This window comes from Macaca thibetana, chromosome 3 (genome assembly GCF_024542745.1).
Source record: "Macaca thibetana thibetana isolate TM-01 chromosome 3, ASM2454274v1, whole genome shotgun sequence".
Classification (NCBI taxonomy): domain Eukaryota; kingdom Metazoa; phylum Chordata; class Mammalia; order Primates; family Cercopithecidae; genus Macaca; species Macaca thibetana.
Genome location: NC_065580.1, coordinates 66642144 through 66891179, shown reverse-complemented (window position 1 = coordinate 66891179; position 249036 = coordinate 66642144). Strand labels below are relative to the sequence as shown.

At 38.6% G+C, this 249036-nt stretch overlaps 2 protein-coding genes and 1 pseudogene across 11 annotated transcripts; 1 reads left to right on the top strand and 2 right to left on the bottom strand.

Moving 5' to 3' along the window:
* The first annotated feature begins 24662 nt into the window (after window positions 1-24662).
* ABCB4 (ATP binding cassette subfamily B member 4) lies at window positions 24663-96447 on the top strand. 5 transcript variants are annotated; one of them, XM_050785262.1, is made up of 28 exons: window positions 24663-24775; window positions 24948-25033; window positions 27760-27814; window positions 30989-31139; window positions 39258-39315; window positions 40735-40926; window positions 42071-42242; window positions 43786-43910; window positions 46701-46872; window positions 48926-49039; window positions 50155-50265; window positions 50484-50609; window positions 53518-53721; window positions 54083-54253; window positions 62725-62886; window positions 67562-67732; window positions 70462-70608; window positions 72292-72396; window positions 74455-74532; window positions 75891-75974; window positions 77003-77206; window positions 80756-80856; window positions 82454-82594; window positions 85102-85258; window positions 86254-86451; window positions 88027-88233; window positions 93017-93163; window positions 94002-96447. In XM_050785262.1, the coding sequence occupies exons 1-28, from the start codon at window positions 24671-24673 to the stop codon at window positions 94206-94208; spliced, it is 3951 nt and encodes a 1316-aa protein (XP_050641219.1). In that variant the 5' UTR covers window positions 24663-24670; the 3' UTR covers window positions 94209-96447. The 5 variants fall into 5 exon arrangements, with proteins under 5 accessions (XP_050641219.1, XP_050641220.1, XP_050641221.1 ...); XM_050785263.1 differs by lacking the exon at window positions 86254-86451; XM_050785264.1 differs by lacking the exons at window positions 24663-24775; window positions 24948-25033 and having other exon boundaries at window positions 27797-27814; window positions 28693-31139.
* A 57-nt stretch (window positions 96448-96504) lies between these two features.
* CROT (carnitine O-octanoyltransferase) lies at window positions 96505-154323 on the bottom strand. Of its 6 annotated transcripts, none has more exons than XM_050785275.1 (19): window positions 154135-154323; window positions 153577-153667; window positions 151348-151401; window positions 150828-150963; window positions 141417-141541; window positions 139187-139368; window positions 138904-139028; window positions 132099-132207; window positions 125960-126053; window positions 125732-125857; window positions 124524-124625; window positions 119939-120022; window positions 119752-119859; window positions 119391-119521; window positions 104909-105032; window positions 103964-104042; window positions 103785-103878; window positions 103550-103669; window positions 96505-97779 (listed from the first exon to the last, which is right to left on the bottom strand). In XM_050785275.1, exons 4-19 carry the CDS (start codon window positions 150940-150942, stop codon window positions 97659-97661), a joined length of 1839 nt encoding a protein of 612 aa, XP_050641232.1. In that variant the 5' UTR covers window positions 150943-150963; window positions 151348-151401; window positions 153577-153667; window positions 154135-154323; the 3' UTR covers window positions 96505-97658. The 6 variants fall into 6 exon arrangements, with proteins under 6 accessions (XP_050641232.1, XP_050641235.1, XP_050641234.1 ...); XM_050785278.1 differs by having other exon boundaries at window positions 154251-154306; XM_050785279.1 differs by lacking the exon at window positions 96505-97779 and adding an exon at window positions 97804-97986.
* Window positions 154324-159628: 5305 nt separating this feature from the next.
* LOC126950836 (ubiquitin-conjugating enzyme E2 variant 1-like) lies at window positions 159629-160105 on the bottom strand (annotated as a pseudogene).
* Window positions 160106-249036: the final 88931 nt, after the last annotated feature.

The following is a 249036-nucleotide window of genomic DNA, read 5'->3' as shown; positions in this document are numbered from 1 at the left end:
AGTAAGAGGTCTTTTTTAGAAATGCATTTTTCTTATATCTCAGCTTAAGGCGCATGCTCTGATGTATGAACTCTTTGAGGAGAGGACTGTCCTTGCGTCACTGTGTTCCGGTGTTTGGCAAAGTCCTTGGCATATAGCAGAGGCTCAATAAGCATCTGTTCTTTTGCCAATTTGTGTGTATGTGTGTGTGTGTGTAAAAGTGTGTATCATTTTCTGGGTCAGTTTCATTTTATCACAAATTATATCTAAAAAGGCTTTTGTTAATATAAATATATATAAAGAAGATTCTTATCTAAAGCCATGTAATTGTACAAGAAAAAATAGGGGAGCCCATAATTACAGTAATATCTGAGGACTGAGCCTTACCCACTATACAGAATAAAAGAGAAGACTTATTCAAATTGTGTGCTCTTAATTTTGGAAAAGAATATATATATATATATATATATACATATATATATATACACATATATATATATATATGAAAGTTGTAGTAGTATAGTAGCAGTATTGTACCAATTTCAGTGTTCTGGATTTGATTTTGAACTACAGTCACTACATGTCATCATTGAAGGAAGTTGGGTGACAGGTACACAGGGTGCTATGTAGAAGCCCCCTCCCCACCTGACCTCCCAGAAAGAAGAAGTAAAGAACAAGCCTAACGATGGGAGGATGGGGAGGGGTAAGACATGGAGGAAGAGACATAACAGGGGGTGGGCAGGAGGGGAGGGAATTTTTGCTTCACTACGCTTGTTCAAAAAGCACAGCCATCAACAGCAGATGTCTGACACCCTGTAAGTCTGAACAGTCAGATGATGTATATGAAAGTCATTTGTAAAAGTTTTAATAGTTACATAATACAAGGAATGTTATACAACACACGTATTTATTGAATCCCCCTCACAAAGAGAAGGGAGCACCTTTAAGACAGCCTTTTCTTCCTGAATCTGTTCCAAAGGAGCCTCAGTGACATTCCTCGAGGCCACTTAACACTTGCTCCAAGGTCAGAACTGGAGGCAAGACCCTTCAAAGAAGCCTCCAAAACAAAGGCCTTCAAAGGAATCAACCAATTTTTACAACTTCTTTCCAAGGGTGAACTTGGCCCTACTGATTCGCATGTAACGGAAAAGCCAGTGGCTGCGGGGCATGCACCTGCTGATGCCCAGTTCACAGTCACCCTCCACTCTCCCAGGGCGCTGGGCTGTTCCGTTCCTTGCCACCTCAAGATCCACTTCAGCCTGGGGAGAATCCACAGCCTCAGGTCCAAGTGTACCTGCTTGCTTGCTCCAGCTTTCAAGGGACGACCAGTTTCTTTGCAGCCCCCACCTGAGGGTCCTGAGCTGGATGCATGGGTCACAGGACCAGGGGGGAGCCTCCCAGTGCTCATCATCCCTGGGGTCTCCCTCTGAGAGCCCTGCTTGACAAATCGGTTTCAGGGTATTTTAAGCCAAGGACCAGATCCTGAACTGTGACGATCCCGTACTGTCTGAATCCAGTGACTATTCTATGAAAAGCCCATATTACATGGGGTGACTATGTAACTTGACCTAGCCCACTGCTAGCATCAAGTGCCAGCCCCCAAGATGGGCCCAATAAGCATCTGACTGCAACCTCATGAGATGAGAACCCTTCAGCAGAGCCCAGTCAATCTATACAACTAGAAGATATCATAAAAACCATTTGTTTTAAGCCAATTTATAACCAGAACAAGTAATAACCCTCCTAGTTCCAGAACCTATCAAGGACTTTCAGTGACCTTAACTCTCTTGATCTTCAAAAAACTCCCTCTTAGCTGCAATATCATGGTGGGCAACTGGGTTATCATTGTATACATCAATACCTCTATCAATACTTGGCATATCAAAAGTCTTCAATAGAAATATTTGTTAAATGAAAAAAAAAAAATAAGAGATTTGTTGCTCTTGGGAAAAAAACAAAGATTAAACACAAGATTTTCAGGGAGCACTTTCTGCAACTGTAGTCCCTTGTCCCAACTGGAACTTCTGACACTGAGGTGAAAGACCTCTGCCCTTGCAGTTTGGAGAAATCAGAATAGCAAAGAAAAAAGCAGGAATGCTTACAGATAAGTGCAAGGGCAAAGATATATGATGAAATATTTTCAACCGGGCTCTTTCAAAAGAGCCAATTTGGGTCAAAAGGAAAAGTGACCTTTGAGTTGAAACCCAGTTTTTGCTTTCTCAACTGGGTGGCTAAATTTAAATGATTTCCTTCTCTACACAGGACGCTATGTAAGAGTATGATTATATTTGGTGTATAGCCAAGCTCCTAGGCTCTCCAGTCAGAGAAACCTGGGCTTCTGTTCTGGCTGCCAGTTTGCTGACATGTGTGGCTTCTTGGTCAAGTAACTTACTTTTTTTAAGCCCCTGTTTCTGCATTGGAAAAAATGGGATTTCAATACCTACCTCATTGAATGAGTTGAGCACTAAATACTGTAATGAAGTATTTAAGACAATACCCAATACATAAGATACAAGCAAAAAAAGTTGATTGCCTTCATTTCATATTTTTCTTGCTCTTCAAAGCTATCACTTCTCTTGCATGAAAAGAAATTTTTGTATTTATCCATTTAGCGATTATTTTAAGTGCCTACTGGACTAGATATGGGGAGCACAATGATTAGACGAGGAGCTTACAGCTTAGGAGACAGGACATAAATTTAGCAATGTGCATTGACGCCATGATGCAAGATGGTGGGGTGTGGCAGTGGGAACCAAGAAAAGAGCAATTACCTCTCTGGAGAGTGGTTTAGGGGCTAAAAAAGATTCCAGAGCAACCAAGATGTCCTTTAGAAGGTGAATAGATGAAAACCTGTGGTACATCAAGACAATGAAATATCATGCAGTGCTAAAGAGAAATGAGCCATGAATAGTCACAGGGAAAAATTAAATGCATATTACTAAGTGAAAGAACCCAGTATGAAAAGGTTCAAACTGTGTAATTCCAACTACATCACATTCTGGAAAAGGCAAAACTACAGAGATAGTAAAAAGATCAGTGGTTGGTAGAGACTGGGGGAGTGAGGGATGAAGCACAGATAATTTTTTAGGGCAGTGAAACTACTCTGTAAGATACTACAATGGTGGACATATATCATTATGCATTTGTCCAAGCCCACTGAATGTACAATACCAAGAGTGAACCCTAAAATAAACTATTTGGACTTTGGGTGATGATGTGTCAGTGTAGAGTCATCATTGTGACAAATGTGTCCCCACTCTGGTCGGGGGGCAATCAATGTGTAGAAATAGGAGGTACATGGGAAGTCTCCTTACCTTCCACTCAGTTTTGCTGTGAATCTAAAAGATACTCTAAAAAAGAAAGTAGCTTCCTAGATAATGGAATAGATGCATGTCAGATGGACAATAGAGGAGGAATGTGGATGCGGAGAGCAGTATAGAACAGTTTAGAAGGCTGGAACCAGAAGCGATTCAGTGTGGTCAGAGTTTTAGATGTTGGATGTGAGGAAGGGTGGATGGAGGCCACCAAGGAATGGGGCTGGGCCAGGCAGGACCTGAGCCTGAAGGGCACTGTGTGCCAGAATAGCTTTTATTATTTTTATTTTTGTTGTGATTCTTTTGAAATAATCTGAGTGTTGAGATATGCCTCACTTTAGAGTGGCCTCCTTCTTTCAAATGTACCTGTGCAGTGAAATTTTATAAAATAAATCACATTTTACTTTTTCCATTTCCATTATAAAGATGAAAATGTAACCCTTTACAAATTCCATAAGTAAAGGGAAAAAAGGACTGACTTCAGAAACCTGCCTTGTGACTCCTGAATGTGTGGGTAGACTGCAAAAGAGCTTTTGTATCTGTAGAATTTCAACCACAAGCATGGGGGTTGGTGCACACAACATTCTAATATCATAGGCAGGGAATCACATTATTCTATTTGGGGATCGGGGGAAAGGCAAGGTGAGGGAAGGAATATATATGTATGTTTGTGTGTGTGTATGTATATACATATATATTATTAATCAAGAATAGAAAGACAAAACTAAACAATATTATCAAAGTCATAAATATAATATTTTAGTTATATGTTCAAGCCAGTTTGTAGTTGAGGCTTTCTATTTCTATCAAGATTTTAGTACAATTTTTTTAATTTCCAAAAGAATTCATTGTCCCTTGTTAACTCTCTCTTATGCAAAACATCTCTATCAGTACGGGCAATGACACCGTTATCCCCATTCTTCAGTTTAAACAGATGACTCAGGCAGGCTTATCAATGATTTTCCATGCTATTTTGGCATAGTGCTAGGTCTAGCCCAAATATGGCTGAGACTTCCTGAATTATTTGAAAAACCCCATGACCACAATATTCTACCTCTTTTACTTAAAGAATAGTATAAAGTTTTTTGGATTCAGAGAGCCCAGGTCAAGAACATATACATATAGACAAAGCCTGGAGAGAAATATGCCAAAAAGAAAATAAGTTAAAGTTTATTTAAAACAATACTAATGATTTCCTTTTTGAGAATAAATATTTTAAAGACTGTTTAAAAGTGTCAGAGACTAAACACAAAATGCTGGTGCTTCACAAAAAATTAGCATTTATGAACTTGTGTTTATCATACACTTTAATTCAGAAAGCAACTTTTTTGAGTAGCTAAAATTTTGATTATGGATTATTTTTTGTTATAATAATGAAATTAAATTCATTCATTGATAGCTGAAATCAGATTTAAATACTTTTAAAATTCTTGATATTTGCATTTATGCTATGAAAATTCTCTGCACTGAACTCCCATATGCTTTCTATACTTCTTTGTTTCACTCTATATTTTAATTATTTCCTTATTTTCACTGTTTATAGCTATTTTACATACCTAAGGGCTAGTCTCTATCTTACTATCTTTGTGTCTTCACTGTCTCAACACAATGTCTTGACACAGTGGGTGCTGCCTTTCAAAGTGTTGCATAAAGCACTAGTCACTATAGCAAGACATGGAATCAATGGAGATGCCCATCAATGCTGGATCGGATAACAAAAATGTGGTAAATATATGTCATGGAATACTATGCAGCCATTTAAAAAAATGAAGTCATGTCCTTTGCAGCAACATGGATGCAGGTGGAAGCCCTTATCCTAAGCAAACTAATGTAGGAACAGAAAACCAAATACCGCATGTTCTCCCTTATAATTTGTAGCTAAGCATTGAATACACATGAACACAAAGATGGGAACAATAGGATCTAGAACTAGATGTACCATATGACCCAGCCATCCCATTACTGGGGATATACCCAAAGGATTATAAATTATGCTGCTATAAAGACACATGCACACGTATGTTTATTGCAGCACTATTCACAATAGCAAAGACTTGGAATCAACCCAAATGTCCATCAGTGACAGATTGGATTAAGAAAATGTGGCACATATATGCCATGGAATACTATGCAGCCATAAAAAAGGATGAGTTTTTGTCCTTTGTAGGGACATGGATGCAGCTGGAAACCATCATTCTTAGCAAACTATCACAAGAACAGAAAACCAAACACCGCATGTTCTCACTCATAGGTGGGAACTGAACAATGAGATCACTTGGACTCAGGAAGGGGAACATCACACACCGGGGCCTATCATGGGGAGGGGGGAGGGGGGAGGGATTGCATTGGGAGTTATACCTGATGTAAATGACGAGTTGATGGGTGCAGCACAGCAACATGGCACAAGTATACATATGTAACAAACCTGCATGTTATGCACATGTACCCTACAACTTAAAGTATAATAATAATAAATAAATTAAAAAAAAAAAAAGATGGGAACAATAGACACTGGGGCCTACTTGAGAGGGAAAGGTGGGGGCATGTGTGCATTGGAAGACTACCTATTGGATACTATGCTCACTAGCTAGATGACAGGATCATTTGTACACCAAGCCTCAGCAGCACACAATTTACCTACGTAGGAAATCTGCACATGTACCCTTGGAACCTAAAATAAAAGTAGAAGAAGAAGGAAGGACAAAACAAATAAAAGTGTTGCATGAATCATGAACAGACACAGCTAGTCAGGAAATGGTAGAGTTAAAATACCTGCTGGTAGTTTCCAGATTCTTCATCTTCAGACATGTGCCAGATATCTTCATTTTGCCATTCCATATCTATTCTCCACCCTCCTCTCCACACTGCTGTTTACTTTAGGAAGTTGACTTCTGTGGGTTCAGCTGAAGTGGGGGCCTGGAGACAGTTGGAGTGGATCACTGCCCTTCTTGAAGCAGTTCTATCTACATGATGCTCAATGTGGCTTCTGGGAACTGCTCCTTCCCCTCATCCATGCTGGCCTAGGGAAGGCCATACACCTCCCCAATGTTTGTGGCCCCAAGATATTTTGCTATCCATTACGATATATCCACTATGCCCTATGTTCTACTCCTTCCTTTCTAAATAGTTCCTTCATTACATCCTCCTTGAACATCCTAATTTTAATATGCCATTTGTTTCATGCTGAGACCTTGATTGATACATGACAATTCAAATTATGGCAAAAAAATCCACCATTCTTGACCAGTATAATCATTGGTTTCTCAAAATCCTCTCAATACACTCTGAAAGTCTAAATTCCTCCTAGCTTTTAGCCTCTACTGTATCAAAACTCTTTTATATTCCACCATATCCTTATCTGCTTTTTGACTCAGTCAAATGAACATCATACCTTCTTTATTCCATGTTTCCATTCTTCACCTGCATCTGTCTTTGGCATTGTTTTCCTGCTGTTGGAACTTTTAGGATTATATCTCTTAGGAGTAGCTTTATGAATAAGTTTAAAGAAACTATGAATATTGTGCTTTCAGTGAGTATTTTGCGGTGTCAGGAGGGGGAGGAAATACTGGAAACAAAGCTAAACGACTTTTTTTTTTTTTAACTATAGAGCTTCTCAGAATCTGTGATGCACATTGTGATTTTCTGAGTGTGGTAAGCAGCATTTCTCAAACTTAGTTCATCATGGAACACTCATTATCACCAAGCACCTGATGGCATTCCTCAGGTCACAGTTTGGAAAACCTTGCCTGTGGGTATGCTTTTCACTCCATCCTGCTCTTCCTCCATAAGCATTTATTGTACAAATGAATAAATATTGACAAAATTGGTCAGAACTCTAAAAGAGGGAAGTGGAAGACAGGGTACCACAACCCTTCCTTCCAATCACTGATGTCTGCATAAATCAGGATCTCCCAAGATGTATGGGGTCGGGTGAAAGGTGGCCAGCACTTCCTGCAAGATCCAACTTGAGGGACTGATGGAGACCTACCTGGTTATTCATTCACAGGTCTTCTTCAAGCCTTCAAGCCTAGTTTAGTTGTGGATGTTTCTCCCCTGGTCTTTTTGCCTTAATTCCTGAACTAGCTGGTGATGGAAAAGGGAGTGGGCAACAAGAGAAAGAAGAGCATTTATCAGGTGCTTGCAGCGTTCCAGATAACCAATTTGGTTCTTCCTCTTCCCTGAAGGAGCTCATTGTCAAATAGAAGAGTAAAGATGCAAAACAGGTATGATGAATGCAGTATAATACAATGTAACATCATATAATTAACGCAATTAATGTAGTTAGTATATAAATTACGGCTACACAAATGAAGAGCACATCCTCTCATTTTTTAACATTGCCTATTGTCCTGGTATGGTAAGATCTATAATTATTGGCATCTGATTTCATGTTTTATTGTGGAGTAAGCATGAGGCCAAACTGAGACAATGTCCACCCACCTTCATGTCTTACCTAGAAAAATATACAGATTTTTATAAGTAGCTGAAATAGGATGTTACTGAGAGGGTAAGAGAGTGAGAAGGAGGAAAATGAGCAGATGACTTAGAGAAATCTTGTTATCTAGTACTTTGCAGTGCTTCCTCTATTGATGAACAAATACAAAAATTGGTTAATTTGATTTTAGAATATTCATCCTTTGCCTCTTACCCTATTAGAGAAACGTGGATTTAAAAAATTAGGCAGCAACTTCTGGGAAAATGGAATAGACATACTTTTTCCTATTTGTCCTACTAAGTACAATTAAAAACACTGAACATTATAAATAAAACATAAGACAATGGAAATATGGAGAGAATGACAGACTAGCTAAGGATCTTGGGATCCAAGGAATGACACATGGTGGTGAATTTCTGGTTTGTTTGCCTCCTATATCTCAGACTTGGAACAAAAGAAGACAAAAATCCAAAAATGCCAATGTACACAGACAAAAAAGTCCTGCCCTTCCTAGTTAAAGGAACCAGAAAGGGACAGCCTAGCAAAGAGAACACGTTGAAACAACAGTCACTCTACTCTAGCCAAACATTATAGAAAAAACTGTGACACCAACCAGACCCACTCCAGCAAAAGCAAAGTAGGGAGACTTGATTTCCTCCTTTGCCAGGCATGTCAACCTCACTCTCTGTCTACCCCCACCCCAGGGTAGTGTCAGACAAGGCCAAGTAGGGAGCAGATGTTTCACTCCCACCTTGTAGTAATGAGGCACCCCACCCACTTCCCTCTGGGGTAATGGAAGAGGAAGCCTAGTGGAGACTTAGGACTTTCCACACTACCTAGCGGTAACAGGATCATGTCCCCAACATATGGAGGCCACGTGGGGGGAGTAACAATGCACTTCTACTCCTTCCAGCCAGAAAGACATCAGTAGAGGGCCAGTGGGGAATCAGAACTGTCACTTCTGCCCAGCAATAACAAGGATCACCCCCCTCAACCCCAAGTGTCAATGGAGATCATGTGAGAAACCTGAACTTCTACCCCGACATGCAGAAATGAGTCAGTACACTCCTTTCACTGCTGAAGTAGTGTAAAAAAAATCCATTTTGATTTATCTGTGGTGTTCATTTTTTAATTTTTTAATTTTTGTGTGTAATTTTTTAATTTTTTAAATTTTGTGTGTAGGGGTATAAATTTATTATTTTTTGATACAGACATGCAATGTGTAATAATCACATCAGGGTCAATGAGGAATCCATTCCCTCAAGCATTTATCTTTTGTGTTACAATCAAATTATACTCTTTTGTTACTTTAAAATGTACAATTAAATTATTTTGACTATAATCACCCTATTGTGCTATCAAATACTAGGTTTTATTTATTCTTTCTAATTCTCTTTATATATCCATTAACTGCCCCACTTTCCCATGGTACCATCTTCCACTACTCTTCATAGCCTCTGGTAGTCATCCTGCTACTTCCTACCTCCATGAGTTCAATTGTTTCATTTTTTAGCTTCCTCAAATATATGAGAACAGGTGAAGTTTGTCTTTCTGTGCCTGGCTTATTTCATTCAACATAACAACCTCTAGTTCCATCCATTTGTTGCAAATGACAGAATCTCATTTTTTATGATTGAATAGTACTCCATTTTGTATATGTACCACAATTTCTTTATCCATTCATCTGCTAATGGATACTTAGGTTGCTGCCAAATCTTGGCTATTGTGAATTGTGCTGCAGTAAACTTGAAAGTGCAAATATCTCTTTGATATACTGATTTCCTTTCTTTTGGGTATATACCTAGGAGTGGGATTGATGGATCATATATTAGTTCTAATTTTAGTTTTCAGAGACACCTCCATACTGTTTTCCATAGTGGCTGTACTAATTCCCAGCAACAGTACACAAGAGTTCCCTTTTCTCCACATCCTCACCAGCATTCATTATTGCCTGTTATCTGGATAAAAGTCATTTTAACTGGGGTGAGATGATATCACAGTGTAGTTTTGATTTGCTTTTCTCTGATGATCAACGATGCTCATATGTCTCTTTGCCATTTGTGTACCTTCTTTTGAGAAATGTCTATTCAGATCTTTTGCTCATTTTTAAATTGGATTATGAGTTTTTTCCCTATAGGTTTGTTTGAACTTCTTATATATTCCAGTTATTAATCCCTTGTCAGATGGATAGTTTGCAGATATTTTCTAGCATTCTGTGGGTGTCTCATCACTTTTTAGATTGTTTCCTATGCTCTAGAGAAGATTTTTAACTTGATATGATCCCATTTATACATTTTTGCTTTGGTTGACTGTGCTTATGGACTATTACTAAAAAAAAATCTTTGCCCAGTCCAGTGTCCTGGACAGTTTCCCCAATGCTTTCTTTGGGTAGTTTCTTAGTTTCATTTCTTAGACTTAAGTCTTTAGTCCACTTTGATTTGATTTTTGCATATGGTGAGAGATAGAGGTCTATATTCATTCTTCTGCCAATGGATATCAAGTTTTCCCAGATCATTTATTGAAAAGACTGTCCTTTCTCCAGTGTATGTTCTTGGCATTTTTGCTGAAAATGAGTTCCCTGTAGATGTATGGATTTATTTTTGGGTTCTCTATTCTATTCCAGTGCTGTATGTGGCCAGTTTTTTTTTTTTTTTTTTTTTTTGTTTTGTTTTGTTTTGTTTTTTTGCCAGTACCATGTTGCTTTGGTTACTTTAGCTCTGTAGTATAATTTGAAGTCAGGTAATATGATTCCTCTAGTTATGTTCTTTTTGCTCAGGATAACTTTGGCCATTTTGGGTCTTTTGTGTTTCCATATGAATTTTAGGATTTTTTTTTTTTATTTCTGTGAAGAATTTCATTGGTGTTTTGATAGAGATTGCATTAAATCTGTAGATTGCTTTAGGGACTATGGACATTTTAATAATATTGATTCTTCCAATCCATGAACATGGAGTATCTTTTCATTTTTTGGTGTCCTTTTCAATTTCTTGCATTGATGATTTGTAATACTTATTTTAGAGATCTTTCACTTCTTAAGTTACTTTTTAGGTGTTTGATTTTATTTGTAGCTCTCATAAATGGGATTGCTTTCTTGATTTCTTTTTCAGATTGTTTGCAGTTGGCATATAGAAATGTTACTGATTTTTGTATGTTGATTTTGTATGCTGCAACTTTACTGAATTTGTTTATCAATTTGAATAGTCTTTGGCAGGCCCTTTAGGTTTTCCCAAATATAAAATCATATCATCTGCAAACAAGGATAATTTGACTTCTTCCTTTCCAACTTGAATGTTCTTTATTTCTTTTTCTTGTCTGATTGCTCTAGCTAGGACTTCCAGTACTATGTTGAATAACAGTGGTGAAAGTGGGCATCCTAGTCTTGTTCCACATCTTAGAGGAAAGATTTTCAGTTATTCCCCATTCAGTATGATACTAGCCATGCATCTGTCACATATGGCTTTTTTGTGTGTTGAGGTATGTTTCTTCTATACCCAGTGTTTTGATGGTTTTTGTCATTAAGGTATGTTGAAATTTGTCAAATGCTTTTTCAGTATCAATTGAAATGATCATATAGTTTTTCTTCATTCTGTTGACACAATCAATCACATTGATTGATTTGTGTATGCTGAACCATCTTTCTTCCCTGGGAAAAATACCACTTGGTCGTGATGAATGATCTTTATAATGTGTTTTTTTAAGTCAGTTTGCTAGTATTTTGTTGAGGATTTTTTTTATCAATATTCATCAGTGATATTGGCCCGTAGTTTTTTTTTGTTTTTTTTTTTTAATGTGTCTTTGGTTTTGGTAGCAGGATAATACTGGCCTTGTAGAATGAGTTTGGAAGTATTCCTTCCTCATTATTTTTCAGGATAGTTTAATAGAATTGATATTAGGCATTCTTTAACTGCTTGGCAGAATTTAGCAGTGAAGCCATTGGGTCCCAAGCTTTTCTTTGCTGAGAGACTTTTTATTATGTCTTTGATCCCATTACTTATTATTGGTCTGTTCAGGTTTTGAATTTCTTTATGGTTCAATCTTGGTAGGTTTTGTCTGGGAACTTACCTATTTTTTTTCAGATTTTCCAATTTATTGGCATGTAGTTGCTTCTAGTAGCCAGTAATGATACTTTGAATTTCTATGTTATCAGTTGTAATATTGCCCTTTTCGTCTCTGATTTTGTTTGCTTGGATCTTCTTTTTTCTTAGTCTGGCTAAATGTTTGTCAATTTTGTTTATCTTTTCAAAAAGCTAATTTTTGTGTTTCATTAATCTTTTTTCATTGTTTTCTTCATCTCTGTTTCATTTATTTTTGTTCTCATCTTTATTATTTCTTTTCTTCTACTAATTTTTGGTTTGGTGTGCCCTTGTTTCTTTAAGATGCAAGGTTCTTTAAGATGCACCATTAGGTTACTTATTTGAAGTTTTTCCTTTTTTTGATGTAGGTACTTACAGCTTCAAACTTCCCTTAGTACTACTACTTTTGCTATATCCCATAGATTTTGGTATGTTGCGTTTCCATTTTCATTTGTTTAATAATTTTTTCAGTTTTCTTCTTAATTTCTTCATTGATCCATTAGTCTTTCAGGAGCATATTGTTTAATTTCTATGTGTTTGCACAGTTTCCAAAATTCCTGTTGTTATTGATTTCTAGTTGTATTCCATCATGGTCAGAGAAGATATTTAATATTATTTCAATGCTTTTGAATGTTTTAAGACTTATTCTGTGATCTAACATATGGTCTATCCTTGAATGATCCATATGCTGAGAAGAAAAATGTGTATTCTGCATCTGTTGGATGAAATGTTCTGCAACTATCTATTAGGTCCATTTGGTCTATAGTGCAGATTAAGTCCAATGTTTCTTTGCTAATTTTCTGTCTGGAAGTTCTGTTCAATGTTGAAAGTGGGGTGTTGAAGTCTTCAAGTATTATTGTATTAGGATCTATCTCTCTGTTCAGTTCTAAAAGATATGTGCTTGATATATCTGGATGCTCCAGTGTTGGGTGCATATATATTTACAATTGTTATATCCTCTTGCTGAATCAACCCCTTTATCATTATATAGTAACCTTGTTTCTTCTTATAGTTTTCGTCTTGAAATCTATTTTGTCTGGTACATGTATAGCTACTCCTCATCTTTTTTTTGTTTGTTTGTTTACATTGGCATGGAATATCTTTTTCCATCCCTTAATTTTCAGTCTATGTGTATCTTTATGGATTAAGTGTGTTTTTTGTGGGCAACAGATCATTTGGTCTTGCTTTGTTTTGTTTTTATCCATTCAGTGACTCTATGACTTTTGATTGGAGAGTTTAGGCCATTTATATTCAATGTTATTATTGATAAGTAAAGACTTACTTCTGCCATTTTATTATTTGTTTTCTGGTTGTTTTGTGGTCTTCTCTTTTTTCTTTCCTGTCTTCCTTTTAGTGAAGGTAGTTTTCTCTGAAGGTATGTTTTAATTTCTTGCTTTATATATTTTGTGTACCTGTTGTAGGTTTGTTGATTTGATGTTACTCTGGGGTTTGTAAATACTATCTTATAACCAATTATTTTAAGCTGATAACAACACTGCATAAACAAACAAGCAAAAAGAAAACTAAAAAAAAAATCTTTACACCTTAAACTCATTCTCTGCTTTTTAATTTTTTGTTGTTTCTATTTATATGTTATTGTACTGCCTATGTCTTGAAAAAAAGATTTGTTCATCTTTTAGTCTTTCTACTTTAGATAAGAGTAGTTTACACATCACAGTTACATTGTCAAAATAGTCTGGGTTCTGTGTGTTAATTATTACTGTGAGTTTTGTAGCTTCAGGTGATCTTATTGCTCATTAACATCCTTTTCTTTCTGATTGTAGTACTCCCTTCAGCATTTCTTGTGGGACAGGTTCAGTGTTGATGAAATCCCTCTTATGATTCCTTTGAATGAACTTTCTACCCATATTGCTCTCTCTACCTCCTTTTTAAGGCCAATAACTCTTAGATTTGACCTTTTGATGCTATTTTCTAGATCTTATAGTTGTGCTTCATTGTGTGTGTGTGTGTGTGTGTATAGTTTTGTGTATTCACTGTGTATTTTCAAATAACTCACTAATCCTTTCTTCTGCTTGATCAATTCTGCTATTAAAAGACATCGATGCATAGTATGTCAATTGCATTTTTCAACTCTAGAATTTCTGCTTGATTCTTTTAAATTATTTCAATCTCTTTGTTAACTTTAACTGATAGAAATCTGAATTCCTTCTCTGTGTTATCTTGAATTTCTTTGAGTTTTCTCAAAACAGCTATTTTATTTATTTATTTATTACTTTAAGTTCCGGGAGATAAGTACAGAATGTGTAGGTTTGTTACATAGGTAGACGTATGCCATGGTGGTTTGCTGCACCTATCAACCCATCATTCTAGGTTTTAAGTCCTGCATGCATTAGCTGTTTGTCCTAATACACTCCCTCTCCTCACCTCCCACCCCTAATTGACCCTGGTGTGTGTTGTTCCCCTTCCTGTGTCCATATGTTCTCACTGTTCAACTCTGGCTTATGAGTGAGAATATGCAGTATTTAGTTTTCTGTCCCTGTGTTAGTTTGCTGAGAATGATGGCTTCCAGCTTCATCCATGTCCCTGCAAAGGACATGATCTCATTCCTTTTTATGGCTGTATAGTATTCCATGGTACATATGTACTACATTTTCTTTATCCAGTCTACTGTTGATGGGCATTTGGGTTGGTTCTATGTCTTTGCTATTGTAAATAGTGCTGCAATAAACATATGTGTGCATGTCTTTATAGTAGAATGATTTATATTTCTTTGGGTATATACCTAGTAATGGAATTGCTGGGTCAAATGGTATTTCTGGTTCTAGATCCTCGAGGAATCACCACACTGTCTTCCACGATGGTTGAACTAATTTATATTCTCACCAACAGTGTAAAGGTGTTCCTATTTCCCTTTCTTTTTAATAATCACTATTCAGACTGGTGTGAGATGGTATCTCATTGTGGTTTTTATTTGCATTTTCTCTAATGATCAGTGATGTTGAGCTTCTTTGTATATGTTTTTTGGCTGTGTAGATGTCTTCTTTGGAGAAGTGTCTGTTCATATCCTTTGCCAACATTTTTATGGGGTTATTTGTTTTTTGCTTGTAAATTTGTTTAAGTTCCTTGTAGAGTCTGGATATTTGACCTTTGCCAGATTCTATAGGTTACCTGTTAACTCTGATGATAGTTTCTTTTGCTGTGCAGAGCTCTTTAGTTTAATTAGATCCCATTTGTCAGTTTTGGCTTTTGTTGCAATTGCTTTTGGCATTTTCATCATGAAGTCTTTGCCCGTGCCTATGTTCTGAATGGTATTGCCTAGGTTTTCTTCTAGTGTTTTATGGTTTGGGGTTTTAAGTCTTTAATCCATCTTGAGTTAACTTTTGTATAAGTTGTAAGGAAGGAGTCCACTTTCAGTTTTCTGCATATGGCTAGCCAGTTTTCCCAGCACCATTTATTGAATAGGAAATCCTTTCCCCCATTGCTTGTTTTTGTCAGGGTTGTCAAAGATCAGATGGTTGTAGATGTGTGATGTTATTTCTGAGGTCTCTGTTCTGTTTCATTGGTCTATAGGTCAAAATAGCTATTTTGAATTCTCTCTCTGACAGGTCACATATCTCTTTCTTCAGTATTGTTCCCTGGTGACTTATTTAGTTCATTCAGTGAGGTCATGTTTTCCTGGATGGTATTGATACTTGTGGATATCTGTCAGTATATGGGCATTGAAGTGTTAGGTATTTATTTTGTTCTTTGCAGACTGAGCTTGTTTGTACCCATCTTTCTTGAGAGGGCTTTTCTAGGTGTTTGAAAGTACTTGGGTATTTTGATCTAAGCTGTATCTGCATTAGGGAGCATCCTTAGCCCAGTAACACTGTGGTTCTTACAGACTTATAGAGGTGCTGCCTTGATGGTCTTGGATAAGATCCAGAAAAATTATTACCAGGCAGAGACTCTTGTTCTCTTCTTTACTTTCTCCCAAACAAATTCTCTCTCTCTCTCTCTCTCTCTGTGTGTGTGTGTGTGTGTGTGTGTGTGTGCGCGCGCGCTGGACATCCTGGAGCTTGGGGTGGGATGACACAAGTTCCTCTGTGGCTACCACCACCGGGGCTGCACTGGGACAGACCTGAAATCAGCACAGTACTGCGTCTTGCTCAAGGCCTGATGTAGCCATTACCTGGCTACCAATGTTTGCTCAAGACCCTGGGGCTCTATAATCAGTTGGTAGTAAATCCAGCTAGGTTTGTGTCCTTCCCTTCAGGATGGTGAGTTCTCCCAGGCCCTGGGTGGGTTGAGAGGTGCAGTCTGAGAGCCAGAGACTGGAGTCAGAATTCTTAGAAATCTACTTGGTGTGCAGCTTGGTTGGCACTCAAACCACGAGACACATTCTTACCTCCCCTTTCCATAGGCAGAAGAGCCTCACCCGCTGGCCATCATCACCACAGGCCCGTGGGGAGTATTTCCAGGCTACTGCCACGGTTCACTTAAGGCCCAAAGGCTTTTCAATCAGCTTGTGGTGAAGGCTGCCCAGCCTGGAACTCATTATTTAGGGCAGTGGGCACCTTCTGATCATGGTGGGTACAGAAATGCCATAAAAGAGCCAAGACCTGGATCCAAAGAGCCTGCTTGGTGCTTTGACCTCTGTGACTGAATTGGTACCTAAGGTGCAATACAAAGTCTCCTTTACTTTTCCACCCACTTTTCTCAAGCAAAGAGTCTCTCGCCACAGCCACTATAGCTGGTAATGTGCTGGATCTCACCTAAAGCCAGCACATCTCAGAGTCCTACCTAAGGTCCATGTCCATGGCATACTATCTGGGTATCACTGATGGTTATTCAGGGCCCAAAGTCAGCAAGTAATGAGTCCTGCTAGGACTGGCTCCTTCCCTTCAAAGCAGTAGGTTCCCTTCTTGTCCAGGGTATGTCTAGAAATGTTGTCCAGGAGCTAGGGCCTGGGATGGGGGTCTCATGACTCTGACCAGTCCCCTACCCTACTGTGGCTAAGCTGGTAACCAAGATGCAAAACAAAGTCCTCTTTACTCTTCCCTCTCCTCTTCTCAAGCAGAAGGAAGGAATCTCTTTTGGAGCCATGAGCTATGCTGCCTGGGGTTGGGGGAAGGGTGGGGCAAGCCACTTCCTTAGCTGTCCCAGCTGATGTCTCAGTAGGTCATGTGCCTCCCCAAGTCCACTGGCTCTGAGATTTCTAGTTGGCACTAGAAATCACCTACGAGTTGCAGTCCTTGTGGCCTACACTGACTTTCAAGTTTATTTAGAGCCCCAAGGCATTTTAGCCCACAGTGATGAGGCTTGATGAAACTCAAATTCCGACCCCTGGGATGGGTGATTCCCCTCTGGCTAGGACTGATCTAAGTGCTCCCTCTGTGGGCAGGTATCAACTGAGTTCGGCCCAGCTTTGCTTTTTGCTGTGACAGGGAAGCACTGAGTTCAATGCAAAGTCTCACAATCTCTGAGCTCTCCGTCTCCCAAACACATAGCGTTTCTCTCTGCACAATGTGGACACTGCTGGGGGGATGAAGGGTGGCATTGGCAATTCAAGACTGTCTTTCCTACCTTCTTCAATGCCTCTTTCAGTGATATGAAGTTAAAACTAGGTACTATGAGTGTTCACCTGATTTTTGGCTTTTATGAAGGTGCTTTTTGTGTATAGATAGTTGTTAAAATGTAGTGTTCTTGCAGAGGGGGACAATCAGTAGATCCTTCTATTCAGCCATCTTGCTCTCCTTCTCTAACTGTGGTAGTCTTGACTATATCTATCTGTGTAGATTTTCTAGTGGTTCTCTGAGTATTGCATTATATATAAATAACTTATCATACTTTACTGTTTTCATCGTTTTACCTGTTTGAGTGTAGTGTAGAAATCTTATCTCCCTTATATCCCTTTACTCTCTCTCATTCACTTATAATTGTCTTATGTATTTCCCTTACTAATATTTAGAACCACATCAGACAGTGATATAATTTTTGCTTCACGCATAAAAAATAATTTGGAAAACTCAATAGGAAGAGGAAAGTTTCTTGTATTTACCAATATTTTTCTTGACCGTGTTCTTTCTTCTAGATATTCTAAGTTTCTCCTGTTTATAATTTTCTATTTAGAGAACTTCCTTTAGTCATTCTTTTATTTTGAAAAACATTAGCTTTAGAATAACTTTAAGAGTTGGTAAATGTCAATAACCTTAAGCCTAGTGACCCTACTCTTGCTTATCCATTTCATCGTTGGTCTTGGCACCTTGCAGCCCTCCCTGTCCACCCAGTGGTTTTCATTACTCTTACAGAACACAAGAATTTCATTAGGCAATGTGACCTTGGAACTCTGAATGTGCCCATTAATCCACGCTGGCAGAAATGATATAACATAGTGATTAATAGCAAATTCTTCTAACTACTTCTTGTCATGGTACCTTTGCAAGTCCACCCTGGTTTATGAAGGTATAAGGAAGAGTTTAGTGGAAAAGAGAGGAGATAGCTGAATCAGTATTACCCTTGTCTTCAACATCTTCATGAGTGCCTTTGGATGTGCTGGGCCAAATTACATGAATTTTATAATGAGCAAAATAAGAATGAAACCAAAAGGAAATAATATTTTTTAGAAGAAAGGTCAAAGGCAAAGCAAAATTTTTCTTTTTTAACTCAAGCAATGCGAAAGTTTAAAAAAAAAAAACTTTGGGAGAATTATAAGATGTAACATGGGTTGAGAGAAGTAAAGGCAGGAAAAATTAAGATCTATAAACTCTGAGAAGGTAGTTTGAGCAGAAGTAAAAACCATTAGTGACAGAAAGTTTGGAAATGATTCAAGAGTAGTTAAGTGCAGCCAAGTGCAAACACAATAGTCAAATTTTCACTATCTTCAGACATGAAAATTTGGAGAATTGTTAGATAGCCACAAATATAATATAGTGGGGGAAAAGACCACAAAGCATATTTGGCAAGATACAAGTCAACAGGACAGAGAATAGAGTCCATCATAGCACCCTCTTTAGGAAAAACTGTTGCTAATTAATTTATATTTAAATATAATTTGAAAATACTTTGGTAGATGGAATTTGTTATTCTCTGTTGACTCTTACTTATAGGAAATTCTTTTTTTACAAACCTTTTTATGCAATAGTTCAAAAATATTGATCTATTCACTACACATTTATTGAGCCCGCTGGTGCTGTGGGAACTAGAAATGCAACAGGTACAGCTTCTGCCTAACAGTAGTCTTCCATAGGGATACACAATGAGAAGCCGCAGTCACATGGCCAGAGTTGGAATCCTAATTCCATTGTTCACTGTGTAAAATTCACTTTGATATCCCCACCTTGAAACTGAGAATAATAGTTCCTCACTTATTTACCTTGAACATGCTTCTTGTTTTGAGAATCAAATGAGATGATATATATGTGTGATAGGCTCTGTAAATTCATAAAATACTATATAATCTGAGTAATTTTTGTATTAGCCTTGTTTAAATCCTTCTTTATATGCCTAAAACTTTTTATCCTAAAACCTTAGCCCAGGTCCTTGCACATAGTAAGTGTGGGCAGCAATTATTGGATATTCCAGCGAATAAAATGAAAACATATTAATATTTTTACTCTCACAGCTCTTACATGCTGCTGAGATGACAAGAGACAATAAGCATAATAAATTCATTAATTATATAGTATACTAGAAGGTGATAAATGCTGTGGAAGGGAAAATCAAAGTAGAATAAGAGGAACTGAGAGTCTGAGGGTACAAGGTCCAACTTGTAACTGAGAAGGGATTTTTAGGAGGTGAGAGTGTCCTCCATGTGAGTACTTTAGGGAGGATAATTTTGGACATGGGGAACAACTGGTACAAACACCCTGAGGTGGAGTGCTGCCTCTCTTGTTTGAGGAATATCCAAGAGGCCAGTGTGGCTGGAGTGGAGTTAGGCAGAGACAAAATAAATAAAAATGAGATCAGAGAGGTCATGGAGAGGGCACAGCACTGCAGACCATGACTGAGTGAATTGGGGGCCACCACAGAAATGTGAAGAGAAGAGTGACGTGATCTGATTCACATTTCAAAAGAATCATCCAGGCCACGCTTTTGACAATGGACAAAGGCAGAAGAGGAGGAAAGGACAGAGGCAGAGAGACAGTTAACAAGCTATTACAGAAAATCCGGTGAGACATAATAGTGACTTGCATATGGTGATAGAGCTGGAGGTGCGGGTAAAAGGTCAGATTCTGGATATATTTTGAAAGTAAAGGCAACAGGATTTCTTGACAGACTGATTATAGTGTGTCGAAGAAAGAGGAATGCAGGATGATTCCAATGTTTTTGTTGACAACTGTAAGGCTGGAACTGCCAACTGGAGGCAGAAGTTCACTGGTGGGCCCAGCTTGGGGAAAAGATCAAGATTAGGTTGGGCATGTTAAGTTTGAGATGTCTATTAAACATCCAGATAGAAATGTCAAAGATGCACTTGTGTTTAAGAGTCAGGAATACAAGAGGGAATTCTATGCTAGAAACAAAAAGTTGGAAATTATTCAATACAGATGGTACTTAAAGCTGTGTGACTGACTGACATGACAGAGGAGGTGAGAATAGACAGAGAAGTCCAAGGAACGAGCCTTGGACAACTCCAGTGTTAGGTAAGAAGTTGAAAAAAAAAGAGAGGCTGAGGAAGAATGATCAGGAAAGCACAGGAAAATCCAAGAAACATATGGTGTCCTGGAATCTATGTGAAAAAGGTATATTCAGAAAGACAGAGTGATAAATTTGTCAAATTCTTGAATTTGTCAGGTAAGGTAAGAACAGAGAATTGATCTTTGGACTTAGCAAAGCAGAAGTTATCAGTGACTTTTATAAAAGTAGTTTCGGTAGTGTGAAAAGATCAAACTTCTGTTTAGAGTGGGTTTCAGAGAGAACAGAGGAGGAATTGAAGAAAGGAATAAACTTTGTCAAGTAGTTATCTGCAAAGGAAAAGAGGGAAATGTGATGGTAGCTGGCAGGGGAAGTGTGGTCAAGAGAGGTTTTTCGTTTGTTTTCCAGGATGGAAGAAATAACAGCATGTATGTAAGCTCACAGGAGGGACCCAGCAAGGATAGGGGAATGGATGATATAGGATAGAAAGGGAAGAATGGCTCCTTATGAAAGTGAGAGGGGATGGGATCTATAGGATGAACATGCAAACAAAGACTGGCTGCAGAGAGGGGCATGAATAGTTCATTTACAGAAACAGCAAAGGCATAGTGTTGGGTACAGATGCTGTTAAGTGGGCAAATATCATGGTGAGAGGTTATGGAGTTCCATTCTAAACACTTAAATTTCATCAGTGAAATAAGCACAGTAATTTAGCAGAATGTGAAGATGAAAAAGAACAGAATTTGAGAAAACAGAAGATACGAAATAATCATTAGAAAAGCAGGTGAGTGAATGAACTAAGAAAACATCTTATGACTATTGGGCAGTGAATGTTGGGATACACAGTGAATTTTTAAAAATCTTTGCCCTCATATGTCTTACATCCCACAGAGTGGGCAATAAATAATAAACATTATAAGTATGTTATGTATATATTATAGGGCCATTTAAGTTCATGGTGAGGAGAGTCAAATGGCTTTTTATTTGTCTTCAGACATGTTCTGCTGCATGGTGTAGGTTCACAGTAGCTCAGTAACTTGAATTAGCCAGGACTGTGGTTTTACTAAGCAAGCCTGGTAAAGAGAGAGGGCTAGAGGTTGTGGGTGTTTTCAGGCTGAGTTAAGAAAGGAGAGAGGACATGAAGGAGGTGAGGAACAGTAAAAAGGTGGTAAGATCAGTGGACTGAAGGATGCATTAAAGAATGACTGTGTTTAACTCTCTGATACATCTGACATATGTTCTCCATCTCCACTTCCCTGCTAGTCATAGTAGATAAGAATACTCCCTGGATTTGAATTCTAGTTCCATCAATTATAAGATCTTGATTCTGTTTTACTTTGTCTATCTCATTCCAAAACACATGTCCTTAATGACCATAGTTTGATAATGAGTTTTGATATTTATTTAGTAAGGCAAACCCATAAATAACTGATAATTTTTCAAGATAAAAGTGAAATAAATTTTCAGGAAAAAAAGAAGCTGAGAAAATTTGTCACAAACTAAAGAAAACATGAGAGACAGTAGATGAAAGAGTGCTCATTAGGTGAAAGGAAAATGATCCAAGAGGGTAGCTTTGAGATGTAGGAAGAAACAAAACGCAAAAAAATAATAAATGTCTTGATAAAGCTAAATAACTATCAACACATAAAGAAAAAATATTCCCATAAGAGTCATGAATATACAGAGAAAATTAAAGTACATGACAATGGCAGTGTAAAAGTTAGGGATGAATAAAAAAGAGATTTAAGAGTTCTAAAATCCTTGCATTGTCCTGGAAGAGGAAAAAGTACAATGATTAGTCAAAGATACATGTCATAATCCCTAGAAAGGAGACGATTATTAAACAGAAAATAAAAGAATACATCTTAATAATCTAATAGAAAGGAAATCTAAATGATAATATTAAACAGATCTAAAATAAGGCAAAAATGAGGATAAAAAAGAAAGATGGAACTAATGGGGCAAATAGAAAAAGTAAGATACTGTGGTAGGGCATTAATTCCAGTCTTACATCAATGCATAAGTATCTCAATATTCTACTGTAAAGGGAAAGTTAAGATTTCTTACAGCCTGAGTGTAATGGAGAAATCCAGCTTATCATAGTGCTTTAAATATTGTAAGTCTTCAACTTCTAGTTGATGAATAAATGATGAAATTATCAGTGATACTGCATTGTTATAAAATAAATATAAAAGGAGCTCCTAGAATTGGCTCTAATACAGGTAAAGAAGTAAACACAGCCATATAGGCATGGCTTCTCTGTCCCCACAAACACTCATTTGTCGTAGGGCCTCAATTCTGTCCTCACATGCAGAAAACATTTGATGACCTCTTCTTGCAGGGACAACTTTGTGAATGGGCTCAGACAGACCGGCAAATACACCTCATTGCCTCATAAGTGTTTTTATTTGTTTCAGTTTTTGTTCTGAACCTTCCTACTCCTTCAAGTATCTGCATTTACTTTCTCAAATTCTCTTTTATTGGAGACTGAAGAAACTGTCATCTCCTTACATGCTAATGAGTTTAATAATGTCCTCCAGTCACCACAAGCCTTCTTTCAAACTACACAATTCCAACTGCTTCAGTCTCAGAGTATCTTGAAATAATGATCTGACCACCTGTTAGACTCGTGAAGGGAAGGAATTTGGGTTGATTGAAGAAGATAATCCTCATGGTCATGGTAGACTGATATGGACAGAAAACATTTTAAGGAAAAATACTCAACTAAATTCATTTCTACTCCAGTATGCAGTTTCAAGTCAAGTTTCACCCTAGCTCCAGATGGCAGGCAGAGCAAGATGGAGAGGCATAGCACAAGTGAGGGGTGAGTGCGGGAGCTGCTGGCTCCTGTTCCAGTCTTTCTTCCTTGGCCTCACGTGAACTTTTACTATAATAATAGTCATCATTTATTAGGTGCCTCCCGTGTGCAGGACACTTTACACACAGTATCCCTAATCTTATTAACACCCTTATTTTATAAATTCAATGACTAAGTCAAGAGTTACATAACCTGGCCAGACAGCTAGTACATGGGAAAGGTGAGATTCACACCAGGGTCCACCCAGCATCTCTGCTTATACCATGCTCTGCTTTAAGGTTCTCTGAGAACTCACACAAGCCTTGGGCTAACAATGTGTTAACAGTACATAGCAGGAGCAAGGACCCACTGGTCATCCTGCTACCTGATCAGAAGGAAGGAAAGTTGTATTTGTTGAACACCTACTATGTTTTAGGCATAGTACTAGGTGCTTTTACCTAGAACTTAATTCACTTATCCTCAACTCATTTATTCCTCACAATAACCTGATAAGGGAGATGATTTTATCCTCATTTTACATATAAGGAAACAGGCCTAGAGAAATGAGCACAGTGTCCAAAGTCACATAGTTAATAAGATGTGAAACTCTGAGTTTGAAAGTCTCTGGTTTCAAAGCCATGAAATTTATCGCTGCCCATTTTAGACACTCCGTTTTGGGAACAGTGTGGAGGAATTAATCAGAAAGGATAAGAAAGTCATATTCAAATAGGTGGTAGGAGTAGAGACAATTCAATACAGAGAGAAGTCTTAGATGAGAGCAGTGAACCAGGGCACTGGACTGGGATTCAGGAGGCTTCCCCTAGACTTCAGTTCCACCGATGCAGCCTCAGGCAGGACTTCACCTCTCTGGGCATCAGTTTCTTCATATGTTAAACACACGGGGTTTTAATTAGGTGATCACTAAAGACCCCTGTAGTCCTAAAGCTCTGTGTCTCTAAGTGCTGAGAGGGCACCGACAGCATTCCTCCTCCCTAAGGAGCATAATGTGATGGTTCCGGCCGGCCCTGGCTGACTCTCGCCGTCCCTGGAGATGACTGGGTTCAGTGCCACCCGGACCAGAACTGGGGATGCGGAAGCAAGAGGCGAGTCTACTGCTCTCTCTCGGTCCTGGGCCGCTCTGTGATTGTTGGGCGTCCGGAAACTGTCTCCCCTATGGGTTTAAAAAGAAAACTGAGCGCTCAGGGGGTGTGACAGTCATCTGCAGGGGCTTGGGTGGTCCATCAGGCGAGGCTCTCTCTCGGCACCCGAGGCTCCAGGCTGATCTCCGCCTTATCCGCCGCAGCTGGCGCGCCCGGGCTAGGGCTGGCGGGTCGCCAGGGTGGGCGGCGGCCCCACCCGTGCGCCCCGGCGGCGAGAGCGGCAGGCTGGGCCCCTGGCCCGCGCCTGGCCTGGGGAGAGAGACTGAGCGGGCGGCGGGAGCTGCTCCTGCCGGCCGGGGCCCTAGCCCTGGCTGCAGCGGGAGGCGTCTCGGGGCCGGATGCCCGTGGGGGGCGGGGGCGAGGCCGCGGCGAACAAAGTCCAGGCCCCTCTGCTGGAGCGTCCGCGCGCCGGGAGGTTCTGCCAGACACGCGCGAGGTCCGAGGTGAGAGAGGCCAGGGAGCGCCTGGCCGCGAGGGGAGACCCGGGACACGGGGCACGGGGCGGGAGTGGCGGGACCTTCACCCAGTGCCCCCGGGGCCTCGACCAGTGCGCGGGGCTGGACGCCCCGCGCCGGAGCGGGTGCACTTGGACCTGAGGCTGTGGTTTCTCCTCAGGCTGAGATGGATCTTGAGGCGGCAAGGAACGGAACAGCCCGGAGCCCCAGGAGCGCGGAGGGCGACTTGGAACTGGGCGTCAGCAGGTACATTCCCAGCAGCCACTGGCTTTTCCGTTACACGCGAATCAGCAGGACCAAGTTCACCCTTGGAAAGAAGTTGTAAAAATCGGTTGATGCCTTTGAAGACTTTTGTTTTGGAGGCTTCTTTGAAAGGTCTTGCATCCTTCTGACCTTGGAGCAAAAGTGTTACGTGGCCTCAAAGAATGTCACTGAGGCTCCTTTTGGAACAGATTCAGGAAGAAAAGGCTGCCTTGAAAAGTGCTCCCTTCCCTTTGTGCAGGGGGATTCAATGAATATCTGTGTTGTGTAGCATTCCTTGTATTACGTAACTCTTGAAACTTTTACAAATGACTTTAATATACATCACCTGGTTGTTCAGACCTATAGGGTGTCAGACATCTGCTGTTGATGGCTGTGCTTTTTGAACGAGGGTAGTGAAACAAAAACTCCCTCCCCTGCTGCCCATCCCCTGTGATGTCTCTTCCTCCTTGTCTTACCCCTCCCCCTCCTCTCATCGCCAGGCTTGTTTGTATTTCTCCTTTCTGGGAGAATCGGTGGGGAGGGGGAACTTCCGTACATCCGAATCAGTTTTGTTCAAGTGCTAGGGGGAAACAGCGCTTCGTTTGCCTTCGCGTCTTTCTCGGTTCCCCTGGCCCTTGTTAAACTCACTTCACAGGCTTTATGAACGGCGCAGAAGTTCCCAGTCAATGGCATGTGTCTTTGTTTCCTCTTTCACTGTGGGAATAGTGAATCATTTTCGCCTTTAGCCTGAAATAGTTTATGAGGCTATTACGGTCTCTGAGTTCATGCCAGGCTACCCAGAAATAATTGACCTGTGTCAAGTCATCACCCAGAGGGACAAATTTATCAGTTTCTGTAGTTTGTCCTCAAGCTGCTAGGGGCTTGATTAGCTAACTGAAAACATGCCTATCTGATGCTTAAACTGAAGCATTATTTTAGCCTGTTAACGTGTTTGTGCAGTGACCTTGCTGTATTTCTTCTAAGTACCATGGTATTTTTTCATAGAAAATTTAGTTTTGCCATATAGAATTGAAAAAGTGATAGATGGTGTTACTTCCAATGGAAGTACTTATACACGCAATAGAAAAATATGGTTTTCATCAGCTGGCTGTTTAGGCAGGGATTGACTGTGAGTCTATTAATAGATGGCATTTTCATGAAGAAGTCTATTTATGTATTGCACTGGCTTAACATTTGATGCATGTACAGAGAAGCTATTCCTGCAAAAGGTGTAGTAACACTTCAGAACCCAGGAAAGTCCTCAGAGGGGAAGCCCACAGCTCCTGCTGGGAAGAAGAAAGCAGCTCAAAAGAGAAATACAGAAAGTTAACAATAAGTTAAGACCACAAGATTACGAAATAAAATGTAATGAAACTAATTTTTATAAAAGCAGACCAAAGATAATATATTTAAAAGAAGTTAAGCCTGCTTCAATCAAATTAGTTTTATTCTTGTTCTATTTATGTTGTTATTGCCCATGGCACATTCTTTTGAACGTATTTAGTGGCAGATGTTTGTCCAGTGATTTTAGTCAATACTTTACATAATTGGGAATCATCTTATGAGTAAAACTTTATCATTTAACTGGAAAAATGTATCATATATATGTAAAAATCATCATATATATAAAAATCACACACACACATACACACATACACTCCCTCATGGATTTTATATTATAGTATGGAGGACAGACATAAATAATGCACATACTAAATAAGTAAGCCACAGCCAATGTTAGAAGGTAATTAATGCTATGGAAAAAAACATTAATCGAGGTTAAGTAGATCAGGAGTGCAAAAGGGGAGTACTTAGCAATTTTAAGTAGGGTGGTTAGGGTAGATCTTATTTTAAAGGTAATATTTGAGCAAAGACTTGAAAGAAATGAGAGGAAACAGCTGTGTGGGTATCTAAGGGGAGAGCATTCCTGGAAAAGGTAACTGGCAGTACAAAGACCCTGAGTTCTGAGTTGGGTACATGTTTGGTGAGTTCATCACAGCAGAGAGTCCAGGCTGGTTGGAGCAGAGTAAGCAGGTTTGGGAGTAGGGGTGTGGTAAGAGAGGAAATAAGCAAACAGATCATGTGGGGCCTCAGAGGTTAATGCAAGGATTTTGGCTTTTATTGTAAGAAAAAGGAAAGCCATTGTAGGTTGTTGAGCAAAGAAGTAATTTATGGCTTGCGTTTTGAAATGATTACTCTGACTGCTGGTTGAAGATAGACTGAAGCAGCATAGGTGGAAGTGGAGAGACTAGGCAGGAGGCTGTCCTACTGGGGACAGCAATGAAAGTAGTGATAAGTGGTTAAATTCTAGATGCACTTTGAATGTATCACCAACAAGATTCCCTGACACCACTCTCCACAATCCTTCAGAAGAATGGACATTCCTAATTTTAAATCAAGATTTTTTTTTTTTTTTTTTTTTTTTTAGTTTTAGAAAACAAATTATTGACTTAGCAGACACTGTTAACATACTTTTCTTTCCTGTGTATGTGAGCTCTGTAAGGCAGGCTACCATTTCTTATGTATCCATATATCCTTGTAGTACCTTGGACAGTTACTTTTGTACTTGCTGTGTTTGTTGAACTGAACAATTTTGACATTTTGTGAACATCACTCTTATATTTGAAAACATTATAATAGTTGAATATTGTAACTAAATATATTTATGTTCAATTGATTGTAAAACATTTTGTAACAGTTTTAAATTCAAGCAATTATATTTTTTACAGCAACCAAAAAAGGAAAAAAACGAAGAAAGTGAAATTGATTGGAGTATTAACATTGGTAAGCTGTGAAATGTTAAATGTGAATAATCCTACCTTTTATTCAGATTTGATGTATTGAATCAATTACCTTTAAAGCAAATAACTTTAAGATTGTCCAGCTAGGCGAGTTGACTCACACTTGTAATCCCAGCTCTTTGGGAGGCTGAGGTGGGAGGGTTGCTTGAGCCTAAGAGTTTGAGACCAGCCTGGACAACATAGTGAGATCTCATCTCTACAAAATAATAAAAATAAAAATCTTTTAAAAATAGCCATATGTCATGGCATGAGCCTATAGTCCCAGCTACTTGGGAGGCTGAGGCAGGAGGGTCTTAGGAGTCTGAGGCTGCAGTGAGCTATGATCACACCACTGCACTCCAGCCTGGGTGGCAGAGCGAGGCCCTGTCTCAAAAACAACAAAAAAACTGTCTGCAGGCAGCAATAAATTGTCCTTGCTGCACCTGTGCTAAGTTTGGCTTATTATAGTCAGTGACCCACATTCTCAAGATGGATGATTTTTTAAAAAGTAGAGACAGGCTGGCGATGACACAGGACAGAGCTAACTGGTGTGCAAGCAAAGTGAAAATGTGTTAGTAGCACAATGCAAACTAAACAAAATTTCAGGAAATTGCATTTCTGCATTTGCTTCACGAACACCCACCCTAAATTTAGCTTTAAATAAGCTTACATATCAAGAAAGTAATCGTTAAGTACATAAATTTTAATTTAAGGAATCTACATTCACATTTGGCTTCCAAAAATTGACTAAATAGGGGATAACTATTAGGGATTCTGATTATGCTTAAAACAGTTTTCGGTGCTTTTCTGTTGGTACAAGACAAGACAATATTTTTCGAAGAAGTCTCCTAATCTGGTTTTCATTTGAAATATGTCTTACAGAGGCAGCTCAAGAAAGCATTTGCCCATTTTTGGTAAATATGATGTGTTTCAAACTGTGACAGCCATTAATTTGATAGTAAAGAAGTTAGAATTGTCGTGTCAGCTGAAATCCAACTTAGTAATTAAATGGATAAAAAGACACCAAAACCTCCACACTCTCAAACTCTGCTGCGTACTTCTCATGTAACCACGAAGCCCCCATTCATTGTCTTCCCTCCTCTTTTTTTATTTGTTTGTTTAAAAAGGCTCAGTAAGGGCAATTAAAAAAATTACTGCTTCGGAGAATAAATTGTTTATCAAATGAAAGCTGGTTTTAATGCATAGGTTTTAAATCTGCCTCCTACAGAAAATAAAATCCTATAAACCTTAATGTAGAAACAGAAATTTTCATTTGAATTTAAAAGTTTTAGCTTAAGTTAAATTTAAATTTAATCTTTATTTTCACCTCTTAATCGATATCTTAATAGATATTTTTTGTTGAGGATAAAGTTGTGCTCTAACAGGAGTTAGAAATATATTATTTTGTGTAAAATCACTGAAAACAAACCTAGGTTTACTTAGGATGTTGCTGTGAAATTCACTTCATTTTACATTTATGCTTAGAGGCTGTAAAATTGTATTCAGTTAATATGAAAACATTTAAAATGCTTTTTAATGTTAACAACCTGACCCTGTGCTTTTAACTGTAGCTGACAGACCCAAGTGTTCTGTTTTCCTTTTCCCGGAACCATTAAAAATGAACCTTTGGGACACTGGTCCCTTTGTGGCAATTTTAGGGACCCAGCTCCATTGGCTCTTGATTTTACCTGCTCCCATTGTTTTATACAAGTTCTGCCTGGCTTCTGACCCTTTGTCTCTTTCAGTTCCCTTGCTTGCCCTGCGTGTTTGATGATGGAGTTTGCCCCGTCCCTGAAACCTTGCCTGAACTCCTGGAACTCTTTGAGAATGGTTACACACATACCCACTTTCCACCATGTGCCTCTAACCTCAGCCTCGCCCGGGTTATTGATGCAGTTTGACCTAGCTTCAGCCCTCAAAGGCTCCACTGTGCCAAACCTGACTCATCACCCACTCTCCCAATAACTGTTCCTTGTCCCCAAAAGGGGCTGGGGAGGGGGGAATGGGCAGAGTAAAGCATTTTAAAAGAGAGGAGAGAAACAAAAAACAAGACAGGAAACTATAGAAATGGAAACATAAGAGGAGGAAAATGTAGTCTAGAAGGCAAAGGAGGAAAGAAGAACAAAGAGAAAGAGTACCGTAAATGGGTCAATCAAAAACAGAAAGAAAAGGTGACAAATGGAAGAGGACTAATAAGACAGTAACAAAGTCCTTTGAAGTGTTAGGACACTGATCTGCTGGTTAGTTCTTGGGGGTTGTGCACTTCACTGTGACAACTGGTATCACCCTTCCCCTCTGTAGGTAGTACTGTGTCCAAGATTCTTGGTGTGGCTCACCAGCATAGGCCTTCTATCTCTCTCTAACTTCCTCTCCCACACTTTGTACTGTGCCCTTCAGGAATTCCACTGCTAGGGGTTACTTAAGCATTCCATCTAGTTTCTAGTTACCTTCTTGTTATAAGCCTAATTCTTCCTACTTCTTCTACACTCGCCGATTCTTCTCCAGGGAACTCCCTCTTACCTTCAAGGTTCTGCATATTTGGCAGGTGATACTGGTGACAAATAAATTTTTACAAAAGGTTCTACACAAGGATCTCTATGAGCAAGACTTCCCTAAGGTGCACATATAGACACACTGTAATGTTTGTTGTGCTTCACTACTGAGTTGCCTTTTTAAAGCTAAGTTAAACCTTTTAAAGGGATCTTATGTCAAAACTCAGAGCATCTATTTTCCCCTATTTTAAATTCTCCCTCTGAAATATTCTGAATGCTTTTTTAAAGGAGGTGGTGTGTATGTGTGTGTGTGTCTGTGTGTGTGTGTGTGTCTGTGTGTGTGTGTGTTTAAACTTAATGTCTTTTCCTAGCCATTCTTTATTACTGCAGGAGCTCTGGGAGATCAAATAATATTTCTTAAACCTTTATCCCTTCTGATTGTATTGCAATTATTTATTCAAATCAGATACTGATTAACCATAATTAGATTGATTTCTTCACAGAACACAAAATAAACAGAATCATGAAATTAAGGCGTTAATGATTTGAAGACCTCCTTTTCTAAGACATTCATTTGCAACTCTTAAAAAAGTACTGACTTTAAATAAAAATCCAAAGAACATATAATTAGGGAAGAGGAGAAATTCCATTCCACAGCTAAGTATTATTTTATTTCCTTTTTTTAGTTTCGATACTCTGATTGGCAGGATAAATTGTTTATGTCGCTTGGTACCATCATGGCCATAGCTCACGGATCAGGTCTCCCCCTCATGATGATAGTGTTTGGAGAGATGACTGACAAATTTGTTGATACTGCAGGAAACTTCTCCTTTCCAGGTAAGCATTTCTTTACCTTTTAAAAAAATCCATAGCATTTCTTTAACTGGGTAAACATTTGGAAGTTGATTTTGCTATTCATTACCATCTTACTTAATGATTTGGATATCTGGATGACTCCAGATATCATAGAAGGAGTTGTAAAATTCTCAGAAAATTGTTCAAATACTCATTTAAATTTAAAGAAATACATGTGTTTTTGTTTGACTTTTAATACAGGTGAAGCTTCTAAATAAAGTAAAGAAGTCACTCTACTTGAGAACAGTGGAAATGTAATGAGTGTATATCTATGCAGTATCCATCCTATTAGTAATTGCTGATGAGTTTCAAAACACATCAGTTAAACATGGCAGTACTTCTGAGCTGTATTTAGCTTGCAGATCTGTTTCTGGGTTTTCTTTTCTTCTCTCCCCTTCACCTTAAAAAAATTATACCCATTTCTGTCTCTAATTTTGGATCAACCAGATTGACTGGAACTTGAGATGGCACTTCACTAAAGAGTGAATGGATTCAAAATGTCCCTTGGAATTCACCCAAAGGACTATAATTACTGAAGAGCCAAAAGAGTCCCATAAGTTAATGTTATCAATAAGAGAGGCCCTGACAATAGCATTAGAGTGGGGTTCCAATAGACATACTTATTTTCATAGTAACCAAATTCAACATAGAAATGAAGATTTTCATGCTTTCTACCAAGCCTGAAGCCTCTTTTCTCTAACAGACCTTTGGGCACTGGGCTGGAGAAGACTGAGTGAAACTTTACTGTTGCACAGATGGTAGAATATTTTCAAAACACTGGTAAAGGAAAGGCAGCTTTCTTAGCAAAGATATCTAAGACAAATTATCATTTAGACAGCATTGAATGAGAATTTACAATGTTCACTGACTGAAAACTACATATTTAGTTACTATTGTAGGCCTTACGTGTAAGTTCCTAAGAGAATAGGATTGCTTAATTAATACAACAGAATATGTTTACATAGATATTCATAAATATTAATGCCTTTTAAAAATCTGATAAAAGCATCCTTTGAATATTTAAAGCAAACTCCTATAAAAAGTTTGTTTATTTATTCTCAAGTAATATTGTCTCTGAAAAAATACCTCTTCATAATAAAAATAACAGAAATGGTGATTTTTCATTGTGCTTACTATGTGCTAGGTCCTATGCTGAGCACTTTACATACATTATTCCACTTTACCCTCACAAGAAAAATACTACACAGTAGGTAATGTTATCTTCTGTGATAGATGTTAAAACCAAGGCTTGGAGAGGGCAAATAACTTGTCCATAGTTACACTGCTGGTGGATGTTAGGACAGAATTCAAACACAGGTCATTCTGCCATCCAAACCATGCTCATTGTCATATATATTATAGGGTCAATATAGATGATTAGGAAAAAAAGTGCTTGGGAAAGTTTTAAATGGATTGCTTATTTGTGACTAGTGACCAAAAGTTTAACATAAACACTATGAAGTTGTGATAGGACAGATAGTTTAAAAAGTCTTTAAAGAGGCCGGGCACAGTGGTTCATGCCTTTGGGAGACCGAGGTGGCGGATCACCTGAGTTTGGGAGTTCAAGACCAGCCTGACCAATGTGGAGAAACCCCATCTCTACTAAAAATACAAAAGTAGCCAGGCATAGTGTCTCATGCCTGTAGTCCCAGCTACTCTGGAAGCTGAGGCAGGAGAACCGCTTGAACCCAGGGGGCAGAGGTGGTGGTGGGCCAAGATTGCGCCATTGCACCCCAGCCTGGGCAACAAGAGCAAAACGCTGTCTCAAGAAAAAAAAAAAAATCTTTAAAGAAATGGGAGAGTAGGAATTTTCTATTGTCTATTTGTTTTCCTAGAAAATCTATAGATCTACAACATACTAATTTTATATACATATAGAGCAGGATGATGCCCATATTAAGACACCTCAGTTAAAAATCTATTTCTCATGGAATACTACACATCTATAAAAAATACAAAATCACGAGCTACTCAGGAAGCTGAGGCAGGAGAATTGCTTGAACCCAGGAAGTGGAGGTTGTAGTGAGCCAAGATCGTGCCACTGCACTCCAGCCTGGGCGACAGTGCAGGACCTTGTCTAAAAAAAAACAAAAACAAAAACAAAAACAAAATTGTGTCCTTTTCAGCAACATGAATACAGCTGGAGGCAATTATCCTAAGCAAATTAACACAATAACAGAAAACCAAATACTGCATATTCTCACTTATAAGTGGGAGCTAAGTATTGGGTACACATGGACATAAAGATGAGAACAATAGACACTGAGATCTACTAGAGAGGGGAGGGAGGGCAGCAAGGGTTGAAAAACCAAACACTAGGTACTATGCTTACTACCTGGGTGACGGGATCATTCATATCCCAAACCTCAGCATCACACAATATGCCCATGTAACAGACCTGCACATATACTCCCTGAATCTAAAATAAAAATTGAAATTATTTTAAAAAGAAGAAAGAAATGCAGACTCCCAGGCCACATCCTGGACCCACTGAATTAGCAATGGTATTTTAGCAAGACCTTTCCTTCCCCACAGTGAATCAGAGATGCATTTATGCACATTAATGTTCAAGGGTCTATTAAGTGGTCTGACCTGCCAGATGGGGAGCTGGGTTTCTCACTTATCCCTTTAGTAGCAGGACAATGACACCACAGGAACTTACACCAGCTGTCTTTGATTTCCATCTTATTTCATCTGGAAAAAAAAAATCAAAGAAACTACAAAGACGCTTCTCCAGCCCCTGAATTGTCAGCATCATATTTCCACTGCCCCTACTTTGAAATTATCTTTGAGTTTCACATTTCCTGATTTTCAAACCATAAAGCACCATTTATTAGAGCACCAATAGAATATTTTTGTGGAATAAGACCCAACTTTATCTGTTCATGTATGGTCTAGCACCTCTTTTCAAGTGTTGCAGATATTATCTCTTGGTGACTCACATTAGCCTTCCAGTGAAGCACTTGTATGTCCATAAAATATCTGTGAAATAATATAGAGAAACTGGTGATTACTTCTAGGGAGAGAAAGTGAGTGGCTTTGAAAATGGGTGGCTGTGATGTCTCCCTGTATTCTCACTTGTAACTGTTGACATATACACCTTTACCAAGAAAAAATAAATTTAAAGTAATTTTTTTTTAAAAAAATGGCTTCTACACGTGGTTAAAAATATCAGATTAACAGATGAATGGAAAAATAAAATATGGTAGATACATACAATGGAATATCATTCAGGTTTTTGAAGGGAAATAACTTCTGACACATGCTACGTCATAGATGAACCTTGAGGACATGATGCTAAATGAAATAAGCCACTCAAAAAAAAGATAAATACTGTTTGATTCTACTTTTATGAGGTATCTAGAGTAAAATTCATAGGAACGCAAGTGGAATGGTGGTTAGTAGGGGTTGTGGGGAGGGACAGTAGGGAGCTGTTGTTTAATGGGTATAGAGTTTCACTTTTGCGAGATGAAAAAGTTCTGGAGGTTGGCTGGACAACAGTGTGAATATACTTAACAGTACTGAACTGTACACTTAAAAATAGTTAAGATGGTAAATTTTATGTAACATATCACAATTAAAATTTTTAAAGTCAGATTAAAGCAATGCAGTTCACTTATCACAGATCATTTCTCTTTTGGACCAACTTTATTAGTTCTGTTTTTGTTTTTACTAATACCAGAATAATTCCCAACTTTCTTACTTGGAGAACTTTTCTTGTTTGTTTTTTTTTTTTTTCTCTTTTAACTTGTGCCTAATATGAAACTGAATGGCTTTGTAGCTGGACATGGCAGAGAGGTGCCAAATTCAAGGTCTCTCTGGGGAATGGCACAAGCAAGTCACTTACAGACCTGTGGTTGATGCAGAGATAAACTCATGAGAGTTGCCAACTTTGTTTTGGTAGCCTCTGAATTATAAACACTCCTGTTATGACACTTGGTACCCTGTAGCCATGTTTCTCGTTAGGCTTACTGGATGGATTTAGATTGGAAAGTTCCTCAAATGTTATGAATTTCCAACATCCACTCTTTGGTCGTTTGTAAAAATAATATTCTCATACCTCTTTGAAGACAATGAAATCTTTAAAGGATACTTACTCTAAATCCAGACTGCTTATTGATGTGTTGAGAGTTGTAGAGTTTAGCAAAAATCATGGGGATTGGGAACAGATAGAGTGAGTACTTAGCTGAGGTTCCAGCTTATCTCATAGAGATGTTTACTTAGTCTATTCTTTAGAATTGTTGGATGCTTGGACAACCAGACTTAATAGGAGTCAAATGAGAAGGGCATGTTAGAAGAAAAAAAGGTTTATGTTACAAGAGGGTCTGACAATGACTTATTGTGAGCAAAGCCCGTCCTTGTCAACAGAATAAAGCTACTCCATGACAGGGTTGTTCCCTCACAATGAGTCAGTTGTGCAGAAACTATGCACACAACATTCTGTATCCAAAACATTAAGGACAGAGTTGGAGAAAACAGTTTTTCTGCAGAGTGTCAAGGACTTGATATCTTTTATGCTGTCTCTGTGACTGTAATAATCTAGAAAATTCTGTGGGGGAAATAGCTGCATCCTGATTGTCCTTGCATTGCCTCTTGGTTGAGGGAAAAAATGCCATTTTGAGCCCCAAGGCACCTTCACTAATTGTCCATCGTGCCTAGGGTGCCTGAACAAACACCAGCTCTTTATTTTGAGATGAATAATTCTATGTGGTAAAAGAAGTCCTAGGCAACATTTAAAAATAACTAAAAGCATGTAATTGGATTGTTTGTAACACAAAGAAAGGAGAGATGCTTGAGGTGATGGAAACCTCTCCTTCTTCCCCTTCGAAGAAAAGGAAGTCTTGGGCAGATTCAGGAAAGGCGGACACTGACTTACTTTGAGACTCAAAAGTGAAAATGAAGACTATGTTTCCCTATCTAATCCTTAATGTATACACTGCTTATTCAGACCCTTCACCCATGAGCTGTGTGACCATGGGCAAGTCTCTTAACCTCTATAATCCTTACTGTTCTCACCTTTGAAAGGTAAGCATAAATTTACTGATAGAATTTATGAGATGATTTGTGTAAAGTGTCTGGAACATAGTAAATGATCAATAAATATTGGGAGAAACTAATTATAAGAACTTGGAAATGAAACAACCTACTCTGTTTCTTCATTTATAACATGTACAGGTTATATAGGTATTCTCTAAAATGAATAGGTAGCTTCAGGACTTCCCCAGTTCCTTACCATGGGACTGGGGTGTAAGTTTTACATCCTGGCATATTAGAATCAACCAGGACACTTTTTCTTTTTTGAGACAGGGTCTTGCTCTGTTGCCCAGGCTAGAGTGCAGTGAAGTTATCATAACTCACTCCAGCCTTGAACTCCTGGGCTCAAGTAATCCTCCTCCCTCAGCCACCTGAGTAGCTGGGACTACAGGCACCTGCCACCATGCCCGGCCAACTTTTTGTAGAGGTGGGTTTCACCACGTTGCCCAGGCTGGTCTCAAACTCCTGGCCTCAAGTGATCCTCCCACCTCAGCCTCCCAAACTGCTGTAATTACAGGTGTGAGCCACTGGGCCTGGCAGGAGGCACTTTTAAAAAATGTGATGCTTTGGACTCAACCAGAGATTCTGGCTGCATTGGGCTTGAGTGGAGCCTGGGCATCTGTAATTCTTAAGCTCTCCATGTAATTCTAATGCACAGACAGCATTAAGAACCACCAAGCCAAATGACCATGTAGATATCGTTTATGAGACTGAAGCAGAATAGGTAGCATCTGACAAGACCAGGACTAGGCTCTTTTCAGATCTAGCATGCTGTGACTCTCCAGGCGACACACCAACATACATTTAGTTCACCTTTGTCCCAGGCAACAAAAAGTCTGAGTTTCCCCCGGGGATTCTGGGGCTCCTCAGGTTACTAACCCAGCACTAGATTTCCATTCTTAGGACTCTGAGAAAGGAGCGGGTCCAATCTGGAATGCTCATAGATTCTTTCCTAGGAGGGAGAGTCAATTTGAGTTGATATGTGTGTTAGTCCATTTTGTGTTGCTATGAAGGAATATCTGAGACTGGGTAATTTATAAAGAAAATGTGGTTTTTTGGCTCATGGTTTGGCAGGCTGTGAAAGTATGGTACCCACATCTGTTTGGAGCTTCTGGCGAAGCCTCAGGAAGCTTTTACTCAATGAGGGAAGGTGAATGGGGAGCAGATGTGTCATATGGAGAGAGAGGGAGCAGGAGGGAGAGGCCAGGCTCTTTTTAACGACTAGCTGTCACATGAACTGAGTGAGAACTCGCTCATTATCTCAGGGAGGGCACCAAGCCATTCATGTGGGATCTGTCCTGTTGACCGAAACATGTCCCATCAGGCCCCACCTCCAACACTGAGGATGAAATGTGAGATTCGGTGGGAACAAACATCCAAACCATATCAGTATCTTTATTGAGAGAATTTAAAAGTTTGAGGTAGGTGTTGAAAGAGAGGAAAAACTTATTTCAGATTTCACTCAATTTTTCAGTTCAGGGAAATGAAAAACCACAACGAGTTTTACAAATGCCACAGCTTTAGAATAACTTGTCTGCCTCTAGTTCCAAACACTATTATAATATGCTCTATTTAAAACTTCAGGATGGAAATGAACACACAAAAATGAACTGATAAGATGAAAAGTAAAATAGGGCATGAATCTTCAAGGTTCTGATAGCTTATAAAGAGCTAGATTCATAATCAGAAATTTCACTGTGAACATCAGTAGAATTTATAATCCTGGGAGTTTTAAAGATTATGCTGCAGTTGGGGCCAGATGCCTGGTAATTTATCCTGACAGTAGTTTGAGTTTTAAATAAATTTCAACCTTATCTTTCTTTGGAAAAAGATAAGGAGGATACACAGCACCATGAAAACATGACCCCTGGGCAATTTACACATGGCAAAGGAACAAAGAGACCAATTTCTCTCCTAGGACCATGGAAAATGAGAAATATGTACCCTGATGTATTTTCTCAACAATGCTGTGGTGATATTTTATCCTATTATTTTGTGAATGCAGTAGATGTCAGCTGTTTCTTATTTTTTCATTTGTGTTTTCTAAAAAGTAAAAATAAGTCATTATCACATGAATAAATCAGTACAGTATAGTGTTACGAGCATAGGCCAAATTGCCTGGGCTGACTTTCAGCTCTGCCACTTACTAGCTGTATGACATTAAGTAGGTTACTTTATTTATCTGTGCCTCCATTTCCTCTTTTATAAAATGGGGTTTGTAAAATAGTCTCACCTCATAAGATAATTCAATGAATTTACACACTTAAAATATTCAGAACAGTGCCTGGTATTTAATAAACGCTCAATAAACATCAACTATTATTAAAACATGAAAATCAGGAAAGATACATTGACATTTTATCAAATTAGCTCAAATTAATAGATAATAGATTTCTTTCCAATTAACGCTGCTTCAAAAATACTAGAATACAGCAGTGCTGGTAAACAAGAGGTAGAATGCAGGATATTCATTTATTGCCAGTGATCACTGACATGCCTTTGAGCAACCAAGTTATCTTCCCTTTCTAGTTTTTCCTCCTTTGCGATGGATGAACTTAGCCTTTCCCTTACTTATGTCATATGAGTTGTGTAAAGAAAAAACACACAGATATAAAAATAAAATTTATTGAAGTACCTATAAAGTGCTTTGAGCCACCAAAAAAAAGTGCCTCTTAAATCCTGTGTTTTCTATTTTAAATATTTCTTAATCCCTTCTCTGTCTTCTGTGTGTCTTGTGGCTTCCTCGTCTCTTCAGTGGCTCCTCTATGCCTCCTTAGAAGGCTGCTTTGCTAAAGGCTGAGACTACCAGGATGGGGGAAAGACCTGGGAGGGCTTATCTTCCCTTTCTTGGCCCTTAATGTCCAGTACCTAAACCCTTGGGCTCTTTACTTGAGTAAAGTGAAAATAATGCACTTGAGTGTGCAAAGAAAAGAGTGTTTTTTAAAAAGAACCTTAACAACAGCATCTTCTAGCTTTCATACATTTAAATTAACAGATTTTTAAAAACCTGGCAATGACTATAATAGTTTGATCTTTTAACATGTTTTATTTTATTTTTTAATTTAGTGAACTTTTCATTGTCGCTGCTAAATCCAGGCAAAATTCTGGAAGAAGAAATGACTAGGTAACTCATATATATGGTGTACTTTTTTAAAGTTTCATTTGAAAATAATTTCAAATTATAGAATTATAAGAATATACAAATAACATGTACTCTTTACCCAGATTCACCTATTGTTATCATTTTTTGCCCCCAAATCCTAATTTAAATTAAGATGCACACATCATGGCCTTTTACTGCAGGATGACTCCTAAGAATAAGGATATTTTCTTACATAATCACGGTACAGCCATTAGCTTCAGTAAATTTCAATACTTTTATCTAATATAACATCAATATTCCAATTTTGTCATTTGATCCAATAATGCCATTTATGGCATTTTTCTCCTCCTTCTAGTTTCTCAGTAGAAATCTCTAAAGCCTGTAAGCATGATGTTTGTATGTCTGCATAGCAATGTTGCTGATTGTAACAAGTGCTGTCTGTACACTGAAAGGCCTGAAAGGTGTCTATCTGGAAGCAGTTTGTAAACTTAGATAATAAAAATTTGAAAGTATTGATATGTACTTATTATTTTTTAAAATACTAACTTTCTACTAATTTGGTAAAACCTTCATTCCAAATTAGTTTGAATTCATGACATTTTACCATGTCATTTTTAAAAAATATTTCAAATTCTGACAAATAGGAACAGAGTTTTTGGTCCTTTGTATAAAGAATATGGAAAAACCAGTATGGAAAGGATGATTTCACATGTTCAATCTGCTTATTAGTATATATGCAATATGTAAACAGTAGTGAACTTTTCAGTACAATAAGATATACAAGTCTAGAATATAATTATGAAAGAGGAGTTAAATTGTATCACAAATTATCAATATCAGTTAAAAACAAATCATTAACTTTTTTACAGTTAACAACAAAAATTTATCCATTTTCTTTGGCTAACAGTTCAAATAAACAGATTTGCCATCATGGAGCTCATCATTTTATAATTTAAGAAAAGAAAAAAATGTAATGTCTGTTTGTTATAATGTATACAGTTTTTGTTATCAGTTTAGTAAATTGATTAATTTCCAGTTCTGAAAATTTCTCCTGAAAGAGATGAATAAAGGATGGTAGGGTGGGGGCAGTGGCTCACGCCTGTAATCCCAGCACTTTGAGAGGCCAAGGTGGGCAGATCACCTGAGGTCAGGAGTTTGAGACCAGCCTGGCCAACATGGTGAAACCCCATCTCCACTAAAAATACAAAAATTAGCTGGGCATGGTGGTGCATGCCTGTAATCCCAGCTACTCGGGAGGCTGAGGCAGGAGAATCACTTGGATCCAGGAGGCGGAGGTTGCAGTGAGCTGAGATAGTGCCACTGCACTCCAGCCTAGGTGACAGAGTGAGACTCAGTCTCAAAAGAAAAGAAAAGAAAAGAAAAAAGAAAAGGAAAGAAAAACAAAGGTATTTAATAGAGCCTTTCTTTTTTTTTTTCCAGATATGCATATTACTACTCAGGATTGGGTGCTGGAGTTCTTGTTGCTGCCTATATACAAGTTTCATTTTGGACTTTGGCAGCTGGTCGACAGATCAGGAAAATTAGGCAAAAGTTTTTTCATGCTGTTCTACGACAGGAAATAGGATGGTTTGACATCAACGACACCACTGAACTCAATACGCGGCTAACAGAGTAGGTACATTGTTAATGTCACACTTTCATACAGAAATTAATTACTATGTGAAAATTTGTAAAGGAAAGTTTTTAAATGAAAAATGTGACTAGATTGAGCATCTGACCTGTATTAGAAATCGATCATCTGGCAGCCATGTCTGGCAGCATCTATAGCCTAGGCCATTGCATGTTGGCTTTCCCCCAAGGTGCACAGCAGGTTTATTTGAGGACTGAGCTCACATCTTATACTTGTTTATTTCTCATGGAACTTTCTACTGCAGGACCTGACAGGTGCTAGACTCTTAGTAAAGATGGTTGAATGAATGAATAGATGATTGAATTAATTTACAAAGAGACTTGCTTTAGCAATTGTCGACTCTTCACTTATTCAACAAATATTTGAGGGTGTTTAATGTGCTAAGTACCATTCTATGTGTTCGTAATGTATCAGTGAACAAAGCACAGATCTCTGTTCTTTTGGTGCTTACATTCCAGTAGGGGGAGATAGATGATAAACTTTCCTGACTGAGAGTCCTGGCAAGGGCATCCTGAGCAAGTAAGTCAAAAAAAAAAAAAAAAAAAGAGGGAAGAGCAAGACATTTAGGGTCTTGTAAACCACAAAGACCTCAGCTTTCACCCAGTGAAATGGCAGCCGTTGGTAGTTTCTGAGCTGAGGAGTAACATGACCAGACTTGCATTTTCAAAGGATCACACTGTCTGCTGTGTTGAGAATAGACTGGGATGAGAATAGGGACAAGGGTAGAAGCAAAGATCTTTTCCCTGTTACTTCCCTATAATAAGAAATGCAGTAATCCTTCCCTATTACTGTTGCTTATTTATTATTGTTGCAATGTTCTTCTTAATTCTTGCTTTTAAACAGATAGATTTATATGCTCAAAATGTTAATGCTTCTCTCATAGGATTGACTCATTTAATAGTATCAACTTTAATGATACTAACTTATTAGAAGCATTGATTAATCCTGAATTTCTTCCTTTGTGTGGTGTTTAGGTGGGGAAGATGTTATTCAAGAGGCTAAGACTCTCAAAGAGACTTGCAGTCAGTGAACAAATTTTACTTGTCTATGTGTTTGTTGGATGTCTACTTCATCTTTCTAACTGAAACCTCCTGCCTGTAACCACTTAGGTGTGATCTTTTTTAGTGACATCTCCAAAATCAGTGAAGGAATTGGTGACAAGGTTGGAATGTTCTTTCAAGCAGTAGCCACGTTTTTTGCAGGATTCATAGTGGGATTCATCAAAGGATGGAAGCTCACCCTTGTGATAATGGCCATCAGCCCTATTCTGGGACTCTCTGCAGCCGTTTGGGCAAAGGTATGTTTGAAAGCTGGCCATTTTTGTGTGTGTTAACCCCTGCACACAGTTATCTTTAATATGCAGAAGTCTCATACTTGTACCTGTGCAGGTCTGCATTAAATGTCAGTTGAAACTACATCCAGTAACATGGTGTTAATATGGTGCTTTAGTAAGGAAATTAATTTTTAACATAATTCAAAATGTCACAGCCTGGGTGTGGTGACTCATTCCTATATCTCAGCACTTTGGGAGGCCAAGGTGGGTAGATCACTCGAGGTCAGGAGTTCAAGACCAGCCTGGCCAACATGGCAAAACCCTGTCTCTACTAAAAATATGAAAAACTAGCCTTGCATGGTGGTGCATGCCTGTAATCCCAGCTACTCGGGAGGCTGAGACAGGAGAATCGCTGAACCCAGGAGATGGAGGTTGCAGTGAGCCACGATCATGCCACTTCACTCCAGCTTGGGTGACAGAGTAAGACTTCATCTCAAAATAATAATAATAATAATAATAATAATAATAATAAAAGAATTCACAGTTCTTACTTCAGTTACCCTTAGTTAAGGAAGTGCAACTTTAAAATATAACATTACCCTCAAATTATTGCATGAACATAAAAATTTTAAATAGAGTTTGGATTTGTTCTATTTATTTTAATTATTACCTGTTATGGGTAAGTGGCACTCTGACAGTTTTGCCTTGCAATAAAATACACAAAATGTATTCTGCTTCAGTCAACACTTCAGAGTCGAGAAATTTTACTGGCAATTTTTGCTCATCCTGGGGTTGATGATTTACATAGTGAACTACTTGTATCTCTTTTGTTTTTATTTTTCCTTTGCTTTTCTCCTGAAACGTCTTGTTTGGCTATCTTATTATTCAGCAGAATGCCCATGAGGAGGTCTGGAAGTATTGTTTTTATAGTGATTAAAAATTGTGACACAAGGCCAAGGTGGGTGGATCACGAGGTCAGGAGATTGAGACCATCCTGGCTAACACAGTGAAACCCCATCTCTACTAAAAATACAAAGAATTAGCCAGGCATGGTGGTGTGCACTTGTAGTCCCAGCTACTCGGGAGGCTGAGGCAGGAGAATTGCTTGAAAACGGGAGGCGGAGGTTGCAGTGAGCCAAGACCGTGCCACTGCATTCCAGCTTGGGCAACAGAGTGGGACTCTGTCTCAGAAAAAAATGTGACACAATAAAGGAAAGAATGGTAAATCCTTTCAAAGCAGTAAACCTTTATTTTACCTTATAACTAACAGAGAAAAACAGTAGATGTGGAACTTGACAGTGTTCCCAAGAATGCTATTAAGAGAATTATGTGTGGATTTTCTTTTTTCCTGAGTACTCTTGAGGAGCCTATCACCTGGGTGGGTCAGATATAGCCTTTGAGGGATGTGGACGCAGTCATTGGATCTAGAACACTGGCATTTGCTATGTGACTTTAATATTTGGTAAAGGAGAGGGTTTGAGAAGAAAAAGTAGGTTAAAGAGTTGACCAGAGTGCCTTTAAACTTTTCTCCCTATACAAAAGTGATCACTGTTTCTTTTCTGTCCAGATACTCTCAGCATTTAGTGACAAAGAACTAGCTGCTTATGCAAAAGCAGGCGCCGTGGCAGAAGAGGCTCTGGGGGCCATCAGGACTGTGATAGCTTTCGGGGGCCAGACCAAAGAGCTGGAAAGGTCAGGAAGGTTCTTTAGCCACTGGTTTAAAGAATGTGTTTTTACATTTCGTTGCTTCTTCTTTTGTGGTTTGTGTTTATTACCTTCCCTTTCCTAATATTAACCCTTCTCCCATAAATTATAAGCACCCTTTACTGATGGCTATAGTTGAATGTCAGACTCTAAAGCAAGGTTCTTAACATTTTATGCTCCATGGACTCTTTTGGCTATGTGATAATACAGTGGACTCCCTTGTTTTTAAATGCATAAACCAAAATATGCTAGCCCTTTGGGGAGCCAAGGCAGGAGGAGAGCTGGAGTCCAAGAGTTCAAGACCAGCCTGGGCAACATAGTAAGACCCTGGATCTACTTTTTTTTTTAATTAGCCGGGTGTGGTGGTGTTTTCCTGTGGTCCCAGCTACTCAGGAGGCTGAGGCAGGAGAATCACTTGAGCCCAGAATGTCAATGGTGCAGTGAGCTGAACTCCAGCCTGGATGATAGAGTAAGCCTCTGTCTCAAAAAAAATAAATAAATATATAAAAATTTAAAAAAAAAACAAAAACTAAATAAATAACCACTCCCCCCCAAAAAAACAAGTAGGATTACAAAGGAAAATAATTATATTAAAAATACTTATCAAAATATTTTTTATTTTTACTCCCTTAATGACTATGAACTGGAATATAGAAGAGAAAAACCTGAGAAAAGATTGACTTCCCAGTTATGGCCCAGAATTCTTTGTAGGGCCTTGTGGGTCCTCCATGACAATGAGGTAGGGCTTCCCAACCAGGCCTCTGGCTTTCAACTTTAATAATCCAGAATAAGCCTGGAAAATTGACCAGTGTCTGGGGGCATGTTGCAAACTCTTCTCTGAAAAAATTATCAAGGTATGATTGACATATGAAAAGCTGTGTATACATCTTTAATGTGTATATCTCAATGAGTTTGGGTATAAGCATACACCTATGAAAGAGGCTATTCTGCTCTACTTAAATGAAAAGAATTACTTAGGGTTTTATTTAAATAACATTATCCCCTACTATAGTTGAAGTATGATTCCATATAAAGCATTTTCTTTGGCTGTTCTATGGGACTCTTGATACCCACAACTCTTGGATATAAAAATTCTCTGGAAATTCTCTAGCATTAAAAACAAAGTTTCCCTTACTCCCCCCATTTCATTTTCTACTTTTCTATTCCTTAATCCCTCTTCAAAGCCAACATGTTTCTGGTCCTCTAACCTCTTCCTTTTTTCTCTCTCACTGCTGTTTCCTGTACACAGTAGTCCACACAGACCCACACTAACCCTCAGTTGGACCTCTGGATGTCAGTGTAATCTGTGCCACTCCATTAGTCCCGGTAAGCGAGCCACCTAAGCGAAGGTAATTACAGTGTGTCCGCTGCTGTCACTGGAGCTGTGTGTCACACTGGGCAGACCCAAGTCTTCCTGCCACGCCTAGAGGTTCAGCCATGCAGGAGAAATCACAGTGCTGGCCATGGCCTGCTGGCTACCCCCAGAGATGCAGCTGTGCTCTATGAATGCAGTCCCCAACCAGAGAAAAGCACCCTGAAGAGCTGGGTGCTTTATGCAATAAAAAAAGACAAACTTTCTGGTGGCAGAGTATGTTTTTTAAAAAACTAATGAATTCTCATGTTTTATTTGGTTCAACACTAAAAGTGGTGTTGCTGTGGTTTTTTTGTGTGTTTTTTTGTTTTTTTTTGTTTTTGTCACAAAGAGAAATACCCTAATTTGTGTAATATTTTCCCCTTGAAGTGAAGTGTCATTGCATATCATCCATTGGATTTTTCTTTAAATTTCAGGGAGCCCAAATTAAATTTTACATACCCTCTGGGTCTAGCATGGAAAAGTAGATTTGATTTAACTTGATGAAAAAAATATTGTAATTTAACAGAATCATTCTAGATATTTTAAACTTTATATCAAATGCCAGCAGCCAGTAATAATGCATTTGAATTATGATTCAAAGATATGATAGTAATAGAATGAGCAAAACTCAGGAAGAGATAAAAATTGAACACAATGATACTAATATAATAGTAAGAGAAATGATCAGGCTTGCTAACTATGAACCAGCTACTGTACTACTTTCTATAATTATCTATCAACCTCACAATTATCTTGCAAATTAGGCATTATTAAATCCATTTTACATATGATGAATTAAAGTCTGGAAAATTGAATAAGAACTCATATTGCATAAGTAGTGACTACCTTATAACCTGTACCTACCTTGACAGATGAAGGTCACCCTGATTTTTAAAAGAGTCAAAGAGAGAAGCCTATGTTTATGTACAACAACATGTAAAATTTTCATCCCTCACCCAGTGGGCAATAGAGGGAGGATTTTCTTTTCTCCAGAGAGAAGACATTGACCAGAATTAAGAATCTAACTGTTTATGAGTTCCGGTAGTGTTTACAGTCAATTCTGGTTTGACTTGGTTTCTCTCATTCCCTCTTAATGCTGACTTGTGATGTTGCCGTGAAGGTGATGGAGAAGCTCTTACATATCCCAGGATGAGCCCTCAATTCTGGAATAGCCACAGGAATGTTGGTTGGCCTGCAAGGGATGAAGGGAAATGGAGCCAGGCCAGTAAAGAGAAGGCTTGGATCTGTTCTAGGCCTGGCTGATCCTGGATTAGTTCAATTCCCAAAGAGCTGGGTCTCACCATGGGTTCATTACCTTGACTGATTTTGTTACTTAAACCTCCAACTATATAGGAGCTGAGTGTGACTCAGATTGTGGATTGTTATTCTTAATTATAACGTTTTCCCTCTCATTTTTCTGGTAGGTATCAGAAACATTTAGAAAATGCCAAAGAGATTGGAATTAAAAAAGCTATTTCAGCAAACATTTCCATGGGTATTGCCTTCCTGTTAATATACGCGTCATATGCACTGGCCTTCTGGTATGGATCTACTCTAGTCATATCAAAAGAATATACTATTGGAAATGCAATGACAGTAAGTAGTTCTCCTAACATTTATGAAGAATATGAAAATCTTATTTCTCCATCTACCTTCTCTTCTCTTTGATATCCCTCCTTTGTGAAAGATGAGCATGATTATAGGTTTTTGTTTTTGGTGAATCTTTCTGCTGTCCAGTGGGCAGGGCTGACTTCTAGAATATACAAGTCATAATTATGAGTGTGGATAAGAAAATAGCATGTGGTTAGACCATTTGTGAAACATATACAATGTATAAAAGGAAATTAAAATGGGATGAATTTGTGAATAAACAAATATGGATGGGAGCCATCCTCCCTCTGCCGAGTTTTATTATATAAGAAAGTAAGCATCATTATTATAGAATAGGTCATTACACAAGAGAATTTACATTTGTAGCACTTAAAACAATCAGCTCTCTGAAATACAAGAAGAGAGGTTATGTTAGTTTATTTTTCTTATTTATCAAAATGAAGATAGCTTCATTTTATGATTATTAAAATAATATATACTAATTTTACAAAGGATTAGGATACAGAATTTTTAAAATTAAAATTACTTACAATCTAATAATTTATATTCTCTTGATGATAATTTTTGGCATATATCTTCCAGGTCATTATATATATACATACATACATATTATTCTCTTTCAAAACTGGGATCATACTATGTATACCTTTTTGTAACCACATTTGTGAACTACCATTATTTTGTGACCATCTTTCTATATCGGAGACTCGAACAATATGTAACTATTTAAATAGAAATCTTTTAAAATCTTTACTTCCCTGTCTTACTAAAGTGAGGATACTGAGCATAATTTGGCCCTTTGATGATGACTTGGGGTCATTATGAAAGTGAATATTTTCAGAATGCTTTATGCAGTGGTATATTCAGACTTCATTGAAGGGTTGTGGGTGTTTGACTTGGTGAGCCCTCATTAATGCTGAGTCTAGTTTTTGTCACTTCTATCTTCTCTCTGGCAGTCGGTTTGGAAGCTTGACACCCTTTCTTCACTTCTTCGTTTACTATTGATGTTTTATGAAGAAGGGAGGTTGAATCCTGACTCTACCATTCACCTTTGGTGATGAGTTGGTCCTCTCTGGCCTTAATTTCCTCATTTGTAGTATGTGGACAATGACACCTATCCTGTAGGGCTGAGAGTGCTATCCCCAGAGGGAGCCCAAGCAAAGCCCTCTGCATAAGGGGCAGGGACTCTATTGCATTAACCTTATAACATCTATTATGGTCAACATTATTTTTCTTTCTTATTGGTCTTTATCTGTATTGCAGAAGGGGGATAGATATTTAACTGATATTTGAGTTATGGGTACATGAAGTGTTATTGTGTTTTGAGAAAAGCCAAATTATATGTAGAAGTTTTACCATGCCCTGAGAGAAAAAAATAATTTATCTTCACTTACGTCTTTCTCAGTTAAGTTATGCTAATAATCTGGATTCCTGAACCTATATTCTGAGCTTCTTTATATCAATTCATTTTCCTAGTGAAAAAATACTGTGAAGGTAAATGTGTTAAGTTTTGTATGCTATAGTACAGAATAACTGTGTAAAGGAATTGCTAACCAGTGCACACTGGAGTGATTTTACATTTTATAATGTGGAAACTGCTTTTAAGTTAAAAATCTTCTAAAAATATATGTGACATGGTGCTTTTTAGGAGCATTACATGGGGCCAAAATCTGTCATGTTTTATATTGAACCATCTATGTAATTCCATGCATAGTTAGAGAAAATCATATAGGTTGGAATAATAATACTGATTGAAAATGTTTCTCTCTGGTGGCATTTGTGAATGAGTCAATGAAAAAGGTTTGAAAAATCTTTTTAACTCTATATATTCAGGAGAACAACAGGTAGTGTGAGAAAATAGAAATATTCAGGCAATAAAATGCTATATTAGCCTTGCAAATGTTGCTCTTCTGCGAAAAAAATTAAAGGATAAACCTAAACTTAGTCCTTTATGTAGTATGTTACATATAAATCACATTTTAGATAATAATGAATGCCAGAATGTGACTTAAGCTTTTCCTCATGTTATTTTGCTCAGGTTTTTTTTTCAATCCTAATTGGAGCTTTCAGTGTTGGTCAGGCTGCCCCATGTATTGATGCTTTTGCCAATGCAAGAGGAGCAGCATATGTGATCTTTGATATTATTGATAATGTAAGTCATTTATTATTTTAATGCCAAAAGAAGTCTTTGAGCTTGTATAATTAAATCTGGCTTTAGGTTGCATATTTTTGAATCAATTACATTGAATAAGTTGTACTGACTAAAGTGACATTTAATTATATGAAATGAATGACCTGTTAGTAATAAATGAAAGAAAATACCTCTTATTAATATTTTAAAATGTATCTTTAGATAATATAATAATACTGATCTCATTTTGGAGAAGTACATCTGCACTAGTGCAGAGCAAAGATGTTTCTCTTCATAGTTTTTAATCTTGATTTTCACTTTCATGTTGTAGCCAGACTGAGAATCTTACAATTTCTATATAGGATGGGGGGTAGATAAATTATTGGTCGGGCCAAAACTGACAGTATATTTTGCTGTGGGTTGGCCCTCTCCAAAAAATTATCACCGCATGTTTGGTATGATTTTAAATAAGCTACATTAAATAAGTTAAAACTGACTACAGTGAAAAAGAAAAAGTTTGACATAAAAAAGTATGTCACTGCATTCAAATATTGCAAAGTAGATAACTGAAATTTGATCATTTAATCTAAGCAACATTTCCTTTTTCATTGATCCAAGTCATGAGAAAATTTCTCAGTTTCTGATTGTATTAAAAGTTGGCATTATTTCTAAATAACTGCTATAATCAATCATAACTGCTATAATCAATCATTCAATCTTCTCAGTTCAATCTATTACATTTATTATTTAGGAATGAGCTAATTTTCACTAAATGCTGAAATACTTGGCTATAATATATATCAATTATTATATTTTTGTTATTGCACTTGTATAAATATGCATATCTGACCATTTAGAAAATTTATGAGGATATGCCAAAAGCTTAAAGGGAAATATTATATGAAATGAGATGAATATCTCTTATGTACTCTTCAGGAAAAGACTATTTTCTGAAAAGGAGTATTTCTTTAAAGAGCACACATAGATATACACACAATCTTCATCTTGGGTTTTTCTGATGTATAGGGGATTGTGACATTCCAGGTCCTATTTTTGGAATTTGCTGAATCATATTCCTTAAAAATGCAACTTGTTTGTACTATGATGGAATAGTCATTAAATTTTGTTTTATTTAGAATCCTAAAATTGACAGTTTTTCAGAGAGAGGACACAAACCAGACAGCATCAAAGGGAATTTGGAGTTCAATGATGTTCACTTTTCTTACCCTTCTCGAGCTAACGTCAAGGTACTGCAAGTAATATTTATAGGAATTCCTAACTGAGGTTGATTGTTGAATCATTTTAAAGAATAAAGTCTCTATTATTTTGATACTTATGTGCCTTTTCCTTTGGGGGTTATATTCCCTTATTTGATTTTTTTTTTTCAACTTTCAAACTGAATTGAACTATTCCCATTTTAGGGCTTTGTTGTGAAGTGTGTTCTTTTTTCTCATTTCCCTTACAGATCTTGAAGGGCCTCAACCTGAAGGTGCAGAGTGGGCAGACGGTGGCCCTGGTTGGAAGCAGTGGCTGTGGGAAGAGTACAACGGTCCAGCTGATACAGAGGCTCTATGACCCTGACGAGGGCACGGTAAGTGGGAAGAACCAAGCTTTCCAGAGTGGGAAGCTGGATACAAATTGGCCCTTTGAGATTGGTTTTTCAGTAACAAATTTGCATGTGAATCCAGTTTTGGTAAAGAGCCTACAAAATGGCAATGCCTATGGATAATGCCTTCACACCGTTGGGCTGGTTTCACAAATGTATTAAATGAAAGTCATAAAAGCTGTGGAAGCTGGACAAAGCTCTACTCTGTTCTGACTAAGCTTTCATAACACATTAAATTACTGCAAAGCAGTCTACAAAACACTGAGAGGATTACTTTCAACGAGTTATTGGGTTTGGTCAAACATATTCCATATAGCAATTGTTGGCAACAATTGATGACAATTAGGGTCACCACATATTTTAGGACAGCAATTAAATTCATCCAAGACAGTTGAGTTTTCTTAAACTTTGGAATATCAAAGGGGGAAAGTGGAATGATCTCTTAAGAAACTAGTCTCTTGAGAAATTTCTGGAAACACAGGGACAGTAATAGCCTAGGGTATGTTTTTTGCTGTTTAAAAGTTTTGTTATAAATTTGAATTTACAGAAAATTTTAACTAGAGAACTCACAGATCCTTCACCCAGATTTAGATTGTTTATATTTTGACCCACTTGCTTTATCATCTTCTCTTTCTCCGTGTGTGTGTGTGTGTGTGTATGTGTGTGTATGTGTATTATGTATACCCTTATACTTCAGAATATATTTTCTAAAAAGGACATTCTCTTAGATAACCACAAAACAATGATAAAAATCAGTAAATTTAACATTAATGCAATACAAGTCCACAAACTATATTCAGAATTTCCTCATTTGTCCCAACTTTAGAGCATTGAGTTTATCTGATATTAAAATGGATTATAATTCAATAATTCTGAAAACAGAAGATTATAAGGTAAAAAGTAAAAATAATGACATGCCAAAACCAAAAATCATAAAAAGGCATTGGGAAGAACAGAGATCTCCAGAATTAATATATGATTTTCTATAATATGTGGAACTATTTATTTAATTAAAGAAAATTAATGTTATTAGAAAAATCTGATATTACTATGGGGGAACATAGGCCCATTCTCATTTACTAAAGTAAACTCTGGGTTGGTTCAAGTGTAAATATTTTATTTTTTAAAAAGAACCTAGTAAAATACCAACCACTGAGGATTTAAATTATTATTGAAACAATTCACATTTTTAAAGAAAACATATGTTAACAGAAAAAAAGATCTTCAGAAATTCTGTAACTCAGAGATATTCACTGTGAACATCATGATTTAATAATTTTCTTACCACTGAAATAATGGAAAAAGTGCCCAGTGGTATAATTGATTAATTCAGTTGTTCCTGAAGCCTCTTTCCAATAAAAACTGATAAAACTATGATAAAAGAAAGCAATAAAGGCCTGACATGGTGGCTAATGCTTGTGATCTCAGCACTTTGGGAGGTTGAGGTGGGAGGTTCTCTGGAGGCCAGGAATTTGAGATCATCCTGGGCAACTAATGAGAATCTGTCTCTACAAAATATTTTTTTAAATAGCCAAGCCTGGTGGTGTGCACCCATAGTCCTACTTGGGAGGCTGAGGCAGGAGGATCACTTGAGTCCAGGAGTTCAAGGCTGCAGTGAGCTATTGTTGCACCAATGGTTGCACTACTATGCTCCTCCAAAGCCTGGGTGACACAATGAGACTCTGTCTCTAAAATTAAAAAGGAAAAAAATAAAGTAATAAATTGGAGCAAAAGATTTATTATATATGGAAAAAGTATTATATTTATTATTGCAGAAGTTAATATGAATATATGAAGGCAACCTTGCTCATTATGAACATGTGACTGTCTGGAATATAAACGGATTTGTAAAAAGTTTCAAGAAATGGTCAACTTTACTTATAAATATATACAAATGAAAACAGATATAAGCTATCACCTCATACCTATTAATTGGAAGAAAACAGATTAAAATGATAAAACCCAGTGCTAGTAAATTACAATGAAACAGATATATTTATATATTCCTGTTGACATTGTAAATTATTAAAATGTTTTAAGAGAATTATTTAGCCTTTTATCAACAAGCAACAAATGTCAGCAAATGCAGTCATGGTACATGTAAGCAATTGTCAAGGGAGAAAAAATAAATCATAATCTTCAACTTAGTAATTTTCTACTCTTGCAATAAATATTGAAGGAAGCCAAATATTGAAAGGATTGGAAATAAAGTAAATTATAGTATGTAAAAAATAGCAAAACATCAGCTGTGCGCAGTGGCTCACGCCTGTAATCCCAGCACTTTGGGAGGCCAAGGCGGGCAGATCACCAGGTCAGGAGATCAAGATCATCCTGGCTAATACGGTGAAACCCCGTCTCTACTAAAAATGCAAAAAATTAGCTGGGCATGGTGGTTGGTGCCTGTAGTCCCAGCTACTCGGGAGGCTGAGGCAGTAGAATGGCGTGAACCCAGGAGGTGGAGCTTGCAGTGAGCAGAGATGGCGCCACTGCACTCCAGCCTGTGCAACAGAGCAAGACTCCATCTCAAAAAATAAAAAATAAATAGCAAAATATCATAATGCCATCAAAATTATATGTAGACCAGGAAGGTAAGTATGCATTTTTATTTAAATTTAATATTGGAACATAAAAATAATGGTATGCAAAAAACAAAAACCCAAAATAGTTTATGACAAATAATCCTTCCATGAAAAAAACTGTATATATGAAAATAAATATCAGGAGAGAGCAGAAGATTTTTATTTTTGTTCTTGCATATTGGTGTTTATTTCTAATTATTATTTCTAAACACTGAACTAAGTTAAATATTAGGTAGGATGTTTTTCATAAATGGTCCTGATACTTCAGCTATTAGATGGTTAAATACCTAATATGAAATATTTCTTTCTTTCAGATTAACATTGATGGGCAGGATATTAGGAACTTTAATGTGAGCTATCTGAGGGAAATCATTGGTGTGGTGAGTCAGGAGCCAGTGCTGTTTTCCACCACAATTGCTGAAAATATTCGTTACGGCCGTGGAAATGTAACCATGGATGAGATAAAGAAAGCTGTCAAAGAGGCCAATGCCTATGAATTTATCATGAAATTACCACAGGTAAAACCTCTGATAATGTAGTTGTCCTTGAAATTAGAATTTCACCTCACAGGACTGAGTTTGTTCTTCAAAGGTTTAGCTAATAATGTTTGAGATGCATGATTGTCCAACTTTGCTAGGTAAGTCCCCTGAATGACTCAGTTAGGGGTTAAAGGATTATAGCCTGGTAGATGAGTAATATAAAATTTTATACAGAATATGTCAGTTTTTTATAATTCAGAATTCATTTATCTTATCATACTTTATGATACATTAAAATAGTTAAGACAAAGCTCCATGTTGTTTTTATGTAGTTCTATAGAATTCCTAGCCTTTTTAAATTTAAGTTACTTCAAGAGCTGATCCATGTTTTCTGTGGTAGAAATTTGACACCCTGGTTGGAGAGAGAGGGGCCCAGCTGAGTGGTGGGCAGAAACAGAGGATCGCCATTGCACGTGCCCTGGTTCGCAACCCCAAGATCCTCCTGCTGGACGAGGCCACGTCAGCGTTGGACACGGAAAGCGAAGCTGAGGTACAGGCAGCTCTGGATAAGGTCAGTAGACCCTAAACAGCTGAAGGACCACCACATTGAAACCTATTAAAAATTCTTGCCAATGCTTCCAGAGCCTGGATTGAGAAACAGTAACATAAGGGCAAATGAAGCTACCTTGTGGAGCTGTATTGATTTCTCCTTTCTGTCAGGTTACATTGTCTTCAGAGAGAGGTGAATGATACTGACTTGTTCTGACCATGGTGCAGTGAGCCCAGATTCAGGTCTGACCATGGTGCAGTGAGCCCAGGTTGCACAAAATATATATATATATATATATATTTAAATCTGGTTACCCAGACACTGGTCCAGCTGCAAACTAATTCAAAATATTCACCCTATTTTGTAGGCACATAATCTTTATCTATTCATGTAGGTGACCAGGTACTTTTCTGGAAATAAAGTTCAACTCTGTACTTCTCTAAGCATATAAATAAGCAATTCATTTTAAGGGTGCTGAGTTCATCTGTCTAGCTCAGATATTTCTAAGTCTCTCATTAGCATCTTTACTAAGTTGAAGTATCACAGAAAGGACCTTATCTTAGTACACTTTTGGGGTAATGCTGATGTCATCTGTATTAACAACACAATGTAAATACCAGAGTCAGATGACACCATAGAAATTAGTTTCAAACACATAAATATCATAAATATATTTGATTTAAGACAGTTTAGTAATAACATGTGTAAGTTCCTTAAGGAATTCTATTGGAACCACCTCTTACAATTTAAGAGACAAGCTGCATGAACCTTATTTCCTCAGGAAAATTTATATGTGAATCCTAAGTTAACAGAACTCCCTTGTATGCTGTAAACTGTAGTTAGTTAATGCTTCATGGTTTATCAGCTTAATATCTTGACTCTTTTCGTTGTATTTTAAGACAGGGTCTTGCTCTGTCACCCAGGCTGGAGTGCAGTGGTATGATCACAGCTCCCTGCAACCTCCACCTCCTGGGCTCAAGCCATCCTTCCACCTCAGCCTTCTGAGTAGCTGGTACTACAGGTGTGCGCCACCACACCTAGCTAATTTTCGTATTTTTGGTAGAGATGGGTTTTTGCCATGTTGCCCAGGCTGGTCCCAAACTCCTGAGTTCAAGTGATCATCCTGCCTCAACCTCCCAAAGTGCTAGGATTATAGACATGAGCCACTGCACCCAACCAATATATTGACTTACTTTATATAATTTAATAATGATTAATAAGACAATAATAATTATTCCTTACAAATTCTTGCACTGAATTATATTGCTTTTGTGTATATTAAATCACGATATGAAGGAGTCAAAATACAATGCATATGAGACTGGTATATGGCTGGTTATTCTGAAGTTACTTAAAGCAGGACATTATAAAGTAATACATGCATAAGTTAAACTATTAATTCTAACTTAAAAATATAATTAGACATTCATGTATTGACATAGACTTTTTAGAGTAGAGTAGGGTAGAATGAGAGATATATTTACCAAAAAATCAAAAACAAGGAAGAGTCCTATTCAGCCCTGGAGTCTAGGTTCCAATCATTTCCAGGATACAGATATTCAATATACAATATTAGTTCTTGCTGTGCTAAAATAATAGAATTATTGGAGATGACCAGTATGTATTGCTTTTCATAATATGACCTCTGCCAGAAAAACTGTGATCTCACAAGTTTCAGTATGTATTTGGACAAGTCACTTCATTCAATTTTAGCAGTTTCTTTGTGTTCCATAGGATCATAGCACACTCCTTAGTTGATAACCTTTTATATATTTACTTTAAAAATAGCTGATGAACCACTCATAACTTTATAAAGTCTCCAAGAAAAGCTATTAGCAGCTTAGGGTAATGGTTAAGGGCGCAGGCTTTGATGCTAGGCTGGGGTTGGAGTCCTGGCTCTGTTCTTTTCTAGCTGTGTCCTTGGGCACATTAACTAACCTCTCTAAGCCTGAGACATGTCTAAAGTAATGGGGGAAGAGGGGACAGAAATAGTATCATAGGATTATTTAAAGAATAACCAAGATACTACATGTAAATTTATTAGCACATGCCTAGCACATAGGAAACACTTGATATTGTTGGCTGCTGCTATTATTATGGTGATTACCATTACAAAGATTATTATTATTATTATTTTGGTTGTTAAATTGGTTACCTATTGCTACATAACAAACCATCGTGAATCCAGGCTTAAAACACTTCCATGTATTGGCTGAGTAGATCCCCTGTTCTTCCCATCTGAGCACATGGCTGCATTTACCTGGAGGGCTGGCTTCATTAAAATGGTCCATGGTGGCCTCACTCACATGCTGGCTGTTGGCTGGCCATCTCAGTTCTCCATGTGACTTCTCACACTCATACAATAGGCTAACCTGGCTTCCTTACATGAAAGTTTCAGGGCAGTGTACCCAGAGAGCAAAGACCAATGCGTGAAGTGTCCAGAGGACTAGACTCCAGAACTCATCTTGTTGGTCACAGCAAGTCACAGGCTAGCCCAGATTTGAGGAGAGATAACAGACTGTGCCTCTTAATGGGTGAGCAGTAAAAAATCTGTGACCATATTCAATCTTCTAAAGCATGCCCTCTGTCACAATTATTTACATTTCTTCCATATGCAAAAGAAGATCACCTCTTCCTCAGACTGTCAAAATTTTGATACAGTGATAGCATCTGGCTCAAAGACCAGTGTCTGAAGATGTGCATGTGGTCTAATACAGATGAGGGTCTTCATTTTCAGCTCATCTTGACCCAGAGACCTATGAAAAAGACAAGTTATCATCAACACATACTCTCAACATAGAGTTGCGGTGCAGGGACAGGATAATCATAGCAGATACTCATTCAAACAGGAAGCTCATAGCAGTCCTTGGCCACAGCGATTCTGACATGCAGCCAATTATCCCACTACTCCAGGGAAATGGAATGTTTCTTGATTAAGGCCCAATTCTGTTCCCCGGGAGTGGGTTCCCTAGTCTATTGTTCTCTTTAGTTCCAGGGTCTTTTACCTTCCCTCTGAGAGGGCTTTCCTTTTTTATAAGAAATGGTCTGTGTCTGCAGCTGAGTGGCTTTCTTAGCATGTTTCTGCCCATAGAAATTTAGGGCCCTTTTCCTTTTGTACTTTTTTCAGTCTCTTTTAGACTAAGCTGAAGGACTCTTTTAAAGACTTTGTGAGTTTACTTAGAATTTAGCTGTCATTTACTCAAGCCCCAGAAGTTATGCCTATATATTTTATTTTGAGACAGGCCCCTCTCTTCTTTTTTTATTTTTATTTTTTATTTTTATTTTTTATTATTATTATACTTTAAGTTCTAGGGTACATGTGCATAACGTGCAGGTTTGTTACATATGTATACTTGTGCCATGTTGCTGTGCTGCACACATCAACTCGTCAGCACCCATCAACTCGTCATTTACATCAGGTATAACTCCCACTGCAATCCCTCCCCCCTCCCCCCTCCCCATGATAGGCCCCGGTGTGTGATGTTCCCCTTCCCGAGTCCAAGTGATCTCATTGTTCAGTTCCCACCTATGAGTGAGAACATGCGGTGTTTGGTTTTCTGTTCTTGTGATAGTTTGCTGAGAATGATGGTTTCCAGCTGCATCCATGTCCCTACAAAGGACACAAACTCATCCTTTTTTATGGCTGGATAGTATTCCATGGTGTATATGTGCCACATTTTATCAGGCCCCTCTCTTCTTTGGGCTGCAAGTGAATCTGCCATCAGAAAACTCTTAAAGAGTTTTTGAGGCTTTTGTGTGTGTGTGTGTGTGTGTGTGTGTGTGTGTTTGTAGCTGAAAGTGTCTACTAGGCTCTGCCTAAAATCTTTCAGAGACTTTTGCTAAAAATCTTACACCCACACACTGATTTTTGCCCTAATTTCACTGGATGACTAACAACTTCACTTTCCAACTGAGTACTGGGGTCTGCTATATTGTCTTTAAATTCTCCTTGTAACCAAGTAGCTCATTCTTTAGCTGATCATTCTCTTCCCAAATCTCATTATACACAGCTAGGGGAATCCACTTGTCTCTCCTAGAGATGTCTGGAATCTCCTCAGCCAGATGTACAGATTCATTAAATAAAATGTTTTTCTTCCTAGTCACTGCAGGAAATATTTTTGTCAAGTTTTCCAAGGTTACATAACGAAGGTACTCCTTTTCTATCCTCTTTACTCTCCTTTCAGTCTCCACTAACAATATTATCACCTTCCTTTCAACCACCACCTACCACTCAATCCCAAAGCCAACGTCACATGCTTTAGGTTTTTGTTACAGCAGCATCCCAGTGTAATTACTAATTTCCGTACCAGTTGTTTTAAGCCAAGAATTTAGTGGCTTAAAATACAAACTTGTATTGCCCACAAATTTGTGGGTTGGTAAAGTGGTTTTTCTGTTGGTTTTGCCTAGTCTTACGTCAGCTCAGGGTCACCTGGGCTGGAATGTTCAAGGTGGCTTCACTCACGTGCCTGGCAGTTGGGGATAGCTGTTGCCTAAGGCAGGTTGCTTTTCCTCTCCGAAGTCAGTTATCCTCTAGGAGGCTAGAGAAACTTCCTTTCACTGCGGTTCCAGGGTAACATCTGAAGATGGCAAACAGACGAGCTGTGTGAGATCGCTTGAGGCCTGGGCTCCAGAAATTGTAGAAATCAATTTCTTTACATTTTCTTTGTCAAAACAAGTTACAGGGCCTGCCCAGATTTGAGGAGGCAGAGAAATTGACTCCACCTCTGTACAGCAGAAGCCACAAAGTGTTTGTGGCCATATTAATCTGTCATAGTTGCTATGAACATAGTTTATAATCTACACTAATTGGCTCCACACTGCAAGGTAACTATGCTAATATTTTTACAGACAATAAACCATACCTTTAAAGATAAACCCTTTATGACTATATCCCCAAAGATGATACCAATCAGTCAGTTAGCCAGTCACTCTAATTTACAAGCCAACTTTCTTTTTAATGATGAAAAGTTGAATTTCATAAATTGTAGTCTTGCTTCTGAGGACCATAAGGATATATCACTATTATATCTACTGTTATTTCTACCCAATTACCCATCCTGGAAGAATAATATTTTTCTTTTGTGGATCCTTATACATTGATCAGTTCTTCCTTGTGTGGCACCAGCTTACTGTAGTTAGCTACTTATTTTTATGCCACCCCCAGGAGGTAGAATTAATAAAAAGATTCATATTTGAATCTCTACAGCAGCCCAGTGCCTTGCAGATAGTAGAGGCTAAATATTTACTAAATTGAATATGATGGTCCAGCTCATTGAGAAAATATGTCTACATTAAAATAATATTTCTTTTTTGAGACAGAGTCTCGCTCTGTCTCCAGGCTGGAGTGCAGTGGTGTGATCTTGGCTCACTGCAACCTCCGCTTCCCAGGTTCAGGCAATTCTCCTGCCTCAGCCTCCTGGGTATCTGGGACTACAGGCACATGCCACCACACCCAGCTAATTTCTGTATTTTTAGTAGAGATGGGGTTTTCCCATGTTGGCCAGGATGGTCTCAATCTCCTGACCCGATCCGCCCGCCTCGGCCTCCCAAAGTGCTGGGATTACAGGCATGAGCCACAGCGCCTGGCCCTAAAATAAATTTTAATAGTGATGACCATATTAGCTTTTGACTCTACAGATAGCAACTATTTGTCAAAATAATTAAAATGCTATTAAATATAAGATCTTGAAGAAAGATATAACAGCAGATTTGGTATTTTGACTCTTTTAAAGAAAGTCAATACAGTTTCATACCTACACGCACACTCCTGATCATGGCGTTATCATACAAGAACAGGAAAAGAAACAAAATGGTGGCTGGGCGCAGTGGCTCACCCCTGTAATCCCACCACTTTGGGAGGCTGAGGCGGGCAGATCATGAGGTCAGGAGATTGAGACCATCCTGGCCAACAAGGTGAAACCCCGTCTCTACTAAAATACAAAAAAAAAAAAAAAAAAAAAAAAAAATTAGCTGAGCGTGGTGGCGGACACCTGTAGTCCCAGCTGCTCGGGAGGCTGAGGCAGGATAATCGCTTGAACCCAGGAGGCGGAGGTTGCAGTGAACCAAGATCACACAACTGCATTCCAGCCTGGCAACAGAGCAAGAATCCATCTCAAAAAAAATAAAAATAAAAAAAGAACCAAATTGGTGATGCCGTGGTGATTTTTATAAAAAGATTCCAAAAGGTTTCATTTTGATGCTGTTTTACCAAAGTTCCAGAAAGGCTAGTAGATTAGTCCTCCCTTTGTTTAGGCCCGCCTTTCATCCCTGCACATCCCAAATTAGTCCAAGGTCTAAATTTCATAATAGTTGGTGTACCTAAATCTAGGATATTTATTTGCCAATGTCCTGTCATCATCAGGATGTCTGGGAGCTCTGGAAAAAAAAACTCTTTTGTGTGTGTCAAAGCTCTACTTTGGCCAACTTCTCTTGGTCAAAGGTGACAGTTGCTTACTTTTAAATTGATGAACACATACTTTATTTCTTTCACATAGCAATCATTCACTCATGCATCTGATTCCAATTCCTTTGTGTATATATGTTGACATATCATCAACCTATTATCATCATCATGATAATATAGTCATTGTTAGCAATTTATTCATCACTATTAGCATTGTGAATATAATTACAGTAATCAAATTATTTCTTATATGCTTTATTATATATGGACTAAACCCAGCTTCCATATAAGTAAATATTTGTGAGTGCTTCTTTGGGGCTTATATACTAAAAATGAAAGAATAGTCTTAAATGTTGTCCAAGAGAGCTGTGTTCTAGCCTCTCTCTCTTTTCAGTGATTTTTCTCTTTTATATTTACTTAAAAACAATTGATTCATCTGGATTTATTTTAATGTAAGGACTAAAATAGAAATAGCACATTACTTTATTAAGTGGCTACACAATTGTCCCAATACCATTTATTGTATAATTCACCTTTTCTCCACCAATAGGTAGTACCGTATTTATTATAATTAAATTCTTAAATGGTTTATGTCTATTTCTGGACTCTCCATTTGGTTCTGTTGATCAAATTACCCATTCACATGCTGGTTTTCCCTAGATTTTACTATTTTAATTGCTGTAGCTTTTTATGTACTAATATCTGTTCGAGATATTTCCTTCTCATTATTCCTCTCATTGACTTCTTTTTCAGAATTTTCATGGCTATCTTAAAAAAATTGATATACAAATCACATGCCATAAAACTCACCCCTTAAGAATATACAATTTCAGGGTTTTTAGAATATTCACAAGTTGTGCAACCATCACCACTATCGAATTTCAGAACATTTTCACCACTTCATTAAGAAACCAGTCACCCTGCATTCCACCCTCACTCTAGCCCTTGGCAACCATGAATCTACCTTCTGTCTCTATGAATTTGCCTATTCTTAGATATCTCACATAAATAAAATCATACCATGTGTCATCTTTTGTGACTGGCTTCTTTCACTTAGCACAATGTTTTCAAAGTTCATCTATGTTGTGATGTGAATCAAAATGCATTCTATTTTATGGCCTAACAATATTCCATTGTATGGATATACCACATTTTTTTGTTTGCCAATTGATGAATATTTGGATTGTTTCCACTTTTTGCCTATTATGAATCTAGCCTCTCATTTTTAATTTATATGTTAACCATTTAGGTGAATTAGGCTATTCTCTAATAACCATCCTAATGATGTGGTTTGATTGTCTCAGAGTAGGACTGATCTTAAGCTATTGGGTAAAAGGGCTAATGAGTGTCAGAAAGAGTAGCTATTACTAATGACATAATATCAATACTTTTATTGGCATTATCTAGGATTTAAATGCCCATTTATAAATCCACCAAGCAAACATATGAGGCCACTAAACTAGTTAGACAGGTGATTTGTAGATTTTAGCATGCATAAAAATCACCTAGCGCACTTGTTAAAGAGCAAAGTTACTTGCCTTACTCCAAAGATTATGCTTTGGATGGTTTTGAACCATAATTTTAACAGTCCTGATCCCAAGGTACATTTTCACCTAAACTGCCTGTTTTCAGTTCATCAGAATCAGTTACGATCAGGTTCCTAAAAAGGGACCCTACAGCAGTGCTCTGGAAAAGGCTGTCACTTGGCAACAACTTCCCTAAAATATTTCTGGTAATGTCTCTAGCATTCCATATAACTTAGAGCTAGGGATTCTCAGACAAGTGTGAAAACACTGAAGAAGGATCAAACCCCTGTTTTTCTTAAGTAAACACTGACACTACCATGGGTTTCTGGAGAAATCATCCATCCTGCTACTGAAGGGGTTAGCCACTTGTCTGGTCCCAAACTCAAGTCTGACTTTAATTTTGCGTCAAGAGTGATGCCTTTGCCATAATCACACAAAGATCTGGAGTATAAACTACTCTCTAATCATCTACAAACAGCATTCGTCCAAGTGCTTAACTGTGCATGTTAATTGACAGTGTGCCAATACTGTAACCCTGATGCATCACATTTTTGTTCTTTTAGGCCAGAGAAGGCCGGACCACCATTGTGATAGCACACCGACTGTCTACGGTCCGAAATGCAGATGTCATTGCTGGGTTTGAGGATGGAGTAATTGTGGAGCAAGGAAGCCACAGCGAACTGATGAAGAAGGAAGGGGTGTACTTCAAACTTGTCAACATGCAGGTACTTGCTTTTCAGGAATTTTTTCTGCTATTTGCTCCTCAATATAGTGTTCTTTAAATAATAAAATATGATCCAATGATTGCTATACTGAGCAAGAAGAAACTTCGATGAGATGCCTAAAAGTGTGTATCTGAGACTTTAAATCAGAATCTGTAAAGAGGTGGCAGGTGAGAAAATAGGGGAAAGGGCCAAAAACATCATGGATATATTCCTTAGGACAGAGATTCTTAATTACCTGGGGAATATGGTCAAACTAAAAGGTCCTTTCTACCAAAATGGAATGATCAGAGTTTTGGGAGTCAGAGGATGAGAGAAGTGTTTCACACTTGTCTGAGGAGTCCTGGCTCTGAATTATATGGAATGCTAGAGACTTTACCAGAGACATTTTAGGGAAGTCATTGACAAGTGACAGCCTTTTCCAGAGCACTGCTGTAGGGTTCCTTTTAACGAGCCAGGATCTCTAGTGGTTGAGGGAGGTCTCGTGTGATGTAAAATTGTTTCCCAGATGATCCTAATAAGACCATCATCAAGATTCATGGCTCTAGGAAGTGAATAGTTTGTCTTTTAAAAGGAAAGAGCAGGCTGGGTGCAGTGGCTCATGCCTGTAATCCCAGCACTTTGGGAGGCCGAGGTGGGCAGATCACCTGAGGTCAGGAGTTCGAGACGAACCTGGCCAACATTGTGAAACCCCGTCTCTACTAAAAATACAAAAATTAGCTGGGCATGGTGGCGTAAGCCTGTAGTCCCAGGTGCTTGGGAGGCTGAGGCAGGAGAATCACTTGAATTCAGGAGGTGGAGATTGCAATGAGCTGAGACCACACCACTGTACTCCAGCCTGGGTGACAGAGTGAGACTCCATCTCAGGGAAGAGAGAGAGAGAAAGAGAGATAGAGAGAGAGAAGGAAGGAAGGAAGAAAGGAAGGAAGGAAGGAAGAGAGAGAGCAAGCAAGGAGGGAGGGAGGGAGGGAGGAAGGCAGGAAGGAAGGAAGGAAGGAAGGAAAGAGAGAAAGGAAGGAAGGAAAAGAAAAGAAAAGAAAGGAGAGAGAGGGAGGGAGGGAGGGAGGAAGGAAGGAAGGAAGGAAGGAGCATTCATTCACTCTAGTTCCTAAAACAGGTTATATTGATAACTACTGGTTTTTCTTCTTATTAAGACATGTTATTATACTCAGTCACTTGAGCAACATTGCAGAATAAATAACCTAAAAATATTTTATTCTATGAACAGATTCTGTTTGTGAAAGTATATACATTTGCTTTGATACAACTGTGATTAGTATGTACACACATAATTTTGTTCTTTTGTCTTAACATTTCAGATATATGTCATCCACATACTATTATTTTAATGGGTGCTCAGAAGTTCATTTTATTAATGTGTGAAATTAGTCATTTTTCTAAAGTTAGATATTTGGTCTGTTTCCAGTATTTCTCTATTCTTAATTTTGCCATTGTGAGCACAAGTAGATCAAAAAAAGTTGTCAAAATTTTGCCTTGTTTTCTGACAAGTAACTTAACTCTTCTGAGCCTTTGTTTCTACATTTGGAATACCAAACCTACCATGAGAGGTTGCTATAAGTTTATAAAAATAAACATCTGAATATTTGTGTACCAAAAAAAAAAAAAACCCACTGAAATGTTTAAAAGGGTAGATTTTGTGATATGCTAATTATATTTCAAAAAAGCTGTTTTTCTTTTTTTAAAAAAAATTAGATGGTGATAAATGGTGGTTACTAAAACTTGCAAATTCCCCCAAATGAAAATACCAAATGTAATGACGAAAAGTTTTATAACTCAGGCTTGCATTTGCCAGAGAGTGTTCTCCAGTAGGAGGGAATCAATCACGGTGTCTTTGCCGAATGCTACCATATGGTCTAGCCGCCATAAAGGATCTTTGTCATTTCACTAGTTAGGAATGCATAAAATGTTACTTTAAATCCATTTTAGTTTTCATTTCATGAATGGTTACCAAGGGTCTGTGATTTTGCCCATAATGACATGTTGAATCCTCAAGTGAGATAACCACTTGGCTGTCCTATTGCCATAAGCTCTGTAAGAATGATCTCTGCTTCCATCAGGACTTGGATTGGGAGACTGCTAAAGAGATACAGACAGCTCTCACCTTTGTATATCATATTCCCAAGCTTACTTTCTTAGGAAAAGTTGTACATTTGAAGACTGAACAATGAATGGTCTGGCATGATAGAAATCTGTCACCAACTAGGCAACAGCTTTGAGCAAGTCATTTAACCAAATTGGGTTTTGGTATCCTCACTTGCTAAATGAGCATGAGCTTGAAGTAAGATGACCTCTGATATTTCTACCAGCTCTGGCATTCTGTGATTCTCAGCCCCTTTGAATGGTTCCACCTGGTACTCCCAAATTTCACATTTCTGATTTGAGTTTTGCCCTCCCACTTACTTGGTAAGGCTGGAGAGATGAGGGAAAGACCCACTGTGAGCCTGAGAGTCAGCAGATGCTCAAACTAATGCAGTACTCTTTTCTCAAGTCTCAAAGACCAACCTGGTTTTCATTCAACCTTGTTTTGGTGTTGTTTCTAAGAAGTGTCACTGCTTTTCCATTAGGTAGACTGTTGGCTCTTAGTTGTTTCTCTTAAGTGTATCTTAATTTTTTTCTGATTATAAAGTAATGCATTCTTTTAAAAAATCAAGCATTTTTTAAAAATCCAAACATGTACATTTTAGAAACTTGAAAGTCATCATAAGCCAAATCCCTACAAATAGCCGCTGATAGCCATTTCATATTTATTTTTCATCTTTGCCAGTTTAAAGAGTTAAACAGTATCTTCAGATTTAACTATTTATAAGATTGAGCTTATTTTCACATTTTTATTGGCCATTTATATTTTTCTTCCTCTGTGAAAGTATTTGTTCCTGTATTAGGACATTTTTCTGTTGTGTTGTTCCTAATATTCTTGTTGATTTGTAAGAACTCTTTACATAAAAAGGAAATACACTCTTCTCTTACATGTATTGGAGAGATTTTTTTTTTCCTGCTTTGTTCCTTTCAATTTCACTTTGTTATATTTGGCTACTATAAAGAAGCTTTAAAATTGTATGTAATTAGGTTGTCAGTTTTTTCCTCCATGTCTTCAGGATTTGAGGTTGTTCTTTGAAAGGATATTCACCCCATTTCCTTTCAGAATTTATTGTTCTGCTTTTTACAATTAAATCTTTGAGACATCTGAAGTATATCTGGGTGGAAGAAATGAGGGCTACTGGTTTTAAATAGATACTTTTTAACACCTGGTGGAAAAGTGGCTATCTTGGCTTGGAGCTTGATGACTTTCAGCTGAAGCACCCAACACCAAGTGAGTGTTTTAGGTAAGGCACAGAAAAAATATTATGAAAGAGACAAGTAATGTTCATTTGGTCATAGAAGGAAGCTAAAATCTGAATGGGCTTATTGGAAGAACTGTCCGTTGAGATGGACCTCTTGATAGCATCGATGAGATTACAAAAAGAGGAAAAGTTCCGGGGAAGTATTCACGAGAGGTGGTCCAGTTTGACTTGCCATGAGCTAGATTTTTGGGGATCCAGGCTTGGGCAGGTACTGGGAAGCTGGGGATGATTTTGAGCTGCCCTTTAGGAAAATAAAGCTGGTAGCAGTGTGGGAACAGATGGCAGTGAGAATGCAAGGGATAAGTTACAAAGTTTGTAGCCTAGATTGGTTTTTGTTGAGAGATGGTATAAAATTGATTCAGTAATGAGCAAATAAGGAAGTCCACCAAGCAGAACATATCATTGCAATGCGGTTCAAGGCAATATATAAGCACATGGGCAGTGTTCTGTCAGATGTTGAATGAGCAACTGGAAGAGATCATAATTGGCTAAGAGATCATAATTGGCTATTGTAGGTACAGTAAGGCACTAGCCATAGGATTGGGTTCAGGGCAAGACTTGAAGGGAGGAGCAAGAACAAGACACTACTACAAGGACTAAGACCCTGAACCAACCATTAAGATGTGTAGTTGGACATAGATGAAGCAAATAGGGAAGCAGACCAAAGTCCAACTCCAGCAGGGCTTGATGTTCCCTCACCCTTACTAGGCAGTGAACTAAAAGTCCTTAGATGACCACTCCCCATCCCCATTACCATTAAAAAGAGAGTTGATCTCACAGTCAGCAATGAGGCTGAGCCTGCATGTTGGGTCACGTGGGTCAAGGTGTGCGTCAGAGCAGGACTGTGAGGAAGGAAGATGACCATATTCAGCCAGTCAAGGAAGACAGTTTTACCTCCCGTGGGTAGTGATCAGGCTCTTTGATTCAGCTTTCCTTGTTTGTAGCTTTAAAAACAAACCCTTGATAGTGTTTCCATGTACTCCTCTTCCCTTTCTTGGTGGCCATGACTTGTTCCCTGGATTACTGCATATTGAGTAAATTCCTGTATACTTTCTGGATTATGAAAAATGTGTCTTTAAATTTTTAGAAAATATTCTTATACTCCAATTTTCTTATTGTTCAAATTGAATTTAACTTTTCTATAGTTCTTTATAGGTTTTTAGTTATTCTTGATTGAGAAGCAGTTAGGAAATCTGAAAAGCTTGATACATGTAATATTCCAAATTGCTTTATGATTCTAAACTTGGAGGTTACGTCCATTTGGACACACACACACACACATACACATACACTTTAATGTCTTGATATTCTTTCAGATATCAGGTAGCCAGACCCAGTCAGAAGAATTTGAACTAAATGATGAAAAGGCTGCCACTGGAATGGCCCCAAATGGCTGGAAATCTCGCCTATTTAGGCATTCTACTCAGAAACACCTTAAAAATTCACAAATGTGTCAGAATAGCCTTGATGTGGAAATCGATGGACTTGTAAGTTGTTTTTCACTTAAATTAAGTCTTTTACTTTGTAGTTTTGCTACAATTGTTGAAATTCTTAGCCTTGCAAATATTTTTCAGGCACAGATGACTGCAACTATGAGCCATACTCTTTGTAAAGAAAAAAAATTCAAATTTTAAATGTATTTGACAATGAATTGAAATCAGTTCCAATTATAAATGGATTTTCAAGGAAAAAAAATCCAGAAATGTAGTCTTTGTGCTGAGAGGCTTAATATTAAAATTGAATTTGACATTCATCTTTGAGGTCCAGAGATAATAAGACTGGTCCAAAACGAGAGGCTCTGATATTTGCATACTCTATTGGGTAGGATTACATTTGATTATCTTTATTAGGAAACCCAGAATAGCATCCGTTTAAGCAAATAAGAGCTTTTATTTCTGTTTCACATACCAAAATCTTAGAGGTGAAAAACTCAGGGCTAGAACGGTAGCTCCACAGTCCCCATAGACACAAGCTCCCTTCATCTTTATCTGCACTACCCTGGCATCAGGTTTCCATCCTCAGGGTCACTTATGATCTAATGTGGCTCCTGAAGCCCTACCTATCACATCTGTGGTCCAAGCAACAGGAAGAAACAAAGAGGTTTTCCAGAATTCCCATATAATACTATTACTTATAAGTCATTGGTCATAATTCAATCACATGGCCATACTTAGCATGAGTATGGAAAATTCAATTTTTTTTGTTTTTTTGTGGTATGCATTGACACTCTAAATTAGATTGGAATTATCTTACCTAGAAAAAGAGGAGAATGGTGAGAAATAGCAACGTTGGATTTAGAAGATTATTAATTCCAGTTAACAATTTTATTTATTTATTTATTTATTTATTTATTTATTTATTTATAATGTTATTTTTTGAGACAGGGTCTTGCTGTGTTGCCCAGGCTGAAGCACAGTGGTAAAATCGCAGCTCACTGCAACCTCCACTTCCTGGGGTCAACTGATTGTCCCACTTTAGCCTCCTGAGTAGCCGGGACTACAGGTGTGTGCCACCACACCTGGTTAATTTTTTTTGTGCTTTTTGTAGAGACAAGATTTTACCATGTTGCCCAGGCTGGAACAAATAATTTTATTACAGAGAGGGAATCCATTCCAAAAAAAGATTTCCTTATTTCAAGATATAGTTTTGAGATATTTTGATGTTATTTGTTGACGAATGCTGAGTTTATTTTTACTCCTGTGTTGGCCTGAGAAAACTAATACTACCAAGAATGCAGTGTATCTGTTTTTATCTGTGTAGGCTATTACTGCAGAAATTACAAGGCCTCTTTTAGAGGTCTTAATCTTGGTATATTTATAGAAAGAAGAATAACAATTGTACCATTTTGGAGCTTCATTATTATAAGTAAGATAAGCAATTTCTCCTCTTTTGGCTATGGAATTATCCACTTTTCATTTCCTCATTTATTTTGAGAGTTATTTTACTCTCTCTTTAAACTCCAGTATTTCACAGGAGCACGTCTCTTGAAGAAATGCACAGAGAAGAGGGGGAGGCAGGAAATGCTGCAATCAACAACATTGTCCCAAGTACCATCATAGGGAGAAAACAACGTGCCAAAGGAGAGGGAGAGATTAAGTCTGATTAGAGGGACCTGGGTAGACCTGTTTGTGTGCTGAAGAGCAGTAATCCAAGAAAAAGATTCATTCATTATGCTGGAGATAGGGACTTAAAGATAAAGTTAACTAGAGAGAGAAAAAAAAAAACCCTGAAATACAGAAAAAATGAGTAATTTGTAAGAAGAAGGCTGAATAGAACCCACTTCTATATTCTCTGTTTTTTAGAGATATAAATATAACCTTTCTCAGCGACCTCAAGCTTTTGGGATTCCATAGTCACCTATGTCTCAAGTTTAATGTTAAACTGCTTCTATCATCAGAACATTCTTTATGAGACCTAAATCCTGCATGCTTGGTCGGACATTTAATTAAACATTTGCTGAGAATCTTATATGTGCCAGGAATTGGATACTTTCTAGGAATATAAAGATATAATATTTACGTTTAAAAAAAGGTTACATACTAGAAATGGAGATATGTAAACAAAAAAATCACAAACAAGCTAAGCTATGAAATAAGAGAACTCTGCACAGGGAAAAGTGTGATAAGAGAAAAGGAATGTAATTAATTTGGTTTTGTGAGTTGAAAACATGGCACAGAAAAGGCAGGGTTTTGGGGTGAGGAGGCCAAGCCCATGTTCTCCAGTTAGTAATGGTTTCCTACATTTGCAAAGATGTTTATCCATCTACTCAGGTGTATTGTCTCATTTGACCCTGATATCATCCCTGTTAGAGAGGCAGGACTGTGTCATAATATATGAGAAAACTGCAGCTCAGCTCATGTGGCCCAGCCATGACTGTCATACCAACACAGTGTAGTGTAACTCCAGAGCTGGATGCCAAGGTGTTTGTGCCCAGAGCCTGCTACCTCACAGTCTGCTGAGGCCAGAATAGGGACCGGCTAAGCACACCATGAAGGTTGCTTCTTGGCCGAACAACCTATACTCAGCTTATGATGTGTAATCAGTAAACATTGTTAACATGTTATAATATACTGTCCTACTCTCTAGTAGTTTGCTTGTCATTCTCTGCACCTAGTTTGCAGGTCCCTTGAGGGCAATGGCCATGCCTTTTCTATGTCTGCGGACTCTGGTAACTGTTGCGTCATCACCAGTTTGCCCTGATGTTTGTATGTTCTAGGAAGCAAATGTGCCACCAGTGTCTTTTCTGAAGGTTCTGAAACTGAATAAAACAGAATGGCCCTACTTCGTCGTGGGAACAGTATGTGCCATTGCCAATGGGGGGCTTCAGCCGGCATTTTCAGTCATATTCTCAGAGATCATAGAGGTAAGTTTGCAAACATCCCATAACAGCCTGAATTAAATCAGTTCATCAGCTGCTGCTTCTCCCAACCTCACTAACTGGCTCCATTCTGGGATTAAGCAGCCTTAAATTAAACTAAGCCAAAGTCCTTAAATCCCTTTTGAGAAAAGCTGTGAGGGAAAAGATAAGTAGCCTTTGAATCACTCTAAGTTATGTTATTAATGAAATTATAAAATGTAAAATCAATGAAGAAGGCATTCTAATGAGCTGTCTTCATTTGGTGAAACTGGTGTCAGATAATGATCCCCAATCTGTTTGTGTGTTGAAGCTGGTACACGTTGCACAGTGAGGTGGGGAGAGAGTGGAGCAGAGAGGGGTTAAAGTCATAGAGTTTAATAAGAGTCCAGGCACTGGGTATAGACTGGCCTTACCACTCAATAGCTCTCGGTACCTCAGTTTCTTCATCTATACAATAAATCTACCTCATAACATGGCTGAGGATTAAGAGATTATATAGGTAACTATCTGGAAAGCATTTAAGAGTGTGTGCCTTGTAGTAAGTATTCAAAAAGCAATAGCCACCCCATTTTAGCAATCCTTCCAAGGCTTGAGGAGTCCAAGACTAAGAACGAAAACATACTAGTCAATCATTCAATTAATTGGGGGATATTTAAAGGAAGTTATCACAGATATAAACCCTCCATCAATTCCATGAAATCCAGAATTCGTCTTCTACAATTTTAGTCAACCTCTAACATTATTGGAGAGACTTTGTTGTTGAGGATAAATAATTCTTCATCATGTTAAGAGTTTATTATTTTGTGATGTTGAGCATTGATCCACAATTAAGACCACAAGCCAAAAAATAAATAAATTAGAAAGGATCCTCCTCCACATCTTTTAAAGTTTCAAAACAAAGCAAGCTCTGGCTCTCTTGCAATTCAAGGCAATGTAGACTATATATTTTGGGGCATCTATCTGCCTAGTGCTTCTCCAGGCACTGGAGATACAGTGGTACAGAAATAAACCAAGTCATGTCCTCAAACAGCATGGTTTCTGTTGGGGAAGATATGCAACAGACAAACAAAAAAAATAATCCCACAAACATGTAACGTGTTGAGGGATAACAAGTGTTTTAAAAGATGGGTAGGGTAATAGAGAGGGGTTAGCTGGGGGTGCTGTTTCAGATAGAATGCTCAGGAGAGGCCCCTCTGGGTAGAAGCCTGATGGAATGAGAAGTGGAGGGCTGGGGCAGGGAGGAATCAGAGGGAGAAGGGGACATATAGGAAGAGGAACAAATGCTAAAATGTGCAGCCACTCACAGTCCATATGCAGTATGTCAACCTATGTTAATAACCATGCAGTCAGAAAGTAGAATAGAGATTACCCGGAGCTGGGAGGAAGGAGGGAATGGGGAGTCATTGTAATGGTATCAAGTTTGAGAAGTTTGGGAAGGTGAAAAGTTCCATAGATGGATAGTGGTGAAGGTTGCACAACAATGTGACTATACTTAATGCCACTGAATTATACACTTAAAAATGGTTAAAATGGTAAATTTTGTGTTATGTATATTTTATCACAATTACCAAAACCCTACATATTTGAAGCCTAGTTTTAAACATGTGACAGTCAAGCCACTATTTATGGAAGGAATGAACAAGGATCAATCATGTAATCCAAGTGGGCATTTTAAATATTCTTTTGTAGATTTTTGGACCAGGCGACAATGCAGTGAAGCAGCAGAAGTGCAACATGTTCTCTTTGCTTTTCTTATGTCTGGGAATTATTTCTTTTTTTACTTTCTTCCTTCAGGTAGGTACCCATGATTTGCCTTTCTCATCAAGTTTATAATTTAATTAGAGAAGTTAAATTAAACCTAATGGAGCGTCCAAATTCTTACAGTGAAATAAATTGCAAACACAAGTGGCATAAGGCTCTGCTGGAGGGTAGACTCCTTATCAGGGGGAACTGTGACTTCCCTGTGTCCTAATTATATTACATTACGAGTTTGCCCTCAGCAAACATTCATTACCAAGGAAAAAGAGACCTCAGTTTACTGCAGAGCATAAGAGTAACTTAAATTCAACAGGTTGCGAACTGGGAAAGTACAGTCCAATAGCATTCTCTTTCCTGTTGTTACTCTTTATAGAATAACAAGTAACTTCTCTGATCTCTTCCTACTTAACTGATGAACTATTTGAAAGAACACAATATTTTGCATTCTAATATTGTAGACCTGGCCAAAATAAACTAGTCAAACTCTCTAATTATACTTTTCTACCTAGTTAGACTTCTCTCTAATTTCTTTTGTCTCTTTAACCCAGTGGGCACCACATAGGCCTTTCAAATATAATACAATCCAGTCAGCAAAATAGTGTTTCCTTGTCGTGCCAGCATGCTTCTCTTTTATTATTGTTGAACCAATGGCAAAAATAAACCAAGCTTTTTATTTAGAAATCATTGCCCTACTAGACACAACTCAATGATCAATCCAGCCCCAATCCCTGGGATGCTAGGCAGTGCAGCTAGAAAAACGTGTTTCAGGGGCTGCAGGAACGGTGGGCTGATGCACAGAACTGTATTGCCTGTAGCAATCTGCCAGCAAATGGAGGGGGAGGGCAGGCTGGTCCTGGACACGGAACACCTGGAGCCTATTCACGAGGTGCACTGATCACCCATCCCCCTGGCTTAGTAAACAGTTCTGATGTGCACTCCCCCACGTGCCCTCGGCACGGCTACCCCAACACTCACGCTGTGGCTGGAGACACACACATCCCAGAAGTCAGCCCACTTCTGGACATCTGGACTCCTCTCCAGTTTGGATGTGGTAATTAGAAAGAAGGAAATTGTCCCAAAGAGGCTGGAGAAGGAAGAGTACCCTGATTGTTCCCCAATTTGAGTGCAGGTGGAGCTGTGACCAGGCACCAGCATACTCATTTGGATCTTATTTTTAAGGACATCCTTCCTCTACACTGCACGAGCCAAAATGAATTCCTGTGTAGAACTTTGTTACTTCTGTATTTAACTGCTTTACTGGAAGTAGTAGGAACATTCCAACTGAATGTTGTAGTTACACACAGTATCTTTGTCACTGAGATGTTGCCCTTCAAAGTTTTGAAAAATAAACTTATTTAGAATGGTTTAGAAGACAGGACTGGACACCTTTAAGAGTTTTGGTCTTTGATTCTAATGCATACTAACGATTTTGCAGTACATGAATTTGACATGGGAGCTTTGAATTCGTATTTGGTCCTGGACTTTTGTTATTTAAATAGATGATTAACATACAAATAATATAAAATCAATGTGAATACATGCACCTGTGTCAGAATACTAGGAACTGTTACCCACACAGGAAGTGGGTTTGGTCACTTGGTGGGTTTCAATCCAATGACCACATCAAGGAGGATTTAGCAAAGGAATTTTATAACTTGTCACAAGTGAGGAGCTCACAGGGCATAGTTCCCAAAGCAGTATCTCCCCAAGCTGGAGGCTGGGTCAGGTTTTATAAGCATATGGTAATGAAGTGTGATCTGATTGGATCTTGCAATGAGGTGATGCCAGGAAGCGCCATCTGACAGGATCCTGCCATGGGCTGATGTCAGAGTTCGATCTGATTGAATCCTGCATCCTGCATTGTGGTGTCTGCTTCTTCATTCAGTCCCTGATTCTTGGTTTGGAGCACTTAGGTTCCCGCTATGGTTGCATGTTTGATTCATCTGGGGTTGCTCAGGTTATTAACATGACTTGAGGGTCTGTGGCAACTGTAAAACAACTCATAACTTTGCCACATAAAAGTTGAACAGGATTGGTCTGGTGCAATTACATACATAAAGATCAAAAGAGACCATAGCCTTTTTTCTCAACCAGGGTTTCACGTTTGGGAAAGCTGGCGAGATCCTCACCAGGAGACTACGGTCAATGGCTTTTAAAGCAATGCTAAGACAGGTAGGAGTGTGCGCTGGAAATGCCTTCTGGTTTTTCACATTTCTTCCGTATTAAGCTTCTTACTGTTCTTATTGCTATGTTGATAGGCATGTTTTCCACCCATGGAATTCATGCAAGGATGGGGCAGAGTCCTGCAAATTGTCCTGGTCCTTCAAGAGCTAAAGACCTCTCATGATTTATTTTTCACAGAAATAGGCTTTGTTTGGGTAGCTTTGGCTTATTCTGTAAATATCTCTCTCCATGTAGACACTATCATTTCAAAGACCTGTATCTCTTTTCTGGATCCTGTGCAGGCCCTGGTGAGTCCATTGAGACTCCAGGATGTCTTTAAACCAAGAAAAAGCTAGTTGGTAGCATTTAATCTCATGTACCACAATCTACCATACTAACTGTAGGTATTCTCAAATGTTAATAATTGTTTTGTTTATTTCTTATTTGAGGTCTATTTTCACATTAATTCATGTGTTGGTTTATTCAAACATTACTTATCGTGTATCAGACAGTGTGCTGGTGGCTGGTACTGTACAATCCATTATTTGCTCTCCTGGTAAGTTCACATTCTAGTGCATGACAGAGGAAAATGTGCAAACATGAATTATCTATTTTTATAGAAAATGCCTAAGAGAGGGCCAGAATATTATCCATTCAATTGACAGGAACTGATTACATTTCTTTTCACAAACGGGCACATAGTAGGGAGTATATTCTAATTAAATCTGTTTACAAATCCTATTTCAGTATCTCCTAAACTCTTGCTATGCAGGAAAAATTATTTTATGTGAAGGTAAAAGATGCCATGGATGAGTAGCTTACAATTAAAATCAAGTCTCAGACACGCTTCTTTTTTAACCTGCGGCTAACTGGATATAAGACACACTTTTAAATCAGTGTTGTTTTTTTTTTAAAAAAAAATCAAACAAAAGCTTGGTGAGAAACCAGGGCTTATTTTCTCCTGCCTAGAATCTATCAGAACAAGATGCCCAAGACAGCTCCACCACCCTTTATGAGAGACAACACCATATCAGGGCAGAAGTGTCCATAGTGAAAGACGTGATGGTTGGGTGAATGGAATGCCCAACCAGCCTCCCAGCCTTGGGCAGAGCTGGCAAAGAGCATGGCAGCCATCTGGATGAGCCCTGCTCCCCTAGACCAGAGATGGTCTCCCTGCTACCACAGAGCAGTCAGGAAGCTGGGTTCTGCCAGATTCTGGGGGAGTGTGCTCAGAGCAAGGCCAGGGACTACACTGCATTTGAGGTCTCCCCTAAATTTCCTCAGCCTTGGAGCTTTGGGAGGCTTTGTCTGGTTTTCTTTGCTTGTTTTAATTTTGAACTAATATAAAGGTATATTTTATGCCATAGGACATGAGCTGGTTTGATGACCATAAAAACAGTACTGGTGCACTTTCTACAAGACTTGCCACGGATGCTGCCCAAGTCCAAGGAGTATGTAGACTGCACTCTACTTGGATTTTTTTACAAACATGGTTTCAGATAAGCATATAGCATACCCAGACTTGTTAAGATGCTTCCAGCTAGAAATAGCAGAAAGCTCAAATCAAAACTGCTGTAAACAATAAGCAGAAGATTAAACTTCAGGGTTGGTTGACCCACTGCCCCTCCAGATTTAATCCAGAATCCAGGTTCCCATCATTGGCTTTGGCTTTATCCCAAGGCTGATTCCCTGCAGTCACAGGATGGCTGCTAATAGTAAGTAGAACTACAAGCTTCCTTATTTCCCATCCAGTGAAAGAGAGCACACACCTCTACCTCAACCACCAAACAAAACCCTTTGCTGAAATCTAATTTGGGTCACATGCCCCACCCTGAACCACTAGCTGTCTCCAGGGGACAGTGGTGTTCTGAGTGGCCTAGGTCCCCACCCCTGTAGCTGAGGTGGGTTACTTTGCAGCTCACTGCTTCCACACAACAGGAGAAGGAGGAATGGATGCAGAGAGCCGACGGTAATGTCACTACAGCCACCTTTGTTTTCTGAGCAGTGAGCAGTACAACACTAATTCATCCTTATATGTGCTTTGTGGTGGATTGTCTCTTAGGACACGTACCCTTTGTAACAACAGATGGTCTCTGGGAGTGTGTAAATTTCCCTTTTACACTTTTGAAGCAAATGGTCTTTAAAATTACCCAGGTACATTGGAGTTAGTTTCCTCTTTGAACATTGCATCTATGAAAAAATACATGCACCCCCAGTGCCCATCCACAAAGCAGAGAAGTTGATTATTTGGTTGTAGAATGTTGGTTCAGGTGGGCAGGAGAGGAATGAGAGTGTAAAGGCACAATGAAGAAAAGTCTGCAGAGCCTCGTGAGTTAAGCACAGGTGTCGTGGGTTTACTGTAATGAAAGTAAGCCAATGTAGCTCAGGCACAGAACCCACTCATCATTCTGACCAAGAGGCTAAGGCTGGAGCGCATGCATTGGAGCTTAAAACTTTCTCTGTGCTTTTTCTCTTCCAGGCCACAGGAACTAGGTTGGCTTTAATTGCACAGAATATAGCTAACCTTGGAACTGGTATTATCATATCATTTATCTACGGTTGGCAGTTAACCCTATTGCTATTAGCAGTTGTTCCAATTATTGCTGTATCAGGAATTGTTGAAATGAAATTGTTGGCTGGAAATGCCAAAAGAGATAAAAAAGAACTGGAAGCTGCTGGAAAGGTAGGTCAAATAAGGTTTTAATTGGTGTAAGTGTTGTTTTCAGACGTGTTTTATTTGAATTATTTATCATGATATGCAGGCTTTAAAAATTAAATGTGCTCACTACAACTAATAATTGTCAATTGTGTATGAAATATTTTACTGTATTAATGTCTAGAACTTAAATATAAGGTGATTAACATAAAACTTTCAGCCTATAGAAAGCAGTTAACATAGTTATGATAAAGAACTTCTGAATATTCAAAGTGCATTTCATTTTACTTCATATCCCAATGCTACTGTTTGGACAAATGTCATCCCTGTTTCAGAAACATTCATACAGAAGACTGTAAGTGAATTGTTCAGGGTCAGACATGTGCTGGTATTTAAGAGATCCTCTTCTTCTTGGCTGTGATTTCTATAATTAAGGTGGCAGCCACCAGATGGCAGTAATGCCTCAATTTTGTGGTTCGCACTATAATGGCTCTTGGGCTTAACATTTACTTGAGCCTTACTATGTGCCAGTTATTGTGCTACGTATTTATATGCACCAATTTATTACATTTTCACAATAATCCTATAAGGCAGGCACTATTGTTATCCCAATCTCAGAAATGCAGAACCTGAGATTCAAACAGAAGTTAGAGATTTGGCTGGGATTTAAGTTCAGGTCTAGTTTCAAAGTTCTTATCTCTACTATATGGTCGCTTTATATGTGTTTAAGTGTGTTTAAATCTACACATAAACATTTTATTTACATGTACATGCACTTAAATGTTCAAATGTAGATTATACTCATGAACATTTTAGTCTGATTTATGTTATTATCCTTTATTGAAACATGAGGAAGTGAAGCAGATGATAAATATAAATTGTGATATAGTTTTTATAGCATTGCACTTTACAAAGCCCTTTTATGAACATTACTGCAACTGACCTTCACTAGTTATGAGAAATGGAACAGACAGTATCTCTATAGGGAAGAAGGTGTCAGAGACTAGGTGAGTGACTAGCTTCAGAGGTACCATATTAAGGGGGAAGATTAACATTTGGACCAACCGTGTTCCCACTAAACCAGTTATGTCTGGTGAAATCCTTTCCTGTCCTCTTGTAACCGGCGTCAGCTGCTGCTGTGTGCAGTGTTAGGTGTAATAGTATCTCCAGGTTTCCATCAGAATGCACTCTCCTCATTTTCATCCTGCATCCTCTCCAGGACTTGGAGCTTGCTAGGACAATATGTGGTTCCCAGGAGTTGGGAACCCCTGGGTGTCCAGAGTTCTTGAAGATTCTCTTGGCTGCTGACTGTGGGTACTTTAGGGCATCATTTCCTTTACTTCTGAGCGTCTCAACTAACTGTTGAAGAAACACTGTGTAGCTCTGTTTCCTCCCCTGCCCCTCAATCCTGCTTCTTTCCACATTTCCTATGGGAGAATGGTCAGTTGGATGGAATGAAAATCAACTTTTCTTAGACAAGTTAACATGATAGAAAACATCTTGAATCTAGTTAATAGTCTTAACTCCATTAATTGTTAGAATTTTGTCAGAGTAAAGCAGGTAGAACTGAGCAGTATTGAAACAAAACAAAATCTTGCGTTATTAGCCTTGGTCTTGCTACTCAGTGTGTGAGGCTGGAGAAGATGCCCAACTTCTCTGGTCCTCACGCTGCACTTTAGTAAAATGAGAAATTGTACCAGATACTGTCCCAAGTTCCTTCCAGCTAAAACCCTGTTATTCTAGGGATCAGAGATTGAATAACTCAGACTGGCCAGTTTAATTTTTTTTAGTAGCTACTTTGACCTACTAGGGCTTTTAAAAATACGAAAGATTAAAAAATTTTTAAATGTTAGTATCAGCAGTTCAATCATAGTTTAATATTGTTTACTCAGCACTTGATTGAGAGTGAGTCAGAAAGAAGGTTCTAGAAAAACCCTAAATCACTGTTTATTTAAAAAGAAATGCTCTCATTTACCTGGGTACAGTTTCATCATTGTTAAAGGACAACAGAGTTTGAGGTATTCCCATCCCAATTTTCCAAAAAGGGCTTGGTAGTGAGAGTGTTGGTTGCTGGGCAGGGAGTGGGGAGGGAAGACTGCCTCATAACCGTCTTGATCCAGGCCCTGTCTGGTCACTGAGATTAAGGGCCCTCTGTGCCTGAGCTAACCCGCAAAGCAGTTGACCCATGACTAGAATGTCAAGAGAAGTGTCAAGTCATTACTGGTTTCTCCTTGTGTAAATTACACAGCAGGGGTAGCAGAATAGCATAATGGCTTAGGAACGTGGACTCCACATCAGATAGCCTGGGTTGGAATTCTTGCTTTGCTACTTATTAACTTTAGAACTTAAGGCAATTCAGTTAACTTCTCTGTGCCTCGGTTCTCTCATCTGTGTAAATAGGAATACTATTTACCTTTCAGGGTTGTGACGCTAAATGAGATCATATCGGTGAATGAGGTAATACTTGGACATAGTAAAAGCTCAGTAATTTTTCTCTATTCTCGTAATAGCTATCTGTTATATCTTTATTACAAATGAAAAATCTATGGTTATTTAGTCTCAAGCATCAAATATCTTCCTTTTAGCTCATTACAGAAGCTAAGAACTGAGGTAAAAAAAAGTCTTAAAGCTGTTAAAAGCCTAAAATTAAGATCTTATGCTCTGTGTGCTGATGGTTTAGATGACTCAACTACAGAACTATGATTTCGACTAAATAGCTAAGTCACAGACTGAACATTTGTCAAGGGTGGTTTGGCTATAAGAATCAGAAAACTTCTCTGGCTGGTTTGGGTAAAAGCGATTTGATGTAAGTACACTTTGAAGTACAGGAAATACAGGCAGTTTGTGTTTAACTGGCTCTTAGAGCCACAGGCTCTAATATCTGAATCTTCCTATATACCTATTCCATTCCTCAGATGCTATATATTCAGACCAGCTTCTTACACATACCCAATGTGACATCAGCCTCTGAAGCCACAGGGCCTCGCAGTTCAAACTTGTATCCAGGGCCAGGAAACCAAATCTGATTGACCCAGATTAGTCAGATGTCTGCCTCTGATTTAACCACAGATTTAAAGCATGCTCATGTTGTTTACAATTGGGATCTCCTTCCCATTGTGAGTGGACAGCTTTTATAAGAAGTTATACTCAGGGAGGAAATAATTGGCAGCTCCAATAGGCCCTTAGAAATCACAGCCTAATCCTTTCTTCTAGGACTCTGCCCTGCGAAGAAAGTCAGGCCACAAAGGGGTTGTGACTAAGGCCAGTCATGTAACTGTCTGGTGGCAGGCTGGGAATAGAACCAGACCCTTGGTTCCCAGGTCACAGTTCTTGCCCTAAGCTGATCAGCCTTCCTGGGCATACAAAGACTTGCCTACCATACTTAGCAGAACCAGAAGTACCAGTTTTGTCATAAAGCTAGTCTTGAACATATTATACCTTTTGTTTTTAATGTAAAGAAAATTAAAGCCTATCAAAATAACCTTCAGGGTGCTTTTGACAGAGCCCTAGGGCTTATTTTTCATTATTTCAGAAGTAAAAACACCACTTTTAATGAAGGTCTATTCTGTGTTACAGATTGCAACAGAGGCAATAGAAAATATTAGGACAGTTGTGTCTTTGACCCAGGAAAGAAAATTTGAATCAATGTATGTTGAAAAATTGTACGGACCTTACAGGTAATGAACCATATGATTCCTGCTAAGAACCTAGTGCTTTCCTAAGGCTGAATTATTATCCCTTATAAAAGATAATAAAAGCTCTGCTGCTCCAACCAATGATATGACTATAAGGGTGACCTTTTGTCAATAATTCTATCACTGAAAATAAGTAACTTTTTGATATGACTGGGACACAGAATTATATTTTTTACATCTTATGCAAACAATAAGAATAGGTCTCCAAGAGGTAAAAGATATAGAGAATTGCACAGTCGTTGGTCATCAGTGCAGGCAACAGAAATAACCTATCTGGGTGACTTAGAACAAACATTCCTTTAAGGAAATGCTCAAATCTTCCTTTGCAGTGTGTAGACTGAACCCAAAGTGAGACTTGCTATTGAGTATGTTCCAGAGGAAAGTATTTCATTTGTTCTCTGAATGAGGACCAGATCCAGCCTACTCTGAAGATAAAGAAACACAGCCTATTTCAGTGGTTTATAGTTGAGCAATTCAAGAAACTCCTAATGGCACCATTTGCCACTCATTTCCACCGCAGCCTGATTTTATAAATGAGTATGTTTTAACACAAACAAAGTTGAACACAACTTAGATTACAATTTTGCAGACTGGAACAGTAGTTCTGAACACTTGCAAATTTGAACAGATATCTTCAAAAGTCTGAATTGATGCCATCTCCTCAGTTATGCACACTTCATATGACACTAAAGAACATGCAGCTACATCTTTGTGTCCATTTGATGTTGGACATATAAACATGTATGCACCATTAATGATAACCTATTTTGAACTTCAAGGAGGGTTAAGGAAGAATAGAAAGCTGAAGCTAATTATGAACTTGGTTATAATTTAAAGATTCAATAGCATCACAAATTGCTCAGTTAAGTTTTGTAACACCATGTTCACAGCACGTAAGTTAAACCATCCAAATTAGTAATACTTTGAATTTTTCCTTTTGCCAAAAATGCCCTCATATTTGAGAGTAACTCAATTATAGTTCTTTTGGAGGATTCAGAAGCCAATAAAGTATAGCATGAGGTCAAATTAGAAACTGTACAAAATAAATTATATACAGGGGCTGGCAGGATCTAGCTTGGGAAAGGACTTCTGGTGTATATCTATGTAAACTTCAGGGACTCAACTTTTGTGAATCTGAAACATGAATTTTAACCTAACAGAGTACAACTAGTTACAGGAAACAACATAATAGTAGTAAATCACATTCAGATAATTCAAACTTAAATTCAGATCCTGACGTTTTAGGCATTTTTGAAACAACAGCTATGCTTACATAATAGGAGTTGAACATTGGAGTCATCAGATATTAATATGTAATAACAGTTACCATTTGAGGAACCGCTATGAACTAGGCACTGAGCTAGACATTTATATGGTTTTTAATTGTCAAAACAATTCTGCATTACAGTGATTATTTCCATTGTATAAATGTTTAGAGAAGTTATCATTTACCCAAACTAATATAACTGGAGGTGGAACTTAAACCTGGTTGGCCAGACTTAGAAGCCGTGCTCTTTCCACTACACAGCGCTAACGGAGGCTGAAGAGATGGTTATGAGTATACTGATTTGCTTTTCAGGAATTCCGTGCAGAAGGCACACATCTATGGAATTACTTTTAGTATCTCACAAGCATTTATGTATTTTTCCTATGCCGGTTGTTTTCGATTTGGTGCGTATCTCATTGTGAATGGACATATGCGCTTCAGAGATGTTATTCTGTAAGTAGTTTTAAAAATATTAAGATTATTCTATAGTAAGGTTTTAGTAGGTTTATGCAAAAGTTTAGAGTAGGAAAAAAACGACTCCTGTGTCCAAAGATGAGGTCAGGGATTTAAATCTACCATCCTGGTGGGCACAGAGATCTGATCTTGTTAATACTCCAAGTGCAGTTTCATTTTGTGGACTACAATAAAGCTTATGAAAATGATCAGAAAGCACAGTTTTAGTTGCACATATAACCCTGGTCAGGACGATGCAAATTTTCTCATTATGGAATATAGGCAGAAAAAAATCATAATTAGAAAGTTGCTGGTGACCATGGACTCAAAACAGGGTTATATAGCTTACTATTATCTACAACCAAAACATGGCCTGGAAAACGAGATGGGAATACTCGATGGAAGTCTGGCAAAGGCACTCTCTCCCTAACCAGGCCTGAGATGAGATGGCCCTGCCAACATTTGCCTCTCGGCTTCTCCTTTTTCCTTGGTTTCCAAGGCAAACTACTGGTCTGTTTGATGCCTTCTTTTCATAATGTGCTCAGTACATTCCATTAGGCTGCAATCTAGGCTTGAAAGAGGGAAGCCACTCTTTTTAAGATCATTTAGTATGTTTCTGCTCTGGTGGGATGATTTTAAAGCAGTGGTGAACGGCCATTTTTGAAACAGGGTCAAGACAAAAAAGCAAAAGTGTATAAGAGCTAGTATTTTTTTTTTCCTCCAAAATTAAAATTACCATGAAAAAATGTATCTGTATAATCTTTGTATCAGGATCCCAGCAGGAAACAAATGGCACAGCAAATGGGTTAATTGATGAGTTTGCTAAAGGGTCTATTTATAAAGGCCTGGGAAGTGTTAAGGTAAGCAGTACCCAAGAAGGAAGTTGACACCCCAGCAATACCCAGCTAGAAACTGCTACCACCCTAAGCCTAAAGGCAAGAGGAAGGAAAGGTTGCCGGAACTCAGCATAGGTGCTTTCTGTGGTCTCTGATGGAGGGACAGCAACTGCACAAGCAATCTGACAGGAAAGAAGCCAAAGAAACATACCCTGGCCTCACTCTTCCAGCCTCCCTATCCTCTGCTGTGCCTTCCATTGGCCAAACCCTGTGAAACCAGAGGACCAGAAAACCTTTTGATTCCGTTCATGACAGTTGGAATCCCCAGACATGGAATAGGGAGATAGAAGGTAGAGATGGGTAAAAAGTGAGGAGTGATTTTGGGGGACAAATGGAACTAGCAGCTGGGGATTACAACTTAGAGTACAACTATTGTATAAAAAATATTGAGAACGTTTCTGAAAGTTGAAAACTGTTGGAAAGTTACATTAATCCTGCTTCCTTTCTTTTTTAAAATCATTGAAATGTTAAATTATGGAAACCTAGAAGACAGCTTTTTACTCTTTCATGCTAAAACTAAATAACAGGCAGTACAGGGAAGCTATGCAGCCACATGTGGGTTGTTCATCACTATTTTAAAACTTAGTTTTTGGTGACTAACCTTTTCATCATATTTAAAGGCAAGCCTTACTATACCTCTCATCCCAGCCCCTAGGTACTAAAAACCCATTTTTAATGTCTTAGCTTGAGAAGTTTGGGAGGTGAAAGCTTAAAGTTCTCTATTATTACTAGAGAACTCCCACTCCTTTCTCTGGGATAGTGCTAGTATCAAAAGTAAATTATTTTGTGAAGTTGTAGATCTCAGGATCTTTAGCCCTTCCTAAAAGTTGTCATAATCAATATCCATCCTTTAAAGAGCATATAATTAGAAAATAGAACTTTAGTTTAAGGTAACCTTTTTTTTCAGAGTGCTGTCAATAGTTATTTTAACTTTTATTTTAGGTTCAGGGGTACATATGCAGGTCTGTTAATACAGGCACACTCATGTCGTGGGGGTTTGGTGGTCATCAAACCCAGGTACTAAGCATAATAACTGATAGCATAGTTAATTTAACTGTAAACAAAAAGCTATTTCTAGTAAAGGCTTATTTTCCCTAACAAAAATTCTTTACAGTGATGATGATTATTATTTGTGTGGTAATATAGAAGAAACCACAAACTGGAAGTCAGTCAGGGCCGGAGCTTTATTAGAAAAAGCTTACTTGGAACTGATCAAGGCCCTTACACACTTTGTGCTTCAATTCCCTCAACTCTAAAAAGAGTATAACCAGCAACTAAAATTAGCTGAGCTCACAAATCAGATTCAGTTATAAGCCTCTTCTTGAAAGTAAAAACCTTTGGAAAGTCATAGTAGTCCTAAGAAATTAGGGGCTCCTATGCAAAGGGAAGTCAGAAAGCAAGTCGAGAAAAGGCAAACCCTCACGAAGTGGATCTTGCCCCTCTCCTAGATTTATCTTGTTACTAGAATTTTATGGAAATGTATGTCAGGGAGAAAGGGGATGATTAAGGAGTAAAGAGGAAAAATATTGGTAAGCTCTATGCCTTTAGACTTTCAAACATCATGGAGTTAATTATATAATCTAATGTTTGAATTCCTCTCCTTCTGTCTAGGGTGTTTTCTGCAATTGTGTTTGGTGCAGTGGCTCTAGGACATGCCAGTTCATTTGCTCCAGACTATGCTAAAGCTAAGCTGTCTGCAGCCCACTTATTCATGCTGTTTGAAAGACAACCTTTGATTGACAACTACAGTGAAGAGGGGCTGAAGCCTGTAAGTTCTCTGATGCCTGATGATGCTTGATCAATTTTTCCCTAACACTTGCTGTCTGCTAGATTATAGCTACAGGATAAGTTTGTGATGATTATACCAACATGTGTTTAATTTAATTTGTAATATTTATATAGCTAATATTTGGGCAACTTGACTGGCATTTAAAAACTTTATAGGTGGTTCAAGGATCCTGAAGTTTAGCACATCAAAATAAAAAAAAAGGAAAACCAGATATATTAGAACTGAATAGTTTCCACAAAAATTTAGTCATTTCTACATAAAGGTATAATTCTGCCATGTTAACGCAATTAGCAATTTGACTTTAGTCACTTTTTATAATGGTTAAGTATAATTGGTAAGAAGGCAGTTCATTCACAATGAGAGTAATAATCCTATGCTTTATTATCTACAAAGGTAACTTAAACTCACATCTGAGTGTTCTTTGTATGAAACAAGATGCTACACATTGTCATATACAAGCAGCTGTGCAGGTAAAGAGACTGGGACTTACACAGTCTTTCCAGGACTTTCCCAGGTATTTCATGTTCTGATAAAATTGCTGTGCCCAGTAAGTGAGATAAAGAAAGTGAACTTAAGAAACTGCCAGGGTTTGCCATCAGGGCTGTCCACTGAAACTTTAGGTAGAAACTGTTGCTAAATTTCCAAGTCTTTAGAGCCTTTTGGACACTGGCTTGATTCCAGCTTCAGAATCAGCAGTTGGGAAAGCTAAATCAATATCTTAAAGAAATCAGAAACTGAGTTAGATAACAACTCATGGTAATGACTTTTTGTCTAATCTCACCTGTACCTTTATCTCTCACCTTCATTTCACATCATAATAACTTGCTATCAATATTAACTGGCACCAGAACTATACCAAATATGAATTTTATATTTCTCTACTACAGTCTTTGGTAAAGTTTCCTTGAAATAATATTTCTTATTCCGATAATTATCAGTCCAATTATAATAGCAACATTTAAACATTTATTCAGGATAAATTTGAAGGAAATATAACATTTAATGAAGTCGTGTTCAACTATCCCACCCGACCAAACGTGCCAGTGCTTCAGGGGCTGAGCCTGGAGGTGAAGAAAGGCCAGACATTGGCCCTGGTGGGCAGCAGTGGCTGTGGGAAGAGCACAGTGGTCCAGCTCCTGGAGCGGTTCTATGACCCCTTGGCGGGGACAGTGGTGAGCACATTTCCTTAGTAACTTGATTGAAGGCTATATTTTAATTGGCCCAACCAATATTGTCATAATGGAAAATATTGGACAAATGTAGACCCAGAATCCTGTTTGATACAATGACCACATTCTATAAACCCCAAACTGGCACCATATCCGAGAAATATATGGGGACAATAGGACAGAATGTCTGGAATTCAGTCTAGTTCAGAAAATACTGAATATAAAGTTAATTTTTACCCTGCCATGGACCTTTCCAGTCAGCCTGATTTTTCTAAGCAAACACTGACTTACTGGCTTATAAAGGTGAACCACAAACTCCTGCCCAAATTCAAAGTTGACTTCCAAAACAAGGTGCTACCTGCTTATTGCCTCCCTACTGCTTTCAGTTTTTCCACCTTCTCTTATCTTGAATTCTAGGCTCTTGAACTTTGACTTTGATCCTCAACCTCCAGCTCTTTCATATTTGGCTTTTGTCATTGATTTTCTAGCATGTAGCCCTCTGGCTCTCTTCCTTGAGTGAAGACCAACTCTTACCAATAATGCTTGTATCTGCCATAACCTTGGGACGGCACCCATGACCAAGCCCTGGGAGCCTGTCCCCATTAGACAGTCACCAAAGTGTTAAGCCTTGTTTGAGTTGTTTTATTAATAGTTGTTAAGCCTAAATCAGCCTTGTGAAGCCTAAATCAGCCTTGTTAAGCCTAATTTAGTTGTTTCTCTCTGGAAATCTTATGCGTTGCTATTATAACTATTCTGCAGGTAACATAGGCAAACCAGTTCACCAAAACTCTGTAAATGTGAAGTGCTGATACTATGGTGGGAATTTTTTTCTTTATTGAGATCAAGACTAGCTGGGCTTGTGTCTAGTCCTTTGCCTGTAACCTTTACCTTACAGAAGGCTGTATTTTCAAGTACATATTACAGCACTTCCCTAGGAGCACCATGCCTCCTGCCTATAGCAAGTAAAACAAAAACAAAACCATCACTGCCAGCAAAAATAATTCTCCCACAGACACTGCCCTTTGTAACTTGTCCATTTTCCATTGGATTCTTGTCCTTAGTGCTATCAGAGAGGTGGGGGAAAGTTAAGGCTAGTAGTTTTCAGGGAAAAGAGAGGTAGAGGTAGGACCAGAGTCAACCAACTTTTGGAATCTGGGGGCCATGCTTCTGATCAGCTTTTTCACTGGTATGTGTGGGGGAGGGGAAAATCAAGTCAAGTTGAAGGGTTACGATTATTCTGGGGACAGCAGACCTGAGTGGGACACCTTGATGCAGGCTTCTTTAAGGCAGAGTAGGACACAGATGGCTGGAGGAGGGCAGACAAGGACAAAGCGAAGTGTGAAAAAAGAGGGTCAAATGTGCTACCATTTTGCCAGTTAGACCAAGATAGGGATGGCTTAATCACCATAAAAATCATCATGTTGGCCATGCTGGCCTCAATAGTATAAGTCTTGGAGGGTTGTTGTTTTGCAGCTGCTGATGCCCTCATGCAACAATCCTTCAAATGGACAATCTAGTAACTTTTTAGTTTTTTTCTTTTTTAAACCCTCCTTATAGTTTGTGGACTTTGGTTTGCAGCTTCTCGATGGTCAAGAAGCAAAGAAACTCAATGTCCAGTGGCTCAGAGCTCAACTTGGAATCGTGTCTCAGGAGCCCATCCTATTTGACTGCAGCATTGCCGAGAATATTGCCTATGGAGACAACAGCCGGGTTGTATCACAGGATGAAATTGTGAGTGCAGCCAAAGCTGCCAACATACATCCTTTCATCGAGACGTTACCCCATGTAAGTTAACGGGTAACTTCTTAGCTGGAATCAGAAGAGACTATTTTTTATCCCCCAAACAATTACCAAAGTTATGCCAACAAAATCTTGTAACCAAATATGTTGATTTACTAACATTAACAACTTGGACAAGGCACTTGACTTCAGGATACCAAGCTTCCTTATTTGTAAATGGGAATACATCATGCCTACCTCATACAAATGGAGTGAGAAGCTGAAAACCACCATACTTCAGGTTGCAGACTGGTGATTGAGGGCTGCATTTAGACTGCAGTCATGTTTGATTTAGACCTATGGTACTTTTAAAACAATTATAGTTTTTATTTTGAGATAATTATAGATTTATATGTAGTCATAAGGAATACAGAGATCTTACGTACCCTTTACCTAGTTTCTGCCAATGACAATATCTTGCAAAGCTGGTATACAGTGTCACAAGCAGGATACTGATATTGATACACTCCACCGATCTTATTCAGACTTACCTTGTAGACTTCCCTTGTTTTACTTGCATTCATTTGCATAAGGATTTAGTTCTGGGCAGCTGTATTGCAGATGTGGATTCATAGATCCACTAATTAAGATACAGAACACTGGTGCGGTGGCTCACACCTGTAATCCCAGCACTTTGGGAGGCCAAGGTGGGTGGATCACGAGGACAGGAGATCGAGACCATCCTGGCCAACATGGTGAGACCCTGTCTCTACTAAAAACACAAAAATTAACCAGGCGTGCTGGCGGCTGCCTGTAGTTGCAGCTACTCAGGAGGCTGAGGCAGGAGAATTACTTGAACCTGAGAGACAGAGGTTGCAGTGAGCCGAGATCCCACCATTGCACTCCAGCCTGGGCAACAGAGTGAGACTCTGTCTCAAAAAAAAAAAAAAAAAAAAAAAAAAAAAAAAAAAAAAAAAAAAAGATACAGAACATTCCCATCTCCATAAAGATCCCTCATCTTGCCCTTTTAGAGCCATGCATACATCCCTTCCTCCCACCCTCACTCCTCCCAAACTCTGGCAAACACCAATCTGTTCTCTGTTTGTATAATTTTATATCTTAAAAATGTTTTATAAAAATATATACAGTATGTAAACTTTTGGGATATCTTTTGTCATTCAGCTAATTCCCTGAAGTTGTGTGTATTCATAGGCATTGCTTTTTATTACTGAATAGTATTCCACAGTATGGAGGTACCACAGTTTAACCAGTCACCTGTTGAAGGATAGCTGGGTTATTTCCTGTTTCTGGCTATTGCAAATAAAGCTGCTATAAATACTTGTATACAGGTTTCTGTATGAATTCAAGTTTTTATTTCTTTGAGATAAAGACCCAGGAGTGGAGTTGTGGAGCAGTATGGCAATTTCATGTTTAGTTTATAAGCCACTGCTCAACTCTCTTCCAGAGTGGCCATCCCATTTTACATTCCTACCAGCAATGTCTAAGTAATGCAGTTTCTCTGAATCTTTGCCAGCATTTACTGTTGTCATTAGTTTTTATTTTTACCATTCTGATAGGAGTGTAGTGATACATCACTGTGGCTTTAATATGCATTTCCCAATGGCAAATTATGTTGAACATAGTTTTTTATATGTTTATTTGCCATCTATATATCCTCTTTGGTGAAATGTCTCCATGTTGTTTGCCCATATTCTAATCGGATATTTTTCTTTTACTGCTGAGTTTTGGGAAGCTTTTTGTTTTTGTTTTTGTTTTTTAACATATTGTAATTACTGTTGGATATGTAGTTTGTAAATGTTTTCTCCCAGTCTGTAGCTTGTTTATTCATCCTATAAGAGGATCTTTTGCAGACCAAAAGTTTTACTTTTGATGAGGTCCAATTTATCAATTCTTCCTTGTATGGATTATGCTTTCAGTGTCAAGTCTAAGAACTCGTTGCTTAGCCCTAGGACCAAAATATTTTCTGCATTTTTTTTCTAAAAGTTTCATAGCTTTCTGTTTTAAATTTCAGTCCATGACAATTTTGAGTCCACTTTAAACATGTGTAGCCCCAGAAGGATGGCTTGAGGTCCCTAAAAGTGATGGTAGGGACAATTCATTTTATGGCATTCTTCCAGCATTTGAGGTTCCACTGGGTTACACTGACGTTGAGCTTAATTATTTTTGCTTTTAGTTTCTGCTATAGTTAGAAATCACTCACACCTACAAATAAAATTTTAAAAACATTTCATTTTGGTTAGTCTTACCAACCTTTAATGCACAGGCATTGACCTGAGTCAAATATTGGATTTGATTGTGAATAGAAAAATTTACAGCTTCAGCTCTGAATATGAGTGACCACTGGACTTTAGGAAATTAATTCATATGATATACATCACTGTATAAGCCCTGCAAACTGAACTGACTCAATTTACCTCTCTATTCATGTTCTTTCTCAGCCTAGAATGTTATCTCAAAATCTAGCTCCCCAAACTTCTCTAAAAAGTTTCTTTCATTTATTTCCCCTTTTTTTCCTCCTTCCACCCTGTCTCCACAGCAACTTCTATCTCCCTCTTCTGGTCTTTCATAGTGTGCTGTGTATACTACTACAGTCATGTGTTATATAACATTTTGGTCAATGACAGACTGCATATACCACAGTGGTTCCCATAAGATTATAATGGAGCTGAAAAATTCCTATTGCCTAGTGACATAGCTATTATAATATCATAGTGCAACACAAAATTCATGTGTTTGTGGTGATGCTAGCATAACAAAGCCACTGCGCTGCCAGTTGTATAAAAGTATAGCACATACTACTCTGTACAGTGCATAATACTTGATAATGACAACAAATGACTTATTGATTCATATATCTGTTATACTATTTGTTGTTAGAGTATACTCCTCCTATTTTAAAGAAAGTTAATTATAAGATAGCCTTAGGCAGGTCCTTCAGGAGGTATTCCATTAGGCAGGCATTACTATTATAGGAGATGATGGCAGCTCTGTGTGTATTATTGCTCCTGAAGGCCTTTCAGTGGGACAAAACATGGAGGTAGAAGACAGTGATATTGATTATCTCGATCTTGCATAGACCTAGGCTAATGTATGTTTGTATCTTAGTTTATAACATAAAAGTGTGAAAAGTAAAAAATAAAAAATTAATTTTTTTGAGACATCTGCTCTGTTGCCTAGGCTGGAGTACAGTGGGATGATCATGGCTCACCGCAACCTCTGCCTCCTGGGCTCAAGTGATCCTCCCATGTCAGCCTCCAGAGTAGCTGGGACAGGTGCATGCCACCACGCCCAGCTAATTTTTTGTATTTTTGGTAGAGATGGGGTTTCACCATGTTGCCCAGGCTGGTCTCGAACTCCTGACCTCAAGTGATTCACTTGCCTCAGCCTCCCAAAGTGCTGGATTATAGGCATGAACCAGTGTGCCTAGCCATAAAAAATTTTAGACTGAAAACTTATAGAATAAGGACATAAAGAAAGAATCTTTGCGAAACTGTACAATCAATGTGTTTTTAAGCTAAGTGTTATTACAAAAGAGTCCAAAGGTTTGACAGATTTAAAAGTTCATGCCTGTAGTCTTAGCACTTTGGGAGGCTGAGATGAGAGGATTACTTGAGGCAAGCCCAGCCTGGGCAACATAGGGAGATCTAGTTTCTACAAAAACAAAAACAAAAACAAAATTAGCCAGGCTTGGTGGCACACTCTTGTAGTCTCAGCTACTTGAGAGGGATTGCTTGAGCCCCAGAGTCCAAGGTTGCAGTGAGCTATGATCACACCACGGCACTCTGGCCTGGGTGAAAGAACAAAACCCGATCTCTAAAATAATAATAATAATTTAAAAATCTATAAAGTAAAAAAGTCAAAGTAAGCTAAGGTTAATTTATTGTTAAAAATTATAAAATTTAGTGTAGCCTAAGTGTACAGTGTTCATAAAGTCTACAGTAGTACACAGTAAGGCCTTCACATTCCACTCACCAGTCACTTACTGACTCACTCAGGCAACTTCCAGTCCTGCAAGCTCCATTCATGGTAAGTGCCCTATACAGGTGTACCATTTTTTAATCTTTTATACTGTATTTTTACTGTTCCTTTTCTATGTTTAGATACACAAATACTTACCATTGTGTTACAACTGCCAGTATTCAGTACAGTTACATGCTATATAGGTTTGTAGCCTAGGAGCAACTGGCCATACCACATTGTCTAAGTGTATATAGTATGTGATACCATCTAGGTTTGTGTAAATACTGTACAATGTTTGTACAACAATAACATTGTCTAATAATGCAGTTTTCAGAACATATCCCAGTCATTAAGCAATGCATCATTGTAATTCGGTCCTTACTTGACCTTACATTGAATGATTTATATGTATAGTTTTTCTCTGTAGATTATAAATTCCTTTAGGGCAGGAACAAAGCTGAATTCATGTTCATATTTTTCACAGTTCATAGCATAGCATGCACTCAGTAAATATTTAAGGGAATAAATAAGTTTGAAAGAATACACTAGTATCTACATGGATCATATGAACATTTGAAATTTAAAAAAAGACTTTGAAAGTATTCATATTTAACCTTTACAGGACTCCAGTGATATCAGATTAACTGGCATTATAACAGTAGGAACTCGAAAATTTGCTCAACTTTCTATTGTAGAATACCATTGAGAATTAAAGTCACTAGTTTTCTAGTTTGATTTTAAAAATAAACACTTTGTTAAGTTGAAATGTTATAGAAACTGTTATTGACTCTAAATGTTTTTCTTATAAATAGAACTGTCCGTTAAGCAACAGTTCATTCAACATCTTTATAACTTGGTTAACTTGCAGAAATATGAAACAAGAGTGGGAGATAAGGGGAGTCAGCTCTCAGGAGGTCAAAAACAGAGGATTGCTATTGCCCGAGCCCTCATCAGACAACCTCAAATCCTCCTGTTGGATGAAGCTACATCGGCTCTGGATACTGAAAGTGAAAAGGTGTGTGTGGCCTCCCAACTTATGTCCTATTCAATTTATGAAATAGAAGGGATTTTGTTGTCAACCATGAAAAAAAAAAACACAAGCACAGGGGGGAAAGCATGGAACTTTAGATAGTGAGTTTTTTTAAATTTTTATTTTTTTGAGACAGGGTCTCGTTCTGTTGCCTAGGCTGTAGTGCAGTGGCGCAATCTGGCTCAATGCAACCTCTGCCTCCCGGGTTCAAGCAATTCTCTTGCCTCAGCCTCCCAAGTAGCTGGGACTACAGGTGCCCACTACTATGCCCGGCTAATTTTTGTATTTTTAGTAGAGGCAAGGTTTCATTATGTTGGCCAGGCTGGTCTCGAATCCTAACCTTGTAATCTGCCTGCCTCGGCCTCCCGAAGTGCTGGGATTACAGGCGTGAGCCACCTTGCCTGGCCGATAGTGGTTATTTTGAAGTAATGGAATACTTTATTCCAAATTTTCTAAAATGATTATATATTTTATAAACAAAACATTCAAAAGAAAAAAGCTGCATAAATTACATTTTTAGCACATTAGGAATGAAAAACTGGAAAATACTCAAAAGGGAACTAGTTAAACAGAAGATTAGAAAATTTAAATACTTAAGAATTTTTTTACAGCATGGGAACCCATTTGCATTATATTTAAAAAGCAGAACATAACTATGTAGATTAAATGTTGATTATACAAAATACACATACATAAAGTTCAAAGATTCTAAGAGATTAGAAATTAAAAGTTTATTAGAATGGTAACATTTTCAAATTTACTTGAATGTTAAAACTAATTTATACAATTTTTATGATAAGGTGTCTGTCTGATTTATCAATAGCTTGTCCAAGAAGCCCTGGACAAAGCCAGAGAAGGCCGCACCTGCATTGTGATTGCTCACCGCCTGTCCACCATCCAGAATGCAGACTTAATAGTGGTGTTTCAGAATGGCAGAGTCAAGGAGCACGGTACACATCAGCAGCTGCTGGCACAGAAAGGCATCTATTTTTCAATGGTCAGTGTCCAGGTTGGGACACAGAACTTATGAACTTTTGCTACAGTATATTTTAAAAATAAATTCAAATTATTCTACAATTTTATCTGACTTGTAAAAGAAGTTTCTAGTTTGTCATCATAAAACATAGATATATCTCATTCTAGATCAATTTAGAAGATCCAATTTGGGGTTTATTACAGCATTTGAAATTTGAGAGTTAGAAGTGACACCTGTCTTGAAGTATTAAAACAACAGGCTGGCTCTCCCTAAGTTATTAGAAACATCCAGAAGAAGAACAAAATTCAAGATAAGTACAGGTGTAGAAATATAGAAGCCACAGACATAGGGAAATGGTCTTATGGTCCTGAATGGGTTGGGTAGACATGATAGTTTGGGAATAATTTTTCCAAGTACAAAAGAAAAATAAATTGTTCAATAGCCTCATATCTCTTAGTAATTTTCTAAATAATTCTATTATGGAATCAAAGTTTTTTAAATGAATGAATTTCCAGCTTTATCATCGAAGACCAAGAGAAAATGAAATTGCCCCTATCTAGCTAACTCTGAAAGCACATATCAGTTCCATTAAGCAAGAAAGAGCCCTATCATTAAGTATCTCTTTAAAGTTTTAAACTCGTTAATTTAAAATGTACAATTATCAATATAATTTGAAACATCAAACATCAACGATACATGCTGAGTTTCTATAGCAACTATGTTCTCTTTTATAAATATACTACTTTCCCCAGAAAATCCGTTTTTCCTACAAGGAAAGGTATGTTTAATGGAAAGCCAAAAATATTCTAGACAACCCCTGGAAGCTAACCACACTGAAATGTTTCCGTATTTTTCCCTTTGTTTTCTCCACAATTTTCTGCAACAAATTAGTTCTTAGTGTCATATCAGGTTGTTAAATTCAGTAAATTATCCAAAGTTCTTCTAACTGTAATAAACCATATTACCAAAGAATTTTTCAAAGGTGACCACTGTGTGAGTGGATCAAATTTCAGATTAACCAAGACAAAAGTGAGGCAAAAAGTATATTACTGCAGTGACCCAAAGTAGTATTCAACCTATTCCTCTATAATGATTCCCAAACTTGCCTGGTCAGAATCATGGGGCATCTATTCCTAAACAAAATAATAGATTCAGTAGGTCTGGGTTGAGACCCAGGAATCTGTTTTTTAAAATGCACTCTAGATGATTATTCATGTCAGGCAAGTTAGGAAAAGTGGTGAGGTGTGATTGAGAGGGGGTTTCTGTGCAGGTGATGCAGTTTCCAAAATACCCCACTCATTACACATTATAGGTTGAGTATTCTTATCTAAAATGCTTGGGATCAGAAGTGTTTCATATGTCAGAATATTTGCATTATATTCACTAGCTGAGCATCCCAAGTCCAGAAATCCTAAATGTTCCAGTGAGCATTTCCTTATGTCAGCACTCAAAATGTTTTGGATTTTGGAGAATTTCTGGTGTTCAGATTTGGGATTCTTAACCTGTATTTAAACACCAACCAAATGATTCTAAATGCTCTTGCTGTCTAGTTTACAACCTGCACTAGAGTAAGGGAAAAGGTTCTTAGTTCAGAGCTCATCTTCCTTTTCTATACCAACCATGAAGAAATGTATCAAATGTCACAGAAGCCAACTCTGAATGTTTTCACAGAGAAACAGTACTGGTGCTTTTCAGGACAGAGGCTGGCACAGTGTAAAGGGCTTAACTGTTAGTAATAAACCAGTCTTATCAAATTCAAAATATACATGTTTTTTAAAAGGGATGTATAGAATCAGTACACTGAGTATGATGTAATCTTTATATATATTAAAATGTCTGGCAGATTGCTATGGTGCCCAATAATCATGCCCTCTCTGCCCACTCTTTTAAAAAGTGACTTTCTCTTATCAAGAGATTACTTTTTCCCCACTCCTTAAATCTGGACTTCCCTTGTGACTTGGTTTAATCAACAAAATGCAGCCAAGTGATGGCATGTGACTTCAGGGCCTAGGCCTCAAGGGACCTTCACCTCTCAGAACACTCTCTCTACCAAGTAAGGAAGCTCAATTTTGAATACTGGATGATGAGAGACCATGTCAGGAGAGAGAGTCACAGCCACCAAATTTGCAGATAGTGGGTGAGGTGATCTTAAACTTTCCAGCCTCAGTCCTGGCTGCCTGATGATTATAGCTGTATAAATAAACACAGGCAAGACCAGCAGAAGAACTGTCTAGCTATTATCAATCAACTGACAAAGTCATGAGAAACAATAAATGAATACAAGACACTAAGTTTTGGATGGTTAATTACACAGCAATATATAATCGAGGTCAAAAAGCACGAGAAAAGCAAACAGGAATGAATCATTTATTCAAACATAAAAAGCCATATAATTTTGGGAGTTTCATTTTTTGAGAGTAAAAACTACAAAATTGAACAGCGAGGAGGAAAAAGTTCTGATAATCTGATTCAACATTAGTCCTTTAAAAATCTAACAAGTTTAAATATAAGTGCTTTATTTTTATATTCACAAAACTAATTATAATACACCACAATGAATTTTGTTACAGTTTTATGTGTGTGTGATAGAGGGTATACATCTCCATCTACTACCTAATTTGTCTGTTCGAAACAGTTATTTTTCTTTTTTTTTTTTTTTTTTTTTTTTGAGACAGGGTCTCACTCTCTTGCCCAGGCTATAGCATAAGGGCACCACCATCACAGCTCACTGCAGCCACAACCTCCTGGGCTCAACTGATCCTCCTGTCTCAACCTTCAAGTAGCTTGGTCTACAGGCACACATGCACTATCATACCCCACTAGTTTTTTGATCTTGTAGAGACAGGACCTTACCCTGTTGCCCAGGCTGGTCTCAAACTCCTAGCTTCAAACAATACACTCCCACCTCGGCCTCCCAAAGTGCTAAGATTATAGGCATGAGCCACTGCACCCAGCCCAAAAAAGTTATTTTAGATCACCATTAAATTGTAGTGGTCTTTCCCATCAAACATAACAGGCTTGTAACCCTGTGGTGAACATAGAAGGCATTGATTTCAGGGAAATTAGCATAAAATAATGTAATTCATACCCTTTGGTAGCTAAAAACATTAAAGTGCTTGAAAGATGGACTCTACACTGATGTCCAGAGAGAGGATTTATAACCCATGTAAGTACCAACAAAAATACTTAAAAATTAGAGTAAGATTTGCATTGTTAAAATTTATAGATTTGGATTGTTGAGGCTTAAATACTGCATAGTTCTATATTCACTATGTCATAATTTGCATTGCTGCTGCATCAGAGGAGCTTAAAAATATTTCTACCTCCTATGGCAGAATAAATTTAGAGAGCATGATTCCACTATTTTCTACATTTAACAAGTTTTCTTAACTTGTTAAAGGAATGTTAGGAAGTTAACATTCCTTCCCATCTCATATTACCAACTCACTCCCAGCACCCAGCTTAATGATATGTTTTGGTAAGTGCTTAATAGATGATTCATCTCTAAAGATGAGTAGTGTTCATCAGCTGTATCATATCATAAAAAGCACAAAAAGTCAGCTGAACTAGCTTTTCGGCATCAGTCTCGGGACAGGATTTCCAGGCTGAACAGGCCACAACAAACCTGTGAAGCATAAATAATGATTAATGATTACACAAAAGGCTCCAAATAGTGATGGTGAATACAACCAGGACTTTATTTCATCTGGATATTCATACATGAAATGTGAAGTCTTGCTGACATTAGGTAAATGTAACCTGACACAACTGAAGGTAAAGCCATATCTGTAGATAATGCTAAGGAACACCTCATTCATTAGATGACGAGAGCCTAGGGACAAAGGGGAACAAATTAGCTAGAGCTCTGAAGTGCTCTGAAGTTAGGTCTTACTACGTTTAAAACAGAACAAAAAACCTCCTTCCTAGAAAATCCTTCCTAAAGTGCTACTGGAATTAGTTGGAATATAAATTCAGGCTACAGTTTTTAATGAAATTTAAACTGCTTTTAAAGAGTATAGTACTTGAAGAAAGTTTGAAAAAAAAAACAGGAGGGAAGGATAATAGGTGAGAAAGGCTATTTCTAGAAGAGTCAAAAAGAGAAACTCTTGGGATCAAGTCAGGCCTTCTACCATCTTTCTCGAGATACTCCTAATAGGAAATCCCAGATCTGGCAAGTGAGAAAAGTGGCCCCGGGAAGCTTGAAATAAATAGGAGAGAAGCCTGCCTTAGAGCTAGTCTTCCATTTTACAGAGAGAAGTTTCCATAGCAAAATATGAATTAGGCTCAAAATTAAAATGTGCAATGTAATGCTTCTGGAAAACTACGCAATTTTCACATCACTTAAAAAAAGAGTAAATTATGTCTTCAACATGTGCTTTAAATTAAGCAAAAAGAAATAAAAATAAGAACATGCTCTGGCCCAGTATATAATTATGAAACCAATGTCTGAGTGGATTATATTTGCAGAAAGATAATACAGAAACCTTTAGGAAGTCCTGCCTTGTTTTCACCTAGTGATTCATGATCACGAATCATTCTCCAGCTACACTGGGCATGGAATTCCCAGATATTTAGCAGCATCTAAACATGTTTCTCTCCACAGATGAACCGTTCTTATTCAAGTGTCAATTTTTTAAAACAATTTATCTTTCTAAATTATAAAGAACAGCCTTTCTTACATGTACAGACAATTCATGAAAGGAACACAATGCCAAAAACAATAAAAAAAAGTTTTACTTCATAGGTAAACAAGTAATTTATGTTATTTTTTGCCAGCAAATGGGTAAAGACTTTTTTTTGAGAAAGACTCTCGCTCTGTTGCCCAGGCTGGAGTGCAGTGGCATGATCTCAGCTCACTGCAACCTCCATCTCCCAGTGTGAAGCAATTGTCATGCCTCAGGTTCCCAAGTAACTTGGACTACAGTTGTGTGCCACCACACCAGCGAATTTTTGTATTTTTAGTAGCGATGGGGTTTCACCATGTTGGCCAGACTGGTCTTGAACTTCTGGCCTCAAGTGATCCACCCACCTTGGCCTCCCAAAGTGCTGGGATTACGGGCATGAGCCACCATGCCTAGCCTAAAGATTTTTTATAATAACTAGAGCTGGCAATGGTGTGATGAAATGAGAAAGGATACATTTATAACCTTATACATTATTTGTAATGATGGAAAAACAAAATAGTAGAGAAGCAGTTAGATAAATCATAGGAATCCTAAGACTGGAAATTATACAATCATCAAAATATCGCAAAGTATACTTAAAGGCATTGCAAACTGCTTGAAATAATAAGAACGAAATTCACAAAAAAGGACACAAATATTTACAGTGTAAATATACAATCTACATACATTATAAGTTGGGAGCATCATATAATTATAGTCTTATGCCATGTAATGGAAATGTAGATAACTTTGTTCTTATGTATTTTTTATATTTAACTTTTTTTTTTACAATCAGTGTGTAATACATTTAAAATGCAATGGTCTTATCTTGGGGTAGAAGAGATAAAAGGAGAGGCAGGGGAGGCAGGCACACTCAGTGTAACTTTATGTAAATACATTGTAATTTCTATTTTTTTGCTTTTTCATTTCTCTGAAAATGTTTCTATATTGTACCAACCCTTGCCCCACTTGCTTTAGTTTCAATGCTCCTATCACAGAAGGGTCCAGTGCATGTCATAAGAGCCATCAAAAACAGTCTTGAATAATCAGAACGCTTCTGTGAGATTATTTAACAACAGTTCTGGCACTGCTTCTACTATGTCTTCCTCCTCGTCATTTGGCTCTGGTTCAGAAGCACTCATCTCCTTCAAGTCACCTTCTGTTAATTTCTGTGGTGTGGTGACTAATAGTGCTTGATTTTTAAAAATTTTTAATAGAGATGAAGTCTTACTATATTGCTCAGGATGGTCTCAAACTCCTGGTCTCAAGCAATCTTCCCACCTTGGCCTTCCAAACTGCTGGAAATACAGGCATGAGCCACCAAACCTGGCCCAACATCCATACCTTGAAACCCTTCACCTTCCCCCGCCTTTTTTTTTTTTTGGCCATATCCACAATCTGTTACATGATTTCCTAGACTGACTCTGTTGCAAATCCTGTGAAATCATGTACATCTGGACATAGTTTTCTCTAGCAGAAATTTATTGTTTTGGGCTTGATTGCTTTCATGACTTCTTCTATAACAACAATGGCATCTTCAGTGGTGTAATCCTTCCAGACTTTCATGATGCTCTCTTCCATTGGGGTAAAAGACAATCCTTGGTGACCATCCTTTCTATTGAGTCCTGCATGTAATGAGCCTTATAGGTCCTTATGACCCCCGATCTAGAGCCTGAATTAGAGACATGTCTGGGGGTAAGTAGACCAAAGACCTTGACACTTTGGGTGTTTAAATCATGGCGTTCTGGGTGGCCAGTGTCACTGTCCAAAATCAAAACAACTTTAAAAGGCAGTCTCTGGCCGGGCACGGTGGATCACACCTGTAATCCCAGCACTTTGGGAGGCCAAGGCGGGCGGATCACGAGGTCAGGAGATTGAGACCATCCTAACATGGTGAAACCCCGTCTCTACTAAAAACAAAAAAATTAGCCGGGTGTGGTGGCGGGCGCCTGTAGTCTCAGCTACTCGGGAGGCTGAGGCAGGAGAATGGCGTGAGGCAGGAGAAGAGCTTGCAGTGAGCCGAGATCGTGCCACTTCACTCCAGCCTGGGGGACAGGGCAAGACTCCGTCTCAAAACAAAAACAAAAACAAAAACAAAAACACAGTCCCTTACTGACTAGGTACTTCCTGACTTCAGTGACAAAGCATCAAAGAAACCAATCCAGAAAAAAAGGTTATCATTGTCCAGGCCTTCTTGTAAACTACCAGCTGATGTTTATCTTTTCCCTTCAAGGCTCAAAGTTAACAGTTTTACAGACAAAGGCAGTCCTGATCATAAACCCTACTGCATTTGCACAAAACAGTAGTGTTGGCCTATCCCTTTCTGCCTTAAAGCCTGATGCTTGCTTCTTGTGATGGTTAATACTGAGTGTCAACTTGATTTGATTGAAAGGTGCAAAGTATTGATCCTGGGTGTGTCTGAGACAGTGTTGTCAAAGGAGATTAACATTTGAGTCAGTGGGCTGGGAAAAGCAGACCCACCCTTTGTCTGGGAGGACACCATCTAATCAGCTGCCAGTGCAGCCAGAATATAAAGCAGGCAGAAAAACGTGAAAAGACTAGACTGGCTTAGCCTCCCAGCCTACATCTTTCTCCTGTGCTAGACGCTTCCTGCCCTTGAACATTAGACTCTAACTTCTCCAGCTGTGGGACTCAGATTGGCTTCCTTGCTCCTCAGCTTGCAGCTGGCCTATTGTGGGACCTTGTGATCATGTGAGTTAATGCTTCTTATATACTTCTTATATATATCCTATTAGTTCTGTCCCTGTAGAGAACCCTGACTAATACACTTCTCTTATGAACAAATGTCCTTTGTGGCATTTATTTTTTCCAGAATAGGGCACATTTGTCTGCATTAAAAACCTGTTCAGGCAGATACCCTTTCTCCTCAGTGATTTTCTTAATGGTGTCTGGGAACTTGTCTGCTGCCTCTACTTCTCCTGTTATCTTGACATTTTTAAAGCCAAACCTCTTTCTAAAATTATCAAACTATCCTTTGCTGGCATTAAATTCTCCAGCTTTAGATCCTTCACCTTCCTTTAAAGTTGTCATATAGTAACTTTGCTTTTTCTAGAATCATAGTAGAGTCCATAGGTATGGCTTTTTATAGCAATCCTGTACCCACAAAAAAGCTGCATTTTAAATTGGAGATCAAAAGGTATTTTGCAAAAAGGGCAAAGTTTTAATGCCTGCCGGTGTAGCTGCAGCAACAGCTTCACAAATTTCCTTTTTTTTTTTTAATGGTACTCATACTAGATTTATTTATGTTGAAATGATGGGCAAATGCAGCTACAGATCTCAATCTATCATACTTATCAAGCAATCAACTCTTTATTGTAATATCATGACTTTTCTCTGCTTCTTGGGAGCACTTCCAGTATTACTAGAAGCACTACATATGGGTCCCATGGTATTATTCAATGTTTATAATACTGTACTACCCACAATGAAAAATACATGAGAATAGAACCACGAAAGATCACTTTTTGTGATCCACTAAAGAGACAAACTGCTTATGCAGAGATGACTAGCATTATATAACATCTTAAGGAGATACTTGCAACTAATCTTTAGCTTACCACAATAGCAACATGAGGTGACTACAAAATTATTATAGTAGTACAGTATGTACCACAATTAATTTTATGCAATTATGACTGAAAACTGCATCTTTACATTTGTTTACATTTCTCTCGACTCCAAATGGCCCCACATAAAGTCTATAAGGGCTTATGTTCATACATTTTGAAAAATTTTAATTTTTTATAGTAGATTTGTATATATTTTATGGTAGTAAATGATGAAATAGATGAGTATCTTTATATATTTTATGCATTCATGAATACTTTAGTTTTTGGATATTTCTAAGCTACACAGTTTTGAGTTTTTTTCAAATTATCTCAATCTCTAAAAAATTTTCTCATTTATTTAAAATCTGCATATAAGTGTATCCATGCAGTTCAAACCCATGTTGTTTGAGGGTCAATTGTATGAGAAACTGAAATATGTCATGCATATTACCATTCCAATTTTTCACATTCTATCCGCAGTGCCTCCAAGCCTTCCCTCTTCTTATTCACATAGTGCTAAACGTAGCCACATAATTTTTACGAAACCAACTATGCTTTGAAAGGTCCCCTGTAAAGAGACTGCCAGACTATAAATAAGGACCTTACAAGCCTTGCTATCACTTTCATTTTATTTTGTTTTCCACTACTCTTTTTTATACTGGGTTTTGATCTTTTCGTTCTCATTCTTTCCATAAACATAAGTCAGACTCCACACGGCCCAAATGAACTGCATCTGAATTGGTAAAACATGTTTTAAAAAGTATAATTTACCCAATCTCTTTTCTCTATCTCATTAATATTGTCTATGACTACATGAACCACCATATATTTAAACATTTTATCTGAGCTTACTATAAAATACCTTGTACAAACCAAATATGTTCACGGGTATACTGATTTTGAGGATGACGATATGATTGCTGAATCGACCTGAAACAGTGTTCTGCATAAAAACACCTAAGGGACTGATCTGACAAGTGTCTCAAAAGCAGGACAGAGAAACATGAATATGCATTAAATGCCTAAGTGGAAAAAACAGATACTTATGTAGCAAGTGACAGATGGCAATATAAGAATCACCGTGTAGGAAAGGCATTTAAATAACAAAAGTAATACCTTTCTTACTCTATAGCACTGTACAAATAAAAAAGAGAAGCCTCACCTGTCATCTCTGATGTGGTAGAAAAATCCATAACCATTGTGTACCATGGGAACTACCACTCCCTGGACTCGTAAATAGCCAACCAGACTTGTTGAGAGAACAAAATTTCCACCTCCTCCGCTGTGTGGCACAATAAAAGGACATTTTACTAGGCCTACAGATGCTTATATTGTTTCTAAAACGCATTTAACATATAAAAAAATTGATGAAGTTGTTAAATACTACACTATATTACCTTTTGGAAAAAAGTGGGTCCGTAAAGAGTTCTGGAACAGGAAGACCTTCCTCTTTCGCTATGAGTAAGAGACCTAAAAGGTGACGATCAAATCCTGCAATGAAATCCCAAATCTAAAGTTAGAAAAAAATTTTTCACCATGAGAGATTTTTTAGTCAGAAAAATTTTAACATAAGTACCTTTTCCAGCTGAACAATCTTTCATCATTTTATTATGCTTTGCAAAAGCTTGTAACATCTTTTGCTGCCGCTCATGAAGCTGTATTAAAAACCGAGAGACACTTCAATAACACACTGTGCAAAACCCAACTAGAAAAAAATCCTAAGCTCATTGTAATTAGGATTTGGGTAATTTGGCAGAGGAAAGAAGATTTCTAGGAAGATCTATAATACATACTGCTATATCTTTCCCTCAGTTATTCTATCGCCTGTTCTTCCCTGTATGTCCTACTTCTTATTTCTTTCCTGGAATAGGAAACTATGAACTTGTGGGCAGCACTGAAGTGACATTAACAAGTATAAAGATAGAAGCAAGATTTCAAAAATGGAAGCATAACTAAACAAATGACAATAAAACAGTTCTATAAAATTAAGATACAGGCACTCATATATAACCACATCTAGCAAAACTAAAGAAACAAATATAATACTAAAATAACAGTGAGAAGGAAATTTGCTGTTGTCTAAATGCTTCAAAAAAAAGAGTATGAAACAAAGCATACAACTGTCCTGGTTCCAGTATATGAAACAAGAATCTGTGATTTCAAAAACATTCAACCATATCAAGAAAACCTTCCTTTTTAATGGCACCTTGGAACTTCTGCACTTTATTAGTGTTGTTCTAAAGGTAAATAAGAAGTCCTGAAATACCTAAAGTACTGAAGACGCTTTGCCTAGAAATTAACACAAATGGGGTCCTTTTCCCGCCTTCCCTGTTTCTTACTCTTTCCAAGAAGTACACACTTAACTGGTGAATGAACAAATGCTTTAAAAACCTCAAAAAGATGTCTCAAAGTATTTTAATGATCCAGGAAAACTGAAGCAAAGAAATTAGTTACTCAAAGACCACAGTTCCTTTAGAACAATTAAACAAATTTTGTGCGTTTTTTCTTTTCCAATACTCACACTGACAGAAGGATCCTGCATGGACTGGCACCACCTGACTGCTTCAACTGTGCATGACCGCATAGTCTCTGTACGGCCATGATAAAAATATCTTGTCATAGCTGTTTCATAGCAACAACCAGGGCTACAAGAAAAAATTAAAAGAGTGTATCATAAGAAATAAAATGTTCTAATATCATTACAGATATAGTTGCCTAATAAAGCTAGCTTTGTTCAGAGAGTAAGCCCTTTAACACAGATAGGTTGGAGACTTTCAATAAAAAAGAGGCTATTTTCAATACCAAAGAGCAAAAAGTACTCTGATAATGTGGACTGTTTCAAAGGCATGGCTGCTGTCAGGTATACACTACAGCCTCTAAGATGGCCCCCGTCATTCCTGCCTCCTGGTATTTATGCTCTGCTGTAACCCCTCACTTTTGAGCGCAGGCTAGACAGTGACTTGCATCGAATGGAAAGAGTACAGCACAAGAGATGGGATATCACATCTGAAATTAGGTTACAAAGAGAGGTCTCTCTTGTTCTCTTATTTCTCATCTGAAGAAAGTCAGCTGCCATGCTGAGGCTGCCCGATGGAGAGCCCTAGTGGCAGAAAACTGAGGACGGCCCTCTGGACAACAGCTAGGGAGGAACCAAATCCTATTAGTTCCCGTGGGTGAGGTGAGAAGTGGACCTACCCTCAGGAGAGCAGATGACAACAGCCTTGGCTGATACTGACTACAACCTCATGAAAAACCTTAATTAAGTCAGAGGTACTCAACTAAGCTGTATCACAAAAAAATGACCCACAACATTGTGATATAAAATTACTGATCCATAAAATATGTGATATAAAAAATGTATGTGTTTTAAGCCACTACATTTTGGGGTAATTTATTATACAGAAATAGGTAATACAGAGTCCTTGACCTTTAGTGCCTCCATATAGAACACGAAGGACTAGAATAAAGTAGAAGTATAATTTAAGAAGTTCCCCAAAGTGATATCTGTTTTCCTGGGTTGGAGAATGATATAGCAATTTTAGGTATAAAACTCTCTTACTTTCTTGTTGGTTAGAATTTGGAGTCAAAGAGATCAAATAAAGTGAGAGTGAAAAGTCTCTGATGTGGGTACTAAGAGGACTCAAACAGTTTTCAAGCCTCTTCTGTTCAGTGTTTCTGTCTCTGGAGTGAAATGGTATCTCTTCAAAGTGTGAAGGAGAAAGTGTGAATAATATTTTTAAATAGCACTGAAATAACATTCTTGCAGGAAAACAAAAATAAAAGCAGTAAAAATTAGTAACAAAATATTACCACTGTAACCTCAAATGAAATAATGCATCTTAGCAATGATCTTCAATGACTATTAAAATGTTAGGTAAAGAAATTCAGGGAGCAAACTTTTTATAATAGATGCTGGCTGACAAGTAAACACACCTCAATCTTAAACTATGGAGTAGAAAACAAAGAGCATTAACTATTTATTATTGTAAAACATAACGAAAATAAGAAGTGATGCTTATTATCAATCCTCTAGCTCTGACTACCAGTTTATAAGACATACAGGAGACTGAGCAACATGTTAAATATCAACATGGGACTACAATCAGGAAAATTCAGAAAACTCTACAGGATAAATGACCCAGTTTCTTCATCAAATCAAATACAGTAAGAGAAAGGTAGGAAAAAGATTCCCATATTTAAAAAGGACTTAAGAGGCGTATCAATCAAATGCAATGTGTAAAATTTATTTGGAACCTCATTTGAACATATCTTCTGTATAAAAAAAAATACTATGTGAAATTTCCAATGCCAGCTATGATGAGCTAGTTTGTAGCAAGGCAGTCTTAATGCTAGGAACAAAAACAAAAACTGGACTCAAAAAACATCTATTTGAAGGCTTTGCAGAATTTTTTTTTATTATACTTTTAAGTTCTGGGATACATGTGCAGAATGTGCAGGTTCATTACATAGGTATACATGTGCCATGTTGGTTTGCTGCACCCATCAACCCATCATCTACATTAGGCATTTCTCCTAATGCCATCCCTCCCCTAGGTCCCCACCCCATGACAGCCCCCAGTGTGTGATGTTCTCCTTCCTGTGTCCATGTATTCTCATTGTTCAACTCCCACTTACGAGTGAGAACATCCGGTGTTTGGTTTTCTGTTCCTGTGTTAGTTTGTTAAGAATGATGTTTTCCAGCTTCATCCATGTCCCTGCAAAGGACATGAACTCATCCTCTTTTATGCTGCATAGTATTCCATGGCGTATATGCGCCACATTTTCTTTATCTAGTCTACCATTGATGGGCACTTGAGTTGGTTCCAAGTCTTTGCTATTGTGAAGAGTGCTGCAATATACATATGTGTGCATGTATCTTTATAGTAGAATGATTTATAATCCTTTGGGTATATACTGGGATTGCTGGATCAAATGGTATTTCTGGTTCCAGATCCTTGAGGAATTGCCACACTGTCTTCCACAACGGTTGAACTAATTTACGCTCCCACCAACAGTGTAAAAGTATTCCTATTTCTCCACATGCTCTCCAGCATCTGTTGTTTCCTGACTTTTTAATGATCACCATTCTAACTGGCATGAGATGGTATCTCATTGTGATTTTGATTTGCATTTCTCTAATGACCAATGATGATCAGCTTTTTTTCATGTTTGTTGGCTACATAAATGTCTTCTTTCGAGAAGTGTCTGTTCCTATCTTTCACCCACTTTTTGGTACGGTTGTTTTTTTCTTGTAAATTTATTTAAGTTCCCTGTAGATTCTGGATATTAGCCCTTTGTCAGGTGGTTAGATTGCAAAATTTTTCTCCCATTCTGTAGGTTGCCTGTTCACTCTGATGGTAGTTTCATTTGTTGTGCAGAAGCTCTTTAGTTTAATTAGACCCCATTTGTCAATTTTGGCCTTTGTTGCCATTGATTTTGGTGTTCTAGTCATGAAGTCTTTGCCCATGCCTATGTCCTGAATGGTATTGCCTAGGTTTTCTTATAGAGTTTTTATGGGTTTAGGTCTTACATTTAAGTCTTTAATCCATCTTGAGTTAATTTTTGTATAAGGTGTAAGGAAGGGGTCCAGTTTCAGTTTTCTGCAATGGATAGCCAGTTTTCCCAACACCATTTATTAAATAGGAAATTCTTTCCCCATTGCTTGTTTTTCTCAGGTTTGTTACAGATCAGATGGTTGTAGATATGTGGCATTATTTCTGAGGCCTCTATTCTGTTGCATTGGTCTATATATCTGTGTTGGTACCAGTACCATGCTGTTTGGTTACTGTAGCCTTGTAGTATAGTTTGAAGTCAGGCAGCATGATGCCTCCAGCTTTTTTCTTTTTGCTTAGGATTGTTTTGGCTATACAGGCTCTTTTTTGGTTCCATATGAAATTTAAAGTAGTTTTTATTTTAATTCTGTGAAGAAAGTCAGTGGTAGATTGATGGAGATAGCATTGAATCTATAAATTAATTTGGGCAACTGTTAAAGCAGCCAGAATATGAGGGCCAAGATCTGGAGAGAAGAGCAGCTCTTTGAAGTGAGGTACCTTGGAGTCTTGGCTCCAGGCCTGCTTGTCTGTGTAGTCTTGGAGGAAGTCCCATCTGTTTAGGGACCTGGAAGGTATCACACCTACCTGCTCCCCAGGAATAGACCCACCAAAACTGTGCATTTGACTGTGGACACAGAAGCAGCCCTTTAACCCAGCTCCAGTCCTACTCAATGGTAGTCCTAGAGACAGTCCCATCTGTCCAGAGACCAGGCAGGAGCCATGCCAACCTGTATTCTCATAACAGCCTGCTGACTATCTAATACATAAGCAGTCCCATGACTTGGCTGCAGCCCCACTCAACTGTAGCTCTGGAGGCAGTCCTGTCCACCCAGGGACCAGGCAGGAGAAAGTCCTTACCTGCTGAAACAAGTCCATAAAAACTGGAAGTGACTTATTTAAATGCATAGACATCAACACAGGACTACAAGGATAGGCAAGCCTGACTCCACTGAAGAAAACTAATAAAGAAATCAAAATGGCATACTAAAAAATTCAATAAAAAGAGTAGTAATAGAGTAATTAAGGAACAAAAACAATATAAGACCTAAAGTTATATGTTTTATTATCAGTTATATGTTTTATTATCTTATCAGTAATTATTTCAAATGTAAATAATTTCAAATGTAACTCTCCAATCAAAGAAAGAGATTGGTAGACTGGACTGAAAAAGCCTGAAAAAACATGGATCCATCTACAGGCATACCTCACAGATATGGCAAGCTCAGTTCCAGATCATCGCAGTAAAGTGAATATTGCAATAAAAAGAGTAACACAAATTTTTTGGTTTCCCAGTATATACAAAAGTTGTATTTACATGATACTGTAGTCTATCAAGTGTAAAATTCAATATGTGTAAAAGCCTATTGGTTCTGCTTTTCTGAAGAACTCCAATACAGATCCTTACCTTACACCATATACAAAAATTAACTCAAAAATGGGTCAAAGACCTAAAGTAATAGCTAAAATTATAAAAATATTAGAGGAAAACACAGGGAAAAGACTTCATGACACTGAATTTGGCAATGATTTCCTGTGTATGACACCAAAAGCACAAGCAACAATAGAAAAAAATAGATGAACTTCATAAAAACTTAAAATTTTGTACATCAAAGGATACTATTATGACAGCAAAAAAAGACAACCACCTACAAGGAGGAGCTGGTACCATTCCTTCTGAAACGATTCCAATCAATAGAAAAAGAGGGAATCCTCCCTAACTGATTTTATGAGGCCAACATCATCCTGATACCAAAGCCTGGCAGAGACACAACAAAAAAAGAGAATTTTAGACCAATATCCCTGATGAACTTCGAGGCAAAAATCCTCAATAAAATACTGGCAAACTAAATCCGCAGCATATCAAAAAGCTTATCTACCAGGATCAAGTGGGCTTCATCCCTGGGATGCAAGGCTGGTTCAACATATGCAAATCAATAAACGTAATCCAGCATATAAACAGAACCAGAGACAAAAACCACATGATTATCTCAATAGATGCAGAAAAGGCCTCTGATAAAATTCAACAGTGCTTCATGCCAAAAACTCTCAATAAATTCGGTATTGATGGAACGTAGCTCAAAATAATAAGAGCTATTTATGACAAACCCACAGCCAATATCATACTGAATGGGCAAAAACTGGAAGCATTCCCTTTGAAAACTGGCACAAGACAGGTATGCCCTCTCTCACCACTCCTATTCAACATAGTGTTGGAAGTTCTGGCCAGGGCAGTCAGGCAGGAGAAAGAAATAAAGGGTATTCAATTAGGAAAAAAGAAGTCAGATTGTCCCTATTTGCAGATGACATGATTGTATATTTAGAAAACCCCATCGTCTCAGCCCAAAATCTCCTTAAGCTGATAAGCAACTTCAGCAAAGTCTCAGGATACGAAATCAATGTGCAAAAATCACAAGCATTCTTATACACCAATAACAGACAAACAGAGAGCCAAATCATAAGTGAACTCCCATTCACAATTGCTTCAAACAGAATAAAATACCTAGGAATCCAACTTACAAGTGATGTGAAGGACCTCTTCAAGGAGAACTACAAATCACTGCTCAGTGAAATAAAAGAGGACACAAACAAACGGGAGAGCATTCCATGCTTATGGATAGGAAGAATCAATATCATGAAAATGGCCATACTGCCCAAGGTAATTTATAGATTCAATGCCATCCCCATTAAGCTACCAATGACTTTCTTCATAGAATTGGAAAAAACTACTTTAAATTTCATATGGAACAACAACAACAACAAAAAAGCCTGCATAGCCAAGACAATCCTAAGCCAAAAGAAAAAAGCTGGAGGCATCATGCTACCTGATTTCAAACTATACTACAAGGCTACAGTAACCAAAACAGTATGGTACTGGTACCAAACCAGAGATATAGACCAATGGAACAGAACAGAGCCCTCAGAAATAACACCACACATCTACAACCATCTGATCTTTGACCAACCTCACAAAAACAAGAAATGGGGAAAGGATTCCCTATTTAAGAAATGGTGCTTGGAAAACTGGCTAGCCATAGGTAGAAAGCTGAAACTGGATCCCTTCTTAGACGTTATACAAAAATTAATTCAAGATGGATTAGAGACTTAAATGTTAGACCTAAAACCATAAAAACCCTAGAAGATAACCTAGGCAATACCATTCAGGACATAGGCATGGGCAAGGACTTTATGTCTAAAACACCAAAAGCAATGACAACAAAAGCCAACATTGGCAAATGGGATCTAATTAAACTAAAGAGCATCTGCACAGCAAAAGAAACTACCATCTGAGTGAACAGGCAACCTATAGACTGGGAGAAAATTTTTGCAATCTACTCAACTGACAAAGGGCTAATATCCGGAACCTACAAAGAACTCAAACAAATTTACAAGAAAAAAACAAACAACCCCATCAAAAATTGGGCAAAGGACATGAACAGACACTTCTCAAAAGAAGACATTTATGCAGCCAACAGACACATGAAAAAATGTTCATCATCACTCGCCATCAAAGAAATGCAAATCAAAACCACAATGAGAAACCATCTCACACCAGTTAGAATGGTGATCATTAAAAAGTCAGGAAACAACAGGTGCTGGAAAGGATGTGGAGAAATAGGAACACTTTTACACTGTTGGTGGGACTGTAAACTACTTCAACCATTGTGGAAGACAGTGTGGCGATTTCTCAAGGATCTAGAACTAGAAATACCATTTGACCCTGCGATCCCATTACTGGGTATATACCCAAAGGATCATAAATCATGCTGCTATAAAGACACATGCACACGTATGTTTATTGCAGCACTATTCACAATAGCAAAGACTTGGAACCAACCCAAATGTCCATCAATGACAGACTGGATTAAAAAAATGTGGTACACATACACCATGGAATACTATGCAGCCATAAAAAAGGATGAGTTCCTGTCCTTTGTAGGGATATGGATGCAGCTGGAAACCATCATTTTCGGCAAACTATCGCGAGAACAGAAAACCAAACACCGCATGTTCTCACTCATAGGAGGGAACTGAACAATGAGAACACTTGGACACAGGAAGGGGAACATCACACACCGGGACCTGTCGTGGGGTGGGGGGAGGGGAGAGGAAATAGCATTAGGAGATATACGTAATGTAAATGACGAGTTAATGGGTGCAGCACACCAATATGGCACACGTATTATGTAACAAACCTGCATGTTGTGCACATGTACCCTAGAACTTAAAGTATAATAAAAAAAAAAAGACAACCCGCACAATGGGTGAAAATATTTGCAAGTCATATATGTGATGAGGGTTTCATATCTAGAAAATATAAAGAACTTCTACAATTCTCAAACAAAAAGAGAAACAACCCAATTAACAAACATGTGAAAGACTTGAATAGACATTTTGCCAAAGAAGATAAATAAATGACCAATGAAAAAGCATGAAAAGATACTCAACATCATAAGTCGTTACAGAATTATAAATCAAAACCACAAGGAGTTATGCCACTTCACTAATGACTAGGAGAGTTATAATTTTTTTTAAATGGGAAAATAAGTGTTGGCAAGGACATTGAAATGTACAATGTTACAGCTACCATGGAAAATATTTTGCAGTTCCTCAGTTCCTCAAAAAGTTAAAGAATTATCATACAAACCAGCAATTCCACTCCTCAAAAGACTTGAAAATGGGGACTGAAACAGATACTTGCATATAAATGATCATAGCAGCATTATTCACAATAGCCCAAAGGTGGAAACAACATAAGTATCTATCAACAAATGAATGGATAAACAAAATGTGGTGTACATCCAATAATGGAATGTTATTTGGCCATAAATAGGAATGATGTTTTGATTCTACAACATGGATGAACCTTGAGAATATTATCCTAGGTGAAATAAACCAGACACAAAAGGATAAGTAAGATTCCACTTATTCGAAATATCTAGATCAGGCAAATTCATAGAGACAAAGAGATTAGAGGTAACCAGGAACTGAGGAATGGGAAAGTTATTGCTGACGGGGCACAGAGTTTCTGTTTGTGGTGATGAAAAAATTTTGAAAACAGTGGTGAAAACTGTAAAACATTATGAATGTAATTAATGCCATTGTATTATATACTTAAAAATGTTTAAAATGGCAAATTTTGTTATATATATTTTATCACATTAAAAATTAATTGTTTAACAAATATATTAAAGGGGATTGTGTTTATAACACATGTAGAAGTACAATGTATGACAGCAGCACAAAGAATAGGAGAAGGAAATGGAGGCATTCTATTTTAAGGTTCTTACATCATACTTAAAATGGAAAATATTATTTGACTGTGTAGAGTATGGTTTTTAAAAAAGTATTTTGTAAACCCTAGTGCAACTACAGTTATCTGTGAACAACGAAGGTTTAAACTGTGTGGGTCCACTTAAATGGGAATTTTCTTCCACTGCTGCTACCCCTGAGAAAGCAAGACCAAACCCTCATCTTCCTACTCCTCCTCTGCCTAACTCAAGGTGAAGATGAGGCTACAGACCTTTATGATGAGCCACTTAATGAACAGTAAATATATTTTCTCCTCCTTATGATTTTCTTTTTCTTTTTTCTTTTTTTTGAGACAGTCTTCCTCTGTCGCCCAGGCTGAAGTGCAGTGGCATGATCTCGGCTCACTACAACATCTACCTCCTGGGTTCAAGCAATTCTCCTGTCTCAGCCTCCCGAGTAGCTGGAATTACAGGTATGCACCACAATACCCAAATTTTTGTATTTGCCATAGAGATGGGGTTTTACCATGTTGGCCAGGCTAGTCTCGAACTCCTGACCTCAAGTGATATGCCTGCCTCAGCCTCCCAAAGTGCTGGGATTACACAGGTGTCAGCCACCACGCCCAGCCTCCTCATGATTTTCTTAACAAAATTTTCCTTTCTCTAGTTTACTTTTTTGTAAGAATACAATATATAATACATACAAAATGTGTGTTAATTGTTTATGTTATTGGTAAGACTTCTGATCAATAGTAGGCTATTAGTAATTTTGGGGGAGTCAAAATTCACACTTGGACTTTCTAATGCACTGGGGGCTTGGGGACCTCTAACCTCCAAGATGTTGAAGGGTCAATTGTACAAAAAAAAAGAAGTATAGTTGATGTCGGAAATAAAATGAAGCAATTTTTTTAAAGCTCTAAAAATTCAAAAGAGAAAGAAAAAAGAACAGATGGGATAACTAGAAAATAGAGAGCAAGATGGTAGACTTAAACACAAATTTAGATAATTATACTGAATTTAATGATCTAAATAACATATTTAAAGACAGATATTCTCAGACTTGATAAAAAAGCAAAACTGAGAGGAGTCATGTTACCACAATGGCAGAGTAGAAGCAATCTGGCTTTACTCTTCCCCACAGAAAACCAAAACAACTATCCAGTACCAATTACCCTCACGAGCATCCCAGAAACCAAAACGGAGGCTGTGATGATCCTGGGGAGCCAGAGAAAAGCAAAAAACTTCAAGCAGAAGGTTAGAGAAACAGACTACTCCATCCACAACACCCCGCCCTCAAGCTGCTGGGCCGCATGTGGAAAAACTCCCGTGGACTCACAATACTACACTGAAAGAAGTCAGATAAAGGCAGACAGACATCTTTATCTCCATGTTGGGTTCTTTCACAGAAAAATCATTCCTGCTTCAACCTAAGGGAAGCATCTTTGCCTATAGGGTAAAAAAAAAATCCTAAAGGCAGCCAAAGACAATGGGTAGAGACGGGGTTAGCAATCCCCAATGAACAAAATTCAGTGATACTCTTCATCTCAGCCAAAAAAGACACCAAATCAGAGAGGCTGTTCAGCAGTATCATGGTTTGGAAGCATGCTCCATGAGTCCATGAGGCTATGAAGCCCTAGCCAGCCTTCCCACGCTGCCAGGGTATCCTTTTGTTGTAGACACTCCCCAGTCCACAACAGTAAGCATTCTGAACTTTTACAAGAGCTGCAAAAGTTAATTTTTTGACAAGATAAACAATATTGACAAACCTGTAGGTAGAATAAGGAAAAAAGAAAAGACTCAAATAAATTAATTCAGAGATGAAATGAGATATGGTAACCAATACCACAGAAATATAAAGGATCATTAGACACTATTATGAGTAACTATATACCAACAAATTGGAAAACCTAGAAGGAATGGATAAATTCCTGGACACATACAACCTAAGATTGAAATATAAAGACACAGAAAACCTAAACAGACCAATAACAAGTAATGTGATTGAAGCAATAAAAAGTCTCCCATCAAGAAAAAGCTTAGGACCTGATGGCTTCACTGCTGAATTCTAATAAACATTTAAAAAAAGAACTAATACCAATTATACTCAAACTATTCCAAAAACGTGAAGAGGACAGAATATTTTCAATCTCATTCTATGAAGACAGCATTATCCTAATACCAAAACCAGATAAGGACACAACTAAAGAAGTAAACTACAGAGCAGTATCCCTCCCAGATGAACACAGATACAGAAATCCTCAACAAAATACTAGCAGACTGAACTTAATAGCACATTAAAAAGATCATTCACCATGATTAGGTGGGATTCAGATGGTTCAACATATGCAAATTAATAAGCATGATACATCACATCAACAGAATAAAGGACAAAAACCATATCATCATTTCAATAGATGCTGAAAAAGCATTTGATAAAATTAAACATACCTTCATGATAAAAAAAATTTTCAACAAACTCAGTAAAGAAGAAATATACATCAAAACAATAAAAGCCACATATGACAAATCCAGAGCTGGCCGGGCGCGGTGGCTCAAGCCTGTAATCCCAGCACTTTGGGAGGCCGAGACGGGCGGATCATGAGGTCAGGAGATCGAGACCATCCTGGCTAACAAGGTGAAACCCCATCTCTACTAAAAATACAAAAAATTAGCCGGGTGTGGTGGCAAGCGCCTGTAGTCCCAGCTACTCGGGAGGCTGAGGCAGGAGAATGGCGTGAACCCAGGAGCTGGAGCTTGCAGTGAGCTGAGATTGCGCCACTGCACTCCAGCCTGGGCCACAGAGCCAGACTCGGTCTCAAAAAAAACAAAAACAAAAACAAAAACAAAAAACAGACAAATCCAGAGCTAACGTCATACTGAACATGGAAAAATTGCAAGACTTTCCTCTAAGATCTAGAACATGACAAAGATGCCTACTTTCACCACTTTTATGCAACATAGTGTTGGAAGTCCTACTCAAAGCAATTAGAAAAGAGAATGAAATAAAGAGCGCTCAAATTACAAAGGAAAAAGTCAAATTGTCCTGTCTGCAGATGACATGATCTAATACTTAAGACACCAACAAACAGCCATTAGACTGATAAACAAATTCAGTAAAGTTGCAAGATATAAAATCAACATATTAAAATCAGTAGCATTTCTATATGCTAAAAGCAAACAATCTGAAAAGCAAATTAAGAAAGCAATCCCATTTACAACAGCTACAAAGAATATAAAATACCTAGGAATCAACTGAACCAAAAAAGTAAAAAAAAAAAATCTATACAAGGAAAACTATAAGACACTGATGAAAGAGGGAGGACACCAAAAAATGGAAAGACAGCCCATGTTCATGAATTAGAAGAATATTGTTAAAATGTCCATCCTACCCAAAGCAACCTACAGATTCAATGCAATTCCTATCAAAATACCAATGATATTCTTCACAAAAATAGCAGGAAAAAATCCAAAAATTCATATGGAACCACAAAAGACCCAGAATAGTCAATGTAATCTCAGGGAAAAAAAAAAAAAAAAAAAAAAAAAGCTTGAGGCATCGTATTACCTAACTTCAAAATATACCACAAAACTATAGTAAACAAAACAGCATGTTACTGGCATAAAAACAGACATACAGATCAGTGGAACAGAATAGAGAACCCAGAAATAAATCCAAGTATTTACAGGCATCTCCTTTTCAGCAAAGGCACATTAGAGAAAGGACAGGCTCTTCAATAAATGGCTCTGTGAAAACTGGATATCCATATGCAGAAGAAAGAAACTAGACCACTATCTCTCACCAGGTACAAAATTCAAATCAAAATGGATTAAAGCTTAAATATAAGACCTGAAACTATAAAACTACTAAAAGAAAACATTGGGGAAGCTCTCTAAGACACTGAACTGGGTAAATATTTCTTGAGTAATACCCCACAAGCATGGAAGCTAAAGCACAAATGGACAAATGGGATCATATGAAGTTAAAAAGCTTCTGCACTGCAGAGGAAACAATCAGCAAAGTGAAGAGGCAACCCCCAGAATGGGAGAAAATATCTGCAAACTATCCATCTCATAAGAAATTAATAATCAGAATATATAAGGAACTTTTATCTGACTTAAAATGGACAAATAATCTTTTGTTGTTGTTGTTGTTAGACAGTGTCTTGCTCTGTCACCCAGGCTGGAGTTGCTGTGGTATGGTCTCAGCTCACTGCAACCTCCACCTCCCAGGTTCAACGGATTCTCGTGCCTCAGCCTCCTGAGTAGCTGGAGTTACAGACATGTGCCCCCACATAAGGCTAATTTTTGTATTTTTAGTAGAGACAGGGTTTCACTATGTTGGCCAGGCTGGTCTCAAATTCCTGACCTCAGGTGATCTGCCCACCTCGGCCTCCCAAATAGCTGGGATTACAGGTGTGAGTCACTGCACCTGGTGACAAATGATCTTAATAGACATTTCTCAAAAGAAGACATACAGTCAACAAGTATATGAAAAATGCTCAACATCACTAATCATCAGGGAAATGCAAATTAAAACTACAATGAGACATCACCTCACCCCAGTTAAAAATGACTTTTATCAAAAAGATAGGCAATAACAGATGCTAGCAAGGATGTGGAGAAAAGGGAACCCTCATACACTATTGGTGGAAAGTAAATTAGTACAGCCACTATGGCGAACAGTCTGAAAGTGCCTCACAAAACTAAAAAAATAGAACTACTCTACCATCTGATGATCCCACTGCTAGGTATATATCCAAGAGAAAGGAAATCAATATATCAAAGAGATATCTGCACTCCAATGTTTATTGCAGCATTATTTACAATAGTCAAGATATAGAATCAACCTAAGTGTCCATCAACAGATGTATGGATAAAGAAAATGTGGGCCGGGAGTGGTGGCTCACACCTCTAATTCCAGCATTTTGGGAGGCCAAGGCACGCAGATCACCTGAGCTCAGGAGTTCGAGACCAGCCTGGCCAACATGGCGAAACTCCATCTCTACTAAAACTATAAAAATTAGCCAGGCATGGTAATAGGCACCTGTAATCCCAGCTACTCAGGCAGGGAGAATTGCTTGAACCCAGGAGGCGGAGGTTGCAGTGAACCAAGACTACACTACTGCACTCCAGCCTGGGCAACAGAGCAAGACTCTGACTCAAAAAAAAAAGAAAGAAAGAAAATGTGATATATATATATATATATATACACACACACACACATATACACACACACACATATGTATATACACATATATATATACACACATACAATGGAATATTACTCAGCCACAATGTAAAAAAAGAATGAAATCTCTTTATTTGCAGCAACATGGGTAAGGCCGGATGACTTTTTGTTAATGAAATAAGCCAGAAATACAAAGACAAATATTGCAGGTTCTCACCTATATATGGGAGTTTAAAAAATTGATCTCATGGAGATAGACAGTAAAATGGTGGTTAATAGAGATTGGGATGAATGTGGGGAGAGGAGAATGAAGAAAAGCTAGCTAATGGGTATAATGGTACAGTTAGATGGAATAACTTCTAGTGTTCGATAGCACAGTAGGTTGACTATAGTTAACAATAATTTGCTGTATATTTCAAAATACCTAGAAGAGAAGACTTGGAACATTCCCTACACAAAGACATAATAAATGGTTGAGGCAGTGGATATCCCAATTACCGTGATTTGACCATTACACATTTTATGCATGTATCAAAAAAAAACACATGTACCTGATAAGTATGTTCAATTATAACTTATTTATCAATGAAAAAGCAAGACTGAGGAACTTCCACTTCCTCTTAGGATGTATTAAGTCACAACATTAATGTCACATCTAAAAATGAGTAAAGGCTGGATAATTTATAAAATCACAACTTTTCATGAACCCATCAGAAAACTGACGTTGCAAGAAAACCAAGCGATCTGAATGCCAAAGAATGACCAATCCTCTTTCAGATGAGAATAGACACTTCAAAAGTCATCAAGTGGATACTGTGATAAAGTAACAAGGAAAAACTATGAAACCACCACAGATCAGAAATCTAATAATCTATTGATAGAAGTACAAATAGGACACAGTACCAGCTGGGAAAAAAGTGAGCAAAAACACTGAGGAGTTAGGATGAAACAGCTACAAAAAAGATATACCCTTGGACTTCAAGAGTGTGAAAATAGAAACTGAATGGTCCTCACCGTCCATGAAGTCTGTAATAGGCCAGCTGAAGTGCAAGCTGAATAAATGTATCCGGGTGAAGCATCTTATTCTTGGTTAGCTTTTTGCCGAAAGATGTAAAGGCATAAGCCGCAATCTGTAGATCAGATGCCTAACAAGAAGAATTAAATGAGAACAGTGAAAAATCATCTAAGGAGAATACACCAAAGAGAACCAAATTATCACCTGCATTAAAGTAATCACCAGACATAAAGAATTAAAGGTGTTAAAGGCATAATTTTTAAATTTTTGTGCAGACATGCTTGGATGACAGCCAAATTTTTACATATGGTTGTTAAAAGAAAAAATCATGATTATTTAAGAGAAAAGTGAAAAATATACCTCCCTGAGATACTGAGCTTTAGCTTGGCTGATGTCATTTAATACTTTCTCATCCACAGTGAAAATAAGCTCTTCTGGAAGTGGTATATCTCGTACCTTCTCTGAACCCTGAAAATAGGAACAACTTAAAATATTTTATCTATAAAATTATTAGGAGAAAAAAGATGAAATACTTATTCAAACTTACCTTCCATCTTCCTTCATTCTGAAAAATTTTCTCATCCACATAATAACTGATGTTCACCATAACCATTGCATCAAAAGGGGCATGCTACAATCAGAACACACAAGATTTCTGAATACTTTATGTCAACTTAAAACTTGACCCAGTATTTTTTTTTCACTTTGTGTCTATTCTTAACAGATAATAAAGCATAGAGTCTTCAAATGCCTCACCTCCTGATGATAAGATATAGGATTCCCTATGGTTCAGTAACTGCTGTATTTTATTTTTTGGAAAAAAAAATTGTTTAAATTTGGAAGCACCTGGTAGGGCTCCTGGTGGGGCTTGGGGTCATGAGGGTGTATAGTGTATAAAGTAACATATAAACAATCTAGATAAACTAATTGCTATTTTTACTAGAAGTCAAAGCAAGTGTATATATGCAATACGAAGATGTTCTGGAATTGTAAGAACGGGGTGGAAAAGCAGATGGGGATGGCAGCCTATCTGAAAGCATTTGGGATGGGCATGAACTTCTTTAGGTAAGGACTTAGGCCACTTAGTGAATATTAGAAAGCATAACCATTTTGTGTTTTTTATACATATAAGGGTCCCGATGTGATAATTCTCAGTTTAGGAAATGTGGGAAAGATAGGCTAGGTGTTACAGGGGTGTTTCAGGTTTGCCAGGTATATTCAGAGAAAGAAATTGCAGTTAGTGAATTTTCCCATCATTTATATTGAAGAACAAAGTTTTTGCCCGCATTTTCCCCATGTTCCTTAGATGAGAGTTACATCAGATGGTTCCTTGTGACTGTCACCACTTTACATTAGACACAGATATCATTCATGATCTGAACATGACACTGAGAGCTTGGGAGGGAAAGAAGGGAAGTCTCAAGATATGGGCCCAGTTTCAGAGGAGTAATTAGGTGTCTTAAATGTCACCCTAACACTATAGCTCTGTAGCCTGTATCATGGCCCAGTGGAGCCTATAAACACAATTTATTGTTACCAGGCAACAACTACATCAGGAAAGGCTTTTGAGGGAGGTCAGTATAAGATGCCTGAGCAGTTTATCTGCCAGCAACAGCACACATGACAAGACTCACAGGTCACTGACAAACCCATTTGTTAACAGTATCTCACAACTGTGTGGTACTTTACAATTTTACAAAGAATTTTCAGATATTATCACATATACTGTTTCATTTAAGACATTTTACAACTATTTTACTGGAGCCAGTAGGAAATAGCAAGAATGAAGGATGTCTCTTTGAGTTATAATTCTAAGCACCCATCTCCTAATGGAAACCTAATAATCTCAAAAAAGTTAGAAAACATATAAAATTCCAATGCTATCCTGATGCTTTATTTGTTCACATAATTTTTGTCTTTCATTTCTTGCACTTACACAGAGGCAATATGTGTTGACAAAGTGTTTAAGAATGTAGGCTTTGGTTCTGAATTCAAACTACTTCCTAGTTGTGCAATAGTAAGAAAGTTACTTTGCTTTCTAATTAAACTGCCTCATTTCTCAGTAGAGATAATGCATACATACCTACAGATCCTGTGAAAAATGATTTTTATGCCACTTATACTGTACTTACTAAGGATCTGGCTCTCAGCAATAATTAGTAACTACTGTTATTATTAACTAAAGTTTTTACGTGCTTCTGTGCACCCTCTGCAAAGCCTTACAATAAAGCCTACAATATAGAGAAGACAACATAGTTGACTTCAGGATTATAAAATATGAGGGAAATGGAATTAATATAATCACAAAAGAACATATTCAAACAATTATAATTATGGAACAGCAACATGGCTTGAGGGTAAAATAGCTTTATTTTACAGTACATATACTTAGTGTTTTTTTCTTTTCTTTTTTTTTTTTTTGAGATAAGGTCTTATTCTGTTGCCTGGGTGGGAGTGCAGTGGTACAACCATGGCTCACTGCAACCTGGACCTCCTAGGCTCAAGTGATCCTCCCACCTCAGCCTCCCAAGTAGTTGGGAGTATAGGTATGCATTACCATGCCCAGCTCATTTTTTATGTTTTGTAGAGATGGGGGTCTCACTATGTTGCCCAAGCTGGTGTTGAACTGCTGGAATCAAATCCTCCCACCTTGGTCTCCCAAAGTGCTGGGATTATAGGCATAAGCTCCCATGTCTGGCCTACAGCATATGTATTTCACTAATGATGATTTACAAACGTTAAACTGCACTGTCTATAATCATCTTAGGTTAGAAGGGAAACCTCCATGGAATTTAACGCAAATTATCAGGTGGAGATAATCAGATCAATTTTATAAATATATGCATGTTAATGCACACACATAAAACATGTCCACACACTATAGAAAAGCACCTCAGTTGTGCTGAGAGATATGCTCATTATGAGCCCAGTATTCTTTATTCAGAGACAGACAATATTATCAAAATTATTTTCATCCTGAATTTGTGAGAACAGCAGGATACCAGTGCTATTAGTAAAAATCAGTTTAGCAAAAGGTGTTTTTTGGTGGGCTTAGGAATGAGCGACGGAAAGCAAGATGAGTTACTCTTGATAAGATTGATTTACTCTTATGTAACAATATAACATCCAATTTGAACAATTTAACATATAATGAAACACAACTCTCAAATGAGAATACTAGGTAAAAGCTAGAAAAGTATAACTGCGAGTTACATATATAACAATAGGTCAATCAAACTATTTAAATCAGGGAAGAAAGTGGTCAGAGGGGGAAAAGTGTCATGAGTATTAAGGTCAGTTTCAGAATCAGTAGACAGGAAAATACTGTTAAGAGAAAAGAGGCAGTGTCAAAATATGTATGAAGACGGTAACCAACTGCAGCAGACAGGTCAAAGAGAAATCAAGGGAAGAAGCCAGGGGGCAGTTGACCACCTTACAAAGGGTAGTTTGCAAGGAATGGTAAGGTCATAAACCAGACTGAGGAATGTCAAGGAGAATCAAATGAGGAGCTGAAGAGACAAAAACTGAGGCAATTAACAAGAACTATTCTGTCAACAGTAGACTCAAAGGAAGAGTAAAGAGAACATCTTCAAAATGACTCGTGGCAACTTTTCACTGTAGCTCTGATGAGATATTCCAACAGACATTCACTTTCAGTACCTATTAACCAATCCGCCTTGTTCTGAAATAACAGCTACTTTATTGTTCTTTAGGCAACCAAACACCACTTTGTAATGGTTTGAATGAGACTGATTCTACCCACTAGATTCCAAGGTTGGGCATGTGACCCAGGCCAAGCTCATCCAAGCACCTGATTCCCCAGGATGGGGGCATGAATCACACAGGCCAATCACAACTGATGAGGATTATTCCAGGAACTTTGCCGGAACCATTGGAAGAAAAGAAGCTGACTATTTCCTTTGGGAGTCAATAAGTTATGAAGAAAGCTATGAAGACATGAGACTGTTGGTACAACAATCACATTGGGCAGTCTACCTAAATATGAAGCCAAACAAAGGAAAGCAGCACTAAAAAATGAGAAGAGATTTCCAATGAAAGCATTTGAACACTGAAGTCAGCTTTACCCAAATTTAGCTACATCCCTTGCCAACAAATATCTTCTTAAGTTAATGCCAGTTTGATTTAGGTTTCTATCACCTAAACCTGAATACGGATTAATACAACTACTGAACCCTATTTTTTTTTTTTTTTTTTTTGAGACAGAGTCTCAGTCTGTTGCCCAGGCTGAGCAGGTGATTGACCCAGTCACTGCTCACTGCACCCTCAACCTCCCAGGTTCAAGCGATCCTCCTACCTCAGCCTCCCAAGTAGCTGGGACCACAGGCGCACACCACCATGTGAGGCTAATTTCTGTATTTTTTGTAGAGATGGGGTTTCATGACATTGCCCAGGCCAGTCTCCATCTCCTGGGCTCAAGTGATTCACCTGCCTTGGCCTCCCAAAGTGCTGGGATTACAGGTATAAGCCATCAGGCCCAGCCCTAAACCCCTTTATAAAAAATTTTCTTGGTTCATAGACCTCCTGAATTCCTATCAGACAGTTAGTAGGCAGAGCTAGTAAAGACATCCATGGGAGGGGAACAGAGGAGAAACAAGAAAAGTTGTTTTTTTTTTTTTTTTTTTATGAAAATGGTCAAAAATGGTAGTAACTGCCATTTTAATATCCACAGCCTAAATAGTGTTCCAAAGATCATGTGTCATTTTAGGAAAATAGTTACCTAGTAACTAGGTGAATCTTAAACTCTATAAATATATCCAAATGCATTGCTCTGTGCATAGAACACATACATAATGCCATATAATACCTTTTGAAATAGGTATTCTCAGCAAGCAGTTAATACTGGGTTTTAAGAGCTTACACTACATAAATACTATATGCAAATTCCATTTTGCAGATATAGTACTAACAAACTGTTGGCCTTACTACAGAAGAAAATAACTTGTCCTATACTCTACTTTCACTGAGAATTCATAACTAAACTTTTCACCAAAGTGCCATAAAACTAAATTAGTATTCACTTACACTGTTCCCCAGCACAAGTATTTATGGTTTATTGCCACTAATTTAACCTAAAAGATCAGAAGAGAAAAAAATTTCAGTAGTTTACTTACATCACAATTACAGCCAAATACTCCATTAGAAAAGGAAATCAAGTTATAGGATTTGTCACCCCAGCGTACTGTTGGATCTCCAATAAGGATGGCTGCAATAATCTAAAATAAATTTAATTTTTCCAAATTAAAAGGGTTTAATATTGGTTTGTAAGAATTCATATCTTAAACATATATATCACTTCACCATTCCTCTTCAGGTCAACCAAATTTAATAAAATGATAATATAGTTATACTCGAGAGAGTAATTCTGGCCCTGACTTTAGGGGTTTCTCAAAATCTCAAATCAAGAAAATCCTACCAGAAAAGAAAATGCTGGTACAATATTCATGAATGTTTACAGAACATAGAATTGAGAGGAGAAGGCTTTGTAACTTGAATAGGATAAAAGATCTTGATAAAAGTTTAGTCATTAAAGTCTAGTTAGGAGGAAATATTTTAAGAATTCATTTCCTACTAAACCTGTTTTTCAAACTGTATACTTTGGCCTATTAATGAATCGTGAAATCAATTCAGTGCATCACAATCAATATTCCTTATAAAAAAGAATAAAATAGACTGGAAATATCAGTGTACCTCACAGATAATAAAAGTAGTTAGTGTTCTGTGAAACTCCTATTTTATATATGTGTTTGCATGCATACACACATGTACATATAGTGGGCTGCAATCTAAATGTGTTTGTAACTAAAAATTGTGGTCAAAGAAGTCTCAACAACACTGCATTAAAATACGTTCTTCCTTAAAAAGAAGTCTGGTGATTCTCCAAAAACAACAACAACAACAACAAAAAAAAAACCTCTTTCCTTGCTACAAGGTTTTTCAATCCTTGATATTCTTTTCCTATTATTTAATACCAATTAATGCATTATAAAATAATTTAAGTATTTTCAAAAGACTATGAGATTTCTAATACAATTACTATCTTTTATTATTTCTTGGGAAACTGAAATGTCACCCTGGGAGTGGCAGGGGAGCATAAAATAAGGCCATATTTACCCTTAACGTCACTGACATCGATGTGTTCAGTAATTAACCAAATGATAAAATAAATGATTTACAAGGGTGACATAATTCTTAGGAGAGATACTCCCAGCTATGGTGTCAAGATACACTAGTGCAGGTTATGATTAGGTTCTCGTTTCACCTTTGGCAAGAAAAGTTCATCAACCTAGAGGTCCGCGTAAAACAGAAGATAGTTAAGTACCTCAGAATAATCCTCTGGTGTTACATGTGGACTGTCATCCTCCATGGAATATACCAGTAAACTACTCTGAATTTTTTCTAACAAGGCCAAGTTCTCTGCATCAAGACCAATCAGATACTCTCGTGCCTAAAGGGCAAGGAGATGATGATCAAATATTACAACTGAAATACAATACATCAGAAGAGTTTGTTAGAGAAAAGCTTCGTTAAGAAAAATGTAAATCAGAACCTTAGCCCATCGAGTTCGCTCCTCACTAGTTAATGCTGCAATCCCAGGTCCATCAGGTTCACTATGGCACTTCTTGTGGATATATGTCAGTTGTCTTATGGAAGATGAAAAGAAGATTCAAAAACAGTACAGGCAGAAAGTAACTACTTTGGCCTTTAAAAGGTCATAATATTGATCAATATTTATATGTTTGGATATATTACCCAAAGAAACCACTTATGATGCCAATAGATTTCCCATAGCACATATTTTTAAGTGATTGTGTTCTATTAATACCCAAAGCATATTTGACAATAATTTAATTTCAGTAAATAAATTTAGTTATTGGCTAAATTTAGTTCGGCTGATATATACTTTTGAAATGTGCATGCACTTCTAGGTTACAAGTAAATATCCTTTTTACTGTAAATATCCTGACAATAGAGAACTTGAAAAATATCCTGGTAATCAATTTCACAAATACCATGTACATCTTATCCAACTAAAAACTATGTGCATATATATTTAACCAGAGGACTTACTGTATACTCAATTAATACCTGTGTTTTACCAAAAAAATAATAGAAATACCATGTAATCAGTTTTAAGTATTTTCATATGTGCCAATTTGTTACTTCTAATCATTATATTTTTAAAGAATCTACTAGCTAAGGATAAACTACTTCCCCTCCATAGTATTTTATGCTCCCAGATTGATGAGTTTCATGTATCTTTAAACATACAGAAGATAAATAACTGGGTTCTCCCATAAAGAAATTTTCATCAGTCAAAAATCCACAGAGCTTTAATTTAGCTCTACTTCTTCATGGCACATGTTAAGAAATTACTTCAATTTAAAAGCTTTCAAGGTTTTCTCAGGAAGTGAGCTAATGTAGCTTAATAAATGGTCAAAAAACAACACTAGTAGCCATCAGCTCTGACTTCATCATTCAAAACTGGAATTCATCATTTATCTACCGATTTGCATACTCTCCTCTGTTTGTTCATTATATCTGTAACACTGATAAAGAAATAATTTTCTTGCTGAAAAATCCCCCCCTTTTTATTTGCAAGTTAATGGTGTCCTGAGGAACAGAATAAGGGTTTCTTCACCAATCTGCATCTATAGCGAGAGTAACTTGCCTTGCCTCTCTTCCTGCTCACTTGTCTTTAGTAGCTACTGATTTTGCTCCAATTATGAATAAACTTTTGCAGTTTGTGGTTACTAGCATAAACTCTGAATTTCTAAATAAAATCAACCTGTTTCTCTCTATATGGTACTTGTTGCTACCTTTCCCTTATCAACTACCTCAAAGCACCAGTTTTGACTATGAAACTTTTTCTTCCTCCCTGAAATGATCATTTTCATGTTCGTTTTACAAGGTGGTCATTATTATGGATAAATTACAAAGGAAAGTGTGTTAAACCTGAAATGACATTTTAAGTGTGATAATAAAAGGTCACGTAACTGCCCAAATCGTCACCATTAAGAGATGCAGATTTGGTAACAAGATAATCCCTCTTTTCCTTTAACTTGGCTAACTATGCAACTGTTTTTCAGCTACACATCTAATTTTTTATATTTCAAAGCACAAAGATTTGTATTAAAAATATCTGCATTACAGAATCATATATTTTTAAAAATATTCTATACGCCACACAATCTGGCTTTTTCTTCATCGCTTTCCGTTCACTCTTTAATTTACTGTCCTCGATTTTTGTTCTCCAGTGATCATCTTGAAACTGCTCTTCTGAAAGTCACCAATAATGTCCATTAAGGAAACCCAGTAGCTTTATCTAAGTCTAGTTTTCCTCATTATAGAATTTTGACACTCAGGAATGAATGTTAAATTATCTTCTTACTTGAGTTTTTCACACGGTTCCATTGTGGTCTCCATATCTCACTGCAGTCTTTTTCATTGACCATTTGTTCTCCTTACACTGCTGAATGTGTCTTTTCCCAAATTTCTGTCACTGGCCTTTCCAAGCTCCTCTTGTAAGTTTCTCCCTCGGTAATCTCATCTACTTCTTTAATAGTTTCAACTATCACTTTTATGTAAGAGGCAACCAACTCTTTAACTTCAACACCATTTTCCCTCTCAATTTCTGTTACCAAAGTTCCAAAGTTCCAAAAGCTTGTTGGATATCTCTACTTCAATTACTGCCAACATTTCCAACTAAATGTACATTTAAACATTATCTCCCCCCTTTCCCACAATTTTTTTTAAAAGATGTTAAAAGATAACATATGTGTAAATCTTCATGTCCTCAGATTAGGCAATGGTTTCTCAGATACAATACCAGAAGCACATGTAACAACAACAAAAAAAGATAAAATTGGATTTTGTCAAAATGAAAAATATTGTGCATCAAAAGAGGCCATCAAAAAAGTGAAAAGCCAAGCCTAGGAGATATAATTTGCTAAATTATATATCTGTAAAAAGACTTATATCTAAAGAACTATTACAATTCAATAATAAAAAGACAACCTCATTTAAAAATTGGCCAAGTAACTGATTAGATATCTCTCCAAGGAAGATATATACAAATGGCCAAAAGGTATGTGAAAAAATCTTCAACATCATTATCAAATATAAACTACAACGAGATCCCACTTTACCCTTACTAGCGTGGCTACAATAAAAAAGGCAGACAATAAGTGTTGGTGAAGATGTGGAGAAACTGGAACCCTAATATACTGCGCCATTTTGGAAAACTCTCTGGTAGTTTCTCAATAGTTAAACATAGAATTACCATATGACCTGGCAATTCTACTCCTAAAATATACCCAAGAGAAATGAAAACATACATTTACATGAAAACCTGTACACAATATTCAAGGAAGCATTATGAATAATTTACTATTTGTCTATTATTCATAATAGACAAAAAGTAGAAACAACTCAAATGTCCATCAACTGATGAATAGTTAATAAAATGTGGCATATCTGTAAAATAGAATGTTATTCAGCAATAAAAAGGAATAAAGCATTCATACATGCCAAAACATGGATGAACCTTGAAAAAATTATGCTAACTGAAAGAAGCCACACACAAAAGCCTACATGTTGTAAGACGCCATTCCTATATTAATGAAATGTATAAAATAGGCACATTTATAGAGGCAGAAAGTAGACTGGTGGTTGTCAGAACTTTTGGGGTTTTTTTAAGGCAAAAACAGAAATCTAGATGTTTATGTAAAATTTCATGATTTTTAAACAGTGATTCAAATTCTGCTGTCCAAGCAAAATAGGTCACAGGCTGAATGTAGCCCATGAAGCATATGTGTTCAATTTCTGGAAGAGTGGCTTTGAATAATCCAATTATAAGCCTGATCTAATAATTATGTGTCAAATTTAAAACACACTAACTAAAACATGTAATGGGAAGACACATAAATATTATCCAAGATATAAAAGCAAATGATTAAAAAGATAAATCTGCCTAAATCAAAATTAAGATTGGACAATTTCCAAAATTTGCTTCAAGTTAACTGGAAGAAAATGTTTGCAACACACATAATCTATAAAGGATTAATGTGGAGACCATATAAATAATTGCTATAAATCAATCAGAATAAAGTAAAATAGCCAATAGAAAAATAGGCCAAAGTAACTCACAGAAAACACAAATAAGTGGCCTATAAAACATACAAAAATGCTCAACTTCACTTGTAATGAGGGATATGTAAATTCAAACAACAATGAAAACCATTTTTCACCTGTCAGTTCACTAGATATAGCTTTTTTTTTTTTTTTTTTTTTTTTGAGACAGGGTCTTGGTCTGTCACCCAAGGCTGGAGTGCAGTGGCATGATCACAGCTCACTGTGGCCTCAACCTCCTGGGCTCAAGTAATCTTCCCACCCCAGCCTTCCAAGTAGCTGGGAGCACTCCCAAGTAGCACTATCATGTCCAGCTAATCAGGGTAGAGACAGGGTCCCCCTGTGTTGCCCAGGCTGGTATTCAACTCCTGACCTTATGTCATCCTCCAGCCTCAGTCTCCCAAAATGTTGCAATTACAGGCATGAGCCACTGTGTCCCCCTGCCACCAGATGTTTTAAGTTTAATAGTACCATGTCAACAATGATTAGAAGTGGGTGTCGTCATATAAAATACTGGCAGAAAAAACAATGCCACTGTGGATGACAATTTGACTTAGTCAAAAATTTTAAATGTATACATCAGATGATGTGAAAATTTCACTTCTAATATCAAACTGTAGATATTTTATCCAAATACACAAAGAGGCATGTTTGAATATGTTAATTATTTGTTATAGCAACAAATGGAAACAACTTTAATGTTATATCATAGAGAAATGGTCACATCAACTATAATATATCCATTTGATGGAATTATATGTAATAGTTTAAAAGAATAAGGTAGATGTATTTGTACCAATAGAAAAGATTACATTTATTGTTGATTAAAAGAAGCTAGTGAGAAAAATAACACTATTTTTTAAATGTGCAACTACCCCTGTGCCTCATGTCAAACACAAAAATCAGTTAACTCCAGGAAGTCTATAAATACAAATGTAAAAGGCAAAACAAAATTCTAGAACATAAGAAATTATCTTCTTGGCAATGAGTTAGGGAAAAATTTTTTAAAACAGAACACAAAATGTATCATCTGTATGGTAAAGATTAAAAGATTAATAAACTGGACTACATTCAATTAAGAACTTCTGTTCACCAGGAAGATGTGTTTAATAGAACAAAAGATCAGTTATAAACATCTTCTATTCTGTGTATTGCAACACACACGACCAAGTAAGAACTCTTACCCAGAATGTATAAAGAACTCCTACAACACTCACACACTAGTAGACATAACTACTTTGGAAAACTGGCATTATCTATTGAAGCTGAACATACACATACCCTATGACTTGGCAAATTCTCTCCTGGGTGTTTTCCAGACAGAAATACATGCGTGTGTACACCAAAAGACTTACACAAGGATTTTCACAGCAGCCTTTTAAAAATAATAATGCAAACTGTAAACAACCTAAATGACTGCCCCTGGGAAGGAGTGAAAGTATGGAAGAGGGATGAGGGGAATCTTCATGTTCTAATTTTTAAAATATTAGAAATGTTCTAATTTTTGACCTGGGTGCAGGTTACATGAGTATTTAGCTGTACATTTCTGTGTGCAGTTTTGTACATGTTTGCAATATTTATTTAAAATAATTTAAGTTATAAATACATATATATACCCAACAATTAGAAAACAATTAGAGCAACTGATCATCTGTTAATAATATTAAAATACTGTTTATTTGGCTGGGTGTGGTGGCTCACGCCTGTAATCTCAGCACTTTGGGAGGCCGAGGTGGGTGGATCACTAGGTCAGGAGATCGAGACCATCCTGGCTAACACGGTGAAACCCTGCCTCTACCAAAAATACAAAAAATTAGCCGGGCATGGTGGCGGGCACCTGTAGTCCCAGCTACTCGGGAGGCTGAGGCAAGAGAATGGGGTGAACCTGGGAGTTGGAGCTTGCAGTGAGCTGAGATCGCGCCACTGTACTCCAGCCTGGGCGATGAGCAAGACTCTGTCTCAAAAATAATAATAATAATAATAATAATCCATGGGAAAGTAAGGGAAAGGGCAAAAGAGGTATAGTTGAAACAGCACTGACTATGAGTTTATAACTGTTGATGCTAGGAGTTGGTAACTGTTGAAGTTAGGAGATGTGTACACAGGAGTTGTCATTATATAATTCCCTATACATTTTGAAATTTTCCATAATATACTTTTAAACATACACATAGAAAATGTATACCATATGTATGTACATATATAATATATATTATATATGTATTTTTTAAGCTAGGTATGCATGTAAATTCATTGCAACAGGCATGGAAAGATGGAACACACTAAACAAGTAACAGTGATTAATTCTGAGGCAGGGAATGGAATTGGTAATATATGTAATGTTTTCCTTTTCTCCAAGTGAACATATTTATATATGTCTAGTCAAATTTAAAGACAATTTAAATTAAAAGTACAAATAGACTTTTTTTTTAAAAAAGCAAGTATAAAATTCTTATTTTTCAGCTTACTGTCACCTTGAAAGGCAATTCTAAACATGTATATTTTAATTCAAGCAACACCATAAGACCTAATGAGACTCAAGAAAGTAGTCTGAAAACCTGAGAAGTTCTGGCGGGGTGACCAAACATCCTTCATGTATTACATCAAAGACAAAAGCTCGGCCTCGACACAGCACTACAATGTGGTTTGGGGAACGCCCTTCACTCTCTGGAAACAGAAACAGAAAACACAAGACTCAAATCTAATGCTAAACAGGAGTAAAGTTGCATATATCCAATAGAAGAGAAGTAGGTATTCTTCCAATATTTTAATCATATAGTCTTCAAATATGTCACATAACAAAAACAATGTATTAATGGAATTGCAGTTACTATAATATAAATACATACTCCTGACACTTGTTCCATGTGAGACATCTAGAAATCCATGAGTTTCAAATACCCTGAAAACCATACAAATCCCAAACTACTACAGACCTTTCTAGATTTATTTAGAAACAGAAATGGGAAGGGGAGAAGGAGACCAGTGGAATCTTGGAGGAGAGCCATTTGAATTAACAGGTTTCTCTTTTGGATTATTTTAATGTTAATTACTCATCAGGTAATTTAATTACAGCAATATCTAGCTACGATAACTCAATAAAATAATTTTCAGTAGAGAAGGATCCAGTATGCCTGAGTAGCAAAGGAAAAGAATTTTGTCCAGTCTGGTAACATCTGATAAGCCACTGACAATGGATTATCTCTGATTTCTTTGGCACGCCTTAACTCCCCAAGTACTATTTGTTTGCTGTAAACCTCAAATTATTGTTATACAGCCCCATCTTTAGGTACTTGTCCTTTTGCCAAGGATCTTCTTATATGATCCCTGCCCCACCTTCTAAGAAAAGAAAATGGAAAAAGAGGAAGAAAGAGAAGACATACACTGCCGCTTGAAGGAAATATACTGGTGTGTATTATTTATGGGTCAGTATTAAGTGCTTTACATACATTATCTCATGAAATATTTTCATCAACTATGAGGAAGAACAGTCTCCTGATAACATTACTCTTTTTTCTCTTATACCTATTTCCTCAAGACCTAGAGGGTGAGGTATGTATTTTCCTTGTTCCTCATGGCTACCTCCAAACCATTTCTTCTTTCTTCCCCTTCAAAAACCTCCAGATCCTTTTATCTCTACTACCACTACTCTTTTATTGCTGTCCTCTCCTGACCACACCCCTTTCAAAGTTTAGGGCTGGGAAAGAAAAAAGAAAATAAACCTGATGCCAAATTAATCAATAAATGGTTGGAAAGGGTGACGGTGGCAGAAGGGTGCTACCTCAGGATAAACCTGGGGGATATTTGAGCAGAAAACTGAATGAAGTGAGAAAAGTATGCCACGGAAATATCCGCAGAAGAGTGTTTCAGGCAGAGGAAACAGCAAGCACAAAGGCATCAGAATAAACATGAGTTGATCTGCTTAAAGGAAAACAAGGTCAGTGCAGCTGTGGCACAGAGAAAAGGGTAGAGTGGTAGATAAGGTTGAGACCCGATTACACTGGCCTCAGAAAGTGGTTTCCAGTATGATGGGAAGGAAATCAATGGACGGTTTTAAGCAGGGGAGTGATAATGTGATCTAACTAAAAAGATCACTCCAGCTGCTACATGGAGAACAGATTATAAGGGTGAAGAGAAGGTATGGCAAATTAGGAAGTGATTAAAGTGGTCCAGGTGAGAACAATCTACGAGAGACGGGATGGTGGCTTCGACTGGGGCCTGATACTTGAAGGAGACAAGAGGTGAATTGTTTTCCTTTTAAGATGGAAGATATTACAGATTGGAACAATCGAGTAAAGAAAGAAAACTGATGAGCAGCAGGGAGAGAGGATAATGCAAAAGCAAGGTCCCTGACTAGGCAAGAGGAACCGGGACTCAGCACAGATATAGAAGAGTTGTCCTTAGGAGTCAGAGGAGTTAATCTATTTTTCAAAAAGAAAAGAAAAGTATATGAATTTGCAGTAACGTATTACAAGGGGGTAGGGAATGGGCAAATATTTGAATTAGTATATTTACACTGGTTGCAAAAACAAGTTACTACTGACTTAGTAGCTTAAAACAACACAAATGTATTATCTTACAGGTCTAAGGACCAGAAATCTGAAATGCGGCTTACTGGGCTAAAATGAAGGTGCCGTCAGGGCTGTGTTCCTTCTAGAGGCTCTAGAAGAAAATTGGTTTCCTTCCTTTCTCCAGCTTTTAGAGGCTATCCACATTCCTTGGGCTCATGAATCCCTTCTTCCATCTTCAAGGCCATGAAGGGAAGATCATAACCTTCTCATATTGCCATCTCTTTGGTTCTCTCCTTTGCCTCCCTCTTCCATGTATAAGGACCCCTGTGATTATACACTTTGGGCACATGTGAATAATCCAGGATAATGTCCCCATTTCAAGGCCAACTAACTAGCAACCTGAATTCCTCTTTACCATGTAACCTAACATATTAACAATTTCAGGAATTTGAAAGTAGACATCTATGGGGGACCATTATTCTGCCCAGCACTGGAAGGCTGGTAAATGTCATGATGGGAAGAAAGCTCATATTTCTTGAGAAGGAGAAGAGTTTGTAAGCTAAAAAGGAGGGAGAAAGGCATAAAACAGTCTTCTCTGGAAGAGAAAGAATAAGCTAACCAAGGAAGATAGTACAGTAGTGCTGGAGGCCAACTTGAGATTTAACTGAGATCATTAAGTGAGGTGTTGCGGTTTTCTCTGGCCAAGTAAATTGCTAGAGTAGGTATCTTTGATATGTCGAGAAAAGACAAATTAAATTTTAAACTATGTTTAGGTTTTACCACATTAGTACTGAGGAGGGGCGACAAAGATTTGAATGTGTATGCCTGGGAGTAATGATGGTGAAGAACGAGAAAGAAGCGAAGACTTGGGGAAGTAGGAATGGAGCCGTGAAGAGCAGTAGCATCATTAAACTGTAAATCACAATGTGGCCAAAGGAACAGCTGAGTTGGAGTACTGAAAGATGTAGTTTCCTAGAGCTATAAACTGAAGGAAATGAGAGCCTATGGATCGTCTGCAACTGAAAGCTAAAATCATCAAGAATGTGACTGAGATAGTAATGGAAAGAAAGACAGGCACTGGAGCTAAAGCAATCAATAGATGAAGGGGAATGGGCAGGAGGTAAGTCACTGCAACAAGGTAGTGGTGATATAACCTGAAGGCATTTTTTTTCCCAAAAAGGCTAAAATTGTTAAGGAAGAAGGGAAAACAGAAAGGGCAAAGGGAAACAAAAAGGATACCAACACCTCCCACAGGCCCTGTAGTGCTATGTAAAAGAAAAAGAAAAATCCCCCTTGAGAGGGTACAGGGGAAGTAGTAAGCTTAATGAATAATCAAGCTTTAGTAACGTCTTTCAGAGAAAAGGTTGAGGATATAATGGATTTTGCTGATCATGAGGTCCAGAAAGTACAGCAGAATGGTTTAGGGAAGTCGTGAGGGTATATCGGAGCAATGAGAAATTTGGATCAAATTAGACCATGCACAAATCCATGAATCCAGTTGACAAGGGATAACATGAACAGTCTGGGCTTTTTGTGTAAATGTGATAGAGAGACATGAAAGGTATGACTGAATTAGTCTCAATGGTCTCTTGGGCGTAGGTAAAAACAAATACATAAACAACAACAGGCTGGGTGCTGCGGCTCACACGTGTAATCCCAACACTTTAGGGGCTGAAGCGGGCAGATTGCTTGAGTTCAGGAGTTCGAGACCAGCCTGGGCAACATGGCAAAACCCGGTCTCCACAAAAAATACAAAAATTAGCCAGGTGTGGTGGCATGTGCCTGGTCCCAGCTACTCAGGAGTCTGAAGTGGGAGGACTGCCAGAGCCCAGGAGGTCGAGGTTGCAGTGAGCCGTAATCACACCTGCATTCCACCCTGGGTGACAGACCAAAAAAAAAAAAAAAAAAGACAAGCAAAAAACAAAAAACTAGTTATAATTATAGCCTGCTTATTGAGACTAACCTCAGTGGCTTAAATGCTGCCCATCCTATCAACACTCATTTTTTCAATTTTCTCTCTTTTTTTTTTCCTTTTATTTTTTTGAGATGGAGTCTCACTCTGTTGCCCAGGCCAGAGTGCAGTGGCATGATCTCAGCTCACTGCAACCTCCTATTCATGAACTCAAGTGATTCTCCTGCCTCAGGTTCCCGCGTAGCTGGGACTACAGGTGTGAGCCACTGTGCCCAGCTAAATTTTCTGTATTTTTAGTAGAGATGGGGTTTCACCATGTTGGCCAGGCTGTTCTCAAATTCCTGACCTCAGGTGATCTGCCCACCTAGGCCTCCCAAAGTGCTGGGACTACAGGCATGAGCCACCAGGCCTGGCCCAATTTTCACTTTACTCAGGATAGATTCAATGGTCCCAAATTATTTCGCCGTTGCAAAAAGCTTTCATCCTTCAGCCCCTCTTCCTTTGCACCTGCCCCTCCTGCCCCTCACTGATGCTGAAGAAAAAACCACAACATGTCATCTCATCTAACTTTAAATGCATGAACACACATCTCAAATGGGCACTCAGCAGTGTTCAGTAACTCCATTATTTCCACAGCATGTTTATTTTTCCCACTTTCCAAAAAGAATATTTCAAACCTCCTTTTTTCTTCAAATCTTCCATCCCAGTTGATGACCTCAGTTTTTATTTCACTAAAAACATAAGCAATACAAAGTACCTCCTCATCTTCCTACAGCAAAACTGGCCAATCTGTTTGTTTCTAGATTCACAGTTCCTGCATTCCCTCCTATTGCCTCTCTTCTTTGATCCTGTCAAAGACTAACCCTCTACCTTTCTGCTCTTGATCCTCTTGCCTTTTACCTTCTCAATGACTTTGGCTCCTTATCATCTCCCCTGCAAGATTATTTTTCCTCCTCTCCTGTATCAATGCCTATGAGGTAATACCACAATCTTAAAAAAATTATTTTTCATCTCCCAGTGCACATCAAAACTTTTCTTGCAAGCATTATTTCCAAATGTTACCACCACTTCATCAATCTGCTTTTGTCTCTTCCAGCTGGGCTTCCCTCTTCAACTTTCACTAAAACTGCATTTTAAATGCAAACCAAACACTTTACCTTGGTTTATAAAGTACCGTATGATCTACCTTCTAGTCACCTTTCCAATCTGCCCATCCATCTCCCTCCTGTGTACCCTGCTCCATCCTTACTGCCCTTTGAATCTGCTAAATTTATTCCTGCCCAGGGCATTCTGCCCTTAACACACACAAAAAAATAACAACAACAAAAAAAGTGAACTAAACAAAAGAAAGCCAAAAAACTCTGCAGGTTCGTCTTATCATTCAGATCCTTGGAGAGGCCTTCCCTGACTATCTAATATAAAACAGCCATGTAGTTACTTATCTTATTTGAACACTCTGTATACTATTTGCCATGAATTCTGATTTTTTTTTCATGTCTACCTCACACTTTATCCCTATCTCTACATGTCTTCACATGTAAGCCCCAAAATATAATAACCATGTCAGCTTCAATCAACATGTCAAGAGATGCATTATTAATGAATCCCCATTCTACAAACTATAACTCAAAAGAGTCACCTTATCTAAGGATATACCTACGAAGTGATAAAGACAATTCAAAACTAGGTCTATTGATATTAGTTCTTAACTAGTATGCATATTTTCTTTTTTTGCTATTACTCTTCTTACATTGATTTTATCTTGTTCATCTTTTACATTAAACTTCAGACCATGAATAACTCAGTTTCTCTAATCCTTTAATTGTTTCACTGGTAACATCAAGGTAAATATATGTGGGCTTGAGGACATTAAATATCTCAAGCATGTAAATAAGTTTACAAAGAAGAGTTGAATTCCACATGAAAGTAAGCTCATATCCCTCATACTATGAGCATGATTGGCTATAAATATTTTACTTTTAAATATAATTTTATGTAAGAAAAAAAATCCATTCATAATTATACTCTTCAGTAAGTGTAAACTGAGAAAAAAAACAGTTACCCCGGCAGATATTTCCATTTCAAGATAAGCTAGGACACCAAGCAGAAACTGCCATAAACTGCCAGTTTAAAAAAAAAAATTGATGAGTCAATCTGAACTCATGTGTCTCTAAGAAGAGTGACTCCAAGCCAGGCATGGTGGCCCACGCCTGTAATCTCAGCACTTCTGGAGGTTGAGGCGGACAGACTGCTTAAGCCCAGAAGTTCGAGACCAGCCTGGGCATCATGGTGAAACTCCATCTCTACAAAAAATACACAATTAGCCAGGTGTGGCAGTGCCTGCCTATAGTCCCAGCCACTCGTGAGACTGAGGCAAGAGGACCACTTGTGTCCAAGAGGTGGAGGTTGCAGTGAGCTGAGATCGCAACCTGGTCAACAGAGTGAGACCCTGTCTCAAAAAAAATAAAACAGTAAAAAAAAGGAAGAGTGACTCCAGGCTTTTACCTCATATAAGGTGGAGGGACAAGCAGACTCACAGGGAGACTGTGGCATGATGAGCACATATAAGCAAACACTTAAAAAGACAATTCAGGTAATAAAAAATGACGGTAGAAAGAGAAGCAAGAGAAGCATCCAGATCGTATGTTTCAGGATTTTCTTAATACTCTGATTCTACTCTTCAACTAAACTTTAAACTTTCAAATGATGGAATATAAGCATCAGGTTTGTGCTGAACCATGTAAGACACATTTAGAAAATCCATTGCCATAAATCATATCTGAACTAATCAGAATGATTCAAATATAAGGCTCACAGAAAACCTTTCTTTGTCAAAGTCCCAATAGTAATATTCTTCAAAAGTGTATGTTCCATCACATCATAGTAGGCTACCCAAATTCCAGTGCCTTTACTAAAAAAGATACCTGAATTATTACTTACCGGTCCTAAAATAATTCATAATTGAGTCTCTAGTAATTCCTGGAACCTTGCAGGTAGAAAATAGCATTCGGAATTGATTCATATCTAGAGGAGTATTTCCAACTTTATGAACAGGCACTTTTTCTCTATTAAAAAAAAAGGATTTTGACCAAGAAGTCATTATAAAATTTAAAAACCAGCCACAACTGAAGTATTCATCCCCAAATAAGTAAATTAAGCTTCTCAACATTTTGCTACCTAAGACTTCAGGTAAGCTTGTTACTAAATTCACACGTCTCCTTACTTTCTTAATAGCTGCCAGTAGTTCAAGCTGTGCCAAAGAATTATACTTCCTCTTTCCAACTGAGTCCCTTCCTTTGGAGGCCAGTAGTGTTCAAAATGAGCTGCAGGACCCGCAAAGTTGACATTCAATTGTGATGGTATACGAACATCCAGATAGGCAACATTCAGCCACCACTCTTCCAGCTAAAAGAAATTGAGAACATCACCTTAATGTTCTTCATAATACATGAATGTGTCACTACTGGGAATTTTAAAAAGCAAGCTACATTTGTTCTTTAATTATTCTTCAACATTTAAAAACATGTTTTTTGGCCGGGTGAGGTGACTCACACCTATAATCCCAGCACTTTGGGAGGCCAAGGCAACATAGAGAGACCCTGTCTCTACAAAAAAAAAAAAAAAAAATTTAATTAGCTGGGCCTGCATGTAGTCTTAGCTACTCAAGAGGCTGAGGCAGGAGGATCACCTGAGCCCAGGAGTTCAAGGGTGCAGTGAGCTATGATTGTACCGCTGCACTCCAGCCTTGATAACAGAGAAAGACCCTGTCTCAAAAATAAATAAATAAAAACATGTTTTCTTGCTTTAAATCATCGTACATATTGAGAAATGTTATTGTGATAATTTCTTTTCAGCAGGGAGCTATAGGATCTTAGGTATTATTTGGTTTAACTACACTATCAAAAACAAGTAGCAAGAAAGCACCAAAAGATACCTTCAGACATATTATTGTATTGTAGACACAAGTATGCAACAAAGTACATAGGTGTTTCTTCAGAGTACTTGGGGCATAATAGATAATCAATAAATCCTTACCTAATCATAACAATTATTAAGGTATTAACAATTTTCCTTTTCCAAACAGAAACTGAAATACTAAATCAGAAATATAAAAACTGGCTGGGCATAGTGGCTCACACCTGTAATTCCAGCACTTTGGGAGGCAGAGGCGGGCAGATCACTTGAGGCCAGGAATTTAAGACCAGCCTGGCCAACATGGCAAAACCCCATCTCTACAAAAAATACAAAAATCAGTTGGGTGTGGTAGTGCGCACCTGTAATTACAGCTACATAGGAGGCTGAGGCACGAGAATAGCTTGAACCCGGGAGGCAGAGGTTGCAGTGAGCCGAGATTGCACCACTGCACTTAAGCCTGGGCAACAGAACCAGACTCTGTCTCCAAAAAATAAATACATGAAAGAAAGAAAGAAATAAAAGAAATAAATAAAAGTTTTCAGTAGGCTTCAAAGTAATTTAGATTTTTCACAAACACTGTTTTCTATGTATCCCTCTTTCACAATATGCAATTGAATTCCATGTATAAGTAAGTACATCTTATCAAATTACCTAGAGTATTTTTGAAGAAAGTGATGTTATAAACTATACTCAGTAATTCAGAAAGAGACATAAACAAAAAAGACACAGATAAAACAACAACTTCTTTACCTTTGCCCCACTTTAATTAAAATAACTCAAGGCTCAAAATTGAGAACAAAGGAATCCGGAAGTGTGAAATTTTATTATTCCATCACAGATATCAATGGTTCATCAAAAAAAAAACAGCTTGCTTTTTATTTCTAAAACTAAATGATAGGTACAATAATTATTTCTAGACCAAGGCAATGCTTTTTAATTATAAAACCTTATCCTCTGATTCATAATAGAGAATAACAGAAATGGTTGAGCTGAAGAAGTTAAAGAATTTTGAGGAAAATTATTGAGACCTTCAATAAATATTATACTAGCTTCTTCCTTCCTCAATTTATCTAACTGAAATATACAATATACGTAACCATTCTCCACTCTGATTTTTAATGATTCCCTTTCTCCATTGTACTACTAAAATATTTCTATGTCACCTACGTGACATATCCATTTTAGAGTTTCAGATTTTTCCAGCTAGTCACCTGGACAAAATGTTTTTCTTAAGCATAGTCTACAGATCACCTGCAGCCAAACCACATGAAGTGATTGTTAAAATAAGAATCTCTGGGCCTCAATTCCAGACATGTGAATCAGAATCACTTATCCCAGCAAATCTGCATTTTAACAAGTTCCCGAATCCACCCATTGAAAACTCCCAAAGTTAAGTGATTTATTCCTTCTTTCGGATTATGAAAATGACAGTATTAAACTGTAAAAATTTTTACAGCAATAATTTAAAATAAAAACTATGTACTTTTTATTTATCATTCTTTAAACATCATCAATTATTCAATTGTAACAACAAATACCCAATTTCTTTTTCCTTTTGCCCTTTCAAGCAATTTCTGGTGCAATTTTTCTCCAATCCCACTTTGAAATTTTTGAACTATTTCTTCAGTTTTCCTATATTCTTCTTCATTTGCAAATGGTTTCACTAGAAAGGAAAAATACATATTAAGGTATTTAGACCAAGTACCACCAACTCACCTCTATTATTACTAACTTACACAAATCTTAAGACTTGGATATGTAAAACACAGTACTGTACTAAATATCAGAGCAGAACAATAAAATTAAGAGTTGACAACATGAAAGTGGCAGAAAAGAAACAAATAAAAGATTTGGAAATCCTTGCTTAAGAGAGTGGGATTAGCAAGTTGGGAGGGAGCCAGGGAGATGGGGCAAAGGACTACATTTTTCATCACAAGACTATTTACACTATTTGGCTTTTCAAACTGTGGAAAAATTAACATAAAGAGAGAAAAAAAACTTTGGATATTTTAAGGACATGGTTGACTCGAAAAACATGAGTTTGAACTGCACAGGTCCATTTATACCTAATAAAATGAGTGTGCTTGCCTCTCCTGTCCCTACTTCCACCTCCTCTACCACCTCTGAGACAACAAGACCAGTCCTTCCTCTTCCTCCACATACTCAAAATGAAAACCATCAGAATGAAAACTTTTATGATGATCCACTTCCACTTAATGGATAATAAATATACTTTTCTCTTCCTTATCATTTTTAATAACATTTGCTTTAACTTAAATAATGCAGAAAATAATACATATAACATAAAAATATCGGTTAATCAACTGTTTATGTTATTGGTAAGGCTTCTGGTCAATAGTAGGCTATTAGCAGTTCAGTACTTGAGGAGTCAAAAGTTGTACTTGGATTTTCTAATACACGTGGGTCAGCACCGCCAGCCCTGCATTGTTCAAGAGTCACCTATACTTTATTGCAAGTCTAGATGAAGAAGCAATTAAACCTTCAACTTCTAACAGTGTTGTTAAGGAAGCAGGAGCTTAGGAGAGCCAGAGTAATGCCATTTTAATTTCAGCTCCATCTGCAGACTAACAAGGTACAATTCCTTGCTGGTCGTGACCCACATTCAGAAGATATTTACAGTTGAGTGAACAGCCTATAGATATCTACAAGGACACACTCCTAAACAGCAGAAAGTCCAGGTGTCCCAATACCCACAACAATATATGTTTTCAAGATAATTACAGTTATGCTTGGATGTATTCACACACTAAAATGTCAAGGATAGTTTTATTTAAATCAATAGAATAATAAATTGTGTCATGTTGTCTGCTCACCCTCATGTAGACGTAGCTTAGTTTAGTCTTTACATAGATAAGGGCTCTATATAAGAAACACTTAAAATAAGTATGGTGCATTCCTTTGCTTGCCCTCTGAGGATGCCCTACTCCACAATGGAGTAGCTTTCAATAAGCTGTCTCTTCTCACTGCCCTCTGCAACTCACCTTGAATTCCTTCCCGTGTGAGATCCAAGCACCCTCTTAGGGTCTGGATCAAGACTCCTTATGTGGTAACATCTTCTGGTGACTACAAAGGGACATTAGGACGAGATCCCATGCTGAGGAAATTCAGCTGGCACAGCACTAATTGGCCACCTCTGACAAGTGGGGTCTGTCTTGGCATCCTATCAAGGATAGTATTTCTAGCCCAATGGGATTAGAGTCTGAAGGGTATAATATTTGGGTTAGAGTCCCAGACCAATAGGGTGAGAGTCCCTGGGGTATAATAAAAATTAAAGTAGCCTTGCAAGATGTATGCCAATATATGCTTTGCACTAATCCACTTTGTCCCCTTTGCCAGATATGGGAAAGCTACAGTTCTCATCATTTCCCAGATTGTTGCCTTTGCTTTACTGCAGCCTTACAGTGGCCCCTATGACCAGCCCAGAGGTTACTGCATTCACTTTCCACACTTGCCTTTTGTCCATCACCTTTTCGTTTGCTTTGTCATGTCTCAGGATAGCATGGGAAACCTGAAGACTTACAAGATTTGTTCTTGATATATATATTTTGAGATAGAGTCTCGCTCTGTTGCCCAGGCTGGAGTGCAATGGTACAATCTTGGCTCACAGCAACCTCTGCCTCCCAGGTTCAGGCAATTCTCCTGCCTCAGCCTCCCAAGTAGCTAGAATTACAGGCGCCCACCACCACGCCTAGCTAATTTTTGTATTTTTAGTAGACACAGGGTTTCACCATGTTGGCCAGGCTGGTCTCGAACTCCTGACCTCAGGTGATCTGCCCGCTTTGGCCTCCCAAAGTACTGGGATTACAGATGTTAGCAACTGTGTCCAGCCTGTTCTTGCTATATCATAACCATTGCAGGACTTAGTTGCTTTTACACCCCACGTTAAAATAGGCAGAAATCTTTATCTGCTTGCCCCTGTGGAGTCCCATTCTCTTGTCTGAAGTTTCAGCCTGTTAGCATTCAGGTGGTTACTTTTGCCCTGCAGCTATGAAATTAAATTGAGTCTTCTAAAGCTCTCTATTTTTCTCTTCTTTTCTGCCTGATTTGAATCTGTTATTATTAGACTACTAGTATTGAAATAAAACTTGCTGTTTAGGTTACTTGGAGATTTTGTTTTTCTTCTACAGTTCAACCAGAACTGTAAAAGAAATATACATGTTAGAAACTCATCCGAAACTGAAAAACAAAATGTGAAAAGGCAAAACAAACAAACAAACAAAAACAAAAACAAAAACAAAACCCCTTAAACTTCCATGAAGACTACTTTACCCAAAATTTTGATCCATGGCTTTCCTGGAGTGACTCACTGGATGTCTGGGTCATTTCCAATTAAGAAATGTTTATAATATGGGAAACATGTTTCTAAAATTTTGGCAGCTTGGGCAACATGGTGAAACCCCATCTCTATAAAAGATACAAAAATTAGCAGGGCATGGTGGCACCTGCCTGCAGTCCCAGCTACTCGGGAGGCTAAGGTTGGAGGATCACCTGAGCCTGGAGGTCAAGGCTGCAGTGACCCGTGACTGCACCACTGTACTCCAGCCTGGGTGACAGTGAGAACTCATCTCAGAAAAATAAAATAAAGTAAAATAAAATTGTGGAATGATTTTATCTATAAAATGCTAACATCTGACAAACAATTCTAGGTTTCTTGCTTCCTAAGTTTTTGGATTCATGTATAGGTGAGTGCTCTTTGTTGTCTCTTCCTTTCCCTTTGTTATCCCTTTTCCTTTTTGCAATATACTTTGCAATATACTCAGCCTTCTAAGCCCCAGGAGACACAGGAATACTCATATTCCCCAGGTTGAGGTTAGAGGCCCCACCCAGAGTTGGATAACATATTTGAGTCTCAAAGTTGTATTTGCCAGTACCTACTGTTTCTTAGTCGGCTGTATATTTGCTGTCTGTGCCTCTCTAGTGACAGATGTCACCCTGTGCTTGCATGCCCTGAAGTTTAAACCTATTATTTTTTCTGGTTTTGATGATTTTCATTCTCTGGGTTATTTAATTCAGCATCTCTCAATTGAGGGAAGCGAACATTCTCCCAGTTGAAAAATCATAATAATTTTATATAATTTAGAGCTAATTTAAAATTTACCTATGAAAGAAGGTAAAAAGGAACAAGTAGGGAGAGAGAAATGTGAAGAAAGTTGTGAATTATTTTTGGCTGGGCCCAGTGGCTCATGTCTGCAATACCAGCATGTTGGGAGGCTAAGGCAGGTAGATCACTTGAGGCCAGAAGTTCAAGACCAGCCTGGGCAAGATGGCAAAGCTCCATTTCTACAAAAAATACAAAAATTAGCCTGGTGTGGTAGTACATGTCTATAATCCCAGCTACTTGGGAGGCTGAGGTGGGAGGATCACTTGAGCCCGGAATGTCAAGGCTGCAATGAGCCATGAATTTGCCACTGCACTCTAGCCTGGGCAAGAAAGCGAGGCCCTGTCTCAAAAAAAGTAATAATAACGTATTTTTGGTAAGAAAGGTTATACAGAAGAGAATACTTTTGCATGAAAAAGAATCTTGTATGGTAAATTTTTGTCCTAAAGTAAAATGACTGATTAGGAAAGAAAGAAGAACAAGTCAGAAAGTCCAAGCATGTCATAGACGGTTTGTGTAAGTCGTGATAAGATTTGTGAAGGGGAATTCATGAAAGGAATTTTGTATGTGATTAAATTGGTTACAGTGAAAAGAAAATCATTTATAAATAAGTCTTTCTAAATTTTGGTCCCTGATATTAAAACAAGATTTTCTTAAGGTATTAATCTGCTCTTAATAAAATTACAAGAAATTTTACTTTTACTTTTATAAACTGTTTCTTTTAAAAAGTCTCAGAATCATATCCCAAAAGTTCAACTTTTACTGTATCTCACTGCTTATTGCTTTTTTGAGGTCTGAGAGAATTCTTTCCTTCAGCTTTGTCATCAGCTTTTTTTTTTCCTCCAGTTCTAATTTTACTGTTGTTATGACCTAATGCTAAAATATTTTATCTTGAAGGTCTAGAAAAGCAATGTTTACCTCTAGTATAACTTGATTCTGTACTTTTGGCTTTTTAAAATATATCTAAATTTTCAATGTAATCAAAAAACTAATGCTGTTCCTAAGAGTGAGGTAATCCTATGCTATACTCATAATGTTGAACATACTCTTCCTGGGTCCAGTTAAATTCAAGCACTTTTTTCATCAGGTTTGATGTCCAGGTTATCTAAATGGGCTTCCCATAAGGAGAAGTAGTCACACTGCAGAATTTTTTTTTGCCTTTTTGGTAACTGTCTTAAGAAACAAGATTTTATAATTTCTATGCTGTCTTTATTAGTTTTTTTGTTGCTAAAACAACTAAGATTTAAAAGGGTTAAGGTTTTTACATCATGTAGCCTTCTGTATTGCTTCTAAAGCATTTTCATTATCACTTTGGCTAAATGAGTAACTATTATTTTACAATGACCTCTGCTTCTGTTTTGATCAAGTGTTTTCAGCCTTTTAACATGTTTAATAAACATCCTCAAAATCAAAATCCTAAATTAAGTCTCTGACTTAGTCTTATTGCTGGATTTATAAAAGCTATAAAAATTAATTACTACAAGACTGTAGAATCTTTTTACAGCTTTTAGTCAGACCATGAACTCCATTATCACCATAATATAGTTTGGATGTCCCCTCCAAATCTCATGTTGAGATGTAACGCCCAGTGTTGGAGGTGGGGCCTGATGTGAGGTGGCTGGATCATGGGAGCAGAACCCTCATGAATGGCTTGGGCTGTCTCCTTGGTGACAAGTGAGCCCTCAGTCTGATTTCACACTATATCTGGTTGTTTAAAAGTGTGTGGCAACTCTTCCTCCCTGTCACTCTCTCTTTCTTGCTCCTGTTTTCACCATGTGAAGTGCCTGCTCCTGCTTCACCTCCTGCCATGATTGTAAGGTTCCCAAGGACTTTCCAGAAGCAGATGCCAGCACTATGCTTCCTGTACATCCTGCAGAACTGAGAGCCAATTAAACCTCTTATTTGAAAATAAATTACCCAGTCTCAGGTATTTCTTTATATCAATGCAAAAACGGCTTAACACATACTACTTCCAGCCTGATAATTACATATACTAGAAAAAAATCAGTTAAAGGGCCAGGCGTAGTGGCTCACACCTGTAATCCCAGCACTTTGGGAGGCAGGGGCAGGTGGATCACTTGAGGTCAGGAGTTTGAGACTAGCCTGGCCAACTTGGTAAAACCCCATCTCTACTAAAACTACAAAAAGTTAGCTGGGCATGGTGGTGCATGACTGTAATCCCAGCTACTCAGGATGCTAAATTGGGAGAATTGCTTAAGCCCAGGGGACGGAGGTTGCAGTGAGCCAAGATTGCACCAGTGCACTCCAGCCTGGATGACACAACAAGACCGTGTTTCAAAAAAAAATAAAAAGAAAAGAAAAAAAAATCCGTTAAAGGACTCCCTCTAGTTCCTTAAAAGGGTCCTTATCAAGTGCTATTAACTAATCCTTGTGCCTTAAAGTTACAGGGCTTTGACTCCTGGGTACATATAGCTCATCTAAAGAAGCTACTGACTCCTGCCAGTATCTGATAGCAAGCTGAAACTAATCAAAGCCTTGTCTTTAGACCTGGACAATCAAAGTAAACTGTTTTCATGAGACCTACAGACAGAGACATAGAGACAGACCTGTATTCAAAACATTAAAATTCATCTAATAATTTTGTGTATATCTGAATATAATTTTTCTATGCCTTGATATTAAATAATTTAAGTATTTGGCTACATATGGGCTTCCTTTCCTGTCATTCTCAAAACTAGGTGGGGCTTATGACATTTTTGTTTAAAACATTAATTCCTTATGTTTTGTTTTCCTCCATAATTTGAAACTATTTAGTCTTTCTAGGCCCAGAGACTACCACATGAGATTGCAAGGGCTTGTTGTGGGGAATAAAATCAATTCAGGCCCTCCAAATCAAGGTCAGGCAAACTGCCTCTAAAGCTGAGCAAAATGCTTGTATTTTATATGGCTAACTGCTACAAGTCAAGATTAAAATAGCTTAATGGATAGAATTTATAAATAAGTAAATTTTGTAACCTTGCCATTTGGCTTTTGGCTCTTATGTTGCTTAAAAGGGGTTTTAAGGTTAATGAGTGCCTGCCCACCTCCATTCCCATCTGGCCTAGAATGTTGAATTGGCCATAAGTCTTTTGTTTAAGCCCCTTGGCCATAGAGGTCCCATCAAGAGACATGATGGACCCAGGGCAGGTAGCACACCACCCTGACATCGATATTGGACAAAATAAGAGCTTGGCCATTGATGGCATACCTTGACAAAAAAAGGGGGGACTATAAACTAAAATAAGTAAATTTTAAAAAGTTCTAAGCCCTTTCCCAACAAAATGGGCCCTCTTCTTGGCCAAAGGGCATCTAAAACACCTGAAAAACTAGTTTGGGCCATGAGGGGAAGCAGGGAGACTGGACATGCTTTGCTACATCTTTCGTCTTCTTGGAATTCAGTCATAACTGACTAGCTTAGCATTAAAATAGAAATCATAAGATTGACAAAACAGACCCTTTATGGCAATAAAAACACCAAATTATAAATAGGATCTAAGATCACGTCAGGCAAGGGTTAAGTCTCCATCGCAGGGTTAAACAGTCATATGTTACATGCATGTTTGTTCAATATTCATGTGTTAGAACCACATCCATAAATATTCATAACTCTGCTGTTCAACCAGGAGACTTAGTCGTATTAAAGACTTGGAAAGAAGGACCTCCTACAGACAACTTTCTCCAAAGTGGAAAGGACCCTATCAAGTGCTTCTAAGTACCTCTAGTGGAGTTAAGCTTAAGGGAGTACACACTTGGGTACATTCATCCAAAATTAAACCTGCCTCTCGTAAAGTCCCAGAGGTATTCAACGTGGTGACCACTGTTCTAGCATACTCTTGTGAGCCAATAAAGAATCCTGTGGCTTCTCTTCAAAAAAAGAATCCATCCAGTAGATAAGCACTACTCTCAAAATGAAATTACTGGTTTTAATATTAAACGTGATCTATTATAATATTGGAGCTAATTTGTTTACAGAATGGGCACAAACTATGGCCTCCCTTATAAACCAGAAAAACTGTTGGGTATGCAGTGAATTACCTCTTTCATCACCCTCAGGCTTACCTTGGCATATCCAATAGGCTAATTTAAGCCACCTCAATGAATGGTTTATAATAGATAAATACTTTCCTTTTCTAATGTATCAAAAAGACACCAGCCACTATCCTTCCTTTCCTCTACTGAAACAAACAAACAAAAAAACACCTTTTTCAATTATTCTGCAGACAACTACATAACATCCCCACTTTAGGCTATACCATTTTTGATGGGTTTAGTTGATTAATGGCTACCCAAATTCAGGTGACAGGTAAAGCACTCTTATGCCTTGAGAGACATGACACCAGCCACTTCCAGGCTGAAACCTACAACGTGGGGTGGTTGCCACCCAACAATGCAATCAGACTCTGGTCTTAACTAATCAAATGTGGACAGAATGGCAAAATAAATCTCTAAGATTGGGTGCCCATCCTTCACCTTGGGGATGATTATGGGCACATGGGTCTCACAATTGGCTATACCTATCTTACAAATGGACTGGACAATGTACTAGGGATCACTACCTTGTATGACATATCGTTATACATCTAAATTCCTTCCTCACCAACTGAAAACCAGTCAAGGCCCATCATAGATGATGACAAAACAGGTTCCTTTGTGGTTTTATCCTATGGCCATATTCTCTCCTCAAGCAGCAGTTATATATATTGAATCACAAATAAAGACCCTAGCAAAACATACTGGTGCAGCTTTCAATGACACTCATCAGGCTATCACCCTCCTGACAGAAGAAACTTCCCAAATAAAACCAGTGGCCTTGCAAAACCATACGGCCTTATATATTTTTTAACTGCAGCCAAGGGAGGAACTTGTGCCTTGAACAAAACTGAGTATTATATTGTGTTCCTGATTACTTCCATAATCCATCCCAGGACATGAGTTCTCTGGAAACTTGTATTTGGCAATGGATTCCCTGTCTTATGACCCTATAACAGCAGGGTTTCATGAGCTCTCCAGCACTTGGAAAGCATTTCTTTTCATTATGCTTGGTATTATAATATTCATTATTATTAGTTATTGTGCTTTTTACTTCTGTTGTGCTTATTGTATAGGGCTGCAAGATAAAATAGCTTAGCAGCTGTTTCACCTATTTACTAACCTAGTATATTAACTTTCTAGAAACGACTGGGACATCATGCAAGCAAGGAGCTCCCTGACTCCCTGAAGAGGCTTACTGCACACTATTATGAGAAGACCCTGTTCCAACAATCAACATCCACTGCCTCCCAGAAGGAGTTATAAAAGGACAACCTTCACCCTTTATCTCCCCTTAAGGTTAAGTGTTCTTTCATAAGTAGAGGGGGAAATCTTGGGGAAGCAGGAGCCCAGGAGAGCCAGAGTAACACCATTTTAAATTCAGCTCCATCTTGAGACTAGCAAGGCACCTTCCTTGTCAGTCACGACCCAGTCATAAGATAGTTACAGTTGAGGAAACAGCCTAAAGATACTCACAATGACACACTCCTACAACAGTGGAAAGTCCAGATGTCTCAATACCCATAACAATATATGTTTTTGAGATAACGTTATTCTTTGACATATTCATGCACTAAAATGTCAAGGATTGTTTTCTTTAAATCAATAGAATAATAAATTTTGTCATGCTGTCTGCTCAACCTCACATAGACACAGCTTAGTCTTTACATAGATTAGACCCCTATGTAAGAAAAACTTAAAGACCGTCTGCTTGCTTTCTGAGGATGCCCTACTCTAAAATGGAGAAGCTTTCAATAAATTTTCAATAAGCTTTCAATATACTAAAAGATTATTAACATACCTGATTCAAGGTATTTTTTTAATGATTCTTTGAGTGAAGGAACAGGCAGTGATGGAAGAGAATCCTGGTACTGAAATGTTCGTTCTTCAGTTGATTTAGCCAATTGATTTTCCATGATAAAATCACAGTAGGAAAACTAAAGAAAAGAGAGATAGCCCTCACAACTTCAATCTCATAGATAGTCTTATGTATCCTAGGTACAATTCACAATTCACTAAACCAGTATTTAGGGACCACAGCATATCTAGGACGTGGTACCAGTTATTATGAAATTTATAAATCTGTCAGATAGAGAAAATTAAAAAGAATGTGTAGACTCAAAGTGCTAGAAGTAAAGAGTGATCAATGAGACTGGTATAATTAGTTACCATTTATTGAACACCTAGCATTTGCCAGGTACTCCAGTTTGCATTACAGAAAATATGTGTTAGCTCCCTAACTTTTACGTTATCTCTGAAAGGTGGCATTGTTTGCCATTTTACATATGAATATACCAAAACTCAGAAATGTAGTAACTTACCTAAGGTCAAACTCAGGACTCAAACCCAGATCTCTTAAGACTACAATCTTTCCCCTATACAAAACAACATGATAGAAGGTGAGGGAACGTGCAGTAAATCTTAGTGGATAGATAATATTTGATGTATAGAAAAGGATTATGCATTGATACAGAAAACATTGGGGCACAAAGTACAAAGAGGTGTGGAAGTGTCCAACTGTAGAATTAAAGATTATTATAGAATACATAAACCATATGACAAGCTGCTTTAATTGTACAGGTGGTATGAGGCCTACACAGAATGGTCTCAAGTGTTCCAAAGCAACCCTGAACATATTGACACATGTATTCATTGTTATCAAAGAAATCTAACCCAAAATGTGAATAAGGTGTACAAATGCTAAATAAAAAATGAGATTTATCAAAGCCTTTGCAAATTATCATATATTAATTATATTAAATAATGTAATATATTAAATATAATTATATATTAAAATAGCAACTGAGAAATCAAAGAATGTTAATATTGAATTCAAATTTCCTACTCTTTCAAAAACTACTTTTTAAAACTGATAGCAACGCTAAACAAAATATTCCACTTATATAAGGTTACAGAATTGAACACTATCAAAAACATGGAGACAGCAGAGACTGTTTTCTGCTAATACCTTTTTTCCTCTGCTTTAACAGAATCGAGTTTCAGCCATGCATACAGCCCCCAGTTACATCTTTCCCACCCTCTCTTGAAGCTCAGTGTGGCTTTGTGATGACCTTGTGTGTGTCACTTCCAGGTCACGCTCCCAAAAAGGAATAATGCATGTGTTCTCCCTGCACTTTCCCTCCTTTTCACTACCTGCTAGGTAGTGACAAACTAAACAGCACTGTGGCCCCATTTATGGAAGTCATGTATGAAGGATGTCAGAATCTCCCCACTAGTCCTGGACTCCTACCTGTAGCTGTATGGAAAAAAAAAAAAAAAAAACTTCTATTTTATTCACACCATTGTATTTTGGGCTTTCTTTTGTAGGGAGAAGAGCTTAGCCTGTACCACCAATATAAAGAGATAATTTGAAAATGAGAAATAATAATTAACTCAAAGTTCTTTAGCTTCTTGCTGTCTATTGACTTTGGCTGCACACCATTTTGACCATCCATAAACATGGGTTTGGACCTAATGGAAATGTAGATCTGGATCCAAGTATAGACTCTGCCACTTTCTAGCCAAGTGCCCCTAGGGCAACTAACTTTAAGTGAATTTCCTTATCTTAGAGTGGTTAATCATACAATTCAATAAAGTCAGAATTTGTTTTCAATGCCTGTGAAAGCACATTATAAAAACAAAATAATCCTGCCTGAAACCACCATATTGTGGTAGGCACAATTACTATGAATGACCCCCAAGATTCCACCCCTGCTAATCCCCAGAACCTGCAAATATGGTGAGATCATTACTCCTGTGACTGTGATATTCTCTACAGAACTGACCTTAAAATAGGGAAATTATCCAAGTGGAACTAATCTAATCACTTGAGTCCATACGAGCAGAGAGCTTTCTCTGGCCAGTGGCAGACAAGTAAGACTGCTTTAATGCTTGAGAAGGATTTGTGGTGTCTTTGAAGATGCAGATGGCCTTAAATAACTGAAAGAGGCTCACGCTGACATACAGTAAGGATATGGAGATGTCAGTGTGAATTTTGTCAACAACCTGAAATAGCCTAGAGGTGGATTCTCTCCTAGAGCCTCCAGAAAAGAACTCATATCTACAGAAACCTTGGTTTCTGTTTTGTGAAATTCTAAGCCAAGAACTCAGCTAAGCCCACCCAAACTTCACATCTACAGAAGCTATGAGATAATACATTTGTGTTGTTTTAATTGTTGCATTTGTGGTAATTGGTTAAAGCAACAATAGAAGACTAGTACATCCACACAGAGAAGATAAGCTATTCTGTTTACCTGTGTGCCACTTAATAGACTCTAGAAAACTGGAAGCAAGGGTATTAGTTTCATACCAACTATAGTGCTTAATCCACCAACCGGTACACATTAAAAATATAAATTATCGGATTCTTTCTTGAAGAGTTTTCTTGAATTCTCAACCACAAAGATTAAATTACACAATATAGTTCCAATAGCACTAAGCAAATGATTATGCTAGATTTAATTAGAATGGACTTTCTGGGGGCAATGAAATATGAATTCACCGAAAGTGGAAAAGAACCACGAACAATAAGTGAAGGAATTGTCACATACCGGTACACCAAGAAGATGAACTGCTTAAAACTGCCAGGAGCCTGCTGCAACAATTGTTTTGGGATCACAGGGAACTAAACTAAGTTGGTGACTGTGGGAAGAAAGAAACAAGCTTAACAAACATTTAAGAGGGAAAAAGAAATGAACAAGCCAGTGAAAGAAGGTAGAATGCAGACAACCTAGGAGCTGGGAGTTCCCAAGACAAACTTTTTGTGAATCGCTGCAAACACACGCAAATAGTCCACCTGCTAGAGAGCAGGAGTAAATGATTATACAATTAACTAGGTTTCAGACAGTACACCTTCCATTAGACCTTTTCAGTGGCCGGGTAACAGGTTCGTCCAGAGTGGCAAAGGGTGGAAGCAAGAGCAGAGGGCAATGAGAGCTCGGAGGCTCCTCCCACCAACCCAAGGGCAACTCTGTACTCCAGAGGCCATCCAAGTGAGAGAAATCCAAGCACCACAACAGAGCAGCCCCGCGGCCCAACCTTGGGGGTACCCCTCAGACCCCAGCAGCCGAGATGCTTGATGACACTACTCCTCCGCCAAATCCAGGCACCTTTGCGGTTCTGCACGACTTAAGTCTGTTCTGCACGACTTAACTTTCCCCTGCCCCCGAGTTGAAGGATTAGGGAAGGGAGGGAGTGCTGCTTCAGAGGGCCTCTCCGTCCTCACCGCCGGCGCCTCGCCGCCTCTGCCGCAGCCTCAGCCTACAGCAGCGCCGGCTCGCTCCCCCTTGGGCCTCAAAGATGCGGGAATTGGACGGAAAGCTGCTAGGGTACCGCCCCTCATTAGCCGGGGAACTAGATTGGACAGAAAGTCGCGAGGGTCCCGCCCCGCACTTACCGGGGAACGGGATTGGACGGACAGCTGCAAGGGTCCCGCCCCGTGCCTGAGGTCGGGGGCGGGCCGGGCTTGCGCGGAAGTGGGACGCGACCCTGCCTCTAGTGGGCGTCTTGGGTCCCGGCTCTATTTTGGACTGCTGGCCTGGGAAAGGCTCCTCGAGTGCCAAATGAGCGGTCCTAACTCTGCGGGGCTGCAGCTTCCTGCATGATGCTGGGGAACTTGGCGCCTGACCCAGGATATAGAAGGCACTCTGGGCAGGCCGCGCTCCGCCCACGAAGGTACCCAACCCTCTGGATAGATGCAGGAACCGATGGCTAGGACCCATTTTCACCTAACTTGTCGCCCCAGCTCTGGCTTACCACACGCTCCTCCCTATTCCCAGTGAGTTGCAGCACCAGACAAACACTTACACAAGTGCTTTGTAAAGGAATCTTATTGTCCACCCCGTGTCTTGGCAAAAGAACAGTGATCACACGGATTCCTACTTAGGCTCTTTCCTTTCATCTTCGGAGGCAGACTTTGCCCAACTCAGGTATGCCGCAGCACACTACATCATCTCGGGTCTCCTTGCCCTTCAGCAGCTCTTCCTTGCTACCCAAGGTATTTGAATACCCCAGGGATGCTTACCCTGCAAGCTTAGGGGCCTATCCGATGTCTTTTACTGTTGTGCCAAGAAATGCAATCTTTAACCAGAGTGGAGCTACCCAAGTTCTAGAAGATCATAATGTGATTAACTTAGTTTCACAGATTAATTCATTTCGCTTTTACCTTCTGAAATAAAATATACTGTTTCATTTTTAATTTTAAATACACTTTCATTTTTTTGTGGAAGGAAAGACCAAATGTTTACACTGACTCTGAACTAGTTATCAAACATAAAGATTTAGATTTCAAATTAACATGTCATGACAGGCCCCATTTCTTTGTCTGTCATTTCTAACTCCTTTAGCAGTAAAGTTTGACCTGAATGGAACTGAGGCTATGTGTAACTGAATGTTCATTTGGTGTAAATATTCATAAGTTTTCTACAGAAATATTGTGTTTGATTACAGTACAGCTTTGTGGAAGTGCTGCATAATATATGGCAGACGTACTATTCTAAGAAAAGTTCTGAATTTTGAAACATATCTAGCCAAAAAGACTTTAAATAAAGGATTAGGAATTTGTAGTTGTAATTTCTGAAGGTGTGATAAATAACTTTTTCTTTCATATATAAGTGCGATGCTCTGGATAATGTTAAAGTTTGCTTACAAGATAAAGTTCCTAAATTGAGTAACTAAAAACTACTCAGAAACCTTCGTTGTACTTTTTTTCTCCTTTTTAGTGAGTTTTGGCATCTCTAAAAGTTTATGCATGTTTAATGCCTGTTGGTGCATACAATTTAGAACCATTTCGCTGCACTCTTTTTCCTACCCTTGTTGTTTATTTCAATGGAAACAAGATGTTTCTGTAAAGATTCCTGAATTCTTGGATAAACAAAAAGTTGTGGGAGTGAAAAAATGAATGGAACACAGATTTGAGTATGTAGGCAAAAATCTTTTAAAATATGTTATACTGATAAGCATATGTACCCCAAATCACCAAAAAACAGGTATTTTAAAATAATTTATGTTTGGCTTCAAAATATGTGATATATATTTTAATGATAGATTCCAAATTATGTTGCATTCAGGTTAAACTTGAACAAGTTTGCATTTCTTAGAGTGGAGTGGGAGATATTGACTGGTAAGGAAGATGTTTTAGACACTTGAAGTATTTCTGATAGTAAGAAGTTGTTCCAAGATTAAAAATTGACTATGAGTTGGCCGGACGCAGCGGCTCACGCCTGTAATTCCAGCACTTTGGGAGGCCGAGGTGGGCGGATCATGAGGTCAGGAGATCGAGACCATCCTGGCTAACATGGTGAAACCCCGTCTCTACTAAAAAAAAAATGCAAAAAATTAGCCGGGCGCGGTGGCGGGCGCCTGTAGTCCCAGCTACTCGGGAGGCTGAGGCGGGAGAATGGCGTGACCCCGGGAGGCGGAGCTTGCAGTGAGCCAAGATGGCGCCACTGCACCTCCAGCCTGGGCAGCAGAGCGAGACTCCGTCTCAAAAACAAAAACAAAAAAAAACAAAACAAGCAAACAAAAAAAAATTGACCATGAGTCAAAATAATTTTCTGGAGGAAAATTTGTAAGTAGTACAAGTGGTGATAATTTTTTAAGTTGCCATTAAAAAATATTTTATTTTTGTTCTTCTGTAGTTCTTACTCAGCATACCACAAATTGCAGAAGCCTTTATAGATAAGTCTAGATAAATTTCACCATTAAAAAGTATTAAAATGCTAGACTAAGAAGTTCATATTTCAATCTGCATAACTGGCTTCCTGATAAGATTTGTGACCCTAATAAGTAAGGAGATACGGTAAATAGCCCTAATCTATGGGAGATCTGTAACCTCATTTCATCCTGCTGTATAAAATGAACATGTTGAAGAAATAATTTTGTGATGTTTCTTCTTTATAATGGGGGGGCAGTAGAAATATGGTCATTTTGGTAAGTAGCCAACAGCAGATTAAAGTACACTGGTCGCAAAGAGGTCAATGTAGCATTAAAAATGAACTCCACTGCCAACAGCAAATGAACAGTGTTTGATACAAAAGATCTCTTTTTAGTACTAATCATTGATTTGGGGTTGCTTTTGATGATATTTACTGTATATGAAAAGTTGCCACCAAAATCTGAGGGGAAGAGTTAAGATAACTATGATGTTTTTACATCTCAGAAAAAAATGCCTTCTTACTAAACAAAATATAACATTTAAAACTTTTGTTAACATCTTTGTTGAAATATAATTTACATACCATAAAGCTCTGCCATTTAAAGTCCATAAATCAATGGTTTTACTATATTCACAGGGTTATGCAGTCACCATAATCTAATTTTAGAACATTTGGTTTAAATATTTAAAAAGATTATTTTCTTCTTACTCAAATCTCTGTTCCATTCATTTTTTTTTTCAGTCCCACAACTTTTTCTGTATCCAAAAATCCAGGCATCTTTACAGGAATATTTTGTTTCCATTGAAATAAATAACAAGACTAGGAAAAGAGTGAAGCAAAGTGGCTCTAAATTCTGTGCTACCAACAGGCATTAAACATGATTCATCAACTGATGAATGGATAAACCACTTTTTGTTTGTCCATTCATCAGTTCATGGACATTTAGGTTGTTTCTACCTTTTGTCTATTTAAATAATGCTACTATAAACATTTGTGTACAAGCTTTGTGTAAACAGGCTTTCAATTATCTTAGTATTTTAGGAGTGGAGTTGTTGGGTCATATGTTAACTCTATGTTTAACATTTTCAAAAACTGTCAAACTTATTTCCAAAGGAACTGTACTGTTTTTACATATCTGCCAGCAATATATGAGTTTCAATTTCTCTGTGCATTTAGTTACAATAACAATATAACAGCCCTCGTTACTGTACTTTAAAAAAATTATAGCCCTTCTAATGAGTGTAAAGTGGTGTCTTGTGGTTTTTATTTACATTTTTTTGTGAAGACTAAGAGTGTTGAGTATTTTTTCACGTGCTGATTGGCCATTTATATATCCTCTTTGGAGAAATGTCTATTAAGATCCTTTTCCCATTTTTTAATTAATGCACATATTTTAAAATTATATTAAAATTAGGCAATGGTCTGACCATAAAAAGGCTGCTTATAGAATACTGTTATGTTAAACTTCACTTACAGGATGTTAAATCCTTAAAACTGAGATTTTCCCCAGAAAAAGATTAATGGAAACGTCAGTTGCTTTTCAGACTTAATGCTGCTTCAAAAGATGGTTTTACACAAATAATTTTAAAAAACTTTAGCACACAATGAATCGTTTTTAGTTTGGTATGGGTCCACATTTCAGCATTTAGTAGTGGTCCTGAACAGAAGGTGAAAAACACAGCAATTTTCCAGGAGGTCAAGTCTGCCAATTTCAGGGATCTGCTGTGTACCCCTATTTCTTTCTTAATCCCTGCTGAGGATCTTGAGAAGCAGGAGAAGCACCAAAACCAAGGCATGCACTGTATACAAGGTTCTTTTTGTTCCAGTTGTCGAATTCCAAACTAGACCCCAGTGGATTGCAAGGATGACCAAATGAGAGCCCTGTTTAAAACTTCTTCAATTTTTAAAAGCAAAAGCAATTACAAGAAAATAAAACAATGCAGAGGGATCATGTATGCTTACAAGTGTCTTCATGTGGTCTTTCTCCAGGTTTAACCACCAAGGACTCTGAGAGCTGGCAGGTCTGAGTAACCCTGGTAACCATTCTCTTCACCTTATCAAAACCTGAGCTAAAACCAATGCATCAGCTGATGATGACAGCTGGCAGGGCTGATGACCCAATATTCATTTCCTAGGCTGGTGGAGAGTGAGTAAATGAGATTCTAAAACTAAACAAGGGAGGTCAGAAACTCTTTCCAACCTTACCTGATGGCTTCTGGCCAAAGCAAGGAAGTGTCTTGGAAGGTGTTGGTTGGTGATGGTGTGAAAAGACACTTGAGGAGGAAGGAAGAAAAAGCAGCACCCCGTGATAAAGGCGGGGGAGAGAAGATATGGGGAAATCCCTGAATTCCTCACCAAAGGCCAATCTCAGAGAGTAGTGGAGGGGTTACAATCTATGCTTTGGCCAAGGGAGGAAGCAGAGGAGGGGGGGTTAGGATGATGGCTTGAAGAGGCATCATTTAGGACTTAAAGAAACCAGGGGTGCAGGTAAAGCATCCCACACACTAAGCAGTAGTCCCACAGGCTGCGACCTGAAACCTTCACATCTACTCTTAACAAGCCCCCCAGGCTAGAGGGCTATTGCAAGGGGAGAAGGCAGAGACCCCAGACCATGTAATCAACAGCAAGGTGATTGTGTGATGTGTCTTTTCACAGTTGAGTTATTAATAGATGTGCCGCACCAGCTATAATGGGAATCAATTTAAATATACTTTTTTGATCCCAGACGTTCAACTACGTGGACAGTAGTTACATTTAGCACAACTTACATGTTTCAAATGGACAAAAAATTAATATCATTTACACTATCTTAAGATAAATTTACTTTGAATGGGAGCGTCCTTTCCAGAATGTTGATATCTATAAGATGTATCCGGAAAATGTACTACTGTGGAAAATGAGGACTGCTTAAATCGAAAGGAGAAGGGCCTGTGGTTTTTCTTTTTGATTAACTGCTGTAACACTGTCCTTCAGGCAGCTGAGGGAGTTTCATATTTTATTTAGACATCATTAGGCACTGAAGCTCTTGCAGGACAACTTTGATACTATATGAATTCTGTCATTTTGCTAGCACTGATATGGCTCTTGGGTTTACCACTCCATTAGAACTATTAACTCCATTCATATTAATTTTTGTTACAAATCTTACAAAGGGGGGTGCTTCTGGGTATTTAGGTCCACATTCTATTTTAAGCCTGCATATTTGGTTTTCATAAATTGCTCTTGGAGGCCCAATTATCATCCCCGTTCATCTTTTAAGTGTTGTGTCTTCGTCACCTTCTAGACCCCAGCTAATTGTGCCATTTTCTATTCCTTTCTGACCTTCTTCAAGTTATTCCAACAGTTGGAAATTGCAAAGGACTTTTACTCCTGAGCCCGTGGTGGCTGCTATCTTGCATTGCTGTCGCTCCTCTTTACAACCCATTTTTAATTGGATTATGAGTTGTAAAGTTTCTTTATATAGTCTAGATATGAGTCTTTTGTCAGATATATGATTTGCAAATGTTTTCCTCGCCTTATTTGGGTTGTCTTTTCACTTTCTTGATAGTGTCCTTTGAAGCACAAAAAGTCTTTCATTTTGATGATCCCAACAAATCAATCTTCTCTTTTATCACTTGTGATTTTGATGCTGTATCTAAGAAATCATTGCCTAATCTAAGTTTGCAAAGATTTACTTCTGTATTTTCTTCAGTTTTCTAGTATTTGCTTGTACACTTATGCCTATAATCCAATTTAAGTTACTTTTTGTGTATTGTATGAAGTAAGAGTACAAATTCTTCTTTTGTATGTGGAAATCCAGTTTGTTCCAGCATCATTTGATGAAAAGACTATGTTATTTGTCCATTGAACTGCTGTGGCATTTTTGTCAAAAAAAAAAAAAAAATCAATGGACCACAAATGGTAGAGTTTACTTCTGAAGTCTTAATTCAATTTTATCTATCTATATATATCTGTTCTTATTCAATGCCACACTGTCTTGATTACTACAGATTTTTAGATTTGAAATCTGGAAGTCTGAGCCCTCCAACTTTATTTTTTTCAAGATTGTTTTAGTTACTTAGGATCCATTGCATTTTTCCAAGGTCATAACATTTGGGAATATAGCTAGGTATACCAGAGTATAATATTTAATTTTCATTTAGTACAGAAATATTGACTTTTTATGTATGCTATGCTTCTGAGAAGCCAATCTAACCTAGTTAATGAACTGGAAGCCAATCTAACCTAGTTAATGAACTGGAAGTATCAATGTTCTTGTTTTTCCAGTATCACCCAGGCATATTTTCATCTACACAGTTATGAGAAATAAAGTATTAACAACTGTAAAGTTCAATATGAATATTTATTAATAACACTAGGTCTATAATCCATATATTGCATAATATTCATGTTAATGGTATCTAGGGATTTTTCCAAAATATAGCTATCCAAGAAAATAGGGGAAATTATGTTTATTTACCCTCAAAAAGAAACCAGTTTTATTCAGTTTAGTTTTAAATAACTACCCTATAGCTTACATAACAAATGCTGTGATCAGCCCTCTAATGAAACATCAGTGGGTGAGGGTTGTGGGGGAAGAGGGCTGATCAACAGGCCATATGTTCCTAAGTAAATTATATTATCAATAATCTGATTTTGAAAATCATCCTAGAACATGGCCACCCATGGAATTGTGGGTGACCTGCCCAATTATACTGCATCTTGCTTGCTGTCATTTGAACCTGACCTTTTTGAATTTGGAGAATATTCTTCAATTTTTAATTAAGTTTTAATAATTAATATGGAAATGTACCACTAGCAGTTTAAATTTATAGCCTTTCAATTAGCATTCAGTACTTAGAGAAAAATGTCAGATGTTGAGTATGGCTTGCAATTTACCTTTCTAGTACAGTATTTTGTCTTTTTAAGATTTGCATAGCATATTCCGATAAATGCCTATTAAAAATGAATATACATTTTTTGAAGTATATTGAAACTCTTGTATTATTTAAAATACTTCTGGTGACTTAGCCATCATTCTGTTTTTTTCTTCTGTCCTTAAGCTATTAGAAGGCAGATCATAAACCAAACAGAGAGAACTCCATTATGGGTTTATACAGAAGAGATCATGTTATTCTGTGTTATTTTATCATGGCATCTTTAGTAGTTTGCAACTCCTCTGAGCTCTGGGATTTGTTTGTTTGTTTGTTGCGTATCATACCTGTGAGTAAAATTAAATGTTAAAACTTAACATTACCAAATACTTTTTAAAGGTCCTAGAGTAAGTATTCTTATATCACTCATGAGATGAGGTAAAGTCTCTCCTAAACTCATGAAACTTTGAAAAATGGGAAGCACAAACAAAATTTGAATTTTCCTTTAGTATATGTCAAGATAATTTATATTTATGATGATCTGAAATGTTGCATGATGAACCCTCTGTAATGGCAAAGAGATATATAATTGTTCTACATAGTGTTAGAGTCACGTCATTTATTATAGTTTTATTCTTAACAATCCTTATATTACAAAGCAGAGGCACATGAAGCATGGTTTGTACAACCATCCCTAATATCAAGAAGCTGAAGGAGGACAAAGCCCACACTCCTAAATCAGTCTTTTCCCCCCTTCTAATATCATCCTTATTCTACCATGTCAAGTTCATCTAAAAACATATTATTAATATTTTAACATATGAGGGACTTGGGAGGTATACTGTGTACAAATAAGATCTCAATTTTAGGGAAATTAGTTAAACACAAAAATTGTTTTCTTTATTTTCCTTCTAGTCACTGGTTACTTTTCTAACATAAACTCCTAAGGCTACTATAGTTTGAAGAGGTGGTTTTACTTTCTATTAGAACCCAGATGGAACTACTCTTCCTACTGAAACTTCTCACAACCGCTGATATCCCCTATATTCCCACTTCCTGCCTAGCTTTTACTTTAGTTCTACACATTCAGTATCTTTAAAATGTCTCATATCAACTAGCATATTTGTGAATTCCTTCCTCGAAATTCATAGGACTTCTAAATCCATCTCTTTTCTTTCCTGTTTGTTTTATTTTGGTTGCCTCTGGCCATATCAATTCAAGTGACCCTAAAGCTCATAGGACACATAGTAGGTGTAGCCAGGCTCATGCTAGCAAAGTACAAAGCACTATGTTGAAAGCTCTTGGCAATAGAAAGCCATTGTAAGTTTGTAAGCTAGAAAATATTTTAGAAAGTATAGCAGAGGGAGGGAACAGCTGTAAAGAGATAGAAACACAGAAGAGTCTCAATCAGTATTTTAATTTTTTAGAAGAAATTTATTACTGAAGGGGTAAAAGCTTACTGCCTAGGAAGCACTCCTAGCACACTGCAGCATTCTTGCTATCGTTTCTGCATTGCAAAAGGCACGATAACAATACAGAAGTCTCTCTTTATGAGGATTGGCATGTTTCTGGGAAGTGTTTTGGTTGCTCTACTTCAGTTACTCCAGTGTCCTTTGAGCTCTGTCTCGGTGGAGTTGGAAGACAGCTCATCTTCATTTCTTGATTACTTTATATTCAGAAGTCATACAAAGTAGATATAAAAATATCAATTTACACAACGATAATTTAAGGATTTTCGTAGGAACAGCTACTCCAATATACTTACTAGACAGTTCTCTTAAGTCGCAGTCTGTCCATTGTTTGGAATATATGAGTCCATGTAATTACTACTTTTCAGGAAAATGAAAGGCACTGAAAGATACCTTTTCCCATATTTAGGAGGGTGAGTTTTATGAATGACTTTAAATATTATGCACTTAATGATTATGTTTATTACTTCGTACAAAATATTTTTGAGGGCCAGGTGCAGTGGCTCACGCCTGTAATCACAGCACTTTGGGAGCCCGAGGTGGGTGGATCACTTGAGCCCAGGAAGTCGAGACCAGCCTGGGCAACATGGCAAAACCTTGTCTCTGCAAAAAATTTTTAAAAAATTAGCCTTGTATAGTGGTGCACACCAGTAGCCCCAGCTATTTGGAAGGCTGATGTAGGAGGATCTCTTGAGCCTAGGAGGTCAAGGTTGCAGCGAGCCGTGATCATGCCACTGCACTCCCACCTGGGTGACAGAGTGAAACTTGGTCTCAATAATAATGTTTGAGAAATCATTCAATTTAAGCAGGTACTAAAGAAGAAATTCAGGGCTCTTCCTTACTGAAAGTTTTTCCCTGAGAAATAGAAATTTGGCACCTTTATGCAAAACTTCAAATGACTTATTATTAGGTCAATAAAAATAAAATAATGTTGAAGCACTAAGATTGTTAAAGAAGCTTAAAGATATTATTATCATATTAGTGTTTACACAATAGTGTATCAACTTTTATTCAACATTATCACCTTGCTTTTTGAGCAAATATATTTTGTATAAAGTATTGAGAATGTCTGAGGTGTTTCCTGTACCTCTTCTGGGTTCTCAGTCTTATCTTGGTGTATAAAACCATTCAGGCTTTAGGGGTATCATTTTTTTCCAGATGTAATTTTCCAGATGAGCCTATAATATTCTGGAATAAACAACAAACCATTGTTTATAAAATTTAGAAGAACCTTGATAAGCCTCAAGATTCCACAGCAGGACCATTGCAATTCAGATGACTGGTTGAGGCACGGTAACATAGAGTGCTGAAGGGGAAGTCTAGAAACTTAATTGTGTCGCTAAAAGACATGTGGTCTTGGGCTAATCATTTAGACCCTACTAGTTAGACCTCAGCGTTCTCTTGGAAATAAAATTATTGCTCTCTGTTCTCCAGAATCCCTACTTATTTTATAGCTCTCAGAAACTCTCCGTGAGCTTTACAAGGTATCTCCGAGCAGAGTTCATTGTGGCATTGTCTCCTGCAGGGCAGAAATCCCATGGAAAAGTGGAGTAGTCATGACAAGTGTGTGATTTACAATCCACCACAGGAAACTTGTAGGATTCCTTAGAAAACAAAGTGGGTTCCACCGTCTCTTGAGTCTGCTATTCCCTTTTAAGAAACCTTTCTTCTTCTTCTCCCTTTTTTCCTCTTCTCGGCAATTCACTAGCAATCCTGTCTTCTCAAAGATCATTTTCACTGCCTGTCTTTTTCACAACCATTATGACCTCTTCTCAGCTGCAGTTTCACCCTGAGGCCTTGTGCAACTGAAGTTGTCTAACTGGGACAGTTAACTGTGCCTGGGCAACTTGATACACTGACCACAGGCTGCCTAATATTGTTTCCTTTTTAGCATTTTAACTACTTTGGACTCTGCTTTGGATTGCACAAGGTTCACTTCTTTTTCTTTTTGTTTAATAGAAGCTGCTGTGTGACTAGTTAAAGAGGTAAAAGGCTATACAAATAAGTATTTATTGAACACTGTTCCTTGCCCAGCATTATGTTAAATACAGATACAAATCAAGGAGATAATTCTGAATTTCCCAGTTTTCTGTTTCCATGGATATGGCAGCTCATAGAAGGTGAGAGTCCTTAGGTATACTTCATTGTATTTTATGGTGAAGCAAGGATACTGTGAAAAATAATCATAGACTGTCCAAGTATATAACTTCTATACACAATACATTTGACTTTCTGCTTGTATAAATATAAGTGCTGCACTTATGTATCTTTTTATTACTTATACAGTTCTCAGTGCTATCCCTTGCATTAATATTTGCTTTTGAATAAAAATTCAACATATGGCACATATCGTTTTAGTAGACATACATTGCGTGTCTCTAAGACAATGTCAAGCCAAAGTGGATGCAGCTTGAATTTTTATGTGTTAAAAAAACAGACTGGATAAGAGCTTTTACCTCTGAGTTATAAGGATATAGGATATTTTTATTTCTTTGCAACCGTCTGCATTTTCCAATGGCCTAACATGAATAATAATTTTATATAAATATATATGTATGTATGTAAGTATACATATAATTGTATATTTGTGAATATGCATATCCATATTTCTAACAGACCTCAGGATATCATAAATTTCTGCATCCTGCCTTCAAAAGTGTTATGTGCCATTATCTCTATAAGAGGTCAATCATCAGAATCCCAGTAATATTAAGTGACTTCTCTAGAATTATTTACCCAGGAAGTGATGAAAGAGAGATCAGAACCAAGATTTATCTAACTACTAGTCTTGTACTTTTCCTGTTTAAATGCAAATGACAGGTGGAATTTTGGGACTCCCCTTTCCTCCAGCAGTGTAGATGTGTGCTGCCTGCTTTATGTTAAAACTGGCATTCCAGAACTTAAAATGTGCAGTCCAGGTTTGTGTGTTTGTGTGTCTACTGTCCTTAGTCATTTTAAACATTTTTATCTTTTTTTTGTATATTGAAGAATGTCTTACAGAGTAAAATGCTTATATTAGACCTTATAAGCATTTTGGTACCTTAAAGGAAATATAACAAAAAACATTCGCAGTGGTTGCTTCTGGGTTATTGGGTAATATTTGTCTTCTCATTTACACTTTCCTATGATTTTTCTTATTTTCTATAATGAGTACTTCATAGTTTACCAAGCCATCAAAATTGATTTATTTATAGAAAGGAGATTGATATTTCTGAGTTCATGCTTTTTACTTTTTCTTCAAGTAAGGAAGAAGTTTTATTCAACAAAGCCAAATATATATATTTATGGTAAATAACATTATAAAGTGTTGCTTTTTAAAAAAAAATCTATCACAGACTCCTTTAATAATCTGTTGGAAGTTATGAAACCTTTCCTTGGAAAAATACAAATATATGTAAAGCCACAAAATGTTATAAAGAATTTCTCGAGGTTCACAGACCCCTGAAGCTCATTAATTTAGACCTCCAGTATTGACGAAAGGATGGGCTACAATTTTTATCAGAATACTTGGGATGTTTGTATTAAATGCAGATTTCCAGCCTTGCCCTTGACTTCCTGAATTGGATGGGAAGAGTGGGGCCCAGGAATCTGCCCCTTCAATAAGATAGTCCTTCCCTACCCTGTAAGCAAATGGAATGCAAAGCAAGTAAGAAAATCTCAGGACCTACATGTCTAGAGGGCTCGTATTAAGAATCCTAAATAAGAATAACACAAACTAAAATGATAGAGAATGTCCAGTGCCAGTCCTTGAAATTAGGAGTCTGAGCAGGAGTTTGTTAGGTAAAGAATGGGAAAAGGGTGTGTCTAGCTGAGGAAAGGGCAGAGTTGAACAGGTGGAAGCATGGGCACAGTGGAAAGTATGGACTAATAACAAGTTTGCCTGGGAACCAAAAGTAATTAAATAAAGGCAGCTGGAAAGGCTTATACTTAATCACGATCCTACAGGAGTGGCATATAGCAGTCATGAGGCCAAAAATAGTGATGCCAGACTCGGGCTTGTATTGTCTTGGGAAACTAATATTTAAAGCAATCTCAATAACATGTAGCTGTTAAATTTCTCATTGTGAGAGTGGAATGGGATCCCATGGACAAGTATAGAAGTAGTATTTACCTGGAGAAAAGATAGAGGCACTCATGAGATCTTCGGACTATTCCAGAATTATAAAATGTTAAAAATAGAAGAGTCTTTATTTATTATCTCTTTCAACTTTCTCAATTAAAAAAGTAAAATTCTTTGGAGTTTATCAAATCTTGTTTATTACTATTTGAGTTATTAATTCCATAAAGTAAGATAACAAGTTAATACAGCCACCAAAAAGAACAAGATCATCTCCAAGATCATTTCCTTTGCAGGGATGTGGATAGAGCTGGAGGCCATTATCCTTAGTAAACTAACACAGGAACAGAAAACCAAATACCACATGTTCTCACTTGTAAGTGGGAGCTAAATGATGAGAACATATGGACACATAGAGGGGAACAACACATACTGGGGCCTTTCAGAGAATGGCGGTGGGTAGCAGAGGAGTAATAACTGATGATATTAGGCTTAATACCTGTGTGATTAAATAATCTCTACAACAAACCCACATGACAGAAGTTTACCCATGTAACATACCTGAGCATGTACACCTGAACTTAAAAGCATAAAAAAGTTATTATAATGCATATTTCCTTATGTTATGGTTGAAATGGCAAGTAATGATGTGATTTGCCTCCAGGGCACACACTGGCAGAGCTGAGTTAGGAAACAGTTTTATTACTTAATTGCTTCTTTTCAAAAACATTTTAGAGACAGAGCCTTGCTCTGTCACCAGGCTAGAATGCAGTGGCACAAACATAGCTCACTGCAGCCTTGAACTTCTGGCTCAAGTGATCCTCTCACCTCAGCCTCTTGAGTAGCTGGGACTACAGGCATGTGCCACCATACCTAGTTAATTTAAAAAAAAAAAATTGTAGAGCTGTGGTCTATGTCATCCACACTGTTCTTGAATCCCTAGCCTTAAGCAATCCTCCCACCTCAACCTCCCAAGGAGCTGAGATTACTGGCATGAGCCACCATGTCTGGCTAGATTACTTCTTAAATTACACCATGCCCAACCCAGATCAGCAATAATTGTGTGTTTGCACATTGTACTATGTATCTGTAAACCATCTTTGTTCAGATGTATGACAGTGAGAATGAGCATTGGGAAAGCTATAACAACAGGCTGAAGCCTAGTACCTGGCACCAGGAACGAGATAAACACCATGGTAGCCCTTTGGAAACACTGCAATTTGATAGCTCATGAGGAGAAAAGGAGTAATAGTCTACAGAACCATAAGTGTTTTCAGAAAATATGAAATCAATGAGTTGGATTATATTTGTGGTAAATGAAACCTAGGCTTTGGAAATGACATTCAAGCATTAGGAATATTAGTAGTTCTAGATAAATGTCACAAGCCCATAAGCAAGTGAAAGTTTTTGTCCTGGTTAAATGCCCTAATATGGTACATTTTAATTTTCTTGTTTGTTCATCCATTCAACAATACTTATTGTTTCCATCATGGTACTAAGAGCAAGAAATAAATTAAGAGAATAAGACTGAAATGCTTTCTAGTCTCATGGAACTCACAGGCTAGACAGGGAGATAGCTGTTAAAACAATGAAATACACAAATTTAAAATTAAAATGTTTCACATGCTCTTCCATCTATTTCAAAGACACTTCCCACCATCTCCACCTGGCAACAATTATTCATCCTTCAGCTCTCAGCTTAGATGTTATCTCTTTAGTCTTCCTTTACCACCAAATATAAATTAATATTTTATTTCACCTAACAAACATTTTTAAATGACTTTTACCCAAAAGAAAGGCAATAACCAATGCTGGCAAGGATGTGGAGATAATGGAACTCTTGTTCCTTGCTGGTGGGAATGTCAATTAATACAGCCACTATGGAGAATAGTATGGAGGTTCCTCAAATTAAAAATAGAAATACCATATGATCCAGCAATCCCACTGCTAGGTATATACTCAAAAGAAACGAAATCAGTTTATCAAAGAGATATCTGCATCCAATGTTTATTGCAGCACTATTCACAATAGCTAAGATTTGGAAGCAACTTAAATTGCTTCCTAAGTGCCCATCAACAAATGAATGGATTGAAAAATGTGGTACATGATGGAATACTATTTAGCCATAAAAAAGAATAGGATCCCATCATCTGCAACAACATGGATGGAATTGGAATTGGAGGTCATTATGTTAAGGGAAATAAGCCTGGCACAGAAAGACAGACTTCTCATACTTTCAATTATTCATGGGAGCTGAAAATTAAAACAGTTGAACTTATAGAGATAGAAAGTAGAAGGACTTTCTATCAGAGGCTGGGAAGGGTAGTAGGGGTGAGGGGGTAGTGAGGATGGTTAATGGGTAGAAACATAGATAGGATGAAAAGTATCTAGTATTTGATAGCACAACAAGGTTACTACAGTCAACAAATAATACATTGTAAATTGAAAAATAACTAAAACAATATAATTGGAATGTTTGTAACACACACAAAAAAAGATAAATGCTTGAGGTGTTGGATACCCCAGTTACCCTGATGTAATTTTTAGGCATTGAATGCCTGTATCAGAATTTCTCATGTATGCTACAAATTATAAGCACCTACTCACAAAAATTAAAAATAAAAAAATACCTACACAATGGGAAAACATATATTTTCTAATGATAGATAAAATAAGACATTTAAAATTAAAAGAGATTGATATATATAATCTGTTTTAATTTTGATATATAAAATAAGACATTTTATTTAAAATAAAGACATTTTATTTAAAATGTCTTATTTATATATAAAATAAGACATGATATATAAAATAAGACATTTAAAATTAAAACAGATACAAAACCACGGGCCAGTATCTGTCCATGGCCCATTAGGACCTGGGTCACACTGCAGGAGGTAAGCGGTGGAGCAAGTATTACTGCCTGAGCTCTGCCCCGTGGCAGAACAGTGGTTGTTTTAGATTCTCATAGGACTGCAAACGCTATTGTGAACTATGCATGCAAGGTGTCTAGGTTGTGCACTCCTTATGAGAGAATCTAAAGCCTGATGATCTGAGGTGGAGCAGTTTCATCCTGAAACCATCCCCCCTAGTCCCCATCCATGGAAAAATTGTCTTCCAAGAAACTGGTTTTGGGTTCCCAAAAGATTGAGGACCACTGAAATAAGGCTCTAATATCTAGAGTATATTAAAAGAAACTCTTACAAATCAACAGCAAAAATACAAATAACCTGATTATAAAAATTGGCAAAGGAGTTAAAAAGACATTTCTCTAAAGAAGATAGACAAATGTCCAATAAGCAGATGAAAGAGGATCAATGTCATTTGTCACTAAGGGACTGCAAATCCAAACCACAATGAGATACCTCTTCATACCTACGATGGGTATTAGAAAAAGTAAAGTAAGTGTTAGAGAGGATGGTCTAGTTATAGATGTGAAGAAATTGGAATCCTTATTTATTGCTGGTGGGAAGTAAAATGGTGCAGCTTCTGTGGAAAAAAATGGGCAGTTCCTCAAAATGTTAACATAGAATTTATGGCCCAGGAATTCCACTCCTAGGTCTATACACCCAAGAAATTCAACAGGCACTCATACAAATCTTTGTACATAAATATCCATTGCAATACTAGTTACAATAGGCAACAGGTAGAAACAACCCAAATGACCATAAATTTTGGTATATCCATACAATGGAACATTATTCAGTCACAAAAGGGAGCAAAGTATTGATACATGCTACGACACGCATTTACCTTGTAAATAATACAAGAAGTAAAAGAAGCCAAACTCAAAAAGTCACATATTGTAAGATTCCATTTCTATGAAACACCTAAAGTAAGCAAATCCATAGGAACAGAAAACTGAAAGGAGAGTGGAATGGTGAGTGACTGCTAATGAGTATGCAGTTTCTTTTTAGATTAATTAAAATATTCCAGAATTAGATATTAGTGACTATTGGCCAAATTTGTGAATATGTTAATATATTTTTAAAACTACTGAATGTATAACCAAACAGGTAAATGCTATGATGTGTAAATTATATCTTAATTTCATAATGAAAAAATATTATTAAATATAGGCATCTGCAAAATTTTTGTTTCTTTTTCTTACAACATTCATATTTTTTAGTTTTAAAAATATAAGATAAAATAATTTCAAATTTAAACTGGCTAATTTCCAAACCCATATTTATAAACTATCTGAATTTATAGAAGGATGCAATTTCAACGGTAAATTTAATTTTATGGAAAAGAGAAAAATATTAGGAGAGTAAAACGATGTTCAAAAAATGGGGAAAAAAGCAGCCTATATATCTTAAAGAAAAAAGATAAGCCACATTTTACCGATTTTGAATCTGTAAAATACAGGTTTTGAATATTCTTGATTCAAGAGAGAACTAATTAATAAATTTTTTTTTAATTTTTTTTTTTTTGAGACAGTCTTGTTCTATTGCCCAGACTGAAGTACAGTGGCACCTTAGCCTGGAACTCCGTGGCCCCACCTGGAACCATAGGTATGCAAAACCACACACAGCTAATTTTTTAAATTCTTTTTTTCCTAAAACTTGCTTGCAGGACAAAACACAAATTTTAAAAATGTATTTTTTGTAGAAACAGGGTTTCCCTATCTTGCCCAGGCTGGTCTCAAACTCCTGGGCCCAAGTGATCCTCCTGCCTCAGCTTCCCAGTGCTGGGATTACAGGTGTGAGCCACAGTGCCTGGCCTTAACAGAAATTTCTAAAACATCAAAAGATGCATCTAAAACCAATCATTCATGAGCAGTTTTGCTGAACCTTTAGAATCCATGTTGGAACAAATTTTCATTTCAAAAGGAAGCTTAAATATAGAAGCAGCCAAGTCATTTTACCAAATATACTTCAGAAAGAGTATAGAAATCCTATTTCTAGGGAAACAGAATACTGAACTTAAATAAACATTTGTGTTCCAAAGGGCAGTCATAGCTTAATGACTCTCCTTAAATGATGAACAAGAACGTTTAATTTAAAGTCAATCTGTTTACAACAGAGCCTTGAAATACATTTTTTTTTCTAACGAAACAGGGAAAAATGTTCACATAAATACTAACCTGAGCTGCCATTATGGTCTAGCAATAGAACACAATTCAAATGAATTACCATTGGTAGCCCTAGTGAATTAAGTGAGAGAAAAAGTCCTCCCACATCTCCTGAAGAAGGGGAGCTTCAACAAACTTCACTAATTGGAATGAGAAAGACTAGAGAGACTTATATCGTTTATCTCTGTATATAACATTAATAGAAAAACACTAGCAACATGTAGTCAGTTACTTGAAATAGCCTATTTCTGTAACCATAAAACAGGTTCTTTCTGCCTACCGCACAAACAAAATCAACTCACAGAGACCATGGCATTACAGTAAAGAAAGACTTTGATGCTGGTGATGCCATGTCGGAGACAAAGTTATTACTCAAATCAATCTCATTCAAGGCTTTTAGGTGAGGGCTTTTCAAAGGTAGTTTGGTGGACAGGGGGCTAGGGTATAGCGAGTGCTGACTGGTTGGGTTGGAGATGAAATCATAGGGAGCAGAAGCTGTCCTCTTGCTCTGTGTCCTTTCTGAGTGGGGCCACAGGAGTGGTTGGCCAATCCAGGTAGAGCCACTGGTTGACAGACATGCCAAAAATCCTGAAAAAAAAAAAATCAAAAGGCCAAACTTACGTTCTACAATAGTGATGTTCTCTGCAGGAATAATTGGGGAAGTTGCATATTTTGTGACCTCCAGAATAATGGCTGGTTTATGTCTACACCTTAGCAGAATTCAGGCACCTCTGTCCTCCTAGCCTGGTGTTCTCTCATTAGCTTTACAAAGGCAGTTTTATTTTGGAGAAGGGCTATTATCGTTTAAACTATAAACTAAATGTCTCTCAAAGTTATCTTGACCTAAGCCCAGTAATAATTAAGGGCAGCTAAAGGCAAGGTGGGGGTTGGTTAAATCAGATCTCTTTCACTGCCATAATTTTCTCACTGCTATAATTTTTGCAAAAGCCATTCATTTTGACTTTCATCTAACTATTGAGCCTGATATCATAAATACATTAAACATTAGTGATTTCTGACAACATGATGATCATCAACATCTTAGTTCTCAAATGTCAGTGAGACTAAATAATGCTTCAATCCTATTGGTGTCACTGAGATTATAGAAAGGAAGAAACCAGTCAGGCAGGCAATTAGGGAGGGTCCTTGGTTGAATTCTTTCAAACAAAAGAACAGACTGCAGGCACAGATAAGAAAACTTGCACAGGGGGGCTTGCCTAAGATGTGCCCACAGCTGCACAGATAAGAAAGGCTAAACAGGTGACTTGCCCAGACAAGCCCACAATGGAAAATTCCATCCTCTGACACACGCACAGTTAAGGGAACAAAGCAATATGGAGTAACTCAAGCTAAGGGCCCAAATGTGCACTAGGAGGACAGGGTGGAGCTACCAGAAATTCATGCCTTATGCAGATGAGATGTCCAGCTATCATCATTTTCTTATAAAAGCCTTTGCATTCAACTGTAAAAACAGCAACCCTCTTCCAGGCCGCCTCTCAGTGGTGGAGAGCTTTCTTCTTTTGCTTATTAAACTTTTGCTCCAACCTCACCCTTTGTGTCCATGCTTGTTAATTCTCTTGATCCTGTGACAAAGAACTCTGGGTGATACCTCACACAATGAGAGACTTCTACATTGTGGTGCATTGGCAAGACTAACATTTGGGTGCATTGGCTGGGAAAGAAAACATCAGAAGAATGAGTAGGAGTGGACCTCCGACTCTACTTTCATTTCTGAGGCTTTTCATTCTCATTTTTAAAAGTTAAACAAAACACTGGGCCCCTGTCAGCCAGTTAAAAGCTTTTAGAGTGACTGCCAGCCTTACAAGACTCAGGGGACAGGCTTGCTCTAGAGGACTTTGTCAATACCCGATTGCCCTCATGTGGTGGGAATGTTGGCTCTGTTCCAATCCAGTTTCCTTTCACAGAGGACCTAGCCATCTATGGGGTTGGAAGTGAGAGACAGGACTAGCTGGATTTCCTAGGCCGACTAAGAATTCCTAAGCCTAGCTGGGGAAGGTGACTGCACCCACCTTTAAACACGGGCTTGTAACTCAGCTCACACCCAGACAATCAGGTAGTAAAGAGAGCTCTTTAAAATACCAATTAGGCTAAAAACAGGAGGTAAAGAAATAATCAAATTGAGAGACAGTACTAGCTGGATTTCCTAGGCCAACTAAGAATCCCTAAGCCTAGCTGGGAAGGCGACTGCTTCCACCTTTAAACACAGGGCTTGCAACTTAGCTCACACACGACCAATCAGATAGTAAGAAAAGCTCACTAAAATGCTAATTAGGCAACAACAGGAGGTAAAGAAATAGCCAATCATCTGTTGCCTGAGAGCACAGCGGGAGGGACAATGATCAGGATATAAACCCAGGCATTCAAGCTGTCAACGGAAACCCCCTTTGGGTCCCCTCCCTTTGTATGGGAGCTCTGTTTTTCACTCTATTTCACTCTATTAAATCTTGCAACTGCACCCTTCTGGTCCGTGTTTGTTACGGTTCAAGCTGAGCTTTCACTCACAGTCCACCACTGCTGTTTGCTGCCATCGCAGACCCGCCGCTGACTTCCGTCCCTCTGGATCTGGCGGGTGTCCGCTGTGCTCCTGATCCAGTGAGGCACCCATTGCCACTCCCGATTGGGCTAAAGGCTTGCCATTGTTCCTGCATGGCTAAGTGCCCGGGTTCGTCCTAATCAAGCTGAACACTAGTCACTGGGTTCCACGGTTCTCTTCTGTGATGCACGTCTTGTAATAGAGCTATAACACTCACCGCGTGGCCCGAGATTCCATTCCTTGGAATCTGTGAGGCCAAGAACCCCAGGTCAGAGAACACAAGGCTTGCCACCATCTTGGAAGTGGCCTGCCACCATCTTGGAAATGGCTTGCTACCGTCTTGGGAACTCTGTGAGCAAGGACCCCCTGGTAACAAAATCATCTATTGCCTGAGAGCACAGGGGGAGGGAGAATGATCGGGATATAAACCCAGGCATTCGAACCCGATCGGGCAACCCTTTGGGTCCCCTCCTGCTGTATGGGAGCTCTTTCATTCTATTAAATCTTGCAACTACACATTCTTCTGGTCTTAGCTCAAGCTGAGCTGTTGCTCGCTGTCGCAGGCCTGCTGCTGACTTCCACCCCTCCGGATCCAGCAGGTTGTCTGCTGCGCTTCTGATCCAGTGAGGTGCCCATTGCCACTCCCGATCAGGCTAGAGGCTTGCCATTGTTCCTGCACAGCTAAGTGCCCGGGTTTGTCCTAATTGAGCTGAACAGTAGTCGCTAGGTTCCACAGTTCTCTTCCATGACTCATGGCTTCTAATAGAGCTGTAACACTCACTGCATGGCCCAAGGTTCCATTCCTTGGAATCTGTGAGGCCAAGAACCCCAGGTCAGAGAACAAAATGCTTGCTCTCATCTTGGGAGCCACCCACCACCATCTTGGGAGCTCTAAGAAGAAAGACCCCCGGGTAACAGGAGACTCTGGGACAACTGAAGACATCTGATAGAGGCTACACCTCAGTGTTACCTGAAGGCCTTTGGATTAATTCTGCCCCCCAACAGCCCATCAGAGTATTGGCACAAGAACTTCCAGAAAATCGCATTTCCTTCCTTTCTTTTCACAGCTATCATATCTGCTATCCCTTCTTTGCATGCTATATTAAAGGACTATTTAAAGCCTGGGGAGATAATCTTGTTGGATAAAGTTAGCAAGTGCCTTAGTAACCAGGAATGTAACTCAAAAAAATTGCTGCTTCTGTGATTTCCTTGAGATGGGGGAATTTCAATATTTCAGTCTAAACTTTCACCTATTAAGGGCTTTTTTGTCCCCTAATAATAGGCATTCATGGCACTGTATGAGAGGATATTTTACCCTGAGTGAATATCCTCCTTTCCATTTGGGTTGTTTTCTTCTCAGTGCAAGAGCTCAGAACTGCCCAGTGAGTTTAAGCAGCTCCTTTATAAGACAAATTAATTTTTTCTTGCTAGGAAGCATATTATGGGGACAGCCTATTAAATCCAAAACCTCTCTTTCTAACCTCTCCTTGGAAAGCCAGTTTTTTTCCTAACATTTCAAACCCTACAGTGCCACCTAGCGGGATGTGATTTTTCTCTATGGGGAGCCTTGTCAGCCCTTTGCCCCAAAACTCTAGTTCCCTGATTGCTTTCCCTCTTACATCCCTCTCCCAGTAATCAGTCCCCATGGCCTGTTTGTAATCAGAAAAACTCCCATTTCAGCAGCTGGGAGGAAGCTACCTTGGCAAGACAGATTTTAGCCTAAGTGCTATCATCATCAGAGGCAGGATGGCCAGTCAATTCTTATGTTCTTTTGAGGCATCTGTTCTGTATCCAGCTATATTGGCATCTAAGTGAGAAAGGAATCTTATGTTTAGAAGTCAATTGGTCCCATTCTCTAGGAATTCATAACTTTGCCTGGGTGGTAGTAAGAGGAAGTAAGGGATAGATTTAAGACACTCCTCCCATTAAAGGGCCTTGCCCAAATTCAACTACCATACAGTCTCTTCTGAGCCCCTGGGGTACCCTCAGAGCCTTATGGGCCAACTGGATCTAGGAAATCAGCAGGGCAGAGAGCTAGGGCCTCACACAGGCAAACATGGCTACTCCTGCTGACTAGCTCCTCCAGATCCATGGGTGAAGGTCATGCTTGCATCCATGGGTGGCACATATGTTGGTTTCCAGGACCCAGAGGAGACGGGAGGGAAGAGGAGAATGGGGATGTCCTTTCTGTCTTTCTCTCCACTCTGGGTCACTCTGAAAGGAGGAAGGAGACTTCTTCTCCCCTTTTTCCTAGATAGGTAACAACCCATCTTCAAGCCTGCACTCCCCTTGAGTGCAGCCTGGATCTTCTTTAACCCTTAGACCCTAAAGTTCACTCTGGGAAAGCTCCAACATCACTCACATATAGAGGTCTTCCAGGATTTAAACTCTCCTGGAAGGATGTGATGCTACTCTTAAATCAAACCCTAACTGCTGCTGAGAAATAGGCAGCCCTACAGGTAGCAGAGAAATTCAGAGACAAACAGCATGTCTCCTATAGCTAGTCAAAAAAGAAAGCCAGTCAAAAAGGGAAAGAAGGTGAGAAAGAGGCAGAATCCCCATTCCCAGTAGGAAGAGAGGCAGTGTCTCTTAAACAACCTGATTGAAACCCCAGTGATACCTTAGATGAGTGCAAATTAAGACATTTTCAAACGTGCGTATTAGAGGGCTTATGGAGGACCAGAGCCAAGCCTCTTAATTACTCCAAACTTTCCGTGATCAAAAACTAGCTGAAAATCCCTTGGCCTTTTTGGGAAGACTGAGAGAGTATTTAGTGAAACACACCTCCCTGTCTCCTGATTCAATTGAGGGAAAAGGTAGAGGAGGGATATCTTAGAATGGAATGATGGCTTGGGACTCCATAAACTTACAGTTCAATCTAGCCTGATAAACTGGTCAGTTACAAGCTTTGCTGCAGGACTCCATCTTGTTTTACATTTTGACCTGTAACCACATGGCAGTACTTTGTTTTAGACTCTGCCGTTTTACAAAGGTGACCCAGGTTCAATCCTGGCTTGGGGAATTAATACTTGCAAGTTAATAGCTGTGTGACTTTTGCCATTTGCTGATTCTCTTCCCCTCCATGAACAACTTCTAGCTCCTTTCTTAAATCTTCCTTCTCTGAGTTTCCTTTAAAGGTTCTAGATTTTGTAAAAGTGTAACCACACAATGGGTTCACCCTGCCTGCTGCCTAGACAGAGCTGATTTATCAGGATGGGGAATGGAGAAGGGGTGATTCATGTGGGACTGGCTGTGCAGGAGGTGGAGTTCTGTTATTGCTTGGGTCTGTCTCCCGGAGAATTTGTGGAGCAGAGTTTTTGAGGATGGCTGGTTGATGGGGGGAGGCCAGTGAGCTGGGAGTGCTGATAGGTCAATTCAGAGATAAAATCATAGGGAGTTGAAGCTACCTTCTTGTGCTTAGTCAGTTCGTGGTTTGGGGTCACAAGATCAGATGAGCCAGTTTATCAGTCTGAGTGGTGCCAGCTGATCTATCAAGTGCAGGGTCTGCAGAATATCTGAAATGCTGGTCTTAGGAGCAGTTTAGAGAGGGTCAGAATCTTGTGGCCTCTAGCAGTGTGACTCCTAACATACAGTTTCTAATCTTGTGGCTGATTTCTTGGTCCTACAAAGGCATTCTAGTCTCCCAGGCAAGAAGGAGGTTTGTTTTGGGAAAGGGCTATTACCGTTTTTGTTTTGGACTATAAACTATAAGTTCCTCCCAGAGTTGGTTAAGCCTATGACCAGAAATGAACAAGGACAGCTTGGAGGCTAGAAGCAAGATGGAGTTGGTTAGGTCAGATTTCTTTTACTGTCTCAGTTACAATTTTGCAACGGTGATTTCAAAAGCTGCTTACCACCCCTTTGAAAGTACCTCGTACATTCATGGTTAAATCATAACCTTAATTGAGGCTTCTTGATTTCACCCATGAGGTTACTTTTGGTAAAGTTCAAAAACCAGAAATGGTAATTGCTTGATGTGGCTAAAGTTGGGTAACATGAGATTTAAAAGGATTTTCTTAAAGGGTGCTAAGCTTAATTAAAACTGGATATCCAAGCTACAGGTATATGTACAAGGCCTTTATGGTTTCCTCTTCTTGGATCTTGTTTTTCTGGAAAAGGTTTTTTTCTCAGTCAACTGAATTCTTTTTCTCCATTTTGTCTTGCCACTCTAAATGCATGCATGAGAGGCCCTAAGATAATTTCTGATGGCCTGGGACTCCTTGGGAAAAAACGAAAACGTGCCACAGATTCCATTTTGAGAGAAACTTCCATTTTCCTCATGAAACCCCAGGAATTAGAGGCAGGTAGGTCCCTCTCAAAATCTGTTTTTGTCCTCCAGCAATACCTAGAAACTGTATGCTTTCCTAGCCCTGCTCTTAAACAGCACCACCCAGAGGCCAATAATTCAATTAGGAGATTGATGAACAAAAATATCTAATAAATACTGAATCTGCTTCTGTTCGCTTTTGTAGTTATATATGTGTTGTGTGCAATGCCTATAAAAAGAGCTCTGATTGACTTAAAGAAAAATAAGTGCTTAAATCAAATTTTTAAAGGAAATATAAAAGCTGTAATGCCTTTTAGTTCACATAACTTTAATCTTTAAGAAATAAAAATAGTTTTAAAAAATAATTGGTAAAATGCAGATGTCAAAATGTAAATAGGTGGCCTAAATCATGTAACTCAGATACTAGGTTTGCTAAATGTTTCAAGGTTGTAAACTGCCTCCTTTACAACTTGGTAAGGCCTGGGTACATCCAAAATTAACCCCACACTTAACTATGCTGGAAAAAGTCAGACGTTATCTGTGCCTAGTACATAATTAAGACAATGTACCAGTTTTACATTAAAGTTAAAAATTGCCAAGAGTTACCATTGTAACACGTAAATGAGACTACTGAAATTAGATTTACATGAAAGGTATGTAAGAACAGTAAAATGTGTTTGTGGTAAAAGACTGTAAAAAGACATAGAAATGTAAATCTTGCCTAGGGATAAAGGATTGTTTTAAAACCAATGTAAGGGTAAAATTTGGCTTTCTCTGCCTTGTACAAGATTTTCATGTAATAGTGAAAGATAATGAAAATTTTTAATTTGCCTTGCAGATAAACTGCCAAGGAGAAGAGTGAGAAGACAGGAGACAAACTGTTTGGAAAGCTAAATCTTCCCTCTTAATGAGTAAAGGTTTTTGCCTTGTCTTTAAGTTTCTGAGTCCTAATTTTGGCAAAACAAACAACTTATGGTAATCTGGAATCATATTTTGTAATATTAAGTGTTTTAAACCTCTAACATTTACTTCCCAAAATCAAACTTCAGTTCCAAAATTGTCTCTCTTGACCCCTAGCTTTTGGATGCTACAGAAGGCCCCTGAAGCATCCAGTAGAGAGGTAAACAGGATTATTTAACATGTTTAGGTACATGGGATTGGCCAAATGGTGTTTAATGATCTTCAGTTGTATTTTAGTGAATAATAATAATATATGTTCCAAAATTGTATGGGGTTTCTAAAATTCTAATGTCTGAGTATATGCTAGAAATCATAATTAAGGTTATTATGTTAAGTTATTGTAAACCACAGAAAGAATAAAATTTGTCAGTCATGTTCTTGACTAACTACCTTGGACATTTCACCATTCACAATCGTCTTGTTTTAATCCTCTTTAAAGGACCGTTTATTATCAGCTATAGGACTTTGACACATGCTCTCAAATGCAAGTTTCTGATAACTTTGGAGATTATGACATTAGAATAAAGGAAAAATGTACAGGACTCATGAAGAGCTAAAATATTCATGAATATCAAGCAAAAAAAGAGTTAACAAAATGGACTTTTTAACCTTTTTGCTTAAAATGTTGCTGATCCTTGTTTTGTTTTTCAGAGTCAAGGAAACTTATTTTAAGCTATTTGTAGCCTTTAATAATTATGTAAGTATATTACTGTAAACAGAATTCAGAGCATATTTGTTTCTCTCTGTCTGGTTCCTCTAGAACTTGGAAACTATTTGTGAGTATTCTTAACTTATGACAATATAATTCTTTGCATCAGCACAATGAGAATAATTTTCTTTTACAAGAGGACACAATTGGAGAAACTGGTTGTCTTGTCAAGGTTTTAACCGGAAGGCTGTGCTTCCCTTTAAGGAATCAAGCTTGACTTGCAGAGCCAATAAAAGCCCCTTGGGAAAACTGCTTCATACTTTGTCTACACAGCCCCCGAACAGAGTTCCTAACCTGTGGCGAGTAAAGAATGTCACTTTCTATAGGCCCAGGAACCCCATGTTCTTGGGATCTCAAGGAGAGAGGAATTTACCCAACTCATAGGTATTTGAGGGTACAAACCCATGGCTGGGCTCAACTTTAAAAAGCTCTATCTGAAATTCCTGTGGAACAGTTTCATCAAAGCCAATTTAAAAACCTAGATAAAAATAATTATTCTTGCTGCACTTTGTACAAATAATCAGGCCAAGTATAAAACTAAAGTTGATTTTCCAAAAACTCAGTCCTATCATGATTTGTTTTTTAACAAAAATAAGGAGTAGAGAGAGAAAAATTATGTTTCAAAACATATCATATGCTTGTCATTAATTTTAATCTCATTGGTTGTTTTTAAGTTCTTCCCTACATTTTAAACTAATCCTGCTTATTCCTATAAGCCAACCAGCAATCTCTGGCTGCAGCTCAGAAAGTACAAAAAGGGATGGGTGATGTACAAATCTGAATCAATATTCTAGTTCTTGGCAATTATCCTATAAATCCTGTCAGGTAATGGGAGTAAATATGGTGCCCATAACCCAGAGGTTTCTTTTGGAAAATAAAACCAAGGAAGTTAACTAAAGGCAAGCCCCTTGCACCCAAATCTTAGTGGGAATAACTGTGGCCACCAGTTATCTGTACATGTCAGCAGCCTTGGGATTTTTAAGCTGTCCTTATCCCCTGCTTGTTTCCTCTACTAACCCAAATTGTTTCTTCTTACCTAAAGACTATCAAACTCCAAATGGTAATGCAAATGAAACAATACATGGATGTGCCTTTCTTCCAGGAATCCTTAGACCAGTCCCAGGAGAAACCCTAACCACTGTTCCCCACACAGTGCCCCTTTCCAGCAGGAAGTAGCTAGAAGAATCATCACCCCATTCCCTCTAACAGCAGTTAGGGTCTCCACTCCTGAGGAAGGAAATAAGAGAAAGGTGAAACTGGTCAGGGAGGCAGTTAAAGTGGGTCCTTGGTTGAATTCTTTCAAACAAAAGAACACCCTGAAGGCACATATAAGGGAACTTGCACAGGACGGCTTGCCTAAGACATGGCCACAGCCACACAGATAAGAAAGGCTACACAGGTGACTTGCCCAGACATGCTCAGCAATGGGAAATTCTGCCCCCTGACACATACACAGTAAGGGGAACAAAGCAGTTTGGAGTACCTCAAGCTAAGGGCCCACATGTGCACTAGGAGGACAGGGTGGAGCTGTAGAAATTCATGCTCTATGCAGATGAAATGCCCAGCTATCATCAGTTTCTTATAAAAGCCTTTGCATTCAACTGTAAAAATGGCAGCTCTCTTCTGGGCCTCCTCTCAGTGGCAGAGAGCTTTTTTCTTTTGCTTATTAAACTTTTGCTCCAACCTCACCATTTGTGCCCATGCTTCTTAATTTTCTTAGTCCTGAGACAAGGAGCTCTGGGTGATACCTCAAAATGAGAGACTGCTACATTGCAGTGTACTGGCAAGACTGTAACATCCCTTAAAGGCAAAGAGAAAAAAATAATAAAGAAAAGAATTCAATTTTTCAAGAGATAGTGATAAGAAAGAAGGAGATGGAAGAAATGAAAATGAGTAAATGGAATGTCAGCAGCACTTTTCTCAAATGCCACTGAAGGGAAAATTCACAGAGAACCCCCATCTAGCAACTTTTAAGTATCCCCACTAAACCACTTTATGAAAAAACACCTCAATAAACGTACTTCAGCATATTAACCATGATGATTACTGAGTGGTAAAACCATGTGTGATTTCTTTCTTTCTACATTTCCATATTCACCATGTTTTCAAAAATAAGACATTTTATAAGTTAAAGCTATCAACAGATTGGGTAATATTTTTTCTTCTTTTTTTATTTTGAGATAGGGTCTTGCTCTGTTGCCCAGGCTGGAGTGCAGTGGTGCGATCTCGGATCACTGCAAGCTCCGCCTCCCAGGTTCACGCCATTCTCCTGCCTCAGACTCCCGAGTAGCTGGGAATACAGGTGCCTGCCACCATGCCCAGCTAATTTTTTGAGTTTTTTAGTAGAGACGGGGTTTCACCGTGTTAGCCAGGATGGTCTTGATCTCCTGACCTCGTGATCCACCTCTCTCATCTTTTCTTAAATTATACTTTAAGTTCTGGGATACACGTGCAGAACGTGCAGATTTGTTACATAGCCATACACATGCCATGGTGGTTTGCTGCACCCATCACCCCATCATCTACATTAGGTATTTCTCCTAATGCTATCCCTACCCTAGTCCCCCAACCCCCAACAGACCCCAGTGTGTCATGTTTCCATCCCTATATCCATGTGTTTGCATTGTTCAACACCCACTTATGAGTGAGAACATGTGGTGTTTGGTTTTCTGCTCCTGTGTTAGTTTGTTGAGTATGATAGTTTCCAGCTTCATCCATGTCCCTGCAAAGGACATGAACTCATAATTTTTTATGGCTGCACAGTATTCCATGGTGTATATGTGCAACATTTTCTTTTTCTGGTCTATCATTGATGGGCATTTGGGTTGGTTCCAAGTCTTTGCTATTATAAACAGTGCTGCAGTAAACATACATGTGCATGTGTCTTTATAATAGAATGATTTATAATCCTTTGGGTATAAACCCAGCAATGGGATTGCTGGGTCAAATGGTATTTCTGGTTCTACATCCTTGAAGAATCACCACGCTGTTTTCCACAGTGGATGAACTAATTTACACTCCCACCAGCAGTGTAAAAGCATTCCTAATTCTCCATATCCTCTCCAGCATCTGTTGTTTCCTGACTTTTTAATGATTGCCATTCTAACTGGCATGAGGTGATATCTCATTGTGGTTTTGATTTACATTTCTCTAATGACCAATGATAATGAGCTTCTTTTTATATGTTTGTTGGCTGCATAAAATTCTTATTTTGAGAAGTGTCTGTTCATATCCTTCACCCACTTTTTGATGGGGTTATTTTCCTTATAAATTTGTTTAAGTTCTTTGTAGATTCTGGATATTAGCCCTTTGTCAAATAAATAGATTGCAAACAGTTTCTTCCATTCTGTGGGTTGCCTGCTCACTCTGATGACAGCTTCTTTTGCTGTGAAAGTGCTATCATCACTCTGATGATAGCTTCTTTTGCTGTGAATGTGCTATCATCACTCTGATGATAGCTTCTTTTGCTCTTTAATTAGATCCCATTTGTCTATGTTGGCTTTTGTTGCCATTGCTTTTGGTGTTTTAGTCATGAAGTCTTTGCCCCTGCCTATGTCCTGAATGGTATTACCTAGGTTTTCTCCTAGGGTTTTTATGGTTTTATGTCTTACATTTAATTCTTTAATCCATCTTTAGTTAATTTTTGTATAAGGTGTAAGGAAAAAGTCCAGTTTCAATTTTCTGCATATGGCTAGCCAGTTTTCCCAGCACAATTTATTAAATAGGGAATCCTTTCCCCATTTGCTTGTTTTTGTCAGTTTTGTCAAAGATCAGATGGTTGAAGATGTGTGGTATTATTTCTGAAGCTTCTGTTCTGTTCTGTTGTTCTATATATCTGTTTTGGTACCAGTACCATGCTATGTTGGTTACTGTAGGCTTGTAGTATAGTTTGCAGTCAGGTAGCATGATGCCTCCAGCTTTGTTCTTTTTGCTTAGGATTGTCTTGGCTATGTGGGCTCTTTTTCGGTTCCATATGAAATTTAAAGTAGTTTTTTGTAATTCTGTGAAGAAAGTCAATGGTAGCTTCATGGGGATAGCATTGAATCTATAAATTGCTTTGGGCAGTATGGCCATTTTCATGATACTGATTCTTCCTATCCATGAGCATGGAATGTTTTTCCATTTGTTTGTGTCCTCTCTTATTTCCTTGAGCACGAGTTTGTAGTTCTGCTTGAATAGGTCCATCACATCCCTTGAAAGTTGTATTCCTAGCTATTTTATTCTCTTTGTAGCAATTGTGAATGGGAGTTCACTCATGATTTGGCTCTCTGTTGGTCTACTATTGGTGTATAGGAATGCTTGTGATTTTTGCATATTGATTTTGTATCCTGAGACTTCGCTGAAGTTGTTTATCAGGTTAAGGAGATTTTGGACTGAGATGGTGGGGTTTTGTAAATATACAATCATGTCATCTGCAGACAGAGACAATTTGACTTCCTCTTTTCTATTTGAATACCATTTATTTCTTTCTCTTGCCTGATTGCCCTGTCCAGAACTTCCAATACTATATTGAATATGAGTTGTGAGAGAGGGCATTCTTGTCTTGTGGTGGTTTTCAAAGGGAATGCTTCCAGCTTTTGCCCATTCAGTATGATATTGGCTGTGAATTAGTCATAAATAGCTCTTACTATTTTGAGATACGTTCCCTCAATACCTAGTTTATTGAGAGTTTTAGTGTGAAGGGGTGTTGAATTTTATCAAAGGCCTTTTCTCCATCTATTGAGATAATCATGTGGTTTTTGTCATTGGTTCTGTTTATGTGATGGATTACATTTATTGATTTGTGTATGTTGAACCAGCCTTTCATCCCAGGAATGAAGCTGACTTTATTGTGGTGGATAAGATGTTGACCTGCGGCTGGATTTGGTTTGCCAGTATTTTATTGAGGATTTTCGCATCAATGTTTATCAGGGACATTGGTTTGAAGTTTTCTTTTTTTGTTGTGTCTCTGCCAGGTTTTGGTATCAGGATGATGCTGGCAGCATAAAATGCGTTAGGGAGGAGTCCCTTTTTTTCTATTGTTTGAAATACTTTTGGAAGGAACAGTACCAGCTCCTCTTTGTACCTCTGGTAGAATTCGGCTGTGAATACATCTGGTCCTGGACTTTTTTGGTTGGTAGGCTATTAATTACTGCCTCAATTTCAGACTTGTTATTGGTCTATTCAGGGATTCGACATCTTCCTGGTTTAGACTTGGGAGGGTGTATGTGTCCAGGAATTTATCCATTTCTTCTAGATTTTCTAGTTTATTTATATAGAGGTGTTTATAATATTCTGTAATGGTGGTTTGTATTTCTGTGGGATCAGTGGTAATATCCCCTTTATCATTTTTTATTGCATCTGTTTGATTCCTCTGTATTTTCTTCTTTATTAGTCTGGCTAGTGTTCTATCTATTTTTTTGATCCTTCCACAAAACCAGCTCCTAGATTTATCGATTATTTTGAAGGGTTTTTCATGTCTCTTATCTCCTTCAGTTCTGCTCTGATCTTAGTTATTTCTTGTCTTCTGTTAGCTTTTGAACTTGTTTGCTCTTGCTTCTCTAGTTCTTTTCATTGTGATGTTAGGGTGTCGATTTTAGATCTTTCCTGCTTCCTCCTGTGGGCATTTAGTGCTATAAATTTCCCTCTGAACACTGCTTTAACTGTGTCCCAGAGATTCTGATACATTGTGTCTTTGTTCTCATTGGTTTCATACAGCTTATTTATTTCTGCTGTAATTTCGTTATTTATCCAGTAGTCATTCAGCAGCAGGCTGTTCAGTTTTCATGTAGTTGTGCAGTTTTGAGTGAGTTTCTTAATCCTGAGTGCTAATTTGATTGTACTGTGGTCTGAGAGACTGTTTGTTATGATTTTCATTCTTTTGGGTTTGCTAAGTAGTGTTTTACTCCCAATTATGTGGTCAATTTTAGAATAAGTGTGATGTGGTGCTGAGAAGAATGTATATTATGTCAATTTGGGGTGGAGAGTTCTGTAGATGTCTATTAGTTCCGCTCAGTCCAGAGCTGAGTTCAAGTCCTGAATATCCCTGTGAATTTTCTGTCTCATTGATCTGTTTATAATGGACAGTGAGATGTTAAAGTCTCCCACTATTGTTGTATGGGAGTCTAAGTCTCTTTGTAGGTCTCTAAGGACTTGCTTTATGTATCTGGGTGCTCCTGTATTGGATGCATGTATATTTAGGATTGTTAGCTCTTCTTGTTACATTGATTCCTCTACCATTATGTAATGCCCTTGTCTCTTTTGATCTTTGTTGGTTTATAGTCTGTTTTATCAGAGACTAGGATTGCAACTGCTACTTTTTTTTTTTTTTTTTTTTTTTTTTGCTTTCCGTTTGTTTGGTAAATATTCCTCCATCCCTTTATTTTGAGCCAATGCATGTCTTTGCACGTGAGATGGGTCTCCTGAATACAGCACACCAATGAGTTTTTACTCTTTATCCAATTTGCAAGTCTGTCTTTTAATTGGGGCATTTAGCCCATTTACATTTAAGGTTAATATTGTTATGTGTGAATTTGATCCTGTCATTATGATACTAGCTGGTTACTTTGTCTGTTAATTGATGCAGTTTCTTCATAGTGTTGATGGTCTTTACAATTTGGTATGTTTTTGCAGTAGCTGGTACTGGTTGTTCCTTTCCATGTTTAGTGCTTCCTTCAGAATCTCTTGTAAGGCAGGCAACAAAGGTGACAAAATCTCTCATCATTTGCTTGTCTGTAAAGGATTTTATTTCTCCTTTGCTTATGAAGCTTAGTTTGGCTGGATATGAAATTCTGCATTGAAAATTATTTTATTTAAGAATGTTCAATATTGGCTTCCTTTTAGGGTTTCTGCAGATAAATCTGCTGTTAGTCTGATGGGCTTCCCTTTGTGGGTAACCCCACCTTTCTCTCTGGCTGCCCTTAACTTTTTTTCCTTCATTTCAACCTTGGTGAATCTGACTATTATGTGTGTTAGGGTTGCTCTTCTCAAGGAGTATCTTTGTGCTGTTCTCTGTATTTCCTGAATTTGAATGTTGGCCTGTCTTGCTAGGTTGGGGAAGTTCTGCTGGATAATATCCTGAAGAGTGTTTTCCAACCTGATTCCATTCTCCCCATCACTTTCAGGTACATCAGTCAAACGTAGGTTTGGTCTTTTTACATAGTCCCATATTTCTTGGAGAATTGGTCCATTCCTTTTCATTATTTTTTTTCTAATCTCGTCTTCACAGTTTATTTCATTAAGTTGATCTTCAATCTCTGATATCCTTTCTTCCACTTGATTGATTCGGCTATTGATACTTGTGTATGCTTCACAAAGTTCTCATGCTTTGTTTTTCAGCTCCATCAGGTCATTTATTTTCTTCTCTACATTGGTTATTCTAGTTAGCAATTCCTCTAACCTTTTTTCAACCTTTATTAAGTTTCTTGCATTGGGTTAGAACATGCTCCTTTAGCTCAGAGGAGTTTGTTGTTACCCACCTTCTGAAGCCTACTTCTGTCAATTTGTCCAATTCATTCTCCATCCAGTTTTGTTTCTTTGCTAGCAAGGTGTTGTGATCCTTTGGAAGAGAAGAGGCATTCTGGTTTTTGGAATTTTCAGCCTTTTTGCACTGGTTTCTCCCCATCTTTGTGGATTTATCTACCTTTGGTCTTTGATGTTGGCGACCTTTGTTTGGGGTTTCTGAGTGGGTGTCCTTTTTGTTGATGTTGATGTTATTCCTTTCTGTTTATTAGTTTTCTTCTAACAGCCAGGCTTCTCTGCTGCAGGTCTGCTAGAGTTTGCTGGAGGTCCACTCCAGACCCTGTTTGCTTGTATCACCAGCAGAGGCTTCACAACAGCAAACATTGCTGCCTGTTTCTTCCTCTGGAAGCTTTATCCCAGAGTGGCATTCATCAGATGCCATCTGGAGCTCTCCTGTATGAGGTGTCTGTTGGCCCCTGCTGGGAGGTATCTCCAGTCAGGAGACACAGGGTCAGGCATCCACTCAAGGAAGCAGTCTGGCCCTTAGCACAGCTGGAGCAATGTGCTGGAAGATCCACTGCACAGAGCTAGCAGGCAGGGACATTTAAGTCTGCTGAAGCTGTACCCACAGCTGCCCCTTCCCCCAGGTGCTCTGTCCTAGGGAGATGGGAGTTTGATCTATAAGCCCCTGACGGGGGCTGCTGCCTTTTTTTCAGAGATGCCCTGCCCAGAGAGGAAGAATCTAGAGAGGCAGTCTGGCCACAGCAGATTTGCCAAGCTGCAGTGGGCTCCACCCAGTTCAAACTTCCTGGCGGCTTTGTTCACACTGTGAGGGGAAACCGCCTACTCAAGCCTCAGTAATGGTGGACGCTTCTCCCCCAACCAAGCTTGAACATCCCAGGTCGACTCCAGACTGCTATGCTCACAGTGAGAATTCCAAGCCCGTGGATCTTAGCTTGCTGGACTCCATGTAGGTGGGATCTGCTTAGCTAGACCACTTGACTCCCTCGCTTCAGCCCCCTTTCCAGGGGAGTGAATGGTTCTGTCTTGCTGGTGTTCCAGGTGCCACTGGTGTATGAAAAAAACTCCTGCAGTTAGCTCAGTGTCTGCCCAAATGGCTGCCCTGTTTTGTGCTTGAAACCCAGGTCCCTGGTGGCATGGGCACCCGAGGGAATCTCCTGGTCTATTGGTTGCACAGACTATGGGAAAAGCATAGTATCTGGGCCGGGGTGCACTGTTCCTCAAGGCACAGTCCCTCACAGCTTCCCTTGGCTAGGAGAGGGAGTTTCCCACCCCCTTACACTTCCCGGGCAAGGCAAGGCCCCACCCTGTTTTGTCACGCCCTCCATGGGCTGCACCCACTGTCTAATCAGTCCCAGTGAGATGAGCCGGGTACCTCATTTGGAAATGGAGAAATCAGCCACCTTCTGCGTTGATCTCGCTGGGAGCTGCAGACCAAAGCTGCTCCTATTTGTCCATCTTGCCAGGACTCTTAGATTGAGCAATTTATAATAAACAGAAATGTATTGGCTCACAGTTCAGGAGACTGGGAAGTCCAATATCAAAATGTCAGAATCTAGTGAGGGCCTTCTTTTTGCATCCTAATGTGGTGGAAGTTTTCACATGGCAAGAGAAGGGGACCAAAATATCTCATATATAACAGCACTAATCCCACCTGTGAGGATGGATTCCTCATGGTCTAACCACCTCTTACAGGTACCACCTATTAATACTTTTACAATGGCAGTTAAATTTCAACATGAGCTTTGGATAGAACAAATATTTAAATCATAGCAGGATATTTCCAGATGGGATTAGCATTTGAGTTAGGAGGCTCAGTAGATTGCCCTCCCTTATATGAGTGGGAACCATCCAACCTGTTGAGGGCCTGAATAGAACAAAAGCCAGGGGAAGGAGGGGTTTGCCCCTTCCTAGCTGCCTGCTTGAGCTGGGACATCAGTCTTCTTCTGACCTTTTACTGAGATTTACATCCTCAGCTTTCCTGGGTCTCATGCCTTTGAAGTTCTGACTGGAATGATGCCATCAGCCTTCCTGTATCTCCAGCTGGCAGATGGCAGATCATGGGACTCAGCCTCCATAATTATGTGAGCCCATTCTTCATAATCTCTCTTTCTGTACTTATTGTATCAGTTTCTCTGAAGAACCTTGACTAACACAGCATTTTACCACAATTTATAAACATATAAAAAATTCCTTAAGTCATAAATTCTTTTTTCCGTCACAACCTCCTGTGCCTGCACTTTTACTACTCTTTCTTCCTGTAAATCTGTTTCTTGCCCTTGGATGTCCTACAGTCTGTTTTCTTCTCCCTCTTCCCTCACTTTAACCCCCAAGGAAAACAGAGGCTATCAAATCATGAATTCCTTCAACTTCTTTTCTCTGTTATCTCTGCATTCACCTATATGTTTACTAATTCTACATTTCTGCTTTTCATTGCAGAGGGAAAAATTATCCTGACCAGTCTAACCTATGCTATTGACGCTTTTATCTCCCATCTGCTAAGAGACCTTGCCCAACTGCTTATCTTCTCTTTCATCTCAACCCTTCTTTACTGGATTCTTTGCCTTATTTATAAAAATTGCCCTTTTCCTGAACATACTAAGACATAAACCAGAGACTTTCCATAGACTATGCTTCTCCCTCAAGAGATTTCTTTTTCCACCTGCAAATTTCTTGATAGAGACTGTTTCTATTTCTCTTCTACTCACCTTCCATGTACTCCACTGTGTTGCTAAAACAGTCCATGCAAATGTTACTAATGACCTCCATCATAACCACCAAAGTAAGTAGAATTCAGTGCCTCCTTCCCTTCCCAATTTACCTCTTTCTTGACCTCTCTGCAGTGTGTGAGACTGTTCACCATCTTCCCCGCATCTTTCCTCCACGATTTCCATGGTGCCACTTTCTCCCGTGTTCTGTCTTTAAACATTCCCACTTAAACCCTATTTTAGAGTTTTTTTGTGTGGATTCTTGACTGCTTTCTCCCTAGCTTCATGTTTAACCACTCACAAGATTCTGTCATTTGTCAGCTGAGATGTCCCTCGAATAGTTTATTTCTCTCCATTCACTGCCATGGATCCAGTCCAAGCCCTTCACCTGGTCCATGCCCCTTCCTCCTCCCAACCTGCATGAAAACCTGTCTGACCCTCCGCACTGCTCCTTGAGCTATCTAAGACCCAAATCTGATCAAATCACTCCTTTGAATAAAAAAATTAATGGTTCTCCAGCAATCTTGGGGTAATGTTTAGGCTTTATAGTAGTCCTTACCTGCTTTTCACTCATTTCCATGACTGTGCCTTACCCTCAAGGCTTCCTTCGAAGCCTGGTAAGCACCTCCTTGTGCTTTAAAGCCAGATCAAACGTCTCTTCTAAAACACCTTTTCTAGTCTTCCCTTTTTCTCTTTCTCTCTCCCTCTTTCGCTGTTCTTAACAACCTGAAATACATATGTACAGAGCTCTTTGGGAGTACAGAGAGTCACTTCAGTATCTTCTTCATGCTAAATATTCTTACACATTTATCTTGATTGTGATGAATAACATTGCCAAATAAAATACAGGATGCTAGTTAAATTTGAATTTCAGATTAACAACAAATTGCTTTTTTAGCATAAATATATTCCATGCACTATCTGGGACATACCTTATACTACAAAAACTATCAAATTTAACTAGTTGTCCTAAAAATATATTTGTACTAAAAATAATTTGTTGGTTATATCTGAAATTCAGATTTAACTATGTGTCCTATAGTTTTGTTTGCAAAATCTTGCAATTCTAGTTATGAACAACATTGAAAGGTAGGTGAATAATCTCAATTTCACAGTTGATGAAACTGAATGGAACAAAGAGATAAATTCCCCAAAGTCACATAATTGAAAAAAAGGGCAGAGACATGATCTGAATCCAGATTTGATTCGTTGTCACCTCTTCAGTCTCAGTAACCATTAGCAATGTTGAGAAAATGATAGCAAGGAGATGGAGGCATAATTTGTGGACCTGAGGATGGAGCTAGCCACCCCCACATTCCCTCTACAAATATAAATGGGCACTACGGAGGCACCCTGCTCACCCCTGCGCAGGCTTCCCCAACACATCTGCGAGTTTCCTCTGCATGAAAAAACCAGCTCCATACTTGACTTCATGTTTGTGTTGGTTTTTGAACTTGCTGAGACCTGTCTGACTCATGACTTGCCTTTCACTGTGGCTGTGTTCTCTGAGGTCTTACATCCAGCCTGCCCTTTAGATCTCAATACCTGGAAGGCCACCTCCACCCAAGCTTCTTGATAGCGTGGGAAGAGGGAGGTAAATGAGAGACCCCAAGACTGGGCTAGCTGGCTGCTGGCTGTTGAGACACTCCCAGCAGGGATTAATAGTATGAATATTAATACAAAGAATAGCTACCATTCATTGATACTTGATAGTATTAATACAAACAGCAGCTTCCCCATCCTTGCACTGCTGAATCTTTTATGTACATCATCACATGTAATCCTCTCAGCAGTCCTAGCAGACAATGCTATTATCCTCATTGTACAGGTTTAGGAAAGTGAGCAATGTGCCCCAAATCATCCATCAGAGCTAAAATTCCTGTCTAATTTGGCCTGCCCCCAAATCTCTGCTCCTACCTTTGATACACAGCTTTTCAGCTGTCCCAGAATGTCAGGAAACAACCCAGAGGTGTGGCTGCTGCCGCTTGCAGCTACTCCAGCTTCCTTGTACTTCAGAGAGCACAAGGAAGGTCAGGAATTTAAATGAGCTCCACTCTGCCTGGGCTTGCCATCCCTGCATGTGAAGAGGTTGCTGAAGAGAAGCAATCCTCACTCGTGTCATTGCAATTTTTCTTTCTTTTCTAATTAACCATAGGTGCCATGGGTAAAAGGTAAACCATCCACCAGTTTCCAAAGTGTCCTGTCCTCTAGGATAGGCTTTGTGCCTCTTACTGCCCCCAGGGTGAATGAATATGATCTTTTATTTGGATTTTAGTGAGTAAAGCAAATACAATTTACTTATAAACAAGTGCTGCATCTAATTCTTTGGCAATTAAAGCACAAGATGAAACTTGTGTTCTGTCATGCCAAGGACTCCAGGACAAGTCACTCTAACTCCACATCAAATCAGGAAATAAGCGTAAATATTGTATTAAGAATGCAAAAAGAATTTAATTAGATTCATCCTCTTATTTAAGAGGTTGGAAACTTTTCTTCAGAAGAACGCCCTGGAAAGGGAAGTCCAAGGAATAAGGGATAGTGTTCAAAGATAATTACTGATATTAACATAAGACTTCCTAGAATTTATAGCTGTATTTTGAGGGAGTGCTTAGTAACAAATCTTTCCGTTTACAAATGTTTGTTGTCATGTTAAATTTATAAAGTGTCAAAAACCCATTTTAGAAAATGCTGGTCCAGACCCTTGCTACTCACTGTGGTCCAGGAACCAGTAGTATTGATGTCACCTGGGAGCTTATTAGACTCTAGGGCCTCACCCCAGAGCTACTGAATCAGAATCTTCAGTTTAACAAAATCCCCAGGTGATTTCTATGCAGTGGTCTAGACTGGCAAATAACAGCAGCTAGGAGTTTTGGTGGTCAGTGGAACCTAAAGTGATACTGAGGCCTATCCTGAAAGAAGTTACTGGGCAGGCAAGGGGAGCAGGTGGACTTTCTGTGGAGCGCATGGCCTGCAGCAAAAGGGTAGGTGGCACTTCCAGCTGGGCAGGGGACTCATATCTGTGGCAGCAATGCTCCGTTTTATTGAGTTCATTGTGGCTAGTGAAGGAAGCCTGGTGAAATAATTTAACCAGCTTTTGCAGATTCACTGCCCCATATAGTCTCAGATTCTGCAACTCAGAGGACAGGAGGTTTTCAGTGCTTTATTAAGTCTCTTCTTTGTATTGAATCACAGATGATTTAATGTTTATTAGCGATTCCCTCATTCCAAGCCCTTCTGCCTCATATTTTCTAGAATGTCCTAAATGCCTCTGGTCCACTAACAAAACCTTTCTATATTTTTCAGTACTGCTACAGATTTTGTGTGTGTATATGTGTAGACATGTACATGCGTGTGTATGCGTGTGTGCATATATATGTAAAATCATTGCAATATTATGGTTGTGAGAAAGGTGCTGATTTGCCTTTTTAAAGCCATACTTTCAGCCAATAAAACAACACAAACTTCCCTGAAATATTTCAACCCAAAATTTCATTTTCAGAAACCAGATTCCTATCTAAGTTATATAACTGACATTTAGAAGTGCTTATAAGTGAGCTTCTAAATGAAAAATAATGTTGAGTAATGGAAAATCTGGAATCCTTTATTTAAATTCAGCATCTTCTTCTGGGAAATAGTGATTATAATACTTACTGGTGGGTTGTAGTGAGATGCATAGTGAGATACATGGTATGTTGTTGTTGTTGTTGTTGTTGTTGTTTTGGAGACAGAGTCTCACTCTGTCGCCCAGGCTGCAGTGCAGTGGCATGATCTCGACTCACTGCAACCTCCACCTCCCGGGTTCAGGCAATTCTTGAACTCAGCCTCCCAAGTAGCCGGGACTACAGGCATCTGCCACCATGCCCAGCTAATTTTTGTATTTTAGTAGAGACGGGGTTTCACTGTGTTGCCCAGGCTGGCCTCAAACTCAGCTTGGCAACTCAAACTCAGCCAAGCTCAGGCAATCCACGCGCCTTAGCGTCCCAAAGTGCTGGGATTACAGGCATGAGCCACCACACCTGGCCAATATATGGTATGTTTTCTAAACTGATAAAATTATTAGAATCAGCATTCATTTATACCAGTGTAAACACAGCATTAGCCTCACTGAGTATCTACATATGAAACCAGTGAGAATCCAGGTTCCTGGCAAGGTACATCTGACTCTTCAAAGCAGCAGACCTTGACTCAACCTGAAGTTCTCAATTACACTAACTTCAAAGCTTATTTGTGACCATATATGATAAGGAGAGTTAAAAGTGAATGACCATAGAGGAGATAAGTGGGAGAACCCTTTTATAAAAGGGACAGTTGTCACCCATCTGCCAGGAATGATGACAAGGAAGGATGGAATTTCCCACGATCCTAACAATTCACTGGACCCAGGGTCAACCCAAGCCAATAATACCAGAATTTCTTCATATTGTCCTGCCAAAGAGGATATTTTAGATGAATATGGAGCAGGCCTAGCCCAGACCTATTGCTTTCTGTGACAAGCTTTATATAGCCCAAGAGCTGTCGCCTCAGCTCCCCACCGTGGCCCCCTCCCAAACTGTTTAGTTACCTTTTACTGCATAAAAATAAACTACCCTACACTTAGTGGCTTACTAGAACAAGTCATTATTTCTCAAGAATCTATGGTTTGATTGGGCCCTTCCAGACAATCCCATTCTCCAGCTTGGTTTTTCTTTTCGTTCTTTCTTTCTTTTTTTTTTAAAGATGTAGTCTAGCTCTGTTGCCCAGGCTTGAGTGTAGTGGCACAATCTGGGCTCACTGTAACTTTGACTTCCCAGGTTCAAGCAATTCTCCTGCCTCAGTCTCCCCAGTAGCTGGGATTATAGGTGCCTGCCACCATGCCTGGTTAATCTTTGTATTTTTAGTAGAGACAGAGTTTCACCATGTTGGCCACGCTAGTATCGAACTCCTGACCTCAGGTGATCTACCTGCCTTGGCCTCTCAAAGTGCTGGGATTACAGGTGTGAGCCACCGTGCCCAGCCTCAAGGTCAGTTTTTGTTTTTGTTTTTGAGAAGGAGTTTCACCCTTGTTGCTTAGTCTGAAGTGCAATGGCGTGATCTCAGCTCACTGCAACCTCCCCTTCCTGGGTTCAAGTGATTCTCCTGCCTCAGCCTCCCAAGTAGCTGGGATTACAGGCATGTGCCACCACGCCCACCTAATTTTGTATTTTTAGTAGAGACGGGGTTTTTCCATGTTGATCAGGCCGATCTCAAACTCCCTACCTCAGGTGATCCACCTGCCTCAGCCTCTCAAAGTGCTGGGATTACAGGCATGAGCCACCACGCCTGGCCTGGGTCAGTTTTTTAGTAATAGAGCTGCTGTCTGATCGCCACTTGTCCTTTTATAGTGCTTCATTTCTCGGGTGTTCTGAATTTCAGAGGCGATGCTAATATCACCAACGAAAGACTGTGTAATCTGTAACCAACTTTACTACACAGCCATGAGTGACTAGAGGAAATGTCAATATAGGGGGAAATAAACTTAAGTTATATATTAATTATAAATGTTCCTGTTGTAGACTTTTTAAAAATAGTTAAGACTTTCCCTGGACACAATCCATCTCCCTTCAGCAAAAGGGTAGGTAGCACTTACTACCTTCTTCAGAAAGGTCTTGGTGTCCACTCTCTTCAGTAAGAGAATAAGTGGAGTTTCTTCAGTATCGCACAGTAGAAATCAAACCCTATCCTTCAGGAAACCCCTTAACAGAGATAAATGTATTTCCTATCCCTTCTCCAAGAGGCACCTTAAGACAATAACTTGCCATAAACAATTTCCCAAATCTTAACATAGAGTGAGGAGAGGAGCTTTGTCAGATTGGCTCCACTGGGACTTTGACACTCCAGGTCTCCTGGTATCCTTTGAGAAATCTCTACAGGTATGAAATGAGGATGTGTCTCTTCCTCATTCTTCCTGTAAGCTCCTAATGGATGTCTTCTCCCAGCCCCACATATACACCCTGTAAGGATAAACAGTCAGAGATGAAAGAGTCTAAGTTCATATGAGGAATGAGAGCCATTTCTCTAAGTTCAACCTCTCCAGCATATTTCTCTTCCCTCAACTGAGAGAGTGCTTCACTTTGCAGACCAGGATCCATTCTTCTTTGTTGATTTTCTGTTTCCAGGTCTTACCCAGAAACCTATTGTTTTAACATATATATATTTAAAATCAGACCCATTAGAGTGTCTTTCCAACAATAGGTAGTATAACTCTGACGGCTGCTTTTTAGCAACATAAACCCCAAGCAGAAGCACTGATTGTCAGTTTGCCTTTACTTTGAACAAACTCAAATTCTTGGAGACTAGTCTTTATAAGCAGTAGATGAGCAGTTTAAAGAATTAACTTCTGTCTGTCCAGAGCATACCCCAGAGGGGCTGTGTTGAGGAGCTGTGTTTTTCTTTCTGCATGTATAACTCTGTATTTATGAAGGCTATTCATTGCGATCATTTTTCCCCCAGTGGAAGAGAATAATCTAAGGAAAAATGTGCCAAATACCTAGATAGCAATCAAATATACCTTTAGAGCCTGTTTCCTGCCTACCTCTGTGTAGTATTGCTTTCCCCCATCAGATCACCTGGTGAAGGCAGTCAGTCCCCATGGCTCCAGTCTCTGAAGCAGTCCCTTAAATGCCAAGTGTTGGCTTTACTTTTTCAAAACATTTTGACAGATTTCTTCTTGGAGACTAGATCTCTAGAACAACTTTATCCTGAAAGAAAGCAAGACATACATTGCCCCACACTCCCACTTTGAAAAGTTCCTAGCATATACACACATTTTGCTAAGAATCTTAAAATAACTGACTATAAGATGAATTAATTTTTAAATGACCTCAATAATTTAATCATAATTTGAATAGCAGATCAAATCTCATTTGGGTAATGACATGAGGAAAATATGTACTTGGCCACAGCCGGCTATTTGGTCTTAGATTTAAAATAAATGGATTTAGTGAGGAGCAGGGCTTTCCTTCCAGTACCAACTGTGATGGAGCGACACCTTCTGGCACACATGGAGTACTGCATGCTGGCGGGCTCCCCTTCTAGGAAGCCCTCTTCAAGAGATCTCAATCAACTCCGCTGACCCAAGTTCGGTTGCATCAAAAGGGTCAAATGTAGGCGACAGTGTTGGCTAGAGAGTTAATAATTTCCATTGCTCTCTTTACACATCATTCCTGGCTGGCCATTGGCCTTTTAGAAAAAAAAGCAGCCTCAAGTACCCAGATCATCTAACATTATTAGAAGTATTGGCCACATCCACCCCACTCTTCACTCCCTGTCCCACCCGAAGGGAAACTTCACAGGACCAAAAAGTAAATGAAATCTTTGCAACAGGGATCAGTCCAGAGCTCACTTTGGGTGATACAGGTAACAGACCAGTTGTTAAAAAGGCATTTCATCTCATGTTATTCTGGTGGGCCCCAAGGCAATGGTGGCTGGGGGTGGAATGGGGGGGCGTGGAGAACACAAACACGATAATAGGATTCCTAATTTCAGAAGAGAAAAGCAGTGTATGGATACTTAAGTCTGTTCGTTTGCTAGGGCTGCCATTACAAAGTACCACAAACTAGGTGGCTTAAACAGTAGAAATGTCTTGTCTGACAGTCCTGGAGGCGAGAAGCCCCAGATCAAGGTGTCAGTAGGGTTTTTCCCTCAGAGGGCTGTGCAGAAGAACCTGTTCTATGCCTCTCTGCCAATTTCTAGTGGTTTTCTGGAAATCTTTGGTGTTTCTTGGCTTGTGCAGATTTTTGCCTTCATCCTCCCTGTGTGTGTCTGTCTCAGTCATGGCATTCTTTTATAAAGACACCAGTCATATTGGATTAGGGGCCCACCGTACTCTAGTATGACCTCATCTCATCTAAGTATATCTGCAATGACAGATATCTTCCAAATAAAGCAACATTTGGAGGTACTGGGAGTTAGGACTTTCATATATGAATTTTGGGGGAGACACAATTCAACTCATAACATTAAGGAAATATTTTCTTGTTTAATCTCTTCTCCAAAAAGTACAATAACTGTCTATAAGAAATATGCATGTGCTTATTCTAATAGGCCTCATGCTTAAAGAACATGATGATATGCCAACAGGTTATACTGGAGAAAACATTGAGAAGTAAGTCAGGACACAAGCCCACAGTAGTCCTCAATACCTAGAGCAGCAGTGATTTTTGCCTGCTCCTGCAGTACAAGTGAGCACAGCATTGCTAAAAGCCTAGCCACATCCCTGGGACTCCTCCAGACTGAATGACACAGACTTGGGTGAAATACACAGTTGGAATGAGAATGGATTCAGGACTTATGACTGTTCCCTGTGGGTAGGGGCTGGCTGTCTGAAGGAGATGGTTGGGATTGATCTGGAAAGACCATGGACCACGCTCTTTGGGATGGGGGATACATAAAAGAACCCTCTCTGTGAAGGGCCCTCCAGGCTCTGATGCTATACCTGCAGGACTCTGGCAAAGTCCCAGTTAGAAAGGACTTTGTCCCTGTTTCTATGGTGTTAATCCCTTTGAAAATTTCCCTCACCTTTCAAAGAAAACGTGTATACACCTTACAGGAGTGCCTCAATGAGATGGAAGGAATCAGAAGGTCAGGGAAGGAGAGGCTGGAATTACTCATTTTATCACTAGCTCCAACAGAGAAGGGATATTAGCTGGTTAAGAGGACTATTTAATGCGTGGTGAGAAGTGCAGCCAGCAGTGACCTGGTAAGAGCAGTGGGGAAAACCATCTGATCCTACAGTGTGCTCAAGCCAAGAGAGACTGTAACACTATAATGTATATCTGCTTGTGCATACATATTAGAGAAAGCTGGGAAAAAGGGTTGACATCTGAGTTATAATTACAAGGAGAGTCTAGCCTGGAATAAATTACTGCCTTTTCCTGGAACCCTTATTTTCTAAAAGGTAGAGGGTGGCTTTTTTTTTTTCTTTCTTTCTTTCTTTCTTTTTTTTTCTTTCTTTCTTTCTTTCTTTCTTTTTCTTTCTTTCTTTCTTTCTTTCTTTCTTTCTTTCTTTCTTTCTTTCTTTCTTTCTTTCTTTCTTTCTTTCTTTCTTTCTTTCTTTTTTTATTATTACACTTTAAGTTCCAATATACATGTGCAGAACGTGCACTTTTGTTACATAGGTATACACGTGCCATGGTGGTTTGCTGAACCCATCAACCGCATTAGGTATTTATCCTAAAGCTATCCCTCCTCTGGCCACCCACCCCCTGACAGGCCCTGGTGTGTGATGTTCCCCTCCCTGTGTCCATGTGTTCTCGTTGTTCAACTCTCACTTATGAGTGAGATCATGAGATATTTTCTTTTCTGTTCCTGTGTTAGTTTGCTGAGAATGATGGTTTCAAGCTTCATCCATGTCCCTGCAGAGGACATGAACTCATCCTTTTCTGCATAGTATTTCCTGGTGTATATGTGCCACACTTTCTTCATCCAGTCTATCATTGACAGGCATTTGAGTTGGTTCCAAGTCTTTGCTATTGGGAATAGTGCTGCAATAAACATACGTGTGCATGTGTCTTTATAGTAGAATGATTTATAATCCTTTGAGTATATACCCAGTAATGGAGTTGCTGGGTCAAATGGTATTTCTGGTTCTAGATCCTTGATCTAAATCCCTGTCTTCCACAATGGTTGAACTAAGTTACAATCCCACCACGAGTGTAAAAGCATTCCTATCTCTCACCATCCTCTCCAGCATCTGTTGTTTCCTGACTTTTTAATGATTGCCATTCTAACTGGCATGAGATGGTATCTCATTGTGGTATGATTGGCATTTATCTAAATGACAAGTGGAGATGAACTTTTTAAAACATATTTGTTGGCTGCATAAATGTCTTATTTTGAGAAGTGTCTGTTCATATCCTTCACTCACTTTTTGATGGGGTTGTTTATTTGTTTTCTTGTAAATTTGTTTAAGTTCTTTGTAGATTCTTGATATTAGCCCTTTGTTAGATGGATAGATTACAAAAATTTTCTTCCATTCTGTAGGTTGCCTGTTCACTCTGATGATAGTTCCTTTTGCTGTGCAGAAACTTTTTAGTATAATTAGATTCCATTTGTCAATTTTGGCTTGTGTTGCTATTGCTTTTGGTGTTTTAGTCATGAAGTCTTTGCCTATGCCTATGTCCTGAATGGTATTGCCTAGGTTTTCTTCTAGGGTTTTTATGGTTTCAAGTCTTATGTTTAATTCTGTGATCCATCTTGAGTTAATTTTTGTATAAGGTTTAAGGAAAAGGTCCAGTTTCAGTTTTCTGCATATGGCTAGCCAGTTTTCCCAGCTGGAAACTGTCAGGTTTAACAACAATAAATTCCCTATTTATTAAATAGGGAATCCTTTCCCCATTGCTTGTTTTTGTCAGGTTCGTTAAAGATCAGATGGTTGTAGTTGTGTGGCATTATTTCTGAGGCCTCTGTTCTGTTCCATTGGTCTATATGTCTGTTTTGGTATGGGTACCATGCTGTTTTTGTTACTATAGCCTTGTAGTATAGTTTGAAGTCAGGTGGCATGATGCCCCCAGCTTTGTTCTTTTTGCATAGGATGGTCTTGGCTATGCAGGTTCTTTTTTGGTTCCATATGAAGTTTAAAGCAGTTTTTTCCAATTTTGTGAAGAAAGTCATTGGTAGCTTATGGGGATAGCCTTGAATCTATAAATTACTGTGGGCAGTATGGCCATTTTCATGATGCTGATTCTTCCTATCCATGAGCATGGAATGTTGTTCTATTTGTTTGTGTCCTCTCTTATTTCCTTGAGCACTGGTTTGTAGTTCTCCCTGAAGAGATTCTTCACATCCTTTGAAAGTTGTATTCCTAGCTATTTTATTCTCTTTGTAGCAATTGTGAATGGGAGTTCACCCATGATTTGGCTCTCTGTTGGTCTATTATTGGTGTATAGGAATGCTTATAATTTTTGCATATTGATTTTGTATCCTGAGACTTTGCTGAAGTTGTTTATCAGGTTAAGGAGATTTTGGACTGAGATGGTGGGGTTTTGTAAATATACAATCATGTCATCTGCAAACAGAGAAAATTTGACTTCCTCTCTTCTTATTTGAATACCATTTATTTCTTTGTCTTGCCTGATTTCCCTGTCCAGAACTTCCAGTACTATATTGAATAGGAGTAGTGAGAGAGGGCATCCTTGTCTTGTGCCAGTTTTCAAAGGGACTGCTTCCAACAGTTGCCCATTCAGTATGATATTGGCTGTGGGTTTGTCATAAATAGCTCTTATTATTTTGAGATACATTCCCTCAATACCTAGTTTATTGAGAGTTTTCAGTGTGAAGGTTGTTGATTTTATCGAAGGCCTTTTCTGCATCTATTGAGATAATCATGTGGTTTTTGTCATTGGTTCTGCTTATGTGATGGATTATGTTTATTGATTTGCGTTTGTTGGACCAGCCTTTCATCCCAGGGATGAAGCCAACTTGATCTTTGTGGATAAGCTTTTCGATGTGCTGCTGGATTTGGTTTGCCAGTATTTTATTGAGGATTTTCGCATCAATGTTAACCAGGGATATCGGCCTGAAATTTTCTTTTTTGTTGTGTCTCTGCCAGGTTTTGTTATCAAATGATACTGGCCTCATAAAATGAGTTAGGAAGGAGTCCCTCTTTTTCTATTGTTTGGAGTAGTTTCAGAAGGAATGATACCAGCTCTACTTTGTACCTCTGGTAGAGTTCAGCTGTGAATACATCTGGTCCTGGGATTTTTGGTTAGTAGGCTATTAATTACTGCCTCAATTTCAGAACTTGTTATTCGTCTATTCAGGGATTCGACATCTTCCTGGTTTAGTGTTGGGAGGGTGTATATGTCCAGGAGTTTATCCATTTCTTTTAGATTTTCTGGTTTATTCCTGTGGAGGTGCTGATAGTATTCTCTGATGGTAGTTTGTATTTCTGTGGAATCAGTGGTGGCATCCCCTTTATCATTTTTTATTGAGTCTATTTGATTCTTCTATCTTTTCTTCTTTATTAGTCTGGCTAGCAGTCTTTCTATTCTGTTGATCTTTTCAAAAAAACAGCTCCTGGATTCATTGACTTTTTTGAAGCTTTTTTTGTGTGTCTTTACCTCCTTCAGTTCTGCTCTGATCTTAGTTATTTCTTGCCTTCTGCTAGCTTTTGAATTTGTTTACTCTTGCTTCTCTAGTTCTTTTCATTGTGATGTTAGGGTGTCGATTTTAGATCTTTCCTGCTTTCTCCTGTGAGCATTTAGTGCTATAAATTTCCCTCTAAACACTGCTTTAACTGCGTACCAGAGATTCTGGTACATTGTGTCTTTGTTCTCATTGGTTTCATACAACTTATTTATTTCTGCTGTAATTTTGTTATTTACCCAGTAGTCATTCAGGAGCAGGCTGTTCATTTTTCATATAGTTGTGTGGTTTTGAGTGAGTTTCTTAATCCTGAGTTCTAATTTGATTGCACTGTGGTCTGAGAGACTGTTTGTTATGATTTTCGTTCTTTTGCATTTGCTAAGGAGTGTTTTACTTCCTATAATGTGATCAATTTTAGAATAAGTGTGATGTGGTGCTGAGAAAAATGTGTATTATGTCAATTTGGGGTGGAGAGTTCTGTAGATGTCTATTAGGTCTGCTTGGTGCAGAGCTGAGTTCAAGTCCTGAATATCCTTGTTAATTTTCTGTCTCATTGATCTGTTTAATATTGACAGTGGGGTATTAAAGTCTCCCACTATTATTGTGTGGGAGTCTAAGTCTCTTTATAGGTCTCTAAGAACTTACTTTATGAATCTGGATGCTCCTATATTGGGTGCATATATATTTAGGGTAGTTAGTCTTCCTGTTACATTGATCCCTCTACCATTATGTAATGCCCTTCTTTGTCTCTTTTGATCTTTGTTGGTTTAAAGTCTCTTTTATCAGAGACTAGGATTGCAACCCCTGCATTTTTTGCTTTCCATTTGCTTGGTAAATATTCCTCCATCCCTTTATTTTGAGCCTGTGTATATCTTTGCATGTGAGATGGAGCTCCTGAATACAGCATACCGATGGGTCTTGACCATTTATCCAATTTGCCAGTCTGTTATTTTTAATTGGAGTGCTTAGTCCATTTACATTTAAGGTTAATATTGTTATGTGTGAATTTAATCTTGTCATTACAATGTTAGTTGGTTGTTTTGCCCATTAGTTAATGCAGTTTCTTCATAGTGTTGATATTCTTCACAATTTGACATGTTTTTGCAGTGGCTGGTACTGGCTGTTCCTTTCCATGTTTAGTGCTTCCTTCAGGAGCTCTTATAAGGCAGGTCTGATGGTAACAAAACCTCTCAGCATTTGCTTCTCTGTAAAGGATTTTATTTCTCCTTCGCTTATGAAGCTTAGTGTGGCTGGATATGAAATTCTGGGTTGAAAATTCTTTTCTTTAAGAATGTCAAATATTGGCCCCCACTCTCTTCTGGCTTGTAGGGTTTCTGCTGAGAGATCTGCTGTTAGTCTGATGGGCTTCCCTTTGTGGGTAACTTAACCTTTCTCTTTGGCTGCCCTTAACATTTTTTTCCTTCACTTTAAACTTGGTGAATCTGATGATTATGTGTCTTGGGGTTGCTCTTCTTGAGGAGTATCTTTGTGATGTTCTCTGTATTTCCTGGGTTTGAATGTTGGCCTGTCTTTCTAGGTTGGGGAAGTTCTTCTGGATAATATCCTGAAGAGTATTTTCCAACTTGGTTCCATTCTTCACATCACTTTCAGGTACACCAATCAAACATAGGTTTGATCTTTTCACATAGTCCCATATTTTTTGGAGCCTTTGTTCATTTATTTTTATTTTTAATTTTATCTTTTCTCTAAACTTGTCTTCACGCTTTATTTCATTAAATTGATCTTCAATCTCTGATATCCTTTCTTCCACTTGATCGATTTGGCTATTGATACTTGTGTATGTTTCACGAAGTTCTCATGCTGTGTTTTTCCACTGCATCAGGTCATTTGTGTTCTTCTCTAAACTGGTTATTCTAGTTAGCAATTCCTCTCTCCTGTTTTCAAGGTTTTAGCTTCCTTGCATTGAGTTAGAACATGCTCCTTTAGCTTGAAGGAGTTTGTTATTTCCCACCTTCTGAAGCCTACTTCTGTCAATTCGTCAGACTCATTCTCCATCCTGTTTTGTTCCCTTGCTGGCGAAGAGTTGTGATCCTTTACCATATCCCAGTGGCACCTGGAACACCAGCATTCTGGTTTTTGGAATTTTCAGACTTTTTGTGCTGGTTTTTCCTCATCTTTGTAGATTTATCTACCATTGGCCTTTGATGTTGGTGAGGTTCAGATGAAGTTTCTGTGTGAATGTCCTTTTGGTTAATGTTGATGCTATTACTGTCTGTTTGTTAGTTTTTCTTCTAATAGTCAGGCCCCTTTGCTGCAGGTCTGCTGGAGTTTGCTGGAGGTCCGGTCCGTACCGTGTTTGCCTGTATCACCAGCAGAGGCTGCACAACAGCAAAGATTGTTGCCTGTTCCTTCCTCTGGAAGCTTCATCCCAGAGGGGCACCCACAGATGCCATCTGGAGCTCTCCTGTATGAGGTGTCTGTTGGCCTCTGCTGGGAGGTGTCTCCCAGTCAGTAGGCACGGGAGTCAGGGTCCCACTTGAGGAGGCAATCTCTCCCTTAGCAGAGGTCAAGAGCTGTGCTGGGAGATCCGTTGCTCTTTTCAGAGCCGACAGGCAGGAATGTTTAAGTCTGCTGAAGCTGCGCCCACAGTTGCCCCTTCCCCCAAGTGCTCTGTCCCAGGGAGATGGGAGTTTGATCTGTAAGCCCCTGACTGGGGCTCCTGCCTTTTTTTCACAGATGCCCTGCCCAGACAAGAGGAATCTAGAGAGGCAGTCTGGCTACCATGGCTTTGCCAAGCTGCGGTAGGCTCCACCTAGTTTGAACTTCCTGGCAGCTTTGTTTACACTGTGAGGGGAAAACCCCTTACTCAAGCCTCAGTAATGGCAGATGCTTCTCTCCCAACCAACCTTGAATGTCCCAGGTTGACTGCAGACTGCTGTGCTGGCAGTGAGAATTTCAAGCCAGTGAGTCTTAGCTTGCTGGGCCCCATGGGGGTGGGATCCACTGAGCTAGACCACTTGGCTCCCTGGCTTCAGCCCCCTTTCCAGGGGAGTGAATGGTTCTTTCTTGCTGGTGTTCCAGGTGCCACTGGGATATGAAAAAAAAACTCCTGCAGCTAGCTCGGTGTCTGCCCAAATGGCCGCCCAGTTTTGTGCTGGTAACCCAGGGCCATGTTGGCATAGGCACCCGAGGGAATCTCCTGGTCAGCAGGTTGTGAAGGCTGTGGGAGAAGCATCTGAGCTGGAGTGCACTGTTCCTCATGGCACAGTTCCTCATGGCTTCCCTTGGCTAGAGGAGGGATTTCCCCAACCGCTTGTGCTTCCTGGGTGAGGCAACATTCCACCCTGCTTTGGCTCGCCCTCCTGCTCTGTACCCACTGTCTAACCATTCCCAATGAGATGACCCGGGTACCTCAGTTGGAAATGCAGAAATTACCCACCTTCTGTGTTGATCTTGCTGGGAGCTGCAGACTAGAGTTGTTCCTATTTGGCCATCTTGCCAGCCACCAAGACTGAGGGTGGCTTTCTAAATAGGAGATATATGCCTTTCTGTTTATAAAAGGAAATAAGCCTTCTTCTGAATATTTTGTGGATGCCTCTCTCTAATTTGAATTTCTTTGTAATTTTAAAGTTAGAAAATGATTTCAGAAGGAAAAGAGTCACTGACTTTTGCAAAAATGTTTTCAAGTTCATCTTTGATAAAGGATTCCTCAAATTAGCACCTTTCTCATCAAAGAATAATAGTTAAAAAAAAGTCATAGAAATCATTTCTGGCAATTTAGTCTTTTTTTTGTACAGGGGCATTAAGTTCATAATTGTTGGTTTCAGTAGAGGAGTTAATGGAAGACAAACACTTTTTTTAAGAGGAAAATCTTTTTTATGATATAATAAAACAAGGCCAAACAAACAAAAAGCTCAACAAGCACAGAGCTCCACAGGTAAAACATGCAGACAGATGCAGCTGCCTCGACTGGCTCAGGTTCTAAGAGTGGGGCATTAGGACACCTCGCCCTCCATAATAGCAAGTGGTTTTATTTAAAAAGATCCCCAGATGAAAGCTGGAGGATTCTGAGGAAGGATGAGATGAAATAACAAGTCCTATGACCTGAACCAACTCTGTACAGCACCTTAAATTATGGAGACCTCATCTTCTGGTCCCAATCTTCCAGGTCTGACCCTTCAGTGTCCAAATAACAACCAACGCCTGCCTGGTGGGCAGCAACATGGAGTGATAGTGCACAAGCACGCTGGACGCTGGAGAGCAGACACTGGGCGGTAGTCTTTAGGCTCAGCCTGTCACACATGTGCATTCTCAGAGCTCCCCAGACAGCACCCTGCTGCTTTAAGACAAACACGTCTTAGCAGTTCTGGATAATGGATGGAGGGTAATGTAGAGTGTATTTGAAATTGAACATCTAGAAAATGTCAATAGAAGCATTACTGCCTCAACTATTCTCTCAATATATCCTTTTAAATCAAATGTTACATTTCCAAATCAAATTTCACACAATTACAAAATTTGACTCTTGGAAGTGTCTTTAGCAAACATTTCTGGTCTCCTTATTTTGCAAATGAGGAAAAAGTCTCAGAGAAGGGTTTGGCCTACATTCTGCCTCTAATTACTGGCTGCTTTAGTTAATGTCTCTAGAGCAGTGGTTCCTAAATATTAAGCGCATGAGAATCACCTGTAGGGCTCGTTAAAAATGCAGACTGCCAGGCCCCAACCCCAGAGTTTCTGGTTTAGTAGGTTTTGTTTAAGAATGAAGAATTTGCATCCCAGGCAATGCTGATGCTGTAGGTCTGGGGTCCCCGGATTGAGAACTGCTGTCCCAGAAATTGCAAGCATTTAGAAAAAGAAAATGGAAATTAAAGCTTTAGATTTTTTATTGTGTTGGATAGTCTCTTTGGGTTATAAGGACAGAAACTGGTAAGTTAACTTAGTTAATAAAAGTCTGTTGTGAAGCTGTAGAATATTGTATGAACTTAAGATATTTTGGGGGCTATAAGTAGACATTTCCTATATATATATATATATATATATATATATATATATATATATATATATATATATATATGACAGAGTCTCACCATGTTGCCCAGGTTGGTCTTGAACTCCTAGGCTCAAACAGTCTTCTCATCTCAGCCATTGAGATATTTTTAAAAGGCAGAGGATGTGAACACAAAGACAGCACTGGAAAAACAAGTACTGCAGCTCAGCTAGGCTTCAAAATGTACTGTAGTTTAGAGCATAAAGTTTAATCATTCAGAATCCAATGAATGACTTAGTTGACACTTTGCTCCCAGTGGATGAATAAAATGTGTTTGCCATAATGAAATGGAAACTTTGACTACACAGTGAAGCCACCTGGGAAACTTAAACAAACAAATGGAGAAAAACAACCTGAAGCCTAGATTCCATGCCAGTGGTTCTGAAATAATTGATTTGTTGTATGGCCTGGACTTTGGTATTTTTAAAGCTCCCCAGGTGATTTTAATGTGCTTCACCATTAAGGTGACTCATTGCCTCTCTCTCATTCTGTGACATCCCAAAAGAATACAATAATTCTCCAATAACAGAGTCCAATGAAAAAGAAATTCATGAAATGCCTAAAAAGAATCCAAAATAATGATATTAAAGAAGCTCAGTGAGATATGAGCACACAGATAAATAATACAAAGAAATCAGAAAAACAAGTCAGAATATAAATAAGAAACTAACCAGAGAGATAGATATATAACAAAAAAGAACCAAACAGAAATCCTGAAACTAAATAATTTAATGAAAGAAATAAAAAATACATTTATTTGATTCAGAAATGTAATCTCTGATTTGAAAGGATATATTAAGAGAATGATTGAGGCAGTAATGCTTTCATTGACATGTTTTAGATGTTCTTAATAAAGAACTTCAAAAATAGACTAGCTCAAACCAGAAAAAATTTCAGAATTTGAAGATGGTTCTTTTGAAATAACTCAGTCCGACAGGAAAAAAAAAAAAAGAAATAAAAGAGAGGTGAAGGTTGAAAAACTACCTATTGGGTACAATGGTCACTATTTGAGTGATGGGTACACCAGAAGCCTGGTCCCCACCACTATGCAATATATCCATGTAACAAAGGTGCACGTGTATCTCTTGAATCTATAAAAATTTTAAAAATTAAAAAAAGCATGCTTACATTTGCCTTTTGTAGTTGCGTATGTAAAACCACGTTATATGAAGAAATATAGACAAACATGTTTTAATAACATTCTCTTTTTAAATACTTTTTAAACTTTTATTTTAGTTTCAGGGGTGCACGTGAAGTTTTGTTATATAGGTAAACTGCATATCACAGCGGTTTGGTGTACAGATAATTACATCACTCAGGTAGTAAGCATAGTACCCGATAGGTATTTTATCTGATCCTCTCCTTCCTCCTTCCCTCTACCCTCAAGTAGGCCCCAGTGTCTATTGTTCCCTCCTAGATAAGTGTGTTCTTATTGTTTAGCTCCCACTTATAAATGAGAACATGTGGCATTTGTTTTTCTGCTCCTGTTTCAGTCTGCTTAGGATAATGGCCTCCAGCTCTATCCATGTTACTGCAAAGGACATGATCTCATTTGATCTTATTCTTTTTTATGACTGCATAGTATTCCATGGTGTATATATACCGTATTTACTTTATGCAGTATACTGTTGACGGGCATTTAGGTTGATTTTATGTCTTTGCTATTGTGAACAGGGCTGCAATAAACATACACATGCATGTGTCTTTATGGTAGAATAATTTATATTCCTTTGAGTATATACCCAATAATGGGATTTCTGGGTCGAACGGAAATTATGTTTTTAGCTCTTTGAGGAATTGCCACACTGCTTTCCACAATGGCTGAACTAATTTACACTCTCACCAGCAGTCTATAAGCTTTTCATTTTTTTCCACAACATTGTGAGCATCTGTTATTTTTTGACTTCTTATTAATAGTCATTCTGGCTGGCATGAGATGGTTATCTCATTGTGGTTTTGATTTGCATTTGTGTAATGATTAGCAATGTTGAACAATCTTTCATATGCTTGCTGGCCACATGTATGTCTTCTTTTGAAAAGTGTCTGTTCATGTTGTTTACCTACTTTTTAATGGAGTTGGATGTTTTTTGCTTAAAAATCTCTTTAACTTCCTTACAAATTCTGAATATTAACCTTTTATCATATGCCTATGTTGCAAATATTTTCTCCCATTCTGTACGTTATCTGTTTGTTCTGTCAATAGTTTATTTTGCTGTGCAGAAGCTTTTCCATTTAATGAGCTCCCATTTGTCAATTTCTGTTTTTGTTGCAATTGCTTTTGTTTTCTTCATTATGAAATCTTGGCCAAGTTCTAGGTCCAGAATGGTATTTCCTAGGTTATTGATATGATTTGGCTCTGTTTCTATCCAAATCTCATCTTGAATTGTACTTCCATATTTCCGGGTATTGTGGGAGGTACCTGGTGGGAGATAATTGAATCATGGGGGTGGTTTCTCCCAAACTGTTCCCATGGTAGTGAATAAGTCTCTCGAGATCTAACGGTTTTACAGGGGAAATCCCTTTCACTTGGCTCTCATTCTCTCTCTTGCTGCTGACATGTAAGAAGTGTCTTTTGCCTTCCACCATGATTGTGAGGCCTTCCCAGCCACATGAAACTATAATCCATTAAAGCTCTTTCTTTTGTAAATTGCCCAGTCTCAGGTATGTCTTTATCAGCAGCATGAAAATGGACTAATACAGTAAATTGGTACCAGGAGTGAGGCACTGCTGAAAAGATACCTGAAAATGTGGAAGTGACTTTGGAACTGGGTAACAGGCCAAGGTTGGAACAGTTTGGAGGACTCAGAAGAAGACAGGAAAATGTGGGAGGGAAAGTTTGGAACTTTCTAGGGACTTGTTGAATGGCTCTGCCCAAAATGCTGATAGTGATATGGACAATAAGATCCAGGCTGAGGCGGTCTCAGGTGGAGATGAGGAACTTGTCGGGAACTGGAGCAAAGGTGACTCTTGTTATGTTTTAGCAAAGAGATTGGCAGCATTTTGCCCCTGCCCTAGAGATTTGTGGAACTTTGAACTTGGGATAGATGATTTAGGGTATCTGGCAGAAGAAATTTCTAAGCAGCAAAGCATTCAAGAGGTGACTTGGCTAATGTTAAAGGCTTTCAGTTTTAAAAGGGAAATAGAACATAAAAGTTTGGAAAATTCCCAGCCTGAAAATGTGATAGAAAAGAAAATCCCATTTTCTGGGGAGAAATTCAAGCCGGCTGCAGAAATTTGCAAAAGTAACGAGGAGCCTAATGTTAATCCCCAAGACAATGGGAAAAATATCTCCAGGGCATGTCAGAGGTCTTCACAGCAGCCCCTCCTATCACAGGCCCAGAGACCTAGGAGGAAAAGATGGTTTCATGGGCTGAACCCAGGACTCCCTGCTCTGTGCAGCCTAGGGACTTGACACCCCATGTTCCAGCCACTTCGACCATGGCTAAAAGGGACCAAAGTACAGCTCAGCCTGCTGCTTCAGAGGGTGGAAGCCCCAAGCCTTGGCAGCTTTCATGTGGTGTTGAGCCTGTGGGTGCACAGAAGTCAATAATTGAGGTTTGGGAACCTCTGCCTATATTTCAGAGGATGTATGGAAACACCTGAATGCCTAGAGAGAAGTTTGCTGCAAGGCTGGGGCCCTCATGCAGAAGCTCCGCTAGGGCAGTGCAGAAGGGAAATGTGGGGTTGAAGCCCCCACACAGAGTTCCTACTATGGCACCACCTAGTGGAGCTGTGAGAAGAGGGCCACCGTCTTCCAGGCCCCAGAATGGTAGGTCCACTGACAGCTTGCACCATTTGCCTGGAAAAGCCACAGACATTCAATGCCAGCTTGTAAAAGCAGCCAAGAGGGGACTCTAACATGCAAAGCCACAGGGTTGGAGCTGCCCAAGACCATGGGAGTCCACTTCTTGCATCAGCATGACCTGGATGTGAGATATGGACTCAAAGGACAACATTTTGGAGCTTTAAGATTTTACTGCCCTGCTGGATTTCAGACTTGCATGGGGCCTGTAACCTCTTTGTTTTGGTCAATTTCTCCCAATTGGAACAGCTGTATTAACCCAATGTCTGTACCTTCATTGTATCTAGGAAGTAACTAACTTGCTTTTGATTTTACAGACTCATAGATGGAAGGAACATGCTTTGTCTCAGATGAGTCTGTGGACTATGGACTTTGGAGTTAATGCTGAAATGAGTTAAGACTCTAGGAAACTGTTGGGAAGGCATGATTGGTTTTGAAATGTGAGGACATGAGATTTGGGAGGAGTCAGGGGTGGAATGATACGGTTTGGCTCTTGTCCCCATCCAAATATCAACTTGAATTCCCATAATTCCCACATGTTGTGGGAGGGACTCGGTGGGGGATAATTGAATCAGGGGAATAGTTTATCCCATACTGTTCTCATGGTAGTGAATAACTCTCATGAGATCTAATGGTTTTATAAGGGGACACCCCTTTCACTTGGCTCTCATTCTGTCTCTTGCTGCTGCCATGTAAGAAGTTCCTTTTACCTTCTGCCATAACTTTGAGGCCTCCCAAGCCACATGGAACTATATGTCTATTTAAGCTCTTTCTTTTGTAAGTTGCCCAGTCTTGGGGATGCCTTTATCAGCAGCATGAAAACGGACTAATACAGTTATCTTCTAGGGTTTTTTTTTTTTTAATGGTTTTAGCTTTTATATTTAAGTCTTAAGTCCATCTTGAGCTGATTTTTGTATTCAGTTTAAGGTAAGGGTCCAATTTCAATTTTCTGCATATGGCTAGCCAGTGATCCCAGCACCATTTGTTGAATGAGGTATCTTTTCCCTATTGCTTGTTTTTGTCAACTTTGTCAAAGATCAGATGATTGTAGGTGTGCGGCATTATTTCTGAGATCTCTATTCTGTTCCATTGGTCTATGTGTCTGTGTTTGTATCAGTACTATGCTGTTTAGGTTACTGTAGCTCTGTAGTATAGTTTGAAGTTGGGTCATGTAACACTTCCTGCTTTTTCCTTTTTATTTAGAATTGCTCTTTTTAGGTTCCATGTAAAATTTAAAATCTTTTTTTCTAATTCTATGAATAATGTCATTGGTAGTTTAAAAGGAATAGCACTGAATTTGTGAATCACTTTGGGCAGTATGGCTATTTTAACAACGTTAATTCTTCCTAACCATGAGCATGGAATGTTTTTTCATTTGTTTGTGTTGTATCTGGTTTCTTTGAGCAGTGTTTTATAACTATTGTTGTAGAGATCATTCACTTTCCTGGTTAGCTGTATTCTTAGGTTTTTGCTTTTTGTTTTTTGTTTTTCATGGCAGTTGTGAATGGAATTGCAATCCTGATTTGGCTCTCAGCTTGGATGTTGTTTGTATATAGGAATGTTACTGATGTTTGAATGTTGATTTTGCTTCCTAAAACTTTGCTGAAGTTGTTTGTCAGATCAAGGAGCTTTTGGGAAGAGACTGAAATCATCTTTGCAAAATTTTGGCAGTGATATATTTTGGCTCTGTGTCCCCACCCAAATCTCATGTTGAATTGTAATTCCTACAATTCCCACATGTAATGAGAAAAGCCCGGTGGGAGGTGATTGAATTACGGGGGTGGGTCTTTCCTGCACTGCCCTCATGATAGTGAATGAGTCTCAAAGATCTAATGGTTTTAAAAAAAAATAAGTTTGCCTGCAGAAGCTCTCTCTTTGCCTGCCATCATCCATTTAAGATGTGACTTGCTCCTCCTTGTTTTCCACCATGATTGTGAGGCTTCCCCAGCCACATGGAACTGTGTGTTATCCATTAAACTTGTTTCCTTAATAAATTGCCCAGTCTTGGGTATGTCTTTATCAGCAGCATGTAAATGAACTAATTCAGACAGTAAGAGAAATCTGACATGGCTGGCTTCAACTTGCTTATAAATCTCACAGGTTGGCTGTCTTTGCTTATTCCTAGGCGTGGACCAAGATAGCTTTAGTAGAAATTTAGTTTATAGTTTAAATGATAATAGCCCTTCCCCAAAACTAAGCTATTCTTGTATAACAAATGAAAGGCCACCTAGTTAGGGAAGATAAGAGAGGCTTGAATTCTAAATAATTGCCAACCATTATTCCAGAGGTCATAAGATTTGCAATTTCCCAATTATTCTTGTAGATAATATCACCATTGTATACCTAAAAATTGATCTTTTAAGATGTCTTTTCAGGTTTTTGCATGTCTGACAACTGGACAGTCTCATCTGGACCCGCCAACCAGTCCTGTGGTCCCTACCCACAAACTGACTCAGCACAAGGTGAGAGCTTTGATTCCCTATGATTTCATCTCCAGCCCAACAATCAGCATGCTCCCTACCTTAGCCCCCTGCCCACCAAACTATATTTGAAAAACCCCTAACTTCCAATCCTTTGGAAAGACTGATTCGTGTAATTACTCCATCTCCCATCTGTCATTGGTGGCTTTGCATTTATTAAACTCTTTATTTACTGCAATGTCATAGTCTCATTGTATCAATTTCATTTGTGCAGCCAAAAGGAAGGACTCTGGGTGGTCATAAGACTATGGGGTTTTCTAGCTATAGAATCATGTTGACTGCAAACAGTGGTAGTTTGACTTCCTCTCTTCCTATTTGGATGCTTTTTATTTCTTTCTCTTGCCTGATTGCTCTGGCCAAGAATTCCAATACTATGTTGAATAAGAGTGGTGAGACAGGACATTTTTGTCTTGTGCTTGCTGGTTTACAAGGCAAATGCTTTCAGCTTTTGCCCATTCAGTACTATGTTGGCTGTAGTTTTATCACAGATGGTTCTTATTATGAGACATGTTCCTTCAGTGCCTAGTTTTTTGAGGTTTTTTTTTTAACACAAAGGAATGTTGAGTTTTATCAAAAGCCTTTTCTCCATCGATTGAGATAATCATGTGGTTTTTGTTTTTAGTTCTGTTTATGTGATGAATCACATTTATTGATTTTTGTGTATTAAACCAATTTTGCATTCCAGAAATAAAGCCTACTTGATAGTGTGGATTAGCTTTTTGATGTTCTGATGAATTAGGTTTGCTTGTATTTTGTTGAGGATTTTCGCAACTATATTCACTAAGGATATTGGCCTGAAGTTTTCTTTTCTTGTTGTGTATCCATTAGGTTTTGGAATCAATATGATGCTGGTCTCACAGAAAGAGTTGAGGAGGAGTCCCTCATTCTCAATTTTTAAAATAGTTTCAGTAGGAATGACACCAGCTCTTCTTTATACATTTGTAGAATTTCTTACTTGTTCGGTCTTGACAGGGTGTATGTGTCGAGGAATTTATCCATTTCTTCTAGATTTCTAGTTTGTGTACATACAGGTGTTCATAATATTTCCTGATGGTTATTTGTATTTCTGTGGGGTAAGTGGTAATATCCCCTTTTTCATTTCTCATGTGTTTATTTGGATTTTTTCTCTTCTTTTTTATTAGTCTAGCTAGCGGTCTACTTTATTATTTTTTTTCAAAAAACTCCTGGATTTATTGATCTTTTGAATTTTAAAATAAATTGTAAATTTCCTTCAGTTTAGCTCTAATTTTGGTTATCTCTTGTCTTCTGCTAGCTTTGGGGTTGATTTGCTCTTGCTTCCCTAGTTCATCTACTTGTGATGTTAGGTTGTTAATATGAGATCTTTTTTGACTTTCTGATGTGGACATTTAGTGCTATAAACTTCCTTCTTGACATTGCCTTAATATTCTTAAACAGTGTCCCAGAGATTTTGGTATGTTGTATCTTTGTTCTCATTAGTTTCAATTTTTTAAATTTCCACCTTAACTTTATTGTTCACCCAAAAGTCACTCAAGAGCAGACAGTTTAATTCCCATGTTATTGTATGGTTTTCAGTGATTTTCCTAGTATTAATTTCCATTTTTATTGTGTTTTGCCCCGAGAGTGTAATTGGTATAATTTTTTATTTGTTTGTTTGTTTTTGAGATGGAGTCTCGCTCTGTCACCCAGGCTGGAGTGCAGTGGTGTGATCTCAGCTCACTGCAAGCTCTGCCTCCTGGATTCACGCCATTCTCCTGCCTCAGCCTCCCAAGTGGCTGGGACTACAGGTGCCCACCACCAGGCCTGGCCAATTTTTTATATTTTTAGTAGAGACGGGGTTTCACCATGTTAGCCAGGATGGTCTTGATCTCCTGACCTTGTGATCCGCCCACCTCGGCTTCCCAAAGTGCTGGGATTACAGGCGTGAGCCACCATGCCTGGCCAATTTTGATTTTTTTGACTTTGCCAAGTATTGTTTTATGTCCTGTTGTGTGGCCAATTCTGGAGTATGTTCCATGTGGCAATGAGAAGAATGTATGTTCTGTTGTTTTGGGGTGGAAAATTCTGTAGATATCTATTAAGTCCATTTGTTCAAGTGTTGAGTACAGGTCCTGAATATCTTTGTTAATTTTCTCCCTCAATGATCTGTCTAATATGGTCAGTGGGGTGTCGAAGTCTCGCACTATTACTGTGTGGAAATTTAAGTCTCTTTGTAGGTCTCTAAGAACTTGCTTTAAGAATCTGTGTGCTCCTGTGTTGGGTGTGTATATATTTGGGATAGTCTGGTCTTCTTATTGAGTTGAATGTTTTACTATTATATAATGAATGCCTTTCTTTTATGTTTTAATCTTTGTTGGTTTAAAGTCTGTTTTGTCTGAAATTAGGATTGCAACCCATACTTTTTTCTGTTTTCTGTCATTGCATGTGAAATGGGTTTCTCTCTCTCTTTTTTTTTTTTTTTTTTTTTGAGACAGAACCCCACTCTGTTGCCCAGGTTGGAGTGCAGTGGCATGATCTCTGCTCACTGCAGCCTCCATCTCCAACTCCAAGGTTCAAGGAATTCTCCCACCTTAGCCTCCTGAGTATCTGGGATTACAGGTGTGTGCCACCACTCCCGGCTGATTTTTGTATTTTTAGTAGAGATGGAATCTTGCCATGTTGGCCAGGCTGGTCTCAAACTCCCAACCTCAGGTGATCCACATGCCTTGGACTCCCAAAGTGCTGGGATTACAGATGTAAGCCACCACACCTGGCCCCCAAGATGGGTCTCTGGAAGACTGTGTAACACTAGGTCTTGCTTCTTTATCCAGCTTGCCACTCTGTGATTTTTAATTGGGGCATTTAACCCATTTACATTCAAGGTTAATATTAATCTGTGCAAGTTTGATTCTGTCATCATGTTGTTAGCTAGTTATTATGCATATCAGCTAGTGTGGTTGCTTTGATCAGCTAGTGTCACTGGTCTGTGTATTTAAGTGTGTTTTTGTAGCAGCTGGTAATGGTATTTCCTATTTAGTGCTCCTTTCAGGAGCACTTGTAGGGCAGATCTGGTGGTAATGAGTTTCTCAGCGTTTGCTTGTCTGATAAGGATTGTATTTCTCCTTCATTTATGAAACTTAGTTTGGCCAGATATAAAATTCTTGGCTTAAGACTCTTTTTTTCCCCTTAAAAACGTTGAACGTAGGCCCCCAATCTCTTTTGGCTTGTAGAGTTTCTGCTGAAAGGTCTACTTTTAGCCTGACAGGATTCCATTTGTAGATGATCTGCCCTTTTTCTCTAGCTTCCATTAACATTTTTTCTTTTATTTCAACCTTGGAGAATCTGATGAGTATGTTTCTTGGGGATGGTCTTCTTGCATAGCATCTTTCAGGGGTTCTCTGCATTTCCTGAATTTGAATGTTGACCTCTCTAGTGAAGTTGGGAAAGTTCTCATGGATTATATCTTGAAATATGTTTCCTAAGTTGCTTAGTTTCTCCCCTTCTCTTTCTGGAACACCAATGAGTCATGGATTTTGTCTCTACATAATACCATATTTCTCAGGGGTTTTGTTCATTCCTTTGTTTTCAATTTTTTTTAAAAAAATTTGTCCGACTCTCTTATTTCAGAAAGCCAGTCTTTAAACTCTGAGATTCTTTCCTCAGCTTTGTCCATTCTGCTGTTAATACTTGGCAATTACATGATGAAATTTTTGTAGCGTGTTTTTCATCTCTATCAGGTTAGTTATGCTCTTTTTCACACTGGCTATTTTGTCTGTCAGCTCCTGTGTCATTTTATTATTATTCTTAGATTCCTTGAACTGAGTTTTGACATTCTCCTGAATTTTGATAATCTTCGTTGCTATCCAAATGAATTATATTTCTGACATTTCAGTCATCTCAGCCTGGTTAAGAACCCTTGCTGGAGAATTAGTGCAGTAATTTGGAGGAATGAGAGCATGCAGTCATTTGGAGGTATGAGGGCAATCTCCTACATGTGCCTTTTGAGTTGCCAGAGTTCTTCTGCTGGTTCCTTCTCATCTGTGTAGGTTGATGTTCCTTCTATTTTGAAGTTGCCATCTTTGGATGGATTTCTTTTTCTTCTTTCTTCTTTGATGTCCTTGGGGGTTAGATTATGGTATAGGGTAGGCTTGGTTGATTGGTTTTGACTCTAGTCTGCTCTTGGGTCTTGGAGGAGTCCCATCCAATTACTGTCCCATCTGTGCCAACATTTCTTCTTTTGAGTGTTCTGGTCTATGGGGCTCTATCAGTCAGGGGCCACAGTTGGCATACAAGATGTATCATTGCCAGATTGGCCTTAATCTGCTGTCTGTGTGCTTCCTGGAGAAACACAGGGTTGCACCTGCCCACAGAGTTCTGGAAAAAGTGGGACTGCTGGGTTGGAAGCTCTCACAGGTGTGGCCCATCTGACTGTGGGAGGTAGGGGTGGGTGGAATTGCCTACCCTGCAATCAAAGGGTATCCAGGGCAAAAGGGAGACTGTGCTTCTCTGCAATTTCAGGCAGAAGTAGGACTGCTGGGCCAGAAATTCTAGCAGGCATGGCTCACCTGGCTACCAGCAGTGGCAGTGGGTACAAACACCTGTCCTGCCACCTATGTGCTTCGTGGGACAACAGGAGGCTGCATCTGCCACCTGAATTCCCATAGAAGTGAGACCACTGAACCAGAAGCTCTAGCAGGTGTTCCCTGCCTGGCTATCAGTGGCAGAGGTGTGGGGTCACGTGCCCTGCTGTCCAGGTGTTTACTGGGACAACAGGAAGCTGTGTCCTTTAGCCAAGCTCACACTGAAGTGGGGCCATTGAGCCAAAAACTCCATCAGGTGTTGCCCTCCTGGCTACCAGGGGCAGGGGTGGGTGGGGTCACATGCTCTGCCATACACATGCTTCCCAGGACAACAAGAAGCTGCTCCCTCTAGTTGAGCTCACACAGAAGTGGGGCTGCTGGGCTGAATGTTCTAGAAGGGATTGCCTACCTAGGTGTCAATGGTGGTATAGATGGGGCCACGTGCTCTGCCATCTGGGTATTTCCTGTGACAATTGGCAACTGCACCCTCCAGTTGAGTTCACACAGAAACAAAGCCACTGGACCAGAATCTCTAGCAAGAGTTGTCTGCCTGGCTATCAATAGTGTGGTTGGGTGGATTCATGTGCCCTGCCGTGTAGTTGTTTCCTGGGAGAGCAGGAAGCTGTGCCCTCTGCCAGAGTTCACCCAGAAGTGGCCTACTGAGCCAGAAGCTCTAGCAAGCATCAACTACCTGGTTATCAATAACAGAGGTGGGTAGGATCACATGCCCAGCTATCCAGGTGCTTCCCAGGACAGCAGGAAGCTGTGCCCTCTGGCTGGGTTCACACAAAAGTAGGGGTATTATCCATTTTCACATTCCTGATAAAGACATACCCAAGACTGGGAAGAAAAAGAGGTTTAATTGGACTTAAAATTCCACAAGACTGGGGAGACATCAGAATCATAGTGGGAGGCGAAAGGTACTCCTTACATGGTGATGGCAAGAGAAAATGAGGAAGAAGCAGAAGCAGAAACCCCTAATAAACCCACAAGATCTCATGAGACTTATTCACTATCATGAGAATAGCATGAGAAACACTGATTCCAATGATTCAATTACCTCCCCCTGGGTCCCTCCCACAACATGTGGAAATTATGGCAGATAGACTTCAAGTTGAGATATGGGTGGGGAAACAGCCAACCCATATAATTCTGCTCCTGGCCCCTCCAAATTTCATGTAATCACATTTCAAAACCAATCATGCCTTCCCGACAGTCTCCCAAAGTCTTAACTCATTTCAGCATTAACCCTAAAGTCCACAGTTCATGGTCTCATCTGAGACAAAGCGAGTCCCTTTTGCCTATGAACCTGTAAAATCAAAAGCAAACTAGTTACTTCCTAATATGATGGGGGTAGAGTTATTGGGTAAATACAGCCATTCCAATGGAAGAAATTGGCCAAAACAAAGGGGTTACAGGGCCCATGCAAGTCCGAAATCCAGTAGGTCCATCAAATTTTAAAGCTCAAAAGTGGGCAGGGCCTGGTGGCTCACTCCTGTAATCCCAGTATTTTGGGAGACTGAGGTGGGCAGATCACCTGAGGTCAGGAGTTCAAGACCAACTTGGCCAACATGATGAAACCCCATCTCTCAAAAATACAAAGATTAGCTGGGCATGATGATGGTGGGTGCCTATAATCCCAGCTATTCAAGAGGCTGAGGTCGGAGATTCACTTGAACACAGGAGGCAGATGTTGCAGTGAGCCGATATTGCACCACTGCACTTCAGCCTGGGTTACAGAGGGAGACACAGTATTAAAAAAAAAAAAAGAAAGAAAAATCTGTTTTTTGGGGGGGCTGGCAAAATGGCTAAATAGGAACAGTTCAGGTTTGCAGCTTGCAGTGAGATCAGTACAGAAGGTGGGTGATTTCTGCATTTCCAACTGAGCTACCCTGCTCATCTCACTGGTTAGACAGTGGGTGCAGCCCATGGAGGGTGAGCCAAAGCAGGGTGGGGTGTCACCTCACCTGGGGAGCAAAAAGGGTCAGAGATCTCCATCCTTTAGCCAAGGGAAGCCGTGAGGGACTGTGCCATGAGGAATGGTGCACTCCAGCCCAGATACTATGCTGTTCCTATGGTCTTCACAACCCACACACCAGGAAATTCCCTCCAGTGCCTACACCACAAGGGCCCTGGATTTCAAGCACAAAACTGGGCAGCTGTTTGGGCAGACACCGAGCTAGCTGCAGGATTTTTTTTCATACCCCAGTGGCACCTGGAAAGCCAGCAAGACAGAACCATTCACTCCCCTGGAAAGGGGGCTGGAGCCAGGGAGCCAAGTGGTCTAGCTCAGCAGATCCCACCCGCATGGATCCCAGCAAGCTAAGACCCACTGGCTTGAAATTATTCCTGCCAGCACAGCAGTCTGAAGTCAACCTGGGATGCTCAAGCTTGATGAGGGTAGGGACATCTGCCATTACTGAGGCTTGAGTAGGCAGTTTTCCCCTCACAGTATAAACAATGCCACTGGGAAGTTTGAACTGGGTGGAGCCCACTGCAGGTCCGAGCCACTGAAGCCAGACTGCCTCTCTAGATTACTCCTCTCTGGGCAGGGCATCTCTGAAAGAAAGGCAGCAGCCCCAGTCTGGAGCTTATAGACCAAACTCCTATCTCCCATGGACAGAGAACCTAGGGGAAGGGGTGGCTGTGGGTACAGCTTCAGCAGACTTAAACACTCCTGTCTGCCAGCACTAAAAAGAGCAGCAGATCCCCCAGCACAGCACTCGAGCTCTGCTAAGGGACAGATTGCCTCCTCAAGTGGATCCCTGACCCCTGTGCCTCCTGACTGGGACACCTCCCAGCAGGGATCAACAGACACCTCATAGAGAAGAGCTCTGGCTGGCACCTGGCAGGTGCCCCTCGGGATTAAGCTTCCAGAAACAGGAACAGGCAGCAATCTCTGCTGTTCTGCAGCCTCCACTGGTGAAATCTAGACAAACAGAGTCTGGAGTACACCTCCAGCGAACTCCAGCAGACCTGCAGCAGAGGGGCCTGACTGTTAGAAGCAAAACTAACAAACAGAAAGGAATAGCATCAATATCAACCAAAAGGACGTCCACACAGAAACTCCATCTGAACCTCACCAACATCAAAGACCAAAGATAAATCCACAGAGATAAGGAACAACCAGCACAAAAAGGCTGAAAATTCCAAAATCCAGAACACTTCTCCTTCAAAGGATCACAACTCCTTACCAGCAAGGGAACAAAACTGGACGGAGAATGAGTTCAACGAATTGCCAGTAGTAGGCTTCAGAAGATGGCTAATAACAAACTCCTCTGAACTAAAGGAGCATGTTCTAACCCAATGCAAGGAAGCTGAGAACCTTGAAAAAAGGTAAGAGGAAATGCTAACTAGAATAACCAGTTTAGAGAAGAACATAAATGACCTGATCAAGCTGGGAAACACTCTTCAGGATATTATCCAGGAGAATTTCCCCAACTTAGCAAGACAGGCCAACATTCAAATTCAGGAAATACAGAGAACACCACAAAGATACTCTTCAAGAAGAGCAACCCCAAGACACATAATAGTCAGATTTACCAGGGTTGAAATGAAGAAAAAAATGTTAAAGACAGCCAGAGAGAAAGGTCAAGTTACCCACAAAGGGAAACCCATCAGACTAACAGCAGATCTCTCTGCAGAAACCCTACAAACCAAAGAGAGTGGAGACCAATACTCAACATTCTTAAAGAGAATAATTTTCAACCTAGAATTTCATATCCAGTCAAACTAACTTCACAAGTGAAGGAGAAATAAAATTCTCTACAGACAAGCAAATGCTGAGTTTTGGCACCACCAGGCCTGCCTTACAAGAGATCCTGCAGGAATCACTAAACATGAAAAGGAAAAATCGGTACCAGCCAGTGCAAAAACATACCAAATTGTAAAGACCATCAACATTATGAAAGGACTTCAATAATTAACTGCCAAAATAACCAGTTAGATCATAATGACAGGATCAAATTTACACATAACAATATTAACCTTAAATATAAACAGGCTAAATGCCCCAATTAAAAGACACAGACTGGCTAATTGGATAAACAGTCAAGACCCATCAGTATTTTGTATTCAAGGGAGATATCTCACATGCAAAGACACACATAGGCTCAAAATAAAGGGATGGAGGAATATTTACCAAGCAAATGGAAAGTAAAAAATAAATAAATAAATAAACAAATAAAGCAGGGGTTGCAATCTCCTCTCTGATAAAACAGACTTTAAACCAACAAAGATCAAAAAAGACAAAAAGGGCATTACATAATGGTAGAGGGATCAATGAAACAAGAAGAGCTCACCATCCTAAATATATATGCACCCAACACAGGAGCACCCAGATTCATAAAGTAAGTTCTTAGAGACCTACAAAGAGACTTAGACTCCCACACAATAATAGTGGGAGGCTTTAATACCCCACTGTCAGTATTAGACAGGTCAACAAGACAGAAAATTAACAAGGATATTCAGGACTTGAACCCAGCTCTTGACCAAGCAGGCCTAATAGACATCTACAGAACTCTCCACCCCAATTTGACAGAATATACATTCTTCTCAGCCCCAAATCGCACTTATTTTAAAATTTACCACATAATTGGAAGTAAAACATTCCTCAGCAAACCCAAAATAACAGAAATCATAACAAACAGTCTCTCAAACCACAGTGCAATGAAATTAGAACTCAGGATTAAGAAATTCACTCAAAACTGCGCAACTACGTGGAAACTGAACAACTTACTCCTGAATGACTACTAAGTAAATAACAAAATGAAGGCAGAAATAAATAAGTTCTTTGAAACCAATGTGAACATGGATGCAACACACCGGAATATCTGGAACACAGCCACAGCAGTATTTAGAGGGAAATTTATAGCATGAAATACCCAGAGGAGAACGCAGGAAAGATCTAAAATGGACACCCTAACATCACAATTAAAAGAACAAAGAAGCAAGAAAAAGCAAATTCAAAAGCTAGCAGAAGATAATAACTAAGATCAGAGCAGAACACAGATACAGATACGAAAAACCCTTCAAAAACAAATCATTGAATACAGGAGTTGGCTTTTTGAAAAGATCAACAAAATAGGTAGGCCACTAGCCAGACTAATAAAAAGGAAAAGAGAGAAGAATCGAATTGACTCAATAAAAAATGATCTAGAGGATATCACCACTGATCCCACAGAAATACAACCATCAGAGAATACTATGAAGAACTCTATGCAAATAAACTAGAAAATCTAGAAGAAATGGATATTTCTCGGACACATACACCCTCTGAACACTAAATCAGGAAGAAGTCGAATCCCAGAATAGACCAATAACAAGTTCTGAAAGTGGAGCAGTAATTAATAGCCTAGCAACCAAAAAAAGCTTAGGACAAGATGGATTCACAGCCGAATTCTACCAGAGGTACAAGGAGGAGCTGTACCGTTTCTTCTGAAACTATTCCAAACAATAGGAAAAGAGTGAATCCTCCCTAACTCATTTTATGAGGCCAGCATCATCCTGACACCAAAACCTGGAAGAGACACTACCAAAAAAGAAAATTTCAGCCCAATATCCCTGATGAACATCGATGTGAAAATCCTCAATAAGATACTAGCAAACCGAATCCAGCAGCACATGATAAAGCTTATCCACCACAATCAAGTCGGTTTCATCCCTGGGATGCAAGGCTAGTTCAACATATACAAATCAATAAACATAATCCATCACATAAACAAAACCAGTGGAAAAAAAACACATTATTATCTCAATACATGCAGAAAAAGTCTTTGATAAAATTCAACAATGCTCATGCTAAAAACTCTCAACAAACTAGGTATTGATGGAACATATCTCAAAATAATAAGAGCTATTTATGACAAACCCACAGCCAATATCATACCGAATGGGCAAAACCTGGACGCATTCCCTTTGAACACGAGTGGAAGACAAGGATGCCCTCTCTCACCACTCCTATTCAACATAGTATTGGAAATCTGGCCAAGGCAATCAGGCAAGACAAAGAAATAAAGGGTATTCAAATAGGAAGAGAAGAAGTGAAATTGTATCTGTTTGCAATGACATAATTGTATATTTAGAAAACCCCATCATCTCAGCCCCAAATCTCCTTAAGCTGATAAGCAACTTCAGCAAAGTCTAGGATACAAAATCAATGTGCAAAAATCACAAGCATTCCTATACACCAATAACAGACAAACAGAGAGCCAAATCATGACTAAACTCCCATTCACAATTGCTACAAAGAGAATCCTCAAGGATCTAGTACAAGAAATACCATTTGACCCAGCAATTCCATTACTGGATTATAAATCATTCTACTTTGAAGACACATGCACATGCATGTTCATTGCAGCACTGTTCACAATAGCAAAGGCTTGGAACCAACCCAAATGCCCACCAATAATAGACTTGATTGAGAAAATGTGACTCATATACACCATTGAATACTATGCAGCTATAAAATAGGATGAGTTCATGTCCTTCACAGGGACATGAATAAAACTGGAAAACATCATTCTCAGCAAACTAACACAGGAACAAAAAACCAAACACCGCCTATTCTCATGCAAAAGTGGGAGTTGAACAATGAGAACAGGTGGACATAGGGAGGGAAACATCACACACTGGAGCCTGTCAGGGTGTGGGGGTCCAGGGTAGGGATAGCATTAGGAGAAATATCTAATGTAGATGACTGGTTGATGGATTCAGCAAACCACCATGGCACGTGTATACCTATGTAACAAACCTGCACATTCTGTACATTTATCCCAGAACTTAAAGTATTTAAAAAAAAAAAAACTCCTTTGACTCCACGTCTCACATCCAGGTCATGCTGATGTAAGAGGTGGGTTCCCATGGTCTTGGGCAGCTCTAACCCTGTGGCTTTGCAGGGTACAGCCTCCCTCCTGGCTGTTTTCGTGGGCTGGTATTGAGTTTCTGAGGCTTTTCCAGGTGCAGTGTGCAAGGTGTCAGTGGATCTATCATTCTGGGATCTGGAGGATGGTGGCCCTTTTCTCATAGCTCCACTAGGCAGCGCCCCAGTAGGGACTCTGTGTGGGGGCTTCAACCACACATTTCCCTTCTGCACTGCCCTAACAGAAGTTCTCCATGAGGGCCCTGCCCCTGCAGCAAACTTTTTTCTGGGCATCCAGCATTTCCATACGTCATCTAAAATCTTGGCAGAGGTTCCCAAACCTTAATTTTGACTTCTGTGTACCTGCAAGGTCAACACCATGTGAAAGTTGCCAAGACTTGGGGCTTCCACCCACTGAAGCCAAAGCCCAAGCTGTACATTGGCCCCTTTCTGCCACAGCTGGAGCAGCTGGGATGCAGGGCACCAAGTCCCTAGGCTGCACACAGCACGGGGACCCTGGGATCAGCCCAGGAAACCACTTTTTCCTCCTGAGCCTCCAGGCCTGTGATGGGAGGGTCTGCCTTGAAGACCTCTGACATGCCCTGGAAACATTTTCCCCATGGTCTTGGTGATTAACATAGGCTCCTTGCTACTTACGCAAATTTCTGCAATGGGCTTTAATTTCTCCCCAGAAAATAGCTTTTTCTTTTCTATTGAATAGTCAGCCTGCAAATTTTCTGAACTTTTATGCTCTGTTTCCTTTTTAAAACTCAGTGTCCCTAACAGTACCCAAGTCACCTCTTGAATACTTTGCTGCTTAGAAATTTCTTCTGCCAGTTACCCTAAATCATCTCTCTCAAGTTCAAGATTCCACCAATCTCTAGGGCAGGGACAAAATGCTGCCAGTCTCTTTGCTAAAACATAACAAGAGTCACCTTTGCTCCAGTTCCTAAGTTCCTCATCTCCATCTGAGACCACCTCAGCCTGGACCTTATTGTTCAGATCGCTAACAACATTTTGGGCAAAGCCATTCAACAAGTCTCCAGGAAGTTCCAAACTTTTTCACATTTTCCTATCTTCTTCTGAGCCCTCCAAACTGTTCTAATTTCTTCCTGTTATCCACTTCCAAAGTCACTTTCACATTTTTGGGTATCTTTTCAGCAGCACCCCACTCTACTGGTATCAATTTACTGTATTAGTCCATTTTCATGCTGCTGATAAAGACATACCTGAGACTGGGAAGAAAAACAGGTTTAACTGGACTTACAGTTCCACATGGCTGGGGAGGCCTCAGAATCATGGCGGGAGGCAAAGGGTATTTCTTACATGGCTGTGGCAAGAGAGAATGAGGAAGAAGCAAAGCTAAAATCCCTGATAAACTCATCAGATTTCATAAGACTTATTCACTATCACGAGAATAGCATGAGAAAGACCAGCCCCCATGATTCAATTACCTCCCCCAGGGTCCCTCCCACAACACATGGTAATTATGGGAGATACAATTCAAGTTGAGATTTGGGTAGGGACACAGCCAAACCATATCAGTGGGACTACTGGGCTTGGAAGCTCTAACAAGCAATTGTTGGCCTGGCTACAAGTGGTGGGGGTGGGTGGAGTGGCTGGCCAATTTCAGGCTGAAACAGGACTCTTGGACTAGAAACTGGCACCAAGCCCTGTCTGGCAAGGGGGCATGGAGCAATGTTGCTGCTTCCAGTCACTGCAACTGTGGCACTAGTTCTGGTCTGCTCTGGTCCCAAGGGTTGTAGAGACCCCCTTGGACTTGAGCGTTTCCTCCACAAAACATCTAGGTGGCTCTCTGCCTCAGTCTAGAAGTGCAATGGGGAGGTATGGAGGGGGGCCCTAGAAGGTTCTCCTGTTCCTAGTTTTTTACAGGTCCCTATGGAGAACACAAATCCCCCTGGGGGCTCTCACTCACTCACCCTTTGCTGTGTTAGAGAGGTTCTCCTGGCTCTGTGCTGGACCCAGACAGGTTGGTGCCCAACTTTGTTCCTCTGTGCTCACTGTGTTCCCCTGCTGCCTTGATGGATCCTGATGTGGTTCTTCAGATGATCAGCCTGCAGGGTCAGTGTTCACTAGGCCTTTTGTTTCCTCTCCATATGAGTTGCTCACATGAGCTTCTTTTAGTCTGCCATCTTGGCCTCTCCACATATTCTCACATTTACTTACAAAGGTGTTTCTCTGTGAAACTCTTCCATTCACTGAGAGAAAACATTTTACAATGCATCTTAGTAAAAGCATGCTTACATTTGTTTATTTTTGCTGGATTCCTTTACTTGGCCTATTAGAGTCCAATGGAGACATTAACAAGTTCTATTAACGTGTTCTAAAAGTTAGATTTCAAAGGTATTTATTTGTCAGTCATTTTCATTCATCTAAAGAAAACAACTTATGATAAATCCTTAGGAAACCATGCTTATATTTGCCTTTTAGAGCTGCATATGTAATCCTGTATATTATAAACCAATGGAGAGAGAAACCTGTTCTATTAACATACTCTCAATGTTTAACAGATATTTCTCTGTCAAATTCTGCCATTCATTGAAAGAAAACAGTTTATGATGCATCTTAAAGAAAACGTGCTTATCTTTGCTATCAGTGCTGAATTTCTCTACTTGACCTATTAGCACCCAATGGAGAAAGAAACATGTCCTAATAACATATTTTCAGTGTTTTCTTATAAAGGTGTTTCTCTGTCAAACTCTGCCATTCACTGAAAGAAAAGAGTTTATGATGCATCTTAATTAAGGCATGGTTACATTTGCCATTTACTGTGGGATTTTGTTACTTGGCCTACATATTACTCTAGGTTCTCTAGAAGGACAGAATAATATATATTATACATATATATAATATATGAGTTTATATATATATATATGAGTTTATTAAGTATTAACTCATGCAATCACAAGATATCTGTAGGCTGAGGAGCAAAGAGAGCCTGTCTGCAATCCAAAACTGAAGAACTTGGAGTTTAATGTTCGAGGGCAGTAAGCATCTAGCAAGGGAGAAAGATGTAGGCTGAGAGGCTAGGCCAGTCTCTCTTTTCACATTTTTCTGCCTGCTTATATTCTAGCTGTGCTGGCAACTGATTAGATTGTACCCACCCAGATTAAGGGTGGTTCTGCCTTTCCCAGTCCACTGATTCAAATGTTAAACTCCTTTAACAACACCTTCACAGACACACCCAGGATCAATACTTTGTTTCCTTCAATCCAATCAAGCTGCAACTCAGTATTAACCATCACAAATCCACCCCTTGTCAACCTGAAGTCATACATATCTCCTGAGATTATACATAATCTTCAAATAAAGACTAATAAGGTCATAATTACACCTAACATAATACAACTATCCTTTCCCCAATCCCCAACTGAAATACTATTACATAAAGTTAATAATACTTAAATGCTGATATGAAGTCAATAAATCTTATATCACATGACAACAAAGATGGAAATAAAATGAAGATCTTTTCTTAGTACAAGCGTATACATGCACAAACATGTTTTTAACAATAGAAAGAGGAAATACTAATGACAATTACAGACCTCATTTCTGCAGCTAGTCACATGGTCTTAGCTGGTATTGATGACTACCTTCTTCTACTACACATTCTGTATTCCCTTTGCCTTCAGCAAGCAACTCAGGTGATCCAGGGTTTTTCCTGGAGTAATGACCCAAACCTTCATTCCTGAAGGGTCTGTGTCATTTGTAGTCCATCCTGGATTGAGCTGTTGTAGTTTCCCATTGACCTTAATCACATGGCATGGTAATACTAAGAGACACCCTAATGGATCTCCTGTATTCCGTGCATACTCTTCCTTGCCTCCATTGTGAAGTAGTAGACTGCTTTCATCTTGATAGTCTGGGTCAATCACCCCAGCCAACATTGTAACTCCCCTCTTAGCCTGTTGACTTAGAGGTAGGAGGAGCCCAAAGGGTACAGGTGGCAATCTTAACTTCCAGTTTAGTGGAATTATTATCGTGTCTCCTGGTGGCAGCATTCCTCCCTCTGGAACTAAGACCTCTAGGCCAGCAGAATGTAATTTTGTGGGAACAGGAAGCAAAAATTTTTCTAGTGATCACTAGGGTTGATGGTGAGTGGTGCCACTTCCACTTCCACTTCCACCCCTTGATTCCTGGACCTGTGAATCCATATATTAGACGCTGATTCAGAGCATACACAGCCTTCTGGAGAACTTTGTGCCAGTCCTGCAAAGTATTGTTACCTAGTTGGTGTTTTAGTTGTGACTTAAAAATAAAAATAAAAAGGCCATTCCACCATTCTATCAATCCAGCTGCTTCAGGATGATAGGGAACATGGTAGGACCAGCAAGATCCACGAGCAATGAAAGAATGAAACAATACCACCTCTGAATGAGCCTAACTCATGAGCATGAGCCCACTGTTGCACTTCTTCAGCCATATAGTAAGTGCCTTGGTCAGAGGCAATGCTGTGTGGAATACCATGACAGTGGATAAGGCATTCCCTGAGTCCACAGATGGTAGTCTTGGCAGAAGCATTGTGTGCAGGATGAGCAAACCCATAGCTGGAGTAAGTGTCTATTCCAGTGAGGACAAACCTCTGCCCTTTCCACTATGGAAGAGTTCCAATACAGTCAACCTGCCACCAGGTAGCTAATCACCTCAAGGAATGGTGTCATATCGAGGGCTCACCGTTGGTCCTTTCTGCTGGCAAACTGGACACTCAGACTCAGCAGTGGCCATAGCCAGGTCAGCCTTGGTGAGAGGAAGTCCATGTTGCTGAGCCCATGTATAATGTCCATCCCTGCCGCCATGGCCACTTTGTTCATGGGCCCATTGGGAAATGACAGGGGTGGCTGGGGAAAGAGGTTGAGTAGTGTTCACAGAACAGCTCATTCTATCTACTTGATTGTTAAAATCCTCCTCTTCTGAGGTCACCCATTGGTGAGCACTCACACGGGATACAAATATCTTCACAGTTTTTGACTACTCAGAGAGGCTCATCCACATACCTCTTCTCCAAATTTCTTTGTCACCAATTTTCCAATCATGCTTCTTCCAAGTCCCTTACATCCAGCCAAACCATTGGGTACAGCCCATGAATCAGTATGTAATTGTACATCTGGTCATTTCTCCTTCCATGAAAAATGCACAACGAGGTGCACTGCTCAAAGTTCTTCCCACTGGGAAGATTTCCCTTCACAGCCGTCCTTCAGGGATGTCCTAGAAAGGGGCTATAGTGCTGCAGCTGTCCACTTCTGGGTTGTACCTACATATCGTGCAAAGCTATCTGTGAGCTAGGCCCTAGTCTTCTCTTCCTCTGTCAACTGATCATAGGGAACTCCCCATGAGGCCATCTGTGCAGGCTGGGGGATAGAAGGCAGGGTGGCAGGAGTGGAGACTGTAGGCATTTGAGCCACTTCCTCGGGTAACTTACTTGTGACTTCAGGACCTGCTTGAGCACAATCACATATAGCCACTTCCTTTTGATAATGGAATGTTGCTGTGCATGACCCACTTTATACTAGATGGGTCAGAAAGCACCCAGTTCATGATTGGCAGTTCAGGTCACATGGTGACTTGATGACCCATAGTGAAAGGTTCAGTTTCCACCAAATCCCAATAACAGGCCAAGAGCTGTCTCTCAAAAGGAGAGTAGTTATCTTCAGAAGATGGCAGGGCCTTGCTCCAAAATCCTAGAGGCCTGTGCTGTGATTCACCTATGGGAGCCTGACAAAGGCTCCAAATAGCATCCCTATCTGCCACTGACACCTCAAGCACCATTGGATCTGCTGGGTCATGTGGCCCAAGTGGCAGAGCAGCTTGTACAGCAGCAAGGACCTGTTGCAGAGCCTTCTCCTATTCTGGACTCCACTCAAAACTGGCAGCTTTTTGAGTCACTTGATAAATGGGCTGGAGCAACACACCTAAATGAAGAGTGTGTTGTCTCCAAAATCCAAATAGGTCCACTAGGTGTTGTGCCTCTTTTTTGGTGGTAGGAGGGGCCAAATGCAGCAACTTATCATTCACCTTAGAAGGAATATCTCAACAGCCCCCATACCACTGGACCCCTAGAAATTTTACTGAGGTAGAAGGTCCCTGAATTTTAGTTGGATGTATTCCCATCCTATGGCACACAAATGAGATTTAGATACACAGATATAGGAAGCTCAAAAATCTTCAAATTGACACAACCCAAAAAAAATCTTCTTTAAGACACATTATAGTCAAATTATCAAAAGTCAAAGACAAAGAATTCTCTAAACAGCAAGAGAAAGATATCTAGTCACATACAAGGGAACTCTCATCAGGTTAACAGTTTACTTCTTAGTGAAAACCTTACAGGCTCAGAAAGAATGGGAGATGTATTCAAAGTGCCGAAAGAAAACAACACTATCAGCCAAGAATACTACAACCAGCAAAATTATCATTCAAAAATGAAGAAGCAATAAAGTCTTTCCTAGGTTAGCAAAAACTGAGGGAATTCTTCACTACACTGGTCCTGTAAGAAATGCTTAAGGGATTACTATATCTGGGAGCCAAAGAAAAACATATATGATCATAATAACACACAAAAGTATACAACTCATGGGTAGAGGAAGCATGCAAATAGGAAGAAAAAGGACTCAGATCAATCAATTTAGTTGATTGATCAAATCAATCAGCTCAGATCAATCAATATATTTGGTATTATGATCAAATATGTATGATCATAATAACACACAAAAGTATAAAACTTACTGGTAAAGCAGGCATGCAAATGAGGAAGAAAAATGACATCAGATGTTACCACTACAGAAAATCACACACCACAATGATAAACAATAAGAGAGAAAGACAGTAACAAAGGATATACAAAACAACCAGAAAACAATGAACAAAATAAAAGGAATAAGTTCTTTTTTTTTTTTAATTAATTAATTTTTTTTTATTATTATACTTTAAGTTCTAGGGTACATGTGCATAACGTGCAGGTTTGTTACATATGTATACTTGTGCCATGTTGCTGTGCTGCACCCATCAACTCGTCAGCACCCATCAACTCGTCATTTACATCAGGTATAACTCCCAATGCAATCCCTCCCCCCTCCCACCTCCCCCCTCCCCATGATAGGCCCCGGTGTGTGATGTTCCCCTTCCCAAGTCCAAGTGATCTCATTGTTCAGTTCCCACCTATGAGTGAGAACATGCGGTGTTTGGTTTTCTGTTCTTGTGATAGTTTGCTAAGAATGATGGTTTCCAGCTGTATCCATGTCCCTACAAAGGACACAAACTCATCCTTTTTAATGGCTGCGTAGTATTCCATGGTGTATATGTGCCACATTTTCTTAATCCAGTCTGTCACTGATGGACATTTGGGTTGATTCCAAGTCTTTGCTATTGTGAATAGTGCCGCAATAAACATACGTGTGCATGTGTCTTTATAGCAGCATGATTTAGAATCCTTTGGGTATATACACAGTAATGGGATGGCTGGGTCATATGGTACATCTAGTTCTAGATCCTTGAGGAATCGCCATACTGTTTTCCATAATGGTTGAACTAGTTTACAATCCCATCAACAGTGTAAAAGTGTTCCTATTTCTCCACATCCTTTCCAGCACCTGTTGTTTCCTGACTTTTTAAAGATCGCCATTCTAACTGGTGTGAGATGGTATCTCATTGTGGTTTTGATTTGCATTTCTCTGATGGCCAGTGATGATGAGCATTTTTTCATGTGTCTGTTGGCTGTATGAATGTCTTCTTTTGAGAAATGTCTGTTCATATCCTCTGCCCACTTTTTGATGGGGCTGTTTGTTTTTTTCTTGTAAATTTGTTTGAGTTCTTTGTAGGTTCTGGATATTAGCCCTTTGTCAGATGAGTAGATTGCAAAAATTTTCTCCCATTCTGTAGGTTGCCTGTTCACTCTGATGGTAGTTTCTTTTGCTGTGCAGAAGCTCTTTAGTTTAATGAGATCCCATTTGTCAATTTTGGCTTTTGCTGCCGTTGTTTTTGGTGTTTTAGACATGAAGTCTTTGCCCATGCCTATGTCCTGAATGGTACTACCTAGGTTTTCCTCTAGGGTTTTTATGGTTTTAGGTCTAACATTTAAGTCTCTAATCCATCTTGAATTAATTTTCGTATAAGGAGTAAGGAAAGGATCCAGTTTCAGCTTTCTACTTATGGCTAGCCAATTTTCCCAGCACCATTTATTAAATAGGGAATCCTTTCCCCATTTCTTGTTTCTCTCAGGTTCGTCAAAGATCAGATGGCTGTAGATGTGTGGTATTATTTCTGAGGACTCTCTTCTGTTCCATTGGTCTATATCTATAAAAGGAATAAGTTCTCACACATTAATATGAGCCTTGAATATAAACAGATTAGATTTTCAACTTAAAAGACAGAAAACTGGCTGAATGGATTTAAAAAATTAAATTTAATCCATTAAATTAAATGGAGTTTTAAAAAATGACCCAACTATATGCTGCCCACAAGAAACTCACTGTACTTGTAAAGACACGCAGACTGAAAATAAAGGGATGGAAAAAGATATTTCATACAAATGAAAAACCAAAAGTGAACAGGAGTAGCCATAATTATATCAAATAAAACAGACTTTAAGTCAAAAAGAGTAAAAAGTCAAAAATGTCACTACAAAATGATAAAGCAATCAAAATCAGCAGGAGATAACAATTGTAAGTAAATATATGCACTCAACAACTGGGCACCCCTTATGTATATAGCAAATATTAGATTTAAATAAAGAGATTGGCTACAATGCAATAATAGTTGGGAACTTCAGCAACACACTCTCAGCACTAGACAAATTATCTAGCCTAAAAATTAACAAGAAACATTGAATTTAAACTGCACTTTAGAGCACAAGGGCCTAACAGACATGTACAAAACATTTACTCAAGAGCTGCAAAACATATATGATTCTTATCAGCATATGGAGTATTCGCCAGGATAGACCCTATTTTAGGCCACAAAACAAGTCTCAACAAATTTTAAGAAATTGAAGTCATCTCAATTATCTTCTCAGATCTCAGTGGAATAAAATTAAAAATCAATAACAAGAGGAACTTTGAAAACTGTACAAATTCATGGAAATTAAACAGTATGCTCCTGAATGACTGTTGAGTCAATGAAAATATTAAGAAAGACATAAAAAAACTTTTGTGAAAAAAATGAAAATGGAAATACAACATACCAAAGCCTATGGAATATAGCAAAACCAGAGCTAACATGGAAATTTATAGCAATAAACACCTTTCACAACTGAGAAGATTTCAAATAAATGATCTAACAATGCACCTCAAGAAACAGACAAGCAAGAACAAACCAAACCTGAAGTTAGTAAAAGGAAAGAAATAAAAAATCAATGTAGAACTAAACAAAACAGGGGCAAAACAAACAAACAAACAAACAAAAAAAACAAAAAAAATATATAAATGTTCAATAAAATGAAAAGTTGGCTTTTTGAAAAGATAAAGTCAACAAGTGACATGGTTTGGCTGTGTCCTTACTCAAATCTCATGTTGAATTGTAATCCTCAGTGTTGGAGGAGGGGCCTGGTTGGAGGTGATTGAATCCTGTGGGCAGATTTCCCCTTGCTGTTCTTGTGAAAGAGTTCTCCCAAGAACTGCTTATTTAAAAGTATGTAGCACCTTGCCCTGCCTCCCATTCTCTAGTCATGTGAAGATGTGCCTGCTTCCCCTTCCCCTTCTGCCACCTGAGGCCTCCACAGCCATGAGGAACTGTGAGTCAATTAAACCTATTTTCTTCATAAGTTACCCAGTTTCAGGTATGTCTTTATAGCAGTGTAAGCATCAACAAATATAGAAAATTGGTACTGAGAAAATTGGGGCATTGCTATAAAGATACCTGAAAATATGGAAGTGACTTTGGAACTGGGTAACAGGCAGAGGTTGGGACAATTTGGAGGGCTCAGAAGAAGACAACAAGATGAGGGAAAGTTTGGAACTTCCTAGACACTTGCTAAATTGTTGTGATCAAAATGTTAATAGTAATATGGATAACGAAGTCCAAGCTGAGGTGGTCTCAGGTGGAGATGAGGAACTTATTGGGAACTGGAGTAAAAGTCACTTTTGCTATGCTTTAGCAAAGAGACTGGTGGCATTGTGCCCCTGCTCTAGAGATCTGTTGAACTTTGATCTTGAGAGAGGTGGTTTAGGGTATCTGGAAGAATAAATTTCTTTCTTTTTTTTTTTTTTTTTTTTTTTTGAGACGGAGTTTTGCTCTTGTCACCCAGGCTGGAGTGCAATGGCACGATCTTGGCTCATTGCAACCTCCGCCTCCCAGGTTCAAGTGATTCCCCTGCCTCAGCCTCCCGAGTCACTGGGATTACAGGTGGCCACCACCATACCTAGCTAATATTTGTATTGTTAGTAGAGAAGGGGTTTCACCATGTTGGCCAGGTTGGTTTCAAACTCCTTACCTCAGGTAATCCACCTGCCTCAGCCTCCCAAATTACTGAGATTACAGGCATGAGCCACCACACCTGGCTTGGCAGAAGAAATTTCTAAGCAGCAAAGCTTTCCAGATGTGGCCTGGCTCCTTCTGAAGCCTAATCTCATCTATATAAACAAAGAAATGATCTGAAACTAACATATTTAAAACAGAAGCAGAGCATAAAAGTTTGGAAAAATGTGCAGCCAGACCATGTGATAGCAAAGAAAAACCCATTTTCTGGGGAGCAATTCAAACTGGCTATAGAAATTTACATAAGTAAAGAGGAGCCCAATGTTAACAGCCAAGACATTGGGGGAAATGCTTCCAAGGCATTTCAGAGACATTTGCAGCAGACCCTCCCATCACAGGCTTGGAGGCCAAGGGAGGAAAAATGGTTTCATGGGCCTGTCCCAGGGCTCCACTGCTCTGTGCAGCTTCAGGACATGGCACCCTGCATTGTGGTCACTCCACCAGCTGTGGCTAAAAGGGGTCAAGGTACAGCTCAGGCCTTTGCTTCAGAGGGTGCAAACCCCAAGCCTTGGTGGCTTCCACATGATGTTAAGCCTGCAGTTGGGTGCTGAGAGGGCAAGGGAGCCTCCACTTAGATTTCAGAGGATGTAAGGAAATGCCTGGATGTCCAGGTAGCAGTCTGCTGCAGGGGAAGAGCCCTCATAGAGAATCTCTACTAGGGCAGTGTGGAGGGAAAATGTGAAGTTGGAGTGCCCACAGAGGGTTCCCACTGGGGCACTGCCTAGTGGAGGTGTGAGAAGAGGGCCACCATCCTCCAGACCCCAGAATGGTGGATCCATCTACTGCTTGCACTGTAAACCTGGAAAAGCCACAGACACTCAATGCCAGTCCATGAAAGCAGCCATGGGAGATACACCCTGTAAAGCCACAGGGATGGAGATATTCAAGGCCTTGGCAGCCCACCCCTTGCATCATTGTGGCCTGGATATGAGAATGGAGTCAAAAGAGATTTTTTGGAGCTTTAAGATTTAATGACTGCCTTACTTTGTGTTAGACTTGCATGGGGCCTGTAGCCCCTTCGTTTGGGTCAATTTCTCCCTTTTGGAAAGTATTTACCCAATGCCTGTACCTCCATTGTGTCTTGGAAGTAACTAACTTGTTTTGATTTTACAGGCTCACAGGCAGAAGGAACTAGCTTTGTCTCAGATGAGACTTTGGACTGTGGACTGGACTTTTGAGTTAATGCTGGAATGAGTTAAGACTTTTGGGGACCGTTGAGAAGGTATAGTTGTATTTTGAAATATGAGAAGGACATGAGATTTTGGATGGGCCAAAGGTGGAATGATATGGTTTGGCTGTGTCCCCACCCAAATCTCATGTTGAATTGAAATCCTCAATGTTGGAGGAAGGGCCTGGTGGGAAGTGATTAAATAATAAATGTGGACTTCTCCCTTGCTGTTCTTGTGATAGAGTTCTCCCAAGAACTGCTTGTTTAACAGTGTGTAGCACCTCTCCCCTCTCTCTCTATCTCTCTTCTCCAGCCATGTGAATATGTGCCTGCTTCCCCTTCACCTTCTGCCATGATTGTAAGTTTCCTGAGGCCTCCCCAGCCATGCAAAACTGTGAGTCTATTAAACCTCTTTTCTTCATAATCTCAGTTGTGTATTTATAGCAGTTTGAGAATGGAATAATACAATAAGGTACTAGCTAGACCAAAAAAAAGAAGAAAGAAGACCAAAATAGACAAAATTAGAAATGAAAAAGAAGACGTTACAACTTATATCACAGAAATACAAAAATCATCAGAGACTATTACGAAAACTAACAAACTGAAAAACCCGGAAGACATGGATAAGTTTCTGGATATATACAACCTGCTAATATTGAATCAGAAATGAATAGGAAACCTAATCAGATCAATAATGAGTAACAATATTGAATCAGTAATTTAAAAGTTTTACAACAAAGGAAAGTCCCAGACCAAATGGCTTCACTGTCAAAATCTTACCAAACTTATAAAGAAGAACTAACACTGTTCTCCTCAAACTATTCAAAAAAAATTGAAGAGTAGAGAATTCTTCCTTTACTCTTCTACAAGGCCAGCATTACTCTGATATCAAAACCAAAGGCACAAAAAAGGAAAACTACAAGCCAATAACCCTGATAAACATAGACACAAAAAATCCCCCAAATAATCCCAGCAATCTGAATCCAAAAGCACATCAAACAATAATACACCATGATCAAGTGGGTTTTCTTCCAGGGATGCAAGGATAGTTCAACATATGCAAATCAATAAATGTGATCCATCACATTAACAGAATAAAGGATTAAAACCACATGATAATTTCAATAGACACAGAAAAAGCATTTGATAAAATTCAACAACCCTTCATGATAAAACAAACTCCTAACAAACCAGATGTAGAAGGAAAATACCTCAACATAATAAAGACCAAATATGACAAACCCACAGCTAACATCATACTGAACGGGGAAAGGCTGAAAGTCTTTCCTTTAAGAACTGGAACAAGACAAGAATGCCCATCCCATTTTCACCACTCCTATTCAACATAGTACCGGAAGTATAGCCAGAGCAATTACTCAAGAGAAATAAATAAAAGACACCCCAACTGGAAAAGAGAAACTTAAACTATCCCTCGTTGCAGATGACATAATCTTGTATTTAGAAAAACCCAAAGACTCCACCAGGAAACTCTTAGATTCGATAAACAACTTAAATAAAGTTTAAGTATACAAAATCGACATACAATAGTCATAGCATTTCTATACAGTAATAATGAACTAAAAGAAAAAGAAATCAAGAAGGCAATCCCATTTACAATAGCTACCAAAAAAAAAAAAAAACAACCCTAGGAATAAATTTCCCAAGAAAGTAAAAGGCTTCTACAAGGAAAACTACAAAACGCTGATGAAAGAAACTGAAGAGAACACAAAGCAATAGAAAGATATTTCATGCTCACGGACTAGAAAAAATAATATTGTTAAAATGACCATGCTATCAAAAGCAATCTGCAGATTCAATGTAATATCTATCAAAATACTAATGACATTCTTCACTTATAGAAAAAACAATCTTAAAATTCATATGGAACTAAAAAAGGGCCCAAATAGCCAAAGAAATTCTGAGCAATACGAACAAAGTTGGAAGCATCACATGCCCTGACTTTAAAGTATATCACAAGGTTATAGTGGTCAATATCAAGTAGCATGGTATTGGTATAAAAACAGGCACATAGACCAATGGAAGAGATTAAAGAACCTGGAAAAAATCCATGTATTTATAGCCAACTGATTTTTGATAATGGTGCCGAGAACATACGTTAGGGAAAGGACACTATCTTCAATAAATGGTGCTGGGAAAACTGGATATTCTTATGTAGAAGCATGAAACTAGGCCCCTATCTCCCACTACATACAAAAATCAATTCAGAATGGATTAAAGACTTAAATATAAGACCTTAAACTAACTACTAGAGGAAAACATAGGGGAAACACTCCAGGACATTGGTCTAAGCAAAGATTTTATAGCTAAGACCTCAAAACCACAGGCAATGAAAACAAAAGTGGATAAATGAGACTATATTAAATTAAATGCTTCTTCACAGCAAAGGAAGTAGTCAACATAGTAAAGAGACATCCTGTTGAATGGAACAAAATATTTGCAAACTATCCACCCAACAAGGAGCTAATATCCAGAATATATAAGGAGGTCAAACAACTCAATAGCAAAAATTCAAATAATCCCATTAAAAAATAAAGCAAAAGATCTGAATAGACATTTCCCAAAAAAAGACACACAAATGGCCAACAGGTACATGAAAAAATGCACATCACTATTCATCAAGGAAATGCAAATCAAAACCACAATGAGATATCATCCTACCCCAGTTAGAATGGCTGTTATCAAACAAAACAAAACAAAACAAAACAGGTGCTGACAAGGATGTGGAGAAGAGGGAACTCTTATATACTGTTGGTAGGAACATAAATTAATACAGCCATTATGGAAACAGTATGGCAATTTGTCAAAAACTAAAAAATAGAGCTACCGTATGATCCAGCAATTCTGTCCTGAGTATTTATCCAAAGGAAAGGAAATCAGTGTATTAAAGTGATACCTGCACCCCCATTTTTATTGCAGCACTGTTCACAATAGCAAAGATATGGAATCAACCAAGTGTCTATCAGTGGTTGAATAGATAAAGAAAATATGGTATATATACACAATGGAATATTATTCAGCCATGAAAAAAGAATAAAATTCTGTCATGTGCAGCAACATGGATGGAACTGGAGGTCATTATGTTAAGTGAAATAAACCAGGCATAGAAAGACAAATATTACATGTTCTCACTCACATGTGGGAGCTAAAAACGTTTATCTCATGGGGGTAGAAAGTATAATGGAGTTACCAGAGGCTGAGAAGGTTATGTGTAGGGGTAGGGAGATGAAGAAGAGATGTTTAATAGGTACACACATACAGTTAGATAGAAGGAATAAGTTCTAACGTTCGATAACAGACTAGGATGATTATAGTTAACAATAATGCATTATATATTACAAAATAGCAAGAGAGGAGGGCTTGAAATGTTTCCAATACATAGTAATGATCAATGCTCAAGGTGATGAATATCCTAAATACCCTGACTTGATCATTACACACTCTATGGATGTAATAGAATACCACGCATACTCCATAAATGTGCATAATTATTATGTATTAATAAAAATATGTAACCTAATTGTAAATTGTTGTACTTTAGTGTTTAATAATGGCTAGTTTAATCAACTGGATCATGGGATTCCTGAAAAATTAACAGTTGGCTCTCATATGTTGGTAGGAGCTAACTGAAGCTCATCACTAAAAGTGTGAGAATATTTCAGAACGAAAGTGGCTTCCTAAGGTCAAATACTGCTTCAGGGGACAGAAGGGAAATTACGGTGGATAAAAAGAAAAGTACCTTATGTACTTTATAGTATTTTATGTCTTTATGTGAACTGTCATAAATGTGAGATGGTAAGGATTCATATTAATGCAGAATCCCTAATGTGATAAAATTGATTTTAAGTACACTACAAAGTCTTAAGGATTCAAGAGAAAAATAGCTCTGCCTCTAAAGTGGTTTGGCAGAAATGACTCACGGTTGAATAAGTCCAGTATATATTGATCTACTTTAACAAACTTTCTGTCATGTCTATCTGTAACAATACCGTTTATTGTCAGTAACAATACCTTTTATTGTCACATGCTACATGTTCTAAGCATAATTTCAATGGCCATTGATTTCCCAGAACTACTAAAATCTTTTGCCACACAGAAGTAATGTAGGTTGTATAGTTTATTATCTTCTAATTCCATTGAATATTTTGAACAAATTTAGAATTACAAAACTGAAAATGCAGTACTTGGCACATCACTTTACTGTGGAGATATAAAGCACCAGGATTTCTATTATAATGAAAATTGTTCCTCTGACATTTGGAAAACAATTTAGCACTAGACAGAAAACGAGTAATTTTGAGGTGGCCAGTTCTTTAGTACTAGGATCTGCAATTCGCAGAAGCATGCTGGTTTCCTAACCAGCCTTAAAACTCTTCCTTTGTTATAACCTTTCTAATCTAGCACATCTTTTTTTCCTATATTTTTGAAACATATGAAATGAGGAGGAAGGAACCCTAAGCTCACATAATTGTTGGACCTGACATTAGTGTCACCAGGGAAATACACAAGCAAAATTAAAATATATCTAGGTCTTCATCAGTTGAATTTTGTAAAATTCAAAAAGGACTTTTGTGTGCTGAAAAACTACTTATCATTGCTTGTATTTAAATTAATATTAAATTTATTAAAGTCAAAAATGTTAAAACCTAGTTTTTTAAGGCATTGGGTTCAACTAAAAAATAATGATTTTCCATTTATAAATAAAATAATTTTAAATCTCTTAAGAAAAGTCAAACACTTTTTTTTTTTTTTTGAGATGGAGTCTCACTCTGTTGCCCAGGCTGGAGTGTGGTGACACAGTCTCTGCTCACTGCAACCCCCACCTCCCAGATTCAAATGATTCTCCTGACTCAGCCTCCCAAGTAGCTAGGATTACAGGTGTGTGCCTCCATGCATGGCTAATTTTTTGTATTTTTAGTAGAGATGGGGTTTCACCATGCTGGCCAGGCTGGTCTCAAACTCCTGACCTCAAGATCTGCCTGCCTCGGCCTCCCAAAGTGCTGGGATTACAGGTGTGAGCCACTGTGCCTGGCCTCAAATACTCTTTAACTAATCTTCCCCTAACAGTTTAAATTCCCCTGAACAAATAACCTGTTTATAAACTTATTTAATTAAGTTAACTTAAGCCAGTAGTTCTCAAACGTCTAGAGAGTTTATTAAAACACAAACTGCTGGACTCCATCCCTACAGTTTCTGATATAGTAGGTCTGAGGTTAAATATGCACATTTAACACTTTTCCAGATGATGCTGATGCTACTGATATGGGAACCACACTTGGAGAATTACAACCTTTATCATTTAAAAGCAACAAGTACAGATATAATGTATCTGACCTTCTTGAACACTTCAAACATAGACTGAGGTAGCCAAACAAAACACATCAGCAAGATCATTCTTAGTGCTTATCTCTTGTAAATCAAATTCTCTTAAACATTCAGGATCAGTTTACAGATTTAATAAAATTCTACACATGCTAAATCCAAGTCACAAATGTAACATAAATTACACATTTCAGATAAAAATCACATGTTCAGAATATCAGATACTCTAACAAGTTAGCTTTTACAAACACCTTAAATAACAAAATATGCAGGGCTTATCACAATGAATACAAACTTTATATTAGAGTTAATGTCTAAGATGGGCTGAGGTTACTAGATAGAATATTTTGGACTGTGAAATAATTACTTATGTTAAGGAAATACTCAGAAACAAAAGCATTGAGAAAATAAAATGACTCTTACTTTCAAACTTCAGATTTAAAAAGAATTAGTTTACCGAAGCAAAAATACAGCAATACTCTAAAAGTTACCAAGGTTATTCTGTTCATGGCAGAAAAGCAAAATTTTTTCCCCTTCATTTGATTAGTATCTCCTAGAATTATCACTATCTGTAGAAGTCAGCTATGCAAATTTCAGGGTCACATTTATTTTTGTAAGAGAATCAGTTTCACCTATTGCTAAAGATAGTACCTTTTTAAAGTTTTTATTTTAAATAGCAAAGTACTTTTTTTTTTTTTTCCTGACTGTGGTATATGATGTTGCAGCAGGACAAGGGATAAGTTCATCTTCTTCACTTATTGAGCAGCAGTTGGATACCAGGACGTGAAACATGGGCACTACATATTTCCTGGGTAAATTTACCTGTGCTAGAAGTGAACATGCCAACCCATTTCCTACAGTTCGGAATGGCCAGCTAGGTAAAGGGGGACACTAAGGCTGCATTTAAGGTAGGTCTTAGCTATGCAAGTCTGCAACATCATAGATCTCTAAGCATCTTCCAGTTTCAATCATGTTAAGATTTTATCTGATTCTTACTCTTATCTTCTGATATAATTTCATAGATTCTATACTCCATACCTTTCAGATTGCTGCTAATTTCCTTCACCAAGGATTCAACTAATCTCTTTACTATCTGAGTGCTTTTACATTCTTTTCTTATTTAAAAAAAACTGGGTCTAGACTATTTATTCATAGCTTTTACTATATAAATCAAGAATCAAAACTCCGTGAATTTACTAAAAGAAATGAAACCATAAAGAAAATAGTTCAACATAGCAACAGCAAAACAATAATTAATCTTATTTTACCTCTTGGAAAAAATACTTCATTTGTAATATGATTTAAGAAATATTAATAAATCTATGTAAAATACAAGATTAAAATTTGAAAGTGTTTCTAATGCCTTAGTTGGCACTCTAATGCTTATTTGGCATTTTTTCTTAAAACATTTTAACATTCTAGGGGTCGTTACATTAAAAGGATTACAACAGTATTTCCAGGTAAATTAGAAAAGTTTGGTATTTAGGCATAGCAGGTAGGGTGCTCAGCACTGAATATGGTAACTGTGATCTTGTTTTAATGGTAAAGATTAAATATATACATATATATGCAGCTATTAATAAGCAAAAATGAAAACATCAATTAAATATATATCAAATAAAAGATATATCAATTGAAACACAAATTTGTTTCTTATTAAAAAGAGCAGGAGCTGTTAGATAAACTTGGTAGGGAGATTGAAGTTGTGTCTCTTTTGAATCAAAAGCTGAATATATTGAAAAAAGATATATATTAATAACATTTGCAATAATACTGAATTATGTCAGGCATAATCTGCTCATGAAATCTATTCCTTTTTTTATAGTTTCTTTTTATTTTATTATACTTTAAGTTCTGGGGTCCATGTGCAGAATGTACGCTTTTGTTATATTGGTATAAACATGCCATGGTGGTTTGCTACACCCATCAACCCATTACCTACATTAGGTATTTCTCCTAATGCTATCCCTCCCCTAGGCCCCCAAACCCCAACAGGCCCCAGTGTGTGATGTTCTCTTCCCTATGTCCATGTGTTCTCATTGTTCAACTCCCACTTATGAGTGAGAACATGTAGTGTTTGGTTTTCTATCCTTGTGATAGTTTGCTGAGAATGATGGTTTCCAGCTTCATCCATGTCCCTGCAAAGGACATGAACTCATCCTGTTTTATACCTGTGTAGTATTCCATGGTGTATATGTGCCACATTTTCGGAATCCAGTCTATGATGGACATTTGGGTTGGTTCCAAGTCTTTGTTATTGTGAATAATACTGCAATAAACATACATGTGCATGTGTCTTTATAGTAGAATGTTTTATAATCCTTTGAGTATATACCCAGTAAAGGGATCGCTAGGTCAAATGGTATATCTAGTTCTAGTTCCTTGAGGAATTGCCACACTGTCATCCACAATGGTTGAACTAATTTACACTCTCACCAACACTGTAAAAGCGCTCCTATTTCTCCACATCCTCTGCAGCATCTGTTGTTTCCTGACTTTTTAATGATCCCCATTCTAACTGGTGTGATAAGGTATCTCATTGTGGTTTTGATTTGCATTTCTCTAATGACCAGTGATCATTAGCATTTTTTAATGTGTCTGTTGGGTGCATAAATGTCTTCTTTTGAGAAGTGTCTATTCATGTACTTTGCCCACTTTTTGATGGGGTTGCTTGTTTTTTTCTTGTAAATTTGTTTAAGTTCTTTGTAGATTCTGAATATTACCCCTTTGTCAGATACATAGACTGTAAAAAATTTCTCCCATTCTATAGGTTGTGTGTTGACTCTGATGATAGTTTCTTTTGCTGTGCAGAAACTCTTTAGTTTAATTAGATCCCATTTGTCAGTTTTGGCTTTTGTTGCCATTGCTTTTGGTGTTTTAGATATGAAGTCTTTGCCCATGCCTATGTCCTGAATGGTATTGCCCAGGTCTTCTTCTAGTATTTTTGTAGTCCTGGGTCTTACATTTAAGTCTTTGATCCATCTTAAAGTGATTTTTGTATAAGGTGTAAGGAAAGGGACCAGTTTCAGTTTTCTGCTTATGGCTAGCCAATTTTCTCAACACCATTTATTAAATAGGGAATCCTTTCCCCATTGCTTGTGTCAGGTTTGTCAAAGATCAGATGGTTGTAGATGTGTGGTGTTATTTCTGAGGCCTCTGTTCTATTCCATTGTTTTGGTACCAGTGCCAAATTCGTACTGGTTCCAATCTGTTTTGGTACTAGTACCATGCTGTTTTGGTTACTGTAGCCTTGTAGTATAGTTTGAAGTCAGGTAGCGTGATGCCTCCAGCTTTGTTCTTTTTTCTTATGATTGTCTTGCCTATGCAGGCTCTTTTTTGGTTCCATATGAAGTTTAAAGTAGTCTTTTCCAATTCTACTAAGAAAATCATTGGTATCTTGATGGAGATAGCATTGAATCTATAAATTACTTTGGGCAATATGGTCATTTTCATGATATTGATTCTTCCTATCCATGAGCATGAAATGTTTTTCCGTTTGTTTGTGTCCTCTCTTATTTTCTCGAGCAATGGTTTGTAGTTCTCTTTGAAGAGGTCCTTCACATACCTTGTAAGTTGTATTCCTACGTATTTTATTCTCTTTGTAGCAATTTTGAATGGGAGCTCACTCGTGATTTGGCTCTCCGTTTGTCTGTTATTGGTGTGTAGGAATGCTTGTGATTTTTGCACATTGATTTAGTGTCCTGAGACTTTGCTGAAGTTGCTTGTTAGCATAAGGAGATTTTGGGCTGAGATGATGGGGTTTTCTAAATATACAATCATGTCATCTGCAAACAGGGACAATTTCACTTCTTCACTTCCTATTTGAATACCTTTTATTTTCTTGTCTTGCCTGATTGCCCTGGCCAGAACTTCCAATACTATGTTGAACAGTAGTGAGAGAGGGCATCCTCGTCTTGTGCCAGTTTTCAAAGGGAATGCTTCCAGTTTTTGCCCGTTAAGTATGGTATTGGCTGTGGGTTTGTCATAAATAGCTCTTATTATTTTGAGATATGTTCCATTGATACCTAGTTTATTGAGAGTTTTCAGAATGAAGGGCTGTTGAATTTTGTGGAAGGTCTTTTCTGCATCTATTGAGATAATCATATGGTTTTTGTCATTGGTTCTGTTTATGTGATGGATTATGTTTATTGATTTCTATATGTTGAACTACCCTTGCATCCCAGGGATGAAGCTGACTTGATCATGGTGGATAAGCTTTATGTTGTGCTGCTGGATTTGCTTTGCCAGTATTTTATTGAGGATTTCGCATTGATGTTCATCAGGCATATTGGCCTGAAATTTCCTTTTTTTGTTGTTTCTCTGCCAGGTTTTGGTATCAGGATGATGCTGTCCTCATAAGATGGGTTACGGGGGTAGCTTCCAAGATGGCCGAATAGGAACAGCTCTGGTCTGCAGGTCCCAGCATGATCGACACAGAAGATGGGTGATTTCTGCATTTCCAACTGAGGTACACAGTTTATCTCATTGGGACTCGTTGGACAGTGGGTGCCAACCGCAGAGGGTGAGCTGAAGCAGGGTAGGGTGTCGCCTCACTTGGGAAGCACAAGGGGTCAGGGAAATTCCCTTTTCTGGCCAAGGGAAGCCATGACACACTGTACTTTGAGGAATGGTACACTCCTGTCCAAATACTGTGCTTTTCCCACGGTCTTAGCAACCAGCAGACCAGGAGATTCCCTCCTGTACCTGGCTTGGAGGTCCCAAACCCGTGGAGCCTTGCTCACTGCTAGTGCAGCAGTCTGAGATTGACCTGTGACACTGCAGCCTGGCAGGGGGAGGAGCATCCACCACTGCTGAGGCTTGAGTAGATAAACAAAGTGGCTGGGAAGCTCGAACTGGGCAGATCCCACTGCAACTCAGCAAGATCTAACAACTCTCTAGACTCCACCTCTGTGGGCAGGGCATAACTGAACAAAAGACAGCAGACAACCTCTGCAGACTTACGTCCCTGTCTGACAGCTCTGAAGAGAGCAGTGGTTCTCCCAGCATGGTGTTTGAGCTCTGAGAATGGACAGACTGCCTTCTCAAGTGGGTCCCTGACACACATGTAGCCTGACTGGGAGACACCTCCCAGTAGGGGCCAACAGACACCTCATACAGGCAAGTGCCCCTCTGGGACAAAGCAACCAGAGGAAGGATCAGGCAGTAGTATTTTATGTTCTGAAATATTTGCTGTTCTGCAACCTCCACTGGTGATACCCAGGCAAACAGGGTCTGGGGTGGACCTCCAACAAACTCCAACAGACCTGCAGCTGAGGCGCCTGACTGTTGGAAGGAAAACTAGCAAACAGAAAGGAATAGCATCAACATTAACAAAAAAACATCCACACCAAAACCCCATCTGTAGGTCACCAACATCAAAGACCAAAGGTAGATAAAACCACAAAGACAGGGAGAAACTAGAGCAGAAAAGTTGACAATTCCAAAAGCCAGAGCACCTCTTCTCCTCCAAAGGATCACAGCTCCTTGCCATCAATGAATCAAAACTGGATGGAAAAGAAGTTCACATGTTTACAGAAGTAGGCTTCAGAAGGTCAGTAATAATAAACTTCTCTGAACTAAAGGAGCATGTTTTAACCCAAAGCAAGGAAGCTAAAAACCTTGAAAAAAAGTTAGACAAATTGCTAACTAGAATAAACAGTGTAGAGACGACCTTGAATGACCTGATGGAGCTGAAAACCACAGCACGAGAACTTTGTGATGCATGCACAGCTTCAGTAGCCGATTCGATCAAGTGGAAGAAAGGATCTCAGAGACTGAAGATAAAATTAATGAAGTAAAGTGAGAAGACAAGATTAGAGAAAAAAGAGTGAAAAGAAAAGAAGAAAGCCTCCAAGAAATGTGGGACTATGTGAAAAGACCAAATCTACATTTGATTGGTGTACCCAAAAGTGATGGAGAGAATGGAACCAAGTCAGAAAACACTCTTCAGGATATCATCCAGGAGAACTTCCCCAACCTAGCAAGGCAGGTCAACATTCAAATTCAGGAAATACAGAGAACACCACAAAGATACTCCTTGAGAAGAGCAACCCCAATACACATAATTTTCAGATTCACCAAGGCTGAAATTAGGGAAAAAAATATTAAGGGCAGCAAGAGACAAAGGTCAGGTTACCCACAAAGGGAAGCCCATCAAACTAACAGCAGATCTCTCAGCAGAAGCCCTACAAGCCCGAAGAGAGCGGGGGCCAATATTCAACTTTCTTAAAGAAAAGAATTTGCAGCCCAGAATTTCATATCCAACAAAACTAAGCTTCATAAGTGAAGGAGAAATAAAATCCTTTACAGGCAAGCAAATGCTGAGAGATTTTGTCACCACCAGGCCCACCTTACAAGAGCTCCTGAAGGAAGCACTAAACATGGAAAGCAACAACCAGTACCAGCCACTGCAAAAATATGCCAAATTGTAAACACATCAATGCTACTAAGAAACT

Excerpts from the sequence above, each read along its gene's own strand:
- CROT (XM_050785277.1), bottom strand. The coding sequence starts at position 150,942 with ATGGAAAATCAATTGGCTAAATCAACTGAAGAACGAACATTTCAGTAC. Across the intron at positions 124,626-125,731 it reads CACCAGAGGATTATTCTGAG|ATTATTGCAGCCATCCTTAT; the intron begins GTACTTAACTAT and ends AATTTATTTTAG. Across the intron at positions 119,522-119,751 it reads AAGCTCAGTATCTCAGGGAG|GCATCTGATCTACAGATTGC; the intron begins GTATATTTTTCA and ends TCTTCTTGTTAG.
- ABCB4 (XM_050785262.1), top strand. The coding sequence starts at position 24,671 with ATGCCCGTGGGGGGCGGGGGCGAGGCCGCGGCGAACAAAGTCCAGGCC. Across the intron at positions 74,533-75,890 it reads TTAAAGCAATGCTAAGACAG|GACATGAGCTGGTTTGATGA; the intron begins GTAGGAGTGTGC and ends TTTATGCCATAG. Across the intron at positions 82,595-85,101 it reads CGCTTCAGAGATGTTATTCT|GGTGTTTTCTGCAATTGTGT; the intron begins GTAAGTAGTTTT and ends CCTTCTGTCTAG.